At 43.1% G+C, this 267942-nt stretch overlaps 6 protein-coding genes and 1 long non-coding RNA gene across 8 annotated transcripts; 4 read left to right on the forward strand and 3 right to left on the reverse strand.

Moving 5' to 3' along the window:
* Positions 1-8327: 8327 nt before the first annotated feature.
* On the reverse strand, positions 8328-54033 carry efcab14 (EF-hand calcium binding domain 14). Its single transcript, XM_033028495.1, has 9 exons — positions 53569-54033; positions 52366-52514; positions 45821-45966; positions 43651-43749; positions 42480-42590; positions 29115-29306; positions 23295-23406; positions 13299-13433; positions 8328-10544 (listed from the first exon to the last, which is right to left on the reverse strand). The coding sequence occupies exons 1-9, from the start codon at positions 53748-53750 to the stop codon at positions 10378-10380; spliced, it is 1293 nt and encodes a 430-aa protein (XP_032884386.1). The 5' UTR covers positions 53751-54033; the 3' UTR covers positions 8328-10377.
* Positions 54034-54668: 635 nt separating this feature from the next.
* LOC116977756 (cytochrome P450 4B1-like) lies at positions 54669-159417 on the forward strand. Of its 2 annotated transcripts, none has more exons than XM_033028497.1 (12): positions 54669-54751; positions 79283-79427; positions 95357-95401; positions 98132-98259; positions 106317-106444; positions 118558-118709; positions 132523-132629; positions 139106-139296; positions 146063-146196; positions 150679-150743; positions 154787-154869; positions 156541-159417. In XM_033028497.1, exons 3-12 carry the CDS (start codon positions 95371-95373, stop codon positions 156707-156709), a joined length of 1188 nt encoding a protein of 395 aa, XP_032884388.1. In that variant the 5' UTR covers positions 54669-54751; positions 79283-79427; positions 95357-95370; the 3' UTR covers positions 156710-159417. The 2 variants fall into 2 exon arrangements, with proteins under 2 accessions (XP_032884388.1, XP_032884387.1); XM_033028496.1 differs by lacking the exon at positions 54669-54751 and adding an exon at positions 75652-75992.
* Positions 159418-168408: 8991 nt separating this feature from the next.
* On the forward strand, positions 168409-192773 carry LOC116977757 (cytochrome P450 4B1-like). Its single transcript, XM_033028498.1, has 13 exons — positions 168409-168756; positions 170975-171119; positions 174853-174897; positions 178234-178361; positions 178574-178698; positions 179120-179271; positions 179626-179732; positions 180568-180758; positions 181748-181881; positions 183653-183717; positions 187783-187865; positions 190416-190689; positions 190796-192773. The coding sequence occupies exons 1-12, from the start codon at positions 168583-168585 to the stop codon at positions 190612-190614; spliced, it is 1548 nt and encodes a 515-aa protein (XP_032884389.1). The 5' UTR covers positions 168409-168582; the 3' UTR covers positions 190615-190689; positions 190796-192773.
* An 11797-nt stretch (positions 192774-204570) lies between these two features.
* On the forward strand, positions 204571-215023 carry magoh (mago homolog, exon junction complex subunit). The gene is made up of 5 exons (XM_033028499.1): positions 204571-204773; positions 209768-209826; positions 210004-210114; positions 212901-212983; positions 214132-215023. The coding sequence occupies exons 1-5, from the start codon at positions 204626-204628 to the stop codon at positions 214229-214231; spliced, it is 501 nt and encodes a 166-aa protein (XP_032884390.1). The 5' UTR covers positions 204571-204625; the 3' UTR covers positions 214232-215023.
* Positions 215024-224356: 9333 nt separating this feature from the next.
* czib (CXXC motif containing zinc binding protein) lies at positions 224357-236393 on the forward strand. The gene is made up of 8 exons (XM_033028502.1): positions 224357-224485; positions 224570-224653; positions 226767-226823; positions 228771-228852; positions 232737-232768; positions 232958-233035; positions 234914-234979; positions 235707-236393. Exons 1-8 carry the CDS (start codon positions 224372-224374, stop codon positions 235782-235784), a joined length of 591 nt encoding a protein of 196 aa, XP_032884393.1. The 5' UTR covers positions 224357-224371; the 3' UTR covers positions 235785-236393.
* LOC116977761 lies at positions 226824-232961 on the reverse strand. Its single transcript, XR_004413297.1, has 2 exons — positions 231351-232961; positions 226824-230657 (listed from the first exon to the last, which is right to left on the reverse strand). It is a non-coding gene; the product is annotated as an uncharacterized LOC116977761 (long non-coding RNA).
* cpt2 (carnitine palmitoyltransferase 2) lies at positions 236178-254159 on the reverse strand. The gene is made up of 5 exons (XM_033028500.1): positions 253826-254159; positions 251321-251401; positions 247202-247308; positions 245066-246370; positions 236178-238946 (listed from the first exon to the last, which is right to left on the reverse strand). Exons 1-5 carry the CDS (start codon positions 254026-254028, stop codon positions 238615-238617), a joined length of 2028 nt encoding a protein of 675 aa, XP_032884391.1. The 5' UTR covers positions 254029-254159; the 3' UTR covers positions 236178-238614.
* Between the last annotated feature and the right edge of the window lie 13783 nt (positions 254160-267942).

Genomic DNA, 267942 nt, shown 5'->3' on the forward strand with positions numbered 1-267942 from the left:
ATATAACGGGGGGGGGTAGATAAAGAGTTCCCACGATACTCGGCATTTCTGTTATTTGTGCGAGTGACTTGTCCGTCTCCCGAGCTTTCCCGTTAAATCTTGAATGAACATTGTGAAGTGTTGTTAAATCATCACGTGGCACAAATGATGTCACTTTTTTTTCACACACTATAAATATCCTCCCTTGGTTGAATTGGCTCAATTGGAGACATGTTTTACTGTGTATGTGGGAGACACAGATGGACTGAGCACAGTACCTCGGTCTTACTGTGTGTGGGAGAGGGGGAGAAAGAGACGTACACTCACAGAGGCAGAGTCTATCAGCCTGTGAAAGAGGGAGGGAGGGAGAGAGAGAGAGAGGCACACACAAGGTGGATGTGAAATCTCACCTGCCTGTTTCAGTGACAGACACCCACCGCCAGTAAATGAAGACCCCCCCATCTGTCTCCCCCTCCTCTCCCGCGACTCCCCCACCGGTCCCGCCCAACTCCAGGCCCGTCCCGACCCCCGGGGACACGGAATAGAGCAACAATCAACTGCTGCCTGTGCGCTGATATGACAATAAAGGCTACTTTACTTTACTTTACTGAGTTAAAGAGTTCCCACGGTAGACTGTAAAACTGGGACCCTGGTTCTGGACTCCCCCAACATCGGGAACATTCTTCCTGCATCTAGCCTGTCCAATCCCGTAGATACTGATTAGACCGGTATCTATTTATTTACTTTATTAATGATTTCAATTAAATATTGGGAACATCAGGCCGCAAACGTTATTTCTTGAGTGTTAGTGCTGGACTTTGACTCGACCTTCCTAGTTAGCCGGCGCCTGAGACTGAGCCAAGCAATGTCCAGACCTGACTTCAACACAAAGTGATGGAGGAACTCAAAGGGTCAGGCTCGTCCAACGCTCTGTGTTTTGCTCGTGATTCCTGCGTCTGCAGTTCCCCGTGTCTACAGACCAGAGTTGCCACTTGACTCCGAGATGACCATCACAGAGCATACGGAAGATAGACACGAAATGCTGGAGTAACACAGCGGGACGGGCAGCATCTCTGGAGAGAAGGAATGTGTGACGTTTCGGTTCGAGACCCTTCTTCAGAGTCTCGTCCCGAAACGTCACCCATTCCGAGGGTCTCGAATGAGGTAGGTAGTAGTTCAGGAATGCTCTGTGGTTGGTGTTAGGGTGGTTCAGTCACATAAGTGCTCAAATGTAGGCACCGTTTTAGCAGTGGAAGCTCCGAGACTGTGCAGCGGGCGATTGTCGTGTTGGCTGGGACTCCTGTTATCCATGCAGGGGATTGACCTCAGTCTGAAGAAGGCTCTCGACCCGAAACGTCACCCGTTCCTTCTCTCCAGAGTTGCTGCATGTCCGGCTGAGTTGCTCCAAGCAACTGGTGTCTATCTTCAAAGGACTGACCACCGGGCTGGATGTCGGGGCTGGCGTGTTGCGTTTCACAGACCAAACTGTCCAATTAATGGTAACAGATGGGCACTGAGGGAAGTCCCCCCCCCCCCCCTCTCTCTGTTTATCTGCCCTTTCTTTAACTTTTGTGCCTCTATGCAAGTATCTCGCGAGCCATCCCAGACTGCCCATTTCTGCTCCCCCTCGTCTTTAATAACTACATTTCCCTAACAATTACTATCTTTGTTAGTTATAGGAGCAAAATTAGGCCATTCGGTCCATTAAGTCCACTCCGCCATTCAATCGCGGCTGATCTATCTCTCCCTCTCAACCACATTCTCTTGCCTTCTCCCCATAACCTCCTGACAGCCGCACTAATCAGGAATGTATCTATCTCTGCCCCTATTCTTCACCCTTTTGACAGTAGTTTTGTTTTATTGGAGACGCGGGAGACAGCGGATGATGGAATACTGAGCAAAACACGAAATGCTGGAGGAACTCGGTGCATTTGTGTTTAAGAAGGAACTGCAGATGCTGGAAAATCGAAGGTACACAATAATGCTGGAGAAACTCAGCGGGTGCAGCAGCATCTATGGAGCGAAGGAAGTAGGCAACGTTGCGGGCCGAAACGTTGCCTATTTCCTTCGTTCCATAGATGCTGCTGCACCCGCTGAGTTTCTCCAGCATTTGTGTGTGTGGGTGGAAGTAGGGGGGAGGGGGGGGGGAGAGAGATAAGGCAGCCTGAAGAAAGTGTCGCCTGTCCATTTCCCTCCGTAGTTGCTGCCTGGCCCACGGAGTTCCTACAGTCTTAGAAACTGCTTTAGACAAAGAGACAAACTGCTGGAGTAAAATAGCTCAGCAAGTGAGGTACCTGAACACTCAAAAATGAAAAAGAATGAAAATGTGATTATTTCACCTCCCTTCAACTATTTTGTGTTTCAGCATGAGAGGGATTATAACATTAGAGACATTCATCTTGTAGTGATGTGTTAATGAAGAATTGCAGACATCAATCTGATAGTAAAAAATATATTTATTTAACAATGAGGTAAAACAAGCACTGACAATTAAACTGCTCAGTTAATCACCGTTCGCAGGAGTTCCCACGGTACCCGCAAGAGTTATTACGGATATCGCACTGGCCACTATGTTCATACAATGTTGCAATGCTCAACCACAAGTGTACAAGTCACTCTAGGAGAAATTCAAACTTTCTTGAATTTTCTCCCGAGTGACCAAGTTACACGATTACCTGCCGTTTGCGCTACGGTGGTCCACGGTGGTCCACGAATGCCGTACTGTTATCGCACGAGGTTCCCACGATGTTAAACTCTGGTTAACTCTTGCGTCAAGTCGCCCCGTGAAAAAGCCGCTTTAGGGTATAATCTCGATCAACTAACCTAGCTCTTGTTCTTTCTCTCTGGAACTGAAGCGCTACAATGCTGCAAAACTATATTCTGCACTAAGCGATTTATTTTTAAATACTAAAATTATCATTGTGTCATGATTCTATTCCGATGTTATGTTGATCTAATGGCAATTAATATGATCATAAATGAAGCAACTTTCGTATTATTTTTAAGAGGGTTGCTGGAGGTTTAAATTATTTGTAGTATAATTTTAAAATTATTTAGCATTATTTTTCTAAATTTGGAGATGCATGGAACAATTTGACTCAAAAATGTAGTTTAGGTCCATTAGTAGTTCAATGGGGTTTTAAATTGATCTTGTACGGTATTGGGTTTATGTTGAGATTAAGATAAAACTAATTATGGTACCTCAGACTAGGCAATGCAAATTCTAAAAAACGTTACTCAATGGGGAAAATAAATCTATTTGCAGTCTGCTTGAGGCCGGTTAATTTGGTACTACTCTCTTAATTCTCCCTTCATATTTTATGTAACAACTTACAACTATTTTATCCATGCCTCTTGGCATGTTATAAACCTTTCTCTAGTGTTTCTCAATACTTAATCAGTTTCTACTAATTTTCTTTGTTAATCTCTTTGCAATCTGCATGAATCAATACATGAACGATTTTCTGAGGAAGGTATCCCGAATTGCGCTGAAGATTCTAAATATTTTCACTAATCAAGCTAAATTGGTGGGGCTCTAAGGAATGTTGATGAACTGGAAAACCTGAACGTCCAGGTCCGTTTCCCTGAAAGTGCAGAGTTATCTGGGTGCTCCAATTTCCTCCCACATCCCAAATATGTGCAGGTTTGTAGGTTAACTGGCCTCTGCAAATCACTCCTAATGTGGAGAATGTGCGCAAAAGTGAAATAATATAGAACTAGTGTGAATAGGTGATCAATGGCGATCATTAATGATTGGTGTGGACAGGGTGGGCTGAAGAGCCTGTTTCCATGTTGTATCTTTCAATTCAATTCTAGAACCTATTCAGCCTTCCGTTTCTAACATTTAAGTCTTCATTCACATCTTTTATGCTGTCCAAATGGTCTCTCCATCTCCAACTTTAAACATAATCTCATTCAAATATTTGCTGGCCTTACCAGACCGGAGCATATCCCAGAACTCATTTACTCAAATTGCACTGGCTTCAAAAACATATTTAATGTTCTCATTGATTTTAAAACTCAAACTCAATGAAAGTTTAAAATGTGCAAAAAAACATTTAGTGATTCTCTGGGAATAATCAGATTGGCATGAGGGAATTGTCCCATTGAGCTGAATGATGGGAGTATGTTATATAAACGACAATATCAAAGGCTACAGAGAGCTTGGGAAAGCCAAATTATGATTTTTTAAATAGTACAGGTACATCGAGAATTTTCAGTTAAGAATAGGTTGACGAGTGAAAATTATGGTAATGGAAAATACAGATTACTGTTTAAAGTACAGTACTGTGCAGTTTTGCCTACCCTTTGCCGAAATTGAGGGAGATGCCTGACTCCACATTGTATCTCTAAACAAAACTTAATATGCTCTGTAGGAAAGAACTGCCGATGCTGTTTTTTTTTAAAACTCGAAGGTAGACACAAAATGGTGGAGTAACTCAGCGGGACAGGCAGCACCTCTGGAGCAAGGAATGGGTGATGTTTCGGGTCGAGACCCTTCTTCAGCTCCTACCCAACAGCCACCGACCTCTTGAACACTACAAACACTAACTAAACTAAGAAGTACGAACCGTCTTGGTTACACTAAGGACTTTGGGGCTTTCTAGACTTTAGAGATACAGAGCGGAAACAGGCCCTTCGGCCCACCAAGTCCGCGCCGACCAGTGATCACCCCGTGCGCTACCACTATCCTACACACTGGGGACAATTTTACAACTTACTGAAGACAATTAATCTACAAGTCTTTGGAATGTGGGAGGAAACCGGAGCATCCGGAGAAAATCCACGCGGTCCCAGGGACAACGTACAAACTCCACACAGACAGCACCCATAGTCAGGATCGAACCCGGGTCTTTGGCGCTGTGAGGCAGCAGCTCTACCGCTGCGCTACTGTGCCGCTCCAAATAATGTTTTTTTAACGTATTACTGTCTTTTTTGTTTATGGTGTTATCTATGAATAGATAATGGTTATATGAATAGATATTGTGTTATCTATAAATACTGTGCTTGCAGACATGTTATGCTGCAGCAAGTAATGATTTCATTGTAGCGTTTTTTGGTGCATATACAATTAAATACTTTTCTTGCCTCTCGCAGCAGGTAACAGAGAGTCTACACCCAAGAGAACACTACAGCCCGAGTCGTTCAGGGAAGCACAGCAAAGTTATATTTCAATATAATTGCATGGCGGGGGGGGGGGGGGGGTAAGTTGTGCAAGACAGCTTTAGTTTGATGTAAAAGATGGACACAAAGTGTTGGAGTAACTCGGCAGGTCAGGTAGCATCGCTGGATATAAAGGATAAGTGTCGTTCTGGTTGGGACCCTTCTTCAGACTTGACCCGAAACATCACCCATCCTTTTTCTCCAGAGATGCTGCCTGACCCGCCTAGTTACTCTGCATCTATCTTCGGTATGTAAACTAGCATCTGCAGTTCCTTTCTACACACTGAGTTTAATATAATTTGAACTCGTCCTCGGGTCACAGAAGCTCTGGAATAACTTTTGAGGTCAGAATTGTATCGGCATTTGGAGAGAACGGTATTCTGCAGAATAGACACAAAGTGCTGGAGTAACTCGGTGGGTCAGACAGCATCTCTGGAGGGAAGGAATAGGTGACATTTCGAGTGGAGACCCTTCTTCAGACAGCACCATTTACGCTTGAAAATAAACAGCTAAGTGGGGAGGTGAGTGGCAGTGAATCGGGGAACAAACAGCCCAACAGACCGCAAATCCATTAGGGTTCCTTTAGCGTCTTGCAAGCTGTACAAAACCAATTCCGTAATCATCACCGCCCATTTCATGGGCTGATATAACCAACAACTTATTCAGTAAAATGCAAAATACACACTGCACAATAACAACCCCCCTTCCCTCAAGAACAATAGCCAAATCTATAAAATATTCCACTCCCCCTCCCAATCCGGTTTTACACTAGATCAACGGGTACACCGCGCACCTTGATTAATTCCATCTCCACCGATAGTTTACATTCCCCGTCCACAACAGACGTTCTGAGATAGTTCATTTGTGTTAAGAGATATTTTCTCGACACTTACCTCCCCTCGCTTACACATCCCGAATAACTAGTATTTACTTGTTGGGGGTACCAAATAAAAAAAATATTGCACCTCAATTTTTTTTTTACTCTGGAAAAAAAGCGGGTGCGACCGCACCCATTGCACCCCCCCTTCGGATGGCCATGTTATACTAAAATGGATTAAATTTTACACACTCTACACACAATACCCCCATAATAAAAAAGTAAAAACAGATGTTTAGAAATTTTTGCAAAGTAATTAAAAATAAATAATTAAAATATCACATTTACATACGTATTCAGACCCTTTACTCAGTACTTTGTTGAGGCACCTTTGGCAGCGATTACAGCCTTAAGTCTTCTTGGGTATGACGCTACAGGTTTGGCTCACCTATATTTGGGTAATTTCTTCCATTCTTCTCTGCAGATCCTCTCAAGCTGTCAGGCTGGATGGGGAGCGTCGATGCACAGCTATTTTCAGCTCCCTCCAGAGATGTTCGATCAGGTTCAAGTTCGGGCCACTCAAGGACCTTCACAGACTTGTCACAAAGCCACCTGCGTTTTCTTGGTTGGGTACTTAGGGTCGTTGTCCTGTTGGAAGGTGAACCTCCGCCTCAGTCTGAGGTCCATAACGCTCTGGAGCAGGTTTTCATCAAGGATCTCTCTCTGTACATTGCTCCATTCATCTTTCCCCCAATCCTGACTAGTCTCCCAGTTCCTGCCGCTGAAAAACATCCCAACAGCATGATGCTGCCACCGCCATGCTTCACCGTAGGTATGGTATTGGCCAGGTGATGAGCAGTGCCTGGTTTCCTCCAGGCGTGACACTTGGCATTCAGGCCAAAGAGTTCAATCTTGGTTTCATGAGACCGGAGAATCTTGTTTCTCATGCCTTTTAGCAAACTCCAAGCAGGCTGTCACATGCCTTTTACTGAGGAGTGGCTTCCGTCTGGCCACTCTACCATAAAGGCCTGATTGGTGGAGTGCTGCAGATATAGTTGTCCTTCTGAAAGGTTCTCCCATCTCCACAGAGGAACTCTGGAGCTCTGTCAGAGTGACCATCAGGTTCTTGGTCACCTCCCTGACCAAGGCCCTTCTCCCCCGATTGCTCAGTTTGGCCGGGCGGCCAGCTCTATGAAGAGTCCTGGTGGTTCCAAAGTTCTTCAATTTAAGAATGACAGAGGCCACTGTGCTCTTCGGGACCTGCAATGCTGCAGAAATAGTTTTACACCCTTCCCCAGATCTGTGTCCACACAATCCTGTCTCGGAGATCTACGGACAATTCCTTTGTTTTCATTGCTTGGTTTTTGCTCTGATATGCACTGTTAACTGTAGGACCTTATATAGACAGGTGTGTGCCTTTCCAAATCATGTCCAATCAATTTAATTTACCACTGGTGGACTCCAATCAAGTTGTAGAAACATCAGATAATCAATGGAAACAGGATGAACCCAAGCTCAATTTTGAGTGTTATAGCAAAGGGTCTGAATACTTATGTAAATGTGATATGTCAGTTATTTCTTCTTAATTACTTTGCAAAAATGTCTAAACAACTGTTTTCACTTTTTCATTCTGGGTTATTGTGTTTAGATTGATGATTAAAAAAATGAATGTAATCCATTTTTTAACTAAGACCGTTACATAACAAAATGTGGAAAAAGTGAAGGGGTTTGAATACTTTCTGAATGCATTATATACTGTAAACTACAGCTTAGGGGGAACTAGAAACTTGACTTTGTTAATTACCGCTTCAAATTTTAGGGGATGTGCAACACTGAAATGGGCTTTCATTAGCAGTTATCCGCCTTTATCCTTGGGAATTTCAAAACATGCAAACTCACAAGAATGTATATAAAATCATACATTAACTTGTCTGCAATGCTCAGAAAAACAATCTTAACATTTTGCAAACTATCAGCATGGGATTAAAGGAATTTTGAGACATAGCTTCATATATACTTGTTTATCCTGCCTGCAGTAGGTTTATCACTGAATTAGCAACTGAAATAACGCATTATGAAAACAAGTTGACATTAAATAACAGATAAACCTTATCCAAACTCATAAAATGAACACGTTCTCACAAATAGTAAATATGCAAACAAGGCTTGCATAATCTTCTATTATTGATGTACAGATGTATGTGCAGACATCATAGACTGCGCTACAGTATCTCATTTTTAATAAGGTAATAACATTAGTTCTTGTGTAATTCTAGGGCCAATTGTCCATTAACATGGATCCGTCAAAAATAGATTAATATTCCAGCAATTCCAATGGGGAGTTTATTACACACAGGTTGAACCAAAGTTGGAATATGGTAATTTTATTGTTTGACAATTTATAAATATTTTGATCATTACATGATATAAAACATGCAAAACACAAGTCTTCAAAACAATGGTTGTTACTTTAATACAACTAACCCTTTTATTGTACGAATAACATCTCAAAAATATATTTTGTAATTTGTATACAACAAAAGGAGTAATTAAACATTAAGTTTCACAAGACATTTATGAATCACCATGTACATGACCGTATAAAATGTTCCAGTTCCAAAGCAGTCTTATTTAGAGCACTTGTCCAGTGTTCAGCTTTAGACATCACCAGCATGGGGTTATAATATGTAAATAAATTAGCCAACAACCAAAAGTGCAAACAACTTGAATTACATTTTCTCCCTGTACCCATTTTACAAAATTAGATCAACTCTTTGACAAATCTCTGCAAAACTGAATAATACCCTCACGTACTGGAAAAGTTGATCTCTTATTGCTACTATAATTAAAGAGGCCATTATTGGACAAGATCTATTAGTTGCAATAAAGTTAAAATTTTAATTAAAAATTTGTCCACAAAATACTATGATTTGATATAAAGATGGCATCCAGGAACCATGAAATCCAGCCTTTTAGTATTGACAGTTAAAACTCTTAAGTTGCCTTAAATGCACTTGTGAAATGCATTGAAAGTGAGCATTTCATTCAGAATGTTATATTGTCTTGGGAGCTAAAGTCAATACCAAATGAAATCTCAATCCTGGCCCAAATATTACTTTATTGCTAAGCATGTGCGAGAGATATCAGCTGCTGATTTTTATGCATATTTATTTCAACATTAGAAATATAATGTATCTACATTTATATTATACAATTATTTTATATCATTCAAAAGAAACATTGTCAAATTATTCAAGTTAAAGAAAACTTCATACAAGTTCTATAGTCCTGTAAATCACCAAGTGTGTGTGTTTGCTCTGAAGTAAGCTGTTTTCAGACTCAAACTGTAAAAACAAATTCATTTTCTAACTGAGCTTCAGCAACCAAGAGACCTTAATGCGACACTTATGTTAAAGACACCCCAGTTCTTAAATAAACTATGGAATGGTTTACAAGATAAGAACATTTCAATGAATAGAAACATAAAGACAAAAAATGCAGCATTTGTTTCCAAGACCTATATACTGGTTTTGAACTGTGTCAGTGTGCTTCAGTGGTCTGACTGACACCAGTAACTTCAAGTAAACTTGCCAGATTCAAAGTCATGCCTTTTAAAACACAGTGCACCTTCCTAATAGCCAGTGTTAGTAAAACCAGCACGTTTAATGTTATCACCAACCACTTGCACTCCACACATTGTGGGGCCCAAGCAGTGATGCATGGAACCAAAATGAAAGCAGTCTTAATTGCTTGCACAAAAGTGGTTGTATTTACTGTGTTATACATGCAGGACACTTGTTGATCTTTGAACATTTTCAAAGCTGGCAATGCCTGTAGAACAGAAATTGCAAGTCTCAATATAATCAATCACAAAATACTTTAGTCCTCAAGGCTGTCCAAAGTAATTGTGTTTCCATTGAAAATAATGGAAATTTTGAACCCCCTGGATAGTTATATATGGGGAGGGGGGAGGGGGGAAGACAATGGCAGAGGGGAGAAAACATAAATATGTAAGCTGAAATTAGCAACATTTGTTCTCCCTTCAGCAACATTGGAAGGTTCAAAATATGAATTAATTTACTTGAATCTCCACCAATTTAATTGAAAATCAACAAAACCTATTTTATCCAATTTTTTTTAAGAACCGGTCAGTAGTTTGATTTTGAATAGTTTAACCAGCTACCTGTACTTTATTTTCAGTGTGATATTTAAACAAAGATTTTATCCTGAATGCTTCAACCATTATTCCTCAAACTCAATTGAATGCAGATTGTTTCATTAAAACAATGTTTTGGCAAACCCAAAGGTAATTTTAAGGATATTTATTCCAAGTACTAAGCAGATTTTGCAATTGTAGCAATTGGAAGTCATGACTTCACTTCTAAAAACTTCACGTCCAATTAGATATATTTAGTCCTCTAGGAACCAATTGCATCAATGAGTTCTGTTTGTGAGAATTTTCCATCTTTATTTGAATCAAACTGACGAAGTTCTTCTGGATCAGGGGTTTCAGCACCAAATAAATTGTACAGATCTTGATAAGAAAGTTGGCCATCAGTAGATTTAAGGAACAGGTCCTGCAGAGCTGCAAGATTTGAAAAAACATTTGTCATTTTAAATTTTAGAAGTGACAGTACTAAAAGAACTTCAAATAGGAAAAAAATAAAACACTTTAATCTCAAGCACTAAAATATACAAATGCTACAATTTATGTAACAGACTAATACATATTTTATTAGTTAATTCTTTTACATGGAGACTGGGCCATTGTAGAAACAGGATAAATGTTGGCAAGTCGCACAATTTCAGCTGACCCCCACGTTTTTGAACAGCAGCCAAGGTTTGAATTGGTTATTAGTTTGAAGTGGAAAATGTGTGCACACCAACAGAATAGAACCCCCAAGTGTATTTCATGCCAAATTAGTTTGGAGATCAAGTGATGGGTTCTCAAATGTATGTCAGAACTCCAAGAAAAAGTAGTTTTCTTATGCATGTTCATACCTTTCCTTGACATCTTTACAAAGATTAATCAACTTATTCATCTGAACAAGTCAGCTAAACACTTTATGCAAATCAATTGTGGTTAATGCACACATACAAAGGCTTAATATTCCAACATGATTTTTTTTGTTGAAAAAAACTTAATGGCTGGTAATAGCAGGAAAGAAAGGATCAATCAAATAACGACAATTGAACAAAGATGGAATCACCTAATTAGTGTCAGCTCATTTAATTTTTCTAAGTCAAGGTTATTCATATTATTCAGCAAGAGTTTGAGAGTGGCTTAAACTCCATCCAAGTTTTTCCTAAGTTCATGAACAGAATTCTTTCCCTATTGAATCTTTTTTAGCTGGAGTAAAATAATTTTGGCAGAATGATCAATTCATTTATCATATCATTTTTTAATATTGTCCGTAAATCCAAATGTTTGATAATTTATCAGCCGCGGATGAAAATAATGGTTGGGAGTTACTGACCTAGAGCCTAGATCAGTGCTTAGGAATATGATGTAATGACCATTATGAAGCAGTGGTTGCAAGGACGTTACAGGACTTTGGTTAGGCTATATTTGGAGTATTATGTGCAGTTCTGGTCATCCATTACAAGAAGAAAGTGGATGCTTTGGAGAGGGTGCATTAGAGTTTACTAGAATGCGGCCTGGATTAGAGTAGTGGCTATTCGGAGAGGTTGGAAAGTCCTGGATTGTTTTCTCTGGAACATCAAAGGCTGAAGTGAGACCAAATAGAAGTATATAAAATTATGAGGCAGAGATAGGGTAAACAGTCAGAACCTCTTTCCCCAGGGATGAAATTTCAACAACTAAAGGGCATAGCTCTATAGTGAAAGGAGCAAAGTTGAAGGAGTTGTGCAGGGCAAGGGTGATGGGTGCCTGGAACCTTTAATCAGGGTGGTGGTGGAAGCAGATATGACAGTGGCGTTTTAGAGGGTTTTAGATAGGCACGTGGATATGCAGGGAATGGAGGGATATAGATCATGTGCTGGCAGATGAGATGAGGTTTCCTTGGCATCATGTTCAGCACAGACATTGTGACCCAAAGGGCCTGTTCTGTTCTTATGAAATCAGTCAAGTCAAGTTTATTTGTCACATACACATACGAGATGTGCAGTGAAATGAAAGTGGCAATGCTCGCGGACTTTTGTGCAAAAGACAAACAACCAAACAAACTATAAACACAATCATAACACACATATTCTTTTACATAATAAATAATGGAAGGAAAAACGTTCAGTAGAGTTAGTCCCTGGTGAGATAGGCGTTTACAGTCCGAATGGCCTCTGGGAAGAAACTCCTTCTCAACCTCTCCGTTCTCACCGCATGGCAACGGAGGCGTTTGCCTGACCGTAGCAGCTGGAACAGTCTGTTGCAGGGGTGGAAGGGGTCTCTCATGATATTGTTGGCTCTGGAGTTGCACCTCCTGATGTATAGTTCCTGCAGGGGGGCAAGTGAAGTTCCCATAGTGCCTTCGGCCGAATGCACTACTCTCTGCAGAGCCTTCTTGTCCTTGGCAGAGCAATTCCCAAACCAGATCCTCGGAGACACTCTGAATTTCCTCAATTGCCTGAGGTGGTAAAGGCGCTGCCTTGCCTTACTCACGAGTGCTGAGGCGTGTGATGCCCATGTCATATCCTCGGAGATGTGGACTCCCAGATATTTAAAACAGTTCACCCTATCCACAGGATCCCCATTTATCCTCAATGGAGTGTACGTCCTCAGATGATGTGCCCTCCTAAAGTCCATGATCAGCTCCTTCGTTTTTTTGATGTTCAAGAGGAGGCTGTTATCCTGGCACCAGAGTGCTAGACCAGCCACCTCCTCCCGGTAGGCCTTCTCGTCGTTGTCTGAGATCAGGCCCACCACCACAGTGTCATCAGCAAACTTAATTAATGAGTTGGAGCTGAACCTAGCCACACAGTCATGTGTGTACAGGGAGTACAATAGGGGGCTGAGGACGCAACCCTGGGGCGATCCTGTGCTCAGGGTGAGGGACTTCGATGTATTCCCTTCCATCTTGACTACCTGGGGCCTGGCGGTGAGCTCTCTCCTTATACTCATGTATCCAAACCAGCTCTCTCCTTATACTCAGCCCCTCCAGTCCCAGCAACATCATTATGCTTTTTAGATATTTTCTAACAAGCTTTAAATTTATTGGAATAGTCCACACCTGTAGATAAACCTGCAAATTGTTCCAGATATTAACACAAAGTATGTCAAGGTTTAACGCACCGTTTCCGAAATTATGTTTTAAATTACAATTAACGTACATCATTTGAATTATGTTGAATGATCAATGTGTCTTACTGTAGTTGTAACACTCACCTTTTAAACTGGTAATCCCAGGTAAAGACAGGTGCTTTAATTTGACATTCCTTTTCCTGTTTTTATTAGCTACTGGTTTTACTGGGAACCTTGGAGAAACTAAAGGTTTCATGGTAGAAGTTGAGCTTGTGTTACCTGTGAAAGAAGAACAGCTGCAAATTATCCATTCATTTATTGCTCATATCCAGACTTTCTGGAAATTTTTTAGAGATTTCAGAGTGTAGAATCAGGCCAGTCTGTTCAGTTGCTTTCTGCTTGTGCTTATATTCCAGACCAATAACTTTATCACTCTGCTTTTATATTTTATGCTATCTTTGAAGTACATCAATGCTTTTTCTACCACCCATTTGTCAGTTGTGCATCCATAAGTTTCACAATGTAGAAAATGATCTAGAGTTCTTTTTGATCCACTAGTTATTTTACCCACAATTTGGTATATTATTTGGCATTTTGGCTGCAAATATATCCTTTCTTTAAATGGCAATGATAGTCTCAGCAGATTCCAGTGGACCACATTTCAGTTCACACCACTGAAGGTCCTTATCTCACAACGCTTGCCGTTTCATCTTTGGCAGGCTTTGTCCCACCCCTCTTTTCCAGCTTTCTTCCGCCTTCCCCACCCCAAAAGTCACATATTCACATTCAGGAGAAAGACTATACATGATTACAATCAAGCAATCCACAATGTACAGATACAGGATAAAGGGAATGATGTTTAGTGCAAGATGAAGTCCAATAAAGTCTGATTAAAGACAGCCCGATGAAAAGCCTCCAATGAAATAGATGGTAGAAACAAACCGCTGGAGTACCTCAGTGGGTCAGGCAGTATCTCTGCAGCATCTCTGCAGAAAAGGGATAGAAACAGAGAATAAGAGTGGGTGGATTTCTTAAATGTGTATATTATAATGCTAGGAGCATTGTAAGAAAGGTGCATGAACTTAGAGCCTGGATTGACACCTGGAAGTATGATGTTGTGGCGATCAGTGAAACATGGTTGCAGGAGGGCTGTGATTGGAAACTAAATATTTCAGGATTTCGTTGCTTCAGGTGTGATAGAATTGGAGGGGCAAGAGGTGGAGGTGTTGCATTGCTTATCAGGGAAGATATTACAGCAGTGCTTTGGCAGGATAGATTAGAGGGCTCGTCTAGGGAGGCTATTTGGGTGGAACTGAGAAATGGGAAAGGGGTAGCAGCACTTATAGGGGTGTATTATAGACCGCCAAATGGGGAGCGAGAATTGGAAGAGCAAATATGTAAGGAGATTGCAGATATTAGTAGTAAGCACAAGGTAGTGATTGTGGGAGATTTCAATTTTCCACACATAGACTGGGAAACACATTCTGTAAATGGGATGGATGGGTTGGAGTTTGTAAAATGTGTGCAGGATAGTTTTTTGCAGCAATACATAGAAGTACCTACTAGAGAAGGGGACCTCCTGTTAGGAAATGAGACGGGTCAGGTGGCAGAGGTATGCGTTGGGGAACAGTTCGGGACCAGTGATCACAATACCATTAGTTTCAATATAATTATGGAGAGGGTCAGAACTGGACCTAGGGTTGAGATTTTTGTTTGGAGAAAGGCTAACTTTGAGGAGATGCGAAAGGATTTAAAAGGAGTAAATTGGGACATTTTGTTTTATGGGAAAGATGTGGAAGAGAAATTGAGTACATTTAAAGGTGAAATTTTAAGAGTACAGAATCTTTATGTCCCTGTTCGGTTGAAAGGAAATAGTAAAAATCGGAAAGAGCCATGGTTTTCAAGGGAAATTGGACACTTGGTTCAGAAAAAGAGGGAGATCTACAATAATGATAGGCAGCATGGAGTAAATGAGGTGCTTGAGGAGTATAAAGAATGTAAAAAGAATCTTAAGAAAGACATTAGAAAAGCTAAAAGAAGATATGAGGTTGCTTTGGCAAGTAAGGTGAAAGTAAACCCAAAGGGTTTCTACAGCTATATTAATAGCAAAAGGATAACGAGGGATATAATTGGTCCATTAGAGAGTCAGAGTGGACAGCTATCTGCAGAGCCAAAAGAGATGGGGGAGATATTGAACAATTTCTTTTCTTTGGTATTCACCAAGGAGAAGGATATTGAATTATGTGAGGTAAGGGAAACAAGTAGAGTAGCTATGGAAACTATGAGATTCAAAGAAGAGGAAGTACTGACACTTTTGAGAAATATAAAAGTGGATAAGTCTCCAGGTCCGGACAGGATATTCCCTAGGACATTGAGGGAAGTTAGTGTAGAAATAGCAGGGGCTATGACAGAAATATTTCAAATGTCATTAGAAACAGGAATAGTGCCGGAGGATTGGCGTACTGCGCACGTTGTTCCATTGTTTAAAAAGGGGTCTAAAAGTAAACCTAGCAATTATAGACCTGTTAGTTTGACGTCAGTGGTGGGCAAATTAATGGAAAGGATACTTAGAGATAATATATATAAGCATCTGGATAAACAGGGTCTGATTAGGAACAGTCAACATGGATTTGTGCCTGGAAGGTCATGTTTGACTAATCTTCTTGAATTTTTTGAAGAGGTTACTCGGGAAATTGATGAGGGTAAAGCAGTGGATGTTGTATATATGGACTTCAGTAAGGCCTTTGACAAGGTTCCTCATGGAAGGTTGGTTAAGAAGGTTCAATGGTTGGGTATTAATGGTGGAGTAGCAAGATGGATTCAACAGTGGCTGAATGGGAGATGCCAGAGAGTAATGGTGGATGGTTGTTTGTCAGGTTGGAGGCCAGTGACTAGTGGGGTGCCACAGGGATCTGTGTTGGGTCCACTGTTGTTTGTCATGTACATCAATTATCTGGATGATGGTGTGGTAAATTGGATTAGTAAGTATGCAGATGATACTAAGATAGGTGGGGTTGTGGATAATGAAGTAGATTTTCAAAGTCTACAGAGAGATTTATGCCAGTTGGAAGAGTGGACTGAAACATGGCAGATGGAGTTTAATGCTGATAAGTGTGAGGTGCTACATCTTGGCAGGACAAATCAAAATAGGACGTACATGGTAAATGGTAGGGAATTGAAGAATGCAGGTGAACAGAGGGATCTGGGAATAACTGTGCACAGTTCCCTGAAAGTGGAATCTCATGTAGATAGGGTGGTAAAGAAAGCTTTTGGTGTGCTGGCCTTTATAAATCAGAGCATTGAGTATAGAAGTTGGGATGTAATGTTAAAATTGTACAAGGCATTGGTGAGGCCAATTCTGGAGTATGGGGTACAATTTTGGTCGCCTAATTATAGGAAGGATGTCAACAAAATAGAGAGAGTACAGAGGAGATTTACTAGAATGTTGCCTGGGTTTCAGCAACTAAGTTACAGAGAAAGGTTGAACAGTTAGGGCTTTATTCTTTGGAGCGCAGAAGGTTAAGGGGGGACTTGATAGAGGTCTTTAAAATGATGAGAGGGATAGACAGAGTTGACGTGGATAAGCTTTTCCCACTGAGAGTAGGGAAGATTCAAACAAGGGGATATGACTTGAGAATTAAGGGACAGAAGTTTAGGGGTAACATGAGGGGGAACTTCTTTACTCAGAGAGTGGTGGCTGTGTGGAATGAGCTTCCAGTGAAGGTGGTGGAGGCAGGTTCGTTTTTATCATTTAAAAATAAATTGGATAGTTATATGGACGGGAAAGGAATGGAGGGTTATGGTCTGAGCGCAGGTATATGGGACTAGGGGAGAATACGTGTTCGGCACGGACTAGAAGGGTCGAGATGGCCTGTTTCCGTGCTGTAATTGTTATATGTTATATATATGTTAAACGTTTCAGGTCAGAACCCTTCTTCAGACTGGAAGATAGAGAGGGCCAGAACAAATCAGAGCTGGCAATAGATAACCTCAGGAAGGGTGATGTTCATAATGGCCTATTGTTGGTTGGGAAAGATATGTTAACAAGGATACAAACAGAAGAACTATTAGGACAACATGGGTGGGAAGTAGGGGAGAATGAGGAGGGAAGAGACAGTAACTTTAAGACTTTTGCCTCCATCACAGTGAAGAGGTGCCTGGTGAACTCACTGTGGTGGATGTTAATTTGTGTTTATTGTGTGTTTTGTTGTTTATTATTATATGTTTGGCTGCAGGCAACGACATTTCGTTCACACCGAAAGGTCTGAATGACAAATAAAGGATCTAATCTAATCTAAGGGAGGGAGAAGAAAAGCAGGAGTTACTTGAAATTAGCAAAAATCAACGTTCATACCACTGGGTTGTATGCTGCCCAAGTGAAACATGAGGTGCTGTTCCTCCAATTTGTATGTGGCCTCACTCTAACAATGGAGGAGGACAGGACAGAAAGATCAATAAGGGAATGAAAATGGGAGTTAAAAAGTTTGGCAACCAGGAGATCGCGTAGGCCAAGGCAGACTGAGCATAAGTGTTCTGCGAAACGATTGCCAAGTCTGCTTGGTCTCGCTGAAGTATAGGAGTCCGTACCTGGAACAGCAGATACAGTAGATGAGGTTGCAGGAGGTGCAAGTAAACCTCCGTCACACCAGAAGGGGCTGTCGGGGTCCCTGGAAATAGTCAAGGGAGGAGGTTTAAGGACAAATGTTTCATCTGGGACGAGGGTGGTTTGGGTGGAAAGGGAAGAGTGAATCAAGGAATTGTGGAGGGAACGGTATCTGTGGAAGGCAGAAAGTGTTCGAGATGGGAAAATGTGGTGTCCCACTGGTAGTGGGATCCTGTTGGAGGTGATGAAACTGTTGGAGGATGATGTGTTGCATGCGACGGCTGATGGGGTGAAGGGTGAGAACTAGGGTGACTCTGCTCCTGTTCTGACTTGGGGGGGTGGGTGGGGAAGGGAGGTTGAGCAAGAGTGGAACTTTGGAATACTGAGGAGACACGTGTGAGGGCCGCATCTATGATAGAATGGGGGAATCCCAGTTTCCTAAAAAATTAGGTAATCTCGGATGTTCAAGTGTGGAACACCTCATCTTCCAAGCAGGTGCGGTGGAGAAATTTGGAGTAGGGGGTAGAGTCTTTTCAAGAGGCAGGGTGGGAAGCAGATAACTGTGGGAGTCAGTAGGTTTACAACTGTCATTAGCCAATATTCTATCTCCTGTGATGGAGACAGTGAGATCAAGAAAGGGGAGGGAGGTCTCCAAGATAAAGGTGAATTTGAGGGCAGGGTGGATGTTAGTGGTGAAATTAATAAAATCCATAAATTCTGCATGGGTGCAGGAGGTAGCGCCAAAGCAGTCGTCAATGTAGTAGAGATAGAGTTGGGGGAGGGGAGACAGTGTACGCCTGGAATAGGGACTGTTCGACACATCCGCATGCATAGCTGAGGCCCATGGCTACACATTTGACCAAGAGAAAGTGGAAGGAGTCGAAGGAAAAGTTGTTACTGAGTTGGAGAGAAGAGTGTTCGTAGAAAAATTGGCTGGGTCTGCGATCAACAAAGAAACGGAGGGCCATTGAGAGCAATACTGTTGTTCTGGCACCATTCCATCAGATCACCAATCACCCACCTGTGTTCTGACTTGATTCTGCCAACAACAATCGTGTGGTTGGCAAATTCATAGCTGTGATTGGCTGCACAGTCATTGGTATAGTGGGAGTGGAGAGGGAGATTGAGCATGTAGCCCTGATGTGCCCCATGCTGTTAGTCATCCAAGAAGAGGATCTAGTTGCATAGAGAGGAGCAAGGTCCCAATGCCCCAAAGTTTGAAAGTTTGGAGTTTGAGTTTGACTCCGGTTCGGGAGCACTTGAATGGTCTTGATAGGAACACACACTGCACATATTTTCTCATGAAGTGTACAGTGTTTAAGGATATGAATGCATATATTTGTATATTGTAAGATTTGTTGATTGAAACCTGGAATGGACAGGTTATCTTGAGAAGCTGAACTTGGATCCCCAGAAGTCTAGAAGAGTGAGAGGATTTGACCCAATCTACCTTTTTGCAGACCTCACAATTTGTTTTTAGCTGCAAACCAATATTCTGCTTAGTTTCCTTTCACTTTGCAATACCTGTTGTACTCGGGTGTGGTTCCAATTGTAATCATGTCTGCATGTTTTTTTGCCTGCATAATAATTTTTCACTGTCACGATAGACAAGACAATAGGTGCAGGAGTAGGCCATTCGGCCCTTCGAGCCAGCACCGCCATTCAATGTGATCATGGCTGATCATCCCCAATCAGTACCCCGTTCCTGCCTTCTCCCCGCTATTTTTAAGAGCCCTATCTAGCTCTCTCTTGAAAGTATCCAGAGAACCTGCCTCCACCGCCTTTTGAGGCAGAGAATTCCACAGACTCGCCACTCTCTGTGAGAAAAAAATGTTTCCTCGTCTCCGTTCTAAATGGCTTACTCCTTATTCTAAAACTGTGGCCCCTGGTTCTGGACTCCCCCAACATCGGGACCATGTTTCCTGCCTCTCGCGTGTCCAAGCCCTTAACCATCTTATATGTTTAAATGAGATCTCCTCTCATCCTTCTAAACTCCAGAGTGCACAAGCCCAGCTGGTCCATTCTCTCAGCATATAACAGTCTCGCCATCCCGGGAATTAACCTTGTAAACCTACGCTGCACTCCCTCAATAGCAAGAATGTCCTTCCTCAAATTATGGGATCAAAACTGCACACAACACTCCAGGTGTGGTCTCACTAGGGCTCTGTACAACTGCAGAAGGGCCTCTTTGCTCCTATATTCGATTCCTCTTGTTATAAAGACCGGCATGCCATTCGCTTTCTTTACTGCCTGCTGTACCCGCATGATAAAACCAATACCAATTACTGCCCATTATTCTAAAATTTCATAAGATCATATGTGATAGGAGCAGAATTAGGCCATTCAGCCCATCAAGACTACTCTGCCATTCAATCATGGCTGGTCTATTTCTCCCTCCTAACCCCATTCTCCTGCCTTCTCCCCATAACCTCTGACACATATGGTCTATTTTTCTTAACATATAAAGATTTCTCACTGCTCTTAATTTGCAAGTAACGTTTCCAATGAACAATGTGTTTCAAGTGAGTAGTGTAACGCAGTGTTATAATCTATAGTGGTCCATGGTGGTCCATGGTTCACGTCTCATTAGAAACATTCAATTTATATGCAAGCTACTCAAAATTTCAAGTTGTTGCTTGTGCTAAAAACCGTCAATTAACTAATCGTCTGAATTAAACATGAACCCCAGAGTGGGAATTTAATGCTTCAAAATTGATTTAACACAACTTGAATTGAGAAACTTTGAATTATGGGTAAATTATACTTATAGGCATGTCTTCCTAGACATGCTAGAATCCACAAGTGGAGTTAATTATTGCTTTACTATAATGCCTGGAACATAGCAGGGTCCAGACATTTAAAACAGCCCAGGCATTGTTTTAAGAGTAATTACTAGCTGGCTTTGGATTTCTTTACTTAGCATTGGTGTTTCATTCTTTTGATTCCTCTTCTTTATTTGGTTAGTTTACTTCACTTCCTCTGTGATACAGCTAAGTTCACCCTGACCATACAATAGATTTAATTCACCACAGATACAGAAAAATCATACAGATGTGAGAGTTCAAAACTTCCATAAAATGTTTAATTATGGAGGTAATTCCATATACAACTTTCTGTAGAAGACTTGAATACTTATTTTCAAATCTGAATTTCTGTATTTATGGATACGTAAACAAAAATAAGTTGATCAAATGATTTCCAGGATTGATATTTCTATAAAAATAATTTGTGTATGTGGTGATCCCAAAAGGATATAACTATTGGACCTGATTTTCTGTAGCAAAAAAACCCAAAAAAACTGCTGTAGAGGACATATGTACATTTCCTCCTTCAAGTTATACATCAAGTTAGAATTTTGCCATTTTATATTGGTGCTGGAACTCACTCCCCAAAGAACTGCAACAGCTTAAAAGTAATAATTATCCATCTCCTTCTCAAGAATATTTAGATATATAAATGTTAGCCTTGTCAATGATCCCCACAACCTGAAAAGAAGGAAAATCTGGGATATACAATGTTTCATCAATCAAACAGCTGCTCAAAAGTATTCAATTGACAAAGCAAAATAAAAAATCAACTGAATTTCAGAAGTATATCACCACTGACATCTGCTGGTATCTGTTGTATTTGTAATTGGGGTTTAAAATTACAGTGAAACACAAAGTTTAAAATATTTTAACATGCATAGCATATTCTCCAGAAAACAAGTTCAAATTGTTTTGTCTTACGTTTCATTTACCAATAGCATGAAATGTTTTCACTCCTTCCTTCACGATTCTATCATTTTACCTTCCTTATTCCATTCCATCATTCTTCTACCCATTTTCCATTCCTCACTCCACTCACACAAACCTACCCAGTTTACTTCTCCCCTTTCTTCTCTTCCATCCCACTTCCCTTTATCCAAATCCTTCACATATTCTCTTCCTCCCTTTTGCCCCTTTCTCCATCAGCCACCCCTTTACAAATATCTTCACAACTGCCCAAAATGTCTTTTTAGAATTTGACTTTGTATTTTCCAGGCTTCTGTTCAAATGAAAATGAAAGTTTATACTGTGAAAACATTCCAGAAGTAAATTGTGCAATACGAGCAAAGCTAGACACTCAGAATGGTTTAAAAATAATTATAAATGTCATTCCAATCAACACGTTCCATCTTGCTTCATTAATCCAAGGATATTAGTGATACTAACACAGGTAATTTTCAATCATCAAAATACCAGATGATTAGATTGAAATGATAAAGCATCCAAGTACATTGAGCAGTAACCAGCATCTAGCCTCTCCAATAACAACAGTGGCAGGAGTTTTTGTGGCACATGGAACTTAGTAGTATGATTGGTTAAGTCACCCCTTCACAAAGCATGCTGAATTTGACCTATCTTATCATGTGCATCATAGTACCCAGAAACCATATCCTTCATTTTACCAACCACAGAATTCAGACTAACTGGTCTACAATTTTGTTTCTTTTGCCTCACTCCCTTCTTAAACAGTGCAGTTACATTTGTGATTTTCCAGTCCCATGGAACCATTCCTGACAACAGCGATTTTTGAAAGATCACTACTGCCTTCACAATCTTTACAGCTACCACTTTCAGAAACCTGGTGTGCAGTCCATCTGGTTCCAGGTGACTTATCCACTTTCAGACCTTTCAATTTCCCAAGCTCTTCAGTAATAGCAATTGCACTAACTTCTGCCCCCCTTGACTCTCTTGAATTTCTGATCTTCCACTGTGAAGACTGATGCAAAAAAAAAGAAAAAAGTATTTAGTCCATCTGCCATTTCTTTGTTCCACAATACTACTTCTCTATCATCATTTGGTAAACTTTTGGTACCTCTTTCATATTATTGGCTAGCCTACCTTCATATTTCACCTTTTCTCCCCTTATTGCTTTATTAGTTGCCTTTTGCTGGTTTTTATAAGCTTCCCAATACTCCAACTTCCCAGTAATCATTGCCATGTTATATGCCTCTGTTGCTTTTATGCTATCTTTGACTTCCTTTGTCAGCCACATTCTCCCTTTGGTACGTTTCTTCCTCTTGGGATGAAAAGATCCTGCCTTCAAAATTCCCAGAAATTCTTATCATTGCTGCTCCACCGTCATTCCTGCTAGGGTTTCCTTCCAAACAACTTGAGTGAGCTCCTTCCTCATGCCGCTATAATTACCTTTACTTAACAGTAAAACTGATACATCCTATTTCAGCTTCTCCCTCTCAAACTGCAGGTCGAATTCTACCACATTTTGATCACCGCCTCCTAGGATTTCCATCACCTTAAGCTCCCTAATCAAGTTGCCTAATCAAGTCTTGATTGGAGAGATTAAGCAAACCCATTTGTGTTCTATCTGATAAAGTTATGATCACCATCATTAACACATTACATTTGTAAAAAAGGACCCTATCTGTCAAGTAACTAAAAAAGTACTGACAATGTATTTTTAAGGAAGAAAAATAACAAATAGCATTTTCTGAACAGAGCAAATAATTAACACAAGTACATGATACACTTTTTCCTACTTTCAAATTAGCTTACCTTGATCATTGACTACAGTAATATTGCCTAGATTATCTGATTTGTTGATGAGAGCATTCACCATAATCTTCAACCTTTCCTTAATGTTTGGCATTTGAGTGTTGTCATTTTGCTGAAAGAAACAAGTATTGAAACTAATTATTTAAGATCAGGAATTAATAGAAATGTGGCAGTATTCTGCCAGAAAGTTGCAAAAGGAGCTCAAAAAGTAGAGCTTTGCTTCAAAGCTAAATGCAATTTATTTTTGGGGTCTTGCCCGCATAGAAAATATGACGTATCAGCCTTCATTTGGACATTATAAGACAATTAATTTCAGAATAAATAGACAAACCTACAGAAAGGAGATGATGAGGAATGTCTTAATCAAAGGGTAGTGACACAATAGATGATGTTACTTGCATTTCGGACTTGATATTTAATGTAATTTGAAAGATAATCACTGAGGCATGAGCACAAGCCAAAACAAAAGGCAATTCCCGTTACTAGAAAAGCCAAAACAAAGTTTTCTTTATCCTCCAAGACCTTACTGTTAGTCCTTCAGAAAGCTTACAATGGCATAAAACTCTAAAATTGCCTAGTGCAACAACCCTGTTGCATTTACATCTATCCATAATCTGTCTACATATCTACTCCATTATCTCCTGCTGACAATTGGGAAGCATAGTATAATCCCATCACAATTGTTGCAACTTTTCTTATTTTTGAGCTCTACGCATATTGCCTCAGTGGATGACCCCTCACAACATCCCTGATTAGTAGTTCAATTACCTCAAGAGGTGGAGGTAATTGAACTACTAATCAGGGATGTTCCATCCCTAACACATTTGAAATATCAAAACCCTGGAACATTGTGCTGCTAGTGCTGCCCCTCTCACAAACAAGTCTCTGTAATCATTACAACATCATAGCTGCGCACTGATCCAGTCTTTACCCATAATATTCTTTACCCATAATATTCCTTGCATCATTTCCACCACGTTCATTAATCTGTTCCTGCCTATCCTTTCTTTCAGATTTGCATGTCATAACCATTGCCATCCCATCAGTCCCTCCAGTTGCTGACTTGCTGCTCTGGTTACCAACCCTTGGCACACTAGCTTAAACCCTCCCATGTGGCACCAGGAAACCTCCATGCAAAGATATTGTTTTCCCCTTCTATTCAGGTACATCCCATCCCTCTTGCACAGTTCCCACCTGCCCTGGAAGAGAGCCCAATGATCCATATATCTGAATATCTCCTTCCTGCACCAGGCCACATATTCAACGACACCATCTATCATTTCTTGCCTCACCAGCTTATGTCAGGGGTAGTAATCCTGAGATTACATCACTGGAGGTCCTCTTATTAAATCTACTACCCAACTCCCTAAATTCGCTTTGCAAGATCTCATCTCTCTTCCCATCTATGTCATTGGTACTGGCATGGATCATAACGTCTGGTCGCCTACCCTCTCCTCTCAGAATGTCCTGTGCTCGCTCACGTACATCCCATCCTGGAATCTCACTATTGCTTGCCTAGACCTAGCTGTTCAATAAAGCCAGACATGGTGCTACTGTTCTGAATGCTATTGGTGGTTTAACCATCTATAGGATGAATACCTGAAGTTCAAGAAATGACCTAATGGTACTATTATCCTGATATTAGTCCACAAGCAACCATTTACCCTTTGAAACAGATTACTCAATAATTGTTTACTTATTGCTTACTCAATAATTAGTTATCAATCTGCCAGTGAAAGAGCATTACCTAACAATCTTGAGCCTGCAATCTACAAAACGTTTCTAGCCTCTATTAATTTCTGTATCCGTTTTCCCAAATTATTTGCTAATTATGGCCAGAGGAAATTGAAAGAAATTAACGTTAAACATTTACAAAATGTTATTGTGATTTTGTCATTTCACGGAGCCAGAGAAACCAATCAGGGTCCACAATCTCTAGCAATCAAGGAAAGGAAAGCTGTGACCAGTGGCACTGAGATCAATGCTGGAAGCTCAGCTACTCATAGATTTGATTAAGGTTTGTTGATGGTGGCAATGAGAGTTGTGAAGTAGCTATATGAAGGGATGCAGAAATGGCAAATGGAATATAAATTGGGAAAAATGCGAGGTCATCCATTTTGGCAAAAAAAGTTTTTATTGTCAGAGATTCAGACAGAACTAGATGTCCTTGCACACATAATATTGAAAGTTAACATGCAGGTGCAGCAACAATAGCTTTTACTGCAAAAGGTTTTGAGGACAAAAGAGACATCTTATTCCATTTACACACGACCTTGGAGGACTGAATCTGGAGCACTGGAGATACTGATAAAGAAGTGCAATGTAGCTTTATCAGATTTGATCCTGTATTTGAGGGGGTGAGGGCAAAGGGAGAGGGAGAATGAAAGAGGAAAGAGTTGTCCTGCAAGGAGTGTTTATAATGACCGCGAGTTTGAAAGAATGAAAAAAATCTCACGGAAACATAGATTGCATGCAAGAGTTGACAGGATTCATCTTTTCCTGGTTCGGATGCTCGAGAACCAAAAAATCATAGTATCAAAGTATGGGATCTAGTCGTAGAGACTGAAATAATCTACCCTTGAGGCTCATGGATGATAAGGTCACTTGGTATGTTGAAGACAGAAAGCAATAGATTTTCAGGTATTAAAGGGATCAATAGAAAATAACAATGCATTGAAAGATCAATTAGTCTTAATGAATAGACAAGTGTGTGCTCCATGTACTTAGACCACCATACATTTTATTTATTTTGTTTCTATTCAGAATTCATACCAATTACTTTACAGAAACTTTACAGAGTGCACCAGCAAATTCACTTTTCAAAGAAACATTCTTTATTCCTTCACTCCCTTCAAAAACTTCCACTTAACTAAAATACAGCTATTCTATCTCGCATTGTTGCCCTTTACTTGACTCTCCAGGGCCTCCTGTGACTCCCCAATCACCTCGACCTCTTATTTCCATCTCTATCACATTTGAAACATCAAAACCCTGAAGTGTTGTGCTGCCCCTCTCACAACCAGGTAAATTAGGCAAAATATCAATCAAATTCTTAATGAATAGCTAAGTGTGTAGTAGAGGCTGCATGGCAAGATAATGCTGGATTCTTAAATTATGTTCTTAATCTAACACGATCCTCAATAATCTTAAGGTCAGCCATCGATGGACCATTTTTGCTGCTGCTTTTGAATTTAAGTTTCTAGATGGAATATACATCCAATGAGAATTTTGAAATAGTTCTTAGTTACTTACCATTGCTTATTGCTTATCCATGCTAACATTCACCTCCTTTCCCATCTTTACTTTCCCCAAAGTCTCAGCAGAATCCCTCAGGAAAAACTCAGCCTTCTGTTAGTTGAAATACCTATTTCTATTCAGTTATCCAATTTGAAAAGTGGGGGAGGGGGGTGCAAGAGATGATATGATAGAGAGCAACCCTGGGCAATTCACTTCTGTCTGGATCCAGATCCATTTGGTGTGGACTGACATCACAAAAGAAAAATCAGTCCATGCTCAGAAACCATGGTAGGTGGAGGGGCATTGGGGACTGAGCCTTTCCTGCGGCACAGAGTACTTTGGCCAAAATAAAGGGCAGAGTGCACCAGCAAACCACTTAACAGTAGGCTGCATAATTGCCAATCAGGAAAATCAGGAAACGACAAAGGACTGGAATTGGAAACCATAAGATCTAAAGATTTTAGCATTGGAGGACTTTGACAGGCATGGGTAAACCTGGAAGGTGATAAGAACACGAGGAAAATTTTATATTTTATTATTAGATGCAAAGGCAAAAACATTTCTATTTGGTTCAAAATGTCAGCATTCAAATAGTGTGATAAAGACTGCAAATAACATGATTATTTTAAAATCATTTTTATCACAATCCAATGTTTTTTCCATGAAATTGTTCAAAAGCACTAATTGAGAATAAAGAAAGCATTATGCTTCCAATTATTTTTCAGAATTTTTGCTCTATTTTTACTAATTACAGGTGCACAACCTTTTATCCGAAATTCCAAATAACGAAAAGCTCCGAATAGCGGACATTTTTTCGGTCCTTGAAGAAAGGTCCTTGAAGACGTTCACCGAGGGCAGCCCGCAGAGGTGACAGCGGAACCTCCGGTCGGTCCTCAAAGAAAGGGGAACTAAATCCCCATTCATAAAAGAGAAGGTGAGGGTATATTGCGCGGGAGGGTTAATAATTGACAATCTGCTGCTGCCTGCCCGCTGAGTTAAAAAGTTCCCACGGTAGAACTTGCGTGGGAACTTTTTAACTCAGCGGGCAGGCAGCAGCAGATTGTCGCTCCCTTCAGTTTCACCCCACCTACACCCCTCTGCTTCCCGGCCATGTGTGTGACCCCCTTCCCTCCCCTCTCCAGCTCCCCGCCCATTGCACCGGCGCGGGGGCTTTGCACTGTCTTCACGTCGGCGATGCCAGCAGGTCAGTGCCAGTCACCGGAGACGTCAGGACCAACAGGACACCGACCCCCAGGCCCACTGCAAGCACGGAGATCCCAGAGACCCACAGCCAGCAGCAGCCCAGCCCCGTTCCAACTCCAGAGGAACACGCTCCCCGTAGGGACAGAAGCTGATGGTGTGCAAGGTACGTCTTGTTCTTGGGGTTGCGGATGAGGGGGCGCAGCTCGGGCTGTGACGTCTCCGGCCACCCCCGTACAGGAGCTGAGACTGGGAACTGTACCGCCCTTGCAGGAGAGTGGGGTTGTTTGCAGTTGCAGAGGGAGGGGGCAAGGGCGGTACAGTTCCCAGTCTCAGCTCCTGTCCAGGGGGGTGGCGGAGACGTCAGGACCAACGGGACACCGACTGCAAGCACGGAGATCTCAGAGACTCACAGCCAGCAGCAACTCTAGCCCAGCCCCGCTCCAACTACAGAGGAACCCGGGTTGCGGATGAGGAGGCGCAGCTCGGGCTGTGGGCGAACTGCCACTTGTCGCTGTAGCGGCCCATCGGGGAGCGGGTTCCTGTTGGTCCTGACGTCTCCGGCCACCCCCCTAGACAGGAGCTGAGAGACGTCAGGACCACCAGAAGCCGCTCCCCGATGGGCCGCTACGGCGACAAGTGGCAGTTCGCCCACAGCCCGAGCTGCGCCCCCTCATCGGGACACCGACCCCCAGGCCCACTGCAAGCACGGAGATCCCAGATCAGCAACTCCAGCCCAGCCCCGCTCCAACTCCAGAGGAACACGCTCCCCGTAGGGGCAGAAGCTGATGGTGTGCAAGGTACGTCTTGTTCTTGGGGTGGCGCAGCTCGGGCTGTGGGCGAACTGCCACTTGTCGCCGTAGCGGCCCATCGGGGAGCGGATTCCTCTGGAGTTGGAGGGACAGGGAGACACAGTGGCTTTTGAGAATGGTGGGCAATCACTTCCAAAGTTCTGCCCACACAGTCAGTACACCTCTCCTACACTTGTCTCCTGCACTAAGATCATCTCGCAGAGAATGATCCCAGCCTAACCCTCCCTATTCTCTCCTATTCTGCAAGAAAAAACTCCATTGAAGACTCAAACTCTCGATTGAGTAACTGCCGGGATCGAGGCGCAAACTCGCGACCTTGCAGATATGAGCCGAGCACTCTATCACTGAGCCAGCCGTTAAAATCTACGCTAAAAATCTTCCATTCCGAAAGCCAAAAATTCCGAATTACGAAAAGTGTCTGGTCCCAAGGCTTTCGGATAAAAGGTTGTGCACCTGTAATCTGATTTTGCATTGCAAGAAATTGCAATGTATTGCAAGAAATTCCAATAGACCAGAGTTTGGTTATACCCGTCGCTTATTTATTTGATTTTAAAATTACAGTTACGCTTACCATTGTGCCATTTATGTTCTTTAGTTTAGAAACAGTACCGGCAATTAGAACATTTCCCTCCAGCATGGTAACTTTCTGGCTCAGATTACCAACAAGTAAATCAATGTGATGGAGCCTTTGGTCATTATGTGTGTGGTAAAATAAGAGGGTGGCATTTAACTCATTTACTTCATCCTGCAGGTCCGATATTTCCTGAAACAAAAAAATACTTGATTGCTCATGGCATTAACACACAAATTAAAACTACAACCAATCCAAACCCAGCCCAAGTGCTTATAATATTTATCACACCTAATCTGGCGAGATTGGCAGAAAACCATAAACAAATGACTTGCTATGATGCCCATACATTGTCATTTGCATTGACCAGCAAGCACATGAGTACTAAGCAAATAATCCTAACCTGAAATACTGAATGGTGCTCGATCTCTTCCCCTTATTTCTTTCTCAATCTCAAAGGAGATGCACAGGTCTTTTCCCTCCTGTTAATCAGCTGTTTACATTCCTCAATGTCCATTACCCTCAGTGCATTATCAGCTAGCTTGTCCTTCTAGCCTGCTCTAACCTAAACCAAATGTTCCATCCGAATCTGTACGAACCCAACACATTTTTGCTCCCTCATATGTAGCACGTTTTTAAATATCTGTATTTTGAATGGCCACTTATATTTGATGGGTTTGTCTTGAGAATGTATGTGCTTTAAGAGAATGGAAGGCAACTTTGGGCAATGCAATTCTATTTGGCACAGGTAGAGAAAAAATGAAAGGGATATCATTTTTTTCTTGCAGATTTCAATCTTTCTGCTTCTAAATAATTTGTACGTAATGTAAACAAAGGACCAAAATTAATCCAAAATGTTATTTATTTTATACTGTCTAACCTTTTATGGGCTAAGTGGGACTGCTTTTCAAGGAAGCCTCTAACATTCATTTCTGCATCAGTATTGGTCAATAGCACAATCCAATTTTCATCCCATTTGTTCATTATTTCACTATTTCAATACTTTTTTTTAAGATTCAAACATTTTGGAACTGTCTCTTATAGGTCAAGATTTGTTCCTTGTGAATAAATGACATAAGCAACCTGTCAAACAAATTCCTAATAAAAATGTAAGAGCCAACCTAATGCAAACAGAAAGCTTGCACAAATTCAGTTTTTGATAAAGAGCAAAAAGGAGATGGAAAAGCTCAAAACTGGCAATCAATATTTATTGCTGTTTAATGATGCAAAGCAGCTTTCAATTGCAGAAAAAGTGCCATCAAAGCCGGAACTTCTGGAAGCTTATTTTCGCAACTCTTATTTTGAAGTTAATTGCAAATGCCAGAACATATTTGCATGTTGCAGTGCTATTTGCCTCAACAAAATCCAGCTCACCTTACTTAGCATCTTCAATATTTTTAGGAACTTGCTGAATTTGTACATTAATAGACCAATAACTAGTGCTAGAGAGAAAAAGATGAATCAGTAATCTTATAGTTCAATACTGATCAATTTCTGGCTCAGAGAACATTAAACAGCTGAATCTCATGTTTACAATTAGATTGGACATTCCAAATTTATATTTTTAATTTTATTTGTTTAAATGCCTATTTCATTATCCAACTTAGCTTTCCTTATTTTCCCCGAATCTAATTTTACCGTGTGTATTTCTCAATGCTTAAATCTCATTAAAGTAGTATAAAGTAGGGCACTGCCCTGAGCTGGTTCGTTTCCTACCTCAAAGATAGGAGTTTCTCGACAAACATAGGCAACTCTTTCTCTTCCCCAGCTAGCCTTTGCTGCGGGGTTCCACAAGGCTCCATCCTAGGCCCCATTCTCTTCTCTCTGTATATGCTCCCCCTAGGCCAAGTCATTCAGTGGCATTTCCTTCCACTGCTATGCAGAAGATACACAGCTCTATCTCCCCCTGAAACCCAACAACCGATCAAATCTACTCAGCCTTATGTACTGCCTCGAGGATATAAAGTGTTGGATGGCGCAGAACTTCCTCCAACTAAACGAGAGCAAGTCTGAGGTCATCCTACTCGGCCCCTCGGACTCCATCAAAACGATAGCAGGCAGCCTTGGAAGCCTAACCTCCTTACCAAAACCGCAAGTCAAAAACCTTGGCGTGATATTTGACTATGCATTGAAGTTTGACAAACAAGTCAATGCTGTGGTAAAAGCTAGCTTCTTCCAGCTTCGCACGATAGCTAAAATCAAACCATTCCTCCAATTCGACGACCTTGAAAAGATCATCCACGCATTTATCCCCTCCCGCCTTGATTACTGCAACTCCATGTACACTGGCATCAGCCAATCATCCCTGTCCCACCTGCAATTGGTCCAAAACACCGCAGCGAGACTTCTGACGGGTACCCGTAAAAGGGACCACATCACCCCGATTCTGGCCTCACTCCACTGGCTACCAGTACAGTACAGAATCAATTTCAAGCTCCTCCTATATGTATACAAAGCCCTTAACAGGCTTGCCCCCACCTATATCAAAAATCTGCTAACCCACCATTCTACCTCCAGGTCCTTCAGGTCGGCCGACTTGGGGCTACTGACTATCCCGCGGTCCAGGTTTAAGCTCTGGGGCAACCGTGCTTTTGTGGTTGCAGCACCCAGACTGCATCCCTCTTCTCATTAGAACTGCCCCTCCATCGACTCCTTTAAGTCTAGACTTAAAACCTATTTCTACTCACAAGCGTTTCTTGAGGTCCTCTGAGGGAGCGCTGTATGTATGTATTTATGTATGTATTGTTAGATCTATGCACCATTGTATGTAGCATGTTAGTACCTGCACTGATGTAATGCACTTTGGTCTACGAGAGTTGTTTTTAAATGTGCTATAGAAATAAAATTGACTTGACTTGACAACTGATCCAGCCGTTTAAGTTTCTGCCGTTCACTGTCTTCATTGCATCACAGATGGGATTTGCAAGAGGTTAAGAAATTAAATGTTTGTGTGAAAGTGTAGGAAAAAGTAACGGTATATTTGCACAATGTTCAGTTTCCAGCATAATTTGTTCCGTTATCTGTTACAGCCGTTCTACTTTAAACTGATTACGGTATTTAGATTGTACAAAGTTAATTTGAACCCAATTTGTACAATAGATTCCTTTCACGAACTGAAAGAATTTACTGTACTGGCAAAATGAATAATGTTAACTGATGAGTTAGAAATAGCTCTGTAAAAGCAGTATACAGCCAATCATGTGCATGCATTACACACACACAGTAAGAATAGGCTTCATTGTAGTTTCAAGAATTTAAGAATTTTATTCTAAATACGTTTCTTTCTACCTACCTATCACAAATCGTGATACAATCACTGGAACACACAGTAGCAATTACATGCAGTTTAAACAAATAATAAAAGTAATCCCTACTTTTCTCTCGACTTAAACACATACACAAGGAAAGCATTCAGATTTTTCCAAAGGCTATATATTATGTTCTTAATTATTTTGCTTCTAATTAGTGTCAACCCTGACTTTATTCATGTTCAAGATTATTCTCTTCTGCCAAGTTTCTTCTCAGGAATATTATAATATATATATATATATATATATATATTTTTTTTTTTAAACACACTCTTACAACACTCTTACATTGCCCAACATGTCCCTTCCAATCTATATTAATCCCGTTTTCCAGTACGCAGTCCCTACTCTTCTATGTTATGCACTTTGGCTGCTCACTTAATGACTTTTAAAATATTGTGACAGTCCCCTCAGGCAGTGTATTTCAGATTTCAAATATCTTCTGGGTGAAATTCCCTCTGATTTTCATATCACTTACCTTAAAACAATGCTAAGGGGAAACATTTTCTCACCATCTCCCCCATCAATTCTGTACACCTCAATCAGATCACCTAAATTCATTTCAGCAATGATGAAATTTTGGCACAGAAAGCTGATCTCTGCACTAACATTCCCTTATTACTGAAATTCTTAATTCAAGACAACATCCTTGCAATCGTTCCAGTGCAATCACTTCGCTCCTATAATGTTGCCAGCAGAACTAGACAGTTCTCTAACTGTAGCTTACCCAATGTTTTATCAGGGCTGCCAACTCTCATGCATTGAGCGTGAGACTCACGCATTTCAACAAATTCTCAAGCTCTCACACTGATCACAAATTTCTCACGCTCTGTCGTGAGAAATTCTGTGATCAACGAGAATTTCAAAACTCATATCAACTGCATGGGCCACGGGTGTTGGAGAGCTGGGGCTGAGGGAGGGATGGAAGCAGAAGCAGCGGCGGAGACAGATGCGGACAAAGAGCCAGGGCTGGCAAGTGTTTGCCAGGCTGGCGAGAGTTTGCCGGACTGGCGAGTCGCTCGCTGCAGCTCCGGCCATGGTGCAGCCTCAGTGCAAGAGTCCAGTGCCGCCAGAGGCGTCGGAAGCGTTGCTCCGCTGCCGGTAGAGTCTCTGTGCCGAATTCGCCCTGGTGACCGGCATGGATCAGGCAGCGTCTCTAGAGAGAAGGAATGGGTGACGTTTCTGGCCGTGACCCTGGTCTCGACACGAAACCTTTAGAAGGGTCTCGACCCGAAACGTCACCCATTCCTTCTCTCCAGAGATGCTGCCTGTCCCGCTGAGTTGCTCCAGCTTTTTGTGTCTCTCTTCGGTTTAAACCAGCATCTGCAGTTCCTTCTCACACAATGCGACCCAACAAGATGACTTTGAAGCTCGTACCACTCGGGTGGGGGAGGGACGGAGAGAGAGGGGATGTTAAAGAAATCGATATTCATACTCAGTCGGGGAAATTAATTGATATCTGTCTTTAAATGGACATTTTGTTCATTTTTAAATGCAAGTCATGGATTTGTGTATCGCAGGAACAAATAAGCAAAGGCAAGATGGTCAATATAAACAACAAATTAACTTCAGAAAATGAAATTTGTAGAGATGAACCTAGAGAGTTGTGAATCTGTGGAATTCTCTGCCACAGAAGGCAGTGGAAGCCAATTCACTGGATGTTTTCAAGAGAGTTACATCTAGCTCTTGGGGTCGCGAAATAAAGGGATATGGGGAAAAAACAGGAAAGAGGTACTGATTTAAGATGAACAGCCATAATCATATTGAATGGCTGTGCTGGTTTGAAGGGTCGAATGGCCTATTCCGGCACCCATTTTCTATGTTTCTATGCTTGAGTATATGGCAATAAAACTCGACCACTTGATTTTGATACATTCATGCATGGTGGAGATATAATGTAGTCATAGAGTGCTACAGTGTAAAAACAGGCCCTTTGGCGCAACTTGCCCACACCCGCCAACATGTCCCAGCTACACTACCTGCTTTTGGTCCATATCCCTCCAAATCTGTCCTATCCATGTATCAATCTAACTGTTTCTTAAATGTTGGCATAGTCCCTGCCTCAACTACCTCTTCTGGCAGCTTGTTCCATACACTCACCACCCTTAAAAAGCCACCTCTTAAAAAGACTTCAAACAAAAATCATTGAAATCATACTTCTACAATGCACTAAAACATGATTTTAATACATCAAATTTCAAAAAGTCCCACACCCTCCCCCCACTCGGTTTCTCCACTCCCTCACCGGGTACCCCGAAGGTAAGTGATCAGTGATCGCTCAGTGATCAGTGATCGCTCAGCCCCCCCACTTTCAAAAACGCTCTGTGGTCTCTGGTTCAGACAGAGCACTGCCAGATGTGAGCGGGGAACTGAGGCCAGTTGGCCGTGATGTCTGGATCCCAATGCTCAGTGTTTCGGAGTTGGCTAATGATTTGGAATTAGCCCGATTTGTAATTAGTTGACAAAACCTTAATTTATCAATCCGGAATATCCCGGGATGGGATAAGTGTAATATTAAATGACATGCAAGGTGTCAGGCTGTCTGTCACAACATATAGCCCCGGTAACCCATTATTTCCTTCAGTTAAATATTGGGAAGGTAGCGCTATTGTCATTTGCCACTCAACTATTATGTTTGTTTACCTCACTGACTATTTATAACCCCTTCCCCCTAAATTCCTTTGACAGGCTGAATAGAAATGTCCCCAATCTCGTTGTTTTATTAATTGAACACGTAGATAGATATCCTCAAGGAGTGTAATCAGATGGAAACTGATTCAGGTGCGGTTCAAGAGCTTGATCAAAGAAGGGGCATATTTTAAAGGAGTGACAGAGATACTTGCAGGGGAATGTGTGAGGAGGTTATTATTTGTCTTTAGTTTCAGCTTGAACCAGGACATCTGAAGATTCAAAGTTTAATATTCTATTTGTGCTGATACTGACTCCAACCAAACACGTAATGAATATCATCCTTTCCGGAGATTTTATTTTTCTGATGCCATTTAAACTTCACTTGTATTTCAATCACTTCAATTTAAAAGTAATTGGGAATGGGGAGCATTAGAACAAAAATTTGCCCTCGGTACATATTAACTGTAATATAATAATGTATGCATGTTGGTAGGTGCAATTAAAACAAAGATCTTTTTATCATTGTTGTGTTATGAATACCAGAGAAAATATTATGTACACTCAAGATCACATTTAATAGAATAATATTGCTTAAATATATAGTTATTGGACTTTGCATTTCAGAAAAGTATCAGCTGAGAGGAAGACAGCAAAATACTGAAAATATCGGGGGTGAAAATGGCTTCAGGCCAGTTTGTTAGGAAATTTACTTATTTTTTTTAGGAAATTTAGTTTGTTAGGAAATTTACAGTTTGTTACATACAGCTGAGTGAGTATAATTTTATGGATTAGAAATTGTGTTCAACCAATTGATGACTTCTTTGACAAAGTAACTAGCATGTTAGATTACAAGGAAGTCAATGGATGTAGCACATTTTGTTATACAAAATTAGGTCCGTGAAGTGCCCCATAAAAGATTGCCGCATTAGATAAGAACCTGTGTACTTGAACGTAATAGGTTAAGTCCAGGGGGGTCCGGCATGGGTCTTTATGTGTGGGCCAGATATATTCTCAGTGCAGAGGGGCTAGGAGCAAGGCCAAGTGTGCATCCAGAGTCAAGGTCTGGAATAGTACTAGGTGTGCAGTCAAAGCTGGGACAATGGGAGTGTTCAGCACTGGGAACCTAAGCAGGTAAGCAGCTATGATCAGGGTAGAATAGGGGACCAGGTGTAAGGCTGGACTCGGGGTCAGGAATGAGAGAAGGTATGCAACTGGAGTCAGGGTCAGGAGTAGTACCAGGTGGGCAGTGAGACCCAGGTTGGTCAACATGGGCCAAGTGTTTGATTATAATCTGATTTCCATACATGAATATACCAAGATCATTCATGTGCAGCACCTGTTGATCAGAGTCTGGCTCTACTGTGGAATGTAATTAGGAATGTAATATAGCCTTACCTTATTCATAGCTAATCCAATTTATAGCATAAATATTGCATTCAAGTGTAAGTTAAAAGACTTGCTACAGTATGCACCAGATTGCACAATTTCACCCCCCCCCCCCCCACCTCAGGCGCTATGCGCTCTCGAGCTTGGTCTCTCGCAATTTCTCACTCCCAACTCTCACCCAATGTTGGCAACCTTGGTTTTATAAACTGCAATTTTCTGTAACGCAGCCATGCCATCTGTGCACATGTCAAGAAACAGAAGTCGTTAAAAAAAAACATTTTTTCAAATAAATTTCCTGAAAATGAATTTTTCTCAAAATTTAGGGTACTAATATATGAATTCTGTATGAGCAAATTTCCATTACCTGAACAGGTGTAATATGTAACACCTGTAAACTATATATTGGCTAATGAAAGAAAACATCCTGTATACCTTGTTGAACTGCATTACACAGTACACAGATGTAAAAACAAGGAACTGCAAATGCTGGTTTACACAAAAGGACATAAAGTGCTGGAGTACCTCAGCGGGTCAGGCAGCATCTCTGGTGAACATGGACATGCCAGTTTAGAACCATTCCACAGACCACAGATGATGCTTGCACTTGCACACATGAAATACCTGCAAAACATTCCAACCCACTGCACCATACATCTATAAAAACATATCCTCCACAATAAACGTTCACGTGCATTCATTCCTTTGAGTCATCTAAAGGAAAATCTAGCACAACACCCATGGTCTACAAAACAGCAATGAGCCTTTGTGTACACTTGGAGAATTCTGGACTACCAAAAGCAAGCATGTTAAAGTACTGGAAAACTACCAATTATGCTTTATTTGCAAAACCCTCCACGTTCACAGGAAGGGTAATTGAACCAATATTATTGTTATTTCCAAGAATTGACATTCTAGTTAACCATAGATGATGATCAGGCCAAGTTATTTGCATACCTGACATTCCCAAAACAATTCATAGCCTATCTGTGTTATAATGACTCCAAAAGATGAAGAAAGCCATTTCCCAATTCAGCAGTGACTGAAGACGTCGTTTAGGAAGACTAATTATGTGTAGAACTGGAGAGCCACAGGAAATTGGGGAAGTCGTTAATCCTTAGGTTAAGACTACATTTTCTGTTCTCTCTAATATGCCTTTTATTTTCTTCACTTTACCAAGAAAGTTTGCTTCAATTTCCAAATGCATTTGGATCTGTCCTTGATAAAAACGTTTTACTTTTTTTCAGAAAATGAACTAGTAACACATTTAGACTGTTTTCTGCTGTTATTAACTCACACAGAGAACTCTTTCGTCCAAGAGTAGGATCACAACTTTCCTATGAATTCTGATTGTACAGGATTTTTATACGAATGCATTCATTAAAGGATAAATGCACTTAAAGATTTGCTATTTCCCTTTTTCATCCAACCGACCAACAATAATACAAGCACAAACATCCTCATTAACAGATTATGCAACTTCAGTGACAGTGCACCCACCACTCAACCTCATGAAACAATTGTCAATGGAAGGGAGGGAGGGCTATCGATAAAGCTTTAGGAAGCTAAGTCAGTCTGACCCGAGAATAAACTTGGTAATTTCCTTTGATAGACACAAAGCGGGTCAGGCAGCATGGAGAAAGTGGGTAAATGACATTTCAGTTTGGGACAGGTAATTTCCTTTCCTGAATGGCTCAAAACCACACAATACAAATGACCCCAGGTTCCAGTTGCTTATAGGCCATTCTCACGTTACGAGCTGACGCAAGAGGTAACCCGAGTGAAGGGGTTGTGGTTGAGCACGATATAACAAGTGAAAGATCAAGAGTTTAACCGAGTTCCCACGGGTAGACGGCAGTTTCCCGTTTACTTGTCATTTCTGCGATGTTCCCAGTTCGTCTCCCGAGTTACTCTTCAGCCAATCCTGATTGAAGTTTTGTTTTAATAAGCAACAGTGTTATGTTTTAATAAGCAACAGTGTTAAAGAAGACCTCTCCATCCTGTGGCTTTGTTTTAAAGATATAATTCAGAGCGGCCGCATCTATTGATGTGACCTACAAAGGGAAAATGCGCACCATCCAGTGCCAGAGCAGTTATACTTATGATTTGTTTGGAACACACAGGTTTGATATGTTTTAATTGAATTTACTACCATGTCTACACACTGCGGGGAGACGGAAGATTAAATCTTTGAATGTGGACGGATGTGCACATCAGATTGTTGTGAGACGGAGCTCAAGGTTCGCCTCCTGAGTTGCTTTGGTGCCCAGGCGTGAGTTGAGATGGAGAGAGGTTGGGGGGGGGGGGGGGGGGGGGGGGGGGGGGGGGGGCGGGGGGGCGTCATTAATCTGTCTGGGGTGACATGGCTCTTGGGTTAGGCTGGGATCATTCTCTGCGGGGTGATCTTAGTGCGGGAGACAAGTGCAGGAGAGGTGTACTGACTGTGTGGGCAGAACTTTGGAAGTGATTGCCCACCAGTCTCAAAAGCCGCTGTGTCTCCCTGTCCCTGGGATAGCAGGGGGCGATCAAACAGCACAATACCCCCCTCCCCCTCCAACTCCAGAGGAATCTGCTCCCCGATGGACCGCTACGACGACAAGTGGCAGTTCGCCCACAGCCCGAGCTGCGCCCCCTCATCCGCCACCCCAAGAACAATACGTACCTTGCACAGTATCAGTTTCTGCCCCTACGGGGAGCGTGTTCCTCTGGAGTTAGAGCGGGGCTGGGCTGGAGTTGCTGCTGGCTGTGGGTCTCTGGGATCTCCTTGCTTGCAGTGGGCCTGGGGGTCGGTGTCCCGTTGGTCCTGACGTCTCCGGCCACCCCCCTGGACAGGAGCTGAGACTGGGAACTGCACCGCCCTTGCCCCCTCCCTCTGCAACTGCAAACAACCACTCTCCTGCAAGGGCGGTACAGTTCCCAGTCTCAGCTCCTGTACAGGGGGGTGGCCGGAGACGTCAGGACCAACAGGAACCCGCTCCCCGATGGGCCGCTACGGCGACAAGTGGCAGTTCGCCCACAGCCCGAGCTGCGCCCCCTCATCCGCAACCCGGGTTCCTCTGGAGTTGGAGCGGGGCTGGAGTTGCTGTTGGCTGTGGGTCTCTGGGTTCGCCGTGCTTGCAGTGGGCCTGTTGGGCCTGGTGGGTCTGGGGGTCGATGTCCCATTAGTCCTGACGTCTCCGGTGACTGGCACGGACCTGCTGGCATCGCCGACGTGAAGACAGTGCAAAGCCCCCGCGCCGGTGCAATGGGCGGGGAGCTGGAGAGGGGAGGGAAGGGATCACACACATGGCCGGGAAGCAGAGGGGTGTAGGTGGTGGTGGTGACAGATGTGGCCAACAATGAGTGGAGAAAGACAGAAACACCGACGTGCAAAGGAGACCTACAACAGTGCATGATCTCTCTCGCGTGGCAGGTGACTGTCGCTGGGAAACTGAAGGGAGCGACATTCTGCTGCTGCTTGCCCGCTGAGTTAAAGAGTTCCCACGGTAGACTCACGATACACTAAGGTAAACGCACGGGCCACTACGTTCTTAAATCGAGTTAAAATGTTTCAATTATTAACCACAAGAGTAAAATTGACTCGTGGAAAATTTCAAACATGTTTAATTTTTTGCAAAAGTAGACAAGTTACACGAGAACCTGCCGTTAGCGCCACGATGCACTACGTTGCGTCCACGAATGCCGTATGTTAATCGTACGTTATTACCACGAGGTTTAACTCGGGTTACCTCTTGTGTCAGCTCGTAACGTGAGAATGGCCTATTAGGTAATAGAAATTTCACCCTCAAAATAAAAAATCACTACCCACAAATTTCAGATATGGAATAAAATTTATTTTCACAGAATTTATATGGAGTAAAAAGTATTTAAAGAAATACAACATCTATTTTTTCCCCCAACTTTCATTTCATGATGCACGAGCCAATAATGTGGTTTTACACTACAGAAGGGGAAAAACAAAATCACGACTGGACCTGTTTTAGACAATAGACAGGTGCAGGAGTAGGCCATTCAGCCCTTTGAGCGAGCACCACCATTCATTGTGATCATGGCTGATCATCACTAATCAGTACCCCGTTCCTGCCTTCTCCCCATATCTGCTGACTCCGCTATCTTTAAGAGCCCTATCGAGCTCTCTTGAAAGTATCCAGAGAACCGGCCTCCACTGAGGCAGAGAATTCCAGACTCAGAACTCTGTGTGAAAAAGTGGTTCCTCGTCACTGTTTTAAATGGCTTACCCCTTATTCTTAAACTTTAGCTCCTGTTCTGGATTCCCCCAACATCGGGAACATGTTTCCTGCCTCTAGCATGTCCAAACCTTAATAATCTTATATGTTTCAATAAGATACCCTCTCATCCTTAACTCCAGAGTATACCAGCCGCTCCATTCTCTCAGCATGACAGTCCCGCCATCCCGAGAATTAACCTTGTAAACCTACGCCGCACTCCCTCAATAGCAAGAGTGTCCTTCCTCAAATTAGGGGACCAAAACTGCACACAATACTCCAGGTGTGGTCCCACTAGGGCCCTGTACAACTGCAGAAAGACCTCTTTGCTCCTCTTGTACTCAACTCCTCTTGTTATGAAAGCCAACATGCCATTCGCTTTCTTCATTGCCTGTTGTACCTGCATGCTTACTTTCATTGACTGATGAACAAGGACCCCCAGATCCCGTTGTACTTCCTCATTTCCCAACTTGACACCATTTAGAAAATAATCTGCCTTCCTATTCTTACCACCAAAGTGGATAACCTCACATTTATCCACATTAAACTGCATCTGCCATGCATCTGCCCACTCACTCAACCTGTCCAAGTCACCCTGCATTCTCTTAGCATCCTCTTCACAGTTCACACTGCCACCCAGCTTTGTGTTATCTGCAAACTTGCTAATGTTACTTTGAATCCCTTCATCTAAATCATTGATGTGTATTGTAAATAGCTGCGGTCCCAGCACCAGGCCTTCCAGTACCCCAATAGTTATTGCCTGCCATTCAGAAAGGGACCAGTTAATCCCTACTCTTTGTTTCCTGTCTACCAACCAATTTTCTAGCCATGTTAGCATTCTACACTCAATACCATGTGTCTTAATTTTGCTCACTAATCTCCTCTGTGGGACCTTGTCAAATGGGACCTTATATAATTTAGTCATAGTCATGAAGTTGTACAGCAGACACAGGCCACACTGCCCAATTCATCCATGCTGCCCAAGCGAGCTCATCCCACGCCTATACTTGGCCCAAATCGTTTCAAACCTTTTCTATCCATGTACATATCTAAGTGCCTTTTAAATGTTGTAATTGTACATTTTGTACCCATCTCTACCCCTACCCCGACCAAATACTATGCAGCACCTCACAATTATCTGATTAAAGTCCATCTGCTATTCCTTGATTCACTGACCCAGATAATCAAGAACTTGTTATAATCACCGAAAAACGTCTTCACTGTCCACTAAACCACCAATTTTATCATAAAATCACAAACCTATTAACCATGAAACCTACATTCACTTCCAAACTTAATATTTTAATTTATTTATTTTCTAGCAACGCAACCCCCATAACTTAAAGGTTGCCTGAATACTATATATACAGAGATATTAAAATAATTTTAATTTGCCCAATTAGTCTGATTTCTCCATTATCAAAATGCTATAAAAGGTTTAATTATTCAAACCAGTGAACAAAGCAATTTCTCTATAAACTATTTTGCTGATTACCCTGCTTGCATCACTAAGCAATATAGATAGTAATTGTTAAATTAACAGATTATTAGTGCAACAAAGGTTTGTTGACATTGACAGTCTAATGTTGTCTAATTGCTTTCAAATATTATTTTAATTGAAAACCATGTTATAGCAATTATAAAATTATTGCATACATTAATATAAACAATCTCATTATATCTCTGGTATCACAAGCAAATTGTGAATGCGGAATTGAGGATATAGGACAAAATATTTGTGTATGCATTCTGTTTTCACACTGAAAATCACGATGTGAAATGTTCTGATCCCCATTCCTCGCAACTGCACTTCTTACCTCATTTTGCTGAAGTGTCTCCATTTTTTTCTTCCGATCCTCTAAAGCTGCTTTAATAGTATCAACGTCATGCTGCACACTAGTAAGTGTGCTCCCAATTGTGGCAACACTCTGCAAGAATCAATGCAATATAATCTTTTTTTTTTTAAATTACACATTAATTTCCCTTTGACAAATAACTTTTCAATAATCAGTTGCATTTAGTCCCAGAAATTACTAGAATTTAATGTACATTTTTTTTAAATATGGATTTTCTGGATACTGGTGATATATTTATGGCCCAACCCCAGTTGCTGTTCAGAAGTGATGGTTGGCTTTCTTCCTCAATCATTACAATTTGAGTGGCTAAGTACTCCCACAATTCTGTTTTCAAAAGAATTTGATCAGTTTTAGTTTTCCCTAATCATTATAGCCCTACAAGAAGAGCAGGTGGAATAACTCTACAAATGTTGTCCTGTCATTGAGTCCCTTCAACAAACTATAATCAGCAAATTACATGCCACAAGCATATTTTAAATCTATGAATTCGTTTTATATGGTTGCACCCAAGGAAACTTTCAACTCTTCCGGAACTCCATATAATGAATGGTCACCTAACACCACCCACATGACCAGCCTCCAAAGGGGCCAAATTGTAAAGTGCGCAGATTTGAACACTGTTTTTTGCCCCTTACCACAGGTTATTCTCCAACTCTGAAAGCTGCTCTAGCCTAATAACTTGCCACTGTACCCGTTTTCTAATCTACTACATCAGTTTTTGAAATATTATGATTCTTTCTTCAGAATAAAGCCAGAACCTTGCTGCATTAATTCTTAATTGATTTCAAAAGATTAAATGAGATATGTCAAATGCACACTCCGCATACTACTTTTTGTAAGCTGTTAAATGATAGCAGAGAAAAAAAATGTATACTATTCTAGGCCTACATAGGCCTGCATCTACATAAAACTGTTCCTTTGTAATAGCAACATATTTCTCTACAAAGACTTCCTTTGACAGTTTTCTGCTCATTTTTAAGTCACTTCTTTGACCTTCTAACTGGTTTGGATTTAAATCCCAAACATTGAAGTGTAAAAGATAATTTGCTGTTGTAATCAATGGTACATAAAAAGTATTTGCAAGCACAACAAAAACTGCTACATTTGATATAAAATGGAGCAGAGTTTTTACCTTCTGGAGTTCTTCCACTGTGACTGGAAGGTTGATTAGTTCTGATGCTGATTTGACATTGGCCTTTAAATGGGCAACAGCTGAATTTAGTTCGGTAATCTAGTAATAAAACAAACAAAAGTGGGTTGAATCACATTCAAATATAACTTGAAGTTAAAAATAAAATAAAAACCAGATTTAAAGCAATCAGTCTCCCTTCCTCTTATGTGTCAACATCTATTGCTTCCACAAACATAAACATGCTTGCCAAAACCTAAAACAAAACACGTTTTGCTGAAGTTGGCCAATATGCAACAGATTTTGACAGCAATGGAAAACTGGACCAGCTTTCAAAAGTTGTAATAATATTGTACAGACAGAGCAAATGAATAGTCCAAATTAAAAGTATTAGTCGGGAGATAAGTTTGATCAATTTAAAAAGAAAGCAAACAGATCTATCACTGATTAGGATGTTGAAAGATAATAGGTTGGCAAGTATTAAAACACTTGGTGTTGGTAGGGGCAGAGGTGAATAATGAACCAACAACTGGAGAACCAAAGGATAAGACACAGGAGAAAAGGTAGAGAGGGATTATGTACCAAAGTTGGAGGAAGCTGGGAAGTAGAAAAAACGATTTCTCAGGATTTTATCAATTGTGCTTTTGCAATAGTAATCATGGTTGCATGAATAGGAATGTGGGCGGCACATTCGGCAGTGGTCGAGTTGTTGTCTTACAGTGCCAGAGACCCGGGTTCGATCCTGACTACAGGTGTTGTCTGTATGGAGTTTGTCCGTTCTCAGTGAACGTGCGGGTTTTTACCGGGTGCTCCGGTTTCCTCCCACACCCCAAAGACCTATAGGTTAATTGGCTTCTGTAAATTGTCCTTAGTGTATAGGATAGTGCTAGTGTATGGGGTGATCGCTGGTTGGTGTGGACTCGGTGGGCTGAAGGACCAGTTTCCCTAGCTGTATTTATAAAGTCTAAAGCCACACTTTAGAAGCCCAAGCTTCTCCAATCAGAAGTGCATATTTAGGACTGTGCAGATAAGATAAAGACTGTGCATAAGATAAACATAAATGTAGAAAGGCATTAAAATTTTGAACTGTAACTGCACGGGTCAGATCAGCTTAACCTGACCCATTACCCACACTTGTTTTCTGTGCAAATCTTGCATTGGCACTGCAACATAATGGCAGGTTCAACATTATGGCCTTTCTACAAGATAAAGCCACAAAATGCAAACAGGCCTAAAATGACAGATGCTGGGGTTGCCTTAAATCAACCTAACACATTTGATAGTTGGCACCTTGCACGGCTTTTAAAGGATTTAAATATATTTCAACTGAACATAAAAATTCAATCTGTATAATTTTTTAAACAAAGATCACCCCATTTAAATGCCAGCTAGCAGAGGAACCAGATGCATAGTGCCTCAAGGATGAGCAAACTAGGGACCCATGAAGAGAGTACTCCTGCAGAAAGCAGAAAGGGAAAGATGTAACTGGTGGTGGGATCCCATTGCAGGTGGCATAAATGACAAAGGATGATTTGTTCAATGCGGTGATTGGATGGGTGACAGTTAAGGACCAAGAAAACTTGCATCTACATTCTTGGTGGTAGGTAGGGCGAGAGTCCAGGAAATTGAGAAAATGCAAGTGAGGGCTCTGTTAAACAGTGGAGGGGAAGTCACATTTCCTAAAATAGGATATTTCAGATGTCTTGGAACTAAAAATCTAATCTTTAGAACAAATTCAGTGTAGAAAGGGAAACTAAGCAAAAGGGATGGCTTCCTTATAAGAGAATAGATGGGAGGAGGTGGAGTCAAGGAGCTGTGGGAGTCAGTAGGTTTGCAGTAAATGTAAGTGGATGGTTTATCTCTTGAGATGGAGACACGAGAAATCCAAAAAGAGCTGTCAGGTGTGCTCCAAGTGACTGTTCATTTCCTGTTGGTCAGCCCAAGTGCAAAACATTAGTACTCCTACATAAGCAGTGTTTCCCCACATCTTTTTTATAGCCTTCATTTGTTTTACCTCCGCTTCTCTTTGGATTCCTGCCCAGCTTTTAATCATCTGTTTTGGTCATATACATTCAACATCCATTTGATATATTCCAGGTTTTGCAATAATGTTTTTTCATTGTCTTTTGAGCCACATTGTTCCCCATTATGCAAAAGCAGTACATTTGCTTACTTGCTTATTTAGTTCTGTGATGTTGGTCCATATTTTGCTAATTCCTTTGTCTCCAGTGTCAAGGTTGATAAGATCTTTCTGGACTGCAAGGAGATCTTCATTTAGCTTTGGAATGTCACTAAAGGAAGTTTTTTGACTAGATTCCACTACAAGGACAAAAGAAAATCCAGTTTTAACACCAAAACATGAAGAAAGAAAGCCCTACAAGAAGCATATATCTTAATTCTTAAGTTTTATTTTCAATAAGAACATTTGATTTTCTCCATAAGTGCTTAGTGTCCTTGCAAATTATTTGAAATACTACTGAAAGAAGTGGGAACATCGGGTGAAGTAGAGGACTGAATGCAGGCTGCTATCACATAGCTGTAGATCAAAGTAACAAAAGTGGCATACAATAATTTTTAGGGAGCTTGGAGTCAAGGCATTAGTTCATTTAGAGTAAAATAAACATGCTGGTACACAAAATTGCTGGAGAAGCTCAGCGGGTGCAGCAGCATCTATGGAGCGAAGGAAATAGGCGACGTTTCGGGCCGAAACCCTTCTTCAGACTGATGGGGGGTGGGGGGGAGAAGGAAGGAAAAAGGGGAGGAGGAGGAGCCCGAGGGCAGGTGGATGGGAGGGTGGGAGGAGACAGCTAGAGGGTTAAGGAAGGGGAGGAGACAGCAAGGGCTAGCAAAATTGGGAGAATTCAATGTTAATGCCATCCGGACGCAAGGTCCCCAGGCGGAATATGAGGTGCTGTTCCTCCAATTTCCGCTGTTGCTCACTCTGGCAATGGAGGAGACCCAGGACGGAGAGGTCGGATTGGGAATGGGAGGGGGAGTTGAAGTGCTGAGCCACCGGGAGGTCAGGTTGGTTATTGCGGACTGAGCGGAGGTGTTCGGCGAAACGATCGCCCAACCTCCGCTTAGTCTCCCCGATGTAAATCAGCTGACATCTAGAGCAGCGGATGCAGTAAATGAGGTTGGAGGAGATACAGGTGAACCTTTGTCGCACCTGGAACGACTGCTTGGGTCCTTGAATGGAGTCGAGGGGGGAGGTGAAGGGACAGGTGTTGCATTTCTTGCGGTTGCAACGGAAAGTGCCCGGGGAAGGGGTGGTGCGGGAGGGAAGGGAAGAATTGAAGAGGGAGTTGCGGAGGGAGCGGTCTTTGCGGAAGGCAGACATGGGGGGAGATGGGAAGATGTGGCGAGTGGTGGGGTCACGTTGGAGGTGGCGGAAATGGCGGAGGATTATGTGTTGTATTTGCCGGCTGGTGGGGTGAAAGGTGAGGACCAGAGGGACTCTGCCCTTGTTGCGAGTGCGGGGATGGGGAGAGAGAGCAGTGTTACGGGGTATGGATGAGACCCTGGTGTGAGCTTCATCTATGGTGGCGGAGGGGAATCCCCGTTCCCTGAAGAACGAGGACATTTCCGATGCCCTGGTATGGAATGTCTCATCCTGGGAACAGATGCGGCGTAGGCGGAGGAATTGGGAGTAGGGGATGGAGTCTTTACAGGGGGCAGGGTGGGAAGACGTGTAGTCCAGATAGCCATGTGAGTCAGTGGGTTTGTAATGTATGTCGGTCAGGAGTCTGTCCCCTGCGATGGAGATGGTGAGGTCAGGGAATGGTAGGGAAGTGTCGGAAATGGGCTAATCACTTTGTCAAAACATGCTAATCACTTTGTCAAAATATAAACCACTAATCAGGACTTCATACTATTAAAAATGTATCTAATCTTAATAAACATGATAAAATGAAAATAAATTTAAGTGAAAACGTCCTGCAATTCCTTCGCTCCATAGATGCTGCTGCACCTGCTGAGTTTACAAAACGGGTAGCAATTTCGGAAATTGAGCCAGATGAAATGCTAGTATGTTTCAGCTGAACCATGATAAATAGTTGTTACTTACAGAAACTCAGGAAAGACCTGATAGAAATTTATAAAATTACGAGAGGCACAGAGAGGTTATTCACTCCCCCCCCCCCAAGGGTAGAAATGGCATATTCTGGAGGGCATTCCTTCAAGAATGAGAGGGCAAACATTTTAAAGGAGATGTTCTGGGCAAGCTTTTTTTATTAATACAGTGTGATAGGTGCCGGGAAATTGCCAGAAGTAGTGGGTGGAAGCAGACATGATAGTGGTGTTTAAGAGATATTTAAACTGGCACTTGAACAAGTAGGTAATGGAGGGATATGCGGTTAGTTTAATTTAACTTCATGGTCAGCTAATGCATCAGCATGAGGGCCTGTGCTGTACTGTTCAGCATATCTCCAATGAATCTGACCAATTTCTACAGATGCATTGTAAAAAGCATCATATTGACATGCATCACAACTTGGTTTGGCAATTGCACTGCCCAAACCACAAGAAATTGCAGAGTTATGGACGAACACCAGTACATCACACAAACCCACTTTCTTCCCACCCACCCCCTCCACCCACATCACAAAGCTACTGTCTCTACACTTCATGCTTCCTTGGCAAAGCAGCCAAAATAATCATGGACCACTTTCATCCCTGGCATTCCCTCTTCTCCCCGCTTCTTCCAGCAGAAGACACAAAAGCTTGAAAGAATATACAACCAGATTCAAGAAGTGCTCCATCCATACTATTATCAGAGTATTGAAAATCTCTGATTGGCAAGGATGTATTCCTGATCTCCCAATCTACCTTGTTATGACACTTGCACTTGTTTCTTCTTTGGATTTTCTCCGTAGCTTACACTATATTCTGCACTCATGTTTCCTTTCTCGTTTGCCTTACCTGCTGTTCTAATAAATGGTTTGATTGTACACATGTGTGATATGATTTCCTTGGATAGCACAAAAAGCTTTTCACAGTATCTAGGTACATGTGACAATAATAAACCAAACCAAAGTTGCTCCATGTTCTAACTCTTCCCTCATTCTGCTACCACCCACCTAATCCATGGGTAACTAACACCAGCTAATCAGCCTATTAACTAGAATATCTAGCATATACAAATTCCACAAAGATTAGAAAGAATTGTGTTTCTGGACCTGTGAGTCAGCAGCACTTACTGCTGCACCACCTCAAGTGGCACCTCCTATTTATGAAGGTGTAATTTCTTCTCCTGGAGATTGATAAATCTGACAGATTGTCATGACTCAGCCTCCACACCTCTCTACCCGGTAAGCTGTGCAGTGCATTCTCAGTTGACACAATGATAAACAGATTTGTGAACTATTGGGTAGTTAAAGGTTAGGAAAATTGAGTTAAAGTCAAGATCCAATCAGTCATAATTTTATTCAAAAGGGACGCTCAATGTGGAGAATTATTAATTCATCAGCTGAGGAAGGGTCAATAACAATCAGGAGGATATCTCACCCTATTTAGCATGACAGAATGGAAGACACACGGGTTCTGGATCAATACTGTAGGCTTAGCGTCACAGCATGGAAACAGACCCTTCGGCCTAACTTGCCCATACTGACCAAGATGCCCCATCAACATTAGTCCCACCTGCCCATGTTTGCCACATATCCCTCTGAACCTTTCCTATCAGTGTACCTGTCCCAATGTCTTTTAAATGTTGTTATCGTACCTGCCTCAACTACCCCCCCTGGCAGCTCATTTCATATACCCCGAAAATGTTGCCTCTGGTTTCTATTAAATCTTTCCCCTCTCACCTTAAACCTATGACCTCTGGTTCTTGATTTCACCATTCTGGGAAAAGACTCTGTGCATCTGCCCTATCTATTTTCTTCATAATCTTATACACTTCTATTTGATCACCACTCATGTTCCTGTGCTCCAAGGAATACAGTCGTAGACTGTCAAACCTCTCCATATAGCTCAGGCCCTCAAGTCCTGGCAACATCCAAGTATATCTACTCTGCACTCTTTCAAGCTTCACAGCATCTTTCTTATAGCAGGATGACCAAAATTAAACCCAATACTCCAAATGTATTCTCACCAACGTCTTGTAGCATAACATCTGAACTTTTATATTAATACCCTGATTAATGAAGGCCAATGTGCTGAAAGCCTTCTTGACCACCCTATCTACCTGTGACATGACATAAGAAATGCTATACCTGCATTCCTAGTTCTCTCCGCTCTACAAAAATCCCCAGGCATTCTCTGTGAAGGTCCTGGCCTGGTTTGACTTCTCAAAATGCAACACCTCATATTGCACTTCATTAACCATTCTTCAGCCCACTTGCCCAACTGATCAAGATCCTGCTGTTTTTTATTTCTAAACTATCTTCACTATCAACAATACCACCTACTTAAGTATCATCTGCAAATTTACTGAACATGCCTTGTACATTCTGATCCAAATCTTTGATATAAACTACAAACAGCAATGGGCACAACATTGATCCACAATCACACCATTAGTCACAGGTTCCCAGTCCAAAAAACCTTCCATCACATTCTGCTTCCTTCCATGAAGCAAATTTTCTATCCAGTTGGACAGCTCTGTCTGGATCAAAAGCAATCTAACCTTCCAGAGTAGCCTACCATGCAGAACCATATCAAATGCCCTGCTGAGCCAGGGCCATTATCTCCAAACATGCATACTGTTAGCTTAATTGTTGAATAACATTCCCTATTCTGTCACATCACCAACGTTAATGATGTGGCTGAGTACAATCGCCCAGGTTAGCTTGCCTTTCTCAAATTAAATATCTACTTCAATGCCGGGTGGTCTGTTCAGCTTTTAAGATAAATGCACTTCATTGTAAAAGTGAAAAGGTAACCATATTGTGTTTAAGAAGGAACTGCAGATGCTGGAAAATCGAAGGTACACAAAAAAGCTGGAGAAACTCAGTGGGTGCAGCAGCATCTATGGAGCGAAGGAAAAAGGCAACGTTTCGGGCCAAAACCATATTGTGGTGGGTTTGGAATGAGTGATTGGTTAAAAACTGGATGATGGTGGCAGATATACTTCCCCGAAGGAGAAATGCATGAGTTTTAGAGCTTTTAATTCCATGGTTATGTCATGAACTGAATTTGCAAAATTTAGCTGCCATGGACAGAATTTGAATTTGAATATTCAAGCCTCTGAATTACCAATCTGATCAAGAGTTTGGGGCCTCTACTAATATCCTCATTCAGAATTCCAAATCCATACCACCCTCAGGATTTCCTTATCCCCCTCTAATTTGTCGACCAATCCCCCATTTATCATGACGCAAAACTTGAACAATAAACAGGTAACTTCAACTCAAATAGATTAAAATTAACACATAGCAGAGTTAGCTACTCAAGAAATACAACATTTGGACTACCTGGAATTCAACAACTTCGTACCTATATAGGATTCAACTTCAGTTAGTTCAGGAATTGATCATGTGCTATATCACTCTCTAGGGAGATTGTTTTTGGCTGAAAATACAGCAATATGAAGCAGGCACCATTTTCCACAGTCTAATTACTGTGGAACACACTACGGCTGCATTTTAGATATTAGCTCTTCCACATTATGTCTGGCTCCAATCACAATTTATGGCTTGAAAGTAATCGCTGCTAGATACTTTTCTTGTAACTTTCAAAACACAGACTTTGGACCTGCAGATTAGGGCATACGTGATTAATGTAGAAATGCCAAGTATTAGGAGATACTAAATGCATTTGTTCTTTAGACAATTGTAGTACTATGGAATATGGCCTTTTTCTACACTCAAAATCAACACTAACCTCTTCCAAATTAGGTATATAACAAATTAAACACAGGTTAAAACTTCTATCCACTTCCTCAAATAATTGACCCATACAGATTCCCTCCCATGTTTAAAAAAAAGTGCTTTAGTAACTCAACAGGTCATCGCTGAGGAACATAGATAGGTGATGTTTCCATTGGGATCCATCTCGAACATTCCTAAATAAAACCCCAACCTCAATGAGTACCAAGCCCGCCATTAGGTTGAGCTCTTCTTCCATTGCCTTCATTTCCAGATCTTTTTCTCTGTTAAGGAGTCCTCACCTCCCAGTGATAACCCCTTCCCCCATCTCAAACATTCCTACAAGCATCTTCAGTTCCTTGTTTCTACATTCTCCCTTCCATGTTACCCTGAACAACATGAAAATCCTCATCTCATGGCCTAAATACTAGAACTCCCAATCAAGCAATATGATGAGTACCATCATGAGAAAAACCCAAAAAGTTCAATAATATAGTTCAGCACCATCTTCACATGGATAATTAGAAATAAGCAATAAAGACTGACCAGTGATGCTCATATATAGTAAAGACTAAATAAAATCTGCACCCCGCACTGTCCGCGATGAAATTCCAATTAATGACTTCAAATATTAGAATTATTTCCACAAATGAATGAACTAACCTCAAGAAAAACCAACCAACATTGCATTGGGAACATACCGTACAAAAACTTTGATGTCCTTTGTTGATTCAACACAGTTTAATGCTGGCTTCGGGGAATCCCTATTCTTTACAACACAAATCATTTTACACTTCATGCCAAATGGAAAAAGGTACAAAAATTCCTGTGCAGGATATCCCAAATTACACATTTAACAAATGCTTTTTCTTCATGATTGATTGTGCATACATAGTCTGATTATACTTACATGTTCTAAACTTTTCTTTCAGTGCATCCAGATCTTCCTTGAGAGCAACCTGCATCCAGACCAACCCAACACAAGCTACTACACAAGCAGCTAGCATAACAAATGCACACAGTGGATAACAAATCTTGCAGCATTTCACATAGCCTCCCCTGTAAAAAAAGTTGAAATGGAAATGGATCACTTGAAGCTCTAAATAAATGACATGTTTGAAACTAGTTAATTTATATAATCAGAATAAACTTGAGCATTGGCTAAAAAAGTAAATAATTTCATTGCTGTTGGAAATAAAAAGATAAACTTAAAAAATACACATCTAACGTTTTTAAGTTTAGTTCTGTGATCAAGAGCTTTATTGCAGAGTTAAAATTGCCCTACATATATCCACGCTTAAGGAATGCATAATATAACAGGTGGAGAGAGAGGCGGCTGCGGGGGGGAATAGATCATCCATGATCAGTGCCCCTTTCCAAGAGAATTGTCCTCCACTGCCTTCTGAGGCAGAGAATGCCATAGATTCACAATTCTCTGTGTGAAAAAGTTTTTCCTCATCGCCATTCTTAAATGGTTCTGGATTTCCCCCTTTCCCCAACATCAGGAACATGTTTTCTGTCTCTAGCGTGGCCAAACCCTTAATAATCTTATATGTTTCAATAAGATCCCCTCTGACCCTTCTAAATTCCAGAGTATGCAAGCCCAGCCGCTCTATTCTATCAACATATGACAGTCCTGCCATCCCAGGAATTAACCTCGTGAGCCTATGCTGCACTCAATAGCAAGAATGTCCTTCCACAAATTTGGAGACCAAAACTGCACACAATATTGTTGATTTAAAAGGGTCATGACTACATTCTGAAATAGGCATTTCGGAATTGAAACACTGTGCAGGTCTGCAATGGAAGAACGATAGGCCAGATGTTGAACAGAATATATCCTAAAAAAACTATGGGGAAGGGTACTGAGGAACAACTTTAGACGGTAAGGTAAACATTGTTCTCGTGGTACGTTTTGTCAACACAATCTGTCGAAGTCAAACAATTGGGACATTGTTGGCATTCCAATCAACATTTTTTTTGTGAAATTTTAACCTCATTTTAAATTGCATTTTAATCTACATTGCTTCGTCTACATCTCTTTGGTCTACATGTTACCGAGTTACATAACGCTGGTTCGAGTTACAAGGCCTCATCCTGCGCTCTTTCTTACTTTGCGAACATGGAGCCGGTGGCCGGTTCGGCGAACTCATCGAAATCAGAGGTGGATTCCGAATCGGAGGCCGTGGGCTCGGTCCTCAGCAGTAACTGGTGCCCGGAGCTCTTCTTCGGCTTCTTTTTCTTGCCGTCGGCGGTGAGACCAATGAGCGCGTTAAGCTCCTTTCGCTTCTTCATCTTCTTCTGCGGGGTCGCCGCTTTATACTGCACATCCAGCTGCCCGTGCTTGCTCTCCAGTTTGCAGCGGTTCCTGGCCCAACATATAACCTAAGAGGCAGGGGGGGTGTGAGGGAAGAAGTGAGGCGGCCGGTCGGTCAACAAGCACGCAGTAGCCGGCACAGGTAGCAGCTCATTGCCCTCGGCGCCGCTCCTCGCTGCACCCGCACTGGCGGCACCAACGCGGCAGCGGAGGGAGGGAGGGAGCAAAGATCCGACAGCTATAGGATCTTTAGGAGGAGGTGGCAGCCAAAGCGGCCGGTCGGCGACCCCGTGACGCGCAAAGTGCGCGACGTTGGCAACCTGACAACCAAAGATTAAAGATTATAGAGGAACTGTCGGTCTGTCTGAATACAAGATGCCGGAGTAACTCAGCGGCACCATCTCCATCTCCAGAGAGAAGACGACACTAAATGCCGGAGTAACTCAGCGGCACCATCTCCATCCCCACCCCCATCCCCATCCCCATCCCCACCCCCACCCCCATCCCCACCCCCATCCCCATCCCCATCTCCATCTCCATCTCCATCTCCATCTCCATCTCCATCTCCATCTCCATCCCCATCCCCATCCCCATCCCCATCCCCATCCCCATCCCCATCCCCATCCCCATCTCCATCTCCATCTCCATCTCCATCCCCATCCCCATCTCCATCCCCATCCCCATCCCCACCCCCATCCCCATCCCCATCTCCATCTCCATCTCCATCCCCATCCCTATCCCTATCCCTATCCCTATCCCTATCCCCATCCCCATCCCCATCCCCATCCCCATCCCCATCCCCACCCCCATCCCCATCCCCATCCCCACCCCCATCCCCATCCCCATCCCCACCTCCATCCCCATCCCCATCCCCATCTCCATCCCCACCCCATCCCCATCCCCATCTCCATCACCGGAGAGAAGACGACACTAAATGCCGGAGTAACTCAGTGGCTCCATCTCCATCTCCGGAGAGAAGGTAAACACAAAATGCCAGAGAAGCAACGGCAGTAGCTCTGGGTAGAAGGTAAACACAAAATGCCGGAGTAACTCAGCGGGACCGGCAACTTCTCCGTAGAGAGAAGGAATGGGTGACGTTTCGGGCCGAGACCCTACTTCGACGTGAAGCTTCGGTGAGGTCGCTGCTCAGGGGGGGGGAAAACGCAATTTCAGCAGTGACGGAATGCCGGCAACCTCCCTGTTCTGAATGTGAAGCTTCGGCTCGGAGAGGTCGCTGCCCAGGGACCAAAAAGCCCCCACAATTTCAGTAGCGAACAATTTCAGATGTGGAGTTTGCACGCTCTCTCTGTCGCTTTCCTCCCACGTCTCCACGACTTGCGGTTTAATCGGCCACTGCAAATTGTTGGTGTGTAGAATCTGGGTGAAGTTGATGGAAATGGGAAGAGGAGAGGAGAGGAGAGTGGGTTGTCGAGGTTAGGGAAAGACTAGCAATAGTCGCATGGAGACATGCTGTCTTCTGCTATAGCTCCTAAGGTTGTAGGTTTCTATTTTCCCCACTGCCCAGAACTAATGTACAATTCAATTATTGTACACGATCAGTGTAGCGGAAGCGGAGTTGTCCGTTAAAGAACGAGGCAGGCACGAAGTTTGTCCGAAATACTGGTTCTTTATTCTACACTAACTCGCCTCATTCATCTACACTGTGCGCGCGTGATTAACTCTTAAATACTCCCCCTGGGCACCCGTGACACCTATATCTCGTCACCGGGACACGTGTCCCCTCCCAGGAGCCGATGGTTATGTACAGTGCGTGGCCCATCACACAGTGCCCCAACAATACCCCCCCCAGAACCGGAGGCACAAAAACGGATGGGCAGCTGAACGAGGAGGTCGGACCTCGTACGTACGTCCCCACGCAAAGGTTTATTTTCTGGTAAGGAAGAACTAGATGGGACCTGGACTGGCTTGCTCAGTTCCAAATGAGCCGGCTTCAAACGAGCCACCGACACGGTCTCCCCCCGACCCCCCATGTCCAATTCAAAAGTCGTGGGCCCGGGCTGTAGCACCCGAAAAGGACCTTCGTAAGGGCGACCCATGGCCGTTGCGGCGGAGGAAGACATACTGACAGTTCGCAAGACCTCATGTGAGATGGAGCGACACCATGCCGAGACGTTGGGACAGGAGACAGGGCGCCGACCCTCTCCCGCAGTCGAACCAACATGGATGACAGTGACTCCTGGGAGCCACCAGCGGTTGGGATAAACTCCCCGGGCACGGTCAGTGGAACGCCGTAAACCAACTCGGCTGATGAAGCCTGCAAGTCCTCCTTTGGGGTGTTGCAAATCCCCAGCAGGACCCACGGCAGCTCGTCCATCCAACCGGGACCAGGAGCCTTCACGGCGTCCTTAAGCCAGCGGTGGAAACATTCCACCAACCCATTCGACTGGGGGTGATAGGCCGTCGAGTGGTGGAGCTGAGCCCCCAACAGGTGAGCCATTGCTGACCATTGGTGCCCAATTCACAGCTCCGATGTGAATTGGGCACCCCGGTCGGACGAGATATCCAGCGGTATCCCGAAACGGGCAACCCAATAGGCCACCAGGGCACGCGCGCATGACATGGTCGAGGTATCGACAAGCGGGATGGCCTCCGCCCACCGGGTGAAACGGTCCACCACCGTAAGCAAGTGTGAAATTCTGCGGCCCCACGATATCCTCGTGGACATGGTTGAAATGTCGGCGAGGCACAGCAAAGTCTTGAACTGGCGCCCGGACGTGCCGCTGAACATTCGATGTCCGGGCTCAATGCCTGACCTTCTTCCGCAATCCGTGCCATACAAATCTTGCAGCAACCAATGCCACCGTCGCCCGGATGGGCCAAACCATGAATGGCGTTGAAAATCCGACGACGCCAGGCCGCCGGAACAATAGGACGCGGCTGCCCCGTGGAGACGTCACACAGGATGGTGATGCCAGTGGAACCCCAAGTGGACCAATGGTCGGCCACCTTGGCAAAGGTGAAAGTGAGGGGATTATGGTCAGTAAACGCAACGAAGTTCCGGCCCTCGAAGACATAACGGAAATGCCTCACCGCCAGGTATAAAGCTGGCAGTTCCCGGTCGAACATGCTGTATTTATGCTCCGCCGGGTTGAGTTGGCGACAGGAATAAGCAAGAGGCCGCCAGTGACCGTCTACAAACTATTCCAATACACCATCAACCGCAGAGTCCGAGGCATCCACAGTTAGTGCTGTAGGGGCGTCGACCCACAGATGTACCAGCATCGTTGCCCGAGCCAATGCCTTTCGCCCCCTCGTAGGCCGCTACGGCAAACGTCGGTCCACTGCACCACCCGCCGCTTGCCTGACAACAGTTGAAATAGCGGCCGCAGTATTCTCGCCGCCGCCAGCACAAATCGGTGGTAGAACTGTATCATTCCGACGAATTCCTGCAAGCCCCGCACTGGATGGCCGAGGAAACCGACGAATGGCATCCACGCTGTCTAGTAGAGGCTCCGCACCGTGCCGCGTCACATGATGGCCCAAGAAGTTGATGGCCCGAAGGCTGAACTGGCACTTATCCAGGTTTAATACCAACCCGAACATGCTCAGGTGCTGGCACAACAACCGGAGGTGGGCGCAATGTCGCGGATGACTCGCCACCAGGATGTCATCCAGATAAATGAAGACAAAATCCAGCACCCGTCACACAGTGTCCATCAGGCGTTGGAAAGCCTGTGCGGCGTTCTTAAGGCCAAAGGGCGTACACACAAATTCGAAAAGCCCGAAGGCTATTGATTAATCATGTAGTGGAGTGCGGCGGCGCGACTTACATTGCAGCGGCCCCTACAACCTGTCTGTCTTTTTTTTATTTTTTGTCTAGTTAAATGTAGTTGTTCGTGTTTTTTTTAATACTGTTTTTAACTACATGTGGGGGGAGGGGGAAACTTTTAAAATTCTCTTCCCTGCACGGGAGACCCGACCTTTTTCTTGTCGGGTCTCCATTGTCGTTGGGGCCTAGCACTGTGGAGCGGCCTCCAACTGGAACGACATGGGGGCTCCAGTCAAGTGGGCTGCGGACCACTTACCATCATGGGGCTGGCCGGCCTCGGAGCGTAGGGAGCGGTGGTGGCTCGCTGCTGCGGCCCGACTCCGGAGCTCGGAGGCTCCAGCTGCAGCCGCAGGTCCGGTGGACTGGGACATTGGGAGCTCGCGGGTCCGGATGGGAGACCGCTTTTCGGAGCTCCCGCAACGCAACTTCTCCAGCCCATGTCGCGGGGTTGGAACGACCTGGAGCGGGGCCGTACATCGCCCGGCGCGGCTTTAATGGCCGCAGGACTTTCCAGCGCCCTCCGGGGGCTCCAACTTTGTGACCTTGGGGCCTGGAGCGGGGCCGCACATCGCCCGGCACGGTCTTAATGGCCGTGGGACTCACCATCGCCCACCTGGGGCTTCGACATCGGGAGAGAAATGGTGCAGGGGAGAGAAAAGACTGCCTTCCATCACAGTGAGGAGGAGATTCACTGTGATGGATGTTTGTGTAAATTGAATTGTTTGTATGTCTTGTAGGAATTGTCTTTGTTTGTATGGCTGTGGAAATTGAGTTTCGTTTGAGCCTCACTGAGGTTCAAACGACATGGAATAAAATATTGTATGATAGCCGTTTTGGGCACATCCTCCGGTCGCACGGGGATCTGATTGTACCCCCATGACCAGGTCGATTTTGGAGAATAATTTAGCTTTAGCTAGATGGGCAGAGAAGTCCTGATTGTGTGGGACGGGGTACCGGTCTGCAATCGTAGCGTCATTCAGGCGGCAGTAGTCACCACAAGGCCTCCAGCTGCCGATGACCTTGGGCACCATGTGCAAAGGGGAGGCCCATGGCCTGTTTGATCGCCGGACAGTTCCCATTGCTTCCACCTTTTGAAACCCCGCCTTCGCAAGTCGGAGTTTGTTGGGGGCGATGGTCCCGAAGTCAGAATGTGATGTTGGACCCCATGCTTCGGGTTGATCAAGTCAAACTGAGGGGTCAGGATAGCCGGGTACTCTGCCAAAATTTGTGCGTAGATATTGTCCACCGCCACCACCGGGTTGCGCAAGGAGATTGCCTCAAGCATAGAAGCGTGGACAAGGCGCTGTCCCCTCACGTCCACCAGCAGAGATTGCACCCGGAGAAAATCTGCACCCAACAATGGCTGGGTCACGTCTGCCACTGTAAATGGCCAAGAAAAATGTCAGGCACCAAATATATAAGGTATAGTGCGGACCCCATACGTCCTTATGGAGCTGCCATTCGCTGCAGTCAATAAGAGCCCCCGCTTACCGGCACGCGTGTCCATCCCGGACGGGAGCACCATGCTGAACTCGGCCCCCGTATCAACCAAATATCTTTGGCCTGAACACCGGTCCCAGGCGTAAAGGCGATGAACTTTGCCGACTGCTGCGATGAATACTGGCGGCCGGCCCCAGCGTTTCGCACAGGGTGAGTGGCATTTGTGGGCAGCCGAGCCCTTTCGCTGGTGGTAAAAGCACCACTCCCCTTTAAGGACCTCCCCTTTAAGGACATCCCCTTTAAGGGCTTCCGCTTTAAGGGCAGGCTCCAGATGCTCCGTGGAGCCCCTGGTTGCGTGGCTCTAGGCCTCTGCATCTTCCAGGGCACTATGGACACCCGATCCAGCTGTCCCACTTCCTGCCGTCTGGACAGCCACAGCTCGTCGGCACGCTCCGCTAGAGCCCAAGGATTCCCAAAACTTACTCCTGCGAGTAGTGGGCGGATGTCGTCTGGAAGCTTTTGCAGTCGGCATATTCAAAAAGCATGCAGTGGTGGTGGCCATCCATGAGCGAGAGCATCTCGCTCATTAGGGCCGATGGTATACGGTCGCCGAGCCCGCCCATGTTGTAAATGCGGGCCGCTCACTCCATCTGACTGAGGCCGAAGGTATGGAGCAGCAACGCCTTCAGACCGCCATATTTATTGGCCGCTGGTGGATCCTGTAGGAAGGGGATGATTCGCCTAGCCGTTTCTTGGTCGAGCACGCCGACCACATAATGGTAGCGGGTCTCATCGTTTGTTACCCCACGAACGAAGAATTGGGATTCAGCCTGCTGGAACCCTACCTGTGGCTGGGCGGCACAGAAGGTCGGCAGCTTCAGGGCGGCGGCGCTGAGTTGGGCCTGGTCGTCATCGGCGAAGGGTTGGGTATTGGCGCGGCGCATTTTTCTTCCAGAATATCTATTCTGGACATCGGGGTCACCAAATGTAATGGAAACAGAGTTGTCCGTTAAAGAACAAGGCAGACACGAAGTTTGTCCGAAATACTGGTTCTTATTCTGCACTAACTCTCCTCACCCACCAACACTGTGCGCGCGATTAACCCTTAAATACGCCCCCCAAGGGCATCTGTGACCAATCGTGACCGCTATATCTCGTCACCGGGACACATGACCCCTCCAAGAGCCGAAGGTTACGTGGCCCATCAGCCAGTGCCGCCACACCATAGTATGATATATTTCTTCATTCTTTTTCAATATTTTTGAAACCTTCAAAGTGATCACATCACTAGTCACGTCTTCCCATTCCCAACCCTTTCCATTGAAGCCACTCCCTTTGCACATTCATCCCTTCTCACCCAAGGCAACCCCAACTCCCTACTGTTACTTTCCCTGCAACTGCAAGGGATGTAACTCATGTAACTGTAACCTACACCTCCTCCCTCTCCTCCATCCATGGAGGTCAGTAGCCCTTCCAGCTAAGGTGGAGAGGAACATGCACCACTTCATCTACTACATTTAATGCAGATGGTATGGATTTGATGGATCCCTGCCTCTGTCGAAGGTTAGCATTTGTGAAAGGACATGCAATGTCTTCTGATGTATTGGCCATTTGATGTGACTGGATTATATATGCACCACACACACAATCTCTTCAAAATGTTGAAAGGGGTAGTGCAAGGTGTTTTTAATGATGTAGTAGAAGTTACCAGAGGAGGATCCATTTAATGTGGGGGGCTTTTGGGGTGGAAGATAAAGTCAAGGTGAGTTCTGTATTTCTCCTGACTTGGATGAGAGCTGAAGTGTAAAAAATAGAACGGGTGCAGTTCTGACAGAGAGGAAGCTGTGGTTAAAGAAAAATGAAAATTCCAGTATCTGCAGTTTCACGTGTCTTCATTTGCCTGCCTGACTTATGTTCTGTATTGTCTACATACTTTAACACCATTTGTTGCATTACTGATTGCTCTTTATTGATTGTTGCTCCTCATTCATTGAAAATATTTACAATGGTCTTTAACTTCACCCATGGCTATTTGAGTCACATGAAGGCTTTTTGTATGTCCAGTGCTTTGCGTCCTTCATGATAGATTCAATCTGCCATTATACGGCCCACATGCATAGTTTGTCTAACTCATCTTGTGTTTTCTGTTGTGCTTTCCCTCCTGATTTTGCCATCATCTCGAACCTGCTGTGATATTGTATCTGTTTTCTAACTCTAATTTAGGAACCAGAAGGGCATCAGCACTTTATTCTGGCACACTCCGCTTGTGTTTGTCAGGCAGGATTCACTCCTGCATCAATTTTGATTGTTGTTGTTAGTTATTGTTGAATATTATGGTTATTCCTGATAATTCCATTATTTTACTTGTCAGTACACAACTCATTTCCTACTACATTTTGTGCCTTTCCTTCCATTTTGTTCAACATTCTGTTTTTAATGTGATCTATTCCTGGGAATCTATTGAAGACAATTTTGCCTATCTAAAGATCTCACTGCATTCGTAATAAAGCTAAAAGGACAGTGCTGGAGTAACTATGCAGGTCAGGTGGCATCTCAGGAGAACATTTCAGGTCGAGACCCTTCTTCAGACATTTATTTACTTGCATATTTATTCAGATTTATTTATTAGAATATACACCATTAGAATGAACTGTTTGTCCAAGAAGTCCATGCAGGTGTTTACATTTCACATGTGTCTCTTCCTATTTCCTCCCTCCTTTTAGATGTTTGGACCACTTCTTCCATCTCATTTCCCATATGCTTTTTCCCTAAGAAGCAATCCTTTGTACATCCTGTAGGGATTGTGTATTTTTGTCTCTTGGTTTTGGACTCCTCTGTAAGTAAATGAATTTAAAACCGAGATGCATAACTACAGAAACAAACTCTAAATTGCTGAACATGTTCACATTTTTTAAAGTTCTCTGTTAGGCCGTCTTAAAAGTTTCTTCATTTTCTGAAAATATGCTACTAATTTGTTCATTCATTCCCATTTACTTGATCTCTGTTAGGGTACTACCCTGTAAATCTCGTTTGTATAATCCGAACAAAGTGTAATACTCAACTGTTGAGTCCATTATTACTGTTAAGTTCAGGTCCCCAGACATACATCTCAGAATTCAGTTAACCTCTTCATTTGTTTTAAATGATTAGTTCATCGGGCTCTGAGATCCCTTTGCAGTCACTTTCTCTTTTTTTTTTAAATTGTGTTCATTCAGTTTTTCTGTGCAAAGTGAATCGCCTTGCATGTATCTGTTGCAAAAAGGTGTGGTAGAAAGAAGAATGATAATGAGCAGCAGTAAAACCTGTCCACTGAAGAAGCTCCTTAAAAGTCCTGATTCAGGAAGTTGACAGTCATATTTAACATTATCATGTTTAACATTGCAACTTTAACATATTTTAACTGCCTTTTGCCATTTAACACTTAACTGATGAAAGGTTTTCAACACGTGAGAGATGTTTCTATTGATAAATGGAAGCACACCTTCAACATCCTCCACGTATTCTGATTCAAAGTCCAATAAATTAGCTAAATGTGGCAGATGTTACAGGGATGATCCATAAACTTTGAACTCATTCACAAATTGTTTTATGGTATCTAAGTAAATATAAAATGATTGCCTGGTAATGAAATGTAAGATTTTATTTTATTATTGCTGATTGGTTTTGTTGATATAGTTGAATAAAGTGACAACTTAGCCATGACTAATTGCAATGAAAAATCCTCAGATGTATTGGAAACGGAAAATGAAAAGCATGTTATTCAGCATTTGGAAGAAAATGGTGTTTAGTATTGCAAACGAGATCATATTAGTCCTCAATCATGTCGTCTAACAACATGAGAAGATTTTTACTTTCTAGTTGTAAAACTTAGCTGTGTCGTATATTTAAATGAAGTAAATATCTTGTTAACTGATTTGTCAAACTAAATATCCTTCATGTGTAAGGGGTCCAATTCATACTGTCGGCATTCATGCACTATAATGAACACACAAATGAAAGCTAATTTAATAAATTCAATTTAAATTTGTTAATAGTTTGATTACTGACTAACAAAGAATGTTACAGCTTGACTACAGCACCATTAATCTGAAATTATTCCATGAGCAATGTTAGTGCAAATTGATTTCTGATGTACAATGTGTTAATAATTTTCCATTATTAGGATCCTGGATAATAAACATTGATTAACAATATTTTGTATCCATTGTGTGATTTTTACTTGTTTCAACCATATTCCAGATATTCCCAGTGTCCCATTAATGGTTTATCTCCTTTTACTGTGCATCATATGTCTGAGGTTAATTGCTTTTGCTGTTAATCATTGCATGTTTTGCACAAGCTCAAAATGCTTTTAATTTTAACTTAATTTGCTTTAATCCTTTTGTATTCTAAATCACAATATTTTTTATTTTAAAAAGTATTAATTTTTATTTAATTATTCAATTTAGATTTTTTTCCTCTTGACATACCTAAAGAAGCTTTTACTATCCTCCTTTATATTCTTTGCAAGCTTACCTTCGTACTCCATCTTTTCTCCCCGTATTTGCCTTTTTAGTTACCTTCTATTGATCTTTAAAAGTTTCCAAATCCTCTGGCTTCCCGCTCATCTTTGCTATGTTATACGTCTTCTCTTTTATTTTTATACAATCTTTGACTACCCTTGTCAGCCACAGTCCCCTCTTACTCCCCTTAGAATCTTTCTTCCTCTTTGGAATGAAAAGATCCTGCATCTTCTGGATTATTCCAAGAAATACCTGCCATTGCTGTTCCACCGTCATCCCTGCGAGGGTCCCTTTCCAGTCAACTTTGGCCAGCTCCTCCCTCATGCCTCCATAGTCCCATTTGTTCAACTGCAATACTGACACCTCCGATTTTACCGTCTCCCTCTCAAATTGCAGATTTAAACATCATATTATGGTTACTGCCTCCTAATGGTTCCTTTACCTTGAGTTCCCTTATCAAATCCGGTTCATTACACAACACTAAATCCAGAATTGCCTTCTCCCTGGTAGACTCCAGTACAAGCTGCTCTAAGAATCCATCTCGGAGGCACTCCACAAACTCATTTTCTTGGGGTCCAGTACCAAACTGATTTTCCCAGTCTACCTGCATGTTGAAATCTCCCATAACCACCGCAGCATTATCTTTGTTACATGCTAATCTTAACTCCTTATACAACTTGCACCCTATCTCCAGGCTACTGTTTGGGGACCTGTAGATAACTCCCATGAGGGTCTTTTTACCCTTCTATCCACAATGACTCTCTGATTCTATGTTGCCCCTCGCAAGGGACTGAATTTCATTCCTTAGGAACAGAGCCACCCCCCCCCCCCCTCTCTACTTACCTGTCTGTCTTTCCGACAGGACGTTTACCCTGAATATTCAGTTCCCAGCTCTGATCCTCTTTCAGCTATGTCTCTAACTTAATTTGCTTTAATCCTTTTGTATTCTAAATTACTATATATTTTATTTTTAAAAGTATTAATTTTTATTTAATTATTCAATTTTGATTTTTTTTCCTCTTGACATACCTAAAGAAGCTTTTACTATCCTCCTTTATATTCTTTGCAAGCTTACCTTCGTACTCCATCTTTTCTCCCCGTATTTGCCTTTTTAGTTACCTTCTATTGATCTTTAAAAGTTTCCAAATCCTCTGGCTTCCCGCTCATCTTTGCTATGTTATACGTCTTCTCTTTTATTTTTATACAATCTTTGACTACCCTTGTCAGCCACAGTCCCCTCTTACTCCCCGTAGAATCTTTCTTCCTCTTTGGAATGAAAAGATCCTGCATCTTCTGGATTATTCCAAGAAATACCTGCCATTGCTGTTCCACCGTCATCCCTGCGAGGGTCCCTTTCCAGTCAACTTTGGCCAGCTCCTCCCTCATGCCTCCATAGTCCCATTTGTTCAACTGCAATACTGACACCTCCGATTTTACCTTCTCCCTCTCAAATTGCAGATTTAAACATCATATTATGGTTACTGCCTCCTAATGGTTCCTTTACCTTGAGTTCCCTTATCAAATCCGGTTCATTACACAACACTAAATCCAGAATTGCCTTCTCCCTGGTAGACTCCAGTACAAGCTGCTCTAAGAATCCATCTCGGAGGCACTCCACAAACTCATTTTCTTGGGGTCCAGTACCAACCTGATTTTCCCAGTCTACCTGCATGCTGAAATCTCCCATAACCACCGCAGCATTATCTTTGTTACATGCTAATCTTAACTCCTTATACAACTTGCACCCTATCTCCAGGCTACTGTTTGGGGGCCTGTAGATAACTCCCATGAGGGTCTTTTTACCCTTCTATCCACAATGACTCTCTGATTCTATGTTGCCCCTCGCAAGGGACTGAATTTCATTCCTTAGGAACAGAGCCACCCCCCCCCTCTCTGCTTACCTGTCTGTCTTTCCGACAGGACGTTTACCCTGAATATTCAGTTCCCAGCTCTGATCCTCTTTCAGCTATGCCTCTGTAATTCCCACAACATCATTCTTACCAATTTCTAACTGAGCCTCAAGCTGATCCACTTTATTTCTTATACTTTACGCATTCATTTATAACACTTTTAATTCGGTATTCACCTCCCCTCCGACACTGGTTGCTATTTCACCTAACCTTACTCTTTTATCCCTTCTTGAACTTTCCATCCCATTAATTCACCTCATATAGTCAAGATAAGTGACTACATTTCCAAGCACATTTACCAACAATCACAATTACTCCAAATCTAGATCTATAATATCTGAGTTTTTAAATTTTTAATTCAAAATACTGCAGGGCTTACCTCAATATTTCACAGTCTGCATATACTGCCAACTATTCTAGAATCAGACACATTAACCAGATACATTGTGCCACTCAATAACACACTTCCATCTCAGAGGACAAGGTGGTGCATAATCAATGATAACACCACCTCACCACAATATAGATTTCAAGCAACAAGGACAGAGACTGTTCAAAGACACTCAAAACCAATAAAGATAATAGCTTCCTTACACCTCATTTTTCTCTCATCCAAACATATCCTCTGATTTACAAACTGATGATTATGTAACAACAAACTTCCTCACGCTCTCACTACAATTTCTGTTCGCCAAGAATTGCAACCTAGAAGCTAATAAAGATTAAGAAATACTGTTACATAATTGAACATCATCGCATGCCAGCCCAGACCCTTAAACTCTACATAGCTTACCAGTTGGTTTTCCTTTGTTTTGAAAACTCGTGCTTGTGTTTCTTTTTCTCCAATGAGCCAATGAAAATGCCTGGTCAGCAAAGGAGATTAACTAAAACTACCTACGACTAACTCGACTACTTACAACGACATGGCAATCCCACTACCACTGCACCTATGACTACAAAAGTATTGATTTTCTCCATGGTCGCAGAAAAATTTCCATGTGACCATACTGAGGCTGCGACTCACCAGAGACCACCAGCGAACATGTGAAGACCATGTGGCGATCATGAGGCGAGTGCAGAGTCTCCTGCACTCACCTAAAAAGTCGCCTATGTGGGATAGGTGCTTAATTTGGTGTAAATTTTACAAGTTACGCTCAGTGCAAAAATTTGAACAATAAATTGGCATTCCCAATCAGAAACTTCAGGTTTTCCAAATAAATAGTAAACTTGGTTAGATAGAAGAATAGTTACGATGTTAATTAATGGTAGAACAGATTTAATAGCAAGAGGCCTGCTCCTGTTCCAGATTCTGATGTTCTATCTCGTGTCCACCACATTTGAAAGTAAAAGCATTTTTCTTCTTAAGATTAAGAAAATTAATCTATTTATCTAGAACTTTTCTTGCCTTACCAAATTTTCCAGTTTGGAAAATGTATGTAATGGCATATCAATAAACTGCCCTTAGTGTGTAGAGAGTGGATGCAAAAGTGGGATGACATCGAACTAGTGTGAACAGGTGATCAATGGTTGGCATGGTCCTAGTGGGTCAAAGGGCGGATTTCCGTACTGTATCTTTCAATCAAAAAACTGACGGAGGATTATGTGGCAAAATGAACAAATAATTTCTGATAAACAATAAAATATGCTTTAAAGTAAATGATATTTGAAATAAAATGATGGAACAAAAATGAAGTAGCTTCAATACACTGCATGCTGTAACTAAGATCTAAGATTTTGCAGAATATAAAAGCTATTAAATTGCTGGCCTGAATTTGATCTCCATAATAAAAGTATACATTGTTGCAGGGAACAAATGTAGGTTGGCATTTGTTTGTGTCAAAAATTCTAGAAACTAAGCATGCAATATATTTATGCGCATTTAGCTTTCAAATCCACTCACTTTATCATAGGAACAGGCCCGTCAGTCCATAACGACAGTGCTGAACATGATCCAGGTTTCACTACATCCTTGTGCAAATTAATTGATTCAAGCATACACTCGCATATAACAAGTCAATACCTTCAAAGGTATTGGAGCCGTGGGAGCTGGTCAACAGCCAAGGGAATGGACCATTCGCCGTGAGGCCCCTACTGGGTTGGGTCATCTATGGTCCCCTGAGAAGAGGCAATGACAGCAGGGATGAAAATGGCTGCCCTGCTGCTGCTGTCAATTGAATATCCATTGTAAATTTGGAGGAGCTACTGATTAAGTAATACAATCACGACTTCAGTGAAAGAACCAGCAAGGAAACTTGACTGCTTTCAAGAGAGAGCTAGATAGGGCTCTTAAAAATAGCGGAGTCAGTGGATATGGGGAGAAGGCAGGAATGGGTTACTGATTGGGGATGATCAGACATGATCACATTGAATGATGGTGCTGGCTCGAATGGCCGAATGGCCTACTCCTGCACCTGTTGTCTATTGAAACAGGAAATGCCCAGAGAAGAGGTAAAGTTCTTGGATACTATAAATCACTCAGCAAAGATGATAGATGGACACTATTGTCTAGACTTAACTTTCAAACAATAAAGCGGCAGTTTGCCGCATTACCGTTGCATTGCAGAGCAGCGCATCCAGAGCCTGAAACATACGTTTTGCAAGAATGACATTTCATGATAAATATATATCTTTCCTCATAGAAATGATTGAGAATGGTTATGCTGAAATGGTACCGGTGGACCAGCTGAATCAAAGTGATGGAGAGCTCTGGTACATCCCACGTCGTGGGGTGTATCACTCAAGGAAAGGAACCTTGAGGGTGGTCTTTGACTGTGCAGTCGTCAAAGGAGCATGACTTAACTGGCAACTGCTGCAGGGTCCAGAGCTTACCAACTCACTCATTGGAGTTCTCATCAGATTCGGACAAGAACCGGTTGCTTTGATGGCTGATATCAAAGCAATGTTTCATCAGGTCAAGGTATCAGAAAAGTATATTGATTATTTGTGATTGCTGTGGTGGCCCATGGGTGATGTGCAGCAAGATTTTGGTGAATACCGGATGTTTTGAGCAGTAACATCACCAAGTTGTGCAAAGTTTGCATTATGGAAGACTGCTGAAGATAACGAAGCTCACTTTCCAGCAGAGGTGACAACTTCCATGTAGATGATTGTTCAAGGGACCAGACTTTCTCTGTAAGCCAGACAGAGAATGGCCAAAACTTAACTTGGAATCTGTAATCTCTGCTAATGATCCAGAAATCAAGCAAGACATCACAACGAACGTCATTGTCAAGGATCCATTGAACTCAACACACTCTCTGATCACCTATTTCTCAACATGGAGGAATCTGAAGACTGCTGTAGTTTGGTTTCGTAAAGTAAGGACAACTCTCTTGTAGTTGACTCGAAAAAGAAAGGAGATTGCTATGAGTAGCTTTGCAAAAGATCCTGGCAAACTAAAGGAAAAGGTTGATAAAGAGATGCAAGTCTTTAAAGGAACAATCCGTGGACAGTGTTTATGTCTTGAAGATGTTCTCCAAACAAAAATCAGTCATCGCATTCAGTCAAAGACAAAGATTCAAAGAAGAACTATTAGTGCTAGAAGCTGGTAAACATGGTGTCAAAAGAAGCAGTCATTTGTACAAGCTAGATCCGGTGCTGGAGGATGGACTTCTGAGAGTAGGTGGTCATCTGAATAGACTAGCGATGTCTGAAAAGGTTAAACACCCTATTATTCTCTTGAAGGACCTTCACATATCAACACTATTGTTACGACATATCCATTAACAGCTCGGACATGGAGGAAGAGATCACATGCTGTCTCGCCTCCGTAAAAGATACTGGATTATCAAAGCTAACTCCTCTGCAAGAAAGGTCATAACAGACTGTGTTGTGTGTAAACAACAACTGGGAACAGTTGGAGAACAAAAAATGGCAGACTTGCCCCTGGAGAGGATTCTACCTGACAAGCCTCCATTTACAGATGTTGGAGTAGACTACTTCTGTCCTATAGCGATCAAGAGAGGACGAAGTCTTGTTAAAAGGTATGGTGTAATCTTCACCTGCATGGCAAGCATGGCAGTACATCTTGAAGTTGCATCTACACTTGAGTCAGACTCCTGCATCCATGCATTACGAAGATTAATATGTCGACAAGGTCAAGTTTCATCTTTAAGATTAGACAATGGCACAAATTTTATCGGAGCGGAAAGAGAATTAAGAGAAGCACTCAATGGCTTGAATCAGGATAAGATCCAGAATGCTATGCTTCAGCAAGGGATAAGGTGGAACTTTAATCCCCAGCAGGATACCATCGCGGCGGTGTTTGGGAACAATTGATCCGCGTGGTTTGAAATGTGCTGCTTCTTAAAAAACAAGTTCTGGACGCTGAAGGATTGCAAACTTTATTTTGTGAAGTTGAAGCAATTTTAAATGATCAACCCATTACCAAGAATTCTGATGATCCAAGGGACCTGGAAGCGCTTACACCAAACCTTCTTCTTCTGTTGATGACCAAGTCAATTCTACCACCTGGACTCTTTGTGAAGGAAGACTTTTACATTAAATGCAGATGGAGACAGATACACTATATAGCAGACCTTTTTGGAAACTGTGGACACAAGAATACTTGCCTCTAATCCAAGAATGACAATGATGGTCAAGGGTAAGGTGAAGCTTTGTTCCAGGTGGCAATGGTTTGGTGGCTGATTCCACTGCACCACGAGGCTTCTGGCTAATGGACAGACTATTGGAGATCAAACCAGATGCACAATGTCGACTTCAGTACGACTTCAGACAAAGAGCAACATCTTGGTAAGACCAATAACAAAGATATGTCTGCACCAAGAAGCCAAAGAAGAAACCAAAGAAGATTAAATGCCAACACATAGTACATACCTTGGTTTTTGATAATATTTAAAGCTTTATAGCTCCTTTTAATGTTTACTTGACGAAGTGGGACCCGTTGGGTCCCAGCATCACACGGGAGGGCTGGTCACCAACGCAATATTCCATCTTTCCACCAATTACAATACTGCTAACCAGTGGGGGGGGCTGTCTGTTGCGCTAGTATGGGTGTTGCGGGCCGAAGGTACTGGTTTCCAGAGGGCTAGTATAGACATTGTGGGCCGTATGGATGCTTGGGCAGGCATCCAACTGTTGCAACGATTTTAAAAGCCAAGACAGGGCAAACAATTGGGCTGCAGACACCCGACAACCAAAATTCATTTTGTGAACACAAACTTGTCAAAAAAGGTGAGGCAAACAATTGGGCTGCAGACACCCGACAACCAAAATTCATTTTGTGAACACAAACTTGTCAAAAAAGGCAAGGCAAACAATTGGGCTGCAGACACCCGACAACCAAAATTCATTTTGTGAACACAAACTTGTTAAAAAAAAAAGGTGACGCAAACAATTGGGCTGCAGACACCCGACAACCAAAATTCATTTTGTGAACACAAACTTTAAAAAAAGGGCTGCAGCCACTTTACAGCCGCATCGAGGGGACTCACCGTGGAGTAGACGTGCGTTCAGAGTTATTCGCAGCTCAGAGAGTCGTGACCCTCTCGCTTCCTTGGTCTGGCAGAGACTGAGTGAGGCACGACACTTCCTGGTTTTATAGTCCCTCCCCCTGCCGCCAGCGGGGGCAGCAGAGTGAATGGGGAATTTTGTAAAAACATTAAAATCTCTCTCATTTTTCATCGACGGAAAAAATCCTGCACAGTCATACGGCGGAGGGGGGCTCGGAGCGAGATGGCCAAAAATGATGGCCGTAGGTGGCGGCGTTCTCTCGGAAATCGCAACACAGTGGGCCAAAAGCGGTCAAGATCAGAGATTTAGTAATATACTAGACTAAGTGGGACCCGTTGGGTCCCATGTTCACACGGGAGGGCTGGTCCCCCAACGCAATATTCCACCTCTCCACCAATTCCAATATTGGTGGCCAGTGTGGGGGCTTTCTGGAGTGCTGGTATGGGTTCTTAGGGTGGCAGCTCAGTCCCTCAAGCCTGATCTGCTGGCAGCTAACACACGGCTGGTGGGCTGGCAGTTGACTCATGACTATTCCTTGAAATTCCATTTCAAGCAGGGTGCAAGGCCACCAAATTCAAATCCATGTTCCTACCATTTCAAACAGGTTGCAAGGCCACCAAATTCAAGTGCAGTTTCTTACCACTATGAGCAGGGTGCAAGGCCACCGAATTCAAGTGCAGTTTCCAACCACTTCAAGCAGGGTCCAAGGCCACCGAATTCAAGTGCAGTTTCATACCACATCAAGCTGGATCCATGGCCACCAAATTCAAGTGCAGTTTCATACCACTTTCAGCAGAGTGCAAGGCCACCAAATTCAGTGCAGTTTCATACCACTTTAAGCAGGATGCAAGGCCTCCAAATTCAAGTGCAGTTTCATTCACTTCAAGCAGGGTCGAAGGCCACCAAATTCAAATGCAGCTTCATACCATTTCATGCAGGGTGAAACCACCATAAAACCATACAAAACACCAAACTCACAGTTCAGTAGACATTCAGTGTGTTCAGTTGATTCACAGCTCAGACAGTCATGATCTCTCCCTCCCCCATCATACAGAGACTGAGCCACACCCACACTTCCGGGTTTTATAACTCCTCCCCCTCCCACTAGAAAAGGTGTGGCTTTCAGGGCGTGATTGACAGGAGAGAGATTCTCAACATTTATTAAACACTAATACCACTTTTATTTTTCATTGATGGGAATAATTCTCTGCACCTGCTCAGCGGAGGGGGGACTGAGTAAGATGGCCAAAACTGACAGCCGTAAGTGGTAGCATTTTATCTTAAATCAATATACAGTGCAAACAGGAAGTAAGTGCATTTGCAGTAGTGACTTTCAACTTCAAGCCAAAGTACCCAAGCCACCATTTGCAGTAAGTAGTGCCTTTTAACTTCAAGCCAAAGCACCCATCACCATTTGCAGTAAGAAGTGCCTTTCAAATTCAAGCCAAAGCACCCAAGCCACCATTTGCAGTAAGTAGTGCCTTTCAACTTCAAGCCAAAGCACCCAAGCCACCATTTGTAGCAAGTAGTGCCTTTCAATTTCAAGCAAAGCACCCAAGCCACCATTTGCAGTAAGTAGTGCCTTTCAACCTCACGCCAAAGCACCCGAGTCACCATTTTCAGTAAGTAGTGCCTTTCAACTTCAAGCCAAAGCACCCAAGCCACCATTTGCAGTAAGTAGTGCCTTTCAACTTCAAGCCAAAGCACCCAAGCCACCATTTGCAGTAAGTAGTGCCTTTCAACTTCAAGCCAAAGCACCCAAACAACCATTCGCAGGTAGTGCCTTTTACTTCAAACAAACCATATTTTCATTTTCAAACCACATTAGGGGTACTCACAGTTGTGTAGACATTTGCTCAGTGTTATTCAGAGCTCATAGAGACGTGACCTTTGGCTTCATCCATCTTGCAAAGACTGAATGAGGCACACCACTTCCTGGTTTTATAGTCCCTCCCCCTCTCTCCAGCAGGTGCAGCAGAGAGAATGGTGATTTTTTTAAACATCAAGCCAAAGCTCCCAAGTCACCATTTGCAGTAAATAGTGCCTTTCAACATCAAGCCAAAGTACCCAAGCCATCATTTGCAGTAAGAAGTGCCTTTCAGCTTCAAGCCAAAGCACCCGTCACCATTTGCAGTAAGTAGTACCTTTCAACTTCAAGCCAAAGCACCCAAGCCACCATTTGCAGTAAGTAGTGCCTTTCAACTTCAAGCCAAATCACCTGCCACCATTTGCAGTAATTAGTGCCTTTCAACTTCAAGCCAAAACACCCAAAGAACAGCAGAGAGAATGGTGATTATTTTTAACTTCAAGCCAAAGCTCCCAAGCCACCATTTGCAGTAAATAGTGCAATTCAACTTGAAGCCAAAGCACCCAAGCCACCATGTGCAGTAAGTAGTGCTTTTCAACTTCAAGCAAAACACCCAAGCCACCATTTGCAGTAAGTAGTGCCTTTCAACTTTAAACCAAAGCTCCCAAGCCACCATTTGCAGTAAGTAGTGCCTTTCAACTTCAAGCCAAAGCACCCAAACAACTATTTGCAGGCAGTGCCTTTTTACTTCAAACAAACCATATTTAAATTTTCAAACCACATTAAGGGTACTCACAGTTGTGTAGACATTTGTTCAGTGTTATTCAGAGCTCACAGAGACGTGACCCTTGGCTTCATCCATCTTGAGGCACACCACTTCCTGGTTTTATGGTCCCTCCCCCTCCCTCCAGCAAGGGCAGCAGAGGGAATGGTGATTTAAAAAAAAAACATTAATATCTCTCTGATTTTTCATCAATGGGCAAAATCCTCCGCACCCATAAGGCGGAGAGGGGCTCTGAGCGAGGTGGCCAAAAATGACGGCCGTAGGTGGCGGCGTTCTCTCGGAAATCGCAGCGCAGATCGCCAAAACCGGTCAAGAACTGACTTTTAGTAATATATAGACTAGACCAAGTGTAGACCCGTTGGGTCTGTTCCCCCAACGTGCGGTTGTGGGGGGGAGGTGGCATGCAGCGTCACACACACTAACTATCCCCCCCCACCCCCGCACTCACGCTAATTACCCCCCTTGATATTATATTAATATTATTAATTTGCTCCTTTTACCCCATAACCACCCTATCTACTGAGGGGAGGGGGGTTTAGAGGAGGGATGGTGGGGAGGAGTGGGAGAAAAAGAGGGGAGAAAGAGAGAGGGGGGAGAGGAGGGGGAGAGGAGAGGAGAGGGGGGGGAGAGGAGAGGGGAGGGGGGGAGAGGGGAGGGGGAGAGGGGGGGGAGAGGGGGGGAGAGGAGAGGGGGGGAGAGGAGGGGGGGGGGGGGGGGAGAGGAGAGGGGGGGGGGAGAGAGAGAGTGCCTTTTTATTTCAACCCAAACCCCCCAAACAATCATTTGCAGGCAGTGCTTTTTTACTTTAATCATATTTTCATTTTCACACCACATTAAGGGTACTTACTCACAGTTGTGTGAACATGTGTTCAGTGTTACTCACAGCTCAGAGAAACTTGACCCTCTGCCTTCCTCCAGCTTGCAGACTAATTGAGGCACACCACTTCCTGGTTTTATAGTTCATCCCCCTGCCACCAGCGGGGGCAGCAGAGAGAATGGGGAATTTTGTAAAATCATTAATATCTCTGTCATTTTTCATCGACTGGAAAAATCCTCAGCACACATGCGGCAGAGGGGGGCTCTGAGCGAGGTGGCCAAAAATGACGGCCGTAGGTGGCGGCGTTCTCTCGGAAATCGCAGCACAGATCGCCAAAACCGGTCAAGAACAGACTTTTAGTAAGATATTAGATAGATAGATAGATAGATAGATAGATAGATAGATAGATAGATAGATAGATAGATAGATAGATAGATAGATAGATAGATAGATAGATAGATAGATAGATAGATAGATAATTGTTTCGTTATATACAAGAACAATTAGGGGCCGGTGTGTATGAGCCATTAATGCTTAGGCTAGCTACTGTTGGCATATTATTTTATTTTGTCTAAATATATGTGGCAGTATTATTTTGAACACTGCGTTTGACTCATAGTTGGGTGTTACATATATCATAGGCAGGTGGGATTAGTATAGCTGAGACATGTTGGCCGGTGTGGGCATGTTGGGTCGAAGGGCCTGTTTCCACACTGTATCACTCTATGACTATTACTCTATGATTCTGCCTCGACCAGAAACATCACCCATTCATTCTCCCCAGAGATGCTACCTTCCCCGCTCAGTTGCTCCAGCATTTTGTCTATCTTCGGTTTAAACCGGAATCTGCAGTTCCTTCCTACACAGGGAAAAGGGGGATTTGGGGTGTAATGAAAAAAGATGCATTAATTTGACAATAAATGAAATTTGCGTTCAGGTTTAGAGGACCATTGCCCGAACACAAGAAAATGGGACTAGTTCGACGGGTCTGTTTCCATGCTATATAACTCCGTTGTAATTATATTGGTCGTTATCTTCCAATCTGTGAAATACTACATGCAGATCATAAAGGAATACTGCAAAATAGCAACGATACAATTGATGTTAGCTTTCCAATTTTTAATAGAGCCTTGCTTTAATAAAGTACTTTTAGAAATAAAGTAAAGGCGGTGTGCATGAGTTTGAATTAAAGACTGTCCTGGTCGTTAGATTCGATAACCTGCTTCCTAGGCAATTGCATCTGGTTTTGGTTCCAGAGTTTTACAAAACTTAATCACAGAATAGCGGCGAGCGTGTGTCAAGTGAATTGCCTAGTGATCCAGATGGAGGCGACAAGAGGGAATCTAGCTTTAAGAGTGGGAGAGAGTACAGCGGGCGCTGTCGGTGTCACGTTGGGGTGCGGCTGCAGACAAAGTCATATGTAAAGCCTGCCGTGATTGTCGGGAGATTAGATCTGCAAGGCTCTTATCGCGGGTGCCCGATCTTTTCGCTGTCTGCACAATGGCATTGCTGGAGGCGTTAAATGCGCTGTGCTTTCCCGTAGAGCTTCGTAGGCTGTTGCATTTGATCGCGGTGTTTTGTTTGGTTTACCTTCTGCTCAAAACAGTGAAGCTGTGTCGCCGTAGATGGAAGATGTTAGAGTGGATGCAACTTTTCCCGGGACCTCCGGCCCACTGGTTATTTGGACACGTACTGGAGGTCGGTATTGTAATCCGGGGCACTTGAATGTCTTTATTTGCTGGGATAGAGCAGGATAAATGATGGGAATTGTGAGATCTATTATAAAAATATCCAGGAATCGGCTGTTTGTGTCTTTTGACTGCAATGATAGAAATAGGCGATTAAAATTTGACTAGAAGCAATACATTAGGGGAGTTGGGCCATCCCTTTTGTCAGATGTATGAACACAACACGGAATGTTTATTCGGTGAGTATAGTTATATGAAGCGTCGACAGCATGAACGTAAACAATCCATTTGCCAAATCCATCACAAGGTAGAGTTGCTGCTTTACAGCTCCAGAGACCTGGGTTTGATCCTGACTACAGGTGCTGGCTGTATGAAGTTTGTACCTTCTCCGTGTGGCTCCGTGGGTTTTATCTGGGTGCTCTGGTTTGATCCCACATTCCAAACACGTGGAGGTTTGTAGGTAAACTCACTTATGTAAATTGTCCCTAGTGTGTAGGATCGAGCTAGTGTGTGGGTGGGTGGGTGATCATTAGTCGGCGAGAACTCGGTGGGCCGAAGGACCTGTGTCCGTGCTGTATCTCTAGTGTGAAAGATACAACTTCTAGATGCGCTGGGATGCATCCTCAGTGATGTGACCTGGGGTCATCGGGTGTATCGGGTCTCACGACATCAGACACCCTCGCCCAGGCGACCCAGCCGGGGTTGATCAAGCCCCAACTTGAGTCCCAGCAGCAACCGTCCACGGATCAGCCCTCTTAATCCAAAGCCACCTAGTGGCTTTCTCTGCGGCTTCACTTGCGGATTGAATGGCCCTCGTCTTTGCCAGCCCCATAATCCCCAACTGGTTGAGGACTTTGCAGAGTGAGCGTCCTGCAAAGCCTCTACAGCCCACCTCTATGGGCTCATAGTATGTCTTCCAGCCGCTGTCCTGGCACATCTCCACCAATTCCCGGTACTTTGCACGTTTCCTCTCATTAGCCTCTTCAACTAAACTAAACTAAACTAAAGAAAAGGGATTATGGAGAATTTCTGCACTCCTGCTAACTATCGTCCTTCCTTGAAACAACATTTCCTGTCACAGTGTGGCAGAGAGGACAATACAGGTCTGAATATCATTCCATCTCAGTTGCTTTTTATTAACAGTTTTCTCTCCTTATCTATTGTTCCCTGCCCTTCAAATCTGCCTATTCTTGATCCATTCTGTACTAGCAAATCTACCTCCCATTTCCCAACTCCACTTTTGTTCTCCAAGTCCTTGAATATGTTGTGCCCTTCAAAATGTGTGCCTGTCGTTGAAAATTGTCATGAACCTGCCACCTGTAAGCAACCAATGCACTTTAACAGAGTACCTAAAATGCCTCATATTAAATGCCTCCATTGTGGTTATTATTAAGATAATTTATGCTTCATCATCCTTTTCACCCAGTCATCAGCCTTTGAATTGCTTGACCTTGGTAATCATCTCCAATGCTTTGTCGTCAACATCTAACCTGGTTGGACCAGCACTCGGCAAAAAAACAGAGACTGACCTGCAAGATTCCCTTCCTTTGCTTGCACAGACATCTCTGGGAATCTACCTACGATCTATCTTTGGTTTCCCTTGTTTCTCACCTACATTCTGTCCATTGGTAACATCATTAAATGCATAGAATCTGTTTTTTTTTAAAACACTGGCAACATCCAAGTTGACCTGAGCAAAGGCTTTCTTGATGACAACACAGTATCCAAATTGTCAGGTTGCTTGTTATATACAGTGCAGAATGAGTAACCATATGCTGGGAGGATGAAAGCCTGTCTTTGGACCCAATCACAGACTTTAATCGCAAACAGCTGACCCCATAATTTTTTCTGGTATCTATCTAAAATGCACCAAGAAAACCTTCCCAACCTTGGAAGTCATATTTGGCACAAGGTGAGTTCAGGTCTACGTATATGACCATTGCATTTGTAGAGTATATTTACTCTACAAATGCTCTTCATTTCGCTTCAGCTGAAGCCTTCACCCTCATTGACTATTCCAACATGCACCCATTGCTTGTTTCGATGTCCAAGAACTTAAGCTGAGGTCATCCAAACTCTGCCGGTATCCCATGCCCATCCACCCAATACCTTTGTACATACTAACGACATTGTTTCCGCATTAAGCAACATTTTTATTTTAAAATTGTTTTCATATTCCCTTTGTGGCTTTATTTTTCTCAATCTTTGTACCTCTTTGATTGTGGTGCAATATGGTCTTGTGCTTCAGCTCAGTAACATGGGATTGTAGAAGTACTTCGAGACTTTAAAATAAAACTAAATTGTTTTAATTCACTTAGCAATGTGAAATTCAGGCTTTTACTCAGTTTTAAAAATAATAAACACATTTTCATTAAATATCAAATATGATTGTGTCTACTGTTATTATTCGTCTGTCTCAACTTATCTCAACAGTTTGAGGAATTATGCGGTTTGGATTGATCACAACTTAAAATGAATACGCCTATGAAATTATTTTGTCGATCAGCTGTTGCCTTATTATGCCAGAGACCTGGGTTTGATCCTGGCCTCGGGTGCTGTGTGTATGAAGTTTGCACATTCTCCCAAAAACCACTTGGGTTTTCTCTGGGTTCTCCACTTTCCACCCACATCGCAAAGATTTGTAGGTTAATTGACCACTGTAAAATGCTGCCAGTGTGTGGGGAGTGGAATTATATAGAACTAATGTGAATGGGTGATCGATGGTCAGCATGGACACCATGGGCCGAAGGGCTATTTTCACTCTATCTTTAAATTAAACTCAAGTCCATCTTCATACTTTGATCATGGTTGTGTGCTTTATCTGTAAATAATTTACACAGTCCAAAATCTAACTTAGAAATGTTTATTTTTAAATCCTCAGTTGTATTTACAAATTGCCAGTAGCAGCTGATCTTATTGATTCATTGATTTTTGTTGTGTCATCTACGCTTGCCAACCCTATCTCTATTCTCCAAAATTTGTTAACTTTTCTGCAGTTTAAATTAACTTTTCAGTAATTTTAAATTTACTTTAATTGAAGTAGCTGTCACTGAATCTGGCCTTTAAAAATTGTTTACTGCAGCCTCAACTGTTTTCAAGATTTGTTTTGGTTGTAAATATTTAATTAATGGGCACAAAGTACAAAATAGCCACGATCAATAATGTTATTAAAATTTTTAATAAAGGAGAATATCTGTAAGTTAATGTTGCCCACTTTAATCCTTGAGAGTGATATCAAGCGTTTCCAATTGGAAAATCTCATATTTTTTGTTCTTTTGTTTCATTAAAATCTCATTACAGTTTCCTCAGGATGGGACAGATTTGGACAAGACCGTAACATGGACACACGAATATCCATATGCCTACCCAATATGGTTTGGGCCATTCACAGCATATTTAAATATCAACCACCCAGATTATGTTAAAACTCTACTTCTAAGTACAGGTAAGGTTTTATGTTGGAATGTAACTGATAATTATGCATTCATTTGCATGGAACATATTAACATTCATTTGCATGGAACATATTCTTAATATTTTCTTGTGCCAGGGACCAACAACAAGGTAGTTGTACACAAGAATGTATATAAGGAACTAAATTTAATTTTGGAACTAGTATGAAAGGGAAAATATCAATTCAGCTGTTCATTATCAACAGTAGAAAAGAATAACAGTGGACAGATCCAATATCGCTGCAAGTTTTTTATTTCTTTAATCGCAAGATAAAGGCGTCACTGGTAAGGCCAGCATTTATTGTCCAACGCTTGCTGACTGAACTGTGAGGTTAGGCTATTTCAGGTTGTTGTTAAGGATCAACAACACTCATAACAGAACATGTCTGGATGCCAGATTCAGCTGCCTGAAGTGTGCTTTCCTGAACTAGATGGGATTTTCCAGTAATTTAATAACCTTCAATACTGTTGATAGATTTTCATTCTAAGTGTATTTAATTTATTCAATTCCTAGTTGCCTGCTGCTGTGGTAAAATTCAAAACATCAGAACTCTGCATGCTTAAGTATTATGTAACAATGCCCTTCTAATTACACCATTGTAATTTTAAATATGTGAGATTCTTTGTGTGTTTATGTAGTGGTGCCTAACAATTTATTACACTAATAACACTACATTAAAGTATTCGTTTTTTTCCCTCTTCATGAATGCTAATCACAAGACAACTGGCTATCGCTGTTTGTTCTTTACAGCAACTCAGAAGCTTATTTTTATCATACAATTGCACATGTATTCATATGGGATGTTTGTGGCATTTATTAGGAATTATTTAGAATTTAATATCATATAGTTTTAATACTTTAAAGAAAGCAGTAAGCTACTAGTGGTACTAGCATTGTGTAACGTTGTAGGAACACCAGGAAAATACCGTAAAAATATATTATTGGGAACAATATTGAAGAGTTTCTGTGTTGTTAAAAGCAAGGACAAGAATAACATGCATTGGCCTCCAAGTCACCTATTTAATGCAGTAAAACATCTCAAAAATACACACCATGATGGATGCAGAAACTGATATAGAGTTATAAAAAAGATACATGAAAGGCAGCAAATGGTTGAGAAACTAGAGGAGGCCATGGACAGTGGAATAGGATTTTGTACAGTATACAGTAATCCTCACAATTTCATCCCTTGAATCCAGCAATGTGCTGAAATTATAGTTACTCACAACAGAAACTTAAAGCAGTGACTTTCCTGTGCAAGTTCTTAATTTCTACATTTATCTACAGAATATTAAAAAGAGATATAGTCTGCAGTTAAACTAACTTTAATGCAATAAAACACAATGCAGGGGGAACTCAGCTGGTAAGGCAGCATCTGCAAAGGAAACAAACGGGCGACATATTGGGTTGGGATCTTTCTTCAGACATTGTAGCTCAGAGATATGGGTGGAAGCTGGATAAGACGTGGAGCGCAGTACAAACCCTGATAAGTGAGAGGTGGATACAGGTGAGGGGAGTTTGATGGGCAGATGGCTGGAGTAAGCAGCAACGGCTGGAGGTGAAAAGGAGACAACAAGGTGTTGGATAAGGACAGAGGAGTGAAATGTAAAGCCAAAGACAGGGATATAGGATGATGGGGAATGGGGGCAGCGGAAAGAAGATGGATAAAGGGGAACGGAAGGACTCCGGGATGGAAGATGAGTGTACAAAGGAGAAATGAGCAGGATATGGTGAGGGGTTAGTGGGGAAAATGGATGTTCATCAGGGTGGAAGCACAGGAAAGAGAGATGAGGTTAGGGACTTTTACTTGCAATTGGAGAAATCAATGTTCAGACTATTGAGTTGTAAGCTACCCAAGCAGAATGCAAGGTGCTATACCTCCAGTTTGCACGTGGCCTCAATCTGACAATGGAGGAGGCCAAGGACAGAAAGATTAGTGTGGGAAGGGGAGTCAACAAATGAGAGGTCCAACAGGCTTTAAACTTTAGAGATACAACGTGGAAACAGGCTCTTCAGCCCATCGAGTCCGTGACGACCAGCGTTCACCCCGTTCACGAGCAGTATCCTACACTCTAGGAATGATTTTACTGAAGCCAATTAACCTACAAACTAGTACATCTTTGGAGTGTGGGGGGAAACCGGATCACATGGAGAAAACCCATACAGTCACAGAGAGAACGTACAAACTCCGTACAGACAGCACCCATAGTCAGGATCCAACCCGGGTCTCTGGTGCTATAAGGCAGCAACTCTACAACTGTGCCATGGTAGTCTGAGAGGGAAGCGGGGGCGGGGAGGGGCAAAGAGGGAAGGAAGGGCAGAGAGGAAGGGGGGGCAGAGAGGGAGGGGGGCAGAGAGGGGGGGGGGTGCAGAGAGGGGGGGGGGTGCAGAGAGGGAGGGTCCCCTCTCCTCCTCCTCCCTCCTCTCTCCTCCCACCTCTCTCCTCCCTCCTCTCTCCTCCCTCCTCTCTCCTCCCTCCTCTCTCCTCTCCCCTCTCCCCCCCCCTCTCCTCCACCCCCCCTCTCCACCCCCTCCGCCCCCCCCCCCACCCTCTCCCCCCACCCTCTCCCCCCACCCTCTCTCTTTCTCCGCCCCGGGGAGGGGGTAGAGAGGGTGGGGGTAGAGGCAGCACCTACCCAGGTTGTAAAGCAGGCCTCCCCACCAGGGGCCAGGCCCGAGCGAGGCTGCGGCCGGCGTGGAACAGAGCGATCTGAGGACGTGAAAAGCAGCGGAGGGCCGGCCGATCGTGGCTTCCGCGAGGGTAAGCCATTTAGAACGGAGACGAGGAAGCACTTTTTCTCACAGAGAATGGTGAGTCTGTGGAATTCTCTGCCTCAGAGGGCGGTGGAGGCAGGTTCTCTGGATGCTTTCAAGAGAGAGTTGAATAGGGCTCTTAAAAATAGCGGAGTCAGGAGATATGGGGAGAAGGCAGGAACGGGGTACTGATTGGGGATGATCAGCCATGATCGCATTGAATGGCGGTGCTGGCTCGAAGGGCCAAATGGCCTGCTCCTGCACCTATTGTCTATTGTCTATTGCCACTCACAGGCGTGACAGACGATCGGGCAGGGAAGACTGAGAGGAGGTCGTCCCTGTGACAGCTGCCATGGCCACTTTTCCTCTGCGCTTGTTGGCGGCCGCGCTGCGATAACGACCGCCGCCGCCATGTTGTAGAACTTAAAGGAGCCCAGCGTAGTGCGCTGCATGACTTGATCATGAGTTCAACGGCTTCAATCCAGAGCCCTGGGGCGGGGAGGCAGGGAGGCCGGCTGGGCCATGTAACTCGCAGCTCATGGCTGCGCGTTGAAAACTGCGCAGCTTTCCACGAGGAGCAAAGGCATTGTGACGTCATCCAGCTCGCTTTGGCATGTTAGATTTTAAAAAGGTGTCAGATTGGTGAACAATTTTAGTAAAAAACTCAGGAAATAATGAATCAAATTTTCAGATGAAGGGGGTTTCGAAATCATGAGGTAAATCTCTGCCAGAATATGTAAAAATTTCACTGTTACCGCGTCGGGTTTTCGAGGAGATGAGAATCACATGTTAAAACACGCACACGCACACACACACAAACACGCACACACACACATCCAAGATCAGAGTTTCATTAGTTACTAGACCAAGTGCAGACCCGTTGGGTCTGGTCCCCGAATGTGCTTCAGACCCCGAGTACGGGAATGGGGGGGGAGGAGGGGGGAGGAAGGGAGGAGGGGGGGGGGAGGGGGGTGCTGTTACCGAACTGAATCAAATCCAAGAGAATGTGTGGGAAAGAACTGCAGATGCTGGTTTAAATCGAAGGTAGACACAAAATGCTGGAGTAACTCAGCGGGACAGCTGAAGAGGGGTCTCGACCCGAAATGTCACCCATTCCTTCTCTCCAGAGATGCTGCCTGTCCCGCTGAGTTACTCCAGCATTTTGTGTCTAAGTCCAAGAAAATATCAGATTACATCAATTCAGAATTTTCCACCATCTGCTGAAAAATGTTAGAACGGAAAATCTGCTATTTCTATCCTCCAGTGATCTTGGACTGTGTATCCAGATGAAATCTTTACGAGAGGAAAACACAATGGAGACGTACTTTGGCGAGTTAACTAGGTCTAACGCTGCTTACCTCTCTGCCCTTGGTTTATATTTTAATGGTGTGGTGCAAGGGACCACTTGTTCTGTTATTCAAAACTGCGAATGTCTTTTGATTAATTTGCGTGTTCCAGCGTCCTGTTTACCTTTTGGGGTTTCCGAGACAATATTTAGATCGCTAGAAAAAACAAAGTTTTCAGCATGTATAAGAGTCTCTATGGCGTTGGTAATAAGAAGGAACTGCAGATGTTAGTTTATATTAAAGATAGACACAAAGCGCCGGAGTAACTGCAGGTCAAGCAGCATCACTGGAAAAAACGGACAAGTGATGTTTTGAGTTGGGACCCTTCTTAAGACTGAAAGTGCGGGGAGGGTGGGGAGAACTGGAGGAAAGAAGAAAAGGCTTTTCATGGCCCCCTCTCCCACACTTTCAGTCTGAAGAAGGGTCCCAACTCAAAATGTCACCTATCCATTTTCTCCAGAGATACTGCCTGACCAGCTGAGTTACTCTGACACTTTGTGTCTATCTCTATAGCATTTCCCTGCTGGGACAGCCATCACTCTAAAAAGGATTCTGTATTCTCACTTTCCCCTAATTCAGAAAAACAAAATACAAATTTCAAATTAACTGAAGCCATCTGATATTGTTACTGAAATGTCATTGTTGAAAACTCCCACAAAATCATAAAATTGAATCTGAAATAGTTCCTCGCATCCATGACAATAAAGCTTTTCTTGGAAATATGACTATCCTTTATTTGTGTATTATTGTCACGTAACCATGATACAGTTTAAAACTTTGTTTGCATGATATCCAATCAAATCATACTATACTTGAGAACAATCAAGCCATACACAAGTGGTGCAAAGAGAAAAATACCAGAATAGCTAGTTTGTTATTATTCGAAGTACTTGAATAATTCAGTGTAGACATCAACACTTCACAATGAATATGAATGAGATTTATGTCAGAGGGTTTAAAGTCAGCTAAAATAGAAATGAAGGAAAGGACTACTCATTTTGAAATGTTGTGCTAATGTCATAAATGTGGTCATTATGAACATACTTATTGTACTATGATGCTACCCATAACAAAATAGCACAATTATATTGTGTCTATAAAATATCAAGCAAAGTTGGGACATACAATTCACAATAAATAGAAAATAATTTTGAAAGCCATCAAATGAATCAGAAAATAAAACATGTTTTCATTCCATCTGATGTACAGGTGTCTGTAAAGACTCGAGGAATCCAGTTTTGATTTACAAGTTTCTGTTTTGAAATTTTTACTTCATATATTATTTTCTGCAAGACTGTTTTGTGCATCCTTGTACAGAATTTAATGGGAATAAAAATGAGTTTACATGTAATAATTGAGCATTTAACATTGGAGAAAATTAGTTTTGGATGTTCCCAATGACAATCTCACAATAGCAATCAATCACCCAATCACAATCACAATAATACTTTATTAGCCAAGTATGTTTTGCAACATACGAGGAATTCGGGGGGATGTCAGCTCCCCAGCTCCGGGCGATCGAACCCGCATCCGGGATGGTCGAGCCTCTGTGTTCGTCGGAGCTCCCGACTGGCCTCTCCTGACTGCGAGCTCTTGATGGTAAGTCCGCAGGCTGCGGTTGGAGCGATCCCAGGCAAGGGATCGGCTCCATTATTAATTCCGCGCCCCGCAATGGGGCCCAAGGTCAGCCCAAGGAGGCCTCCAGCTCCATCGATGGTAAGCTGCAGAGCAACCGGAGAAGCGACCTGGAAACATCGCATCTCTGGCAAGGTAAGAAACTGACAGATAAATGTATTTATAAATCTCATTTAAATTAATATGCAGGTCGGTATACACGCAGTACCCCTCTCCCCCCCGACCCCCACATAAAACAAACCAGAGAACATTTACACAGACTTATAAAATCTCATCGGCGTCTTCACCAGCATTCACAACACTATCAAAAATTAAGCATCATGTACACCAATTAAAATTATACTTTAATACTCTAGAAAATGCAAGAATAAATAAAGAGTAATACAGGTGCACAACCTTTTATCCGAAAGCCTTGGGACCAGACACTTCTCGGATTTCGGAATTTTTCGGATTTCCGAATGGAAGATCTTTAGTGTAGATTAGGTAGGTAGCGCGGGCGGCTTGAAAAGTCTGGAGCGGCTGCCTCCTCCCCGGAGAATCATTGCATAAATGTTAGTCAGTTAGTTTGGAGGGATTTTATGTGGTGGGGGGGGTGAAGGGGGAAACTTTAATTCTTAGTCCCCTACCTGGTCGGAGAGGCGGGGAGCGGGCAATGCCTTACCGGGTCGCCGTGCAGTAAGCTCCGGAGCGCTGTGGCCGCCGACTCCCAACATCGCGGACCTGGGGGCTGCGGGCGTCCGGCCGCGGGCGGCGCCGGTTGGAGCTCAGACCCCGGCAACTCTACCCCTGGCTGCGCGGCGCTCCAAATCCAGCGCCGCCCGCGGCCGGACGCCCGCAGCCCCAGCTCCACGCTATTGGGAGTCGGCGACGTCGCAGCGCTGGGATACCAGCAGGGAGCGGGCAATGCCTTACCGGGTCGCCGTGCGGTAAGCTCCGGAGCGCTGTGGCCGCCGGCACACAACATCGTGGAGCTGGGGCTGCGGGCGTCTGACCGCGGGCGGCGCTGGATTTGGAGCGCCGCCCGCAGCTACAACCGGCGCTGCCCGCGGTCGGACGCCCGCAGCCCCAGCTCTGCGATGTTGGGAGTCGGCGGCCACAGCACTCCGGAGCTTACTGCACGGCGACCCGGTAAGGCATTGCCCGTTCCCCGCCTCTCCGACCAGGTAGGGGACTAAGAATTAAAGTTTCCCCCTTCACCCCGCCCCCCCTCCCCTTCACATAAAAGCCCTCCAAACTAACTGACTAACATTTAAGCAATGATTTACAGATGTTTAAGTGTCTCCCGGGGAGGAGGCAGCCGCTACAGTAGTACAGACCTGGGTTGACCGTGGGTCGTTTCGGGTCAAGTTTGGCGCCAAACGCGAGCTTTGGTGTGCAGACGACATCCTGGAAAAAATGTCCGGTTTTCGGAGCTTTTCGGTTTCCGGAACTCCGGATAAAAGGTTGTGCACCTGTAAATACATAATTTTATAAAGATATAAATTGCCTTAAATGGTTGTCTGTCCCGCTGAGTTACTCCAGCTTTTTGTATCTACGGTTTAAACCAGCATCTGCAGTGCCATCCTACACTCTCAATAAGCAGGTTTGATATTTCAGCTGCGCATGCCCAGCTATAAGCTCACTCGGGAAAAACATTCTCGCCACCTGAGCTGCTGCGCGTGTACGGACCTGCATATTAATTTCAATGAGATTTATAAATAAATGTATCTGTCAACTTTGTCAGCAGTAGGCCACAGCGTACTGCAGGCTGCACAAATCCACAAATGTATCTATTTAAATTATTGACTCAAAACAGCATCAGCCTTGAAAACGCAAGGATGTCTGGAACGACCCTGTCATTATCAAATCCCTGGCATTAGCCTGAGTCACAATCATTCAAATTCGATATTGATTTACATGAATCACAAGTTGTGTGGTCATCTAATTATGAGAATTTGCATCCACTTGAACCACAGCCAAACTGGAGGCTTCAGTCAGGGGTGGGTCGCAGCTCCCCAGCTAACGGGTCCTGTTCTCGCTCTCTTTGAAGGAGGCGCGCCCCCCCCCCGGCGAGTGGGCAAACGCAGAGCCAACCCGTAGTATGTGGGAGCATTTCTCAGTCAGACTTTGTCGACAGTTGGGGTGGGGAATCAGGGAAAGACAGAGCTGGCGATGCCGCAAAGACCGAACAGTTTAATAATGACCCATTAAATTCGGCCATTCGGCAACCTGGGCTGATCTGATCTTGCAGCCCTCTCGCTGGCTCGCTGCGTGTCCGATCCTAATGCAGAACCTCCACAAAACCTTTGGTCTTCGGGTAACACCTGCACAAAGAGCCTCTGCTAACAAGGGCTGGCGAACTGTGCTGGTCTACGTGCACTGGCCGAGATGGCTGGGGGAAAGAACCGCAACCACCGCAAACTTGGAACACCACCGACCTTCCACTCAATCTATCCAATACTAAAGGGCAGGCATTTCGCAGTTAAATGTCTTATATCGGATTGGTGGCTCCTTTACAGGGGCAACCCTGTACTCAGTTTTCCACGGAGACAAATCTTTGTACATTCACACCGCCTGTAGGTAAGGCTTCAGCCTACATCACACTGATACAGTCGCTGCCTGCCTCAGATTAAATATATTTTTACACATAAATTATGAATAAAGATAAGAAAATGCTTCAAACACAAGTAATATTTTCTTATTCCAGCAGCAAACACATTATGAATTAAATGAAAATAATAAATTCTTTACATTTTTGAATATCTTATAATTGCAGATTATGAACTGAACTAGAACTGGGACTGTGTAAGTAGTGTGTGAACAGCAGAACAAGAAAGGAAGCTATTGAGTTGACAGAATTCTAGATTAATTCATTGGTAGAATAGTTAACAATTTATACACAGTTTATACAGTGCTGCGTTCGCTTTTTTTTCCCAAATGACCTTTATCAAATCTCATGATTCCTTGCGGTTATCGGAATACCGAACTCGCTTATTAAAATAACTAGAGTTGCAATAACTGCATGAGCAAATTTCACAGTGTAACTGCTAGCAATTTGCAACAGATGGCACTCCATCACTAGACTGCATGAAATGTCCACCATTGCAATTTACCCAGGATTTTGATGCCAAATAGTTAAGAGGATCTGTGCATAGAGTATGAGGAAGTTACATGGAGAAATTACAGAAAATTGCTGGCATGCCTCTAGAGAATCCTGGCCAAAATCTGGTTATTGGCAAATTCTATCTGAGGGATGTTGTGGTTCCATTTGCCCAAGGTACTACAGTAATACTGCTTCAAAATTTGTTGCTGTAAAATACCTTGGGATGTTTGAAATGGAACTGAAAGGCGTTATCGAATGCATGCCAGTCTATTATACATTCTCTATACATTATAAAGATGCTTTTCCCTACTCTCACTTTCTCTGCCTCTGCCGCATCTGCTTCACATGAGGCTTTCCATTCTACGACATCCGAGATGTCCTCGTTCTTTCATAAACATGGTTTCTCCCCTCCTGTCATCAATGGATCCCTCAACCACATCTCCTCTGTGTCCCATTCTTCTGAACAATAATAGAGCTCCCCTGGCCCTCACCTTTCGCCCCACCAGCCTCCGCATCCAACAGATCATACTCTGACATTTCCGTCACATCCAATTTGTTCGCAGGACAGCACCAACTTCCCATTCCCACCCCGTTTCACCTTCCACAGAGACCACTCCCTCCAAATCTCCTTGTTTCACCCATTCCTTCCTACCCAATAAATCCCCTCCTCAGGTACTTTCCCTTACAACTGCAGAAGATGTAACACCTGTCCCTATACCTCTTTCACCTCCATCTAGGAACCCCAGCAGTCCTTCCAATTGAAACAAAGGCTCACGTGCACATTCTAGTCCATGCCGAACACGTATTCTCCCCTAGTCCCATACACCTGCGTTCAGACCATAACCCTCCATTCCTTTCCCGTCCATATAACTATCCAATTTATTTTTAAATGATAAAAACGAACCTGCCTCCACCACCTTCACTGGAAGCTCATTCCACACAGCCACCACTCTCTGAGTAAAGAAGTTCCCCCATATGTTACCCCTAAACTTCTGTCCCTTAATTCTCAAGTCATGTCCCCTTGTTTGAATCTTCCCTACTCTCAGTGGGAAAAGCTTATCCACGTCAACTCTGTCTATCCCTCTCATCATATTAAAGAACTCTATCAAGTCCCCCCTTAACCTTCTGCGCTCCAAAGAATAAAGCCCTAACTTGTTCAACCTTTCTCTGTAACTTAGTTGCTGAAACCCAGGCAACATTCTAGTAAATCTCCTCTGTACTCTCTCTATTTTGTTGACATCCTTCCTATAATTAGGCGACCAAAATTGTACACCATACTCCAGAATTGGCCTCACCAATGCCTTGTACAATTTTAACATTACATCCCAACTTCTATACTCAATGCTCTGATTTATAAAGGCCAGCACACCAAAAGCTTTCTTTACCACCCTATCTACATGAGATTCCACTTTCAGGGAACTGTGCACAGTTATTCCCAGATCCCTCTGTTCACCTGCATTCTTCAATTCCCTACCATTTACCATGTACGTCCTATTTTGATTTGTCCTGCCAAGATGTAGCACCTCACACTTATCAGCATTAAACTCCATCTGCCATCTTTCAGCCCACTCTTCCAACTGGCATAAATCTCTCTGTAGACTTTGAAAATCTACTTCATTATCTACAACCCCACCTATCTTAGTATCATCTGCATACTTACTAATCCAATTTACCACACCATCATCCAGATAATTGATGTACATGACAAACAACAGTGGACCCAACACAGATCCCTGTGGCACCCCACTAGTCACTGGCCTCCAACCTGACAAACAACTATCCACCATTACTCTCTGGCATCTCCCATTCAGCCACTGTTGAATCCATCTTGCTACTCCACCATTAATACCCAACCATTGAACCTTCTTAACCAACCTTCCATGAGGAACCTTGTCAAAGGCCTTACTGAAGTCCATATATACAACATCCACTGCTTTACCCTCATCAATTTCCCGAGTAACCTCTTCAAAAAATTCAAGAATATTAGTCAAACATGACTTTCCAGGCACAAATCCATGTTGACTGTTCCTAATCAGACCCTGTTTATCCAGATGCTTATATATATTATCTCTAAGTATCCTTTCTATTAATTTGCCCACCACTGATGTCAAACTAACAGGTCTATAATTGCTAGGTTTACTCTTAGACCCCTTTTTAAACAATGGAACAACATGCGCAGTACGCCAATCCTCCGGCACTATTCCCGTTTTTAATGACATTTGAAATATTTCTGTCATAGCCCCTGCTATTTCTACACTAACTTCCCTCAATGTCCTAGGGAATATCCTGTCCGGACCTGGAGACTTATCCACTTTTATATTTCTCAAAAGTGTCAGTACTTCCTCTTCTTTGATCCTCATAGTTTCCATAGCTACTCTACTTGTTTCCCTTACCTCACATAATTCAGTATCCTTCTCCTTGGTGAATACCGAAGAAAATAAATTGTTCAATATCTCCCCCGTCTCTTTTGGCTCTGCAGATAGCTGTCCACTCTGACTCTCTAATGGACCAATTTTATCCCTCGTTATCCTTTTGCTATTAATATAGCTGTAGAAACCCTTTGGATTTACTTTCACCTTACTTGCCAAAGCAACCTCATATCTTCTTTTAGCTTTTCTAATTTCTTTCTTAAGATTCTTTTTACATTCTTTATACTCCTCAAGCACCTCATTTACTCCATGCTGCCTATAATTATTGTAGATCTCTCTCTTTTTCCGAACCAAGTGTCTAATACCCCTTGAAAACCATGGCTCTTTCCAATTTTTACTATTTCCTTTCAACCGAACAGGGATATAAAGATTCTGTACTCTTAAAATTTCACCTTTAAATGTCCTCCATTTCTCTTCCACATCTTTCCCATAAAACAAACTGTCCCAATTTACTCCTTTTAAATCCTTTCGCATCTCCTCAAAGTTAGCCTTTCTCCAATCAAAAATCTCAACCCTAGGTCCAGTTCTGACCCTCTCCATAATTATATTGAAACTAATGGTATTGTGATCACTGGTCCCGAACTGTTCCCCAACGCATACCTCTGCCACCTGACCCGTCTCATTTCCTAACAGGAGGACCAGCACCGCCCCTTCTCTAGTAGGTACTTCTATGTATTGCTGCAAAAAACTATCCTGCACACATTTTACAAACTCCAACCCATCCAGCCCATTTACAGAATGTGTTTCCCAGTCTATGTGTGGACAATTGAAATCTCCCACAATCACTACCTTGTGCTTACTACTAATATCTGCAATCTCCTTACATATTTGCTCTTCCAATTCTCGCTCCCCATTTGGCGGTCTATAATACACCCCTATAAGTGTTGCTACCCCTTTCCCATTTCTCAGTTCCACCTAAATAGCCTCCCTAGACGAGCCCTCTAATCTATCCTGCCAAAGCATTGCTGTAATATCTTCCCTGATAAGCAATGCAACACCTCCACCTCTTGCCCCTCCAATTCTATCACACCTGAAGCAACAAAATCCTGGAATATTTAGTTTCCAATCACAGCCCTCCTGCAACCATGTTTCACTGATCGCCACAACATCATACTTCCAGGTGTCAATCCAGGCTCTAAGTTCATCCACCTTTCTTACAATGCTCCTAGCATTAAAATATACACATTTAAGAAACCCACCATCTCTTATTCTCTGTTTATTGTCTTTTTCTTCTCTCTCCCCTACATTTTGGGTCAGAGTGCTACCATTCTCTGCCTCCTGCCTTACACACTGACTGCTAGCTTTCCCAATTCGAGTCCCTCCCCCCAACCATACTAGTTTAAAGTCTCCCCAGTAGCCTTTGCAAATCTCCCCGCCAGGATATTCGTCCCCCTCGAGTTCAAGTGCAACCCGTCCTTTCTGTACAGGTCGCACCTTCCCCAAAAGAGGTCCCAATGATCCAGAAACTTGAATCCATACCCACTGCACCAGTCCCTCATCCACGCATTTGTTCTCCACCTCGCTCCATTCCTACTCTCACTGTCGCGTGGCACAGACAGTAATCCTGAGATTGTTACCTTTGCAGTCCTTCTCCTTAACTCTCTACCTAACTCCCTAAATTCTTCTTTCAGGACCTCTTCTCTTGTTTTACCTATGTCGTTGGTACCTATATGTACCACAACCTCAGGCTCCTCTCCCTCCCATTTCAGGATTTCTTGGACACGTTCAGACACATCCCTGACCCTGGCACCAGGGAGGCAAACTACCATCCGGGTCTCCTGTCTACGTCCACAGAATCGCCTATCCGACCCCCTGACTATAGAATCCCTTATTACAATTGCCCTCCTCTTCTTTTCCTTACCCTTCTGAGTAACAGGACCGGTCTTTGTGCCAGAGGCCCGGCCGCTGTCGCTGCCCCCAGGTAGGCTGTCTCCCCCACCCTTGCTCAAACATGAGTACTTATTTTCAAGGTGTACAGCCACCGGGGTACTCACCAGTCCCTGCCTCTGCCCATTGCCCTTCCTAACTGTGACCCAGTTTTCTGTCTCCCGTGGTCTTGGAGTGACCACCTCCCTGTAACTCCTTTCTATAACCTCCTCGCTCTCCCTGAGCAGACAGAGGTCATCGAGTTGCTGCTCCAGGTTCCTAACACGGTCCCTTAGGAGACTAGGCCTGCTGAATCTCCGGGTTGCTACCCATTTCAACTCCTCTTCCATTCCCATTCTGACGTTTCTTTCCTGGACCTCCTCCATCGCCAGTGTGCATCTCCTCTAACCTCTTACTGCATCCAGTGTTCTCAATGTGACCTCTTGTACATGAGTGTAGGCTTGGCCGGTTGGATAACCCAGTTGCTAACCATTTCATCTCCACTTCCCAATCCCCCTCATATCCACCACATGTCACATTCCACTTGGGTAGCTTGCATCCCAATGGTATGAACATTGAATTCTCCAATTTCAGATAACTATAAAACCCTCCCCCTCCTCCTCTCCCTCTTCCTCTTCCCCTCCTGTTCCACACCTGGACCCATGCCTATTTCTACCCCTTCCACCTACATTCCCTCCTCTAGCTTCACAATTTGCAACTCTTCAATCCTTGTGACTCACACCTGTATTTTCATCCCTGGCCTTTGTCCAACCATCCGCCTATCTAAAACTCCCTTCACCTGTATCAACTTATTGCCTGCCAACCTTTGTCTTGCCCCTCCTCTCTTCTAGATTTCTTCCAACCCCATCATAAAAAGTCTGAAGTCTCCCGACCCAAAGCATCCCCCAGAGGTACTGCCTGACATGCTGAGTTAAGGGTTCCACTTGGTCATCATTTACGCGACAAGCCGGTAGTGACTGACGGGCGACAGTTGCGCAATAATCATCTAGCAGTACGACAGTCGCTCGCCAAGTGCTCTTGAGGGCCCTGCTTCTTTTGGGAGCCATTTGCAATGTTGTTCGTATTTAGTCCGATCTCCGTGGCAAGGATTTACCCAGTGAAAAATTTTCAAAACTACGCGCACTTTATACCCGGGTGGTCACGTGGTGCGGCGCTCAAATGACACGCAAATGGCGCGCCGACCGGTGTACAGGTGGCGCATCATTACGGACGTTGACGCAAGGGGACGCAGAATAAATTAACATAGGCAACATTCGTGCGTCACCGTGCGTAACCATGCATCATCACGAGCTATACGTACGTCGTCAGTACGTCAGCATGCGCAAGGATACGTCACGCAGGTGGCGCATGAGGATTTTGAGCATTGCAAAATCCTGGGGTACGGCGCGTTACCGCGTGTCACTGCATACACCACCACGCCTCACCACGTACCATGCGCGCGTCATGACGTGCCAACCAATTTTTAGGATGACGCGCAATTGACGCCCAAGTGGGACAAGCCCTTTACTCTAGTACCTTGTGTCGTATTGTGTAAACCAACATCTGCAGTTTCTCCATTATATATCCTGCTTTTTCCATTACATTTGTCTCTGCGCACTATACACAGTGAGCTTATTAGGATTTCCTGTACTATGCATCATCAAGGATAAATTTCTATCCCATTAATTCTATATAAAAAGGACATTATTCTGAGTTTTATTAGGAAATGTAGATGTCAACTGTTCATTAAATTAGTTTGAAAGATATACTGATTCTAAGAGGTTTGTTACCAGAATGTATGCCAATGCTTGTATTAGGGGTTATTAGCTACAAGGGGTGGTTGGACAAACTTGGATTATTTTGTTAGAGGGACGCCTCATGGAAATGTCAAGGACCAGCGGGCATAGTGAGTCAAGGTGAGAGGGGCAAAGTTTAAAGGAGATGTGCGGGGCAAGTTTTTTATATGGGTGGTGGTGGAGTAGATAGTGGAATTTGAGAGGCTTTTAGATTGGCACACAGATATGCAGAGAATGGTGGCTTATGGATCACATGTAGACAGATAAGATTAGTTTATCTTGGCATCATGTTCAGCACAGACATTGTTTGCAAAAGGGCATGTTCCTGGGCTATATTTTTCTATATTCTATGCTCTAATGTTACACAGCAACAGAAACTGTTCCTTTGAAAACACATTCAGTCAGCTTTATCAAAATGCATTGACAATCAGAAAACAAATGGAAAAAAAAATATTACTAGCATTCATTCTTTTGAAATTGCTTCGAAGCACTATTTTCTCCATTTTACAGACTCTAAAATCATTAATTCAAGTGTCGAGTTTTTATGCACAGTGATGTATTGCAACAGTGTTCAAAAAGGAACTGCAGATGCTGGAAGATCGAAGGTACACAAAATTGCTGGAGAAACTCAGCGGGTGCAGCAGCATCTATGGAGCGAAGGAAATAGGCGACGTTTCGGGCCGAAACCCTTCTTCAGACTCGACTGAAGAAGGGTTTCGGCCCAAAACGTCGCCTATTTCCTTCGCTCCATAGATGCTGCTACACCCGCTGAGTTTCTCCAGCAATTTTGTGTACCGATGTATTGCAACAGTTGGTTTTAAAAATTCTGCCCAAATTGCACTTTTCCTACACTGTTAATCCAAATATTAATTTTACATTCTGCTTGTCTAGCCTGTGTGAATGCATTTCTATTTGTGTACAACATATTGTGTTTCAATAGTAGAGAGACATTTAAACTTTATTTTTTGCTTCTCATTAAGTAATATGTACTCTTGTGCTTAAATATATTACAGCACCAAAAGATGATATGGTGTACCAGTTTATTATTCCCTGGATTGGTAAGTAACGTCAATCTTATCATTAGCAACAGTACAATATTGTGCCCCATTGAACAAGACTAAAGATTCAAAATATCTTTGGTGAGAATTTTGGCTTCCAAAAATTCACACTCCTTCATCCACAATGAATGATTTTAGCACTTCCTCAGTGGCTGTCAGTTGCTTCTCTCTCAACCATCATAGCCCTCAACTGTCCCTCACAGAATACCCTTACTCAGCATCTCTTTATCACCATCATCCCCTTTTTCCGCACTATCCCCCTTCTCCCAACATCTAGATTGCAACTGCATTTAAATTTGGTGGCCTTGCACCCTGCATGAAATGGTATGAAACTGCATTTAAATTTGGTGGCCTTGCACCCTGCTTGAAATGGCATGAAACTGCACTTGCATTTGGTAGCCTTGCACCCTGCTTGAAGTGGTATGAAACTGCACTTGGATTTGGTGGCCTTGCACCCTGCTTGAAGTGGTATCAAACTGCACTTGAATTTTGTGGCCTTGCACCCTGCGTGAAGTGGCATGAAACTGCACTTGAGTTTGGTGGACTTGGACCCTGCTTGAAGTGGTAGGAAACTGCACTTGAATTTGGTGGACTTGTACCCTGCATGAAGTGGTATGAAGCTGCACTTAAATTTGGTGGCCTTGCACCCTGCTTGAAGTGGTATGAAATTGCACTTGAATTTGGTGGCCTTGCACCCTGCTTGAAGTGGTATGAAACTGAACTTGAATTCGATGGTCTTGCACCCTGCTTGAAGTGGTCGGAAACTGCACTTGAATTCATTGACCTTGCACCATGCTTGAAGTGGTATGAACCTGCACTTGAATTTGATGGCCACCAATATTGGAATTGGTGGAGAAGTGGAATATTGCGTTGGGGAACCAGCCCTCCCGTGTGAACATGGGACCCAATGGGTCCCACTTAGTCTAGTTACTTCTATATTTCTATTTCTTTGGCAGTTATAAAACCTGTTATCCAGAGTATTCCACAGAGTCATAGGTTGATGTACATTTTCAAATGTGAATTTGACGATAAAGGTTTAAAATGAATAGTGTTGACAGGATGTTCATTAAGACATAGTATCTGGAAATGTTCATTTTCTCTCTCTTTCTGCCTTCATTCAAGTTGGATACTCTCAACAATTTAATAACACGGGTTATCGTATATTTTCCATGCAATGGGGAAGTAGTTATCATCCACCCTAGTCAAGGTGTCACTCCTAGGCAGAACACTTGGGGAGAGGCTCTCTCTTATCAATATACTTTTAAAATTCAGCTGAGCATTCTTGTGACTTGGTGTTTCTGGATCTGGACCTGGATGTAGTACGCTGAGAAGCTCTAGGTAGAGCCTCACTCAGCACTGGACAATTATTTTTACATTTTAGCAAGCCAATTAATCAAGCCAATGAACCTACAAACCTGTACGTCTTTGGAGTGTGAGAGGAAACCGAAGATCCCGGAAAAAACCCACGCAGATCACGGGGAGAACGTACAAACTCCATATAGACAGCACCCGTAGTCGGGATCCAACCCGGGTCTCTGGCACTGCATTTTGCTGTAAGGCAACATCTCTACCGCTGCGCCACCGTGACTGCCCTTGGTTTGGTTACTGATCCATGGGCATCAGCAGCCTTCCTGCTCCTCGCCTCAGCAGCAGTTCCTTACTCAATCATGACTGTGACCATTAATGAAAATTCATGTCAGTAGAAGCTTGGGAATGTATAGAATAACTCCAACCACTGACTGTGTCCATTAGCAGCAAAGCCAATTCTCATTCTTGCCCAACTTTTCACAACTTGCCTTTTTCAACATAACCTGCTTAGAAGTCAGAATAGACCAGGCAAATGCACAGAGTCTTTTGCCCAGAATAAGGGAATGGAGAACGAGGACATGGGTTTAAGGTGAGAGGGGAAAGATTTAATAGGCACCTGAGGATAATATTTTTACACAATAGGTGGTGGGTTTGGTGGGAACGAACTGTGGGAAAGTAGTTGAGGCAGGTACCATTGCAACTTTTAAGAAACATGTTGACAGGTACATGGATATGACTAGTTGAATGGGATATAGGCCAAATGCAGGCAGATGGAACGAGTGTAGATGGGGTATGTTGGTCAATGTGTGCAAATTGGGTCAAAGGGCCTGTTTCCAATCTATATTCTTTCCAATCTATATTCCCTCCCAAGCACAAGGGTGCTGGGACAATCCTGTGGTCCAACAATTGGTCAGTTGCTATTTATTACATCTGTATAGAATATCTGGGTTAGATTTGTCTCTTAACCATCAGATTCTGGGGGAACTGATTTTTAACACATTTTATATCAGTAGGTTTTTAGCTGGAGGTTGCTCCAGATATTTTAAAGCAAAATTATGGTCATGTTCCATGTTTTTGTTTTGTAGTTTCCCATATATGCCTTGTCTATATGGAACTATCCCACCAAACTCGGTGATTGTTTAGTCACAGGGTACATCCAATCTCATCTAAATTCTCTTAACACCATTGGATTTGGGAATAGTCATTGTTTCTTCAAGACCACTGAGCAAATTAGAACATTTTGAACATCAATCCAACAGATCAATTAATTTCAGCAGAGATCAGTGACTTGGTCTTTGTGATTTGTAGATCATAGTACATTTGCTTAGAGAATCATAGCAAAACTCAAGGTGATTTGAGAGAAGTGGAAAATCTATAATTTAAATGCTGATGATCTTCAGGAGTAAAGTGTTTGATTTCCAGGTGAAGGCTTGCTGGTGAGTTCGGGGCAGAAGTGGTTCCGTCATCGAAGACTATTAACACCTGGATTTCACTATGATGTTTTGAAGCCATATGTGAAGCTGGTTGCTGATTCAACCAAAACCATGCTGGTATGTTCTTTTGTCTGATTTAATCTTCCTAAATTTTATATATGCTTTCTTTTTGGTCAAATTTACAACCACTTTCAGCAAGTTCCCTTACCTTGCCATCTTTGTCTTTCCTCCTTATTGGAACATGTCAGATATGGACATGCCTGGTAGCAACTGCTCCTAAGTTACTTAACATAGCTCCTGCCAAATATATTGTATTTACCCTACCCAAATCTAGTACTTTCCCACAAACTGTCCCCAAAATGCTCTCTCATACCCACAGTTATGAACCGGAAAAATTAGTTCCAAATGTGGTAAAAAATCCCTACGTCAAATTTGTGCCTGAATGTAGAACATAGAACAGTACTGCACAGGAAGATGCCAGCTTCGACCCATATCATCCGTGCCTAAAATGATGTCAAGTTAAACTAATCTCCTCTGTCTGCACATGATCCATATCCCTCCATTTTCTGCATATCTAAAAGCCTTTTAAATGCCTCCACTATCATCCCTGGTGCTGAGTTGCAGGCACTCTTTGTGTACAAAAAAAACTTGTCCGCATATCTCCTCGAGCTTTGCCCCTTTCACCTTAAAGCAATGCCCTCTAGTCTCTTCCTGATTCCTCAACTCCTTGAACCTATTGAGAGGCTTTTGACAGTCCTGCCTCAGCTTTTTTTATTCCACAGCAATGTTTTTCTCACCCTGCCCCCGTTAAAGCTCCAAGCTGAGTCCTCTGCTGCAGAATACTTGCACACAGTCCCCCGTTGCCCTGGCTTCTGGCTGCTGGTCATTCTGGTGGTGTCTCACCAGATGTAACTCCCACCACAGTAACTTTGAATGGAATCATGGGGCAGTGTGTCTTCGAACCTGACTTCTTACTAGCTAGCAGGTTACGGTGCTTTGATAAGATAAGGAAGTGGGTCATAGAAACATAGAAAATAGGTGCAGGAGTAGGCCATTCGGCCCTTCGAGCCTGCACCGCCATTCAATATGATTATGGCTGATCATCCAACTCAGTATCCTGTACCTCCCTTCTCTCCATGCCCCCTGATCCCTTTAGCCAAAAGGGCCACATCTAACTCCCTCTTAAATATAGCCAATTAACTGGCCTCAACTAGTTCAAAGTAAACTTTATTGTCAATTCAAATAATGCAACAAGTAGTTACACAGAGGATTGAAATTGCGTTTCCCCATACTCCAAATGTGCAAGTAATATTTATAACACAGACAGACAATATACCAATAAAGATAGACAATGGACATATACATTATATATAATATTCACAGTGTGCCAGAGTGTAGTAACATTTTGAGGTATGTTATTAAGGTGCAATAATAAAAGGTGCAATATAGAAAAGTGCAAATAGCATCCTGCAGACATTGAGTTAAAGTTAATTTGACAGTCAGTTGGTCTTTGTTTGTGTAATGTTCATGGAATTTTCTTGAGTGTGTTGAGTAGTCTGATGGCCTGAGGGAAAAAGCTGTTTTTGAATCTGGTGGTTTTGCTCCGCATGCTGCGGTAGTGCTTGCCGGATGGTAGGAGAGTGAACAGTTTGTGTGCTGGGTGGGTGGTGTCTTTGATGATATTGGTTGCTCTCTTGCAACAACGAGATGGGTATAAGTCCTGGATTGCTGGTTGGGGTGATCTAGTGATCTTCTCCGCTGTCCTCACCACTCTCTGTAGGGCCTTCTGGTCAGCAGCGGAGCAACTGCCATACCAGACTGAGAGACTGCTGGTAAGAATACTCTCAATGGCACCCCTGTAAAAAGTGGTGAGGGCAGAAGGGGGGAGGTCGGCTCTCCTCATCCGTCGAAGGAAGTGGAGGCGTTGCTGTGCTTTCTTGACTAGGGAGATGGTGTTGGTGGACCATGTCTGATCATCTGTGATGTGCACTCCCAGGAACTTGGTGCTTTTCACAGACTCCACTGCACTGCCATTGATGGTGAGTGAGGTGTGTGCTGTCTGTTTCTTCCTGAAGTCCACAGTTATTTCTTTTGTTTTATTGACATTGAGTTGAAGTTTATTGATGTCACACCAGTTGATGAGTTGTTGTACCTCCTCTCTGTAGGCTGAGTCGACATCGTGGCTGATGAGGCCCACCACTGTTGTGTCATCTGCGAACTTGATGATGTGGTTCGAATTGTGTTTGGCACAACAGTCATGTGTCATCAGCGTGAACAACAGAGGGCTCAGCACACATCCCTGTGGGACCCCGGTGTTCATGATGGTGGTCTCTGATGAGTTTTTGCCAACTCTTACTGTCTGTGGTCTGTCGGTGAGGAAGTCCAGTAACCAGTTGCATAGTGGGGTGCTGATGCCTATTTTGCCGAGTTTATTCACCAGGTGTTGGGGGATGACTGTGTTGAAGGCGGAGCTGAAGTCGATGAACAGCATCCGCACGTAACTGTTATTGTTTTCCAGATGAGCCAGGCTTAGGTGGAGTGCTGTTGCTATGGCATCATCAGTGGGACGGTTGGGACGGTACGCAAACTGGAATGGGTCAAGTGTAGAGGGGAGACTGGATGTTATGTGGGCCTTGACCAACCTTTCAAAGCACTTCATCATGATGGACGTGAGTGCTATGGGCCGGTAGTCGTTCAGTGTTGAGGCTGGGGATTTCTTGGGTAGCGGTATGATGGTGGTGGCTTTGAAGCATGCTGGTATGATGGCTTGGCTCAGAGAGGTGTTGTAGATGTCCGTGAGAACATCTGTGAGTTGGTCAGCACAGCCTCTGAGCACACGCCCCAGTATGTTGCCAGGACCTGCAGCTTTTCTGGGGTTCACCTTGAGTAGGGTCCTCTGCACATCAGCTGGGTACAGGTCAAGTGTTTCATGGTCTGGGCAGGGAGGGGCTTTTGTTGGTGTGGTGGTGTTGTCTTCCTCAAAACGGTTGAAGAAGGTGTTAAGTGTGTTGAGGAAGTCTGTGTTGTCCTCGCACGGTGGGGGTGTTGGCCTGTAGCCGGTGACAGACTGGATGCCTTGCCACAGGCGCTTGGGGTCCTTAGTGTCTGTGAAGTGTGCTTGAATTTTGTGTCCATAGACACGCTTGGCTGTTCTCACGCCCCGGTTCAAGTTGGCCCTAGCAGTACTAAGGGCGTCTTTGTCCCCGGACTTGAAAGCAGCATTCCGTGCTCTCAGGAGCTCACGTACCTCCCTGGTGAACCAGGGTTTGTTATTGGCCCTCGTGGTGATGTTTTTGATGACGGTCACATCTTCCATGCATTTGAATATATATCCAGTCACAGATTCAGTGTATTCCGTCAAGTTGACATGATGGTTGGTAGTGGCAGCCTCCCTAAAAACGGGGTTTTTTTAAATCTGTGCAGTCGAAACAGTCTTTGAGAGCTGAGGTGGCTCCCTCTGGTCATGCTCTGATCTGCTTCACAGACGGCTTGTTCCTGGTCAATAGAGGTCTGTAGGCTGGAATTAGCATAACAGAGAGGTGGTCTGAGTTCCCCGGGTGGGGATGGGGAGCAGCTCTGAATGCCTGTCTGATGTTGGTGTAGACTTGGTCGAGTATGTTATTTCCCCTGGTTGCAAAGTTCACATGTTTACCTTCAGTGGCAGAGAATTCCAGAGATTCACCACTCTCTGTGTGAAAAATGTTTTTCTCATCTCGGTCCTAAAAGATTTCCCCTTTATCCTTAAACTGTGACCCCTTGACCTGGACTTCCCCAACATCGGGAACAATCTTCCTGCATCTAGCCTGTCCAACCCCTTAAGAATTTTGTACGTTTCTATAAGGACGGTATACCACATTTGGTCAGTTTGTAGTACAGGAAAATCAGGAGGTACTGCACGCTTACACCATCAGGTATTGAAAATAAGAAGAGTTGTGGGGTAAAAGATGAGCGATGAGTAGGGATCAATTTTGCGTCAGTCCGTAGTAGTGCAATATAGAAATTTAAAAAAAAAGAGGATACAGAATAATAAAAAATACAGAATAATTAAACAATGGGGACGGAGGGACCGGAGGAATCTATCGGCGGGACTCCGAGTTCAGCAATGCGACGGTATGATTGTAGAAGCTGTTCCTCATCCTACTGGTACGAGACCTGAGGCTCCTGTAACGCCTCCCTGATGGGAGGAGGGCAAACAGTCCATGGTTGGGGTTCCCCAATTTCAAGTAATAACCACCTATCTTTTCCATACCACCCTCCCCCCCCCCAACACCAATGCAAACTCAATATCACAAAACACCCTAGTCACTGCTCCTTTCCTCTCCTTCACACATTCCTCCCATCCCCAAGACATTCATTTCCCTTTTATCCACTCGACTTTCCCCTTCCTCCTGTTCCCTTTAAGCTGCATCCCTCCCTCTGTCTTCACATTTCACTCTTCCTCTATCTGATACCTTTTTCTCCCATTTGCACCACTAGCCTTTGTCATGTACTCCACTCATCTGCACGATCCTACCCCCACCCTTCGCCAATATCAAAACCCCCCTCACCTCTTTCCATCTATCATTGGCCAGGATTGTCCTGCCCCCACCCCTGTTTTCCCGCTTTCTCCGCCCTATCAGTCTGAAGAAGGCCTCTGATCCAGGTGGTGTCTGACCCGTTGAGTTTCTCCAGCACTTTGTATTTTGTAGCACCCTAGTATAGATTATCACAAACCTCTCAAGAGCTCTGGGAAAGGCAGGAACCAGCTGTTCCTTGCTGGCTTGCTTTGGCTGCTTCACATCGTGTACCTCCTTATTCTGCCGGAGACTGGAGTGGGTGTTGCGTGCTGTGATGTGCCTGCACGGTGTGTGCTTAGGCTGTGAGAGGTAGGCATGGAGCTTCCTGCAGTGATGTGTGTGTGAAGGTGCACGTAAGGTTATGACTATTAGGCATGAGTCACGAGATAACTAAATCTGATGTTGCAGTCTGACGAATTGATGAATGAAAATGTTGAGTAAGTAAGATGAATTGAAGGTTCACTCACTTTAATTACTTGTGTAATCATTGTGTCACTATGATCAGCTCATTGGGATTTAACCCCTGGTCTTGATTTCGTCTGTTGGCTGCTCCCATTGTCTTTGACCAAGCATATGGAGTACCTTTAGATGCCGTGTGACTGTTGTAATGAAAATTTATGTTGTAAAGCTTGGAGCTTGTTGAGTCCATTGTTATTTCCCAAGCCAGGTTCACTTTCTGCATGACTGCTTGTTCCATCTTGCCTCATCCCTTATACCATAAAGCCTGCAAACTCCCACAAAGCTCTGATGTGTAACTCCAGTGAGTTCCCTCCAGAGTTGCCTTAACCATGGCAATTGACATAAATTATTACAACTGCCAGAGCATTCTGCAGACAAGAGATATGGTAGTAAATAAGAATGAATGGACGCCAGAACAGGCTAGTTATAAGTTTATGACACAAGGGAATAATTAGATTTTTCTGATGTACGCTGTTCTTTATATGAAGATAATGTCTAGCTGTGATGAAAATAACAGAACTAATTATGACCCAGGAATCAAAAGTACCTCTAACCTTTACTAAACTAACATTAACATTTACTAAATCTCTCTATCTGTTGTAATGTGGAGTTTGCTGCCGACATCAATGATTGACATGGGTTGAGTTAAGTTGAGTTTGCGTTCGTAGAAGCTTTACTGCCACTTGCAACCATGCCCAATTTATGAAAATTTAAGTTTAAGCTTGGTCAGATCTGGCCAGGGTAGATGCCATTAATTAACACATCATCAGTTCCTCACAGAGCAACTGTGGTCACAACATATATCTGGGAGGTTTGCCACCAAATCACTACTTTGATGGACCTTGATCCCAAAATCATGAAATAACTTCCGTTGCATCAACCTGAAAACTATTTCAGAATATGTTGAATATTAACTGATAAATATTGAACGGAAAATTATTGTTAAATATTCCCATGCTTTTATTTCCTTCAGTGTAAAACTAAATGCGCTGTGGCTGAATTGCTGTATTATGGAAACACTGATCTAGGAAGATCATTTTTAGAATAATAACAATTAATAATAATGAAAGATTTGATTTAAAATACCAATTAAATAGGCAGAAAATTTCTATTTAAAAAAAAAATTCTGTCATGTGAGCAAAGTCCATTTTAGTCCATTACCTCTGTATCGTGGAGAATTCTGATTACTCAGGAGAAAACTGAGACCACACCTAATTTAACAACAGCTCAATTTTTATAAATGATCCCGATTAAGATGTTGATAACTGATTCTTTTGTAAATAAGTCGATCAATGGATTAATTGTACAGGTTCTAATTTATTGGGCATTCAGTAAAAACACCATAATAGCTGAATGCTTTTATTTGGCAAACTGCTTACAATAGTGGTGACTTGATATGCAAATGCATGCATTCAAAACATTTAAAAAATGGTGAGAAAGACTAACAAAATCAGAAGAGAGATACAAGGGATTGCAGATGTTGGAATCTGGATCAAAAAACAAATTGCTAGAGAAATTCAATGGGTCAGGCAGCATCTATAATGACAAAGGGATAGTTGATATTTCAGGTCACGATCCTGCATGAGGACAGAGCATAGGCCCAACGTCATCAACCTCTCTTCGTATACCAGCCGCTGCTCCCAGAATTCAGTAAACCTTCTCTGCACTGTCTGTGGTGCTTTCCCTGCACTCTCTGCACTGAAATTCAGCAAAAAAACAAAGCCAGATTTTTAGTCCAATGAAAACAACCATCCATTCTTGAGGTGGAAGATTGCAACCTTCACGTGGTCCGCCCTGTTTCGACTAATGCAATCAACTTGACATGCACAAACGGAAAATCAAATAGAACAAGTTGTCCTACAACTTTAGGCTGTGCACGCCACACGAAAGAAGAAGAAGAACCATCCATTCTTGATAAAAGAATGCTTGCATGTATCCATGTTGATCTTTTTGTGTCTTTTGTGCACATTCTGCATTTATTGTGTGTGCTTGTACAGACGTTGAATTTTGTCACTGGAACCTGTGCGCTAAAATATTAAGATCTATATTGTTCTTTCCTTTTCTCTATCGTACTTGAGTATGGCTTGATTATATTTTTGGATAATATTATCTAATTTGATTGGATCGCATGCAAAACAAAACTTTTCACTGTCCCTTGGTACACATGATAATAATTAACCTAAACCTAGCCCTCCTCTGTAATAAATATGTCCCCTACCTGGATGTTATCTCTCAATGTTGAAATTGCATTTAATTCTTGGTTAATTGGTTCTTTGGAAATGGTATGTAGCAATGATGTTGGCACTGATGTAGCTGCACCAACCTGAGCAACTCCCTTTATTTATCCTCTAGATTCAGAGGTTCTGACCTTCGTCAACAATGCAGGCACTGTCCGAATCCAGTCAGAAAGATAGATAAAGTTGTTGTTTTTCTTATCAAAGTTTTCAAATGTTTTTTATTGTCACGTGTACCAATTAAGGTACAGTGATATGCAAATTTCCATACAGCCATACCATAAAAAGCAACAAGACACACAACTGCATAAAAGTTAACATAAACATTCACCACAGCGGACCCCACATTCCTCACTGTGATGGAAGGCAATAAAGTCCAATCTTCTTCCATCATTCTTCTCCCGCCGTTGGGGCGATCGAAGCTCCCACAGCCAGCGGTCAAAACCCCCATGTTGTGTCAGGGCGATTGAAGCTCCCGTGTCGGAGCGATCGACGCTCCTGCGTCGGGGCGATCGAAGCTCCCGCATCGGGGCGGTCGAAGCTCCTGTGGTTTGGAGTTCCCAAAGTCGGCCTCTGATCAGAGACCGCTGACTCCGCGATGTTAAAGTCCCACAGCTCCTGCGGTGGATCTCCCGAAATCGGTCTCCGGCAAAGGCCGCCAACTCCTTGATGTTAGGCCGCAGTGCGGACGGAGATACGATACGGGAAAAAATTGCATCTCCATCGAGGTAAGAGATAAGAAAAAGTTTCCCCCAACCCCCTCCCCCACTCCCTACTTAAAACAAGCTAAAGAATACCAAAACATTCATTTAACACATACTAAAAAAACAACAAAGAGGAAAGGTTCAGATTCATTAAGAATATATTAACGGTATATTTGTAAGATGTCTTTTTAAATAAGCTGAGTAAGTGTCTGTGTGCATAGGACAAATGGGAACAAATTTGCGCGGAAGGAAATAATGCCTTGGAACTCTACCAACACGTCAGCCTCATGACATTGGATAGTATTCTGAAGTGTGCCTTCAGTTACCATAGCAACTGCCAGGTTGAAAGGTCAGCACTTTGTATTATTTTGAAGAAATTAATGAAAAAACTTGTTTTGAATAACGTGTGTAAAATGGAGGAAGACCTCTTAAATTATTTAAATCTAATAAACATCTGCTCCCATTAAAATTGAACAGAATATCTTTGCAATGGTAGGTTTATCAAAACTATCCATCTGTCTTTGCAGTGTTTCTGCCATGATTCTGGCTAATTATCTGTGCTTCATTTCATTGTCGGCAGATTATTCATGTTGTGTTCATCCTGTAAAAAATAATCTGGAGTGAAAAGCTGATATAGCTACATATAAAACTCACTAAGCAGCATGACTATCCTTCTATGCCCAAACCATTGCAGATTTTTGGAAAATCTGGTTGTTTCTTCACAGCAACAGACCCCCAAATATTGGACACCTTCAATTTGGCCATGACTGAAGTCCACATAAAGTGAACCCACTCTTTCTGAAAAGGATTCCTGAACGTCTCATACCTGAGGCGGTGGATGGTAGTGAGACCACAACTCCATTCTCCTCACCTAGAATAGTCTAGAAACAACTCTGTGTTTCTGCAAGTTTGCTGCTTATTGTATAGAAGTGACCACATTTTAAAAACACATAATTGGCTGTATGCCTGAAAAGTATTCCATACGTTAGCAGATAGAAGGAGACAACACTTGTACTGAAAGACTTTTAAATTATTGTTCAATGCACAAGCATTTATCCTAACTTAAGAGCTTGAACCTGATGCATGATTTTCATATGAGGCTAAAGGTGCACGTGTTGGAAGAATCTACACATAACATCTGCACCATGACTTAGAACGTATTGCACAGCAGGGTGCAGCACCGCAGATGAGTGCAGTACTAAAGGCACACTTGTCTCCAATGGTAACTAGAGAACACTTGCTCAGAAATAATGATGATGGACTGGTACCATTGTAGCTTCATTGTGTCGACCAGCTCCTACAATGTCACCAGGCTTATGGTCAAGTGCTCCCACAGTTCTTGAGGACTTCAGCACAAACCAGCGACTCATGCCGTGCCACAAAGTTCCACAGGCAGCACAATAATGCAGCTGGCAGCACTGCTGCCTTGCAGCTTCAGTGACCTGGGTTCCATCCTGACTTGTCTGAGTAGAGATTGCTTCTCTTTCCTGGCTGTGTGAGGTTCCACCTACTGGAACTTACCACTTAGTATGGGTAAGTGGTAAGGGAAGCAATGGGAATTGGTAGGTCTGTGAGAGAGAATAAATTGCAGGGCTACAGTGAACTAAGAGGGAGACTAGAACTGATGGGATTGTACTATCGGACTAAATGATATAAATGGTCTCCTCTGTTGAATAAGTAAATGAATAACCCTCTTGATATTCAGTTTCACAAAACTGGAAAAGTGAGACAACTTGGGTGTTTTTAATTACAGAGAGGCGGAAAGTAGAAAGAACAAAGAAGTATCTGATAGAAGGAATACAAAGGTTGTCCAGGTAACAATCACTTTTAGTGCCAGCAGTTGGAGGGGAATAAAACATGTAATTGCAAAATGAAGAGCACATCAATTGCCAGAGCTCAGAGAGAAAAAATGAAATGAATTTTGGCAAGCATTTCATTTTTTATAGATTTCCAGTAACTATTGTTAATTTGACAGCTTTATCGTAACTTTTCTGTTTCCAAGTGCTGACACCAAAAGTAGTTGTTACCTGGGCAATGTTGGTATCCACCCCTCTAGCAGACAATTCCTTTGTACTCTCCCCCTCACTGCAACTTAAAACAGGTTTGTTGTATCATTTTTTCCATTTCTGATAAAAAGGATCATTGCCATGGAGACACAGAACTATAAAGCACGGCGACAGGCCCTTCAGCCCATTCTTGACCATGCCAACCAGATTGCCGAATTTAACCAGTGCCCCTCTTGCTTGCATCTGACCCATATCACTCCAAGCTTTTCCTATCCATGGACCTGTCCAAGTGTCTTTTAAATATCATAACTGAAATGCCTTTACCACTTCCTAAAGTCCATGAATCATTGACTCAGTTTCTCTCTTCCCATAAGCTGCCTGATTTCTGAGTATTTCCAACATTTTCTGTTCCTGCTCAAAATGATGAAACTGCCTTGATCAAGTTCCAATATCCTGAACTCTCAGCATAAGCAAGTTAACTCTGCTATCGCTTTGCTCCAAAACCCAGGTCCTGGCCACAGTACTGTCTGTGTGGAGTTTCTCCAAGTAGCTCCATGAGTGTCCCCCAGTGCTTGAGTTTATTCCTATTTTCCACATACATTGAGGAGCATTAATTAACTACAGCAGCTCACCTCTTATCTTTGGTATGTGGCAACAAAAATCAAAGGGCTGAAGGATGATAAGAAGAAGGGTAATGGGACTGATGGGATTGCACTAAAGGGAGCCAACATGGGCCTGGCTGTGAATAGTAGTCTTCTGACGCATAATAAGTAAGTAAGCACATGGTTGCTCCATGAGGTGTAAGCAATCACATCATAAGGCACTTAGATTGTTCACAGTCTGAGTATTCAACTAAAGGATGTCACGGTGTCATAGCTGTAGAGTTGCTGCTTTACAGCACCATAGAGCCGGGTTCAATCCTGACTATGGTTGCTGTGTGTATTGGAGTTTGTATATTCTTCCCATGACCTCTGTGTGTTTTCTCCAGATGCTCTAGTTTCCTCTCACATTCCAAATACGTACAGGTTTGTAGGCTAATTGGCGTGATAAAATTGTAAATTGTTCCAAATGTGTGTAGGAGAGTGTTAAGGGCCTGTCCCACTTACGCATCCTTGGCACGCAAATTACGCGACCTCGTGGTCACATTGAGGCGCACGGGCATCGTATGGCCGCGCGGGGCCGGTCCCACTGAGAAGCTCGCTCTGAGGGGTATGTAGTTGTGCGTGACATTGCGCGGGGCTCTGAAATTTTTATAGCGAACGAAATCGCTGGACGTCATTTGAAGATAGACACAAAATGCTGGAGTAACTCAGCGGGACCGGCAGCATCTCTGGAGAGAAGCAATGGGTGATGTTTCGGGTCAAGATCCTTCTTTCAGACTGAAGAAGAGTCTCGACCCAAAACATCATCCATTGCTTCTCTCCGGAGATGCTGCCGGTCCCGCTGAGTTACTCCTGCATTTTGTGTCCATCTTCAAATGACGTCCAGACGTCTGTGCGGTCGAATGAAGTCATGCGCGACCTTCACGGGACCATCGCGGCTCAACGCGACCACGAGGTCACGTAATTTGCGTGCCAAGGACACGTAAGTGGGACAGGGGCTTTAGAGTGCGGGGATCTCTGGTCGGCATGGACTCGGTGGGTGAAGGTCTGCTTCCGTGCTGTATCTCTAAACTAAATGTTAAAGTCTTAAAACCTGCATTTTATAATGCGTTTCAGTTAACTATAGGAGATGTCAAAGTGCATCACAGAAAGTGAATTAATTGCTGGAACAGTATGAATATCAAAAGACTGCAGATATTGGAAATATGAAATAAAAACATAAATTGCTGCTCAGGCACATCTATGGGAAGAGAAAAAGAATAAATCAGATCAAAGATCCTTCATCAGAACTGCTAAAAAAGAGAAAGCAAGTTAATTTTGAGTAGCAGAGTGAGGGGTAAAACAATGGGATTATATCTGTTGGGGACCAAATGGTGCATGTGACAGTTAAGTTCCAATGAATCCAGATAACATCTTGTTACAGTCAAGTGACAGGGAGCAGGTTTTGTTTCTGTATAATGTGTTGTTAATAGTAAGGTTACGTGACACGTCCAATGAGCCAGATTATATAAATAGAAAAAGAAGAGTTGAGCCAAAATGATGGTTGTCAAAAACGGCCAGTTCTGATACAGGCAGAAAGAAAAAGCTAGTTACCCAAAGTTGAAGAAGAAGAGTCTCGACCCTGAGGATTGTAACATCTCCATATTCCTCAAGTATGCAACAGTTCATGCTGCAGACAAAAAGTTCAGAGTAGGATGGGATGGCTAATGACAGTGGCAGGCAAGCAGAAGCACATGGGCACTCCTGTACACTAACCTTGGTTTTTTGACACCCTGGGCCCATTATCATTTTATGCAGTTCAAACAGTTTCTGTTCAAAAAGGGGAAAAAACGCTATTCTAGTTATTCCTCATACAGTAGCTGCAAGGCACCAATCTCGTAAATCTCATTTGTATTCCATATAGAGTGCACTTGCATCTTCCCTGCATTTAGAGAACAAATCTCACAGTGCCTAACATACGGTACATCGCATGTGGACTGGCATCACTTCACTGTTCTTATGTTCTATTTAACGGTTAAAAATGTAAAGGATCCCATGCCATGTTAATTATAGAAACATAGAAACATACAAAATAGGTGCAGGAGTAGGCCATTCGGCCCTTCGAACCTGCACCGCCATTCAATATGATCATGGCTGATCATCCAACGCAGTATCCTGTACCTGCCTTCTCTCCATACCCCCTGATCCCTTTAGCCACAAGGGCTACATCTAACTCCCTCTTAAATATAGCCAATGAACTGGCCTCAACTACCTTCTGTGGCAGAGAGTTCCAGAGATTCACCACTCTCTGTGTGAAAAATGTTTTTCTCATCTTAAAGGATTTCCCCTCTATCCTCAGAATGTGACCCCTTGTCCTGGACTTCCCCAACATCGGGAACAATCTTCCTGCATCTAGCCTGTCCAACCCCTTAAGAATTTTGTAAGTTTCTATAAGATCCCCCCTCAATCTCCTAAATTCTTGCGAGTACAAGCCGAGTCTATCCAGTCTTTCTTCATATGAAAGTCCTGACATCCCAGGAATCAGTCTGGTGAACCTTCTCTGCATTCTCTCCATGGCAAGAATGTCTTTCCACAGATTTGGAGACCAAAACTGTAAGCAATACTCCAGGTGTGGTCTCACCAAGACCCTGTACAACTGCAGTAGAACCTCCATGCTCCTATACTCAAATCCCTTTGCTATGAATGCTAACATACCATTGGCTTTCTTCACTGCCTGCTGCACCTGCATGCCTACTTTCAATGACTGGTGTACCATGACACCCAGGTCTCGTTGCATCTCCCCTTTTCCTAATCGGCCACCATTCAGATAATAGTCTACTTTCCTGTTTTTGCCACCAAAGTGGATAACCTCACATTTATCCACATTATACTGCATCTGCCATGCATTTGCCCACTCACACAGCCTATCCAAGTCACCTTGCAGCCTCCTAGCATCCTCCTCACAGCATACCCTGCCCCCCAGCTTCGTGTCATCCGCAAACTTGGAGATGTTGCAGTCAATTCCCTCGTCCAAATCATTAATATATATTGTAAATAGCTGGGGTCCCAGCACTGAGCCTTGCGGTACCCCACTAGTCACTGCCTGCCATTGTGAGAAGGACCCGTTTACTCCTACTCTTTGCTTCCTGTTTGCCAGCCAGTTCTCTATCCACATCAATACTGAACCCCCAATATCGTGTGCTTTAAGTTTGTATACTAATCTCTTATGTGGGACCTTGTCGAAAGCCTTCTGAAAGTCCAGATATATCACATCCACTGGTTCTCCCTTATCCACTCTACTAGTTACATCCTCGAAAATTTCTATAAGATTCGTCAGACATGATTTACCTTTCGTAAATCCATGCTGACTTTGTCCAATGATTTCACCACTTTCCAAATGTGCTGCTACCCATCTTTAATAACTGACTCTAGCAGTTTCCCCACTACCGATGTTAGACTAACTGGTCTGTAATTCCCCGTTTTCTCTCTCCCTCCCTTTTTAAAAAGTGGGGTTACATTAGCTACCCTCCAATCCTCGGGAACTACTCCAGAACCTAAAGAGTTTTGAAAAATTATCACTAATGCATCCACTATTTCTGGGGCTACTTCCTTAAGTACTCTGGGATGCAGCCTATCTGGCCCTGGGGATTTATCGGCCTTTAATCCATTCAATTTACCTAACACCACATCCCGGCTAACCTGGATTTCACCCAGTTCCTCCATCTCATTTGACCCGCGGTCCCCTGCTATTTCCGGCAGATTATTTATGTCTTCCTTAGTGAAGACGGAACCAAAGTAGTTATTCAATTGGTTTGCCATGTCCTTGTACCCCATGATCAATTCACCTGTTTCTGACTGCAAGGGACCTACATTTGTTTTAACTAATCTCTTTCTCTTCACATACCTATAAAAACTTTTGCAGTCAGTTTTTATGTTCCCTGCCAGTTTTCTTTCATAATCTATTTTCCCTTTCCTAATTAAGCCCTTTGTCCTTCCTCCTCTGCTGGACTCTGAATTTCTCCCAGTCTTCTGGTAGGCTGTTTTTTCTGGCTAATTTGTATGCATCTTTTGTTTTGATGCTATCCCTTGTTATCCACGGATGCACTACCTTCCTTGATTTATTCTTTTGCCAAACTGGGATGAACAATTGTTGTAGTTCATCCATGCAGTCTTTAAATGCCTTCCATTGCATATCCACCGTCAACCCTTTAAGAATCAATTGCCAGTCAATCTTGGCCAATTCACGTCTCATACCCTCAAAGTTACCTTTCTTTAAGTTCAGGACCCTTGTTTCTGAATTAACAATGTCACTCTCCATCCTAATGAAGAACTCAACCATATTATGGTCACTCTTGCCCAAGGGGCCACGCACAACAAGACTGCTAACTAACCCTTCCTCATTACTCAATACCCAGTCTAGAATAGCCTGCTCTCTCGTTGGTTCCTCTACATGTTGGTTTAGAAAACTATCCCGCATACATTCCAAGAAATCCTCTTCCTCAGCACCCCAGCCAATTTGATTCGCCCAATCTATATGTAGATTGAAGTCACCCCCAATATAACTGTTTTACCTTTGTTGCACGCATTTCAAATTTCCTGTTTGATGCCATCCCCAACTCCACTACTACTGTTAGGTGGCCTGTACACAACACCCACCAGCATTTTCTGCCCCTTAGTGTTTCGCAGCTCTACCCATATCGATTCCACATCCTCCAAGCTAATGTCCTTCCTTTCCATTGCGTTAATCTCCTCTCTAACCAGCAACGCTACCCCACCTCCTTTTCCTTTCTGTCTATCCCTCCTGAATAATGAATATCCCTGGATGTTCAGCTCCCAGCCTTGGTCACCCTGGAGCCATGTCTCCGTGATCCCAACTATATCATAATCATTAATAGGTATCTGCACATTCAACTCATCCACCTTATTACGAATGCTCCTTGCATTGAGACACAAAGCCTACAGGCTTGTTTTTACAACGCTCCTACCCCTTATACAATAATGTTGAAAAGTGGCCCTTTTTGATTTTTGCCCTGGATTTGTCTGCCTGCCACTTTTACTTTTCACCTTGCTACCTATTGCTTCTACCCACATTTTACACCCCTCTGTCTCTCTGCTCACACATTTAAGAACCCCACCACCTCTTATTCTCTGTTTATTATTTTTTTCTTCTTTCCCCCCTACATGTTGGGTGCTTCCCTTATCTGCCTCCCGCCTCACACACTGTCTACTAGCTTTCTCTATTTGAGTCCCTCCCCCAACCATTCTAGTTTAAAGTCTCCGCAGTAGCCTTTGCAAATCTCTCCGCCAGGATATTGGTCCCCCTCAGGTTCAAGTGCAACCCATCCTTTTTGTACAGGTCGCACCTTCCATAAAAGAGGTCCCAATGATCCAGAAATTTGAATCCCTGCCCTCTGCACCAGTCCTTTAGCCACGCATTTATCCTCCACTTCGCTCCATTCCTACTCTCATTGTCGCGTGGCACAGGCAGTAATCCCGAGATTGTTACCTTTGCGGTCCTACTCCTTAACTCTCCTCCTAACTCCCTAAATTCTCCTTTCAGGACCTCATCTCTTTTTCTACCTATGTCATTGGTACCTATATGTACCACGACCACGGGCTCCTCTCCCTCCCATTTCGGGATATCTTGGACACGTTCAGACATATCCCAGACCCTGGCACCAGGGAAACAAACTACCATCCGGGTCTCCCGACTGCGTCCACAGAATCGTCTGTCTGACCCCCTAACTATAGTCCCCTATTACTAATGCCCTCCTCTTCTTTTCCTTACCCTTCTGAGCAACAGGACCGGTCTCTGTACCGGAGGCCCGGCCGCTGTTGCTACCCCCAGGTAGGCTGTCCCCCCCAACAGTACTCAAACAGGAGTACTTATTGTCAAGGTGTACAGCCACCAGGGTACTCTCTAGTCCCTGCCTGTGCCCCTTGCCTCTCCTAACCGTGACCCACTTGCCTGCCTCCTGTGTCTTGGAGTGACCACCTCTCTGTAACTCCTCTCTATGACTTCTTCGCTCTCCCTGACCAGACGGAGGTCATCGAGCTGCTGCTCCAGGTTCCTGATACGGTCCCTTAGGAGCCCCATCTCGATGCACCTGGCGCAGATGTGGACGTCTGGAAGATTATCAGATTCCTTGACCTCCCACATCTGACATCCAGAACAGTAAACTGCCCTGGCCATCATTCTCCCCCTTACCTAGGATACAATACAATACAAAGTACAATACAAAGTACAATACAATACAATACAATGCAATACAAACTGCTGGAAGAAATCAGCAGGGGTCTGTCTCCCAATCAGCTGCTCCCCCTTGTCCGCTTCCACCAATCAGCGGCTTCCTCAAGCCCACTTGTTTTGAAATGCGAAAGTTGGAACGTTGCAGATTTCGGTGCTCCTCCCTCTGCGACCGCTCCAACAGCTCTCGGGCCTCATCAATCTCATCAATCTAGCTTGCTACCTTTTAACAATCCATGTCTGAAAACTGTCCAAAAGCCAATATCTCTGTAAATCTGAAATGTCTGTTTTCTATGGCTGCCCATATCGTATTGTTCTATGTACATTTGCTTTTAATTCTTTTATTTAATCAAATATCCACCCTAATACTACCCATAATTAAATCTATAAAATATAAACTATTTGGAGTGATTAATGTATGTCGTGAAACACTATTATTATTATTATCCCGTAACTATCTTGAAAAATGCTTCAAAAATTAATGGGAGAATTTGCGTACAGTTGGATTTCTGTAAGCCAGGTCATTCATAGCTTGGGATGCTCCTGTATATGAATATCGACTCCAATGTCCTGTTCTTCCACACTTGGGTTTCCTTCAGTTATTGTATAGTCCCTTGCCTTGTGGCACCTCTGTACTTAATTCCATTTCCAGACAATCAACACATACCTGCAGACTAAAGCTTTCACCCATGGCACGAACCACATGCTCAACATTTTAGTCATCTGCAGAGTTCTTCTTTAGATTGCCCCTAGATTTATTCTAATCCATCATTAATACTAGAGAAAGCAAGACTAAGTACCAAGGCCTGCGTCATCCCACTGGTTAGAACAGTTTACGTCACAAAAATACACTTAGACGCACATCTGTGAGGGATACTACTGAGGTTCAGACATTCAATTGTTGAAGTAGATATGACATTCAGATGGGGCCTTGTTAACTACATAGATAGTATTAATGAGGAGGGCAATATTGGAGTGCAGTCATAACAACAGCATTCATCTGATATTGATCTCATCTTGGTCAGATTCTGAGGTGAGTATTTGGTAAAATGCCCATGAAATCAAAAGGAAAATCTTATCTGTTCAATGCTTCAAGAAACTGGGTGGAAATTAGGTGGTTCAGGTCAATAACACATTCTGTGTGGAATACTGAAAATTCCTGACATCTCCATGGGGTAACGCTGGCAGTTTCATGTAGTACAGCTGCCATGTATTAGGTCATCGTGTTAGTGTGCAGGCACTCTTTGAGTTTTCTGTGTTTGCCAGAGCAATATGCCAAGCTCTCTGTTGCAAGTTCTAAGCAATGAAAATATTCCATGAAAATATGGTGTTGCAGAATATTACCAAGTTGGCCCACTGGCCCATCCTAGTGGCAACAATTTGAAAATCTAGTAGAACCATGGAACTGAGGTGAGGTCTTGAGGCAGAGTTGAGCATAATCCCTTCCAACGTAAGATGTGGATGGACTTCTATCAGGTAATTCATGGTCATTGCAGGAGACCATTGTGTGAAGTTTTCAAAGGAGGTCTTTCCACCCAATTATTTTGCCACGTTTCACTTTTTTTTCTAATGGTCCATGAGACCCTGCAAATATGAAAATCATCTGCAAAGTGTCAGCTTGGGTCTGAATTTTGTTAATCTTTGTTGTTTTAAAGCACTATTGAATCATTTTACTTGAATCGCATGATAGACTTTATACTATTAGAAATATTAAATGAATGGTGCTTACTCATTGTTTATCCTTGTTAAAATATATTTACAGTAGTTTTAAACGATGCCTTTATTTACTTAGCCAAAGCGAGAGTTTCAGTGAAAGCAAAGATTATGCCCAGTTTCTTGAAGCATTAAACAGATAAGATTTTTATTATGATTTCTTGGACATTTTACCAAATAATCACCTTGGAAACTGGGCAAGATGAAATCAATATGAAATCTGGGCTAGATACTTACCCAAGAGATCTGCATGTGTACTTAAAAATATTCAAGACTTAAAAGTTGGAAATGCTCCTAAAATGTGACATGGGATGTACGTGTTTTCTTGAACTGCTTTTGTTTTGTTTTCCAAAGATTATGGTGTAGTTCATATGTGAAGTATTTGCCCTGTGTACATCGGTCTTGCAACAGATCTAGGCTTGTACGCTATGTCTGACCAATTGGTTAGAATTATTTAGGACCTGACCAGAGCCTGATAGACCCCAACTACATGTGTTGGAGTCAGGCTGCATATGTAAACAAATAATAAGTATATGGCCTTGGAGCAGATTAGGCTGGGGTAGATCTTGATAAGTAAATACACTGCCTCAATACCATGGGGCACGCTGAGGGCCCACAAAAAAATATGTGTGTAGTGATAAGATTGGAGTCAGTTCCTATTTCTCAATGTTTGGCTTCACTGTAGAACCTGCCTATCCAATCTGAGCCATTAAATCTGACTGTAGCGTTACAAAGATTTAACTCCTTGGGTGCGGGAAAGTTTCAGATTGGCCATGGTCGGTTTGGGTTAAGGCTGGAGTTTTAACCTGAAGCAAATTTCAAGTAGGAAACAAATGAACTAGTGAAACAAGAATGCAATTTAGTTCAATCCAGTTTGTTTAATTTTGACTTACATAGGTTATGACTACAGGGTTTAAAAGGATTATAATGCTTTAGTGAGATAATAAATAACTGGATTTAAAATTAACAATAATAATAAAACTGCAAGTTATGGTTCGGTCAATATTAAAAAGATAATAATGCATTTTTGAAACAATGTTATGATCGTGAAGATTAAATGCATGGTATTGGTTGCTTTTATTATCCAGTGGCAGTGTCCTGATAATATACACAATCACTATTTGTTTTAAAAAAAAAGTCCAAAACTGATTTCACATTTCCCCAATAATTCCAAATTTAAAAAGGCAGCTTATGAATAATTTTACCCATTCACTGCTAATCCTGACAAAGTGATAATTCTCAAATACTGCTCATCCAACAAACAATCAAACTTGGACATTGAAGACCCACAAAAATAACCTCAATTGTTGACAGTCTTGTTGAAGTGAGAGTTAGCCTTTTGACTAACAGTTGAATCAATTCAATTCATGATTGAAAAATAATTGCAAAATAATAAACGAATCAATCTCTGATTCGACTGGATATGTAAAAATAATTAGAGGTTCATTCAGCAGCCCCGTGAAGGAACAGCCCAGACAACCGACTCCAAAGACTTGTCATTGTTAACCTTGAAATTATGCACAAGTAAGAAAAATGTATCCTCCCACTTACTTCCACAAGTGTTTAGGTTGAATGATATAGGGAAGAGATTATTATCATTCCCAGTGTTCCAGCATGCTGCTGATCACTCGGAAATCATTGAAGAAGAGAAAATGGTAAAGCTCCATCCCCAAGATGGTACCATTTCCCAATGAGTACTGAGTTTTTCCAAAATATAAATACCTGTAATGTTAGGTGCAGATCTCTGACACAACCTTTGGCCCTTAGTAATCATAAATTCACAAGAAGATCAACTACTTATCAACACAAGTATTTCTCATATGCTGCTCTCGCATATGTCAGAGTTTAATTGCTTGGTCTGGGAGAATGTTTATTAACTGAATGCAGTTTCAAGGATGCCTTTTTAATTTTCCAGTGACAGCTCATACATTCAGGCTGTGTACCACCTGTGCTTCCTCTCCAATCAGCGATTCAGAACCTTTCCATATCACAACAACCTTATCTACTATCTCAGTCCCCATGGATTTCGTTTTCGGAAGGCGTGCAACTTGGCACACCGTCATACTGGTAAGTGTGTAGCCTTTGACCAGTTAATATGATCATTAAATATATAAGCTCCGAATCAAAAGTTCAAAAGTGACTAGTGGGGTACCGCAATGTACTCCACTGCTGGGATCGCAGCTATTTACAATATACATCAATGATTTGAATGAAGGGATTCAAAGTGACATTAGCAAATTTGCAGATGACACAAATAGCGGAGTTAGGGGATATGGCAGTGTGAACTGTGAGGAGGATGCTATGAGAATGCAGGGTGACTTGGACAGGTTGGGTGAGTGGGCAGATGCATGGCAGATGCAGTTTAATGTGGATAAATGTGAGGTTATCCACTTTGGTAGCAAAAACAGGAAGGCAGATTATTATCTAAATGGTGTCAAGTTTGGAAAATGGGGAAGTACAACGGAATCTGGGGGTCCTTGTTCATCAGTCAATGAAAGTAAGCATGCAGGTACAGCAGGCAGTGACGAAAGCGAATAGCATGTTGGCCATCATAACAAGAGGAGTTGAGTATAGGAGCTAAGAGGTCCTTCTGCAGTTGTACAGGGCCCTAGTGGGACCACACCTGGAGTATTATGTGCAGTTTTGGTCCCATAATTTGAGGAAGGACATTCGTGCTATTGAGGGAGTGTAGCGTAGGTTTACAAGGTTAATTCCCGGGACGACGGGACTGTCATATGCTGAGAGAATGGAGCGGCTGGGCTTGTATACTCTGGAGTTTAGGATGAGGGGATCTTATTGAAACAAATAAGATTATTAAAGGTTTGGACAAACTAGAGGCAGGAAACATGTTCCCGATGTTGCGGGAGTCCAGAACCAGGGGCCACAGTTTAAGGTAGACAAAAGTGCTGGAGAAACTCAGCGGGTGCAGCAGTATCTATGGAGCAAAGGAAATAGGCAACGTTTTGGGCTGAAACCCTTATTCAGACTGATGTAGGGTGGGGGGGCGGGGAGAAGAAAGGAGAAAGGAAGAGGAGGAGCCTGAGGGCTGAGAGAGAGCTGAGAAGGGGAGGAGACAGCAAGGGCTACCGGAAATTGGAGAAGTTAATGTTTAGGCCACCGGGATGCAGACTGCCCAAGCGGAATATGAGGTGCTGCTCCGCCAATTTCTGGTGGTGCTCACTCTGGCCATGGAGGAGGCCCAGGACAGAAAGGTCGGATTCGGAATGGGAGGGGGAGTTGAAGTGCTGAACCACAGGGAGATCGGGTTGGTTAATGCGGACCGAGCGGAGGTGTACGGCGAAACGATCGCCAAGCCTACGCTTGGTCTCACCGATGTAGATCAGCTGACATCTAGAGCAGCAGATGCAATAGATGAGGTTGGAGGAGATGCCGGTGAACCTCTGTGGCACCTGGAATGACTGCTTGGGTCCTTGAAAGCAGTCGAGGGGGGAGGTAAAGCGACAAGTGTAGCATCTCTTGCGGTTGCAAGGGCAAGTGCCCGGGGAGGGGGTGGTGCGGGAGGGAAGGGAAGAATTGACCAGGGAGTTACGGAGGGAGCGGTCTTTGTGAAAAGCAGACAGGGGGGGAGATGGGAAGATGTGGCGAGTGGTGGGGTCACGTTGGAGGTGGCGAAAATGACGGAGGACTATTTGTTGTATGTGACGGCTAGTGGGGTGAAAGGTGAGGACTAGGGGGACTCTGCCCTTGTTACGAGTGGGGGGTTGGGGAGAGAGAGCAGTGTTACGGGGTATTGAAGAGATCCTGGTGAGAGCCTCATCTATAGTAGGGGAGGGGAGAATAAGGGGTAGGCCATTTAGAACAGCGACGAGGAAACACTTTTTCACACAGTGAGTTGTGAGTCTGTGGAACTCTCTGCCTCAGAGGGCAGTGGAGACCGGATCTCTGGATACTTTCAAGAGAGAACTCGATAGGGCTCTTAAAGATAGTGGAGTCAGGGGATATGGGGAGAAGGCAGGAACGGGGTACTGATTGGGAATGATCAGCCATGATCACATTGAATGGTGGTGCTGGCTCGAAGGGCCGAATGGCCTACTCCTGCACCTATTGTCTATTGTTTATTGTCTAAAGCCATATAAAGTTGTGACTATTATAAAATTGATAATTGAACTTTATTTTTTACATGTTTTTGAATGACCTTTTTCCTCATCTGGTTGAAGATAGATATTGAGGCTGTGGTCAGTAAAAAGAGGGAGACAAACTTCAAATGTTGGATTAGACAAATCCCTCGACAGGCTTTAATTGAATGAGTTAAAGGCTTTAGTATAGGATAGGCAAAAATAATCTTTGTGGCTTCAGCCTATTCCTTTTTCGGTCATTGATTATGTGAACGTTGTGTGAAATGGATACAATGTTGGCTCATATTCACACAGATTGTAACATTTTGTTCTTTTTAATGTATGACCGAAATTAACTATTCATTCATTCATTCATTTGGTTAAATCAGGAGCTCTCAAAGAGCATGAAATGGATCTGGCAGGAAAATCCCGAGAAATTCTAGAATCATAGTCATACAGCACTGAAACAGGCCCTTCAGCCCAACTTGTAAATACTGACCATGATGCTTCAGTTTAGCTTGTCCATTTGGCCACTTTTGGCCCATATACCTCTAAACCTTTCCTATCCATGTATCTGTTCAAGCGTCTTTTAAATGCTATTTTAGTACTTCCCTCAACTACATCACCTGGCAGCTCATTCTATATAGCCAACACCTCATAGTGAAAATGTTGCCCACGGGCTCCCATTAAATCTTGCCCCTTTCACCTTGAACTATATCCTCTGGTTCTTGATTTCCCTACCCTGGATAAAATACTGCATTCACCCTATCTATCCTCCACATGGTTTTGTACACCATTATTAGGTCACCCCTCATTCATCTGCACTTCAAGGAATAAAGACCTGGCCTGCCTAACTTCTCCCTATAGCTCAATCCCTCGAGTCCTGGCAGCATCCTTGTGAATCTTCTCAAGAGTCAATAGTGTTTTATTGCCATATGTCTCAGATAGAACAATGACATTCCCATTTGCAGCAGCAGAACTGAATATGTAAACACAGTACACCATAACCACAAAATAAAAAATAAAAATAAGTTCAGTGTACGTGTGTGTATATATATATATAAATAAGTACATATACACGAGTACATGCACATAGAAAACAGATAAACAATAGTGCAAAAAGACAAAACATAGAAAACAAACAAACAATAATAGTGCAAAAAGACAAAACCAATGCCCCCAAATCCATGTAGCTCCGTGCTTATTTAGAGGTTGTAGTGTTTAGCCTGATGGCTGTAGGGAAGAAGCTGTTCCTGAACCTGGACGTTACAGATTTCAGGCTCCTGAACTTTCTTACTGATGGCAGGGATGAAATGAATTACGCTCATTCCAGCATAACACTCCAATGTCTATATTCAATACCCTGACTGGTGAAGGCCAATGTACCAAAAGTCGTATTCACCACTCTTAGCTACCTGTGACACTCTTAGCTACCTACTTTTAGGGAACAATGTACTTGTACTCCTGGGCCCCTCTACCATATAACACAACCATTTACTGTGATGGTCCTGACCTGGTTTGACTTCCCAATATGCAACAATTTGCACTTATCTGCACTAAACTCCAGTTGCCATTCCTCAGTCCACTTGCCCAGCTGCTCAAGAACCTGCTGAAATTTTACAGGTATGTTAAGGCTAATAAGGTGACAAGGAAGAGGATAGGTCCCTTAAAAATCAGCATGGCTGCCTATGTGTGGAGCCACGGGAGATAGGTGGGATTTTGCCGTGGAGAAGAGCATGGAAGCTAAGGTATTGAGACTAATGAGACGTTATGTCTTGGACCACATGCATAATACTAAAGAGCAGGTATCTGCTGCCTTAAAGCACAGTAAGGGGATCATTGGGGCCTGAGCAACTACATTCTTAAGCTTTGTTGGATGCTAGGGAAAAAATTGCGGAGGCCCTTGCAGAGATATTTGCTTCATCTTTAGCTACAGGTTAAATTCTAAAAAACTGGAGGGTGGCCAATGCATTATTATTTAAGGACAGTGATGACAGGCCAGGGAATTGCAAGCCAATCAGCCTGGCATCTACAATGTGGGTAAGTTATTGGATGGGATTTTGAGGGACAGGATCTATCAGCATTTGAATAGACAAGGATAGCACAGATTTGGTGGGAAAATGTGTCTCACTAACTCGGTTGAGTTTTTTGAAGAGGCAACCAAGAGGATTGATGGCAGAGTGATGGATTTTGTCCATATGGCCTTTACAAAAGTAATGTGTAGTAAAGAACTGCAGACGCTGGTTTAAATTAAAGATAGACACAAAATTCTGAAGCAACTCAGTGGGACAGGCAGCATCTCTGGAGAGAAGGAATGGGTGACGTTTCGGGTCGAGACTCTTCAGTGATGTCAGGGGAGTGGGCAGTACAGAGGTAAAGTGTAGTTGGAGATAGTAAGACTGGTCAGAGAACTGGGAAGGGGGAGGGGATGGAGAGAGAGGGAAAGCAAGGCTACTTGACCAAAGTAATTGTTTGTTAAAACATTTAGAGAACTATACATGTATGTTTTTGGATCCTAATGATAGGCACCCAGAACATCGAAAGTGTTAAAAGAAGCTGGCTAAATGTTGTTAGTCCTCTTTAAATGTGCAAATTGTTTCACAGGGCTGTAGAAATGGCAGTGCATCACTCTTAGATAACGTAATCATTTAGTCATGTGGACAGATTACCATGGAACCATACAACACATGAGGCTGTCTTTAATGCATTGATCCATTAACCCTGTGTTATTTTGGTCTTCTGTTCTTTCATCATGACTCCACACAATTTTTCCTTTCTAAGTGCATATCCAATTACTTTGTAAGGATTATTCTTTCACTAGAACTTTCAGGTCGGAATAAATTGCTGTGTGAAACCAAATCTCATCTTCCCTCAGGTTCCCTTGTGAATTACCTTAACTCTGTGTCTTTTGATTCACGATGTTCTTTCTAAAAGAAATAGTTTATCTTGTTTACTCCCTCTTAATTTTGCACACCTCTTTATATCTTACATTAACCATCGAAAGACAGAAGAAAGTGGAGTAACTCTGCGGGACAGGCAGCATCTCTGGACAGAAAGAATGGGTGACATTTCGGGTCGAGACCCTTCTTCAGACATTAACCTTCTCTGCTTTGAGAACAATGTCAACTTCTCTATCCCTTCGTCTCCGTTACAGTGAAGGCCAAAGCAGGGAAACATAAGGCTGACGAGAGAAATTAAGGTGTTGGTCAAAAACAACATGGGACGGTTATAGGCAGCTGGGATCAAGTGCTTCCCTGGAGGAATTTCGGGAACTAAGGAGTAAACTGAAAAAGGAGATCAGAAGGGCAAAAAGGGGCCAGGAGATAGCTCTGGCAGATAGCTCTGGCAGACAATCCCAAAATATTTTATAAATACATAAGGGGGAAAAGGGTAACTAGAGAGAGAGAGTGGGACCTCAGGAATCAAAGCGGTCACCTCTGAATGGAGCCACAGGAGATGAGCAAGATCCTCAATGAGTATCTCTCCTCTGGATTTACCGAAGACAGAAAGACAGAGGAACTTGGGGCAGTCAATGGAAATGTCTTGCAAGCAGTCAGTGTTACCGTCGAGCAAGTACTGAAGGTACTGTCATGTATGAAGGTAGATAAATCTCCAGGGCCTTGTCAGATATATCTGATGACATTGTGGGAAACTAGAGAGGAAATTGCGGGAGTCCTGGTTGAAATTTATGAGTCATCCTAAAATACAGGAGCGGTGCCAGAAGACTGGAGGGTGGAAAATGTTGTGCCTCTTTTCAAGAAGGGCTGCAGGGAAAATGCTGGGAACTGTAGGCCGGTGAGCTTAACATCTGTATTTGGAAAGTTACTAGCGAATATGCTGAGGGATAGGATATACAGTCATTTGGATGTGCAAGGGCTGATTAGGGATAGTCAGCATGGTTTTGTACGCGGGAGGTCGTTTCCACAAATCTGATTGATTTTTTTGAAGACGTGACCAAAAAGGTCGATGAGGGCAGAACTGTAGATGTTGTGTACATGGACTTCAGTAAGGTATTCGACGAGGTACCGCAAGGTAGGCTGCTCTGGAAGGTTAGATCGCATGGGATCCAAGGAGAGATAGCTGAATGGGTAGGAAATTGGCTCCATGGAAGGAAGCAGAGGGTAATGGTGGAAGGTTGCTTCTCGGACTGGAGGCCTGTGAGTAATGGTGTGCCTCAGGGTTCGGCACCTGGCCCGTTACTGTTTGTCATCTATATCAATGATTTGGATGAGAACATACAGGGCAAGATTAGCATGTTTGCTAATGATACAAAAGTGAGTGGTTTTGCAGATAGTGAACATTGTTGTGAACGATTGCGGCAGGATCTGGATCAATTGGCCAGTTGGGTGGAGGAATGGTTGATGGAAATTAATACAGAGAAGTGTGAGATGTTGTATTTTGGGACGTCGAACAAGGGCAGGACCTACACAATAAATGGGAAGTCTCTGGGTAGTGTTGTAGAGCAGAGGGATCGAGGAGTACAGGTGCATGGTTCCTTGAAGGTTGAGTCGCAGGCAGATTAAGGTGGTCAAAAAGGCTTTTGGCATTTTGGCCTTCATCAGTCAGAGTATTGAGTAGAGAAGTCGGGAGATGATGTTGCAGTTGTATAAGATGTTGGTGAGACCGCATTAAGAATATTGTGTTCAGTTGTGGGCACCATGTTATAGGAAAGATATTGTCAAGCTTGAAAAGGTTCAGAAAAGATTTACGAGGATGTTGCCAGGAGTAGAGGGCATGAGCTTATAGAGGTGTACAAAATCATGAGAGGAATAGATCGGGTAAATGCACAGAGTCTCTTGCCCAGAGTAGGGGAATTGAGGACCGGAGGACATAGGTTCCAGGTGAAGGGGAAAAGATTTAATAGGAATCCGAGGGGTAACATTTTCACACAAAGGGTGGTGGGTACATGGAACAAGCTGCCAGAGGAGGTAGTTAAGGCTGGGACTATCCCACCGTTTAAGAGACAGTTAGACAGGTATATGGATAGGACAGGTTTGGAGGGATATGGACCAAGCGCAGGCAAGTGGGACTAGTGTAGCTGGGACATTGTTGGCTGGTGTGGGCGAGTTGGGCCGTAGGGCCTGTTTCCACACCGTATCACTCTGACTCAATGACCATGTCCTAGAGTGGAAACCCTCATCACGCAGATGCAGCAAAGACAGACATTGCGGGTAAGAGATAGCGTCTTTGTAAGAGGCAGGGTGGGAGGTGTTGCGGTATAGATAACTTTGACACCTCTTATAGGAGTCAAAAGTCACTCTCCTGTGAAGGAGACAGAGAGATGAAGAAAGGGGAGAGCAGTGCCTGAGCTGTTTCCCCCCTCTTTTCCCTGTGTCCCACCTGGATGTATACCAATTCGCTGATCCGGCCCCCTTACCCTCGTCCCCTTCCATCTATCTCCCTCGGGAAGGCTTCATGTTTCATCCGTCTTCTCTCCTTATTTTTGTCCTCTTTTCATCTCTGGACTCTACCCAACTGCCTATCTACAACCCTCCACTACCCATCTATTTCCTGCCAGGCTTTGTCCTGCCCCTCCTCTCCTCCATCTTTCTGCCCCCTCCTGCAATCAGTGCATAGAAGGGTTCTGACCCAAAACATCACCTATCCATGTCTTCCAGAGATGCTTCCTGACGTACAAAGTTACTCTAGCACAGTTTTTTCCCTAAATTAGCATCTACATTTCCTTGTGTCTACATCTTGAGACTACACTTCCAGTTCTCATTACTTCAATCAGGAGAAAACATTGTGCAAGAGTCTAGTAAATAACATGGGTTTGCTTTATTCATCAACATCAACATCCCATCAATTTTACTTCGGAGTCACGTGAGTGACTACGTGAAGAGCCCGCTCAGCACGCATGCGCGGCATTACGTTCAGCAGTGCAACAGCGGCCGCATCGGGAGTCAGGCGCTCCCGCTACGGGGTGAAAGAACGGACCGTCAGGTAAGCTCTGAGGTCGGGTTTTCTTTCACAGGAGAGCCTTCTGCTTTTCAGGCAGAGAAGAAAGGCTCTTGGACAAACCTGTCCCCCGCTCGACTCCACGGAGGAGCGTTCCATCTGGGGGGGGCAGCAACAAGGCGGTAGGACCGCTTACCGGGCGCTCCGCTATTCCCCGACACTGTGCCGAGCCCAGCCCGCTAGCGCCTGAGCAGCGGGCTGGAAGTAAAGCCACGGAAGAGGCGTCCGGCCGGTGGCTTCCGACTTGTCGGACGGGGACGTCTCTCCACCCGCCCGGGGGAGAGACAGCCGCCTGAGCCGCATGGAGCGGCTCCTGGAGCAGGAGCTCCAGCGAGACGCGCTTCGTGAGGGGCGCTCTCGCAGGGGGAGTTCAGGCACTCCCTCCACAGTGCCTTGTGCACTGCCCATTGCTTCCTCCTTACCCGAGGGTAGCTTTGGTGACCAGGACTGGGCTGGTCAAGAAGAGGGGACGATGGCTGAAGATCTCGGGAGTATGCAAGGGGTGCAGGAACAGGAAGAGCTGCTAGGTGTGGTGGACCGCTACGTGGCAACCCCACGTGCAGGAGGCTGTTAAAGGCCAAACCAGCAGCCAGCATTGACCACCTCTCCAACAGGCCCCTACAGGAGAGGTGGTCAATGAGGCCTCAGAAACGTATACAGCTCCAGAGAACTGTGAGTCCTTTAAAGTGCCGGCTGTAAACAGTCAAAACTGGGGGCACGTTGGGGCAAATATTCGGAACCAGGAGCTAAAACTGCAGCGGACCCTCAGGCTCCTGACGTCAGCCATCACATCGTTTGCTCGTTCCATGGACAAATACGGAGATGACCACAACCTTCGTAAACAAATCATAAGACCTGCCATAAAATCCTAAATTTGCGGGGTTGTGCATACCCCAGCCACTGAGCCAGACCCACTGCTCTTTGGCAAAAACCTCACAAAGCATATGAAGGATATGAAAGAGGCCTTAAAAAAATTTCGGTCTCATGAGGGCAGGCCCCGGGACAAGCAAACCAAAAACAATAATTCCTAAGCAGCAGCACCCCATCGCGTCCATCAGTCGACGTCTACCATATGGGACTGGTGAAAGCTCGGGGTCCGCATTCTATCCCCGGAAGTCTTCTTTAGACCAGGGCCCAGAGCGGACCCCATGGAAAATGCGCCACCCCTCAACGTCACCACCACGTCAGACAACGTGCAAGACTCGTTGGACCGGCAGGAAACAGAAGAATACCCATAACCATGGAGTTAGGTGGGTCTGGTTCCTACCAGCGTATAGCGAATAGGGGCTTAATACTAACAGGGGGGAGATTAGACCTGTTTAAAGAAGCACGGGAGTCTATCACGAGTGATCAGTATATACTCAATGGCATTAGTGGATACAAATACAATTCATACTAGAAAAATTGCCACCAGTTCAACATTCATCCCAGAGGGTATTTTCCCCTCTCCGTTAAAGAAACGAGAGGGACAAGCTGAACTGGTGAGACTAATTACAAAGGGTATCATGGGAAAACATGAACCTTTGGAATTCGTATCAAATATATTCACTAAACCCAAAAAAGATGGTGGATGTCGCATCATCATTGACTTAACTTCACTAAATATGTTTGTTAAGTATATACATTTCAAAATGGAAATGTTTGTTACTGCCAAACAACTAATTTCCAAAGGATACTTCATGGCAAGCATTGATCTTAAAGATGTTTACTATTTAGTACCATTCACAAGGATCATCGCAGATACCTGAAATTTACCTGGATGGGGCAGCTTTGGCAGTTTAAAGCGTTACCCAATGGATTCACATCAGCCCAAAATTATTCACCAAGATACTAAAACCAGCTCTGGCAATATTCAGAACACAAAAACATATTGTCATGGCATATCTTGATGATATCTTAAATGGTAGGCAAGACCATGGAATTGACTATGTTAGCTGTATCAGCTACCAAACAGTTATTCGAAACCCTGGGATTGTCTTACATCCAGATAAATCTAAGTTGAAGCCATCCACAATCATGGACTACTTGGGCTTCACAATTAATTCAGTCTACGTGACTGTAACATTGCCAAGAGACAAAACAGTTGAATTGGCACAATCATGCAACAATTTAATGGTCAACGAACTACCAACTATTCGACAAGTAACAGAGTAATTGGGAAAATGGTAGCAGCATTTCCGGCTACACAATTCGGACCTTTGCACTGTCAAAACTTACAAAGAGCAAAGGTACAGGCACCAAAACGACATACAGGTCATTATGATCGTGTCATGAAGTTACCCACTGAAGCAATATCAGAACTACAGTGGTGGGCAAAAAACGTTTGGCATAGTTTTCAGCCCTATTATCATCACTAACCCTACGTTAGTTATCCAAACAGATGCCAGTGCTCAAGGCTGGGGAGCAACTAACTCTATATCCAGCACAGGTAGTAGATGGACTAACCCAGAGTCATCATTATCACTTACACTGGGCATTAATTATCTAGAGATGTTGGGTGACTTTTATGGTTTAAAAGCATATGCACAAATATGCATCACTTGCATGTACGGTTACAAATAGATAATACTACGGTGGTGGCCTACATTAACCATATGGGCGGCATAAAATCGGTATCATGCGACAAGTTGGTCAACACAATTTGGCAATGGTGTGTCGAAAGACATATTTGGCTATCAGCAACTTACCTGCCAGGTAAGCTGAATACAGTGGCAGACACCAGGTCACGTAAATTTAATGACAACATCGAATGGATGTTAAACCCCAAAAAATTTGCAAAAGTTATCAAGCAATATGGCACGCCAGATATCGATTTATTTGCATCAAGGCTAAATCACCAGGTACCTATGTATGTCGCTTGGGAACCAGACCCTGAGGCAGCAGCGGTAGATACGTTCGCGCTGGATTGGGGAAATTCTTCTTCTATGCATTTCCTCCCTTCTGCCTCATCAGTCGGGGACTACGCACAATACAAATGGACTCTGCTTCAGGTATTTTGATAGTACCCGACTGGCCTACGCAGCCATGGTTCCCAATACTCCATGACATGGTTGTTGAAACTCTGATGGTATTCCCCAGTGACCCAGAGTTATTAACACCCAGTGTCGGGCACAAGCCACCCGTGCCATGAAAAAATCAAACTCCTGGGTTGCAGATTCTGCACAAACCACTTCTGGGACTGGGATTATCAGAACAAACAGTCGACACCATGTCAGCATCCCTCCGAACATCCACTAAAAGACAGCACTTGTCCAGCATCAAAAAATGGGAGAAGTACTGCTTGGATACAGGGACCACCTACTCAACCGCTACAGTTACCAACGTACTGGAATTCCTGGCGAACCTTCACCACGATGAAGGACTCAGCTACAGAGCCATCAACACAGCTAGATGTACCCTGTCTGTCTATTTAAAACCAGCTCCAGGACAACAGGCCATGGGGTCCCACCCGCTGGTGGTCAAACTAATGAAGGGTATTTACAACTCTAACCCCTAGTGGCGGCGCGGCTCTGGCTGCAGCGGCTCTCCGGCAGTCCTGCTTGTTTTGTGTTTTTTGTGTTGTTTATTTTCGTTTTGGTTAGTCTAGTTTTGGTTTTTAGTTTCTGTTTTGGGGGGGGGGGGGGTTGAAACGGGGCTTGCTGTCTCTCCCTGCGGGGGAATGCGACTTTTTTGTCGTATTCCCCTTCTCTGCCTCCGTCTGCGCTGAGGCCTAATGGCGGAGCTGGCGACCTCGAGGCTCAGGAGGCAGAGCCCGCCAGAACTCGCACTGGGCTCGCTCCCGTGAGGACGTCCCGGCTCGGGGCTGGAACAGTGCTTTCGTGAGGGGCTGTGACGCTCCCGTGAGGATGGACGGCCCGAGGAAGGAACGGTGCTCCCGTCGGAGTGGCCGAGCTCGGGGAGGTACGGCGTTCCCAGCCCGAGGGAGGAGCGGCGCCCATGTCGGGGCGGCCCAGCCCGAGGGAGGAGCGGCGCCCATGCCGGGGCGGCCCAGCCCGAGGGAGGAGCGGCGCCCATGTCGGCGCTCCCAGCCCGAGGGAGGAGCGGCGCCCATGTCGGGGCGGCCCAGCCCGAGGGAGGAGCGGCGCCCATGTCGGGGCGGCCTGGCGCGAGGCTGAGACGGTAACGGTACTCACGTGAGGGCGATCCGGCTCGGGGCTGGAACGGTGCTCCGGTGGCTGGGACGGTGTTCTGGCGGCGGTGGCCTGAGTCCGGGGTTCGGCCGCGGGCCAACGGCTGCGTCAGCAGGACTGGTGGGCGGCAGCTTCAACCACCCCGGGCCGCGGTGTTTGAGCCGCGGGACAGTTGTAACATCGCCCGGGGGGTATCGCCTCAGCGTAGAGGGAGAAGAGGAGGGAAGAGACTGGAGACCTAAGACTTTTGCCTCCATCACAGTGAGGAGATGCTGGGTGGACTCACTGTGGTGGATGTTAATATGTGTTTATTGTTGTTTTTTATTGTATTGTATGTATGACTGCTTCAATTTCGTTCAGACTTCGGTCTGAATGACAATAAAGGCTATCTAATCTAATCTATCTAATCTAATCTAGACCAAGGTACACCCATACATGGGATGTCAGTGTGGTCCTGACATACCTCAGGGAATGGCCACCAGCCAGATCCCTCAACCTGGAACAATCTATGCTCAAAACACTCATGTTGATGGCACTTGTATCTGCACAGAGGGTCCAGTCACTACACCTATTGCGACTGGACAGCATGCTCACAGCTCCAGACCAGATCTCTGTCGTTATCCAGGGAATGATCAAACAAAGCAGACCAGGAACACTTAATCCAGTCGTGGAATTCCGGGCTTACCCGCCAGAACCACGGTTATGTGCCATGACCCACCTACTATCCTACATAGACACAACCAAAAATATTCGAGAGAGATGAAAAGCCTTGTGGGTCAGTCATAAAAAACCTTATGGTCGGGTGACGAGCCAAACCATTTCGAGATGGCTCAAGCAGGTGCTAAAAGCTGCTGGGATAAACACTAACATGTACAAATCTCACTCCACCAGGGCAGCATCGACGTCAACGGCTAAAAGAATGGACGTGCCTATAGACCACATCCTGGCTACAGCAAGATGGTCGGGAGGGAAAGACCGTTCAGAAACTGTATAATAACCCGTTGGCAAAACCTGCTTTATTTGCAAAAAAATTTTTTACAGACTGCACATATTTAATTTAAGCCCAGGGGAGCAATTTATTTTCTTTGTTGTTATTGTTAAAAAATACCATTGTGTTTTTCTACAAACAGATTCATTGGTTGATTACGATAACACACTTCCTCCCTCAAGGACTTCGGCAGTGAGTGAAGTAATAACTGTTACACGGTTTGAAATCACAGAGCTTTGAAGTCTTCACGTAGTCACTCACGTGACTCCGAAGTAAAATAGTAAGATTAAACGAGAACTTACCAGTTTGAAGGTTGATCTGTATTTTATGAGGAGTTACGATGAGGGATTACGTGCCCTCCGCTCCCACCCTCATTAATATGGGATAAACTGATGTCTCCTTTTCTTTACTATGTTTACTTCAATAACTGTGTCCATCTGTGATTCCACACCGCTGCTTTGAAGTATGCCGCGCATGCGTGCTGAGCGGGCTCTTCACGTAATCCCTCATCGTAACTCCTCATAAAATACAGATCAAACTTTAAACTGGTAAATTCTCGTTTAATCTTACTATTAATGCTGCACAAATGTATTCACAAAAAATCCCTTTAGAAAGGATACAAATGAAACATTTCTGCTTGATATTATTTCTATTTTGTCCTAATCCAGTCATCCTAGTTGTAATAACAAGTGTGTCTACATTGTCCTAATGATGTTTCTGTCCAATAGAGGAAGTAATACGCCAAAGAAAGGAGATATTTAAGGATGAGAAGAAATTGGAAAAAATAAAGGAAAAGCGGTATTTGGACTTCTTGGATATTCTGCTTTGTGCAAGGGTGAGTGTCCACATGAAGTTGCCGGTAATTGTCCTAGTTAAGCAGTAAGTTAAGATGGTCTGCTGTGCAAATAACGTTTGCAGTAATATCTGCTGTGGTTTCAGCTTTAACTTAATCCTAATACTAATGGCAAAGTACATGTCAGTATTACTATTAATGACATCAGGTATTGATATATGATCAGCACACATCTTCTAAACTGGTTTCATTGCTTTTGGAACTGACACTATAACCATGACTGAAAGATTTTCTGGCTCATGGTGGAATTGTTGAGGAAATTGAATTAGAGGAAAATTAAAGGAAAAACGGAGACTTTGAGTTTCGCTTCAAGATGCTTTATTGCATGATATCATGGAGAGATGGCGGCAGTTAACTGCTCACCAGTTCTCTGTCTTTACAGCAGAATTAGCCGACTGTTATACAGTGCAGTAAAGAGCTTTGTTTGTTAGATACAATTATACGAAAATATACTTCGTCCTTGGCAATATTTTTTTCCTGTTATTACTATCTACGACATGGGTATTATTTATTTAATTAGTCATAATATACTTTTTGTTTATGTTAATCTTATTCAACAACGAATGGTTAATACAAATCAAACATAATATATCTTGGCATTATTCTATCTCATCTTTCAAGCAGACCGCGCCACTGGGGGCGCAGGTGGTCTACCCAACTATTGCCGTTGTGTTTTGTTCACCAACGCTACGCATTCCCAGGAAAAAATACATTCTAGGAGAAAACGTGTCTGAAACCTGTTTTGCTCTGCAGCTGGTCAACAAGAGATGCCAATTGCCACATCCGCACACCCTTTCGCTACCTTATTTAATCCCAACCATAATTAAGTATCTGGAGATTTTAATTTTTCTTCTACATTTCCCTCCTTGTTGATCTTTTATGATCAACACTTACTATAGTTTCATTGGCTTTAAAAAAGGGTGGGTTATACCCTTAAGGGTAAGGGTGCATTCTTAGGCATTCTTCTTCATTATAATCCTCATCCTCTCTTTGTCCAGAATACAATATTTTAACTTGTTTCTTAGCAGATCCCATCATTAGTTAATTACAACATTTCATCAATCTTAAAGTAATATACAGCAGTACAACCACAACTAAAAACACTACCACTGCAAATATTAATTTTGCTCCTAAATCACCAAACCATTTACCTATGCCAAAATCTAACCCGAGGCTTGTTTAATTTTGCTACTTCCGTTCTTATATGGTCCGCTAGATTTGTAATATTTTCGGAATTATCTGGTATATAAGTACAACATTCAGTTCCTATCATTGCACGTGTACCTCTTGAAAGGTTCCGTCTCATTAGCCTTTTTGCAACCTCCAACACAGTAAATGGAATAGCTTGCAAATGAATACCTCCTTCAGCATGGGTAGTGGCAAGGGCACAAACCCAAAATCCTGATCATTCCACACAAATAAGAAAGCTTGTTTCCTCAGCTGTGTTCTGTGTGAAAGTTGTTAGTTGTATTTCATTGTTTTTGTTTTGTTTCCTTATCAAAGGTTCTTTATGCCTGTGGGTCTGTTTCATACTCCAACTTCATCCTGTTTCTCTTAACTATCTAGATGCCTCACTTCACCCTCATGTTTCCTGATCGCATATAATGCTACCCATGTATTTAATACTACAGAAATAGTTAAAAAGGAATATGTCTTCATTTTGACTTTTAATCTATTTTGCTATCTTTTACATAATTTTACGGCTCTTGCGTTTCCTTCTCCTTGAGGGATCCATCTGAGTGATGCAGTTTACATCTGGTGGTGTGTATCCATCGGGTTTCTCTTTTACTTTTACTGCTGTTCGTGTTGATCGGAGCAACAAACATGGTCCTTTCCACCTAGGAGAGAAAGAATCTTTGTTCATTGCTCACACGTAAACCTGATCTCCTGGTTTAAACGGGTGCATATTTCCTTTTGTTGGAGGGACCTGTGCCTGCTTTACTTTCTCATAGATTTTGCTAGCTGTTTCACACATGGCTTGAGCACATCTTAAGGATTTTTCATCATTCCAGATCAGGGCTACCTTTTCAGAAGTCCTCGGGGGCGGGGATCCAAACGGCCCATCAATTGGGTATTAATTATTTCATTAGTCAAAATATACTTTTTGTTTATGTTAATCTTATTCAACAATGGATGGTTAATACAAGTCAAACATAATACAAGGGTATCTTGACATTATTCTATCTCATCTTTCAAGGAGACGCACCACTTCCCCCTCCCCGAGCCAATCATAAGGCCCCATTGTCTGCAACGTTTCTGCGCTACTAGCGGCAGGAGAGGCAGGTGGTCCACCCAACTATTGCCGTTGTGTTTTGTTCACCAATGCTACGCATTCCCAGAAATAAACTAATTCTAGGAGATAACGTGTAAGAAAGATCTGCAGATGCTGAATGATAGACACAAAAAGGTGGAGTAACAGGCAGCCTCTCTGGAGAGAACGAATGGGTGATGTTTCGGGTCGAGACCCTTCTTCAGATTCTATCAGGAGATAACGTGTCTGAAACCTGTTTTGCTCTGCAGCTGGTCAACAAGAGATGAAACTGCCACATCCGCACACCCTTTCGTTAACTTATTTAATTCCAACCATAATTAAGTATCTGGAGATTTTAATTTTTCTTCTCCAGGAATTATGAACTTAGTAATTGTTAAGATGAGACTTTGTACTCCATTAAGGGTCAGCGACTGTCATCTGCCTTTTGCTCTTATCCATTAGCAAATGGGTGACTGGGGAAGCTGTAAAAACCAAACCTGACTGGGGGAGTCTGAAGAAGGGTTTCGGCCCGAAACGTCGCCTATTTCCTTCGCTCCATAGATGCTGCTGCACCCGCTGAGTTCCTCCAGCAATTTTGTGTACCTTGGATCAAAGCATCAATTCCTAACATATGCATTTCTCTGGATTTACATCAAATTATGAACGAAAACTCATAGCTATTCTACAAGTTAGTCATGAGTTATGTTTGCTATCGTGCTCAATACTTTAAAATTCCCTTTTATTCTTTTGGAATTAGATTTTTAGTTTTTAGAGATACAGCATGGAAACGGGCCCTATGGCCCATCGAGTCCATGCCAACCATCAACGTCAATTCATGTCAATTGAGATTGAATCACAGCATTAACAGCAGATCATTCAGATATTCAAGTGTGCACCACAATTATCTCAATTTACAATTTACAATTTTTACAATTTATTTATTTATTGTCCCGCTCCGGGTCTTAATGTTGGAGTCCCCGGCAGGCGATGGCAAGTCCCGCGCCGGGCGATATAAGGCCCCGCTACGGGTCTTAATGTTGGCGCCCCCGGTGGGCGATGGCAAGTCCCGCGGCTATTAAAACCGCGCCGGGCGATGTAAGGCCCCACTCCGGGTCATTTTCAACCCCGCAACTTGGGCGGGAGAAGTTGCCGTTGCGGGAGCTCCAAAAAGCGGTCTCCCACCAGGCATTCCACCGTCCACGGGCCTGCGGTTGGAGCCACGAGCTCCGGAGTCGGGTCGCAGCCGCGCGCCACCAAAGCTCTCCACGCTCCGAAGCCGGCCAGCCCCACGATGGTAAGTCCGCAGGCTCTGCGACTGGAGCCCCCAGGTCGTTCTGGTTGGTGGCCGCTCCACAGTGCTAGGCCTCAACGACAACGGAGACCCGGCAGAGAAAAGGTCGGATCACCAGTACAGGGAAGAGATTTAAAAGTTTCCCCCACCCCTCCCCCCACATATGCACAGCTAAAAACAATATATAAACCTCAACAAACGATACATTCAACGGGACAAAAAAAAGACAAGCTCATCCACATGAGTGTCACTGTTGAATCCTCTCCTGCTGAACTACTGATTATCTTTCTTATTTCAAGCCACCTAATTCCCCTTTAAAAATATTCATTCAGAGTGATGCGTGAAGGAGAATTTCACCTTGTAATCACCGTTAGTATAAGTAACAATTCCCTAGGTGCCTTTTAAATTCCTTTTTGGATTATTTCAAATCCTCTTGGCACAATGAAACTATCCAGTGAAAATTATCTTCCACTATTTCTCCCAATGTAATATTGCATTTATTTATTAGTTGCTTACATCATGCCCTCCGTTTGCCTTGTGTAGAAAGGAAGTGCAGATTGAAGAAGGGTCCCAGCCCAAAACTTCACCCATCCTTTTTCTCCAGAGAAGCTGCCTGACCTGCTGAGTTACACCTGCACTTTGTGTGTATCCTCCCTTTGCCTTCTCACCTATTGTAAAATAAAGTTCTGTTCCTTGGTTTTATCCTTTGTATTATGTGATATCAGAATCTTCCAAAGCACCAGGTCATTCAGGTGGGATAAATGTAGCACCAGTAAATCCACAGTGCACAGATGCGTGAATCAGTTTGACGAAGAGTCCCGACCGGAAACATCACCCATCTGTGTTCTCCAGGGATGCTGCCTGACTCGCTGAATTACTCCAGCATTATGTGTCCTTCTTTGTAAACCAAGCATCTGCAGTTACTTGTTTCTATATTCTTCTTGCATTCACTGCAACTATGCATCTGTTAACTTCCAAGGAAAGAAATGCTGGCCTTTGACTTGGTCCTATTCTTTCTATTATGCAGTATCAAAATCTAGATGGTAACTGACCAGGTCATTCAGGTGGGGAAAAATGTAGCACGTGTTAAACCAGAGTGCACAGTTGCATCAAATCGGTCACTGACGTGCATTTCCCCAGAGTATCCAGCTGAGGAAAAAAAATAATAATACCCACAGAATCACAGTGAGCAGCTTCTGCTAGTGGGTGCCTGCGAGGCATATAGTGCAATGTTCCCGTCATTAAAATGCAACTACAGGGAAAGGGGCATTATTATTTCTTAAATTTTATAAACCATACATAAAAAAGTATCTTGGGGAAAAAGTTTAATTTAGTATAGAGATACAGCACAGAATCAGACCCTTGGGTCCGCGCAGACTAGCGATCCACGCACACTAACACTATCCTACACATACTCGGGACAATGTACAATTTTTACCAAGCCAATTAGCCTACAAACCTGTATGTCTTTGGAATGTGGGAGGAAACTGGAGATCCCGGAGAAAATCCATGCAGGTCACAGGGAGAATGTACAAACTCTGTACGGACAGCAATTGTAGTCACGATTAACCCCGGATCTCTGGCACTGCACCATCATTCCTCCAAGATAATCCAGTGCAACATAGGTAGGAAAGCCCCTTTATTAATGGGTGAACAGGTGGTGAGACCATTAGTGTTTCCAAAGGTTGTAGAGCTTCAGAGCGTTTCCTTCAGTTACTGTCCTGCACGTATCCTTTCTGCTGTGCTACAAGGATGTGCATACGTTATGCAGCACAAAACATATCACTGCCACTCTGCCAACTACCTGAGGCATATTAGAACAAGAAATATGGTCCAAATGCCCAAGACAGGGCTGGCACACATTCAGTTCTGCCTCTTGGCAGTACCTGTGCTACTTATCAGGTATGTAAATTGTGCAGCAGAAAACAAGAGAGCAGGAGCAGGAATGTGCACCCGACCATTCAATGTGATAGTGGCTTCAACTCTTTTCTCTGTGCAAGATCCCAAAACCCTCATACCCTGTACCACCATTTTAAATGTTTCTAATAATTGGGCTTTCACAATTCTCGAGCTGAAAAATCCAAAGATTCATCAACCTCTGCGAGAAGAAATTTGATATATCTCAGTATAAATGACTGCCTCGTATCTCTAAGCTATCTCCCCTCGTACACCAGTGAAAACATCTTGACATCTACTCTGTCATGCCCCTTTAGGATCTGACATGTTTGAATATGGTCACCTATTAATTATTAATGTATTAATTATGTAATAATCACCTTATTAATACAGCATTACTTCAAAGGACACATAAACCTGTTTAAGTTCAAGTTCAAGAGTTCACGTTCAAGAGAGTTTATTGTCATGTGTCCCAGATAGGACAATGAAATTCTTGCTTTGCTTCAGCACAACAGAATATTGTGGGCATAAATAAATACAGAACAGATCAGTCCTTTAAGTTCGCCGACAACACCACCGTTGTTGGACGAATTACAGATGGTGATGAGTCAGAGTATAGAAGTGAGATTGACCAAATGGTGCCAGCACAACAACCTGGCTCTCAATATCAGTAAAACCAATGAACTGATTGTGGACTTTGGAAGAGGAAGGATGAGGACCCACAACCCTGTTTATATCAGCGGGACGATGGTGGAGAGAGCCATAAACTTCAAATTTCTGGACGTGCATATTTCCAAAGATCTTTCCTGGACCCAGCACACTGATGCAATTATAAATAAAGCACATCAACGCCTCTACTTCCTGAGAAACTCCATCACAAATGGTTTAAAAGGTACAAAGAAAATCATACTTCCTTGGTAAAATCTCAAACAATCTTTATGCTGTATATTTGACGAAGCATGACCATAAGAGTGTTAATCACTGATTTTTTTTGTGTGTTCAACATTTTTTACACTGCAGGATGATGATGGTGAAGTACTATCTGATGAAGAAATCCGAGCAGAGGTTGACACCTTCATGTTTGAAGGCCATGACACAACAGCAAGTGGAATTTCCTGGCTCTTGTACTGTCTGGCCCAACACACAGAACACCAGCAAAAGTGTAGGGAAGAAATCCAGGAGCTTCTCAAGCAGCACAAACAAATTGAATGGTGAGTCTTAAATAAGTCTAGTGTCCATTGTTACATGGTAAGGAAAAAAAACCCTGCACTTTTCTAGGCTTTGAGGTTGTTGTGCAAAACGATTCAGAATTATTCTGCGGGACTCTTCTTGGCCTGCAATGAGTTATTGGACACTGAGTAAGTTTGGCTACAGAACATTTCCAAGCATATGATACAGTATGCTCAGTTATGAACCACAGGCCTTTAGGTTAGTTTGGTTTAGAGATACAGTGCAGAATTAGGACCTTTAGCACACCAAGCCCACACACTAACACTATCTTATACACACTCGGGACAATTTACAATTTTACCAAGCCAATGTAGCTACTAACCTGTACGTCTTTGGAGTGTGGGAGGAAATTGAAGAGAACGTACAAACTCCGTACTGGCAGCACCCACAGTTAGGATCGAACCCGGGTCTCTGGTGCTGTAAAGCAGCAACTCTACCACTGCGCCATTGTGCCGCCCTTGTCCACAGGCCTTGTTGCCATTATTCCGCAGATGTTTGAACAACTTTGCAGTTAACATGGAAGAACTTGTACCATTAACAAAATAATAAAGAGAGATTCAGAAGAGATGCACAAAAAGGGTGTGTTTTTACTGTTACAAAATGTCTTTCAAATGAGGCTTTATGTAAAACTCGCCATACAACGATATTGCAGGAGAATTGGCTTGGTCAGCATCTATCCATCAACCAACACCACTTAATGAAAAATGATCTGTTCACTTTCAAACTGCTGTTTGAAGGGATGGGCTCTGTACAAATTGATTATCATGTAACGTGCTCAGTGGAATCTTCTGACCCAGAGGCTCATTCACCTGTATATTTAACGATGAGATGATAGATTTTGAACATCGAGGAAATCAACAAGTTGACATGCCAGCTCATGTTACATTGAAGATGTGCTGCATTGTAATTTAGTTTCTGGACCAACAGCCGGTGTGAAACTGATCGAGAGATTCGGAGACACAAATTCAAATCTCTCCATGAAGCTGGAAATTTTAAATTCAAGAATTAAATAAATTTGCAATATGAAAACAAATGTTTATCTTTGTAAAAGTAACCCGATTGTTATTGAAAACCTATCTGGTTCACTGTTGTCCTTCGTGGAGGCAAATCTGCCATGTGACTCCAGATCCTTAAAGGAGACTTATGCCTTGTTGCCTTTCTGGTTCAGGAGCAATTAAGAATTGACAATAAATGTCTGCATACGTAATTCAAAATAAAGCCAACCTTGCATAAGCAGATGATGCACCTGTAACTGTCAAAGGAATGATAATTGGACAGCCTGAGTGTTGGGGAGGTGGAGTGGAAATGGAGGGTCATCCATATCTGATTGAAAGACAATATAGTCTTGATGGATTGCATGACCGCCTCTTGCTTCTATTCCTTATCAAAGTAAGAATTTCATTGTTCTATCTGGGACATATGACAGTAAAACACTCTTGACTCTCTCTTGACTCCATATGTTCAACAATACAATAACTGACGATAACTGTTATTGGCTGTAAAGCCCTTCAGGGATCCAATAAAGTGCACACTGTAACCACCAGCTTTGTAACGTTGCCATTATAATTCTAAGTATGAAGAGTTGGCCTTGAGGACCATTTGCAAATAAAGGGGAAAATCTCTTGCCAAGATCCACAACAGCGCCGTGGATGAATTCCCAAGTGAAGGCTGCCACACAGCCTCCACTCAGGGTTGTGCAACCATAATGCATCTTGGGATGTCAAAATACTAACAGCACGTACACAGTAAATGGCAGTAACCTCAGTGTTGATGTACAGCGGGACATTAGTTCACAGCTCCTTAAATAAGGCAACACAGGTGGATAGGGTTGTGAGGCTGTAGGCCTTGCCCTCGTAGGCCTGGACAACAAGTATAAGTTGGGACATCATCTCATATCATTTAAAGGAATACTGGTGTACATGTTTTTCATGCAGATAGTGGTGTTTTAGTTCCGTTTAGTTTATTATTGTAATGCATACCGATGCACAGTGAAAAGCTTTTGTTGCATGTTATACAGTCAAAGAGAAGATTATACATGATTACAATCAGGCCGTCCACAGTGTATAGATAAAGTTACAATATTCAATGCAAGATAAAGTCCGACTAAAGATTGTTCAGAGGTCTCCAATGAGGTAGATGGGAGTGAGAACCACACTCTAACTGGTGGAGGACAGCTCAGTTGCCTGGTAACAGCTGGGAAGAAACTGTCCCTGAATCTGGAAGTATGTGTTTTCAAACCTCTGTACCTCTTGCCTGTTGGGAGAGGGGAGAAGAATGAGTGACCAGGGTGAGACTGTCCTTGATTATGCTTGTGGCCTTGCCAAGACAGCATTAAGCTTAGATGAAGTCAATGGAAGGGAGGTTAGTTTGCGTGGTGGTCTGGGTACATCCACAACTCTCTGCAATTACTCGTGGTCTTGAATGGAGTTGTTCCCAAACCATGCTGTCATGCATCCCAAGAAAATGCTTTCTACAGTGTATCTGTAGAAGTTGGTGAGGATCGTTGGGGATTGGTTGTTGCCGAACTTCTTAAGCCGTCAAAGAAAGTAGAGGTGTTGGTGTGCTTTCTTGGCTATTGCTTTGATGTGGCTGGTCCAGGACAAATTGCTGCTGATATTTATTCCTAAGAACCTGAAGCTTTCGACCATCTCTACTTTGGCGCATCAATGTATGATCATGGGTGTGTGAACTGCTTTGCTTCGTGAACTCAATTACAATCTCCTTTGTCTTGCTGACATTGAGGGAGAGGTCAGTGTCTTGGCACCTGGTTACGTGGTTCTCTATCTCCATCCTGTACTCTGTCTCATTAATTTTGGTATCTGGCCCACTACGTGGGTGTCATCTTTGAACTTGGTTTGGATTGGTGGACAGTCATGAGTATATATTGAGTATAGTAGGGGGCTGAGAACACATCCTTGCAGGGCACCAGTGGTGAGGGTTATCATAGAGGACAATTAGTCCAGAATCCTCACTGATTATGGTCTGTTGCTCAGGATGTCGAGGGTCCAGTTGCTGTCTCCGTTCAATGAGTTTGGAGATGAGATTAGTTGTGATAATGGTATTGAAAGCAGAACTGTAGTCGATGAATAGGAGTCTGACGTAGGTGTTGTCATTATCCAGGTGCTTCAGGGATGAGTGTAGGCCCCGGGAGATGGCATCAGCTGTGGACCTGTTGTGGTGGTAGGTTAACTGCAGTGGGTCAAGGATGCTAGGTGGGCTGGTTTAATGTATCATAACCAGCCTCTCAAAGCGCTTCAAGATGGTGGATGTCAAGGCCACGGGAAGCTAGGCATGAGATCTTGCTTTTCTTTGGCACCATGATGATAGTGGTCTTCTTGAAGCAGGTGGGCACCTCAGAACAGAATAGGGAGAGATTAAAGATGTACGTGAACACTCCACTAGTTGATCTGTTTTGTTCCTAAGGATGCGGTCAGGGTTTCCATCTGGGCAAGTTGCTTCCCGTAGGTTCACCCTCAGGAAGGCCAATCTAATTTCTGCAACAGTGACCCAATGGAAAGGCACACTCTAGTCTGATGGATGTCATCGACCTGTTGGCCTTCCACTCAAAGCAAACATAGAATGCATTAAGTTCATCAGGTAGTACCGCATTATCATCAGCGATGCTGCCTGACTTTGCTTTGCAGCCAGTTCTAGTATTCAATCCTTGCCACAGTCAACGGATGTCTGAGTCCAAATTGTTTGGAACAAGCTGCCAGAGAAAGTGGTACATAGAAACATAGAAACATAGGTGCAGGAGTAGGCCATTCGGCCCTTCGAGCCTGCACCGCCATTCAATATGATCATGGCTGAGCATCCAACTCAGTATCCCGTACCTGCCTTCTCTCCATACCCCCTAATCCCTTTAGCCACAAGGGCCACATCTAACTCCCTCTTAAATATAGCCAATGAACTGGCCTCAACTACCTTCTGTGGCAGAGATTTCCAGAGATTCACCACCCTCTGTGTGAAGGTACAGGCAGATACAATTAAAATATTTAAACTGGTACTCGGAAAGAAATGAAGTAGAGCAATATGAGACTAATGCAAGCAAATTAAATTAACGAAGATAGGCATCACGGTCAACATGTACGAGTTGGGCTGAAGGGCCCAGTTCTGTGCTGTAGAACTCTGACTCCTGCAATGTCTGTGCTGCCTGCAAGGAATGCAGTGGGCAACACAAACTTCTGTAGATTTTTCCTGCTCTCAGTCTGGCATTGAAGTCAATGGAAGAAATAGGCTGCCTGGAAAAAGTTAAGGAAAGGTTTTTGTTTGATTTAATTAAGTTAGTTTGAAGTTTGAAGCTCTTTTAAGTGTCTTCTATGTTTTTATAAACATTAGCCATTTAAAAATTAATTCAAAGTCCTTTAGCGTTACCTTTTGACAGGTCCTGAGTTATTGTAAAGGTCAAAGACACGCTCATTGATTTGAGCCACCGATTTAATCTCCAGCAAGCAGGGGTTGGAGTGGGTCAGGCACAGTGGGTGGGGTCTAGGTCCTCACAACTGTCAATACTGTTGCCAATTGTGATAGGAGAGTCCCTGCCCGCTGATATGCAGGGAGCTGAGCTCTGAATGAAAGACTGCTGGAAGTAACACTAAACCCTACTGTCCGGGATACAGAAAACTAGACATTTCTGGTTAACTGAAGACCTGCCCCATTGTGCATTCTGCATATTATTATCAATCGATCATTCATTCATACTATTTCTATGTTATCCCACTTTCTCATCTACTTGCCACACACTACGACAATTTACAGAGGCCAGTTTACGTACAGAAGCACACATCTATGAGGTGTGGGAGGAAACCGGAGCACCCAGAGGAAACCCAATGGTCACAGGGAGAGTGTGCAAACTCCACACAGACAGCACCCAAAACTGGGATCGAACCCGAGTCTCTGGCGCTGTGAGACAGCATCAGTACCAGCGGCACCACTGTGCTGCCTAATGATACCTGGATGCCAATATTTTTCAGAGGTAATTGAAACAAAGGGAAGGCTACTTCAATATCTATTTTAAGGTGCTACCTGAATATCCATGGGCTCACAATTTCTTCTGCACAGCAATTTTACGTTCTCCCTGTGACCCCGTGGGTTTTCTCCAGGTGCTTCAGTTTCCTCCCACATTCCAAAGACGTGCAGGTTTGTAGGTGTGTAGGAAGGAACTGCAGATGCTGGTTTAAACCGAAGATGGACACAAAAAGCTAGTGTAGCTCAGTGGGACAGGCAGCATCGCTGGAGAGATGGAATGGGTGACTTTTTGGGTCGAGACCCTTCTTCAGACTAGTCAGAGGAAAGGGAAACAAGAGATATAGACAATGATGTAGAGATAAAGAACAATGATTGAAAGATGTGCCAAAAAGTAATGGTAAAGGAAACAGGCCATTGGTAACTGTTTGTTGGGTGAAAATGAAAAGCTGGTGTGACTTGGGTGGGGGAGTTGATGGAGATGGTGGGAATGCCGGGGTTACTTGAAGTTGGAGAAATCGATATTCATACCACTAGGATTTCAGCTGCCCAAGCAAAATATGAAATGTTGATCCTCCAATTTACATTTTGTTAATTGGCTTCTGTAAATTGTCCCTAGGATAGAACTAGTTTACTGGTGATCGTTGGTCAGCGCAGACTTGGTAGGCTGAAAGAACAGTTATCACCCTGTATCTCTAAACCAATCTAATCAAATACAAACCAGTATTTGAGAACTGGCTTAATCTGGAAAATGAAATATTGCACCATTCTGGTCATTTTTGCATGCATTGGGAAATTCAACACCAGATTTCATAATAGGATTTTAGGCTAGAGGTTTATTTCCTAATTTTATGTGAAATTTGAGCTCAAGTCAGGTGTGTGTTTAAGTGATATTATCCTGCATGAGCAAATATCAGGTAATTGCACCTATATTTCTAACTATGATGGGTGAGTCAATACATTAAAACAGCTTACACACCTGTTTCAGGGAGCAGTCTTCCTGTGTTTCACTCTCAAGAAATATGCAGCAATCTTAAAATGGGCAGAGAACTCCACTGCTTTTTCTGACAATGTCATCTCTTTGCATCTGATGCAATCAATTGAAACACCCTTCCTCGTGATTAGAGGTCTTTAGTTAACACGGAATCATTAAATAATCAGATCACTGGCTGGGATGAACTAAGCTTTCCACCCTTGTGTGAAAAACACGAGGCCCAGTCTGCACTACAGGTAATCACTGGCATAATAAATGCCAACCAGGTAGTTATGAGGTCAAAGTGTAATAAAAACTGTAGGGATACTTTTAATCTTTTACCTACTACTTTCTCCTCCCGGACTCCCCGTCTGACTGGCTGGAGGAGATGAGGGCACAAAAACACAAGTACGTGCAGCAGTAAACCAACAGACCCCTCAATCCTGCCCCACAAGTCAATATGATCATGCTGACCTCTGCTGGCTTCAACGCCTCTTCTGTGCCAGTACCCTCAATTCCTCCATCGTTCAAATATTTATCTGTCTCCGCCTTAAATATAGCTGATGGGCTGGCCTCTGCGCCTTATCTTGTCGCAATGTCCCCTTCATCATGACGTTCCCACCAATATAAACATTTCAGTTACGACTTAAGATGACCCGACTCTCAGTTTTGGCCAGCAACTATTCTCCTGATTCAAGCGCATGTTGTGGCCTCTACAATAACCAGTGTATTTTTCACCCCTCCAATCTTTGACATTTGCTCATGTTTACCCTTCTCTTACGAAGTCGCACCTTTTTGTTCCCTGGCAGGGATCTGCTCCATAAGATGCCTTACACCACAATGTGCATTAAGGAGTCTCTGCGCCTTTGCCCCCCAGTCCCAGGAATATCCAGGAAGCTGAACAAACCACTTACATTCTTTGATGGGAGAACATTACCTGAAGGTTTCATTTAAAATTATGTTTATAATATTAGAGAATTCTTCTTAAGCTCTGTGAACTTCTGAGTATGAGCAATTCTGATCTGGTTGTTATGAAAACTACCTTTATTCCCCCACATAGAGCACTGAACCTAACATTGTGAGGAGCAGTGAGTGAACCGTGCAACTTGTCAGCAAATCAATATCTGTTTATCTAGTCAAGATATAAGCTCCACAGCTAATTAATGTCAACACTCATAATGTCTATTTTTAAAACTCCTACTGTGCATGTTTGACTGTGGTCAATTGCATGGATCTTAAATGTTATCCTGGCCAGATTTCTAAAATGGTTCACTCTTGGCCTAGCTGCCAGTTCCTTTGAATTTTGTAGCTTTTCCCTCCTTTAATCCAAAAACTTTAGTCACCCCCAGTTACGTTATTAATCAGATAATATATTCATTTTATTTGTGTCATAACTTTCACTGTTCTGCTGGCTATGGCCCATTGAAGAACAAATCGTGAAGCAAAAAAAATGCTGAAGGAACTCAGCAGACCAGACAACATCTATGGAGAGGAGGAATTGGCAGATTATATTTTGTGTTCGAACCTTTCTTCAGACTCATGGAGTGGTGGAAAGAAAGCTGGTAAAATGAGGGGGTGGGGCTATAAAGCCAGATGCAGGTTTAAAAGGCTTGTTTTGTCCCTGTCGATCTACGCCGCACTGTGTGCACACCTCTTCCCGCAGCCCATCACCCACTTATTTTCCCTTTCTTTGTCCACTTGCCTTCCACCCCTCCCTACATTATCCCCCATTTTCCTTTAATCCCCCATCTTCCCAGTCCCATCCTCTTCCACCCACTGTCCTTCCTCCATCTTTTTATGTCACTGTTCTTCTTCTCGTATTTGGCATCTTTTTTGTCTCCATTTCACTTCCAGCCTTTGTTACTATTGTATCTATACCCATCTCTACCCATCTACTAATCACCTGTATCCACCTATCTACTGTTAGCTCCACCTTTTTCTCTCAGCTCTCTTTACCAGACTTCTCCACCCACTCCACGAGTCTGAAGAAGGGTCTCAACCCAAAACATTGTCTGTTCATCCCTCCACAGATACTGCCTGACTCACTAAGTTCCTCTAGCACTTCATTTTTGCTGAAGTTCCCTGTATCTGCAGTCTCGTGTGTCGACAAATTGTTCAATGGTTCTTTATTGTCACGTACAGTGAAAATCATTTTCAGCATACAGTTCGGTAAAATATTGCCAGGCCTAAACCCAATCCCGGATTAAACAAAGTGTATAGAAATAGTCCACTGAGACCACATGCAAGAGTCACCAGGTTGGTGCCATTTTCAAAGTTCAGTCTGTGCGCTTGACCTTCTGAATCAGCGTCGATCCAGTCGAGCCCCAGGTTGCTGCTGGGCCTCCAGCGTCGCATCCATCTCGATCATCCAGCGAACCATTGTCCCTCTCCTCACCTGGCCACCTTCAGCCTTTGTGCCCTGGGAGCGCCTCCTTCAGCCAACTTTGACAGCGTGGATGATACGTCCCTGGTCATTCTTTCTGTATATTAGGACCAGAAATTTATTTCTGTATGTTAGGTACCAGTGGAAAAAAATGAATAATTTGTTTGGCTGGTTTCATGAAAAGTATAGAATATACTTGCATCAATGTCATGTCATTCCATTTTTTGGAAAGCATAGATGGAATGGGATTATCCATTATGGGCTGTTGTGGTCATCTTAGGAAGAAAACAGATCATTGTTTTGTTGATGCCTTAATTTACCTTTCCACAAATAAGAAAAATATCCAAAGTGCTTATTTTGCCTGCTAAATCTTAACTATTCACCTCCCTGAAAAAATGAAACAATATGTGTGTCCTCTTGGGAAGCTCAGTGTACAAGATATTGTCAACTGTAGTTTTGTTGAGATTGTATTTTTGCCTTGCTTTATGTTGTTAATTGCAAAAGTAATTATCGTTCTCCATTCATTAAGGAGTTTGGTTATAGTTCTTCACAATTTAGGTACCAACTGTAGGTTTTAACTGTTCACTCTAATGAGGTGCTGAGGCATCTCAAAGATGGTGTACCATCGGATTCCAGCTTGCATTTACTGTGATAATATGAGCAATGTCCAAACTGCCTAGGGGAAGGCTCAATACATATGGCAGTAAAGCAGTAATGAATCGATATAAGCATTGCATTCAGCTGTGCTGCTAAACCATGTCTGGTCAGTTCTCAGTCAATTCTCAAAGTTTCAAGAATTCTAGGAGGCAGAATTGTTCAAAATCCATTCAAAACTAATCAAACAAAAAAAAGATCAATAAAATATTTAGAAATAGAGAAAAAAAGCACTTTAAAACAATTAACATTTAAATCAACTGAAACAATTCAAAACTATTTACATTAACAGTCATAGCCTTGCCTCTTTAATAAGTCTGAAGAAGGGTCTTGACCCGAAACGTCACCCATTCCTTCTCTCCAGAGATGCTGCCTGTCCTGCTGAGTTACTCCAGTTTTTTGTGTCTCTTTGGTTTAAACCAGCATCTGCAGTTCCTTCCTACACTCTTTAATGAAATAACTGGTACAGGTTGTTCAGCCAAACTATTAGTTGAGAAATCCAGCAACAGAAGGCAGCCAGGGTAATGCTGGGGAACAGCTGTCAGCAAGTTGTGCACTTCTGCATTCATGTACAGCAAGGCCTCGCAATAACGGACTTCTCGATCGTGGATTTCAATTATAATGGACCAAGGCTCTAGTTGCACCTCTCCTCCACATCTGCCAGTGACCCAATAAGTTGACGGCACGTGGCGTACTTCCGGTTGTGGGAGTAGAGAGAGTGATCAGCATGAAGGTGGCGTGGGCACCGGGCATTCCTAGTGCACCTCATGTGGGGCCAGGGGCTCTGCAGCTCCCCAGCCTGTAAATTCCTGCTTGTTTAACCCCCTTCCCCACCCCTCAATGCCACGTTTCTTCTCTCCCAGCCTTGGGTTAAACTTTGCACACCTCACTCAGTTATAGTCATAGAATCATATGGAAAAGAAACAGGACCTTCAGCCCAGCTTGCCTACGCCGACCAACTCACCCCAACTACACTAGTCCCACCTGCCTGCACTTGGCCCATATCCCTCTGAATTTACCCTGTCCATGTACCTGTCTAAATGTTTCTCAAACGTTGTGATTGTACCTGCCTCAACTACCACCTCCAGCAACTCACTCCATACACCTACCACCCTTTGTGTAAAAAAAGTTACCTCTCAGGTTCCTATTGAATCTTACCTGTTCACCTTAGACCTATGTCCCCTGGTTCTCGATTCCCTTACTCTGAGCAAAAGACCATTTACCTGATCTATTCCTCTCATGAGCTTGTACACATCTATACGATCACCACTCATCCTCCTGCACTCCAAGGAATAGAGTTCTAGCCTGCTCGTAATTTTCTCTGCACCTTCTGCAGCTTGACAACACCTTTCTTACAAAATGATGACCAAAACTGAACACAATACTCTAAATGTGGCCTCACCTATGTAACTGTAACATGATCTCCCAACTTCTATACTCAATACTCTGCCTGATGAAGGCTGATGTGCTGAAAGCCTTTTTGACTACCGTATTTACCTGTGAAGCCACTTTCAAGGAACTATGTACTGGCATTCCTATATCCCTCTGCTATACAACACTCCCCTACCATTCACTGTGTAGGTCCTCCCCATGTTAGACTTCCATCAGAGCATTATAGCAGACAATTGGCAATAACGGACAGCCACTCCACCACTTAGTCTGTTATTGCGAATGATTACTACTTGCATTGAAATACTTAATCTGCTGGCATTTATGTGGGGACATACAGTGTCAACTGTTCTGTGTAGTCCTGCTGCAGAAATTCTCTAAATATCTTCCTGTATCAAAATGTGTAGGAAAGAACAAAATGATGGAGTAACTCAGCATTTTGTTTCCCATCACCCGTTCCATCTCTCTGGAGATGCTGCCTGTCCTGCTGAGTTACTCCAGCATTTTGTGTCTTGTATTCCTGTATCAATGCAGTATTTTAAAAATGAAGACAGAATGCGAACGCTTTTCACTTGCCCATCACTCCATTTTCAACCAAAAATAAGAAAATGGAATTGCCATCTCCTGTTGCCCATCCGTTCCAGTTTAAAACTTAATGTTGACAGTCAATGCTCCCACTCAAAGTCATCTAAGGCCTGTTCAACTATAAATTGGAGTCAAATGTTTAATGGGGACCATATAAATTTGGGGACCATATAACATATGACTCCAATAAATTGGAGTCAAATGTTTTTTGTCGAAGATTATTTTACTGATCTTGTTTACTAATCAGAAGCATGTGAAGGTTACATTGAGCGTGTGGAAGGCAGGAAAATAATGTGAATGTATGCAAACAGTATATTTTTATGGACTAGGATAAACGCAAAATGCTGGAGTAAGCCACCATGCGCTGTTCCTTCCTACATATTTCTATGGGCTAATGTTCATTGTTTTTTGTAGGTTGTCTGGTGGGTGTGAGTATCTACTGCATTCACAGGAATCCCATGATTTGGAACAACCCAGAGGTAATATTTTCCGATGCCATTTACAATAACAATTATATAGATTACTAGACTAAGTGGAACCCGTTGGATCCCAGCTGCACACGGGAGGGCTGGTCCCCCAACACAATATTCCACCTCTCCACCAATTCCAATATTGTTGGCCAGTGAGGGGGGCTGGGGGGGGGGGGGGGGCTTTCTGGAGCGCTAGCATGGTGTTGTGGGATGAAGGGACTGGTTTCCAGAGGACTAGTATGGACATTGTGAGCCGAATGGATTCTTGGCCTGGCAGCTCAGTCACTGAGACCACAAACACACACACACACACACACACACACACACACACACACACACACACACACACACACACACACACACACACACACTGACTCACACACCATATATATGGCAGTAAACTTTCTTGAATACTCACATGGCTGAGCACGACCTCTCCACTTTGGGGCTTCCGTAGTCAGCGGCACGTCCGCAATCAGCGTGACCTCTGCACTTACCGGAAATTACGCAATCAGTGCAACCTCTGTGCTCACCGGAAATTACGCAATCAACGCGACCTGCCCACTAAACGGAAGTCACAAAATGAGCGGAACTTTTGAACCAAACACAGTCGGACCTAAAAACGCATTTATTCCTTCCAAACACAGGCGGGCCTAATAAGGCATTCCAGTTTCAAGCACAGGCACGGCAGCAGGCCAAACAACTCATGGCATTGTCATTAAGGGCTAACAATTCATTTATTGCAAGTACATTGCAGACTCACAGTTCAGTTGATTCACAGCTTAGAATGAGAGTCATGGACTCTCCCTCGCGATCTTGCAGAGTGACTGATTCACATCAAGGCATCCAGGGTTTTATAGTCCTGCCTGCCCCTCCCCTCCCCCCCCCCCCCCCCCCGGAAGGGGCGTTACCTTCATCGCGGTGATTGACAGGCGAGAGGATCTCAAGGTTTTTTTTTAAACACTCATAACTTTTTTTATTTTTCATCGATGGGAAAAATCCTCAGGGCCTGCTCAGCGGAGGAGGAATGTGAGTAAGATTGCCAAAAATCATAACGATATATGGTAGCGTTTTATACAGGGCAGACAGGAAGTGGTCAAGATGAGACTTTTAATTACTTAGATGTTGGATGATTACTGGAAAGGCCATTCCATGTCTTTATATTGAATTAACCTCCAACCTCAAACTCAGAGGTAGTGCAGTTTGAAATTTAGGATTGTCTCTTGGATACATGTATGCGCCATCTTCACACAGATGTCAAGCTGAATAAGAAGTTGAGGCAGGTACGACAGGTCCACCATTGATTTTCCGGCAACTTGTGATCCGGCACCTCCTTTAATCCAGACAAAATTACGAGAATGCACTTGAAAATATTATCCCCCCGCAAACCTTGAAACATCTTTTTTGAAGCATGTAGCATACTAATATAAACCGTGGAAGGAGTGTACTATCTCCTAAGTTACCTACCAACGTATCATACAGCCCCGGCCCCACCTGCAGCAGTCTGTAGTTCCTTCATTGACCTCAGCAATCACTTTGTAGCTCGCTACTCAACTGGAAGCTTCCTTGATCCCAAGGGACCATCGAAGAAAAATATATAGAAACTACAAGATTATAGACGGGATTATTTAAACATTTTTAATGTCCAACATTTTGGTTGATGACAGAGTGTTGTGCCGAGGAAGAAAAAATATAGAATGCTCTGTATATTAAAGTGGGTGTCATTTTCATTTCATTCAACAGATGGAGGCATTAAGAATACAACCTCTTACTTTCTCCAGTTTCTTCTGTACGACAGGAACTGTACTTCTGCCTAGCTGCTCTTGTCCAAAACTCTTCAGTTCTGGTGCTTTACAGGACTTTACAATTTCTCTATTCCCTCCAATATTCACCACCTCTGCCTTTGTGATCATGAACCCATATTTTTATACCTGGATTCCTCCTCCGCACTACCTCACCACTCCTTCGTTTTTTTCTTGGTGTTTGCTTAGGTTCAGGTTTATTATGGTCACGTGTATGGAGGTACAGTGAAAAGTTTTGTACCAGGATTACCTGGATGTTTTGCATACCATCCAATCAAATCAGATAATACTTTACATGATGCAATCCAGCCAAACTCAAGTACAATAGGTAGAGTGAAGGAAAAGATACGGAATGCAGAATACAGTTCTCCGCATCATAGCACACCAGTTCCCGACACAAAGTTCAATGTCCTTAATGGAGTAGAGGTGAATCAAACAGCAACCTATCTTATGGAAGGACCAAAGGTACACAAAAATGCTGGAGAAACTCAGCGGGTGCAGCAGCATCTATGGAGCGAAGGAAATAGGCAACGTTTCGGGCCGAAACCCTTCTTCAGACTGATGGGGGGTGGCGGGGAGAAGAAAGGAAAAAGGAGTAGGAGGAGCCCGAGGGCTGAGGGATGGGAGGAGACAGCAAGGGCTAACAAAATTGGGAGAATTCAATGTTCATGCCCGCAGGATGCAGACTCCCCAAGCGGAATATGAGGTGAAGTAGCTGCCTGAGACAGGTGGTGCGCACTTTCAAGCTTCTGTATCTTCTATTGTATTGTATTGTATTGTATTGTATTGTATTCAAATTTATTGTCATTGTCTCAATTAGAGACAACGAAATGAATTTCCCTTTACAGTCAGTATCATAAAAATAAATAAATAATAAATAATAAAACATATTAAAAATAAAATAGAATTTTAAAAAAAGCACAAACACAGAAAGTTGGTGAGGAAGGCACCATAGTCCAGCCAGCCTCCCCTCCGATCTTCCCAGATGTTCACCCGTGGTCGGGGCCTTCCGAGCACCCGCAGTCGCCACCCCGGGCGGCCCGATGCTCAGGCCCTCTCGCCGGGCTGATGGAACGCCGACGCCGAACCCCGACGGTGAAAATCCTCCTCAGCGGCCCAGACCTCCCGATCAGCTGCCTCCCACCGGAGTCCGCAGCTCCCGAGTCCGCAGGCCGAGCCGGGCAGAGTCGCAGGACCCCACGATGTTTGTCAGCGCCGCCCGCGTTGGGAGCTCCGCGAACCACAGCTCCAGGGTGTCGGTGCCGCAGGCCCAGCACTCCGGGCTCCAGACAGCGATCCCCGGTAAGGCATCGCCAGCCCCGCGATGTATCAGCGCTGTCCCGCCACTGCTGGAGCTCTGGTCGGTCCAGGCAGGAAAGGCCGCGCCAATCCAGTAGGTAGGCCGCTGGGGGGGGGGGACGAGGACGCGACTCGAATAATAGTCGCGTCCTCTCCAGGAAGTGACTGAAGGACGGTATCCCCCTTACCGTACCCTCTTCCCCCACATTAAAACATTAAAAAAAACATAAAAAACACACTTCATCATAACAAAAAAAACAAAAAAACAAAGATTGGAGGTGGAGGCAGCTGGCACCAGCGCCACTGGAAGTACAACACTTCCTGACAGGACCAGGGAGAGAATGGAATACCAATGTGGAAAAATACTTTGATTATATTGGCTGCTTTTCTGAGGCAGCATGAAATGTAAATGGAGCCAGTGGTGGGGATTCTGGTCTCTGCAATAGATGGAGCTACATCCACAACACTCTGTGATTTCTTGTGGTCTTGGACAGAGCTGTTCCAAAACCAAGCTGTGATGCAACCTGACAGTATGCTTTCTATGGTGCATCTGCAATGAATGTGCATTTGATGGCTGCTTTTCTGATACCACTCAATCTGTCTGCAGTGCAATATGGGATTGACTCATACATGTTGAATGATATTCCCACTTTAAAAACAAAATCAATACTAAGTTATTAATGTGAAATTGATCTCATATACATGTAGCATTCCATATTTTTCTGGTTGTTCTTCAGTTTCTGTTTGAAATTCTGGGCAGTGTATTTGAATCAATTTTCAATGTGTTATAGCTGTGTTATTGGAACACAATGATACAGTATTGTTTTTTCAGTTGGTACTGATGAAGAAAGCTCTTCAAATCTATCAACTATTTAGCAACATGCAATATTTCGTTTCAATTCTACTTTTGAATGAAGAACTATCTAAATATTACTGTATCTTACTTTGCAGATATTTGATCCTTTAAGATTTTCTCCTGAAAATTCAGCAAATAGACATTCACATGCCTTCATACCTTTCTCGGCTGGACCAAGGTAGCTAAGTATTTCTAATATTATAATTGAGCAATGTGGTATTATTCTGAGCAAACCGTTTGCTGGAAAGCCCAGTTTGTTTTGAATGGAATGGTTCCAGTTCATTGATATAGTTAAATATTTTTGTTAACATGGTCTGACATTCGATATTGGGAATTATAGTGCATATCTGAGTTTTCAAGGAGAAGTTTCAAGGGGAGGTGTTTTTATACGTTAAGATTCAGTGTTCATAGATGCAGGAGCTGCAAATTTGTGCATAACCTTTATTTCCACTGCCACAGAATAATGAACCTGGGCAATTTTTGTCACTCTCAGTTGTGTATTTATATGTCTGGTATTTGGATATTTTAAATCTCATGTCGCTGCTAACTATTCACTCGAAATATGAGTGTGTGCAGAGGAAGTAGTGAACTGTTTACCAATAAATTCTCCCTTTCCTACCATTGATGTGTCCAGGATTTCCTTTGCTTACTTTAAACAGAGTAATTTCCTATATTTTCTAATAAACTGTTGCGACATTTAACTGTTCCACAATTTTAGAGCTACCAAACAGTTGTACCTTTAGGAACTGTACATGTGAGAAATTGCAGGGCAGTTTATGTGATGTGCTTGGAATAATTATGCCAGATGCCATCCTACTGTTGGCATCAGAACAAAGATTGCAGTAGTCCATGATTGGTTGCCTTCAGTCACTAGCTTCCCGGCTCCCTACTCAATCCCCAACCCTGTTTCTATATTTTATGCTGGTGAAATGTTACAGATTGAGAGTTACATATTAGATTATTGTCACGTGTACCGAGGTACAGTGAAAAGCTTTTGTTGCGTGCTATCCAGTCAGCAGAAAGCCAATATATGATTACAATCGAGCCATTTACAGTGTATAGATACATGATAAAAGAATAACGTTTAGTGCAAGGTAAAGTCAGCAAAGCTCAATCAAGGATAGTTTGAGGGTCACCAAAGATGTCGATAATAGTTCAGCATTGCTCTCTGGATGGATGATTCAGTTGCCTGATAACAGCTGGTAAGAAACTTGCCCTGATTCGGGAGGTGTGCATTTTTACAGTTCTATATGTTTTGCCTGACGGGAGAGGGGAAAAGAGTGAGTGGCCAGGGTGCGACTCGTCCTTGATTATGCTGCTGGCCTAGCTGAGGCAGCGTGAGGTATAAATAGAGTCAATAGAAGGGAGGTTGGTTTGTGTGATGGTCTGGGCTCTGTCCACAATTTGCTGCAATTTCTTGCGGTCTTGGATGGAGCTGTTACCAAACCAAGCTGTGATGCATCCTGATAAAATGTTTTCTATGGTGCATCTGTAGAAGTTGGTGAGAGTTGTAGGAGACATGTCGATCTTCCTGAGCAAGAGAAAATACATATAATCAGTGAAATATAGTGGAGACACAAGGAACTGCATATGCTGGTTTACAAAGAAAAATACACAAAATGCAGGAGTAACTGAATGTTTCAGGCAACATCTCAGGAGAATGTGGATAGGTGTCATCTTGGTTCCGAAGAAGGGTCCTGACCTTGACATGTCACCTATCCATGATCGCCTCTCCAAGATGATGCCTGACCCACAGAGTTTGGGTGCACTTTGTCTTTTTTTCAATGTAGTTCCATTTAATAGATTTCTCACAGAGCTGAACTCAAAACCTGTTTTGTTTCATTTACAGGAACTGCATTGGTCAACAATTTGCCATGAACGAAATGAAGGTGGCCATTGCACTGATCCTTAGTCGGTTTGAGCTGGAAGTTGATGAATCAAAGCCACCAATTAAAATACCCCAGCTAGTCCTCCGGTCCAAAAATGGAATACACCTAAAGCTTAAAAAATTGGATTAAGATCTAATGCAAGGAAGAATTGATTTTGAAAAACATTAAAATGGTGATACTAATTTGGTCAGACATATCAATCTATAAGAAAATGCACAGAATAATCATGGCATAATTAAGTAATTTTTAAGCACTTGAATGTCCATGTTGAAGCTGCTCATTTCCAGTTGCAGCAATATCACCTTATAAATGTGTTATTGGTGGAATGTCATGAAACATAAAATAATTTCTTGAAATGCAAAACTCCTAATAGTGCACTATCCTGACTTAAAATTATATTGTTCCCTCATCGTAAATCCTGGAACTCCCTGAATCCCAGCACTGTGGGAGCACTTCACCTGAAGGACTCGGGCTTCACAAGGGCAATACATGTCAGCGTTGTTGGTGATGCTCAGAACCCAAGAGTGATTACTGCATCGTATATATATTTGAATATAATATATATGAATATAATATATTATAATATAATATACATGTTATGCATATATATACACATATATATTCCAGGTTTTCACTGGAGACAACTTTATTCAATTTCCAATTATTGGTGCACTTGATTGCCAGACAATTTCATATAAGTAATATGTCACAATACCTCTTCTGAACCTTTTGTGATTTAATGAATGCACAATAAACAAAATTAGCAGAAAATAACATTACTTAACACCCTGGGTTAATTAATAGTGTCTAGTGAGTGTCTGATCAGAGTTATAAAAAAGAGGCTATTTTTATTTGAGTCATTCTATGCTTTTTTATTAATTATAATGTTCCAAGAAATGGTAGCCATCATTGCAAACCAGGAATGGAAAGGGCAATTAACCTCCATTGCTCAGAGTGACATATTTCCTAAATAGTAGCTTTAAGTTATTTCCAACATGAATTCATGAAATGTTACCTTCCCAAATCAGGTTACAGGTAAGAGCAGGCTTTTGGAGACCCTTGTTTCACTTCCACTCTCCTATTCTAGTCTAAAAAGTTATGTTGCAGCAGGAACAGCTCGTTTGGCATGAAACAAACTTTTGGGATGAATTTTGGATGGGATTCTTAGATTCTATAGTCCTGGTATTACTGCTTCATTATATTGAGAGTTTTTCCCAGGTATTTTCAATCTCTCCTTCGAGTCAATAGAAAAGTTCACAATATGGCCACAACTGGCAGAATGCCTTTATCAGTCAATATAAGGTAATTCTGCCAGTCTTCCAAAACATACATAAATGAAACTGGAACAACATTACCTCTATTTAATTATTGAAATTATTCAAGGAACAGGAATAAAAACATCCCAACCTGAGTTCCCATCTCATCCCTAACCATCCCTTCAGTATCGGTATTAAGCTCCAACCAAAATCTCCTATCTTTCCAATGGCAAGACCACAGTGGGTTAACTAGTAAAATAATAAGTATTTTCAGAATGAATGTATTGTGTTTGTGCAATAATGTAAAATGAGTAATATGAATCCTGCTGTTGACAATTTCATTTATATGAAGAGCAAAAAATGATGAAGTGTTGTTGTTAATTTTAAGGAATGGTGTGTGAAATGTGAATGTTTGCTCTCTGGCTCATCATATGAACGCTGTACAAATAGAAGAACAAAATCCTTTTGACATAACAGCTGCATAACATAACATAGAACATAATAACATCAGTATGAAATGTAGGCCTGGATTGCATGTGGCAGTTGTAATTTTTCAAGTACCAAGGGAGTGAATATTTCTTTAAGCATTGTGAAACCATTTATTGTTAATTATTAAAGGATAAGGGTGTTATAAAGAAAAATACTCCCAGCACAAAGCAATAGTACTAAGGATATTTAGGCACAATTTAATTCTGTAAAATATTTTTCAGACATCATTTGGCAATGTTTTTTGTCATTATTACATATCTTATTACTGTTAAATTTAAGATCCAAAGTTTTCATATTTTTTAAAAGACTAGACCTATGTTTGTTACGTAACTTATGAAGATATTCTTAAGAATGAAAATTGGCATTCTCACAATAGCAGTGTAATTGTGTTATGGTTGGATTTGGCTGGTAATCAGATAGGTCTAGAAAATGGTGTGTGAAGGACCGTGAAGCTGGAAACATCCTCATATCTGGCAAGGTTTGGTCATGTGATTAGCACATCATGGTCTCAGGCCCACAGATCTTTGTGTTGGCCCAGGCATTCTTAGGAATTGAAAACCAAGTTGTAAAAGATGGGGCAGATTTTATTATGGGAGATGCCATCCTACTGTTGGCATCAGAACAATGATTGCAGTAGTCAATAATTGGTTTCTTTCAGTCACTAGCTGCCCATTCAATCCCCAGCCATGTTTCTATATTCATGTTGGTGCAATGTTACCAAGTTCAGTGCAAGAGAAAATACCTAATTACAATAAGTCTTCTCAATTTTTTTCTGGCTTCTGGTGGGCATCCGTGCTATTTCCATGGAGATATGGGTATCTGCTTAATTCCTGGTTACTAGACTCTCTTACTGATCTCAGATAACCCAGATGGTGCATTGACAAGAGTCAAGAGTGTTTTATTGTCATGGGTCCCAGATAGAACAATGAAATCCTTACTTGCTCCAGCAGGACAGCATATGTAAATATAGCACACTGTAAACAATATGATAAACAAGGGAGATAAAAAGGTTCTGTGACAGGGATTCCTGGTAGCATCACTTGTAGCTTTTGTCAAGCTAATTTAGCAAAATAGGCATTAAACAAGGCAAAAGATTAGAAAAGTGTCAATTGTTCTAACAGCAAACCCTTTGTGTTGAACAGTTACTTTATTTATATTTACAAGGATGTTGCAGGACTTGAGGGGCTGAGTTGTAGGGAGTGATTGGGCAGATTAGAGCACAGGCGGATGAGAGGTGATTTTATTGAGGTGTAAAAGATCATGAGGGGAATGGATAGGGTAAATGCAGGGAGTCTTTTATCCAGAGTAGGGGAATCAAGAACCAGAGGACATAGATTTAAGATGAGAGGGGAAAAATTTAATAGCAACCTGAGGGCGGCTTTTTCACACAGTGGGTATATGGAACAATCTGCCACAGGAGATAGTTGAGGCAGCTACTATACCAATATTTAAAAGACATTTGGACAGGTACATGAATAGGAATGGTTTAGAGGGATATGGGCCAAACACAGCAGGTGGGACTAGTGTAGATGGGGGCATTTTGGTCAGCACGTTGGGCAGAAGAGCTTGTTTCCTTGCTGTATGATTCTAAAGATGGAGTATTGATACAACGGGTTGTCCCAGGTTACGGCAGTGTGTCATTCCTGAGACCTGTTCGTAACCCGAACAGTTCGCAAGTTGGAAATGCAGCTGCACGGCAATGTATTGAAATGAACACATAGGCTAACCATGAGTACCATGTAGTTAAAGCAGGTCATTTAACTGAACACATTTAAATATCGCCGTGAACCAAAGTTGCACAGGGCAGTGATTCCTAAAGCCCTGCAGCAGCCAGCAAATCCTGCTAGTCTCCCAAATGCTCGTTCATATGTACGATCTGTACATTGGTTGGGCATTTGTAACCTGGGGAGGACCTGTACATTCATTCTTTACATCGTTATGAATTAGTGCTATCCCACTTGTAGAGTATTATGTTGTGCTAATGGTCTTGTTATAAAAAATATAGAACTTGAAATGGCTGACCATCAGAAGGGCAAACAGTGGAAATGGTGATTCATACTAGTAGCAGCTTGAAAACTCTACCTAAAATTATTTCATGACATTATCCAAAATCGAAGCCTTTTCTGAAAGGAATGCTGCATGTAATTAAAAAATGGGGACTTTGTATTTGTAATCATGCTTACATTTTTTTGTGATTGTAACTTTTTAAATTGCTTTAAAGAATGAAATCAAAATAAAATTCTGTTGTTTTTAATTTAAAATCTGGAGAAAAGTTAGCTTGTCCTGGAATTAATCTAACAGTCTCAAAGCAAGAGTCTGGCTTCTACCAGAAGATAAGTGATTTAGGTTGTGTAAAAGAAGAAAAACAACATCACAACTTTACTCTTTGTCAATTGAGCAAATCTATCAAAAACAGTGAGATGTTTTTGCCTCAAAGTATACCATGTGTCCTGTATTATTAGTTTTAATTGGTTTATAAAGCAGCCAATTTGTTAAGAGTCCTTGTATATTATGTTACTGGGATTACAAAAACTAATTTTAATATTAACACCTTCCAAAATATGAAAAGTGTGAAATAGGGCTTGTGAAAACCATAGTACAAAAAGGAAGTTTAATTAGAAAGCAAAATATTATGTAAATAAGATGCACAAACACTTTTGATACCTAGTTAACCAAGCAGCATAACTAAGGGAAGCCGATCTGCAAAATGTTATAGAACGAACAATGGAAGAGGCACCAAAGCAGACGTCACACATCAGTGAATGCCGTAAGAAACTAGAGAGAAAATAACAAGCTTCTTTCTGCATAATAAAGCTTCCTTCATTGTGGAAACTGTCCCATCAAAGTCCAATGGGGTTCATCAACAAATCCCAAAAAGGCCATGAGTTTCCGGACCCTTGTTTATACAGCAGTAACATGCTTTGGATTTGTTCACAGTAGCTCCACTGCCGAAAGGTTTTCAGTCTGAAGAAGGGTCTCGACCCAAAACTTCACCCACTCCTTCTCTCCAGAGATGCTGCCTGTCCCATTGAGTTACTCCTGCTTTTTGTGTCTGTCTTCAGCTGGTGAGAGTTGAGGCACAGTGGGTAGTTTATTAGAGAATCACAGTACACCCTACCAATTTCATTATAGCAATAACAGTATTATGAGGTGATTGTATACATTGGACAGTCTTGGAAATGCATGCATGGATTGATTTAAGCTCTTGCACAATGCTGGTACATACATCAATAGAGAAAAAGCACCACTCAATGTGTGTAAAGCTTCCTTGAGCTTATCGGCTTGGTATGTTGACATCAAACACAGTTCATATTAATTCAGCCCATCACTCTGTGATGAACAAAATGCTTTATGGAGAATCATAAATGGCTCCTGGAGAATAGGTTTCTCAACAGGAAGCATATACCGTGTTTTGTTGCTTTAAATAAATTCACAAGATGAAGGCGTTCATCAAAGATATTGGCTGGTACACCAAAACATGTTGACAATACTTCAGGACCTGGAAAGACCCAGGACCTGGACTGGCATGTATTCAAAGTATCACTGCTCCCTACTCCATATTTGGGGATTTCACACTACTGAGGTGAACCAACAGGGTCACAAGGGAAGAAAGCAAAGAGGCATGAAAGATGCAGATTCTTGATAAACAACATACACTCATCTGAGAAGGAGTAATGTTTTCCTCAGATACGTCAGCAGTTCTTGGACCCTCGAATAACTGTGGACCTCCAATTCTGCCCAACATAGGCTCACTGGCGTTTTCCTAGCCATGCACTTCATTGTAGTCTTCATGGAGTCCAGTGATAGGATGTAGAACAGTACAGCAGAGAAACAGGACCTTCGGCTCACAATGTGCCGAACAACCGTTACCTGCCTGCAGATAATCCAAATCCCTTTATTCCCTGCACATCTATGTATTTGCCCATCGAAAAATCTATTAAATGCCACTATTGTATCTGCCTCCACCACCACCCCTGGCAGCACATTCCAGGCACTCACCACCCACTGTCTTAAATAATCAGCCCCGCTCATCACCTTTAAACTTTGCTCCTCACACCTTCAACTGCACAATTAATTTTTCATATTTCTAAACACTTCTGTATATTGGAGTCAGCTACATCCAGGTTGTGGCTGCTGTGGATGAAGGCAGACATCATGTTTTCACGTTCTATATCCTTGACAGATACTAAGTAAATCAGAACAGCACAAGAATGGTTTGCAGCCAATGTTGTTTTCTGCAAAATACCCAGAGCTGGTGACAATTTGACCTTGTTCATTGCCTGCAACATGCGGCATATATCAACTGTCTTGTCCTCTGCCCATTTCTCTATTTGGCCATCTTTCCTTTCACAATAAGACCCTTCAGATTTCATATATGAGAAATGACTAAATGCTTCCAGAAAATACATATTGTATGTGTAACATGCGCTTCATTCCCTTAATCTATGTTCAATTCAATCATGTTACCCAAGATGGGTCTGTTTTTATGGTTTGGTGGTTCCTCTGGCTCGGAGGGTTAATTTCCCTACAGATTGTTATCTGCAGCAGAGACTAAATACTTTTATAATGTGTGGGAAGGAACTGCAGATGTTGGTTTAAACCGAAGATACACACAAAAGGCTGGAGTAACTCAGCAGGACAGGCAGCATCTCTGTAGAGAAGGAATGGGTGACGTTTTGAGTCGAGGCCCTTCTTCAGACAGTTCTTCAGACTATATATGGGTCTCGACCCGAAATGGCACCCATTCCCTCTCTTCAGAGGTGCTGCCTGTCCTGCTGAGTTACTCCAGCTTTTTGTGTCTATCTTCTACTTTTATAATGTACTGTCTTATTTATTTGCCCTTTTGAAAGAGGACAGACTTTCTACGATATGATACAATAACATTTTATTCATCCCTGGAGGAAAATTGGTCTCCCGACACAAGGTACACAAAAACTTAAAATTAAAAGTAAAAACAAAAAGAAAAAGACAAGCGACTGTTGGTTGGCTGCCGTGTGCACAGCACCTTCACCGGAACAAATGAACAAACAAACACAGACTTATCCCCTGGACAAAGGATTCTAAACGAGAGTGCCCCCCCTCCCCCCTTCACCGGGTCCCCATTTGTTCTTCACGGCGTTCCCCCCACGCCAGGTCCCCATTGTCTTCCCCTCCCCCCTCACACTCATCGACAGCGAGGTTCTACCACCACCAAGGCTCCCATTGCCGTCTAGGCCCACGTGGCCACCGAGGCCCACATTGCCGTCGAGGCCCACGTTGCCGCAACTACGACAGACTTCTGAAAAATTATTTGCTAATTTTTACAATATTTTCTTTCATTGTTCTGGGATGCTTACCATCTTGTGGTATTTTTACTTATAGCGCTGTTAACTTTTGTTGATGAAATACCCATTAGAATACATTACTATTATTTGTTTTACCTGTGAGTTTGCAATGGAACAAGATTAAATTATATAAAAACAAATAACGTAAATGCTGGAAATCTGAAATTAAAACAGAAAATGGTGGGAATAATCAGCAGGTCAGGTGCCATTTTTGGAACAGGTTTTATGTTTCAGGTTGAAGGTTAGAAATGAAACAAGCAGAGAGATCAAAGGGGAAAATGTGATCATGAGTCAAGAATGCCTGGAGAAGATGTAAATAGGAAGAGACAAATCGTTTTATCAAAAGAATGCAAAAAAAAAGTAAATGTGAGGTACACAACAGGAATAGCTGATTAGTTGACTTAATCAAAAAAGCTGTGATGTGCCAAGTTAGAAGGTGAGTGAGGTGCTGCTACTTGAGCTTACATTGAATTTCATTGAAACAGTGTAGGAAGCCAAGAGTTGATTTCAGATTGGAATGTGAGGGAGAATTAAAGTGACAGCCACTTGGAAGTTCAGGGCATGCTTGTGCGCTGAATGGAGGTCCAATTAATAAATCATTTAAATTCTCTTAAACTGGGGAATGGGCATACATTGTGCCTCCCCTGCACTTTTTAACTCTGGTTTTCTCTTTTTTTTTCTCTCATTTTCTCAGATAATAGAATCAAAATGCAAGCATGGGTGGTAGAGGGAAGTGCTTCTAAATATTTCCCCAATGACAAGATTTGAGGACACCCCACTATTGATCTCTGCCTCAGCAAGAGCATCAATAGTGTTACCAATCCGCAGTCTGCTGTTAATGGGGCTTGAACAGATTGACTCAGGGGCCAGTCTGGACCTGGAAATGGATCAGGTTGCCGGATTGGGGGGAGAGGAGGAGGAGTTGAATCAGGCAAGAGAGCGGGTAGGGAATGTCAGAAACATAGCAGGGCAGAGGGCGGGGGAGGTCAGAAGCTGCTTGGGGAATGTCAGGAACAGGATGGGGTGGTAGGAGTGTCAGAAACTCATTGAGTGGGAGAAGGGTCAGGAGCTGGTTGGGTGAGCCAGGAAATGTCAGGGATAAAGCACGGGGAGTCAGGGGCTCAGCTGGTGGTATGGGGACTTACATTCTCAACCCTAGATATTGGATTTATGGTGGCAACTGCCTTAGGGCAAACAGGATTGGGTTTCCTATTAAAGTAAGCAATATGTAAACATCACTTTCAGGCCTTGGCACAATCTGGTTTTTTTTTCCCATTTCCAACATGACAGACTGCACATCTGGACAGAAGCCCCACCTGCTGTCCTCACCTATATTGGGGTCCATCTGTCTGTTCCCCACACAGAAGAGCTCTGCACATCCATATTGAAGAACCTGTGCACCTATAAGAGAGACAGTGCATTATAATTAGGCTTACAGGTTAGGAGAAAATTACACTTGACGTTTTTACAGTAGAGGTACATGTATTCTACCCTCTATAACAGAATGTTTTAGGGGGATGGACAACAATTGTCCAAAGTTTATATTCAAATACCTTGTGAGATCCGACTGATCTCCAGCCCGAGTTTTGCAAATTGATGTGACAATGTTGTGCCCTTGATAACACTACACAATGGAAAGCCTAACATGTTCTGAAAGGAGAAAGGTACCTGAATTATTAGAGGTTGGTGATCAGACTATATGCCATGACTCAAACAAAAGACCTATGGCCAAAACAATAACCCAAGGTGCAAAGTAATTAACTGATATCTCACAAGCAGTCATCCATACCCCATTTATGATGCCTCATTGCCGCTGTCCTCGAGCACAGTCTCGCTGTCCTCAATTACTAATTATTTCACCATTATTTTATCTTGAAATGAGTCAAACTGCTTCCCCATTCAAATATTAGCAGGGTGAGCTATTCCATGAACACTACAGTCCAAAGTGCCTAGCATGAATATGCAGTCCAAAGTGCCCAGCATATCCCTGATAGCATAATAAAAAAATACTCAGCTCGCAGTAATCCTTTTAACAAGAAGTTTGATTCTACTTTTATGGTATAATTGCTGTAGTTTGAGAGGGACATCTAGAAGGCCATTCTGAATGTTGTTCAGGCTTGAGATTTGAACAGTGTTGTTGACCTTCCAATGCTTAGTTCAATGAGTTCCTGCTGCAACTACAAAACACTGGAACCATCGGGCTTTTAGGTATTTTTCTGTTTATTATTTCATGGGTGAGGCAGAAGAACAGAAACCCGTGAGAGGGATTATTTCCCTCTTGCTGAGAGGTTATGGGTGATGTATCTTACTTGGAGATCACTCTTTAATCGGTCCATCAGTTCCTCTGAGGTGAAGCAGACTCTGAAACAGTGAGTTTGAATGGGAGGCAGGCAAGTTTGCATCACAACCAGAATGGATGATGACACAGATTCCTGATGTGAGGGTCAAGCTGCAGTGACCCTGGAGAGGTTCACAAGGTCCAGAGTGTTTAGCAGTCGATTAATACTCGGCACCTGTTGGAAGTGGCTCCTGCTCCCCTTCTGCCTGGAGCATAGGTTTTTAAAGGCCGGCTAATGACTCGGATATCCGTTCCATCTCATGCCAGGAGTCCATATCTCTGTTGTGCTAACTAGAGCTGATGGCGATGAGACTCACTGGCAACCTATACCCTGGCAGAGACACCTGAGGTGCAAGGAGAAGATACTGAAAATACAGATATTCTGACTATAGAAGATACTGATATCTCACAGACAGTTCTTCATATCATTCCCATTACCTTGCACCTCTGATAACAGGTGCTGCTTAACTAATGAGCTGCCGCCCTTTCCCCACTTCACCGAGCAATTAATACTGGCAATTAATACTGTTGCTGCTGCTACTCAGTAGGAACATGGGACTTGATGTTTGATCTTCAGGAAGGATACTTGCCTGTGTAGTGCCTGTGCCATTGAAAACAATTGTTGCCGCAGAGGCACTACAGCACTGGAGCAGGCCCTTTTAGCATAGCGTGTACATGCCAGCCATCAAGTACCTATCAATACTAATTCCAATTTCTTTCACTTGGCGCATAGCCCTCTATGTCATGGCATGTTAAGTGCTCATCTAAAGACATTACAGCATGTGAAAGTTTCTACCCCCACCACCAGTCCAGCAGACTGAAGAAGGGTCTCGACTCGAAATGTCATCCATTCCTTCTCTCCAGAGATGCTGCCTGTCCCGCTGAGTTACTCCAGCATTTTGTGTTTATCTTCAGTTTAAACCAGCATCTGCAGTTCCTTCCTAAGCATAAAACATTGTCTGGCTCAGAGACAGCAAAGGCCCAGGCAAGGATGTCAACATCTGATAAAGAAAGCCAGGCTCAGAGGCAGCAATAAGGGCAGTAATGGAGCTAATCCCGGGTCCAAATGGATACATGAAGTGGCTAAGGAAAAAACAATAATAGGGATCTAAACTAGAGTGTAAATTTTGCCCATGTTTGTGCGTGCCCACTAGACATTGGACAAGAAGCAGTATAAATCTGACAAAATGGAAGGGCCGAAGAAAGTGGTGGCGAGGTTGATCTGGCTGATGCCAGCGTGTCGGTGAAACCTGCAGTTTTTTTTTAAAGTATCGTCACGGGAGAGTGAGAAATGAAAGGGATCAATTGAAATCCTTTAGCGCTCCAGAAGTTACAACGCAGGAGAGTGGAGAGGATAGCTGAGGTAAGGCAGAAACCAGGCTGGGGCAACTACAGCCAGATGCCGGAAGATAGGTAGTGCAGGAAAGCTTGCTGAATTAATTCTGCAACAAAGGTATTCATGTATGAAGAAAAATGTTGTAGATTAGGCCTCTGCTCTCATGTGAAGATAAAAACGAATGTTGGTATTCTTATTGAAGGATATAAGGCTCTGGCCTGTGTGTGACTCCAGGCCTAGAGCAAGGTGTTTGACCTCCAATTGCCCTCTGAAATGGCTAATTAAGCTGCTGTCCAAGAGCAGCAACAGAAGGGTGAAAGAAACACTGGCTTTGCCAGCAACGCCCAGAACCCATGAATGCGATAGTCTTGCTTTTGTGTAAAGAGAAGAAAGCAGATAAATAAAACTTTTACTTTCTAAAACAACCTCAAAAAGCGAGTATATCTGAATTATTTTAAAATGTCAGCTTAAGCAGGCTTCGTAACTGAGCTACTTGTTTGATTTATTTTTGGCTGAATCACTATGTCATTATGAAGTTGCAGTTCTTGACTTGTTGGGAAACAATAAAAATCACACAGTTGTGGCCAGGTAGCCTTTCCAGGTTTAAGATGGTTTGTCAAGATTAACTAAAAAGAACTTTACACTGTATTCAGCCTGATCTGGGAGTGTCAGAGGTAATTGCATGTGGATATTTTTGTTAGATTTATTCAGGACAACACCTTTAGATTATTTTCTGAATAATATCCAATAAATAACTTCAAGACACTGCCTCCTATTTATACAATATTTGGACAGCGTGTGTATATTGACTATGGAACATTGCAGCGTGCCATTGCAATATTTCTATGAAATGCTTATTTGTGTTTTACAATTTACTTTGCATTGAGAATACATTAATCAGGGAGGATAACAATTTTTTGCCATGATAATGTATGTCAGGAAGGCTGTGTTTCACAACAGTAACCAACAAAACAGCTACAAATTTCACAACATTTCTGGTTTCAAGAGAAATTAAAGATAAAAATCAAATCTAGACTACAGGTAACTGATAAAACAGTGACTTGCGAAACTGCAGAATGAAATGAGATATGTTTGAGAGTTGGAGTATTTGCGTTTGATTGGTTTTCAGTACACGATTAATCAGAGGTGTGGCTATTAAAAGGGAGATACAGCGTGAAGTTTCTCAGTTCAGACTCGAGTGTTTGGTCGCCACTTTGAATATTGTCATCCAAGTAGCAGCATTTGAACAGTTACAGAAAATGTTCTCGTACACAATAGATCTATATCAGTTACTTCAATTAATTGTCGGTATCTTCGTAACATTCATTCTGTTCAAGATATTGAAACTTTTTCGCAAGAGATGGACGTTGATGGAGGCAATGAAACCTTTCCCTGGACCTCCTTCACACTGGTTATATGGCCATGCACTCGAGGTATGTATAATATTCATTGTCAATGAAGTTGTCTTGTTCTCTGAGAGCTATCTTTCTCAATCATATTGGTAATAGCCAGTACTTGAAATTTTGTTGGTTGAGTTTTTCTGTTAGTTAAAATTATAATCTATGCAGGCGTAGGATAAAGGGTGTTGTTTCAATGTTAATTGTTATGTATATATGATACCCCAGATCATGCAGCAGTATCTTCCACTCTGTTGATCAAGATTCTGAGTCTCAGCGTTACGACAGTGTTTGAGTTTACACTTCAGACTGGTACTCCATTGCAGAGATGCAGCAATATATTATGAAAATTGCCATTCTTGAAATAAAGCTAATCTTTCTCACCGTGAGGACCAGTGATTACTGGAAATAGATCATTAGAAAACTGTGCAGAGACTGCCCCACCTGGGAAATGTTCTGTTCAGATCTGTCATGTGAATGAACCATGACATTATTTTACAGAAGATCACTGAGTTCTCATGACCTTGTTCTTCCCTCGTCTCATTACATTTTACCACAGAATAGTTGTGGTATATAATAATATATCATATAATAATATATAATGAGGTCATAAATTTAAACATTAATTGTGTGATAATCCAATGTGATATTATTGTTCAATAGAAATTAATTCACCACTTCTAAAACTATTTACTTTCCGTTTTACCTTGTTCTACAGACTCAGCCTGGCTTGTTGTCTGTGCTCCACTCTCTCCTTTGAGCTCTTTCATGTTGTTTTCTGAGATATTGTCACCTTACTGAGATTTTGTGTGGGATGAACAGTGAGTCGGGCAGCATTTGTGGAGGGAGTACACAGTCAATGTATCAGGTGGAACCTGTCCATTCCCTCCACAGATGCTGCCTGACCCGCTGAGTTCCTCCAGTGCCTTGTCTTTTGCTCAAGATTCCAGCAAATGTAGTTTTGTGTAACTTTATGTTATCTGTACTTGTTCGTGTCATTTTCCCTTCCTTACACTTTGATATTTGAATATTTTGTGCCCTATTTGTTATCTGCACAATTTTTGTCTACATTTCTGACATTTACAATTGTTCAATGGTAGAAGGTGATTTCAACAATCAAGAGAAACATTGAACCACATTGAGATTGATACAAATTTATAGTAGAACATGCCAAAAATAGTAAACCTACAGAGGATTGGTTATCTAAGTAGGTATATTTGATGACGTCTCCTGTACTGCTGACCAATTAAATTCAATTAATTAAACTATATTAGATTTTGCTCATTCAACACATTGTATATGATAGATAGAGTTGATGTGGAAAGGATGTTTCCACTGGTGGGAGAATGTAGGACCAGAGGGCATAGCCTCAGAATTAAAGGGCGCTCTTTTAGAAAGGAGGTAAGGAGGAACTTATTTAGTCAGAGGGTAGTTAATCTGTGGAACTCATTGCCACAAAGGGCTGTGGAGGCCAAGTCAGTGGATATTTTTAAGGCAGAGGTAGACAAATTCTTGATCAGAACGGGTGTCAAGGGTTATGGGGTGAAGGCAGGAAAATGGGATTAGGAGGCAGAGATCAGCCGATTGAATGGCGGAATAGACTCGATGGGCTGAATGGCCTAATTCTACTACTACAACTTATGAACTTGAGAACTTGTACGGATAAATCCATTCAACACAATGAATAATAATGAAACATTACAGCAACTTTGTTGATAACTGCACTAATCTTTTGCCAAGATATGTAACGGGCTGTCCCAGGATCCATCCAGTTGCGGAGCTAATCACACAGGCTCACACAAGCTTGGCCTCGGTGGCTCTGAACAAGGGAGGGATAGATCATCCAAGATTCTTATTTGTGTACCCGATGATTCTTGCTGAAATGCATGGAAATTTTAAGTGGGTAAAAAAGGATCACGCCCAAATGTGAAAGGGATAAAATTCCCGTTAACATTTTTACCTCTGCAAGATAATATTCTAGAGCGATGCTGGAATTCATAGAATTAAGCCCACAATAGAATATAATGCCTTCAGAGAAAGATAATCATTGGCAAAAGTATTGGTCCTCCCTTTATTTGATTTATGACAGGAGCTTTGGTTGATTTTCAGCAGCTAAATGAGTTTTCTCATGTTGTTCTCATCTACTTCAAGATTTTCATTACAGTGGTTATCTCCCCTGAACGTGCCATGTCTGCCATGGTTTCTGGAAATAAAACTGTCATGTTTGATTTGATATTGTTCAATTTCATTACAGTTTGCCGAAGAGGGGGATGATTTGAATAAGTCCGTGCAATGGGCAAAGAGCTATCCATATGGCCACCAAGTGTGGATCGGCCCATTTACAGCGTTCTTAGCTGTGTACCACCCTGACTATGCCAAGGCATTGCTTGCAATTTCAGGTACGGAATATCAGATTTTTCTTAACAGATGAACTGCAGGTTTTAGTCGTAATTTTTTAACATACTGTATCATCATCTTATACTACTGAAAATGTATCCACAATAGTTGTACATTATCTGCTACAAAAAAAGGACATTACAGAGGCTCCCCAGATTACAAATGACCTGATTTAAGGAAATCTGACTTTACACAAATTCACCCATACATTTTAAAGATTTTTTCAAACTAGTAATAACAAGAAAATGACCTGTGGTATTTACTAATGACTGGGTACAGTATTTATACCTTTAGTTTAATTCTGGTCAGTGTCAGAGTGATTATTTGATGAAATGTAAGAAATGTAGCAGTGTGTGTCGAGCAATGCGATATGACTTCCTGTAGAAAGCAGATGATTCTGATTTACGGAGAAATCAGCTTACGGACAATTCTAAGGAACAAAAACCTTATATAACCTGGAGACTGCCTTTATTTTTGTGGTTCATCAATGTCTTATCCATAGGGAGTGAAGTGGCCATGTTTTTGAGTGGAATTTTACTATACTTATGATTTAAGAAAAGCGTTTTGCATCCATATGTTATCCAAATGTTTTCCTTACTATGATTTCCATTAATATATAACAGAAAACAGGATATACAGATTTATCTCATGATTCTAAAAGTTGTAAAAGTACAAGTACAATGGTACACTACTATTGTGAAATACATGAGTGCACTAACAATAATAGTATTGAGGGAGATGTAGCATGCCTTGCTATGGAAAGTGAAAAGGGAGATTTCACTGCACTTAGATGAGGAGAAAAATAAAGTATACACATCAGACAATAACATTTTTATTGCATTACATTCTAAATACAAAGGTTTGTTGGAAGAGCTTTCAGATAGAGATCTACACATGTTTTGAATCTTTGTAAAAGGAAGAAATATTTGGAAAAAGAAAATCTATTAATTTTTCTGGGATAACTATGTTTCTCTGCTTTTACGTGATTATATTTACCTCCAATTGGCCAAGTAGTTAGGCTGATCTCTTTTGGAGATTAATTCATAGATACCAGCCTTCTTGCATTATCCTCTATTACATTCAAATGTTCTAAAGTGCATGAAAGTTTCTCTTTTTATTGTGATCTACTTCCTAAGGGCCTGTCCCACTTCGGCGATTTTTCAGCGGACTGCTGGCGAGTGTCAAGCTCACGGCACTCGCTGAAAAACCGGGAGGTGGAACGGCGAGTGTCAAGAGTGGAACACACACACACACACACACACACACACACACACACACACACACACACACACACACACACACACACACACACACACACACACACACACACACACGCACACACACGCACACACACGCACACATCGCAAAGGCGGGGGCCAGGGAAAGCGGGGGAGCGCTGTCTGAAATTCACACGGTGCAAAGCCAAGGTGATACAGACACACACCGCGATGAACAGGAAGGTTAAGATGGCTTGCACAGTGTACAGTAAGTCCTTTAAAAGAGCAGTGAGGGGGGGGGAGGGGAGAAAGGGTAGGGGGGGGGGAAGGGGGGAGAAGGAGTGGAGACACTTTTAAGAAGCCAGACAACTTTTAATAAGTCAGAGATACACAGCTGTGAAGTTTAGCGGGCATTTAACATTACCGGTCGGCTTTCCTTGGTTCTGAAAACTCGTGCTTACGTTTTTTTCCCCCAGTGAGCCAATGAAAATGCAAAGGAGCTTAACTAAAACTACCTGCAGCTACCTCAACTACCTACAACTACATGGCAACCCCACTACCACTGCACCTACGACTACGAAAGTATCGATTTTCTCCATGCCGACCAATTTTTTGTCGCAGAAAATTTTTCAACATGTTGAAAAATTTGCTGCGACCATACTGAGGCCGCGACTAGTTCCCAGAATGCGGGAACTCATCGCGACCATGAAGAAGACTCACTAGAGACCACCAGCGAACATGTAGCGACCATGTGGCGATCATGAGGCGAGCACAGAAACTCCTGCACTCGCCTAAAAAGTCGCCTAAGTGGGACAGGCCCTTAAATATATCTCAAAGTGTCTCAATGTTTACTGAGGCATTGAATCATTTAGCACAGAAAATGGCTCTACCACCAACCATCAACCACTTATCTACCTATACATAACTATAGCTCTGATCCTGTTTGTTCCGGTTGCACGGTCATACTATTTGCGCAAAAACATTTTGCGATAGCGCTACGATTTTTCGCCAGCTTACTCACCGTTCTCCTGCGCTGTGATTGCACCAAGTTTCGTTCCGATCAGTGGTCTAATGTAAACTTTAGCGAGGTTTAAAAATCGTAAAAACCACTCGTGCGCAAATCGATCTGCTCTCCTGCTGTTCAGCGCCGCGTGGATTGGTCTTTTCTCCTGTCACACCGCAGGACGGTCCGCCCCTTCCTGCGCCATTGCGTCCTTACTGGAGCTATGGATGGCCGGAGGAGGTTACCAACCAGACACGATTTTCAGAGGGACTAGAAACAGCCTGGCCCGGCACGGGAAATGTCGCCAAACGGAAAGCGGAGAATCTGATCTCAGCGGAGGAGAACGACCAGCGACCAGCAGTCCAGCGACCAGCAACCAACAGACCAGCGACCAGCTACCACTGTGAGTCCGCTCCAGCCCCTTCCCCTCTGGTCCCCCTCGCTGGCTCCTGCCTCCCTCCCCCATGATACCCCCCACAACCCCTGTATTTTCTCCGAGCTCTCTCCCCCCCTGCCCCCACAACCCCCCACCCCCCTGCCCACACACCCCTCCCCCCTGCCCACACCCCATCCCCCCCCTACATCCCCCCACCAACAACCCCCTCCCCCACACCCCACACCCCCTCTCTCCCACACACTCCCCCCTCCCCCACACAACCCCGCCATGCAGCGAAAATATCAAATCCCATGTGACACAGAAGCCGCGGTCTCCGGTAGGAAAGTGCTGATTTGGGACCTCCGAGTGTGTTCGACCGTCTCGACGTCGGAGTTTCATTCATCCCCACGAGAGGGCCTGTGCATCCGGCCGTCCGTAGCGGTGACTACGGAGGGTTTATGGCCCCGACCACGGATGAACAAAGGAGGAGGACTGGCTGAACTTAGTTGCCTTCACTGTTGTGGATGTTTGTGTTAAATGTTATTGTGTATTGTGTGTTATTTTTAAGTGTATCGCTGCTGGCAAATTCATTTCACTGTACCTTTGGGTGTATGTGACGAATAAAATTGACTTTGATTGACTTTGACTTTGACATTAGCAAGGCTAAACAGGGACATGGCATTTTCTCATGGCCCCTTGGGTAGCAGCTAAATAAGATTTTATTTAATTCTATGAGATCTTGTTGAGATAATTAACTGATTTCCCAAAACAAATAGTCAGCACTAGTCAGGATTTGTGGGTTCACAACCCTTTATTTTTCCTTTGTTAACTTAAATAGATCAAAATCAGGATTTGCTTGGGTAAAGTTCTCGACTAATGTCGTATTGGGGGACCAGCCTTCATATGTGTCCAGTATCAGATATCTTCAGCATGACAACAATGCATCAAAATGAGGGGCATAAAAGATCATTAAGAAATATTTAATTTGAATTTGAATAAACTGAATTTGTTTTTGTTGGAAAAAAGTTGGGAGGTAAATAATTAACCTTTCAAAAATTTCAATGGTGGAATAATGCAAACATTAACAAGTTAATTACTTGGATTATTAAACTATCTACTTCCATGTTTATGTTTTACAGAACCAAAAGATGATGTGGTCTACCGGTTTATGCTTCCCTGGCTTGGTATGTTTTCCAAACTCTTGTCATTGTATCTTTGCACCATGTGGAGCAGAGCTTTATCATGAATTCTAATTTAATTTAGTTTATTATTATCACATGTACCAAGGTTCGGTGAAAAGCTTTTATTTGCATGCTATCCAGTCAAAGAAAATACTATACATGATTACAATCAATAATAATAATAATAATATATCTTTTATTGTCATTGCACGTCAGTGCAACGAGATTTAGTCCACAGTCCACAGTCAAAACACACATCTCCAGATTCAGGGACAGTTTCTTCTCAACAGTTACCAGGTAACTGAATCATCCTACCACAACCAGAGAGCAGTGCTGAACTACTATCTACCTCTTTAGTTACCCTTGGACTATCCTTGATCGCACTTTGCTGGCTTTGCCTTACACTAAATATTATTCCCTTATCATATATCTATACACTGTAAATGGCTCGATTGTAACCATGGATTGTCTTTCTGTTGACTGGATAGCACATAACAAACGCTTTTCACTGTACCTTGGTACACGTGACAATAAACTAAACTAATCTAAATGAGAGAGTGTACAGCCTTTAGTGCAAGGTAAGGTCTGATATAGTCTCATTAAAGATCTCTAATGAGGTAGATTAATTTTCATTTAACTAGAATTCTGAAAATGGAGGCTATTTACTTCATAAATCTGGTCTCTCATCACATGAATCAATCTAGTGATCCATTGTGAGAGAAAAGTATATTCGCTGGAGAGAGATCAACCCATTGATATAGAAAATAAAAATGAAAAATAATCTGCTGAAGCTGTAAATCTGAGACAAAAATAAAAACAGTTGGAAACACTCAGCAGGTCAGGCAGCATTGGTGGAAAGCGAAACAGTCAACATTTGTCATTTCTTGCCTGTTTGTCCAGCTGACCAGGATTCTTTGGTAAATGCTGATAAACTTCTTAACTGTCTACGATGCCACCTTCTTTAGTGTCATCAGCAAACCTATCTGTCATGCTTTGTGCATTTTCATCCAGGCTGTTTATATAGATGACAAACAGCAATGGGCCCATCACCGATCCCTGAGGCAGTCACAGGCTTCCAATCCGGAAAAAACCCCATCCACCAGTACCCTCTGCTTCCCATCATTAAGTCAATTCTGGATCTAGTTGGTTAGTTCTCACTGGATCCTATGCAATCAAACATTTCAGAGCAACCTACCATGTGGAACCCTATCAAAAGCCTTGCTGAATATATAGACCACGTCTAAAGCCTTACCCTCTTCAACCTTCTTGATGACTTCGTCAAAATGCTTTGAAAGCTTTCCACCATTGAAACGACCTAGTGAATTCATGTGAATGTCATTGTGGACCTTATACCCTCTCCTTCGACTCCATCCAGAACAGCAGCTGTCCTTCAGGTGAGATAGAGGTTCACATGCACTTGCTCTAATCTCATCGACTGCATCTAGTGTTGCCAATGTTGCCTCCTGTACATCGGCGAGATCAAGCATAGACTCGGTGAACACTTTGCAAATCACTTGTGCTCGGACCGCCAAGGATTCTTACCTAGTGGATTCATGTGAATGTCATTGATCAATAGCACAGGTTCTAATAGAAGGCATCAAATGTAGAGCAGGAAAGCAGATGGCTAATCTTCCAGCAAATGTTAGTTGCGTCAGCCCTGTTTTCACTGGATACACAAACAAGTTCTTTGTGTAATGTATCATGAATTGAAAGTCCACTATGATGATGGTGTAACTGTATATGCTTAAAGTTTGCTCTTAATTGAAAAGTGGCTGCTAAATCTTTATCAACTGTCAGCAGTTATAACATTGACCTTCACAATTGTTTCCATATCCGAACATGTATATCCTGTATAATGTTTCAAGCTGATTTGTTTTGTGATCTACTTCTCTTTCTTGAAGGAGCTAATAACAAAGTTATTGTTCAATTGGTGCCTGTAATTGTCCTTCACATCCCACCCCCTCCCCCCAGTATATTATCATTTTTCATGTGAGAGATGAGGTGGTGAATATCAGCAGGCTGGTAGATCACGAGACAGTCCAGTATACTGCTATACTCACCTAAACTGATGCATTCTTTTAACTACAAACACAATATAGTATTTATAGACATAAAATGCTGAGGTAACTCAGCGGGTCAGGCAGTATCTCTGGAGAAAATGGATGTGATGATTCGGGTCAGGACCTGCTTCCCACTAATTATAGAAGGGAGAGGGGGGTGAAAAATATCTGGAAGCGAAAAGAAACTGGACAAATCAGGGTTGCCAACAGATGACCTCAGGTGAGAAGGTTCCCTGATAGGCCGATTGTTGGATGGAGACAGGTGTGAGCCCAAGAGTGAGACATAGTCGTGAACTGTGAAGCTGGTTAACAGACATTTAGTGGAGAAAGGGCGGAAGGGAAGAATTGATGCAAGGTCAACCAAGTTTCAGGCGTAGGGTGAGGGGAAAATGTAAGGGGGAGAGGAAAGTGTTGTGGGGTGGCGGGGGTGGGGGGGGGGGGGTTGTCGCGAAAAAGGGGATGAGGAATGGAGGTGTTTGTAGACATTACCTTACAATAGAGAATTCAATGTTCATACCATTAGGTTGTAACCTAACCAAGCAAAATATGAGGCGCTGTTCCTCCAATTTGTATATAGCTTCCCCCTGGCAATGGAGGAGGCCTAGGACAGAAAGTTCAGTATGGGAAAGAGAAGGGGAGTTAAAATGGTTAGCAACCAGGAGATCTAGTCGGCCTTGGCGGTCCGAGCACGTGTTTTGCAAAATGGTCGCCGAGTCTATGATTGGTCTCCACGATGTACAGGAAGTCACATTGGCAACACTAGAGGCAGTCGATGAGATTAAAGCAAGTGCATGTGAACCTCTGTCTCACCTGGAAGGACAGCTGCTGCTCTGGATGGAGTCAAGGGAGGGGGTATAAGGTCAAGTGTTACATCCCATGAGGTGGTAGGGGAAATTGCCTGGGGAGGGAGTGGTTTGTGTGGGAAGGGATGGGTGAACCAAGGAGTTGCTAACTGGTTTATTAAAATACATAGTAGCCACCGTGGTGAATTTTACTTTTCCAACGCTCAAGGCTCACTGAATGATTGAAATGTTACCGCGGTTGTGGTCATCTAAATTAGGAATTAGATCTTTGAATCTTCCTAATTTCTATCCTGTTGTTTCGTATTTTGCATTATGTTTATCAACTGAACATAAATTCTTACATTTGGAGGCTCCATAAGTTCTTCATTTAAAATGAACCATCCAACTATTCACAACAACAAAGCCTTTGAATTCCACTAGCAGTTTAAAATGTTGCATAATACTTGCATTTCTAAATGATGCTCTATGCCTTTCAGGTGATGGATTGCTAATAAGCAGTGGTCAGAAGTGGTATCGCCATAGACGGCTTTTGACACCTGGATTCCACTATGATATATTGAAGTCGTATGTGCAGGAAATCGCAGACTCCACCAGAATCATGCTGGTATGTGCTTTTGCCGCTTGTGATAACATAAATCACGATTTCGAGTAAGGGAAGGACACTGGTTATTGAAGCAAGTATTGGTCTTTCTCACTTGAAGTCATCCCAGTATCCATTTATTATTGTTTCTATAATTATTACAGCAAATCCCACATTGTAGTCTTCCACTGTGCCCTGTGGACACTGGGTTGTGAATTACATATCTCTTTCCACAGGACAAATGGGAACTGCTCAGCACAAATGTAAAATCTGTGGAGCTCTACCATCATCTGAGCCTTATGACATTGGACAGTATCCTGAAGTGTGCCTTCAGTTATCACAGCAATTGTCAGATTGAAAGGTTGGAATATTTTTATGTATTATGTTTATTATTAACGGTTTATTATTATCATTAATAATATTATGAATCTCATTCTGTAAGTCTCACTGCCTGTCTTTCAATGTCTGATTATTTATTTGTTATCATTCTCTCTCTCTCTCTCTCTCTCTCTCTCTCTCTCTCTCTCTCTCTCTCTCTCTCTCTCTCTCTCTCTCTCTCTCTCTCTCTCTCTCTCTCTCTCTCTCTCTCGCTCTCGCTCTCGCTCTCGCTCTCGCTCTCGCTCTCTCTCTCGTTCTCTCTCTCGCTCTCTCTCTCCCCCTGCTCTCTCCCCCTTTCACACAGACACTCATTCTCTTTCAAAAATAATACATTAATGTAAATGCCATTAATCCAATGAAATTCAAAGATTTTTTAATTTTTGAATGTCATCCTTATTTTGCAGCCACAACTCATACATCCAGGCTGTGTATGAACTGGGTTTCCTTGCCAGTCACCGATTTAAAGTCTTTCACCATCACTATGACCTGATCTACTACTTCAGCCGTGATGGATACCGATTCCGAAAAGGGTGTGATCTTGCACATGAACACACAGGTAAGCAGAAGTTCCCAGAACGTCTCAATGGACTACATTATTTAAAGAAAGTATAAAAAGGAATTTGAAGATCATGTACTTCACTTTCCAGCTAAATGCATTTTTAGAATATTGACCTTGAATTTGCATTAGAATGATTCATACTGAAGCCGATGTAATCTTTGCCTCCATTTCATTAGTCTGGGAGACCGTAGACTCATGCTGAGTGCATCGTGTCTTTGGATCAAAGAAGACTGACATTGGCTTCCCACTCTCCGTTGCTTCACAAACCCATATTCTACTCTGGATTGATCTGTCCAGCTTCAATGTTCCCACTCTTCTGAAACACCTTTATCCAAATGTTTATTTTACTAGACAGAGTGATACGCCAAAGGAAGGAAGCGTTGAAAGATGAGAAAGAAATGGAAAGAATTAAAGAAAAGAAACATCGTGACTTCCTGGATATTCTTTTGTGTTCAAAGGTCGGTACCCATAAGTAGTCACAATCATGAATATTTGCCTTTTGTCATTCACTATTAAAATCAAAATGATGATTATGTATTTATTTAAAATCTCTGTGGTGCAATGTGATGAATTACAGTATTTGTGCAGCTTTTCAGTTTAGAAGATGATCAAGGCCAGAGTTCAGATGTAATGGGAAGAAAAGAGGTTGTAGTTGGTTTGTTACTTTGCCACTCAATGTCTGCAGCATCTCTTCCCACATTGCATGCAAGATATATTTTACTATGTTGCTTTACCAAGTCCAGTAATGCCTCAGAATTAGTCATATTGACATCGCTTTGTATTTCTGTCTCCTCGATACCTTTCTTCCTTCCATGTGTGACTCTTGAGGTTTGCCATTTGAAGATATATGGCTAAATGTACAACAAATTAGACAATAGCCTTCCAGCTGAGCCAACTGGCATTCTGCTCCCACTTCCCCCCTTGGATGCTGACTCCACAGTTGCTGCTGCAATGTTTTTAACAGAGGTGTTCATAACCCCTCCAGATCATGCAATGCCCTACCCACTTCTAAAATTTACAACAGGGTTGGCATCAGAGAGGTTTGATGAGTAAGATTCCTGCCTCCAGAGTGTATAAATCACACAGTGAATTTTGTAATGTGCTTTGACTTCTCAAATAACTATTTTTCCCAAAGATTGATTAGAAAGGGACAAATAAATAATTTGTTTAATTTGCTAATGATTTATCTATTGACTACAAATGGTTCATTTTTCTTCCACAGCCTTTTTTTGTCAATGTAAGTATGTTGGAGTTTGTCGATCATGACTCAGTATAACATTGTTTGTAATTTAGGATGAAAATGGAATTGGATTATCAGATGAAGATTTACGATCAGAGGTTGACACCTTCATGTTTGAAGGCCATGACACGACAGCAAGTGGAATTTCCTGGCTTTTGTACTGTCTGGCCCAACACCCAGAACACCAGCAAAAGTGCAGGGAAGAAATCCAGGAGCTTCTGGATGGGAGCGATGAATTTAAGTGGTGGGTTATAAAATAATTTGTTTCTATGTTTCCATGAAGCCAAAATTAAACATCTAGAGCAAGAAAATGCTAAAATATATCATGCTTTACACAAATTAGAATGCTACTTTGCTCATTCCCATAATACCTGATGGTAAACACAGGCTAACACTTCTCCAGATTCTAATGGAAGGGGCAGGTTGAAGAAAAATGATTCCTAAAGTTCAATGGTTTTGCATCAAGAAAAATAATTATTGATAACCCTCACTGAGTTATATAAAGTAATAACACTAAATATTTAAATTAAGCTAAGAAAGAACAATCAGACTCTTCCGGCAGTTCAAACCCTTAAGCTATATTTAAGAGGGAGTTAGATGTGGCCCTTGTGGCTAAATGGATCAGGGGGTATGGAGAGAAGGCAGGGATGGGATACTGAGTTGGATGATCAGCCATGATCATATCAAATGGCGGTGCAGGCTCGAAGGGCCGAATGGCCTACTCCTGCACCTATTTTCTATGTTTCTATGTTATGATGAACAATTGGGAATCAGGAAATTAACTGTAGGTAGAATACCTGACCTAGAGTTTACCACGTTTGGTGATGAAAAGATGAAAATAAACTGTTCGGGTTGTGCGGATTCGACCGCTGACCATTGCAGACCTCATTTACCACATCAGTGTTGTTTAAATGAGTCCCTCCTGGATTTAAAGTGCTGAACTATCTCAGCGGGTCAGGCATGCAACTCAGCGGCTTCTCCAGAGATGCTGCCTGACCCGTTGAGTTAGTCTAGCACTTTGTGTCTATCCTTGGTATAAACCAGCATCTTCAGTTCTTTGTCCCTCCTGGATTTACCTATTTTTCCATCATCTCCTCACCAACAACCCTCTAGAATCATCTGAACTGCTTTATTGGTTGGACGCAAACAGATTATCTTTGTTTAGAATTGGTTAGTGCCACATCCCAATAGAATGTACTTAATTTCTGTTAAGAATTCTGTTTTAATTTGCAGGGAATACTTGAGTACAATGCCATACACCAGCATGTGCCTGAAGGAGTCTATGCGGCTATATCCTCCTCTACCGGGACTGGCCAGGAAACTGACCAAACCACTTGTATTCCCCGATGGAAAGCAAGTTCCTGCAGGTTGCACATTTTGTTATTTAAAAAAATGAAAGAAAATACTTAACTATTGAATTACTATTGATGGGTCCATTATGTACTTTATGTTTGCAAACAACTGCTTTTCTGGACAGGAATTCCACTGAATCTTAGATAAGATGTATGGTGACACAATGCACACAAGTGAAGTATTGTTGCTTTCTGACTATGACAGTCATCATATTATTTCTTTATTTAATGAAAATCATGCAAGAAGTGAGTGAAGCTTTTAATTCAGATCCTGGATTACCCACGAATGCCGTAGTGAGATTGTGCAAATGAATGTGAGCATTATCTATGCAGTCACCTGTATATGAAATTATACATATAAGTTTCCTAGAATCCGGCCCTTATTATACTTGCAGACTCAAATTTCACCGAGATTTATTTTAAAATGATGGTTATGGTGTTGCAAATAAGACACCTGGACAGTTGGGAAAATTATTGGAATCAATTCTGAAGGGGAGCATAAGATTGAATGTAGAACAGCGTAGGTCAATCAAGGACAACTGGAATGAATTAGTGAAGGTCACGTATATTCATCATTTTTTTGAGGAGATAACAAGGAGAGGCAATATTTTTGATATGGTCCACATGGATTTCAGCAAGCTCCTGAATGGTAGGTGCTCAAGATAGGAAAGGTGCATTGGGTGCAAAGGAAGAATGGCAAATTGGACCCAAATTTTCCTCAATGGAAAGAAGCAAAGGATTAATGGATAAAGGAGCAACAATCAATCTGCTGAACAATCAGCGGGTCGAGCGGCATCTGTGGGGGAAAATTAATTATCTATGTTTTTTGGTCAAAACCCTGCACCTGGACTAAGAATGGAGAGGTAAGGTAGCCAAGATAAAGAATAGAGGGAAGCAGTAAGGCAATGGCCCAGTCTAACCAGTCTCCCCTTATTCAAACCCTCCAGTCCCAGTAACATCCTTGTGAATCTTTTCTGAATTATTTCCTGCAGTCATTGTGTGGCAATGATCAGTTGATCAAATGGAAGAATGCCATAACCAGATATTATAGATAATTGAAAGATAGGAACACCCCATCTAAAAAGTGTAAAATCAATGAAAATGTATGACACTGGATGAATTCCAAGAGGAATAATCAACAAAAGAAAGAAGATGCAAGGAAGCATTATACGTGATAGGAAGTTCAGTCATTGATCTCAGGTGCACATATACGTGTGAAACTCTTTAAACAAATGATCCTAAAATTCAGGATGTGAATATATTTCAAAATATTCTTTACTGCCTCATGTTTTATTGAATCTTGTGTGGTCAAAGCAACAGCTGCAATACCTGTGAAACATTGGGAAATCATCAATTAGAAATGTTCACGCAAAGGGTGGTGGGTGTATGGAACGAGCTGCCAGAGGAGGTAGTTGAGGCAGAGACTGTCATGTCATTTAAGAAGTAATTCGACAGGTACATGGATAGGACAGGTTTAAAGGGATATGGGCAAGGCATGTGAGACTAGTGTAGATGGGACATGTTGGTCGGTGTGGGTAAGTTGGGCCAATGGGCCTGTTTCACCACTGCAGGACTGTGACTAGAAATCAAAAATTGTTCCCGAAAGGAAAAATATCAGAAGGTTTTTGTGCCGCTTCCAAGTCTGCTTCATAAGCATTATTAGTGGAGATATGAGGGAAACTATCTAGCTGTGCTGTGGGCATGAATAAAATGCTTACATATACTACAACAGGAGGCGTAAGTTGACATGCACACATTTGTGAGTTATTTGATTATATTTTCACAGGTTGTCTTGTTGCATTAAGCCTCTACTGCCTACACAGGAATCCAATGTTCTGGGAAAAACCTGAGGTAATTTCCTTTTCCATACGTAGGTACAAAATTATTAAATGAATGCCATTCCAGCAGTCTATTAATGTCATACATTGCATCGGTGTCTGTGAATAGGTTCCTAAATGCTGTTCTATGAGTTCCATTCGGTTAGCAGTCATTTGTCTACCATAATTCTTGATAGTGCGATTTTGCTTTTCACAAAAGTGGTGGTTTTGAAACATTTGTTTGAAGGTTCACATTTAATGTGATAATGTTATTGCTTCATTTATAGCTTTGATGTTTAGGAAAGTGCATAATATTCCTAGATTCTGAAAATTGTAGAAAAGTTCCAATGCATTGGAAAACATTACTACTCAAGAAAGGAGCGAGGGATCCAATAGGGAAGTATACACCATTTAGGCAAACATTAATCAGCAGGAAAATGTTGGAATGCAGTGTTAAGGGAATTAGGAAATGATTAAAGAGCATTTAAGAAAACATAATGGTACTTTATTGCCACATATACCGAGGTACAGTACAATTAGTTTTTTCATACAGTTCAGTCCAAGTATTACTATACATATGCCCATGTCACATAAAATACAAGTATATAGAAATAGTACACTGAGATAGTATATAAGAGTCGTCAGGTTTGGCACCTTTTTCAAGTTCTAGTTGTACCTGCAGAGTTCTTAACCTGGCCATAAAAGCCCATTGTCCTGGTGGTGTTGCAGAGTTGGCTTGGTTAAGCATAGCTGTTAGTGCCTTCCACTGCTGCAGGTCACATCCGGTCTGGACGCTTGGCCTCTTGGATCGACGCCCGATCCAGCCAAGCCTCAGGCTGCTGCAGGGCCTCCAGCGGCCCACTCCACCATCGAGCTGCGCTGCACTGCCCTCCACAGCCTGTCCCCCCACCAATTCCTCACGTCCATCGACAGAGGAACATGATTAGGCAAAGTCAAAATCTTTTATGAAATTGAAATCGCATCTACCAAATTTACAGAAGTTCTTTGTGAGTTCCGGAGTTCTCAGATTACATGGGGTCCAGGAAGAGCTAGTTATCTGGATACAGAATCCGTTTCACGGAAGGAAGCAGAAGAGGTGTTGGTGGAAGGCTGTTTTTCAGACTGGAAGCTGGTGACTAGGGGTGTGCCTCAGAGATCAGTGCTGGGCCATTGCTGTTTGTGGTTTATGGCAATGATTTGGATAAGAATGTACAAGGCATGATTAGTAAGTTTGCAGGTGACACTAAAGTGGGTGGTATCATAGTCAAGATGTTTATCAAAAATTAGAACAAACTCTGGATCAGCTGGGCAAGTGGGCTGCGGAATGGCTAATGGAGTTTAATGCAGATAAATGCGAGTGTTGCATTTTGGGAGGTCAAACCAAGGCATAGCCACAGCGAATGGCAGGGCTCTGGGGAATCCTATGACAATATCCCTTCCCCTCAACCACAGTATCAGTTCATTGTTACCTGAGCCCGTCCACTGATGACCTGACTGATCTTTGTAGTACAATTCCCCCACTGTTGTTTATCATTATACAGCATATGTCACTATTTATTTATAATTGTTAACCTTTACATACATATGATAGAAATTTCCAGTTATTAATTGGGATACTTTTGGTAAATCACTCAAGCTTTGCTCTTACAGATTATTATCTTATTGTCTTGATTTTTTTGTAATGAATACATATAATCATAAGTAAGGTTTTATTTTGGTCTCAACAATTCAAAAGTATTACAGAAACACTCTAACTTCAAATCCAGTTCCTCATTCCAACAAGTAACGTTGTGGTTGTTGATGGCCATTCTCATTGTCTGTGATGGTGATAGACAAATATATCCTAATTTAGATTGCTTTATTTAAACAAGTGTGATGTTCCCTAAAAATGAGAAACTTTAAAATATGTTTCACCGTGTGTTGCAGTCAAATTTAATCGATTTGCATCCATTATTGAAATAAAAATGTAATATATCCTAATTTAGATTGCTTTATTTAAACAAGTGTGATGTTCCCTAAAAATGAGAAACTTTAAAATATGTTTCACCGTGTGTTGCAGTCAAATTTAATCGATTTGCATCCATTATTGAAATAAAAATGTTAATATACTTGTAACCCAGGTGTGCTGCATGTAAACAGAATTTTAAATTGGCTTCAGCTGTGAAAGAAACATATGCATCTGATCTACTTGTCATGCAACAACTATTTGACCTCGTCATTTGCTAAGAATTTCTTGTAAATAACTTTCAACATAGAACAGTACAGCACAGGAACAGGCCCTTCAGCCCACAATGTTTGTGCCGACATGACGCCTAGCTAAACTGTTCTAATTTGCCTTTTCCTGATCCATATCCCTCTATTCCCTACACTTCCATGTGCCTATCTAAAAGCCTCTTAAACATTGCTATCATATCATCCTCCACCACCACCCCTGGCAATGTATTCCAGACCCCACCACCCACATTTGCCCCACACATCTCCATTAAACATTCCCACTGTCACCTAACAGCTGTGCCCTCTAGTAATGGACCTTTCCACCCTGAGAAAAAGGTTCTGACTGTCTACCCTATCTCATTTCTTGCCAAATCACGCTGGATCTCTGCTAGAACCATTGCATTAACTTTCCCAAGCAAATCATAAAGTGCCGAAAACCCCGGCACATCAGGCAGCATAAGTGGAACGAACAGATAACGCTTCAGATAGGGACATCTTATGCCTGGAGACATCTGAGTCTGATGAAGGATCCCAGCCTGAAACATGGCATTTCCATTCCCTCCCCAGCTGCTGCCTGAGTGCCTCCAAAACTTTGTGCTTTGCTCAAGTTTCCAGCATCTGCAGTTCCTTGTGTCGCCATAAACTTTCTCATCCTCCACATTGCAGAGCTTGTCTCAGGATATCATAAAACAGTACAGCACAGGAATGGGCACTTCAGCCCTCAATGTTCGTACCGAACATGATGCCTAGCTAAACTGCTCTCATCTGCCTGCACTTGATCCATACCACTTGCACTTCCATGTGCCTATCTAAAAGCCTCCTAAACACCGCTATAGTATCTGTCCATCACCGCCCCTGCAATGCATTCCAGGCCCCCACTTGCCCTGCATATTTTGCCCTGACTTGCCCTGCATATCTCCATTAAACTTCCCCCCTCACTTTTTAGCTATGCTCCTCTAGTGTTGGACATTAACACCCTGGGGAAAAAAAGTTCTGAATCTCTACCCTATCAATGCCTCTCGTAATTTTATATACTTCTATCAAGTCTCTCTGTAAAATCCGCAGAGAAATCAATCCAAGCTTATCCAACCGCTCCCTGTAGCTGAAACCCTCTAATCTAGGCAGCATTCTGGTAAACCTTCCCTATACTCTCTCCAAAGCTTCCACATCTTTCATGCCATGGGGCAACCAGAACTGCACACAATGCAGCCTAATCAAAGTCCTGTAAAGCTGCGTCATTACTCCGGTTTCAACACACTAGGATCATGGAGAACCAGCTGGGAACAGACTTCGCAACCTCCTCAATTCACTGTTGCACCGAACACCACAGCCCCAGCTGGATCGGACCTGCACCGAAAATAATGGGTTGCCCTGAACCGGCTCTGTACAGGGGTCGGCCGGTTCAACGCCAACATGCATCGCTGGGGGCTGCGTTCATCAGCAGCCCGCATGTGTGGAGCAGGCCAGCAAACAGCGCAGCACGACGTTTTAGACTGCGCTGTCCTCCGCCCCCCTGGTGGAGGGGTAGACCTCACGGCTCTCGTCAACAGCACATTGAACTAGCTACAGCGCCTGGAGGGCGTTACATAACCTCTGCTGCCTCAAACACAAGAAGAAGAAGAAGAAGAAGAAGAAGAAGATTACTTCCTGACTTATATTCAATGCCCGTACCATATGCCTGACATATACTTTAAAAAATTGGTTAAATAATTTTTAAATAACAACCTGGACAAGTATTACTACTTTTGTCAAAATGTATTATTTCTGAAGCAGGATTACTGTGACATAGCAATGGATAGTGTTTGTGTGAATTTTGATTATATATGAATAATATGTTTCTAACCAATCAAGGATTTTAATGTACACTATTGCTTTCTATATATAGGAGTTTGATCCTTTGAGGTTTAGCCCAGAAAACTCAGAAAGCAGGCACCATCATGCATTCATACCTTTCTCTGTTGGACCAAGGTAGGAAAACAAAGTATTTGACTATTATATTAATGTTGCCTTTGACAATAATTATTTTCCATTAATCTAGTTTGCATCGAATAGACAGAATGGATACATTCTAATTCACTGGAATAACAGCAATATCCTTGTATTCATATTAAACTATGCATGACATTTATACTAGAAACACTAAGATCAAGAACTTAGATATAAAGCTACCAAGGGAGCCAAGAGTGATAAGTTGTCACATGAACCGGGAATGAAAATGAAATTCTTACTTGCTTCAACACATTAATGCAACAACACAACAAATAAATATCCAATAAACAATAAAATAATATATTTCCATTTATACCAAGTAACTTGACCACAATAAGACAGAGCGAGGTAGAGCGGGATCCCAGGTTAATGAATACCTCAGAGTAGTTTGAAATGTCATGAGAAACATTTTGGTTGGGAAAGATCAAGCATAACAATTGAAAGTGGGGGCAGGTGATTCAGTGCCTCATGCCTGCTCTGCCAAACAGAAAAAATGTTATTGTATTAATCCCATGCCCCTGGAATTCCTTAACCTATTAATGTATTTCTTGAATATACTGAGCAACTTGAACCTTCAGAGTACTTGAAGATATTTCTAAAGATTCACCACCATCTGGGTGAAGTGGTTTTTTTCTCATCTGAGTTTTGAATGGACATTCCTTTATTTTGATATTGTGGTGTCTGGTTCTTGATGTACTGGTAAGGGGAAATATCATCCCTGCATTAATCAAAGACCCATTAGTAATTTTGAACATTTCAAGAGATCACCTCCCATTAATTTAAACTCCACACAGCACAGCCTATTCTGTTTAACCTTTCCTTACAGGTAGAAATGAAGAGTTAGTTTTTCAGGTGTAAAGTGATATAGAGAGTTTCAAAAGGCTGGGCTGAAAATTCTGCATTGCAACTTCATCCAGGGAAGTGTGATACAATAAAGTCAGAGATAGGGAGAAGGCAGTTGTTGAAAAGTATATTCTTATGAAGGCTCTTGGCAACAAAGACATTAAAACCCCATGGGCCCCTGAGTACAGCACTCACTGTAATTCAAGTGAGAATGTGGAAAATGAGATTCAGATAAGGACTGCACCTGGTAACCTGGGGAATTCCTAATCATCTGGACTGGTTGAAATCAGAGAGCCATGAATTCAAATGAGAACAAAAATGCAAGATGGCAGAAGTGAGGTCTACCTAGAAATCTATCCCTGGAATGTTACTTGAGATCTGAGTATTAGAATTGTATCAACTTTTTGCCACCCTTTTCTAAGGAACTTAAGGCACGTAAGCATTTTGCAAAACTCTGGTTGTAATCCTTCAAAACCAGACACAACTTTCTGAGATTATATTATATGCCAGAGAGATTAGGTAAAAATGTTCGAACTACCCTCAATATCACAGGCACTTGCCTGGGCTATTTGAAGTGAGTAATCTTCCCCTGGCCTCATAAACTTTGGTGGCCTTTCACAGGAATGTATAAAACTCAAGGACAGTATAAATCTCAAGCAGAGAAATCAATGACAAATAGTGACTTGGTTATCACATGTTGTAATTGGCTATTTTTTATCAGGTCTGTTACAACTCTGTGTCTTGATTTAGACATATTCAGTGAGTTGAGAGACATTATTGCCTTCCATGAGCCTGGGCTGAGTAAATCACAGGGAACATTGTGTTTGGATGGTTTGAGGATTTTCATTTCATGTGGCAGGTGATGACAGTGGCTTGAAAGGTGTGGGGATAAGAACTAATTACAGGGATAGTTTCAGTACAAAGGTGGGAAAGAGGCACACTGGGATTGTTGTTCGTGAGGAATGTGCAGGCTTCTGGAAGATTCGACTTTAATGAGAGTGGGAGAAGAAGCAGAAAAGCTTTGGCAGTGAGGACCTCATTGTGATGGGCATTATGATGTTAGCAAAGAGAGCATGGAGTGAATGGCCACAATTTTGTAAGTAAATGTTTATTTAAATGATCATATGTAAGGGAAGTTGATGCAGGGTTTTTGAATGGACCAGTTAGTGGGGTGAACATTTTGGCTCGCCCTACCTGGAAGATGCAGTTTTACGTACAGAATTAGAGGAAAAAGCTGTTGTAAGTTGCAGCTTGTGAGTATTTGCGAATAGACTGTTGCTTTACTGGCAGGTCTGTCGAAAGGGCTTTTGAACAGATCTGAGTGTGGATGATGGACTAGAGATAAGTAGGTCCCCATCCCATGCAGTGTTCTCTCTGACCCACGGGATTATGTTTGAGGTGGCAGAGATTGTAAATCATTCCCTCCAGGCTGGGTGGCAGGCCATTATTCTCAACATATAACTAAATTGCTACAGTCATGACTGGGTGATCGTATGATGGCACATCACTTAAAAGTGCAGTTGGTAACAAAAACTCCGAGACTTCTAGTGCTGTAGTAGACAAATCAAGTATTCTATAATTGAATGCCGTGATATGGTTCTGTTGAATGAAAGTTGGTGGCTGGATTTTCAAAGATGATTTGAAATCTCTCACTTGTAAATGTAATGCATTCTACTTCTTTTACAGAAACTGCATTGGTCAGCACTTTGCCATGAATGAAATGAAGGTGGCCATTGCACTGATCCTTAATCGATTTGAGCTAGAAGTTGATCCATCAAAACCACCAATTAAAGTGTCCCGGCTGGTCCTCCGGTCCAAAAATGGAATATACTTAAAGATCAAAAAGCTTGAGGGAAAAGGAAAATCAGGGAAACTTGTCCAATAGTTTCCTACTGGTAATCAATAAGTTCAAAGTCGCAGCTACAAGATCAGACAAATTGAACTGGAAATGGGTAACAATATACAGTCTGAAGAAGGGTTTCGGCCCGAAACGTCGCCTATTTCCTTCGCTCCATAGATGCTGCTGCACCCGCTGAGTTTCTCCAGCAATTTTGTGTACCAACAATATACAGCATATGATTTGAGACCTTGTGTGATAAAGTAAAATGGATAACAATGAATGAGGAGAATGTATCATGATACCTCCTTTCACAGTTGTCAGGTCTGTTTGCCTGATGTAACAAATAGTTGTTTTTCATGTTATTAATTACATAAATGTTTACATTTAAATTTCTCAAACAGTGAAAGGGAAAAGAGTGAAAAATAATATTTACCCTAATCAATTCTGTAGTATGTACAGTATGTATTACATAAAACTAACTATGATTTTAAGGGATGTTAACATATTGCATACATTTGGTGAATCATTTTTTACCAGTCCTGCGAGCTCACCTCATACATTATGTCACATGGAATACTGGATATCAATCAATGATTGTAAATTTGGAATTTCATGTTGTCATAAAGCACGACAACAATGCTCAGGTAATTTATAACAGTTCGTTTTATGTGATACATCCTACAGAATTAAGCAGCTATTTGTTACATCGTACAATCAGACTGTCATACCAATCCTGTTTCCATGCCACTTTATTTTACATTTGCATTTAAAGATTGCAACACCTTAACGGTTGGGTGCATAGAATGAGTTGCCAGAGAAAGTAGTTGAGGCAAGTACAATAACTACATTTTAAAAGACACATGGACAGCACATGGCTTCACTAATGAAAATTATAAAGTGAAAATCAACTATTTATTACACAAACCATAGTCATAGAATCTTGCAGCCTAGGAACAGACCTGTCAGACCAACAAGTCCATGTCGACCAAGATGCCCCATTTCAGCTAGTTTTATTTGCCTCCATTCAGCCAATTTCCCTCTAAACCTTTCCTATCCATGTACCTGTTCACATCATTTAAAATACTCAACCTCAACTACTTCCTTTAGCAATTTTTTCCATATCACCCTCTGAGTGAAAAAGTTGCCTGTCAGGGTCCTATTATATTTATTGCCTCTCAAATTAAACCTATACCCTCTAGTTCTTGAATAACCCCTTATGAATTTATACAACTCTGTCAGATCACACCTCATTCTCATATGCTCCAAGGAATAAAGTCCTAGCCTGCTCAACCTTTCCGTATAGTTCAGGCTCTCAAGTGCTAGGAAAATCTTCCTAAATCTTCTGTGCACTTTGTTCAGCTTAATAGCATATTTCTTATAGCAGGACGACCAAAACTGTGCAAAACCTCAGCTTCCTCCCATGAAGCCAATTCTCCATCCAGTTATCTAGCCCTCCCTGGATCCCATGCATTAACATGGTGCCAACATTGAAATTGATCTCAATATTCCTAGGTCTGTTTCTATTCCTAGGTTTCTACTGTTCTCCCTTTTAATTGTTATCATCTATTAGAATTATATAATGGATACTACATGTCAATATTCAAATGGGAAATGAGAACAAATAATTCAGGAAACAAAGCAAAACAATGTTGGGGTGTATTGGTTCTCATAATATGTTCCAAATTGCCTACATCAATATTTATGACAAAACTATGCTGGCTGGTTTTGACCATGTGCATCCAAAATGTCAGTCTGAATCAAGCCTTTAATTTGAGATACATAATTACATACCCATTATCCCTATGTATAAATAAATAAGCGAGAAATGGGTAATGAGAAGAATTCACTGTAAGTGGCAACTATTTTAGACCCACTTCAAACATATCCCATTTCTACCTAGTGACAGTTAAAATCTCCACAAAGACATTCTTTAAAAAAATCACATTGTAAATGTGCAAAGTTTGTTTAGATATTAGTATGTTTTGTGAGTTGGGGACAATACTTTTCCGTATTCATGCAATTTCTTCTTTAATTGTGTGCATGGTGAGTCAATAATATTATTTTCCTCTGTTAATTCTATGTATGTATGTGTTTATGCCAAAATGGGGTGTTGCAGAAAGGAACAAGTTAAATCCTTCAATCCAGCTGAAGGAAATTTACTTCACCTGATTTAGCGGGAGATTTTAATAAACAACTTAATGATACATAAGGATTTCTTGAGTATCTTTTTACACATGGGATAAGATTAACAACAGTGTAAACATTTCTATGATATGATAACGTTGGTGGTACTTTAAATTCAGCCAGGTCCTGGTGTGGAATTCAAGCAGAAATGAAAGCTCTTTTACTTACACTGGAATGCTCGTGTGCACTTCACAGAGGTTGACATTTTCCTGTCAAATTTCTGATTCTGAAATTTCCCTGATGCCAAGAAAGTGCCTACAGGACAATAAAATAAAAATGAAACAAGTGAGCATAACACAGGAGAGGAAATCTAAATCAGTACTACTCACTGCATTAAACAGATGCTAGCAAAGACCCTTTGGAAATCTAACTTCCCCAAATATACACATATAGTCCCCTGACATCAGTCTGAAGAAGGATCTCGACCCAAAACGTCACCCATTCCTTCTCTCCAGGGATGTTGCCTGTCCCGTTGAGTTACTCCAGCATCTTGTGTCTACCTTTGACTTAAACCAGCATCTGCAGTTCTTTCCTACACATTACAATAAAGCTGCCAGCTAGAGAATAACCAGTTTTCTGGTTGCAATAGTTTTTAGGGTTTGCACCACATGCAACCAATGAAGTTTATTGGAATATGCTCTCCTCTCATCAAACTACAGCTACTGTACATGTTAATTTAACAAAAAAATAAGTGAATCAACAACCTCTAAAATACTGGCAATTTGGATACACCCCTATGGATGGGAAAGGAATGGAGGGTTATGGTCTGAGCGCATGTATATGGGACTAGGGGAGATTATGTGTTCGGCACGGACTAGAAGGGTCGAGATGGCCTGTTTCCGTGCTGTAATTGTTATATGGTAAATTGTTATATGGTTACCATGTTATCATAAACTGAATAACATTTGTAAAAAGCACTGAGAATAGGAGTGAACAGAATGTACTCGGGGTTTGAGTCCACGATGTTCACCATCAGACTGATGGCTAGTTGAGGAGAACCATTATGAGAGATTAGTTTATTTTGTCATCCTCACAAATCTAACTGATGCATCTTCAGCATTGTGAGGAATAACCACTGCATAATCCTCGTGGAGACAACGCTCTTTCCAAGTTCTAAGGAGGCTTTCATCATATGTGCGCCCTTCTACTATCGTAAATGGGATGGATCCAAAATAGATCTGAACAGTCATAATCTGGAACTGCAGGTCATCTTCAGCTAAAAGGTGCATTTCACTACAGCCTGTAATTTCAAGGCCCAGTGTATTCGCAAACTGTCATTATCATTGGTTAAGGGCATCAACCTTGTAGCATAGCCGGTATCAAACCATCCTAAAAACAAGATGTCAACATGGTGAAGCTGCAACACAGAACTATATGCATGCTGAACATCAGAAGCAACATCCAACAGATAGAACTTAACAAACCCACAATCGTCATATCAGATTAAAGTTTTGCAATGCTGTTATATTTAATTATGAATTATGGCAGATGATTAAACAGCTAACTGGAAAATAACGCATCAGAAGCATTAGAGCCTCAATGATCGTGGAAGAGTGCATCAGTAGAAAATAAAAGACTGAAATATTTGCAACTATCCTCAGCAATTAAGAGCCGGGAGAATGATCTCGCAGCTACCTCCGCAGGCTTCCATCTCTCAGCAACCTTTATTGAAAGATTGAATGTAAAAGGCTCCAGAACTCGAGTTGACTCAATAAGAGTCAAGAGTGATTAATTGCCATTTGTACCAACAATGGAACAATTAAATCCTTATTTGCAGCAACTTATCAGGCCTGTACACAATAACATAGATAGTAAACAAAAAATCAATAAATTAATAACCCTAATACTAGTGCAAAAAAGCTCAGTCTTTACAGCCTTAGCCAAACATTGACAAAAAAGCAGAAGTCCAGACGTGCGGGATTGTCCTGACATCAAGATGTATTTGCCCAATTGTGACGTCAAGAGGCTCTGGTAAGATGTGTCAAAGTGAAACAAAAGGAAAATTACACACTGCCTAAATTCACACCTAGCACATAGAGACCTAGAAAATAGTTGCCTGAGTAGGCCATTCAGCTCTTCGAGCCAGCACCCATACATGAAGCACATGAAGATAGTAATGTTTAAGAAGGAACTGCAGATGCTGGAAAAATCGAAGGTAGACAAAAATGCTGGAGAAACTCAGTGGGTGAGGCAGCATCTATGGAGCAAAGAAATAGGTGACGTTTCGGGTCGAGATCCTTCTTCAGACTGATATGGGGTGGGGGGGGGGGCGGGAAGAAGAAAGGAAGAGGCGGAGACAGTGGGCTGTTGGAGAGCTGGGAAGGGGAGGGGAAAGAGGGAGAAAGCAAGGACTACCTGAAATTGGAGAAGTCAATGTTCATACCGCTGAGGTAGGGCCAGCCCTAGGCCGATTGGACCGATTTTTCCAAATTGGGCCCCGCGCCCAAGGGGGGCCCCGCGTTAATTTTCCGTATTTCATATGGAAATGCAAATTCGCTTTGTTAAATAAAGATTAAAAAAAAAACATTTGCCATACGGATTTATTTACAAAACGAACATGGATAACAACCGCTGTGAATAATAAATGATGTGTTAACTGCTACTGTAGCAGTTAACAGCCAGTAGTTAACAACAATGGGTCATCAATGCATATCGATCCACATTCCTCAGTAAATGCGTTAAATTGTGTCACTCGCTACCGCAAGAGCAGCCGGGGGGGGGGGGGTATATGGGAGTCTACAGGACAGCAAGCCCCAGCACCGCAGAGAACTCAGCCGTGAGTATTTAACGTTAAACGCCGGGAGCGGGCATGCGGGCGGTGTGTGCGTGAGAGGGGGGGAACGAGAAAAGGGCAGATTTGTATGAATTCGGTGGCGTACCGGCCCGCTCTTGGTCGGTCAGGGGGGGATAGAGTTAAAAGACCTGAAGCAGAAACGAAAGACAACTGGCCGGATAATTGCAGGAGGGAGACAGATAAACAGTGGATAAACGGATCTGGGGGTTGTGTTAACTCGTTCGGTGCCGGTACAACAGCAGACCAGGTTGGAGGTTTGAGTCTGTGTTACCACTGGTGTCGGGGTTAATGTCTGGGCCGGGGTACGGGCGGGATTTAACTCTGTGTGTGTGTGTGTGTGTGTGTGTCTGTCTGTCTGTCTGTCTGTATGTGTGTCTCTGTGGCTGTGTGTGTCTGTGTTTGTGTGTCTCTGTGGTTGTGTTTGTGTGTCTCTATCTGCGTGTGTGTCTCTGTCTCTGTGTGTGGGGGGGGCCGTGGGCAGACAGAGGGGGGATTTTCAGATGCAAACCACACGTTTTCAGTTAAGAGTTGGACACGATTACTGTCAATACGAGCAGCTCACGGAGCAGAGTCAGAATGAGAAACACTGCTCGGCTATCACACACATACTCGTGGAGTGAACTGTAGATATAAACTTGGGAGAGGAGAGGGGGTGGGAGAGGGAGAGAGAGAGAGAATTTGAGAGAGAAGAGGGAGGAAGGGGGAGAGAAATCGTAAGGAGAGCAATCCTCTTTCTCCATTCTTATCCATTCCAACTGTTGAGCAGAACTATCCAACCAGTAAATTATATTCTTAATATGCACTGCCCAATAATAATATAAAAAAATAGGCAGTGCAAGTCCCCCTACCTCTTTGGGTTTGCACAAGTGATTTCTTTTAATTCTATGTGCTTTATAATCCCAAATAAAATTAGTCATATTCGTCTCATTTTTTTTTTAATGTTTTGGTATATATATTGGTATAGATTGGAATAAGTATATTATTTATGGTAGAGCTATCATTTTTATAGCATTTATTCTGCCAATTAATGATAGTGGGAGCATTCTCCAAAATTTAATCAGAGCATTCAATTTATTTAATAATGGAATAAAATTGGCATTAAATAATGATTTATATCTTCTAGTAACTTGACTACCCAAATACTTAAATTTTTCCGTTGCAATTTTAAATGGAAATTTTAATAGGTGATTCGCTTTCTGAGGTTTTAGTGACATAATTTCACTTTTATTCCAGTTTATTCTATAACCAGAAAAAGAGCCGAATTCTTTAAATGCTTTATCTGATTGGATAAATTGCAGACTTGATTTTTTAAATCGCAAAATTTTGTAACATTGCTAGAAAATGTACCTGCATCTTGGAGGCCGAAGGTTAGGTTATTAGCAAAGAAAGATAGACTTTGTTATCCCTCAGTACAGCAACATCAAGAACGATGTTGCTGTACTGAGATATAGCCAAGTCTATCCCTCATTGCGAGCAGCTGATGGGAAGCGGCTGTAAAGTGGGAAATGGCTGTAAAAGGACAGCGCTGCTGGAGGGGGGGGGGGGGGAGTTCCTTTCAGAGCGTGTGGGTAGTCTGTCCAGGGGTAAAGTTGCAGTGAGGGCAGGAGGGTTGAGATGGAGGGGGACGGCCGGGGATCATCCAGCTCAAAAGCGGGTCTGTGGGCGGTGGAGCTTACTCCATATGCCAGGGCGAGTAACCTCAATTGATCCCTTGTTCGTGCTGACACAGGAGTAAGCTCCATCGCCCGCTGTGATGTTATCAACCACCCGCTGACCCACTCCGCTCTATGATCTTTGCTCTTGAGCTGGTCCCCTCACTGTTCAGACGGAGAGCACTGCCAGAGGTGAGCGGGCCGGCAGAAGGCGCTGAGATGGCAGTCGGTTCCGCTGTCCAGTGATGGAAGCCGCTCGTAGCCACGCGAGCTGCTTCCCTCCCCAGCCACAATGCGGTGGCGCCTGGAGCGCCGTGGCAGCGGTGAGTGAGTGTTACTGGCATGAACCCGACCCCCTCCTTCTCAAAGCTCCCGCAACTTTATTCCTGGCTAGACTACCCACACGCTGTGAAAGGAACTCTCCCCCGAATTGTCATGTTACTCATGACACGTGACTCATTTATATTTATTTATTTATATTTCTACGAATTTCCCAATTGTGCCCCGCACCTCCTAAGGCCGGCCCTGCGCTGGGGTGTATTGAATTTTCCAATTTCGGGTAGTCCTTGTCAGAGTCTAACTGATACAAATGATATTCAACAACATTCCCATTTCTTAATAAGCGAGTTCGGTATTCTGACTGCGCATGCCCAAGGTCATAGGTCACTTGCGATAAACATTCACAGCAACTGTGCTGCTGCGTGTGTACAGGCCTGTGTTTTGTCCATGGTCTGGGTCTGGGGCGCCAGCCCGGGATGGTGGCAACCCTGGGCTCGCAGCCGGCGCGGGGGGAGGCGCTGGATCCAGCTCGGCTCTGCCTGTCCCGCTGGGTTGACCGTCAACCCTGGCCTGGCACTGGCACCGGCTCTGCTCTGGCTCCCAGGGGGCTGGGGACCGTCAGCTGCGCCTCTCGCCTTGTCCAGCGGCTGTCAGTTGGCCCCCACAGTGCCGGCAGGGGGCCGAGCGCTGGTCATCGGCGGGGATGCCCACGTGGTACTGCGGTGGCTTGGCGGGGAGCGGGTTCCTCAGGAGTTGGAGCAGGGTTGAGCTAGAGTTGGCGCTTTTTCTCCACGCTGGCTGTGGGGCTGGGCCTGCCGCTGCTCCGGGCCAATGTCGCCCCTGGGTGGGGGAGGGGGGGGGGATGGTCCAGTGGCGGCTTGGCAGCACTTGCGGCGCCGGGGACCCAGGTTCGATCCTAGCTGCGGATGAGCGTGGGTTTGTGTGCGCTGCCGAGAATTTTTTTTTAAATTATTTCAAAATAGACTTTATTCAAGTAATAAATATATATAATACAGGAACCGTGCAAAAAAAAAATCATCATACATTCTCGGAGGCTATACATTCAATACTGTTTACACACATTGCACAAATTTCACAAGTTTATCCCCAACCCTTGCCACTCATGTGGCACACTGGCGTGGAATCCCTTCCCTTATTTTTTGGGGCATATCCACCACACCCTGCCCCCCATGTCCAGCAGCCGAACGACCCTAGACTGTGGTCCTCCCCCACCGAGCCTTGGCTGCACCGAGCTTCAGTGCGCCCCTCAGCACGTACTCCTGCAGTCTGCAGCGGGCCAGTCGGCAGCATTCCCCGACGGACATCCCGCTCCGCTGGGAGGTCACCAACGCTCGGGCAGACCAAAGAGCTTCTTTCACCGAGTTGATGACCTTCCAGCAGCACTCAATGTCAGTCTCTGAATGCGTCCCTGGGAACAGTCCGTAAATCACAGAGTCCTCTGTGACAGAGCTGTTTGGAATGAACCGTGACAGGGACCCTTGCAAACCTCTCCAGACTTGCTTAGCAAATCCACACTCTGCAAAGAGGTGGGCAACTGTCTTCCCTCTATAGCGGCCGTCCTGAGGGCAGCGGCGCTGGTAGTGAGGTTCCGATGGTGCAGGAAGAATCTGACTGGGAGGGCTCCCCTCGCCGCCAGCCAAGCCAGGTCTTGGTGCTTGTTGGTGAGTTCTGACGATGAGGCATTTCGCCAGACAAACTGGGTAGTTTGCTCTGGGAACCACGCCACAGGATCCATGGTGTCATTTCCCTGCCGTGCCTGCAGGACGTTCCGTGCTGACCACTAACCGATGGACTTGTGGTCAAAGATGTTGGTCCGGAAGAACCTTTCCACGAGCAACAGATGGTGTGGCAATGTCCTGCTGATTGGCACATTGCGTGGCATCTGTACCAGGCCAATCCTTCGCAATACCGGTGACAGGTAGAACCTCAGCAGGTAATGACACTTGGTGACCACATGCCTTGGCTCTACGCTCCATCTGATGTGACCACACATGAAGGTAGCCACCAGGGTGAGGGCGACGTTGGGTATGCTTTTATCCCCATTGTCTGCCGACTTGTGCATTGTAGCCCGTCGCAACCGGTCTGCTGCCGAGAATGTCTCGTCGCCGGTCCGGTCTCTCCCTGTCTCCCACTCGCATCTGCCCCCTTTATCTCGCTGTTACACCCTGCTCTCCTGCTAACGGGCACCCCTGTTCCTCAGATTAAATATATTTTTACACATAAATCATGAATAAAGATAAGAATTTATACACAGTTTATACAGCCAGTGCTTTGTTCGCTTTTTTTTAATCGCGAATGACCTTTGACAAATCCCATGATTCCTTGCGTTTTTTGAAATACCGAACTCGCTTATTCCCCGTAGTCAACAATCAGGGTCTTATAGACCAGAAAACAAAGTAAGCTCGCCACGTAAACACCATGGCTACAACCACATGTCAGTGATATTCTGTTGTATGTAACATAGCCTCTTGACAAACCAATGATTTTCCCATCTATAATGCAGGGATCGGGAGTGTGATGGAATGCTCTCAGATGGTGGAGCTAATACCTCACAGGTCTGTGTGGAGTTTGCATGTTTTCCCTGTGACCAAGTGGGTTTACTTGGGTGCTCCAGGTTCGTCCCACCTCCCAGGTGCAAATTAGTCAATTGATCACTGTAAATCTCCCCTATTGTGTAGGTGAGTTGTAAATCCCAGGGGTGGTTGATGGGAATGTGGGTGGAATAAAATGGTATCAGTGTAGGATTGGTATAAATGGGCGCACTAAAGTCAGATTTGGTGGGACCAAAAGAGCTGTGTCTGTGATAGACAAAAAATGCTGAAGTAACTCAGCGGGACAGGCAGCATCTCTGGATTGAAGGAATGGGTGATGTTTTGGGTCGAGACCCTTCTGCAGGCTGTATCTGTGGTTATGACTCTATGGTTCGAACAATTCCGAGTAGAATTAAATATTAAATTTCCCATTAAATATTTCCCCTCTCACCTTAAACCCATGTCCTCTGGTTCTTGATTCCCTACACTGGGTAAAATACTGTGCATGCACCCTATCTATTCCCCTCATGATCATATGCACCTCTGTAAGATCACCCCTCACCTCCTGCACTCCAAGGACTAAAGTCCTAGCAATGATTTAGATGAAGGAATGATGTAGATGTGATTATTGATTATTAATGATTTAGATAAAGGAGTTAAAAGTAACATTAGCAAATTTGCAGATGACACAAAGCTGGGTGGCAGTGTGAACTGTGAAGAGGATGCTATGAGGATGCAGGGTGATTTGGATAGGTTGGGTGAGTGGGCAGATGCATGGCAGATGCAGTATAATGTGGATAAATGTGAGGTTATCCACTTTGGTGACAAGAACAAGAAGGCAGATTATTATCTGAATTGTGTCAGATTAGGAAAAGGGGAAGTGCAACGAGACATGGGTGTCCTTGTACATCAGTCACTGAAAGTAAGCATGCAAATACAGCAGGCAGTGAAGAAAGCTAATGGCATGTCGGCCTTTATAACAAGATAATTTGAGTATAGGAGCAAAGAGGTCCTTCTGCAGTTGTACAGGGCTCTGGTGAGCACACCTGTAGTATTGTGTGCTGTTTTGGTCACAGTTTAAGAAGGGGTAGGCCATTTTGAACTGAGGAGGAAAAACTTTTTCACCCAGGGAGTTGTGAATTTGTGGAATTCTCTTCCTCAGCAGTGGAGGCCGATTGACTGGATGCATTCAGAAGAGAGTTAGATGGAGCTCTTAAGGCTAGCGGAATCAAGGGACATGGGGAGAGGCAGGAACGGGGTACTGATTGTGGATGAACAGCCATGATCATATTGAATGGCGGTGCTGGATCGAAGGGCCAAATGGCCTACTTCTGCACCTATTGTCCACGTATCTATGTCTAACCTCTCCCTATAGCTCAGGGCTCAAATCCTGGCAACATCCTTTTAAATCTTAACTACTCTTTTCAGCTTAACAACATCTTTGCTACAGCAGGGTGACCAAAACTGAACACAAAACTCCAAATGTGGCCTCATCAGCAACATGTGTAGAGCTTTAACATAATGTCCCAACTTGTGTACTCAATACCCTGATTGATGAAGGCCAATGTCCTAAAAGCTTCCTTGACTACTTTATCTACCTGTGATGCCACTTTTAAGCATCTAGGTACCTGCCATCTTTATCCAATTGTTGATATATATCACAAACAACAATTTGCCCAGCAGCGATCCTTGAGGCACCTCTAGTCACAGGCCTCCTGTCCAGAAATAAACCTTCCACCTTTTTTATTGATAAAAAGACTACATTTATTGATATAAAATGCCAGAGAAGCCCAGTGGATCAGGAAGCAGCTCTAGAGTAATTAGATAGGTGGCGTTTCAAGTCAGGACCATTTTTCAGATTGATTGTAGTCCGGAGAGTGGGGGGAAAACTGGTAGCGAAGCAAAAACAGGACAAATTAGGGCCAGCAACAGATGACCTCAGGCAGGAGGTTCCCTGATAGGCTGACTGGTGGCTAATGTCAGGTATGAGCCCAAAAAGGATACTGAGTTGTAAATTGTGGAACTAGTTAACCAATTTTTAGTGGAGAAAGGGAGGGGGGCGTAGTTGTTTGTAGAAGTTACCTAGAATAAGCGAGTTCGGTATTCCGACTGCTCATGCCCAGGTCAAAGGTCATTATGCATAAACATTGCTGGAAAGCAGTGGAGCTGTGTACATATACACCTTCATTTCTTCCGTTTTTTCCTGCTTTTATTCTTCTAGGTAAGAAAATACTGCTTTCAAACTATGAATTAGTTGTATTTATTGTTCTTTGTTAAAAGCTGAGATTATTTTGTCGTTTTTATTGCTTTATGCTTTGGTGAGTGAGCGAGATCTTGCTCATCCATGGTCAGGGCCGGGTCTCTGGCGCTGCAGGCGCTGTTGAGTTGCTGCTGTGCCGTCCCCTTTCGGGTGTCCCGTCCATGTCCGGGGGTGGCCGGAGGTGTCGGGCCGGGCTTGCAGCCGGCGTGGGGATAAGGCAGCTGAGTTGCTGCAGCGCTTTGTGTGTATCCCCGTTGATGGCTGGTGCTCGGCTTTCGCTGGCGCTGGGGGGGAGCAGGGTTGAGCTGGAATTGGCGCTTCTTCTCCGCGCTGGGGCTGGGGCCGCTGGTGTCGTCGGTCCGGGGCTGTTGGTTGGACCGGCGGGACAGGCGGAGTTGAGCTGGGGTTATTGCTTCTTCTCCGCGCTGGCTGTGGGCCTGGGGGTGCAGGTGTCGTCGGTCCGGGGCTGTCGGTTGACCCAGAGGGAGAGGCGGATTTGAGCTGGGGTTGGCACTTCTTCTCCCCACTGGCTATGGGCCTGGGGCCGCTGGTGTCATCGGTCTGGGGCTGTCGGTTGCCCAGGCGGGACAGGTGGAGTTGAGTTGGGGACCCAAATTCTACACAGCCATCATCCAAAGCATGCTCACTTCATCAATTACAGTCTGGTTCAGCAGTTTAGACACTCACTCCCGTAATAAATTACAACGCATAGTTAACAAAGCATCCAAAATCATCAGCACTCCCCTCCCATCAATAGAATCACTCCATCACAAACGGTCTGTGTCAAGGGTGAAGAAAATCATCTCTGATCACTCCCACCCAGCTCACCACATCTTCCACCTGCTGCCATCAGGAAGGCGCTACAGCTCACTGTCCGCAAAGACATCTCGATTTAAAAACAGTTTTTACCCACACGCAATCCGAATTCTGAACACACTATAACAGCACATATCCTCCCCATGCATGTACTGTATATTGTATGATGTTGTGTTTTATGTTATGTTTGACGGGAATCAGCCTACCTTGTAACATCCTGTACTGAACCTGAATTCTGTGAATTCTGAATTCTGAGCTTGACTGTGTGGTCATTAAATAATCTAATCTAATCTAATCTATTGCCGCTTCTCCGCGCTGGCTGTGGGCCTGGGGCCGCTCGTGTTATCCGGGGTTACCCCGGACATCTCCGGCCACCCCTCTGGCGGAGATCGGACACTCGGGGGTGGGGGGCGGTCCAGTGGCGGTTCAGCAACGCCTGCGGCGCCAGGGACCCGGGTTCGATCCAGGCTGCAGATGAGGAGCAGGACTGTGTGCACGCTCTCCCCTGTCTCCCACTCGCATCTGCCCCACTCTCTCGCTGTTACACCCCGCTCTCCCGCTACCTGTTCCTTGGGGGGGATGAGGAGTTGACCATTTATGGGAGTCTCTCTGGAATCGAGAATTTCATTGCTCATTTGTATTCACAGATGAGGCTGAAGAATTCCTTTGCCTAGAAATTCGCAGAATAGTGAAATTCAACTCAGAAACTATCATTTTTGTGTTCCAGTCTGGAATACATTAATTTTCCTATAATGTGACCACACAGCACCCCTGTTCCTCAGATTAAATATATTTTTCTACATAAATTATGAATAAAGATAAGAATTTATACAGTTTCTTCAGCCAGTGCTTCGTTCGCTTTTTCTTTATGATGAATGACCTTTGACAAATCCCATGATTCCTTGTGTTCTTCGGAATACTGAACTCGCTTATTGGAGAATTCAATGTTCATACAAACTCTCCACCGCTAGAACTGTAGTTCTATCCTCCGAGGACTTCAACCTGCGCAAAGACATAAAATGCTGGAGTAACTCAGCGGGACAGGCAGCATCTCTGTGGAGAAGGAGACCTGTTCCTTATCTTCAGAGACGCTGCCTGAACCGCTGAGTTACTCCAGCATTTTGTGTCTATCCTCGGTGTAAACCAGCACCTGCAGTTCCCTCCAAAGATCTTGACAATCTGCTATAAGATCTTTGGTTCCTTCCTGCACCAAGGCATCACCCCGCGCGAGTGACGTTTCACGCGATGTGTGCGTGTGACGTGAGGCTGCGTGTGTGCGACGTAGGGCGGCGTACATGTGACGTAAGGCTGCGTGCGTGTGACGCGAAGCTGCGTGCGTGTGACGCGAAGCTGCGTGCGTGCGACGCGAAGCTGCGTGCGTGCGACGCGAAGCTGCGTGCGTGCGACGCGAAGCTGCGTGCGTGCGACGCGAAGCTGCGTGCGTGCGACGCGAAGCTGCGTGCGTGCGACGTGAGGCTGCGTGAGTGTGCCGAGCAGATGAGCTCCTGTTTACGCGGCCATGCGTGGAGGCGATGATGAACGGCGTCCGATGCGGCGGGGCGGCCTTGGCGAGGGTGGCATGTCGAGCGACTTCTACCTCCGCTATTATGTGGGGCACAAGGGCAAGTTCGGCCACGAGTTCCTGGAGTTTGAGTTCAGGCCGGACGGTAAGGAGTGCGTGGCGCCGCTGGTGGAGGTCGGGCCGGGGCCTGTCTCGGGCCGACATGGCCGCCGCCTGATGGGATGGGGGCGGGAGTTTGAATCGAAGATCTTATTTGAATGAGCCGGCATCCACCCGGACATCCCGCCGAGCAGCATCAATCCGTGCCCTCTGTCCTCCCCAAACACGGCCGGGTTTGCACTGAGGCACACCTGCAATTCAGGAACAGACCCTTGGCCAATGCCGCTCCATGCTGCTCATTAACTCCCTCATCTCGCCCGCTATGTTGATCAGTAGACGCTAATAATATTCCCTTCTCCTTTGACAGCAACTTTGAATTAGCTCTGAACTCATTAGTGGTCAACTGTGGTGGTTAATTTTGGTAGTCTCAACATGTGACTCCCTTACTTAAGGAACATAAAAAGTAGAAACATCTAATTCCTTGTGCCTACGCTGCCAGTCAATAACAAGGTACATCTTTTACCTGATTTCTCTTGATTTACATCATATTAAAAAAAGTTTTTTCTTTATGGATGTACCGAGTAACCAAGGCTCCACTTGCAGTTTCTACCAATAACAGTATCGTACTGGTACAGGCCCACAGTGTCTGTGTTGAACGTAATTCATATCCCTTAATTCCCTACATATCCAAAAGTCTCTGAAATGCCAATATAATATCTACCTCAACCACATGCCCCAGCATTGTTTCAGGCACTCACAAATATCTGAACTTTTAAAAAACGTATCCGGCACATCTTCTTTAAACTTTGCCCCTCTCACCTTAAAAATCTGCCCTATAGTATTAGATTTTTCCACCCTCGGAAAAATTGTCCTGACTGTCTATCCTATCTATGCCTCATATCTTTGTATATATTTCTATTAAGTCTACCTGCAACCTCTGGTGTTCCAGAGAAAACAAACAAAATCTTTATCAAATGCCTTGCTAAAATCCATGTAGACAACTACTCTCCCACCTTTATCAAATCACCAACATAATCTCAGGAAAGATCGAAGTAAGACATGACCTGCCAGGTACAAAGCTATGCTGACTGACTATCTTTAACCCGTTCTCTTCCAAATAGAAGTAAATTCTATCCCAAACAATCTTCTCCAATTACTTCCATCTCCATCTGAACCTTTCCTATCCATGTAACTGATCAAGTGTTTTTTTAAATGCTGTTTTACAATGTGCCTCAACTTCCTTCTGTGGCAGCTCGTTCCATATACCCACCACCCTGTTAAAAAAACCCACCCTGCTCCTCGGTTTCTTATTGCCACTCATCTTAAACTTGTGCTCTCTTGTTCTTGATTCACATACCCTGGGTAAAAGACTGTGTATTCTCCCTATCCCTTCATAGAAACATAGAAAATAGGTGCAGCAGTAGGCCATTCGGCCCTTCGAGCCTGCACCGCCATTCAATATGATCATGGATTTTATACACTTCTATTCTCAGCTTCCTGTACTCCATGAATAGTCCTACTCTTCCAACCTTTCCAAGGCTCAGGGCCTTGAGTCCTGGCAACATCCTCGACAATCTCTTCATGGTTTCCAGCTTAATGGCATCTTTCCTATAGCAGGGTGACCAAAACTGTATACAGTATTCCAGAAACGGCCTTGCCATTGTCTTGTACAACTAATATGATGTCCCAGCTTTTATTCACAATACCCTGACTGATGAAGACTAATGCACCAAAGGCCGCCTTGACCACTCTATGATCCCGGCCTCCTCGATTGCCTCTGACCTTTCTGTCCTGGGGCTCCTCCATTGCTAGAGTGAGGCCCAGCGCAAATTGGAGGAACAGCCCCTCATATTTCACTTAGGTAGTTTACACCCCAGCGGTATGACCATTGACTTCTCTAATTTCAGATAGTCCTTGTTTTCTCCTTGCTTCCCCTTCCCAGCTCTCCCACAAGCCTACTGTCTCCGCCTCTTCTTTCTTCCCCCCCCCCGACATCAGTCTGAGGAAGGGTCTCGATCCGAAACGTCGCCTATTCCTTCTCCTATTCCTTCTCCATTCTCCTCACCGGCAGCATTTTTGTCTACCTGTACTCTTAGATCATTCTGCTCTACAACACTCTCTGGGGACTTTATTATTCACTGTGAAAGTCTAGTCCAGTATTGAGTTCCCAAAGTGCAGCACCTCACACTTGCCTGCATTAGATTCCATTACCCATTCCTCAGCCCACTTGCCCAGCTGATCAAGATCCTGCCATAAGTTTATCACTACTTTAGTATCATGTGCACATTTACCATTCATGCCTTGTATATCCTTACTCAAATCGTTGATATAAACCATCTAGCAATGGGCCTAGCATTGATTCCCGAAGCACACCACTAGTTACAGGTCTCCAAGCCAAAAATCAACCTTCGACCACCACCCTCTGCTTCCTTCCATGAAGTCAATTCTGTATTTTATTTGATGTTTCTATTTGACGTTACATGACGTTTTTCAGACTGATGGAGTGATGGAAGGGGTGGGGGGAGGAAAATTGGAAAAGAAAGGTAGGGGTGGGGCAAAGACTGGCAAAAGATCGGTGCCTACAGCTGATGGAATTTGATGGGCAGATATTGAAAGGCTAAAGGTGAAAATTAGATAAAAGCATGTTAAATACAGAAAGAAGAGGAGTGAACTGTAAAGTTTGACGGAGAGGAGTGGGTGACAGGAAACATGGGACTCGGGGGTGGGCGATAAGTGTTTGGAGGGTGGAGGAGCAGGGTGTCGGGTGGAGGGAAAATGGGTGCACATTGGGCTTGGTGGTTGGCAGTAGATTGAGGGGAATAGAGTGGGTATTATTTGAAATGGGAGAATTAATTGTTCAAACTGACGAGTTGTAAACTACCCAAGCAAAATATGAGGTGCTGTTCATCCAGTTTGTATGTGGCCTCTGGCAGTGGAGGAGACCCAGGATGGAAAGGTCAATATTGCAAGGGAAGTTAAAAATGGTTATCAGCCAGGACATTGGGCAGGCAGAGTGCAAGTGTTTGGTGAAACGATCATCTGCTTGGTCTCACTGATGTAAAGAAAGTCACTTCGGGAGCACCAAATGCAATAAACAATGTTGAATGAGGTGCACGTGAACCTGTCACACCTGGAAGGGCTGCTGGACTTCAATTCAATTTATTGTCATTTGGACCCCTTGAGGTCCAAACGAAATGCCGTTTCTGCAGCCATACATTACAAACAAATAGACCCAAGACACAACATAATTTACATAAACATCCATCACATTGCTGTGATGGAAGGCCAAAAAACTTTTCTCTCCACTGCACTCCCCCCCCCCCCCCCCCCCCCCGATGTCAGAGTCAAAGCCAAAGCCCCCGGCGGGCGATGGCGAATTGTCCCGTGGCCATTAAGCCACGCCGGGTAATGCAAGGTCGCGCACCGGGTCTTGGTGTTAGAGCCCCCGGCGCGCGCTCGCAGAGACCCGCGGCCATTCCAAGCCGCGCGTGGCGGTGCTGTAAGGCCCCACTCCAGGAGCTCTTCAACCCCGCAACCCGTTGCGGAAGCCCGGAAAAGCGGTCTCCCTCCAGGGACCCGCGGGCTCCCGGTGTCACTGTCCGCCAAACCCGCAGTTGCAGCCACCGAATCTCCGGAGGTCGGTCCGCAGCAGCGTCCACCACAGCTCCACCCGCTCCGGACTCGGCCAGCTCCGCGACGGTGAGGTGAGTGTCGGCACTGGAGCCCCCGGTTTTCATGTTGGAGGCCGCTCCTCGTTGCAGCCCCAACGACAACGGAGACCCGACAAAGAAAAGGTCGGGTCTCCCGTGCAGGGAGAGATTTAAAAGTTACCCCCTCCCCCCCACACCACCCCCACCCCCCCCCCACACACATACCCCAACAAAAAATAACAAAAACTACATAAAAACATAGACATAAAATAATAAAAACGCAGACGGACTGCAGAGGCCGCTGCTGACGAGAGCCGCGCCGCCTACCGGAATGGATGGAAGTGTGGATGGAGCCCCCACGTGTGTGTCCTCTGCGTCCTGCAGTTTGGTTCTCCATCCCCCTCTCACAAGACTGAACGAGGATCCCTTGATCCTCTCCCCACCAGCTTCCGCATTCAATACGTCATTCTCCAACATTTCCGCCACTTTGTTGTGATCGCATCTCCCTTACCCACTCTGACCACTCTCCACAGCTACTTGGTGTGCTTATCCCTTCCCGTCAACTCACCATCTCCCAAACATTTACCCTGCAATCACAGGAGATGCATCACCTGTCCCTACACCTCCTCTCTCACTTTCATCCAAGGCCTCTAGCAACCCTGCCAGACAAGATAAAGATTCATGTGTACCTCTTCATACATTGTCTATTGCGTTCGTTGCTCTCAGTCTGGCTTCCTTTATATCAGTGAGACCAAGTGTAGAATATTTTGCTGAAGGCTTGCACTCTGTCTGCCATGGCTTGGAGTTCCCAGAGGCTAATTATGTTAACTCCCCACCCTATTCCCATACCAACCACTCCGTCCTTGGCAGCCTCCATTGCCAGAGTGAGCTCACATGCAGATTGGAATCATAGCACCCCATATTCTACTTGTATAGCTTATAACCTAATTGTTTGAATGCTGAATCCTCCAATTTCAGGTAAACGCCACCCCCGTCTCTCTCTCTTTTCCCTTCCCCACACTTGTCACCCATGGCTTCTTTTCGCCTGTAGCCCTTGTCATTGTCTCCACTTGGCTGCCAATCACACCACTCACCTGTATCACTTTCCAGGCTTTGCCCACCTCACTGGCCTTTTTCTCCTATTCATTAAGTCCCAACCCAAAACATTATCTGTCTCTTCCTTCCATAGATACTGCTTGACCTACTGTTCCTCCAGCGCTTTTAATTGGCTCACTTTTTCATTTTAGGAGCTTGGGAATGTGCTGAGTTTGATATGGTATGTGGTATTGGTAAATGGAGAAAGAAAAGTGATTTAAGATGTGAATTGGTATGTGGGATAATATTTTTAATGACTATTGGGAAATAATCAAACGTGTGTTTATTTTGACAGGTAAACTCAGATATGCAAACAACAGCAATTACAAAAACGATGTTATGATTAGGAAAGAGGTAAGCTTTTTTAAATTGTCTTTTGAGTTGGAGAAAATTCATAAATGCTGGCAGTTGAATTCTGAGCTAGTTATTTAGATAGTAAAATTGTTTTTCTGCAATTGATTTAATTTAAATTTGAACGCCCATTTTGCATTTCTTATAATGTGCCTTTTTGGACATGCATTACTGTGTTAGGCATATGTCCATAAAAGTGTGATGGAAGAGCTAAAGCGAATCATAGAAGATAGTGAAATTACAAAGGAAGACGATGCTTTGTGGCCTCCACCTGACAGAGTGGGGCGACAGGTCAGTACCTTTCCCTTTTTATGCTATCATGAAAAAATGTATTGCTTGGCACCCATTATAAGGCTTACCAGAAATAGTGACAGATTCCAGTTTGCAGAGCTGAAGAAGTCTGGATCAAATTTATTATGTAGATTACTCGGGATTTTTTTTCATGTAGATTTCTTCCCTGAAAACGAACCCATTTTGGAATAAAATTCAAATAGGAAATTTCTGACAGTTTTGTCGATAGTTATTAAATCACAATTGATGACGTTGCTATGATGGCACCTCCAATCAATTTATTAGACATAGCTCGCGTTAAATAAAAACAGAATGTTAAAAATAGTCAGCATGCCAGAAAGCATCTGCTAAATGTTAACAATTAACATTCCAGGTCAATGGCGGTTTATCAAATGCTTTGTAGTGTTCTAAATACTCCCAAAATTTTTAGTGTTTTATTACCAGAATTTGCAATATTGATCGTCTCCCTGGTTCTGTACATATCTTTGGAACATCTGGATAGCAAAGACACCCTATGTCAAGACTCCTATTTATTGATTATTACTCTGGCTTCAATATTATAATTCAAGCCAAATGCTTCTCAACTTGAGAACCTAGGCAACATCCTCTTTGCAACTGGATCCTCCATTTCAGGCCGCAATCAATAAGGATAAGTGACAACACCTCCACAAAAATCCTTAACACCTGTGCCCCACAAGATTGCCTACTCAGTCCCTTACTATGTTCCCGTTAGAATTACTACAGGATCTCAAACAATGAAGAGACAGTACAGGAAGGAGATGGAATGCTTAGTGGCATGGTGTCAGGGCAAAAACCTCTTCCTCAATGTCAGCCAAACTATCTGCATCAGTGGTGTTGAGGTGGAGAAGAGTGTAAACATCACCAACAATTTGTATTTGCCCAACCACTGCCATGGTCAAGAAAGCACACCAGCACTGCAACTTCTTAAAAAGGCTAAGGAAATATGGCATGACTCTTATCAATCTTTTCAGATGAATCAATGAAAGCATCCTATTGGGATGCATTGCAACATGTTATGGCAACTGTTCTGCCCATGTTTTCAAAAAATTGCGGAGATTGGTGAATGCAGCCCAATCCATCATGCAGACCAGCCTCGCCTTCAATGATTCGGTCTACAATTCCCGGTATCTCCTGGAATAAGGACCCCTCCGCCACCGCCTCCCCTCTTCCGCCAGCCAATAGGAAGGTGCAGGGCCGAGCGGTGCAGGTGCTTCAGACGGCGGAAGGGGGCCTCCCCCTTCCTCCTTCCCTCCTCCCGGCCTCGGTGTGTGGGAGGGTTTGTTTTGAAAGCGGTTATCGCCGTTGGCGGAGTAGCACACACCAGCCGCTATGAGGGCAGGCGGGGTGCGGGAGGAGGTGGAGCCGTCGACGCTGCTGCTGGGCGGGGCCTGTCATTCGCTCCGACCCTCCATCACCCCGCACTACAGCCTTCGCTGACCCGAAACATCACTTATTCCTTTTCTCCAGAGATGCTGCCTGACCCCCTGAGTTACACCAGTTTTTTGTGTCTGTCTTCGGTATAAACCAGTATCTGCAGTATCAAGCCGGGCAAAATGACACTGCTTTTAGGTTGCCCGGCAGGACTTTAGGTGGCCATTGGCAACCGGGCAACCGTTAATTTAGAGCCCTGTACTTAAATCCTTCCATAACCAGTCCCACAATTTTTTTTATAATTTAATTCATTCTCCATTCCACCCTGCTCTTTCCCCTCAAAGCACAGTGCTCCTGTGTGTGGGTTTTTATGCATTACATATACCTTGTGATTGATAGGTAGCAAGGTCAACATCTATCTATCAACAAAATGGAGGAGGACTGGCCAAGCTCTGTGCCTTCCACCACAGTGATGAATGCTGTGGTGGATGTTTGTGTAAAATTTTTATTGTGGTTGTGTTCTTTATTACTGTACCGCTGCTGGCAACCCAAATTCCACCGACCTTGGTTGTGTGGCAATTAAATTATATCTATCTATCTATCTGGACAGTAGTCCCTGGAATTAATATGATAACCTCTTGCATGTTTCTCCATCTGTCCATTTCCATACAGATTCTATTACCTGGTTCCATTTCTTTGGAGTTTTTTAAGTGAAAGATTCATTTAAAATGTAATATTCCAATAATTGATAGAAAGGAAATAATAATCATAAACGCTAGAGATTCTGGTTTAAAAATGGAATCTCCCTCAATAATCCAATTCTGTAGGTAAAAACAAATGCTGAGATTATATGTAGTTTTCAATATTGAATTGTCAATATGTCAATTAATGGTTTTGACCTTGTTATACTTTTCTGATAGTTGTTGAAAAAATGCATACTGCAGTTATTGAAAGAGTTATAAAAGTGAGAAAACAGATTGATGGATGGCATGAAAGGACTGAAGTTTGAGGTGTGATTGTAGGCAACTGAGTATCCTCTCGCTGGAACACAAAAGATCAATGGTGTTGCAGTTATGGGGTCCTATTAATAACTAACTCTTTCAATTTTCAATATGGTGCAAACAGTTAATTCAAAACAGTTAGATTTTGAAATTATATTGGGATACAGGAATACTTATGAAGCAACTTAGTAATTGTAACTTTGAGAGAAATGTGACTTTAATTCTGAAGTTCCGAACGCGTAACATGTCTGGGCCTTTTGTACAATTATTGATAGTGATTAATTGCATGTAACTAATATGGTGGAACATTAACAAAATAGGCCACCTTTATCAACTGCAATGATCTTTTTATGAAATCTTATGCAAATAATCTTCATATTTTGTTTGTAACAGGAACTCGAGATTGTAATAGGAGATGAACATATTTCATTCACAACATCTAAGATTGGCTCTTTAATCGATGTAAACCAATCCAAGTAAGTGTATCTTTGGTGGGAAAAACTACTTAAAAATTTGTGGAAGCAACATGTCACTTTATTGATAATTTACTTATGAAACCAGTCAGTGTCCATAATTAGGATGGTTAGGTTGTTGTGTCACCACTGCCATGCCATGTTTGGTTATTAGCACCCTGAAGTCCCACATCTGAGACACGTTTTAGGATTGTCATAATTCCTCCACAGTCATATAATCAGAATCAGAATGCTTTATTGTCATTGCATGTGTCACATACAACGAGATTACTGTGTCTCTCCATTTAAAAGAACTTCAAACATTCACATACTCATACTTTTTACACTCCCTCCCTCCCCAAACCCACCCATGGATTCACATTTACATAAATTAACACTCTCTCCCACCCCCCCTCCTTCCCCATAACCCGCTCCCGAGACAGAGTTCAGTTCCAAGATTGCTGATGGGTAAAAGCTGTTCTTGAGTCTAGCAGTGCGTGACTTTAGCGACCTGTACCTTTTTCCTGAGGGCAGCAGTGTGAAAAGGTGGTGACAAGGATGTGTAATGTCTTTCACGGTATTACAGGTCCTGCTGCGGCATCTGGAGTGGTAAATGTCCTCCAGAGGGGGCAGGGGGAGTCCAATGATACCCTGGGCAGTTTTTATCACCCTCTGGAGAGCTGCTCTGTCAGCTGCTGAACAGTTCCCAAACCAGGCAGTTATGCAGTAAGTCAGTATGCTTTCTACCGAACAGCGGTAGAAAGACTCCAGCAGTTTAGCAGACAGATGGGCCTTCCTCAGTTTTCTGAGGAAGTAAAGTCTCTGTTGCGCCTTTTTTTACAACTACAGCAGAGTTCACAGACCATTTAAGATCCTCACTGATGTTCTCACACATATAGCTTGCTGATGAAGATAAAATCTGCAAATGAAGGATGGCTACTTTAATGAGATGAAGAGACAGAACCGCTTTGCCTCCTAATACATTCCAGAATGAGTCATGTATTTTGGGATGGAAGAGGGCATGGTGTGTAGAATAAACAACTGTGATAATTTAAAACGCATGCTTTCCCATTGCAGTGAACATCAATTAGGTAGAAATATGGCTGGTTTTGTTTTAAGCTATTCAACTTGCAATGCCTTTTCTAAATGGAAACAAATGTGTTTACTTCTAGGGACCCAGAGGGTCTGCGAGTATTCTACTACCTGGTCCAGGACTTAAAATGTCTAGTTTTCAGTCTTATTGGGCTGCACTTCAAGATCAAGCCCATCTAAGAGTTTTATGATCAGACAAGGATGATTGATTTGGGGATGGATTAAAGTGGGTGGGGGGGAAGAGAGGATGTAGCGATAACTGGCTTGGGGGTGAGTCTTTGTTACAATGGCTAACTTTGTCTAATGTGGATTTGGTGATTTTTATGTGAATATAAAACAATTCCATCTTTATAAAATTTCTTTTTATATTAAAATATACATTGATTACACTTGTGTTTGCTACTGGATGTTCACTATTTAAAAAAATGTGCTGTGAACAATATTGCCAATTATAAATTGTATCACTGAAAGGTGTACTTTTCTGTGGGAAGAAACTGCAGATGCTGGTTTATACCGAAGATAGACAATGTGCTGGAGGTCAGGCAGAATGTCTGGAGAAAAAAAGATGGGTGACGTTTCAGGTTGAAACTCTTCATTAGACTGCTGTTGCAGACTTCTGAAGAAGGATTCCAACCCAAAACATCATCCTTCCCTTTTCTCCAGAGATGCTGCCTGACCCGCTGAGTTACTCCAGCATTTTGCGTCTATCTTCCGTGTACTTCTCTGTTTAGTTACTCTTTTTTTCCCCCCAACAATTTCAAACAGGATAACGAATTTTTTGTTGTTGTTGTTTTAAATGTCCTATGTTTACTTAAGAAGTTGTTTTGCATTGTTAAATTGTATTCATGGACATTTTACCCATTTGCTATTCCAAAGCTTATCTGTTTTTACACTGAATGTCATATTTTTGCTCATCTTTATGGATAATGTGTAACAGAATGTAGTTATATTATAAGTTTATCTGGCTCTTTAGTTACACTGATTTTTTTTAGTTCTGAAGACAACCCAACACTAGCCAGAATATGTTAAGCAAAATATAATCTTTTCAAACAAAAGTTTCAAGGTTGCCAGTCATATGTTAGTTGAGGTACAAAATATCTCTTCTGAACTAAGAATCAAATACACAGGACAAGATGTTAAGAAGTCCCTTGTGCCAATAGGTGGGGAGCATTTCACGACATTCGTTGATTGTTGAGAGTGGTAGACGCTCAACATCTGTGGGGGGGGGGGGCGGGGGGGGGGGTGGGGGAGTGGATACGTAAAATTGCCTGATATCCTGTTTCATGCGCGCTACTTTGTCCATTTGAAAGCACTTCAATAACAGGAATAAAGAGCCCGAGCAATGTAATACTATTGTAAATAATACTTTGCATAAAATATGAGTAGGTATGGGCGATTGGATGTTTTTGAGCTTGCTCCATCATTCATTAGGATCATAAAAACAGGAAATGCTGTAAATATTCAGCACCTTGGGTCAAATCTGTGAAATGAGAAATAGAGCAAACGGTTCAGTTCTGATCTTTTCTCAGATAAAGATAAGTTTCAGAGAAGGTGATGTGAGGGTTCTCTTTCCACAGATGCTGCCCGACCTGTTCGGTGTTTGCAGCATAGTCATGGTAGTTTGGTTTATTATAGTTACGTACCGAAGTACAGTTAAAAGCTTTTTGTTTGCTTTCCGGTCAAAGAAAAGACTATACATAATTACAATCGAGCTGTCCACTGTGTACAGATAAAGGATATGCAATTTAGTGCAAGATAAAGTCTGATTAAAGATAGTTCAAAAGTCTCCAATGAGAAAGATGGGAGGTATTGGTGTGCTTTCTTGGCCAAAGATTTGATGTGACTGGTCCAGGGCACATTGCTGGTAATTATTTATTATTAAGAACTTAAAGCTTTTGACCATTTCTACTTTGGTACCATCAATATGTGTGTGTACTGCTTTGCTTCCTGAGGTCAATCGTAATCTCCTTTGTCTTGCTGACATTGAGGGACAGGTTATTGCCTTGGCACCAGGTTACGAGGTTCCCTATCTCCTTCCAGTACTCTATCTTATCAGTATTTGATATCTGGTTCGCTTTGGCTGTCTGCGAACGTGTAAATTATATTGGTATTTGGCTGCACCGTCATGACTGCACAAGAAATATGACGGGGCTGAGGGTACCACTGTTCAGGATTATGGTTGACGATGATTTGTTGTCTGATGAAAGCCTCATTGATCACCCTATCGTCATGTGATGTCAGGGAAGTATGCACCTGCACTCCTGGATCCCTCTGTTCTACAACAGTTCTGAGGACCCTACCATTCACTGAAGATCCTGCCCTTGTTGGAGTTTCCAAAATACAACACCTTGCGCTTAACTACATTAAACACCATTAGCTATTCCTCAGCCCACTTGCGCAGCTGGTCAAGATCCTGCTGTGATTTTTGATAACCATCTTCACTGCCTCAAAAGCAAGAAGAAGAAGACTGCCTATGATACCACCCACTTTAGTGTCTCTTGCAAACTGCATGCTGTGACCATATCCATATAGTTTATGCATCTGAGCTGTACTCATTCTCGCACATGCTCACATTCGCACATATAATGATGTAAATTAGTCAGAGACCATTAACTTGGAAATCATTCTTGCTTTTGATCACAACACGAGTGTATGGAGCCATCTTTCTTCGTCTAATATGTGCTAGTTGTACCTATATCATAAGCAGACACATCAAAACATGGTGGCAGCGGTGAAAGTGAAGATTTGTGGATCAAATGGACACTGATGATTAGCAAAAAATGCTTTGAAAAGCTTTCAGGAATCAGTGTTTCAACGCTCAGCAACCGGACTAGCTGCATGCATAAGTGGAATGGTATGCAGGTCAGTGAGCACACAAAGATAAGACGCAGTGTGTATATCAGTGATGTGGGAGACTGCTTAAAGATAGCACACGTTATATGGAAGCAAGAAAAAAGTTTTGTTTTGAAAGTATTTTCGATGGTAGAAGATAGAGTATATTACGCAAATAGTTTCGTGTTGTGCTTATAGCTAAACGAAACAAGCTATTAAGAGCGAGGGGATACGCTGATATTTAAAAATGGTGCAGGCCAGTCCATCTTTCCACGTGGCTCCACCACCCAATCTAAAGCTCGGGTGGAAGAGTGGAAAATGTTTAAATAAATGTATGAAAATAATGCAGTGATAACAACTGGATACGAAGGAGAAACGGTATCAAAAAGCAGTATTCCTGCATACGGTTGGACCGGAAGGACTGCAAATCTTCAATACCCTGACGTTCGAAACGGTAGCAGATGAGACTGATGTGAACGTCATCAATTGACGATGTCTACCATCATCATAGGAGATATGAATGAAAGGTATGAAAGATTCATTTTCAATAAACAAGACCAGAAACCAGGGGAAAGCATTGAATCGTATGTTGCAGCTGAAGGAGCTTGCTAAGACATGCAAAGTCTGCGATTGCCTGAAAAAGCCTTATTCGAGATCGCATCATCATTGGTATTGCAGACCAGTCAACTAGGAAGGCACTCCTTCAGAAGAGGAATTTGACACTGCAGGAGACTGTGGACATATGTAGATCCTCGGAGGTAACCGACAAGAATGCAGGTTATCGGCGACGAGCCGACTACACAAGGTGGAATGATTCAAACCGAGGGAAAAGAAGATTGATTTTCAAGATCATTGATTTGAAGAATCAAGGTCCAGTCAAGTGCAAGTTATGTGCGAGGACGCACAAGCGCAGGAAGGAGGAATGCCCAGTGAATGGGAAGGACTGCAACAGATGCGGACAACAAAACCACTTCACCTGCTGCTGCAAGCAGAGGAAGGAGAGCACGCAGAAACGGGGTCTGCACAAGGTCGTAGAATCATCTGATACATCGTCCATTTCCGACGCACAGTCTTGAGTTGCATTGAGGTCAATGCAGCTGGAAACAATTCCTCTTCAGGCCTATTCGCTGAGATGCAGGTCGGCACAGAAGCCATCAAGTTTCAGATTGACTCTGGTGCCAGTGTTAATGTGATTCCCAAGGATCTTTTCCCCAACAAAGAGGACACTAGACGAGAGAAAATTGTCTTAAAGGTGTACAACGGTTCCAATCTGCTGGGGGAAGGTAGGACAAAAGTCATACTCTGGAACAAGATGAACAACAAGAAGTACCGTGTTCACTTCATAGTGGTAGAGAAAGGCTGGCTCACACCGATCCTGAGCGGCAAAGCTGCACAACAGATGAAACTCATCACGGTTCACTACGAGAACTTCAAGAGCCTGAATGCTGTTAGCGAGGCTGACTCATCACTCGAGCTACAATGATGTCTTTGACGCCGAAAGACCGGGGAGACCACCAGGCAAGGTCAAGTCGGTAACTAGGACGGAGGATGTGACCCCATCACAGTGTCCTGCAAAACCGGTACTTGTAGCCATGAAAGGGAAGGTCAAGAATAGTCTCATGAAGCTGGTCGAGCAGGACATCTTGACTAAAATCGAAGAACCAACTGAATGGTGTAGCAGTCTGGTTATTACGGAGAAAAAGGACAGCACAGAGTTGAGGTTCTGCATGGATCCTTGACCCCTCAACAAAGTCCTCAAAAGGGAGATCCACAGACTACCAGTCATGGAGGACGTACTCCCTGAGCTGTCCAATGCGAAGATTTTCTCCAAATTCGATCTGAAGTCAGGATATCTCCACTGCAAACTAGATGAGGAGAGCAGTTTCCTAACAACCATGAACACCCCCTTTGGGAGATATTGCTGGAAGAGGTTACCATTTGGACTGAAAGTAAGTGCAGAGATCTTCCAGAAGAAGCTGCAACAAGCCCTAGAAGGATGTCAAAGATCAAGGAGCTGTTGACAATGGCACCTATCCTGGCGTACTACACATCAGATGAACAGCTGACCATACCATGTGATGCAAGCAACGCAGGTCTAGGTGCAACACTTGTGCCGAAAGGACAACCGCTGTCCTATGTGAGTCGAGCATTGACGCCAACCGAGCAGAGATATGCTCAGATTGATAAGGAGGCACTAGCAATAGTGTTTGCCTTCGAGCGCTTTCATCAGTACACCTACAGATAGAGAGTGATCGTTGAGAGTGACCACAAGCCATTGCAAGTCATCGTCAAAAAGCCTCTACATAGAGCACCAATACGTCTTCAGGGCATGAGTGATGAGGATGCTACACTATGACATCGAGATCAAATGGGTAAAGGGAAAAGACATGCATCTAGCAGATATGCTCTCCTGAGCATACCTCCCGGACACCACAGGATCGACCAGATTCACCGATGTCAACGTAGTTGAGTCCTTGAACATGGGAGAGGACAAAGTCAAACGCATCCCAGGGAAGACGAAACAAGACAAACCGTTAAGAAAGTAATCCAAAATGGATGGCCAAATCACAAAGCAGAAGTCCCAGAGGCAGCACAACTGTACTTCAACGTCAGAGACGAGTTGAGTGTGCAAGACTGCCTAGTAATCAGAGGAAAGAATGTTGTAATCTCTATCACTACGCAAAGATAAGAAGGAGACACTCCACACCTCTCACCTAGGAGTAGAAGGAACCCTCAGACGTGCTAGAGAATGCATTTTCTGGCCCGGAATGAGCTACGATGTGAAGCAGTTCAATTCAAACGGAAGCCTGCAGGACCTACGAACAACAGTACCAACATACGAAAAACAGAATCAGAAAGAAACTGATGCCCCATGACTTCCCAGATCGCCCATGGGAGAAAGTGGGAACCAGTATGTTCGAACTTGCGGGAAAGATTTATTTAATCATAGTTGACTATCTATCTAATTTCTGGGAAATAGACTGTATGACCTGACCAGCAGGACAATCATTATGAAACTCACGAACCACTTAGCAAGATACGGAATTCCCAGCACTGTGGTAAGCGACAATGGGACAGTTCTCATCAGAGGAGTTTGCCAAATTTGTCAGGAAATGGGAATTTAACCAATACACAATTTCTCCAAGACATAGCCAAGCTAACGGTAAGGTGGAAATGTCATTCAAGGCAGCTAAGCGGGTGCTGAAGAAAACCACTCACTGCAAGACAGATGTCTACTTGGCAACACTGGAATTGCACAACACCCCTGCGCAAGGAGTGAACAGTGGTCTTGCACAAACACTACATGGAAGGAGAACAAGAACGACACTTCCAACTACATCAAACCTCCTCAAACCCGGTCGTGTTCTAAAAACCTGTGCGGACCAACTGGCGGGAGTTTTTACGGACATTTTCAACCTCTCACTTCTGAGGTCTGAGGTCCCCACCTGCTTTAAAAGGGCATCAATTATACCGGTGCCCAAGAAGAGTAAGGTGACGTGCCTCAATGACTATCGACCAGTGGCACTAACGCCGGTGGTGATGAAGTGCTTTGAGAGGTTGATCATGGAGCAAATCAACTCCTACATCGACAAAAACCTGGACCCACTGCAGTTCGCGTACCGCCACAACAGATCAACGGTGGATGCGATCTCACTGGCCCTCCACTCCGCACTGGACCACTTGGACAACAAAAACTCATATGTCAGGCTGTTATTCATTGATTACAGCTCGGCATTTAACACAATCATCCCCTCCAAACTGGTTACCAAACTCGCAGAACTGGGTCTCTGCGCATCCCTCTGCAACTGGATCCTTGACTTCCTCGTCCACAGACCACAGTCTGTTCGTATTGGTGGAAATGTGTCAGCCTCAATAACAATCAGCACGGGAGCACCTCAAGGCTGCGTGCTCAGCCCCCTGCTGTACTCACTCTATACCCATGACTGCGTAGCGAACCACAGTGCGAACTCCATCATCAAGTTCGCTGACGACACCACTATTGTGGGGCGTATCACTGATGGGGACGAGTCAGAGTACAGAAGAGAGATCGAGCAACTGTCCATATGGTGCCAGCGCAATAACCTGGCCCTCAACACCAGCAAAACCAAGGAACTGATTGTGGACTTTGGAAGGAGTAGGAGGGGGACCCACAGCCCCATTTATATCAACGGGTCGATGGTTGAAAGGGTCAAGAGCTTCAAATTCCTGGGCGTGCACATCTCTGAAGATCTTTCCTGGTCCGAGAACACTAATGCAATCATCAAAAAAGCACATCAGCACCTCTACTTCCTGAGAAGATTACGGAGAGTCGGATTGTCAAGGAAGACTCTCTCTAACTTCTACAGGTGCACAGTCGAGAGCATGCTGACCGGTTGCATCGTGGCTTGGTTCGGCAATTTGAGCGCCCTGGAAAGGAAAAGACTACAAAAAGTAGTAAACACTGCCCAGTCCATCACCGGCTCTGACCTTCCTTCCATCGAGGGGATTTATCGCAGTCGCTGCCTCAAAAAGGCTGGCAGTATCATCAAAGACCCACACCATCCTGGCCACACACTCATCTCCCTGCTACCTTCAGGTAGAAGGTACAGGAGCCCGAAGACTGCAACAACCAGGTTCAGGAATAGTTACTTCCCCTCAGCCATCAGGCTATTAAACCTGGCTCGGACAAAACTCTGATTATTAATAACCACTTTCTGTTATTTGCACTATCAGTTTATTTATTCATGTGTGTATATATTTATATCATGGTATATGGACACATTTATCTGTTTTGTAGTAAATGCCTACTATTTTCTGTGTGCTTAAGCAAAGCAAGAATTTCATTGTCCTATACAGGGACACATGACAATAAACTCACTTGAACTTGAACTTGAACTCAAACCACGTGGTGCTGAGATACTCACAGAAGAGAGGAAAAAGATGAAGGATTTGCAAGGAAAACAGCAAAGACCTACAACCAACATGCCAAAGATCTGCCAATCCTGGAAACCTAGGAGATACCAAATGGTGGAGTCAACAGTTCAGAAATGACTGGATGAGAGATCATACGAAGTCGAGACAGTCAGGACTTCTAATCCGATGTAATCGAGTGGATCTGAAGAAGACCGGAGAACTACCCCCACACATAACTCCAGAGAAACCATCAGAAGCAGAGAAGACTGAGAAATCTTTGCAACCTCAGCTGACACAGGAAAAACCAACACAACATGCATCACCAGAAAAAGATGAAACTCATAACACAGAAAACTAAACAAAAACAAAGTGACACAAAAGAAGAAACTATAAGTGATGTACAGAATGTACACACTGAAAAGAAAGAGGCTTCTGAAAGAAACACCATCACAGACCACCGGAAAGATACGGCGAGTATGTCAAGAAATAAGGTGTTTTGTTATGATGTACCTATATGCTTATGAGAAGAAAGCATGTGAACATTATTTTGGGTTATTGAAACAAGTCACAAGTGTGGCTATGGTTGAAATTGCTAAATAAGACAGAACAGTTTTATTCAGTTAAGTTAAACCATATAACTATGGTGTAATATTATGAAAAGTGTTTAGGTTTGCTTTGTTTTGGATCGTTGGAAATGGAATCCCAAAATGTCAAAAAGGAAAGGATGTGACAATATCCATATAATTTATGCATATGAGCTGTACTCATTCTCGCACATGCTCAGACTCACGCATATAATTATGGCAATTAGTCAGTGACCTTTAACTTGGAAATCAGTCTGAAGAAGGGTCTCGCCCTGAAACGTCACCTATAACTTTGTTCCATAGATGCTGCCTCGCTTGCGGAGTTTCTCCAGCATTTTTGTTGACCTTTGATTTTTACAGCATCTGCAGTTCTTTCTTAAACTTAACTTGGAAATAAATCATTATTGTTTTTGATCCCAACACGAGTGTGTGTGGAGCCATCTTTCTCTGTCTAATATGTGCTAGTTTTACCTATATTGTAAGCAGATACATATCAAAACACATGCCTTATTAAAGGGCCTGTCCCACGAGCATGCGGCAAGCGCGACCTAACGTGGTCGCTTGAGCCCTACGGCCGGTCCCACTTCGATCGCCGGAGCCGTATGGAGTTGTGCGGAGTTGGTCCCGACATCGCACGGGGCTCCGAAAAACTGACACTGTCCAAAAATTCAGCGCGGCAACGGCCTGCTGGCCCGCAGCCGCATTGAGGCCGTACGCACCGCCTCGACGGGCGTGCGCAGCGTCTCGACGCCATATGTAGCGTCTTGACGGCATACGTCTTCGCTCGAACTTTATGTCAACTCGTATGGGATCACTCGACCTCCGCACGGCCCCCGCTTCAGGTTTGGTCGCGCTCGCCGCATGCAGTAGCATGCCCGTGGAACAGGCCCTTTATGCATTTTCATCCAAATCATTGATATAAACAGAACCAGCAATGGGCCCAGCACTGATTTATGAGGCAACCCACTTGTCACAGTCCAATCTGAAAAACAACCTGCCACTATCATCCATGGTGTAATTTTCCACGTCTTCTGCACAATCATTGGTTCACACAATGTCCAAATGGTATTGACACAAAAACGCTTGTAACTAGTTGATTTAAAAAACATGTTAATTATTTTAAACACAAAAGCTCAATTTTTCTCAAACTTTCAGAAGAAAGTCGTTGATGGGCAGGGGCAGTGAAGCCTCGCTGGATTTATTTATAAAAGAATATGCACCAATCATTTATTTAGTTTAGAATAAAAAGTGTTAACTTAGTTGAAATGTACACAATTTATATGGGCCTCGATAGGGTGAAGACCGTGTTGAAGTTTTTTGTCCTCTGCGTGAAACACAAAGTGCTGAAGTAACGCAGTATCTCTGGAGGACATGGATAGGCGATGTTTTGGGGTCAGAATCCTTCAAACTCTTTCATGCTTGCAACTAGCAATTGCATTCTCAGCAAGGGGGTGGCTATACACGAAGATGGGAAATTCTTTATGCTGATGGCAATGAATCTATGGAACGTGCTACCCAAAATAGCTGAACAGGTGCAGTTGCTGATCATATTCAATACTGGGACAGATTTTTAAATGGAAGAATCAAGGATTGTAAGGTCAGTGCAGAAAGATAGAGCTGAGATAAATTTAGCCTTGATATTATTGAATGGCAAAGTCAATCCCCCTCCCTGAACATGCTGCTGGGACTGAGGAGGTCTTATTTTTCAATGTTACATTATTTTAAAATTTGCATGTAGCCATTATATTTTAATTCAATATATAAATATATAATACCATATTTATATATAGTATTAAAATCTGTATATAAATAATATTGCTATATATAGTGTAATATATATGGGTTATATATATATATATATATATTCGCATACACCCACATATATATATAGTATTAAAATGTAATGGCTAGATGCAAATGTAAAAATAATGTAACATTTAAAAGTCAGACCTCAGTGCCAGGGGCATGGTCAGGGAGGGGGATTGACCAGGCGCTTTACCCCGGCTCCACGATGTCACCGGCGCCCGGTGTGTTGGCGCCGCTTGTGCTGCAGGGGGCGCTGCGAAGGCGCCACGGTGTCGCAACAACGTCATTGCGACAGGCCGTAACTCGGGCCGCCATGGGGGTGAGTGACGCGCGAGGGCGATTCTCTGCTAAAAATGTTCATCCTTTTCTCGGGGTTAACCTTCAGTTTGCGCTCTCGTTGCAGAAGTTCGGCCTCCAGCTTAAAGCGACGTTGGAACATATCAGCAAGTTACGGCCGGACGGGGAGGATTTCCGTTGGTTCCTGAAGGTAAAGCGGCTGCGAAAAAGTGTTGGAGAGACTCAGCCGGACCCCAGTGACTGGGACACTGTGTGTGGGTGTAGGGACCCCAGTGACTGGGACACTGTGTGTGGGTGTAGGGACCCCAGTGACTGGGACACTGTGTGTGGGTGTAGGGACCCCAGTGACTGGGACACTGTGTGTGGGTGTAGGGACCCCAGTGACTGGGACACTGTGTGTGGGTGTAGGGACCCCAGTGACTGGGACACTGTGTGTGGGTGTAGGGACCCCAGTGACTGGGACACTGTGTGGGTGTAGGGACCCTGACAACTGGGACACTGTGTGGGTGTAGGGACCCTGACAACTGGGACACTGTGTGGGTGTAGGGACCCTGACAACTGGGACACTGTGTGTGGGTGTAGGGACCCCAGTGACTGGGACACTGTGTGTGTGTAGGGACCCCAGTGACTGGGACACTGTGTGTGGGTGTAGGGACCCCAGTGACTGGGACACTGTGTGTGGGTGTAGGGACCCCAGTGACTGGGACACTGTGGGTGTAGGGACCCCAGTGACTGGGACACTGTGTGGGTGTAGGGACCCCAGTGACTGGGACACTGTGTGTGTGTGTGTACAGGGACCCTGACAACTGGAACACTGTGTGGGTACAGGGACCCCAGTGACTGGGACACACTGTGTGTGGGTGTAGGGACCCTGACAACTAGGACACTGTGTGGGTACAGGGACCCTGACAACTGGGACACTGTGTGTGGGTACAGGGACCACAGTGACTGGGCCACACTGTATGTGGGTACAGGGACCACAGTGACTGGGCCACACTGTATGTGGGTACAGGGACCACAGTGACTGAGACACTGTGTGTGGGTGTAGGGACCCCAGTGACTGGGACACGTTATGGGTGCAGGGACCCTGGCAACTGGGACACATTGTGTTTGGGTACAGGAACCCCAGTGATTGGGACACGTTGTGTTTGGGTGCAAGGACCCCGGTGTTTGGAGGCACACTGTGTATGTGTGCACGGATCCCAGTAACTGGATACTGTCTGTGTGTGTCTGTGTCTGCGTGTGTGTCTGTGTCATAGTGAGTATCCTTGGAAAAGTGCCTTGGAAAAATTGCTCCTTAGATGGTTCTCAAAAACTACATTATAACTGTCCTCGGTGTATTTACATTGATTGTTGATCACATCACTGTTTTAGCACAATTCCACGGCCGTATCTGGGTTTTTGTATCACGACCAACACCTTTAACAGCCTGCTTCCCAACATAAGACATTTATCTCTCTCTATCTATATTTTTGTAATTGTGCCAGGTGAGTCAACCTTTCTCCTCCCCCCCTGCCAACCACGGTTGTAACTATGTCTTGGTGAATTAGGGAAGCTCAGATACTGAATGACCCCCTTTTCACAAGCCCCAAGCTGATTGTTCCTTGTTTGGAACCACTGTTTGGAAGCAGACATGATTCTCCAGGCAAAGTTTAATTTCTAATATAATGTTAATGCCTTCGGACAGTAGTCTACAGCTGAACAAAATGAACATTGAATTCTCTAATTTCAGGTAATCTATTTCTCCTCAGTCCATCTATCCCGATCCTCCCAGGTATGCACTTCTTTCCAACAACAGCCTGGCCCCTCACCCAGCTTCTTCCTCTCCCACTCGGTTTGCCCATCACCCCACACATTACTCCTATCGGGTCCTTTCCCTCCACTTTACCATCTGCCCTTCCCACCTTATTTAGTCTCATCCTCCACCTTCCATTCCGATCAAATTCCATCTTCCTCAGCTCTTGATTATCTCCACCATTCATGTCCCAGGCTTTGTTGTTATCTCCACCACCTGACTCCATCAACCTCCACCTCATGTGGATCGCGTGCCAACTCTTAGCCCACCCCGTCACCATTTTATACTGGATATTACCCCTCAACTCTCTCAGTCCAGCATAGGGGTTAGGATCCAAAACATGAATTGTCCATTTGCCTCCAAAGATTCTGCCGGATTCACGGACTTCCTCCAGCAGTTTATTTTTTACTTTAAATGCTTGTTATTAATTGTTGAATGTATCATAATTTACTGATTTGTCCAGCACAATTGTTATTAATAGTCTATAATTTCTGTGCTTTTGCAATAGTTGAAATGTCAGAATTGTGGTGAAATTTCCGACAAATGGCAGTATATCACGTTAATGGTGAGTTGAATTTTGAATCTCTTTTATTCATTTTTCCAGTTATCATTGAAATAAAAAAATACATAGTGTTTTTAAACAGACTTTGTGATCATTTGGTCAGGATTCTGCTTAAAGTGGTAACCTGAAGCTCCAACTTCAGGCGTTTAATAAATCCTCAACCTGTTCCATTCAATGTACAATGGATAATTCTAGCTTGCTGTTACTCATCATTTTCCCAATCCTATTTTCCCCATCTTCATTTATTTATAATGATGATTTTATGGATTTGATCTCAAATTCATATAAATTCCACCCCTATCTTTCATTCCTTATACTTTCCTAATTCCCAGGTGTTTCTGAATTGCATCATTCTTTCCCATTGCACTGCTTTTCCTCTTTGTTATTTGATAGACGCTGCTTTTTTATGTTGAGCCTCTTTCCATAGCTCCCCTGTGTTTCTTCAATCAACCTTCCAAATTCAACTGTTTTTAAAATTGTCCATTTGAATGCTTCAATTTTTCCACTTTTCATTGTTTTTATATTGATTGCTCTTACCTTGGCTAACTTGCAGCTGAAAACCTGTTGGTGACAGAGTCATGGTTATACAGCATGGAATAACGAATTAATCTGACAGGGTAATAAATGAATTCATTAAACTATGAAGTCATACAGCATGGAAACAGGTTATTTGGCTCAGCTTGCCCTAGATACCCCATCTACACTAGTTTCACCTGTGTTAGATGCAAAATGTGGGAGTAACTCAGCGGGTCAGGCAATTAGCATGTGAGAGGTCCATTCGAGAATCTGATACAGTGGGGGATAAGTTGTTCGCAAATTTGGTTAAATGTGCTTTCAAGCTTTTGTATATTCTGCGCGAGAGTAGATGAGAGAAGACAAAATGATCAAAGTGAAAATGGTTCTTGATTGTATTGTCCACGGGCAAAGTGGTGTAGATGGAGTTGAATATGGAGAAGGCTGGTTTGTGTGATAGACTGGACTACATCCCAACCTCTGCAATTCTCTGTAATTTTATGTGGTCTTGGGCAGAGCTGTGGTCATTCTAAGGTGCGATGTATCCCAACAGGGTGCCGTTGATGAGCCTTTGGAGACATGCTAAACATCCTTAGTCTTCTGAGGAAGTCGAGCCGTTGGTATGCCACCCTCCACAACTACCCTTCGACTTCTTCCTCCATATCGTGGTAGTTGATAGGTGTTTCTCTGATTGGAGGCCTGTGACCAGTGGTGAGATGGTGAGAGTTCAAAGCACGCGTGTTCTTGTTAAAGTGATGGGAAAGACAGGTGGGATTAAGGAAGCCTGACTGACGAGGCTCGAGTCAGGAAAAAGGAGAATATGTGGGCCAGCTAAAGGTAGCTGGGATCAAGTGTAGCCATGGAGAGGTTTAGGAGACTGAAGTAAATCAGGAGAGCAGAAAGGAGGCAGGAGATAGCTCTGACAGTTAAGATTAAGGAGAATCTGAAGAAATGTTATAAATATATTAGGGAAAGAGAGGATATGGCCTCTCAGAAATCAAAGCTTTCTATGATGCATCTGTAGAAATTGGTAAGTGTCAATGGAGACATGTCACATTTCCTTGGTCTTCTATGGTGGAAGGCATTGGGGTGCATGATCCTCCAATATTGTGTGTGCTTTGATACTCTAGTCCTGCAGTTCTTGCCATTTCTAAAGCTCTTCCTTTCCCCATGCTTTCTGGACTGATCCCGATTCTGCCTCATTGCTGATAAACTCATTCTTTTCAACAGCCTCCTCACCTTGTAAGACACTGGCTGTTTTTTAGACTTTCCCCAGTATTATTCCATTTCTTAAGTATCTTAGAGTATTTTGTATGCCACAGATTCCTACTTGTGTTTTGTGTATCTGTGTTTTTATGACTGTGGCAGATCAATTTCCCTCCTGGGATAAATAAAGTTCTATCGTATTGTATAAATGCAAGTTGTTGTTTTGTACAGCACAGCGTCCCACTCAAAGGTGGAAGAGGAAGTGCCAATATGATACAAAAGTGCAAGTTGTGCTCCAGAGAGAACTCCATTGGTAAGTAAGTGATGGCATTTTATTTAATTGACTGGCGTTTTAATTGCACAACCCCATTTCAATCTTTTCTGACTAAATTGTATATTGATTCCAATAGTATTTATTCAATTATTGACTAGAGTTTTTCTACTTTGCAAATGTATATCAAAGTCAGCATTTTTCTGTTTGACTGTTTTTGGCCTATATCCAACACAAATGTAAAACTTAACAAAAAATGTTGAACACAAGCTTAAATTGTTGATGATGTGTTGATGGCTGCTGGCACTGGAAGCAAGTTCTATTTTTGGTACAAGTACTCTAAATTCAGTATGTTTACCTTACAAAACAATTTGGAGCATCTGATGGATGTAGTGAAACCACAGTATTATTTCTGAAGGGTCTCAACCCGAAACGTCACCCATTCCTTCTCTCCAGAGATGCTGGCTGTCCCGCTGAGTTACTCCAGCATTTTGTGTCTACCAACAGTATTATTTCCTTTATTCATAGATCAATGATGCCATTTAACTGGTTGGCTGTGACTTTTAATTTAGATATTTCATAAGCAGTGTATTCTGCATATGTACAATGGGGCTAAGGGCTTGGTTTGTCCATTGCTGAGTATTGGGCAATGAATTTTTTCCTTGTGGGATGTGCATGTCAATGATCAAGCAAACAGTTAATGACCATCCCTTAATTGCCGATTGAAAGGTAGTGGTGAGGTGTTGCCTTGAACTGTTGCAGTTCACACGGTAAAGGAAATCCCATGGTGATATTCCAATATTTTGACATGAAAACCATTAAAGAATGCAGTGGCAGTGAATGGCAGGCATTCCTATCTTGTTGCAGACTTAAGTGGTGGAGGATGTAGGTTTGGTAGGTGCTGGCAAAGATGCCTTGGGGAGTTGCAGCACAGAAACCTGCATGGTAAGCAATACAAAGGGAAATATTCTCATTGGTAACTGAGGAAATGAAAGGAGGGACAGCAATGGGAAATGGCAGATTCAAAGTTGCAGTGGCAGAGTAAATTTTAATATAGTGAATGGGCTGTCAATCGAGTGGATAATCGTTGTCTGGATGGAATTCAGCTTCTTCACTGTTATTGAACCAGCTAGCTGTATTCGTCTATGGGAATGGTGTTGGTATATATTGTGTCCTCTATTGCTATCCCGACGTGCCTTTTAGAGTATAAACTCGAGGTTAATCAGTTACAATTGGACATCAGCCTTTGACCTCCAGTTGTAAGCATTTTATGCGACTGGTCCATTTAGTTTTCTGGTCAATGTTGATGCACAGGATATTTTTTACCATTTCAGCAACGATAATGCCATTGAGTGACATGGGTGGGAAATCAAACTCTTTTGGAGATGAGCATTGCCTGGCACTTGTGTGGATCAGTCGTCACTTATCAAACTAGCCCAGGTATTGCTCCATTTTGACACAGAATGTTTATTATCTGAAGACTTGTGAATCAATCAGAAAACTTCAATCATCAATAAATCTTTTTCAAGATGATGGTGGAAAGATTATTGATGAAGATACAGAAGATGATTTAGTTAAGGACACTACCCTGAGGAATTCCTGCAAGATACCCTTGGACTTTGGTGAATTGTATCCAACAACCACATCCATTATTTTGTGCTGGATATGACTAACCAGACAATACTTTTTTTCCCCTTATTTCGCCCTTGGATTTAGTTTTGTAAGGCCTTGGTGATACCATGGTCAAATGCTGTTTGATGTGGAGAAGAATTGTTCTTGCCTTGCCTCTGGAAATCAACACCCTTTGACTTGATCAGATTTCGGATCTAGATTATAGGATTGCTTAGCTCCTTTGTTCAAGTTCAAGTGAGTTTATTGTCATGTGCCCCTGTATAGGACAATGAAATTCTTGCTTTGCTTAAGCCCACAGAAAATAGTAGGCATTTACTACAAAACAGATAAATGTGTCCATATACCATGATATAAATATATACACACATGAATAAATAAACTGGTAAAGTGCAAATAACAGAAAGTGGTTATTAATAATCAGAGTTTTGTCCGAGCCAGGTTTAATAGCCTGATGGCTGTGGGGAAGTAGCTATTCCTGAACCTGGTTGTTGCAGTCTTCAGGCTCCTGTACCTTCTACCTGAAGGTAGCAGGGAGATGAGTGTGTGGCCAGGATGGTGTGGGTCTTTGATGATACTGCCAGCCTTTTTGAGGCAGCGACTACGATAAATCCCCTCGATTGAAGGAAGGTCAGAGCCGATGATGGACTGGGCAGTGTTTACTACCCTTTGTAGTCTTTTCCTCTCCAGGGCGCTCAAATTGCCGAACCAAGCCACGATGCAACCGGTCAGCATGCTCTCGACTGTGCACCTGTAGAAGTTAGAGAGAGTCTTCCTTGACAATCCGACTCTCCGTAATCTTCTCAGGAAGTAGAGGCGCTGATGAGCTTTTTTGATAATTGCGTTAGTGTTCTCGGACCAGGAAAGATCTTCAGAGATGTGCACGCCCAGGAATTTGAAGTTCTTGCCACCTCACTGTTGCATGCCACCTCACTGTTTAGGCTGCATGTAATACCAAACTGCTACATTTGCTGCATTTTTACTTGTGCCTACGGCTGGCCATGATGACTTGGGTTGATTGGTATGGTAAAATGAGAGAGATGTCAACCTTTATGGTTATAAACTGGCCTGTCTTGTGGACATTGCCACAAGATTTCAAAAATCCAGTCACTGTTGAGGAATAATATGGACACTATCCCACGATATTTTGCCATTTATTTGCCACCTTGAGAAGTTGTCATGTCATGGGAATGGAGAAGTCCAGAACTCTGGCTGCAATATATAAATATGTGAGGCATAATATTGGATCGTGTCCCAGTTTATGAATGCCCCAAGATGTCTGTGCAAGGGGTTAGTCTGGCTAGATGGATGCACCTTTGTCCAATTCTAAACCACTGCTGAATTGGGTATTGGATAGTCTGTAGCTTTATTATATTTTGTATCAATTTGATACAATTGCGTGACTTGCTACTTTCAGAATGTTGTTCTGATGTCACACAATTCAAGGTCACCATTACTGATATTTCTGTAATTTTCTTTATTTCCAGATTTATTTTAATTAACTAAATATAGGTTCCCCACCTGGTCCTTTTTGGATTTGAATCCTTGCCTCGGGATCTTTGGATTACTAGTCCATTATGTTAATCACTTGCTTCCATTTCTTTAAAATGGATCTGCACTAAGCTGCTGGAGTACTTTGGAAATTTGCATCACAAGATCTTTAGATTTTTCAAAAAATTAAGAGCAGTAAGCTTAAATGATGAAAAAATGATTTTTATTTTCTCTGGTTTGAAAAGGTACGATTCATAGGATGATAATCTGTTGAGACTACAATATAGCTCCATTCGCATTTCTCTAGTCATTTCAGTCCATCCTATCCTCCCCCCCCCCCCCCCACCCCTTTCTAGTCCCTTCAAACTTGCAACGAAGAGACCTCACACGATCTTCAATTCTTAAATAACTTTCAATTTCTAGGCCACACATTGCCACATCTTTACCATGGACATCCAGTCCCTCTACAATCACCCACCAGGAAGTTCTTAAGATATTCCTGTTTTTTCCTCGATTGTGGCCTAATCAATTTCCCTCCACTAACACTTGTCCGCCTGGTGAAACGTCCTCTCCCTCAATTACCTCTCTTTTGACTCTTCTCACTTTCACCAAGTTAGCCATGAGCACACGCATGGGCCCTAGATATGCCTGCCTTTTTGTTGGTCACGTCCAACAGTCCTTGTTCCAGGCATACACTGGAACCCCCCCGCAACCAACTCTTTCTCTGCTACATCGTGATTGCTTCGGCATTTTAATGAGCATTATTTTGACCACAATCATTTTAATTTAAATTGATTTTTTTTTAGATATTCTGAAGGACACTCTCAAGCCATACAATGTAAGTGGACTTTTCACCTTACGAGTTGTTTCTGTTTACTGTTGTGGTTGATTCATCAGTTTTGCTTGAACATGTGCCTGTGTTTTCCCTGAATCAATTGATGAATTATGCTTCTACTTGTATGTGTTTGCATACAAAATGATTCTGTAAATATGGTGTTAATCCAGGTGTGATTCTCTTTTACAAAAGGCTGAAGACAGTGAAAAATTTAAAACTATCGTACATTTTGAATGTCGCGGGTTGGAGCCAGTTGACTTTCAACCACAGGTAACTAGGAGACCACCTTGATACCGTAAGCTAGATTCTGTTTAAATTCAAATTAACTGACAAGATGTTTTTGGGTTCAAACTCGGCTCCGCTTGTCCCCTTTCCTCTGAAGTCACGGCACTCCTATTTTACCCAAACCATCCCCTCCATATAAACTCTCATAATCATAGGCATGCATTTGAATCTGCCATTTCCCTTTGCTGTCCCTAGTTTCATTTGCTCAGTTACCAATGAGAATATTTCCTTTTCTATTGCTTACCATGCAGGTTTCTGTGCTTTCTTTTAATCCTGCTTCCAGGAAAATAATGCTTTCAGATCACCTGCTGCTTAAAATTCCACAATTTGACCTATTTGCCATCATAGCTATTGGCTTGCAGCAGATTGTAAGGGAACCAGCATGTGGCAACTATCCTCTTGATTTTGTAATCTACCATTTCATTTTTTGCAGGTATGTCTATTACAAATTTGGTGCTAATAAACATGAGCATTGCATTGTCCTAGTGGTGACAGGGTACTCTCTTACACGGAAGATGTTGTCTATGTTTTATGTTGCACTGCTATTCTGCTTAATGGGAAGGATTCTAAACCAATTTAGGCCAAAGCATGAAACTCGGGAGTTCTGGGGGTGTCTACCCACACCCACAAGGAGAACATGCGACCACCACATAGACAGCACCCGAGATCAGGATCAAACCCAGATCTCTGATGTTCTGAGGCAGCAGCTCTACCTGTTGCAACACTGTGTGCCCCAACTGCACTTTTCATAGAATCTGACTTTTGAACTATCCCTCCACTGCTAAAACCCTGGTTATTTTTTAATGTCTATAGAGGGTTTGAAATGGTTCAAGAAACATCTGCCCTCCATCATCCCAAAGATATTTTTGGTTGTGGAATAAGTGCTGGCCTTCCCAGAAATGGTTTCACCTGTCAGTGACTTTCTTTAAAAAAAAAAAAAAAAACATTTATTTTTATTTTCCTAGCCTCCCTTTGATGCGTTTTCTCCAGCAAACATTTCATCTCCTTTGTTGTGTTTTACCTGCTAGCATGGCCCTATATATGTTCCCTCATGTTTTGTCATGGTCACAAACTTGGCCAGAGTGTAATTGCTTTTCTAGCCGGACAAAAAGCGAATCTGTTGAGCTTCACTCAATTCTTTCAAGATCATCCAATTGTTCGACATGCTGATCATCCTAAAGATCAACCAGCTCCTTAAACGCCTTTACCAATAGCAAGTGTTGAGTACTCTCCTCCTATGGAAAGTGTCCCATAATTGGTATTTCGCCAAGAAAAGCAGCACAGTGGTGTAGTTAGTAGAGCTGCAATCTCACCTCCACAGATCTGGGTTCAATCCTGACTCGTGCTATGCGTAGTTTTTGCACGTACTTTCTCTGATTCTAAGGGTTTCCTCCCATATACCAAAGACATGTAGGTTGGTAGGTTAACTGGCTGTTGTAAGTCACCCTAGTGTTTAGGTGGTAGGATCTAGGGGGAAATTAATGAGAATCTTGGATTCATGTAGGATTAGTGTAAATGGGTGATTGATAATTAGCGCAGACCGAAGGCACTGTTTTGGTATTATATCTGACTAAGAAAGTCATGGAAATAAACTAAATGTTAAAATTACTATACTTATGTTATACATACCCTAAAAACATTAGGGCTCTTTGTCTCTAGGGTGTTTTTAACAGCATGATGATTCTTAACTGCCATCAAACAACTTTCTTGATGTTCTCAATTAACTTTGGAAAGTCTGGACTGCCTTTTCTCCAATTTTAATTTAAAAATCTTTTTATTTGTCTTTAAATCCTATCTTTTTATCCCAGATTCATTAGGTTTTGTTACAGCATTAATTGCCATTCATTGTCTGGTCTGGTCTAGGCTGGATTTGCTGCAGAAGGAGCAGAGTCTGGAACAAAATTTGATGAAATTAATCTACTGGAAAAGGTGAGATGATTCATATTAGTTAGTCGTATGCGCCAAGGCACAATGAAATTTCTTGTTCACATGGTCACAGTAAACAGCATAATTATAGTAATGATAAATACAACAGTGCAAAACAGCAGACTGGTGCTTCAGGTTTGTGTATCTCCTCCAAGAGAGGATATGAAAAAGGAATGGCCTGGGTGGCAGGTATCCTTGATGAAATGCACCATGAAAATGAACTGAATGGAAGGTATTGACAAACCTGTGTTCGACCTCGCTGTGTTTACAACTCTCTGTGGGTTCAAGCGGTCAAGAGCAGTGCAGTTACCATATCGGGCTGAGTGGAAGGAGAGAAACCGTTGCAAGGTTAGGCCGCGTTTAGGGGAAACTAATGGAGGAGGGATCAACTTGTGAGGTGCACCAATGAGACCACCTTCACCCACCACACGGTCCAGTTGACTCGGCTGTTGTTGCAGCTCACGTTGTAGCCTCTGGCCGTCAGCACTTTCTTCAGGACACACTTGGTCACAGTAGGGCTCCCTCCCCTCTCACCTGCCGCTGCTTCTTCCCGTTGGCCAGCTCCCCCGGTATGTTGTAACAATTGTTTACTGTACTGGCAAATGGGACTAGCTCACTATGCCAAAAGTTGGACCAATTGGCCTGTTTCCATGCTGTTATAGCTCCATGCCCAAGTTCAAATAGCCTCATATTCAAATGCTAATATAATTTAATGTTTTATATTGTTTAGGACTGGAATGAATATGACGAGAAAATTCGAGAGTCAGTGGGAATCTACGAAGTCACGCATAAGTTTGTTAAAATATGAACACTCCAAATGATGTCACCCTTCTGCTTAAATGGACAAACTCCCAGCCTCAGCAAAACATCCTAATTTTACTACGTGTTCTTAAGGTCTTGGCTCCTGTCAAAGTACACAGCTGAAATTAGAGGGTTTATCTTGGAAACTTTCTAGTTTTAAAAATGGCAGCCAATTTGGGTGGAAGATACTTTGTTACATTGAATTTTGACAATAACAGTAAAAAATTGGTACCCATTTTGTTTGTCATAATTCACCAAAGAAAACTTTCGTATCTCTGAATGTGGTCGCTAACAAAACTTCTAGGATTTACAATATTGGGAGCCTCAAATAATTAAGTGACTTGCAGCTACCATCATAACAAAATAATTATTTAAATTAAATACCATACATACCAATGGGAATATTAAATTAATTTATTTTTAGTTTCATTTTAAAACAGCAACTATTAAAATATCTCTTTATATTTTGACTATATGCATTCATCTCTGCCAATAACACACTGAATTTTGATAAGCGCTTGGCTAATGTCTTCTTATTGATCCAAATACAAAATAATCACAATATTAAGCAGCTGGAAATAGCATAATTCAGAGTAACAATTAAATTTTAGTGAATATAAAAAGTCTGAATTGTTATCCTGACACTAAGATATTAATTACCCCGTATGTATTTGAAAATCAGGATTAGTCTTAGTGCAATCAACATCATGAAATAATGAAGCGCATAAAAATAGTAGGCATTTTGGCTGTGCACTTATCAAACTGGCAAAGGAAATAAACACAAGTGAATAGGTTGTTTTTCCTCTAGAGGCTTTCAGTGAATTATTCTGGGGATCAGTAACCCTCCGGCAGTCCTGGAAGAATTCGATGATTTTAAGATTACTAATAAGCAGAGTCAACCTCAACCAATCTGGTCCAGTAATCCTATACATCTGATGCATTTTAACTAGTAATTGTTAAAATAGTGTATTTTAAAAATGTGTTTTTGTTCGCCAATATGTACTAATTAAAATTGAAATAATGCTTCTAATTATGCAAACAATATAATTGGTAGATGAGCAAATTGTCAGAGTAACTCAACAGGTCAGGCAGAATCTTTGGAGAACATGGATAGGCGATGTTTTGGGTCAGGAGTCTTGATTAGTTCAGGGGTTATTGGGGGAAAAGGCAGGAGAATGAGGTTAGATCAGCCATGATTGAATGGTGGAGTAGACTTGATGGGCCGAATGACATAATTCTACTATCACTTATGACCTCATGAGGAGTCTTCCGAAATGTCGCCTTCCCCGTTCACCAGAGACGCTTGCTGAGTTGCACATTTTTTTGCTCAAGATTCTAGTATCTGCAGTTCCTTGTCCAAATTGGAAGAGTGTAAAATAAACACTATGTCCCAAATAAAACTGGACCATTTCTTAACTATTCTTTATAAATGTTTTAAGAGATATATGTAGAATTATGAGTAAACTTCATAAAATAAAGTGAAACTGAAAAGGAAGTGCTACATCCCAAAATTAAATAGAAATTGTGACCTTAAAAGTTTTAATTACATTATTGGCTATGTTTAGAAAAGGTTAGTCGTAATTTTTACCGTACGTGTATCATACGATTCCATCACTGAGTTCATATGGCCAATGGGTATATAGGAATAAATGAATATATTGATCAAGAGTTAAAAATCATCCCCAACAAATTAATAAAGCAAAATAAAAAATTAAATATGACTAATAACGCACCTTGGTATTCCTCTTTAGCTAATCAAGAATTAAACCTGGATTTAAATACAGTATAATAGATTCAAGTATTAATTAGTGGGTGAATATTTTCAGCTATGTGATAATAAAAAATAACGACAACCACATATTTATAAAGGAGCAGTCTCGGGTTAAGGAGGCAGGCACAAGTGAACAGGAGGCACATTAAGCCTAATCAAAATATGTTAAGATAGACACAAAATGCTGGAGTAACTCAGCGGGTCAAGCAGCATCTCTGAAGCAAAGGAATAAGTGATGTTTCGTGTTGAGACGTCTTCAGACTGAAAGTCAAGGGAGAGGGAAACTAGAGGTATGAAAAGTTTCAGTCCAAATCAGAGATGGCACTGAAGACCCATGTAAGGTGGAGTCCACAATGGTGCATTGTTGCCTGTGGAAGAGGTGATACAAAGGGATATATGGATGCAAACAGTGGAAGTAGCAGGATGACTCGTGTGGAGGATGGCAGAGAGGGAATGCAAGGGTTACTTGAAATTAGAGAAATCAATTTCATATCGCTGGGTTGTACACTGCCCAAGCGAAATGCAAGGTGCTGTTCCTCCAATTTGCGTGTGGGCTCACTCTTGACAGTGGAGATTATGTAGTCAAGATTAGTAATGTTAATACAAAGGAATAAAGATCAAGTCATTTCTAGCATTGTATGTTAATTTCAAGTACATCCAAGTCAGAGGTAGCACTGTTGAATAAAAAAGGTCCTCAATTATATACCTCAACTCCAGCTACAGAAGAGCATATTGATATTTTATTCCAATAATCTGGCTCCGTAATTAAGAATGTCAAGTTTGTTTTTGAGTAGTTGGCTCAGGCTCCATAAACATTTCACAGTGGACATCTCATTGGTATCAGCAGACGTTTACACCTGTAATTTATCTGGTCTGCTTCCACCTGGATTAAAAGGATAAATTGTTTGTCTCACTCCATTAACATTCAAAAACTGCAATCAGGTATGTTTGTTTTATCCGTTGTAATGCAATGATTAAGTGATAACATTAATAGTACAACATTTTAAGACCCTCAAATTCAGTAACTGCAGGATAATATCAACTTGCTTCCTTCAATTCCTGAAACTCAACCACTGATTGATTTTCCATCCAATACATCAAAAATATCATCCAGACTTTTATAGATACACTTTATGAATTCCTTAACATCTCGAGCAGGATAGCTGGAGATATTGTAACCTATCCAGTCATCATGAACACCATATCCAACACCAAAACCATCAGGAACAACAGGTGCAAAGCCTCCTGACTGGACAGCAGGACTGATTAGGGTACTGGTAGAAAGAATGTTGTGGTTAATTTGAATATACGATGGATCTTGGAAAAGTTCTGGTGGAGGCATTCCTTTTGATTTTGTCATGTTATTCAAGGCAAATAAATGGCGGTCAAATCCCTGAGCTGTGGAAAACAAAATAAATCAACTTTAGTGACCGATGCCTGAAGGATACTGGAAAATTAATTACATTTATTATATTTGATGCTGGATATAATGTAAACACTTATCAAAAGCATCTCTGGATAATGCAAGTCTGAAATAACAAAGCTGAAAATACTCAGCTGGTCAGGCAGCTTCAAAGGAGAAAAAAAGCAGTGTTAACGTATCAGGTTAATGTTTCATGCAAACTTTCTCTAAGTGCTGAATTTTTCCAGTATTTGCTTTATTTAGCATTTTAACTTTAAACATGTTATTGTGCAAGATATTAGTTAGGCTTTATTTAGTATATGGAGTCTAGTTTTAGTCCCTTACATGGTGAGTGATGCTGTAGTTTTAGAGTACAAGAACTATTCTCAGTCTGAAGCACCATGGCCCGTGGTCACACATTCGTCTTGCAGACCCAAAGAATAGAGAGCAGATTTCCAACAGTGTAACAAACACCCATTTACTCTAAACCTTCAGGAAGCTGTAACGTATGTCTACAAGATACCCATGCCACTGAATAGCTATGATTGCTTTTCTGTGCTCTCCAGTAATAGGTCTTACAATGCTTCTTGAACTTGTGCTAATATCCAAGGAGGGTATCTTAAATACAAGGACCACGATGGTCATGCTTGCTTTTTAAGGATTAATATCACTTATTCAAGACAATCTTTGCAGCTGCTGATTGGACGAGTATTTCTCATAGGGACCAAATTAATATTCTACCATTTAGTTGTAATTTGATCACATGGTCCAAGTTATAAATTTAATTAGCATAACAGCAGACATCTGAGCTGCTCTGAGTCAAGTAAGAACAAATCCCCTACCTTTCTGCTCTTAAACACTATCCTATGTGCTCTGATTAGGAAAAATAACAATTGAAACACAGAAAAATATGTGCAGGAGTAGACCATTCGGCCCTTCGAGCAAGCACCGCCATTCAATATGATCATGGCAGATCATTTAAAATCAGTACCCCGTTCCAGCTTTTCCCCCAGATCCCTTGATTCCTTTAGCGCTAAGAGCTAAATCTAACTCAATTGAAAATATCCAGTGAATTGGCCTCCACTGCCTTCTGTGGCAGAGAATTCCACAGATTCACAACTCTGGGTGAAGATGTTTTTTCCTCATCTCAGTCCTAAATGGCCTACCCCTAATTCTTAAACTGTGGCCCCTGGTTCTGGACTCCCCCAACATCGGGAACAATTTTCCTGCATCTGGCGTGTCCGATCTAAGAATTTTATATGTTTCTATAAGATCTGGATTGTTTCCAGTACCTCATCCTAATGAGGGCAGGAACAGGGAGATAGGGGATCTGAATGTGGCTGGTGGAGCTGGTGCAGGGAGCAAGTATTTAGCTTTATAGACCACTGGGGTCTCTTCTGGGGTAGGGGTGACCTGTACAAATAGGACGGGTTACACCTTAACTGGAGGGAACCAACGTTCTGGCAGGCAGGTTTGCTAGGGCTACATGTGCGGGTTTAAAATAAATAGTGGGGGGGAGGGATTGACAAATTGGAGTATAAAGATAGAGTTAACGGGAAAGTGAGTACAGGAAAAGTTACAAAAGACTCCTGAATTAATGGGAAGGAAAGTTCGAGAAGGGATAAGAGAGTAAGGTTAGGGCTAATAGTGAGAAGAGAGGTAAATACCGAAGTTAAAGTATTGTATACGAATACGTGAAGTATAAGAAATAAAGTGGATGAACTTGAGGCTCAGTTAGAAATTGGCAAGTATGGTGTGCGAATTACAGAGACGTGACTACAAGAGGACCAGGGCTGGATACTAAATATTCAAGGGTCTTATCGAAAAGACAAGACAGTGGGCAGAGGGGGTGGGGTAGCTCTGTTGGTGAAGAATGAAATTCAGTCCCTTGCAAGGGGCGACGTAGAATCAGGAGATGTAGAGTCTGTATGGATAGAACTGAGGAATTGTAAGGGTAAGAAGACCCTAATGGGAGCTATCTACAAGCCCCCTAACAGTAGCCTGGATATAGGGTGCGTTGAATCAAGAGTTAAAATTGGCATGTTGCAAAGGTAATGCTACGGTTGTTATGGGAGATTTCAACATGCAGGTAGACCAGGAAAATCAGGTTGGAACTGGACCCCAAGAAAGGGAGTTGGTGGAGTGTCTCCATGATGGATTCTTTGAGTAGCTTGTACTGGAGCCTACCAGGGAGAAGGCTTTTCTGGATTTAGTGTTGTGCAATGAACCGGATTTGATAAGGGAACTCGAGGTAAAGGAGCCATTAGGAGGTAGTGATCATATTATGGTGTTTTAATCTACAATTTGAGAGGGAGAAGGGTAAATCGGAGGTGTCGGTATTACAGTTGAACAAAGGCGACGATGGAGCCATGAGGGAGGAGTTGACCAAAGTTGACTGGAAAGATACCTTAACAGGGATGACAGTGGAACAACAATGGCAGGTATTTCTGGGAATAATACATAAGGTGCAGGATCGGTTCATTCCAAAGAGGAAGAAAGATTCCAACGAGAGTAAGGGGCGACCGTGGCTGACAAGAGAAGTCAGGGAGAGTATAAAAGTAAAAGAGAAGAAATGTAACATAACAAAGATGAGCAGGAAGCCAGAGGATTGGGTAACTTTTAAAGAACTACAGAAGATAACTAAAAAGGCAATACGGGGAGAAAAGGTTAGGTAAGAAGTTAAGCTAGCCAAGAATATAAAGGAGGATAGCAAAAGCTTTAGGTATGTGAAGAGGAAAAAACTAGTTAAGGCAAAAGTTGGACCCTTGAAGACTGAAAACGATGAATTTATTATGGGGAACAAGGAAATGACAGATGAGTTGAGCAGGTACTTTGGATCCGTCTTCACTAAGGAGGACACAAACAATCTTCCTGATGTACTAGTGCCCAGAGGATCTGGGATGGCGGAGGAACTGAAGGAGATTCACATTAGGCAGGAGATGGTGTTGGGTAGACTGATGGGACTGAAGGCTGATAAATCCCCAGGGCCTGATGGTCTGCATCCCAGGATACTTAAGGAAGTGGCTCTAGAAATCGTGGATGCATTGGTGATAATTTTCCAATGTTCTATAGATTCAGGATCAGTTCCTGTGGATTGGAGGGTAGCTAATGTTGTCCCACTCTTTAAGAAGGGCGCAGAGAGAAACCAAGGAATTATAGACCAGTTTGCCTGACATCGGTGGTGGGGAAGATGCTGGAGTCAATAATAAAAGATGAAATAGCGGCACATTTGTGTAGCAGTAGCAGGATCGGTCCGAGTCAGCATGAATTTACGAAGGGGAAATCATGCTTGACTAATCTTCTGGAATTTTTTGAGGATGTAATCAGGATAATGGTCATGGGAAAGCCAATGGATGTTGTGTACCTGGACTTTCTGAAAGCATTTGATAAGGTCCCACGTAGGAAATTAGTGGGCAAAATTAGAGCATATGGTATTGGGGGTAGGGTGCTGACACGGATAGAAAATTGGTTGGCAGACAGGAAACAAAGGGTAGGAATTGGTATGGAAAGGGTAGGAATTAACGGGTCCCTTTCAGAATGGCAGGCAGTGACTAGTGGGGTACCGCAGCTATTTACAATATATATTAATGATTTGGATGAAGGGATTAAAAGTAACATTAGCAAATTTGCAGATGACACAAAGCTGGGTGGCAGTGTGAACTGTGAGGAGGATGCTACGAGGATGCAGGGTGACTTGGACAAGTTGGGTGAGTGGGCAGATGCATGGAAGATGCAGTTTAATGTGGATAAATGTGAGGTTATCCACTTTGGTGGCAAAAACAGGAAGGCAGACTATTATCTAAATGGTATCAAGTTGGGAAAAGGGAAAGTACAATGGGATCTGGGGGTCTTTGTTCATCAGTCACTGACAGTAAGCATGCAGGTACAGCAGGCAGTGAAGAAACCTACTGGCATGTTGGCCTTCATAACAAGAGGAGTTGAGTATAGGAACAAAGAGGTCCTCCTGCAGTTGTACAGGGCCCTAGTGAGACCACACCTGGAGTAGTGTGTGCAGTTTTGGCCTCCAAACTTGAAGAAGGACATTCTTGCTATTGACGGAGTGCAGCGTAGGTCCACGAGGATAATTCCCAGGATGGCGGGACTGTCATATGTTGATAGATTGGAGCGGCTGGGCTTGTATACTCTGGAATTTAGAAGGATGAGAGGATATCTTATTGAAACATGTTTCCAATGTTGGATGACTGCAGAACCAGGGGCCATAGTTTAAGAATAAGGGGTAAGCCATTTAGAACGGAGATGAGGAATAACTTTTTCACACAGAGTTGTGAGTGTGTGGAATTCTCTGCCTCAGAGGGCAGTGGAGACTGGTTCTGTGAATGCTTTCAAGAGGGAGTTAGATAGAGCTCAGGTATAGCGGGATATGGAGAGAAGGAAGGAACGGGGTACTGATTGGGGATGATCAGCCATGATCACAATGAATGGCGGTGCTGGCTCGAGGGGCCGAACGGCCTACTCCTGCACCTATTGTTTATATCCTTTCATCCTTCTAAGTTCCAGTGAATACAAGCCCAGTCGGCCCATTCTTTCATCATATGTCATTCCCGCTATCCCGAGAATTAACCTGGTGAGCCTATGCTGCACTCCCGCAATATTAATAATGTCCTTCCTCAAATTAGACCAAAATTGCACAAAATACTCCAGGTGCGGTCTCACCAGGGCCCTGTACAACTGCAGTAGGACCTACTTGCTCCTAAACTCAAATCCTCTCGCAATGAAGGCCATTAGGTTTCTTCACTGCCTGCTGAACTTGCATGCTTACTTTCAGTGACTGATGTACAAGCACACCCAGGTCTCGTTGCACCACTCCTTTTCCTAATCTGACACCATTCAGATAATAATCTGCCATCCTGTTCTTGCCCCCAAAGTGGATAACCTCGCATTTATCCACATTATACTGCATCTGCCATGCATCTGCCCAGTCACCCAAGTCACCCTGCAGCCTCATAGCATCCTCATCGCAGCTCACACTGCCACCCAGCTTTGTGTCATCCGCAAACTTGGAGATGCCACATCTAAATCGTTTAATTCATTAATATATATATATTCCCTCGTCTAAATCGTTAATAAATATTGTTAATAATTGGGATCCAAGCACCGAGCCTTGCGGCACCCCACTAGTCACTGCCTGCCATTCTGAAAAGGACCCGTTAATACATAATCTTTGCTTCCTGTCTGCAACCAGTTCTCTATCCATCAATACCCTACCCCCAATAACATGTGCTCTAATTTTGCACACTAATCTCTTGTGTGGGACCTAGTCAAAGGCTTTTTGAAAGTCCAGATACACCACGTCCACTGGCTCTTCCTTGTCCTTTCTACTTGTTACATCCTTAAAAAATTCCAGAAGATTAGTCAAGCATGATTTCCTCTTCATAAATCCACGCTGACTTTGTCCGATCCAGTCACTGCTTTCCAAATGTGCTGCTCTAACATCCTTAACAATCGACTCAAGCATCTTCCCCATTACCGATGTATGGCTAACTGGTCTATAATTCCGTTTTCTCTCTCTCCCTCCTTTCTTAAAAAGTGGGCTTACATTCGTTACCCTCCAGTCCACAGGAACTGATCCAGAGTCGAGTGAACATTGGAAAATGATCACCAATGCACCCACAATTTCTAGGGCCACCTCCTTGAATACTCTGGGATGGAGACCAGGCCCTGTGGATTTATCTGCCAAAAGTCCCAACAGTTTACCTAACTATTTCCTGACTAATGTGGATTCCCTTCAGTTCCTCCCTCCCACTAGATCCTCGGTTCCCTAGTATTTCTGGGAGATTGTTTGTGTCTTCCTTAGTGAAGACAGAACCAAAGTACTCGTTTAACTGTTCTTGTTTCAAAGTATCAAGGTATCAAAATTGAGTAACGAAAAAAAACATAATGGGCTCAACACCCTGCTCTGCAGCAGCAAGTTTCAATGGAAAGTGCATAACCAGACATTAGCTGACGGATTGAATTTGGATGTAGTGTTGGCAACTAAAGTCTGCCAGAGCTGCTGAAAGGTTTATAAACCCAATATCTTTCAACATCTTTTGGAGGAAGAATACAAAAAAGAAAATTAAACTAAATCCATTAAAGCAAGCAAACCTGCACTTACCCATCGCAGCCTCTTTGGTCAGCTGCCAGTGATACTTGGAGCACTCGCCTATCATTGCCTTCAGGTCCGAGATGCTATGTTTTGAAGGTTCCTTCACAAATGCCTCACAGCACTTTTGGGTGTAAATGGTGGCAGGGCGGATGGTTTCTGTACGCCCGTGTTTAAATGCTGCAGTACTGCAAGACTCATAAGTGGGTACAGTTTTATTGTACTGCCTCAGAAACGCCATCTGAATAGTGAGTTGTGCCACTGCATCTGGACTGAGGTTATGTTTTTTTAGGAGCACTTTCCCACCTTTTTTAAACTCAGTTGCGTCCATAGTCAAGGAGCTCACTGAAGTGTTGAATTTCTCTTTAGCATTCAAAATTCCCTCTTTCAGAACATCATCAAGTTTGAACTCGAGCTTCTGCACATTGTGAGAGGAGTCGACTGCTGCAGGCTGTGTTGTAGGCAAAACTGCTGGCCTATTAATCGTGTCTTTGAAAACCTCATTCAGCAAACGCAGGACAGCCACACCATCCCCCCACGAGTGCTCAAAGTTCAGGCCCGCACAGCCATCTTTGGTAAATATGAAACTGAATGACTTGTCATACCAGCGGTTAAAGCCATTTCCATGAAGCATGTTATGGGAGAGCTCGACATGATCCTTGATGGTGATATCATCAAGGCAAATGCAGAAGACAGCACAATCTATTTTGTTCAGCACCTCTGCGTTCCCAGCCTCCAACAACCTCTGTCTTAGCGAGGACCAAGTATCCCGATTCTCACTTGTCAAGTATCCAAGAGGAAATTCAGGAGGGGGACTGGAGTCAGACAAAATATACTTGAAATGTGCCAGGATTTCTGCAGGCTTTGTGATCCTTCCATCTTGACCAATAACGTCAAATATATAGAAATGCCCGTTTCTCATCACCAGCAAGTGCTTGCCACTGTCATTTGTAAAAAGCTCATCTTGAACAGGTCTGGGAATACGAGTGGAGTTGAAGAGTCTGACGTACTGAGACATATCAAGTGGATAGGCATTAACCATGTAAGCGCCATACCATGAAATAGAAGTAGGAACAAAGCGAATGATGTTCTTAAAAACAGCTGTATCACTTTTAGCAGGATTAAGGTGGAATATTTCAGGTGCTAGTATGCCTGCTCGAAAAGTCTTCATGAAACGTACTGCAGACACAGTCATGTTGGCTGCTCTAATCAGCTGATTGTTGTGTGCAGGATTTGGATCAGGATTAAAAGATATAAAGGGATTAAAATTCAGGACAACTGATTCACGAGCACTTAGGTACATATCAAACCATGGTCCTAAAAATAATGAGAAAAAGCATTTTTAAAAGCTCTTAATATATTAAACATTAAAACATAATGTGTCCCACAATTAACTTTTTAGTTGCTTATCCAGTTTGTTTTATGGCATCTTTTTCATTTATCTTGATTTACTCACATAATATAATACAGGCGTTTCTGTTCTCAAGCACTTCACACAGATACCATTCTCGACATATGAGGTTAGCAAGTGTTGGCAAAAGATTCAATTGGCCAACATCAAAGTTGAATTTGTTCCTAGTCAGACAAGCCCTTACCACCTGGGAACACTAACTAATCAAGGTGAAGTTTGCCAATCTTTCCTCTATCCTAATCCAGGTCTTCCAAGGCCAATTAACACTTACACCAAGTCAGAAGTCAACTAACACCATCAAGTCCGAAACTTGAATTTGGAACTTAAGCCAATGACTCAGTCATAATTTTTATTAGAATTATTTATGTCTCAGCTAGCGATGCTGCAATTCATGTAATGAATTTTGTAACAGGGAACATTATGGGAATGATTTTTTTAAAACCAATGAATAAATTGGGACAGTGGTGCAGCGGAAGAGTTGCTGTGTAACACCGCAAGACCTCGGTACGATCCTGACTACAGGTGCTGTCTGTACGTTCTCCATTCCAAGACGTACAGGTTTATGGTTTAATTGGCTTCTATATATTGTCCACAGCGGGTAAGAAAGAACTAGTGTACGGGTGATCTGCGCCGACAAGTTGGGCCTGTTTTCACATTGTATCTCTAAACTAAAACAGTTTTTTAAAAATCGTTAGTTTTGCTCTATCATATCAGATCAAGAAGTTTGAGAACCTCACCTGAAATGTAACTGGTATGTTTGTTTTTTTTGTCTTGAGCCACAAGTTCTTCATGCAATTGTTTACCAATTCCCTGTTCAAAATCATGAGCCAACTGTTCAGTTCTCCTATAATAAACCAAAAACTAAATGTGGGCAGATACGTACATAATCAGTCAAAGCTAGAAGCCAGAGCGCTTTGGATGGAAATAAAATGTTTGATCTATTAAATGCCAAGTCTGAAATCCAAAACATAGACTAGCTCAAGCTGGAACTCATTTCATCAGCTTTAATGAGCCTTTCATAGACTTTTCGCATCACACGTCTCTGAATGATCTGTTAAAAACTAGACAGACCGAGTCAATTGAAAACATTAGCTATTGAAAGAGATTATGCTTCAAGTGTCAGTTGTGACTTTATTTTTAAAGCACGTTAAAATGAATAAGTTAATGTATTAAAATAACATACAACTTTCCTAAATTGATGTTTGCTTCATCTGAAGATTTTGAGGTTCAAGGTGCTAGAAACACTCTGGAGGTTCGTCGATAGCTATTTTTCCTGCACGTCTGGGCAGTGAACCAGTAGGCTAGTCTTCCATCGGTCACTCAGTGTCAAGCCATATTCATTCATAGAATCATACAGCACAGAAATTGCCATTCAGCCCAACTCGCCCTTGCCGAGCAAGATGCCCTATCTACACTAGTCCCACCTGCCTGTGTTTGGCCCATATCCCTCTAAACCTTCCTTTCCATGTACCTGTCCAAACAACCTGTAAATGTTATAATACCTGCCTTAACCACCTCCCCGGCAACATATTCCATATACCCACCACCCTCTGTGTGGAAAAAGTTGATCACTCAAGCATACCAATGGCTGCCTATTGAAATCTCCCGCTACTGCTCAGACTCTGAAAAACACAGAATCAACCAATTCAACGATTGTCGTTTCAAATCTCCCGATGCTGCACCAACGCTAAAATAAACAGAACCGACCAATCCAACTGCTGCCTTTTGAATTCTCATGCTACTGCTCCGACATGTCACTGACATTATGTCTTCACAAAATGTCTGTAGAGAAGCAAGGTCCTTGTGATATCTCATTAACATCTTGCTAACAAGTAATACAGCAAATAGGTTGCAACATTTTCAATTTTAAACTTTAATAATAATCTTTTGTGAAAAATGTTGTTATAAAAGGCAACCATCGTCTTGATAAAAGGTACAGATAGAAATCAATGGTTTATGCTAAAATTACTGACACCATTCCTTAGAGGCTGACAATGGTTTTGTACAATGAGATCCTGAGCTCAGCACACCGGGATGTTCCAGTCCATTCCCAGTTTTATGATCCCAGCTCTTCAGCATCATGTGAAAGAAAAGGGAATCTCTGCCAGTGCTCACATGCTATGATCTCTATCCACTGATCTCCACTGGAAGAAAATGTATGGATTGGTTATGTTTAGACTCGGGTTGGAATTTGAACCACCCAACAAAACATTCAATATCCAAGTTCACTAGTAAATGAAAGGAGAAATTTAAATTTGTACTCCTCACAAGATCATAGAAATGTTTTAATGGTGATGCTTAAGGGAAATCTGTTGGTCATGGAGAATTTTCTCTTGGTCAAACAGTGGCATTTGCATAATTTCTTCTGCACATAATAAAATATTTGAAACAAATAGATAAAGTATAAGAAGTTGGGTGGGGAAGTGGCTAAAGTGTTCTGGATGAGCTTTTTGGGACCAGCAATTACTGCTCTATTAGCTTTAAGATAGTTATGATGAAGACAGGGCAGGCCCGCAAGTTAAAATTCTTAATTGGGGCAAGCCCAATTTTCACGGTATTAGACAGGAACTTGCGCAAGTTGATTAGAGCAGGTTATTTGTAGGAAAAAGAGCGTCTAGAAAGTGGGATGCTTTTAAAAGTGTGTTGACAAGAGTTCAGGGCATGCATGTTCTTGTTAAGAGTGAAGGGTAAGGCAGGTTGGCGTAAGGAAGCTTGGATGACGGGAGAAATTGGGACTGTTCAAAATAAAGAGGCATGGGACAGGTATAGGACACTGGTATAAAATGTATCCCTGGAAGAGTTTTGGGAACTGAAGAGCACAGTAAAGAAGGAAATTAGGGAAAAAAGGGGACAGTAGATCTGGCAGCTAATATTAAGGATAATCCATGGATTTTACAAGTACATTAAGAAAAGAGGGTAAGTAGAGAGAACAGGGCCCCTCAGGAATCAAAGCAGTCATCTCTGTGTGGAGCCACCAGAGATGGACAGGGTCATCAATGAGTATTTCTCTGTTTTTACCATGTAGGTAGACATGAGGACCGGTGAACTTGGGGCAGTCAATCAAAGCGTCTTAAGGACAGTCAGTATTATGGTTGAAGAGGTGCTGAGCGCCAAAGGCCTGGTTCAAGTGTTTACCGTGAAGGTCGAAGAGAAGCAGCAGCCAGAAGCAGCGAGAGCGAGTATTGGCTGGAAGTAGGCAAGTCAGAGGGAAAGAAGATTTAAAAAGAGCGCCAAAGGCTCAGGTTCAAGTAATTTACAAATTAGCCCAAAAGTAGTTGATTAGGTAACAGATAAAGAAGTGCAGCTGTAGCGGAGCGGCCTTGTTGGGAGCAGTCTTGTTGAGGTGAAGTGCCTTGGTGAGTAAAGTGTGAGTCTTTGGCTCAAGATTCTTGGTGAGTAAATTGTGTGTTTGGCTCAAAAGTCTTCGGTGAGGAGGCTGAGGGAAGGAGGCTACACTTGACTCAAAATTTGTGATTTTTTTGTTCACTGAAGAAATGGAAAGCTAGGGACACGGCTGGTGCTTCTGGAAACTACAGAAATTGTGTCCAGGTGCAACTCCTGAATAAACTTGTTGGGGAACTGGAGCAGCAGTTGGATGACCTCAGGGCCATCTGGGAAAACAAGTGTTTCCTGGACAAGACATACAGTAAGGTTGTCACACCATGGATACAGGAAGAGCGAAGATGGGGACTGGGAGAGAGAGAAGTAAACGTGGAGTGCAGGAGACCCCAGTGGCTGTACCTACTGAAAACAGGTACACCCTCTTGGGAGATTGAGTGGTAGCCAAGCCTGTGATTCCAACCCTGGTGCCGAGGCTCAACAGGGAAGAGTTTTGTTAGGCAGAGGCATAGTGGTGGGACACTCCATCGTCAGAGGTACGGATAGGAGATTCTGCGGCAGCAGGCAATACTCCAGGATGGTGTCAGGGTCCAGGACATTTCGGAGCGACTGCACGGCATCCTCAAGAGTGAGGGGGAGCAGCCGAAGGTTGTTATGTATGTTGGCACAAATTATATAGGTCGGAAGAGGAAGGAGGTTCTGCAACAAGAATTTACAGAATTGGGTAGAAGACTGAAAAGCAGGACTTGCAGGGTAGTGATCTCAGGATTGCTTCTAGTACCTCATGCGAGTGAAGGTAACAATAGGAAGATAGGGGAAATGAATGTGTGGCTGAGGAGTTGGTGCAGGAAACAGGGATTCAGATTTCTGGATAATTGGGATATCTTCCGGGGCAGGAATGAACTGTATAAAAGGGACGGGTTGCACCTAAACTGGAGGGGGACCAATATCCTAGCGGGAAGGTTTGTTAATGCTACACGGGAGGGTTTAAACTAGATTGGCAGGGGGGTGGGATCTCGTGCAGGACAGAGGCACGAGAGAGGCTAGAAGTGAGGAACAAGAAAGGGATGATTACCTTGTTGGGGGTGTACTGCAGACCTCCAAATAGTCAACGGGAATTAGAAGATCAATTATAAAATTTCCCCTTATAAATACATAAGGGGAAAAAGGGTAACTAGAGAGAGAATGGGACCTCTCAGGAATCAAAGCGGTCACCTCTGTGTGGAGCCACAGGAGATGTGCAAGGTCCTAAATGAGTATTTCTCCTCTGTATTTACCGAGGAGTAGGACGGAGGAAATTGGAGCAGTGAGAGTGGAAAGATTTAATCTGAGTGGCAACTTTTTCCTACAGGGTATGGAATGAGCTGCCGTAAGAAAGATTTAGAATGAGCTGCCGTAGGAAAGATTTAGAGAGATATGGGCCAAATGCGGGTTGGTGGGATTAGTGTAGATAGGGCACCTTGGTCGGCATGAGCAAACTGGGCCAAAGGGCCATGCTGTATAACTCTCTGACTTACCTGTACTGGTCATTATCTAAAAGTGGTCTCTGTGCATTCAAGAAACGACAGACTGTATCTTGCAGCTTTGGAATTGGTAACCTTTGGGATATAAAAGATAAATTATGAAATAATTCACTGGCAAAGGCTAAACCTAAGGTAATTAGTTAACAGAATTAAATTTTATTTACATCTGCAATTTTCATTTATATACATTTTAAAAAAAAACTTATTAACACCAGGTACAGCTTGAAGGTCCAGTCAATTTATATTTATAATACGTTGTTGTTTAGAATCACAGCCAGAAGTTGATGCACTGACTGGTAGGGGGATGGGGAAGCAGGGAGGGAGGGGAGGGAGGGAGGGGCGGGAGGGGGGGGGGCGGAGGAGGAGGAGCCAAAGATGAAGGTTTGTAATACAGGAGACAGCAATTGGATGGACAAGGACCAAAATCGGGATGGATAGACAGCACAGATTTGTGCTTGGCACATAATACACAAATATATTAGAGCTTTTTTGAAGAGGTATCCAAAAGGATTGATGAGGGCAGGGCAGTGGACACTGTCTATATGGACTTTAGTAATGCCTTTGATAAGGTCTTCGGTGATAGGCTTGTCTGTACGGTTAGATCACATAGGATTCAGGGACAACTAGCTAATTGGGTACATAATTGGTTTGATGGCAGGATGATAAAAGGGTAATGGTGCTTTGGACTGGAGGCCCACGACTAATGATGTTTCACAATGATTGGTGGTGGACCCCTTGTAGGTTGTTATTCATATAAATAATTTGAATGAGAACGTGCCAGGCACAGTTGGCAAGTTTGCGAATTATACTAAAATTGATGGTATTATAGACAGTGAAGGTTATTTTTTTTAAAAGTGGGCTAAGCAATCGCAAATGGCAGTCAATTCAGATAAGTGAAAGGTCGCATTTTGGGAAAACAAACCAGGGTAGTTCACAGCAGTATAGTACATACTAAGTGACTTATGGACTGGTATAGCAAATTTAAAAAACTTAAAGGAAGGGGGTCAAGTTTACGTCTATGAAATACACTCAAATGAGTAACCAACATTATAAATATGTTTTTTCTGTTAACCTTTTGGGAGACCATTCCCATATTTCCATGAACTCTATGATAGTCTGAGCAATCCTTATTCTGAACCAGTTCCTCCATTTCTAGACGCCTCAACCTGGGAAAATAACCCTCCTACAATGAGCTCGATTAGCTCCATGTGGATTTTGATAGTTTCAAAGAGATCAGTCTTTATTCTTCTAAACACCACTGAATGCAGGGCTTGATTACTCAGTCTCTCCCCACACAGAAAGTTGCCGTCCAGCAACCAGCCTGGTGAATCTTCATTGCCATGTCTAGTCCTAGGCAAGGACACAAATATAATTAGACCAGGACATTACTCCTGTACACAAAACGGCCATCACTAGATTACAAATGCTCAAAGTGAACACTCATGCATAGACCAAGATTCTATAGGATCTTTGCTAGTAACATTATTAAATTCAGGAGTCTAATGTATGTGCACACACTCAATCTTACAATCATCAGAACCAGCTCTCCTCATTCTTAGTCATTATTATTTTTATCAGTCTGATGTGCTCTTGACACCATTCATTATAATATGGGGGGGGGGGGGGGGGGAGGGGGTGATTGCCATGTGGAATGATTTTGATTTATTTAATGACTATCTTGTGTACATCTGTAAAAACATAACCTATTCACTATCTGGGGATGGCCTAGGTACTCATAATAAAGACCTCATCAGCATTTCATTTCCCTTCCTAATTGCTTGCCAAACCTGCAATTTGACTTTAAATGACATATATATGTCAATATTTTCTAATATGCCACCTTTAAAAAAAGCTGCTTTGATGCTTTCTTCATTGAAGTGTATTGACTTCACTTTTTACTCATTAACTAGTTGTCACGCTGTTATCCACTTAACTACCTTGTCTGAAGTCCAATTGAAACTTCTTTGCAATCTCATTCATATTACTTTTTCCAATAACAGCACAATTGGAAATAAAACATTTGAACCCGTCAGCCATTGTGGGCCGGCGACCCCAATTCCCTAGTTGTGGCCTGCCAACTGGACATTTTTTGTCCCTGTAGACCACTATTTGCTGTAACCAACTTACAGCAGCAGGAATGGTGATATTCACCTAGCCGGGCAACTATTTTTTAGGTAAAAGTTTAGAATCGGGAACTTCAGAATACATGATATTTGCAACTGCGGTAACTCAGTGAAAACACATCTTTCACTAATCGGGTTACGCGCCTGCCAATATGTCAACACACTGGTCAGCAGTAAAACTAGCTAGAAACTTCCATAACCGCAAAGCATTGAAAATGCAGCCGGCCGTTGTAACAAAATCACGTTTTAAGGATATGTGTGCAGAGATAATTTTGCAATGGCGTTTTAACAATGAACCTCTGGTGTTTTACATGATTCCCTATCACACAATAGCTCGGAGAGTTGCACACAGACCCGGGAAGAAAGTGACACTGACCGCGGGAGACTCTTTTGGAAGTGGTTGGTGGGCACGATGCTCTGATGCAGGTAGTCGGTGTCGGGGCTGGAGCTACTCGCCCGCTGCAGCGTCCATCCGCCGACCGGAGCCCGGGCAATGCACCGCTCGCCTGGAGACGCCGCCCAGCACAGCGCCTTCAGCTTCAGCTTGCGGACAGCCGGAGAAAGCCGCAAGGCAGCCATCGCATCCGAAACCCGTGAATAATCCAAGGAAACTCGGTGTAAAGAGAAGCGCCACCACAGGCGCCTGGATATTTCCGGCACGGCCCGGCCCGGTGCACCGCGGGCAATGGCGATGGGCGGGAGCAGAGGCGTCGCGCGCCGGCAGCGCCAACGGCCGCTCACGTGAGCACAAGAGGCAAGAAGTCTCCATCTTTGGTCTCCATGGTGCAGCCTCTATGGCTCTTTGGTTTCGAGTAGGAAGGAACCGCAGATGCTGGTTTAAACCGAAGATACACACAGAATGTCTCATTTGATGTGGAGAGGATTAGTGGGAGAGTCTAGAACGAGAGGTCAGCCTCAGAATGAAAGGACGTTCTTTTATGAAGAAAATGAGGAGAAATGGCTTCAGTCATCAGGGTGGTGAATCTGCAGAATTCTTTGCCACAGAAGGCTGTGGTGGCCAAGTCAGTGGATGTTTCTAAGGCAGAGATAGATAGAGGTGTCAGGGTTATTGGGAGAAGGCCGGAGAATGGGGTTAGGAGGGAGAGATAGATCAACCACGATTGAATGGCGGGGGAGACTTGATGGGCCGAATGACTTAATTCTACTCCTATTCCTTATGACCTTAAGAAAATGCTGGAGTGATGCAGCATCTCTGAAGAGAAGGAATGGGTGCCATTTCGGGTCAAGACCCTTTTTCAGCCTGAAAGTCAGGAGAAAGGACAACGAGAGATATGGACAATGATGTAGAGAGATATAGAACAAATGAATGAAAGATATGCAAAAAGTAATGATGATGAAGGAAACAGGCCATTGTTAGCTGTTTGCTAGGTGAGAAAGAAAAGCTGGCGTGACTTGGGTGGGGGAGGAATGGAGAGAGGGAATGCAGGGAAGTTAGAGAAATCAAGAATCTTATCTCCGGGTTGTAAGCTGCCCAAGCGAAATATGAGATGCTGAAAGTATAGGGTGATTTCACGAAAGGTCACGAGCGTAGTTCCGCACCCACGTGACCGAAAATTTTAACCGGAGTACATGCGTCACTTCCGGTACATGTTAGTGAATGGGAAAACACGCACTTTCACACCCGTTAAAAACATCGAAAACGGCCCGTTTTTGAGCTGCAATTAACTGTGCCAGTCGGGGTGACCGTGAGGCACAGCTACCTAAATTTACAGTCCAAAAAAAAGATAGAAACTAAGGTAAATTCAAGAGGGAGCTGAAGGTGTCAAAACGGCGGAAGTTGATAGCGGATATTTGCCGTGGAGATTTAAAGATCGAAAACATCGGGAATTATCGCGTTTGCTCGCTGCATTTCATAAAAATTAAGGCATCATTGACTTTTTATCTTTATTCATTTGTTATATGAAAAGTATTAAAAGTTAAAAATCCGTCAGTAAAATTGCAAAATCGCCCATGGTTCTCAGGTGGGTTTTAACATGCAAAATGAAAACGCTGCTGAAGCTCCATTTACCATTTAAATAATCGTAAACTATCAATGCGTTTTGAAATAAATTGATAAATGGGATAATTGTCAGCTGTTAGTTGGACAAAAGCAGGACATTTTATTATTTGCCAAAATATATTTCTCAATGTTTCTTGTTTAAAGTCTGCACAATCACCCAAACTACTTATTTATTTATTTATCATCTAATAACAGACAAGCCTGCAGCATGGAATGATGTCAACAATCCTGATTGGGCACCCACAGTGAGCAGGATAGACAATGTGCACAAGAACGCCATCAACTTGCAGAGCTATAGATGCTTGAGCTGCAACCAAAATCTGCTTTAATACTCTCTTCTTGTTGCACATGCATGGCGTTCCCATTCCTTAGCTTGCATCTCAGTAAAATTTATTTCAAAACGCATTGATAGTTTACGATTATTTAAATGGTAAATGGAGCTTCAGAAGCATTTTCATTTTGCATGTTAAACCCCACCTGAGAACCATGGGCGCTTTTGCAATTTTACTGACGGATTTTTAACTTTTAATACTTTTCATATAACAAATGAATAAAGATAAAAAGTCAATAATGCCTTAATTTTGATGAAATGCAGCGAGCAAACGCGATAATTCCCGATATTTTCGATCTTTAAATCTCCACGGCAAATGTCCGCTATCAACTTCTGCCGTTTTGACACCTTCAGCTCCCTCTTGAATTTACCTTAGTTTCTATCTTTTTTTTGGACTGTAAATTTAGGTAGCTGTTCCTCACGGTCACCTCGACTGGTACAGTTAATTGCAGCTCAAAAACGGGCCGTTTTCGATGTTTTTAACGGGTGTGAAAGTGCGTGTTTTCCCATTCACTAACATGTACCGGAAGTGACGCATGTACTCCAGTTAAAATTTTCGGTCACGTGGGTGCGGATCTACGCTCCAGTGACCTTTCGTGAAATCACCCTATAGGGTGATTTCACGAAAGGTCACTGGATCATAGATCCTCACCCACGTGACCGCAAATTCCAACTGGGGTACAAGCGTCACTTCCGGTACATGTTATTGATGCTGAAAACGCGGACTTTCAAACCTGTTAAAAAACCGTGAAAACGGCCCGTTTTTGAGCTGTAAATAACTGTGCCAGATAATTGTCAGCTGTTAATTGGACAAAATCAGGACATTTTATTATTATTATCCAATTAACAGCTGACAATTATCCCATTCCTTAGCTTGCATCTGAGTAAAATTCATTTCAAAACGCATTTATGGTTTACGATTATTTAAATGGTAAATGTAGCTTCAGAAGCATTTTATTTTTGCATGTTAAAACCCACCTGAGAACCATGGAAGATTTTGCAATTTTAATGATGGATTTTTCACTTTTAAAACTTTTTATATAACAAATGAACAAAGATAAAACATAATGCCTTACTTTTGATGAAATGCAGTGAGCAAACGTGATAATTCCCGACATTTTCTATCTTTATATCTCCACGGCCAATGTTTGCTAAACACTTCCGCTGTTGTTGCCCCTTCAGCTCCCTCTTGTATTTACCTTCGTTTTTCTTTATCTTCTGGACTATAAAGTAAGATAATTGTGCCTCACGGTCACCCCGACTGGCACAGTTATTTACAGCTCAAAAACGGGCCGTATTCGCGGTTTTTAACAGGTTTGAAAGCCCGCGTTTTCAGCATCAATAACATGTACCGGAAGTGACGTTTGTACCCCAGTTGGATTTTGCGGTCACGTGGGTGAGGATCTATGATCCAGTGACCTTTCGTGAAATCACCCTATAGGGGGGGTTGCACGTAAGGTCACTGGGTCATAGGGCTTGATGCACGGAGCCGCTCAATCCATCTGGAGGACATCCGTAACTTCCGGTATATGTTATTAATGCAAGAAACGCGTACTTTCCACCCTGTTAAAAACTGCCAACATTTTGAATTTTTGCGCTGAAAAAAATTGTGGAAGTTGGGGTAAGTGTGAGAGACATTGAACGAATATGCCACAGTCGTTACAGACTTCATAAAGAAATGTGTGGAGGACTGCATCCCTACAAAAACCTTCCGAGTGTTTCCCAATCAGAAACCTTGGATGAACTTTGAGATCCGCACTCTCCTGAAGTCCAGACACAGGGCATTCACCTCCGATGATACAGTGGCCTACATGAAGACCAGATACGACCTTGGTAAGGCCATCAAAAAGGCCAAAAGGGACTTCTGCTCCAAACTGGAGGACGAGACAGATGTTCGGCAGCTGTGGCAGGGTCTGAATGCAATCACCTCCTATAAGGCAAAACCAGGAGGCAGCTCGAATGCCGGTGTAACATCACTCCCTGACGAGCTCAATGCGTTTTACGCACGCTTTGACAGGGAAAATACTGATGTGCCTTACCGATCCCCCATTCGCTGCGATGGCATTTCAGTCTCAGTCACAGAGGCCGATGTCAGGAAATCCTTCAGGGGGGTGAACCCCCGAAAAGCACCTGGTCCTGATGGTATACCCGGTCGTGTTCTAAAAACCTGTGCGGACCAACTGGCGGGAGTTTTTACGGACATTTTCAACCTCTCACTTCTGAGGTCTGAGGTCCCCACCTGCTTTAAAAGGGCATCAATTATACCGGTGCCCAAGAAGAGTAAGGTGACATGCCTCAATGACTATCGACCAGTGGCACTAACGCCGGTGGTGATGAAGTGCTTTGAGAGGTTGATCATGGAGCAAATCAACTCCTACATCGACAAAATCCTGGACCCACTGCAGTTCGCGTACCGCCACAACAGATCAACGGTGGATGCGATCTCGCTGGCCCTCCACTCCGCACTGGACCACTTGGACAACAAAAACTCATATGTCAGGCTGTTATTCATTGATTACAGCTCGGCATTTAACACAATCATCCCCTCCAAACTGGTTACCAAACTCGCAGAACTGGGTCTCTGCGCATCCCTCTGCAACTGGATCCTTGACTTCCTCGTCCACAGACCACAGTCTGTTCGTATTGGTGGAAATGTGTCAGCCTCAATAACAATCAGCACGGGAGCACCTCAAGGCTGCGTGCTCAGCCCCCTGCTGTACTCACTCTATACCCATGACTGCGTAGCGAACCACAGTGCGAACTCCATCATCAAGTTCGCTGACGACACCACTATTGTGGGGCGTATCACTGATGGGAATGAGTCAGAGTACAGAAGAGAGATCGAGCAACTGTCCATATGGTGCCAGCGCAATAACCTGGCCCTCAACACCAGCAAAACCAAGGAACTGATTGTGGACTTTGGAAGGAGTAGGAGGGGGACCCACAGCCCCATTTATATCAACGGGTCGAAGGTTGAAAGGGTCAAGAGCTTCAAATTCCTGGGCGTGCACATCTCTGAAGATCTTTCCTGGTCCGAGAACACTAATGCAATCATCAAAAAAGCACATCAGCGCCTCTACTTTCTGAGAAGATTACGGAGAGTCGGATTGTCAAGGAAGACTCTCTCTAACTTCTACAGGTGCACAGTCGAGAGCATGCTGACCGGTTGCATCGTGGCTTGGTTCGGCAATTTGAGCGCCCTGGAGAGGAAAAGATTACAAAAAGTAGTAAACACTGCCCAGTCCATCATCGGCTCTGACCTTCCTTCCATTGAGGGGATTTATCGCAGTCGCTGCCTCAAAAAGGCTGGCAGTATCATCAAAGACCCACACCATCCTGGCCACACACTCATCTCCCTGCTACCTTCAGGTAGAAGGTACAGGAGCCTGAAGACTGCAACAACCAGGTTCAGGAATAGTTACTTCCCCTCAGCCATCAGGCTATTAAACCTGGCTCGGACAAAACTCTGATTATTACCAACCACTTTCTGTTATTTGCACTATCAGTTTATTTATTCATGTGTGTATATATTTATATCATGGTATATGGACACATTTATCTGTTTTGTAGTAAATGCCTACTATTTTCTGTGTGCTTAAGCAAAGCAAGAATTTCATTGTCCTATACAGGGACACATGACAATAAACTCACTTGAACTTGAACTTGACATGTACCCAACTTCAGAATTCCAAAAGTGAAGCAAAATGAAGGTAAAGAGAAGCGAGAGCTGAAGGGACAACAGCAGCTAAAGTGCTTGGTAAACATGCTGTGCAGATATCGGAATTGAAAATATTGGGAATTATCGCGTTTGCTCACTGCATTTCATCAACAGTAAGGCATTATTTGTGTTTTTTCTTGATTCCTTTGGTATCTAAAAAGTCTCTGGTGATAAATCTGGCTGTAAATTTTTCTTCAGGTGCATTTTCATTTTGTATGTAAAAACCCACTTGAGAACCATGGGCGATTTAAAAAAAATTACAACCAGATTTATCACTTCTGAAACTTTTTAGATGCCAAAGGAATCAAGAAAAAACACAAATAATGCCTTAGTTGATGAAATGCAGTGAGCAAACGGCCAATGTTCGCTAAGCACTCTGGCTGTTGTTGTCGCTCTCGCTTCTATCTACCGTCATTTCTCCTCACTTTTGGAATTCTGAAGTACGCTAAATGTCTCATACGCTTATCCCGATTTCCATAATTATTTACAGTGCAAAAATTGACAATTTCAGCGGGTTTTAACGGGTCCGCTACGCTGGAAACAATGGTAAGTGCTTACCTGCAGTTCATCGCGTGTACTCCATTTGGAGTTGTGTAGCAACAGTACAGGCCATGGGTCGGCACCCGACTGCCGTGAAACCTCCCTATTGCTTGCCTTTCTGGTTGCCCCATTACAGACAGAATGTGGATGCTTTGGAATGGTGCAGGGGAGTTTTACCAGAATAAGCTAGTTCGGTATTCTGAAAACGCAAGGAATCATGGGATTTGTCAAAGGTCCTATTAAAAATCGAACGAAGTGCTGTAGATTCAGTGAGTATAGCTTTTTCAAGTTTGTATTTGTCAGGGTTCAGATAGAGGGGGCAGATACAAGTAGGAGACGGGGGAGACTGGGGGAAGAGGCCGGGAGATGAGGGGGGGGGGGGGGGGGGGGGGGGAGAGACCGCCGGCCGGGGGGGAGGGGGGAGACTGGATTGGCTCTCGGTAGCTACATGCAGAACAGTGCCTCATCCCGAGACATGATCGAACCCATGTCCCGGGCGCCGCAAGAGTTGTCGAACTGCCACTGGACCTTCCCTGGTCGTCCCCCCCCCCCCCCTAATCGAGTGTCCCATTCGCGGCCGGAGGCATCCGAACAGACGGGACACCGGCCCCCAGGCCCACCGCCAGCACGGAGAAGCGCCAACCCCAGCTCACCTCCGCAAATCCTGCCGGGCCAACTGACAGCCCAGACAACACCAGCGGCCCCAGGCCCACAGGCAGCACGGAGAACCAACAGGCCCACAGCCAGCAGCAACTCCAGCCCAACCCCGCTCCAACTCCAGAGGAACCCGCTCACCGATGGGCCGCTATGGTGACGTGCCAGTTCGCCCACGGCCTGGCCGAGCTGCGCTCCCTCAGCCGCCAGCCCATGTACAAGACGTACCTTGCACACCATCAGCTTCTGCCCTACGGTACCCGCTGCCACTTCATCTACAACCCCGAGGAGGAGCGAGGGCCCCGGCCTCACCTGTGCCAGAGTGCCAGCCTGGGCTCGGCCTCCTCCGGCCCGGCGCTTGACTGGGGCCTGGAGTTGGAGCTGGCCCGGACTCTGGGCTTGGGGCTGGACAAGGGAGGGGGAAGAAGTTGCTGCTGCCGCCAGCACCACCATCACCAGCAGCTCCAGCGAGCGCCCGGCCTGCCCATGGCCGGCAGGAGCCCGTCCGCAGACCCTCTCCGACCAGTACGACTCCAGCAGCAGCAGCTCCGAGTCGCCCGTCTTCGAAAAGGGCCGGCGACTGCCCATCTTCAGCAGGATCTCGGTGTCGGACTGAAGGGAGGGAGGTGGAGTTCGAGGGCTGCCATCCAACCCGGCGGGACAGGCAGAGCCGAGCTGAAGCCAGCGGCTGCAAGTCCAGGGCCACCCCGACCTGATAAAAGTATATTAAATTATGAGAGGCATAGATAAGGTAGACAATTGGACCCTTTTTCCCAGGATGGAAAGATCAAATACTAGAGGACGTCATTTTAAGGTGTGGGGGCTAAGTTTAAAAGAAATGTGCAGGGCAAGTTTGTTTACATGGATGGTGATGAGTGCGAGGAAAGTGCTGCCTGGCACAGAGGTTGACGTAGATACAACGGTGGGATGTAAGAGACTTTTGGATAGGTGTATTGGAATGGAGGGATATGGATTAAGTGCAGGCATATAAGATTTGGTCTTGGCATCATGTTGAGCACAGACATTGTGGGCCAGAGGTCCGGTTCTGCTGTACTGTTCAATCAACGTTCTACCTCTAGGCATAACTAAGTAGGCCATGAACAGATTCAGGAAGTAACCTTCAAGGGTTCATTTACCACAAATATCTGTCTGTATTCCACTGTTATTTTCCCAGAGAAATGGAGCCTACTATGCCAATATTTTAAATTGGATGAAAGGTCAGAAGTGGGAAATTGCAGACCCATTTATCATTGACAAAACAGAAGGCGTGCTTGAGAGGGAAGAATTATTAACAAACTCCAAACAAGGAAAATAATAATTAAACCAGGATGGTGATAACAATATTTTCCTTGTTTGGAGTTTGTTAATAATTCTTCCCTCTCTAGCACACTTTCGGATGGATATATATATATATATATATATATATATATATATATATATCTCCATCCGTTGACGTGGTGTCTATTGTCTTCAATGGTTGAGAACTCCATTGGTTCACACCTGAGTGGGAAAAAAGGTATCTTCATTTCAATCCTCAAGGATGTATTTGGGAAGTTTAGTCTGTTTTCATTGGAAGAGAAAAGTCTGAGGGGGATTTGGTAGAAGTGTATAAATTGATGAGAGGTCAGGACAGAATGGTTAGTGGGAGGCTGGTCCTAGTGGTGGAAGGTTTGAGATCAATAGACAATAGGTGCAGGAGTAGGCCATTCGGCCCTTTGAGCCAGCACCGCCATTCAATGTAATCATGGCTGATCATACCCAATCAGTACCCCGTTCCTGCCTTTTCCCCATATCCTCTGACTCCGCTATCTTTAAGAGCCCTATCCAGCTCTCTCTTGAAAGCATCCAGAGAACCTGCCTCCACTGGCCTCTGAGGTAGAGAATTCCACACACTCACAACTCTCTGTGAGGAAAAAGTGTTTCCTCGTCTCCGTTCTAAATGGCTTACCCCTTATTCTTAAACTGTGGCCCCTGGTTCTGGACTCCCCCAACATCGGGAACATGTTTCCTGCCTCCAGCGTGTCCAAACCCTTAACAATCTTATATGTTTCGATAAGATATCCTCTCATCCTTCTAAACTCCAGAGTGTACAAGCCCAGCTGCTTCATTCTCTCAGCATATGACAGTCCCGCCATCCCGGGAATTAACCTTGTAAACCAATGCTGCACTCCCTCAGTAGGAAGAATGTCCTTCCTCAAATTAGGGGACCAAAACTGCACACAATACTCCAGGTGTGGTCTCACTAGGGCCCTGTACAACTGCAGAAGGACCTCTTTGCTCCTATACTCGACTCCTCTTGTTATAAAGGCCAACATGCCATTCGCTTTCTTCACTGCCTGCTGTACCTGCATGCTTACTTTCATACACTGATGAACAAGGACCCCCAGATCACAGATATAAAATATAGGGGAATAGAATTGACAGTGACATGAGGAAAAGCCTTTTTAACATTATGTGAGGTTGGAATCTGGAATGCATTGCCTGCAGTTTTGAAGGGGAGCGATTCCACTGTGGCCTTCAAGAGGGGTTTAGCATAGTTTACTTATAGTCTATTATTGTCACATGTACCAATGTACAGTGAAAAGCTTTATGTTGCGTGTTATCCAGTTAATGAAAAGACTGTACATGATTACAATCAAGCCATCCACAGTGTACAGATAACGGATGAAGGATGAACAATATTTAGTGCAAGATAAAGTCCTATTAAAGATAATTCAAAAGTTTCCAATGAGGTAGATGTGAGGCCAGGATTGCTCTCTAGTTGTAGATGGAATGGTTCAGTTGCATGATAACAGTTGGGAAGATGCACCTAAATCTAGAGATATGCAGTTTTAAACTTCTGTACCTCGCCTGATGGGAGAGGGGGGAAGAGGGAGTGACTGGGATGAGACTGATCCTTGATTATGCTTGTAGCCTTGCTGAGTAAAGTAGATGGAATCAATGGAAGGGAAGTTGGTTTGTGTGAAGATCTGGGCTCTGTCCACAACTCTGCAATTGTTTTGTGGTCTTGGATCCCAATAAAATGCTTTCTATGGCACATCTGTAGAAGTTGGTGAGGGTTGTTGGGGATATGATGAGCTTCCCCAACATATGATGAAGGCATTGGTGTGCTTTCTTGGTCATAACTTCAATGTGGCTGGTCCAGGACAAATAGCTGGTGATATTTTGGGGCCTGAGGCTTTTGAGGCTTCGGCGCCATTAATGTACTTGGATAAATTTGCAAGGCTGTTGAAAAGAAGCTGAGGTGGTATAGACCTAGTGAGTTACTCTGATGGAGATCTGCAGTGTGCATTGTAGATCAAATGGCCTTTTGCAGCGATTGTATGGTACTGTCTTGCCCTGTATTTGGAAGCTATAATCTCTCTAGACTCCAGAGACTGAGGAAACTTCCTCTCCACATCTAGTATGTCCAGCCCTCTCAGTCAAAGGATGTTTCTAGCTTTGTCAAGGTAGATAGTGCACAAAGTTATATATTTTTATCCTCACAAGTGTTAGATGTTGCACTAAGAATTAGAAGACAAATTTTGGTTTGGATAAATAATTATACTCTTGTCAATGACTAAACTTTTATTTGGAGCTATTTATTTATATCTTGCAGAATCATAGGAAGGATTGCTTCTGAATATTTTTTAACAATGCTCAGGATGAAAACGAGCTTCAAAGGAGCAACCTTTTTTTCAAGGAGATTGGGATGGACAATACCAACATCTCAGAATCATTAACATTTTTCTGGGGATGCATAATAATACTGCAGCTGTGAACTGATTATATCACTGTCTGTCTCTAGCCCATTATGGAATTAGGGTTTCATTAAAGAAGAAGGCATTTCGTCTCACCTAATCTAACCTTCAAAAATTCTAGATTTCTATCGGAACTAATTCTAATTTTCTTTAAAACAAAAGACACACAATGTTACTTATCCATGTTCTCCAGACATGCTGCCTGACCTGCTGAGTTACTCCAGCACTTTGTGTCTTGTTTTGTAAACCAGCATCTGCATTTCTTTGTTTCTCCATTCTAATCCACTTTCCTGATTCAGAGTACAATCTTCTAATATTTGTGCTTTTGAATCAATTTCCCTTCAAATACTATTGTTTCAATCCTGAGATTGTGAGAGCTCCTGACAACGCTACTACTTAATTTAAGAGTTGTGATGAGAGAAGACGGGGCAGTACATTTTACAGATTGATTCAGGGTGGTAGTTGAGACATTATGTTGCATATCCTAATAACCATCTCTTCTGCATTGAAAACATTGTATCCTAATAAAATATAGAAGCAAAATACTTTGACTCTGGAAATATGAAATAAAAGCACAACTGATGTAAGTGCATTAACCTGAAATGATAACTTTCTTTCTCTGCAAATGTTGCCGACCTTTATTTTCAGAATTTACTGTTTTTATTTAGGTTCCTAAATATAATCTCATTGAATGACCAGTCTTAATTGGAGGTCTTCCTGGCCTGCCAGTCCCATTGTGATTAGTAAGCTCACCAGTGCTCTCTTTCTTCTTAATGATGTTCCAAACAATTGATTTTGGAAAGCCTAAGGTTTGGCTAATATCTCTAATAATTTTATTCTTGTTTCTCAGTCTCATAATGACTGATTTGACTTTCATTGGCACAACTTTGGTCCTCATGTTGATAAACAGCAATAAACGTTTCCAAAGGCGATGGGAAGACTAGAGGAAAGTGCTGAAAGTTCTCTTATACCTGCAATAAGGAGGCAATTAAACACACCTGAGCAATTACAAACGCCTATGAAGCCATGTGTCCCAAACATTATGGTGCCCTTAAATGGAGAGACTATGTATAAGCACAGCTGTAATTTCTACATGGTGAAACCAAAATGTTTAAAAATACTCTTTAATAAAATCTGACAATGTGCACTTTAACCAAATGTGTTTTTTTTAATTACAAATTACAAATTCGGTAGTACAGAGGCAATTAAAAAAATGATGGGTCTTTGTCCCAAATATTATGGAGGGCACTGGTAATCCACCAACATTTTCACCACTTCCAATAAGATCGCACTACTGGCCACATCTTCCCATCTCCACCCCTTTCTGCTTTCCGCCGAGACCGTTCCCTCCGCAGCACCCTGGTCAACTCGTCCCTTCCCACCCAAACCGCCCCCTCCCCAGGACCCAGACAGTCTTTTCAGATGAGGCAAAGGTTCACTTGCACTTCCTCCAACCTCATCTACTGTATCCGCTGTTCCAGAAGTCAACTTCTGTATATCGGTGAGACCAAGTGCAGGCTCGGCAATCATATCGCTGAACATCTCCGTTCAGTCCTCCTAAACCTACCAGATCTCCCGGTTGCTCAGCACTTTAACTCCCCCTCCCATTCCCAATCTGACCTTTCTGTCCTGGGCCTTCTTCATTGTCAGAATGAGGCTCAGTGCAAATTGGAGGAACAGCACCTCATATTTTGCTTGGGTAACTTATACCCCAGCGGTATGAACATTGACTTCTCTAACTTCAAGTAGCCCTTGCTTTCCCTCTCTCTCCATCCCTTCCCCCTTCCATATAACCATATAACAATTACAGCACGGAAACAGGCCCTCGGCCCTTCTAGTCCGTGCCGAACACTTACTCTCACCTAGTCCCATCTAGCTGCACTCAGACCATAACCCTCCATTCTTTTCCCATCCATATACCTATCCAATTTATTTTTAAATGATAAAATCAAACCTGCCTCCACCACTTCCACTGGAAACTTATTCCACACAGCTACCACTCTCTGAGTAAAGAAGTTCCCCCTCATGTTACCCCTAAACTTTTGTCCCTTAATTCTCAAATCATGTCCTCTTGTTTAGATTAGATTAGATTAGATTAGATTAGATTAGATAGCCTTTATTGTCATTCAGACCGAAGTCTGAACGAAATTGAAGCAGTCATACATACAATACAATACAATAAAAAACAACAATAAACACATATTAACATCCACCACAGTGAGTCCACCCAACATCTCCTCACTGTGATGGAGGCAAAAGTCTTAGGTCTCCAGTCTCTTCCCTCCTCTTCTCCCTCTGCGCTGAGGCGATACCCCCCGGGCGATGTTACAACTGTCCCGCGGCTCAAACACCGTGGCCCGGGGTGGTCGAAGCTGCCGCCCACCAGTCCTGCTGACGCAGCCGCTGGCCCGCGGCCGAACCCCGGACTCAGGCCACCGCCGCCAGAACACCGTCCCAGCCACCGGAGCACCGTTCCAGCCCCGAGCCGGATCGCCCTCACGTGAGTACCGTTACCGTCTCAGCCTCGCGCCAGGCCGCCCCAACATGGGCGCCGCTCCTCCCTCGGGCTGGGCCGCCCCGACTGGGCGCCGCTCCTCCCTCGGGCTGGGCCACCCCGACTGGGCGCCGCTCCTCCCTCGGGCTGGGCCGCCCCGACTGGGCGCCGCTCCTCCCTCGGGCTGGGCCACCCCGACTGGGCACCGCTTCTCCCTCGGGCTGGGCCGCCCCAACATGGGCGCCGCTCCTCCCTCGGGCTGGGAACGCCGTACCTCCCCGAGCTCGGCCACTCCGACGGGAGCACCGTTCCTTCCTTGGACCGGCCGTCCTCACGGGAGCGTCACAGCCCCTCACGAAAGCACTGTTCCAGCCCCGAGCCGGGCCGTCCTCACGGGAGCGAGCCCAGTGCGAGTCCTGGCGGGCTCTGCCTCCTGAGCCTCGAGGTCGCCAGCTCCGCCATTAGGCCTCAGCGCAGACGGAGGCAGAGAAGGGGAATACGACAAAAAAGTCGCATTCCCCCGCAGGGAGAGACAGCAAGCCCCGTTTCAACCCCCCCTCCCAAAACAGAAACTAAAAACCAAAACTAGACTAACCAAAACGAAAATAAACAACACAAAAAACACAAAACAAACAGGACTGCCGGAGAGCCGCTGCAGCCAGAGCCGCGCCGCCACTAGTTTGAAACTTCCCTACTCTCAATGGAAAAAGCTTATCCACGTCAACTCTGTCTATCCCTCTCATAATTTTAAAGACCTCTATCAATCCCCCCTTAACCTTCTGCTCGCCAAAGAATAAAGACCTAACTTGTTCAACCTTTCTCTGTAACTTGGGTGCTGAAACCCAGGCAGCATTCTAGTAAATCTCCTCTGTACTCTCTCAATTTTGTTGACATCTTTCCTATAATTTGGCGACCAAAATTGTATACCATACTCCAGAATTGGCCTCACCAATGCCTTGTACAATTTTAACATTACATCCCAACTTCTATACTCAA

This window comes from Amblyraja radiata, chromosome 10, assembly GCF_010909765.2.
Source record: "Amblyraja radiata isolate CabotCenter1 chromosome 10, sAmbRad1.1.pri, whole genome shotgun sequence".
Classification (NCBI taxonomy): Eukaryota; Metazoa; Chordata; class Chondrichthyes; order Rajiformes; family Rajidae; genus Amblyraja; species Amblyraja radiata.

What these genes read in the sequence shown, in the direction of transcription:
- LOC116977756 (XM_033028496.1), top strand. Translation starts at nt 75,795, where the DNA reads ATGGCATTGCTGGAGGCGTTAAATGCGCTGTGCTTTCCCGTAGAGCTT. An exon ending in CTTGGCACACCGTCATACTG is followed by an intron (nt 118,710 to 132,522) that starts GTAAGTGTGTAG and finishes TCTGTCCAATAG; the next exon opens with AGGAAGTAATACGCCAAAGA. An exon ending in CCTTTCTCGGCTGGACCAAG is followed by an intron (nt 154,870 to 156,540) that starts GTAGCTAAGTAT and finishes TTTCATTTACAG; the next exon opens with GAACTGCATTGGTCAACAAT.
- cpt2 (XM_033028500.1), bottom strand. Translation starts at nt 254,028, where the DNA reads ATGGCTGCCTTGCGGCTTTCTCCGGCTGTCCGCAAGCTGAAGCTGAAG. An exon ending in TTCCAAAAGAGTCTCCCGCG is followed by an intron (nt 251,402 to 253,825) that starts GTCAGTGTCACT and finishes TATATCCCAAAG; the next exon opens with GTTACCAATTCCAAAGCTGC. An exon ending in GACCAAAGAGGCTGCGATGG is followed by an intron (nt 238,947 to 245,065) that starts GTAAGTGCAGGT and finishes TGTTTTCCACAG; the next exon opens with CTCAGGGATTTGACCGCCAT.
- magoh (XM_033028499.1), top strand. Translation starts at nt 204,626, where the DNA reads ATGCGTGGAGGCGATGATGAACGGCGTCCGATGCGGCGGGGCGGCCTT. An exon ending in ATGTTATGATTAGGAAAGAG is followed by an intron (nt 209,827 to 210,003) that starts GTAAGCTTTTTT and finishes TTACTGTGTTAG; the next exon opens with GCATATGTCCATAAAAGTGT. An exon ending in ATCGATGTAAACCAATCCAA is followed by an intron (nt 212,984 to 214,131) that starts GTAAGTGTATCT and finishes GTTTACTTCTAG; the next exon opens with GGACCCAGAGGGTCTGCGAG.
- efcab14 (XM_033028495.1), bottom strand. Translation starts at nt 53,750, where the DNA reads ATGAAGAAGCGAAAGGAGCTTAACGCGCTCATTGGTCTCACCGCCGAC. An exon ending in GAAAGAAAAGTTTAGAACAT is followed by an intron (nt 45,967 to 52,365) that starts GTAAGTATAATC and finishes TTGTCCTTGTAG; the next exon opens with TGGAATCTAGTCAAAAAACT. An exon ending in TCACAGAACTAAATAAGCAA is followed by an intron (nt 43,750 to 45,820) that starts GTAAGCAAATGT and finishes TTTTATTACTAG; the next exon opens with ATTACCGAACTAAATTCAGC.
- LOC116977757 (XM_033028498.1), top strand. Translation starts at nt 168,583, where the DNA reads ATGTTCTCGTACACAATAGATCTATATCAGTTACTTCAATTAATTGTC. An exon ending in GGGAGCGATGAATTTAAGTG is followed by an intron (nt 180,759 to 181,747) that starts GTGGGTTATAAA and finishes TTTAATTTGCAG; the next exon opens with GGAATACTTGAGTACAATGC. An exon ending in CCTTTCTCTGTTGGACCAAG is followed by an intron (nt 187,866 to 190,415) that starts GTAGGAAAACAA and finishes CTTCTTTTACAG; the next exon opens with AAACTGCATTGGTCAGCACT.
- czib (XM_033028502.1), top strand. Translation starts at nt 224,372, where the DNA reads ATGTCACCGGCGCCCGGTGTGTTGGCGCCGCTTGTGCTGCAGGGGGCG. An exon ending in CTCCAGAGAGAACTCCATTG is followed by an intron (nt 228,853 to 232,736) that starts GTAAGTAAGTGA and finishes ATTTTTTTTTAG; the next exon opens with ATATTCTGAAGGACACTCTC. An exon ending in AAATTAATCTACTGGAAAAG is followed by an intron (nt 234,980 to 235,706) that starts GTGAGATGATTC and finishes TATATTGTTTAG; the next exon opens with GACTGGAATGAATATGACGA.